General features: G+C 41.5%; 3 protein-coding genes across 8 annotated transcripts; 2 read left to right on the top strand and 1 right to left on the bottom strand.

The window, feature by feature from the left end:
- The first annotated feature begins 41,341 nt into the window (after positions 1-41,341).
- SNRK (SNF related kinase) lies at positions 41,342-77,533 on the top strand. 2 transcript variants are annotated; one of them, XM_072329119.1, is made up of 7 exons: positions 41,342-41,477; positions 51,272-51,370; positions 52,605-53,298; positions 65,600-65,741; positions 67,756-67,968; positions 69,065-69,199; positions 73,604-77,533. In XM_072329119.1, exons 3-7 carry the CDS (start codon positions 52,710-52,712, stop codon positions 74,820-74,822), a joined length of 2,298 nt encoding a protein of 765 aa, XP_072185220.1. In that variant the 5' UTR covers positions 41,342-41,477; positions 51,272-51,370; positions 52,605-52,709; the 3' UTR covers positions 74,823-77,533. The 2 variants fall into 2 exon arrangements, with proteins under 2 accessions (XP_072185220.1, XP_072185221.1); XM_072329120.1 differs by lacking the exon at positions 41,342-41,477 and adding an exon at positions 41,780-41,955.
- A 3,179-nt stretch (positions 77,534-80,712) lies between these two features.
- On the bottom strand, positions 80,713-205,472 carry ANO10 (anoctamin 10). Of its 5 annotated transcripts, none has more exons than XM_072328355.1 (13): positions 205,423-205,472; positions 185,903-186,052; positions 184,726-184,908; positions 183,937-184,071; positions 182,823-182,942; positions 179,495-180,064; positions 178,470-178,525; positions 177,446-177,520; positions 176,423-176,605; positions 172,070-172,261; positions 170,159-170,287; positions 115,995-116,111; positions 80,713-82,495 (listed from the first exon to the last, which is right to left on the bottom strand). In XM_072328355.1, the coding sequence occupies exons 2-13, from the start codon at positions 186,039-186,041 to the stop codon at positions 82,460-82,462; spliced, it is 1,935 nt and encodes a 644-aa protein (XP_072184456.1). In that variant the 5' UTR covers positions 186,042-186,052; positions 205,423-205,472; the 3' UTR covers positions 80,713-82,459. The 5 variants fall into 5 exon arrangements, with proteins under 5 accessions (XP_072184456.1, XP_072184453.1, XP_072184457.1 ...); XM_072328352.1 differs by having other exon boundaries at positions 185,903-186,055; positions 205,423-205,470; XM_072328356.1 differs by lacking the exon at positions 205,423-205,472 and adding an exon at positions 197,022-197,114.
- Positions 205,473-205,506: 34 nt separating this feature from the next.
- ABHD5 (abhydrolase domain containing 5, lysophosphatidic acid acyltransferase) lies at positions 205,507-234,369 on the top strand. The gene is made up of 7 exons (XM_072328350.1): positions 205,507-205,647; positions 222,777-222,862; positions 223,122-223,494; positions 226,248-226,402; positions 229,313-229,424; positions 230,013-230,199; positions 232,007-234,369. The coding sequence occupies exons 1-7, from the start codon at positions 205,541-205,543 to the stop codon at positions 232,094-232,096; spliced, it is 1,110 nt and encodes a 369-aa protein (XP_072184451.1). The 5' UTR covers positions 205,507-205,540; the 3' UTR covers positions 232,097-234,369.
- Positions 234,370-258,200: the final 23,831 nt, after the last annotated feature.

The raw sequence follows: 258,200 nt of genomic DNA, 5'->3' as shown, positions 1-258,200 counted from the left end.
AGGAGGAAACCCAGGAACAGCCCCGGGCCTCATGGCTCCAGCAGCTGTTTGCCTATAAACATGAGCACTGTGCATTTTGCCAGTGGCATTTCAGGAAATGAAAGCCTCTGGAGTCAATGCTCTGTTGTGCTCTGGTTTGGGGGAAGCCCATGGAGGAAAGCCACATGGAGTGAAAGCAGAAAGTTTGGGAGAGGCAATGTGATGGATTACAGGACAGACATGGCCTTTCTTTCTCTGTGCTCCAATAGACACAGGTCTCTCTTTTCCCCTCCCTGGGCTCTGGCTACACCTTCATTTCTAAGAGAGAGGAGCCGGTTACTATATACAATTGCTAGAGAATATATATAACATTAATTTGAATGGATGTTTAGGAAATTGCCTACATAGGAGGTATTTTTCAGTCAAAGTGGATGGTTCCCCAAAATGATGTGTGTATGTCTGTGATCTGTGTGCCATCTCCCTGTAGGCACTTCCATTAGAACTTCAGGAAGAAGTGCTCTATATTCCATTTGTGTCCTTCCTCATTGATATTCATTCCTTCTCTAGTGGGCTTAATACTGCTGTCTGCACAGGAAGAAAAAAAATCATAGTACCAGACAATGTAATAGTAGGAGGAGATGACTCTCTTTAAACTTGTACTGACACTGAAGGTAGAGGCTAAATTGTCCTTAACTTGTGTAGGGGGAGGCCCTGGTATAGCAGCTGCCGGAGTAGGTTTCAGAAAGAAGAAGCTGATGGGGAACATTCAAATGCCCTGCCATGCATCCACAGCTCACGGTACTGTTTTAACTATGGGGACTCACAGGGAGGAGGCAAGAGGTGTCAGAACATCAACTAGATCAAACAAACAGCCTTCAGAGGAGACATCACCCTGCACTGATCTCTTGCATTTCTGAGAGTCCCCGTAAGCAGTTTTATTTGTCTAAAACGTGGCTGACTCTACCCAAATATTGATGTGCCTCTGGAGTGGCTTTAAAAATATTTAAAGGCCTTTGGTCATGTGGAGTGGAGGATTTCAAAGGAGCATGAGTCTTGCAAGATGATACTAGCACCTATGTCACTCAGCTGCTTTTGGAAATGCTCCCCACAGCGCTGTATGTGGATGGTATCCAGCTGTCCTTGCAGACAGGCATTGTGCAGCCCCTTGGGGCAAAGGATATTTGGACAAGGAAAGGGAAATGAGGATATTCCTGCCTCACCCAGTCCCTCATTGCTCTAGGAAGGACACAAGCACATTTAAAGTTTCAGCTACAAGTTGAGAGAGGCAGCACAAATTAAGCATGTTTTAGGAGTGCAAAGTTGAGCCAGTGACTGCTTTGCTTCATTTGCTCCTTGCCTTTCCCCTGTCCACCTATCAGTGCACATCTGGCTCCAGGGGTTGAAGGTGGCTGTAGGCAATGTGAGCCACACCGGCCTCTTATGTGCCTGAGTTGCTCTAGCTCAATGAGCCAGTCACCCTGTGGTTGACTTCTGACAATTTAAATTTGAAGGTACTCACATTTCCCCAAGAAGAAGAGCAGATAGGCCACTGTTATCCTTCAGGCACTGTGCATGGATGGAAAGATCAGAGTCACAAATAGCTCAGCCTAGCAGAGTGCGATGTCAATGGCACTAATGTGCTGCTGAGTATCAGCTTCATGAGGACTGAGCGTTGCTGAGACCAGAGCCAGCAACTCTGTTTATCTTCTGTGCTAATCCAGAATATTGTGTGGTCATAAATCGTATGCTTAGAAAGGGAAGAATCCCTTTAAAGGTAGCAAAGTGCTTGCAGTTTTGTTGTCTACACCCTTTCGTGACCTGCCACATTCCTGTAAGTATTTTTAACATAGCAAATAGCAACAACCTCATTTCTCAGGGTAAAACACAAATTTGGAACAGAAGCAAACATGCTGCCTTTTGGGATGCTGTGGTACAGTAAGCATCTTGTAAGCACAAAAATGAAACAGAGGGTGCATTCTTATTGCGTATCTTATATCTCACCTCAACCATGGTGTTTACTGCGCACTGATAACATATCAGGTGGTTGCAGTAGCAATCAAAGCAAATCAGGCCACAGCATAGCTGTGATACCAGAGGAATGGAAGACAGGACTTCCTAGGGGAAGCATCTGTCCTCTCCAGTATTAGCACCAACCTTTTTAATTACTGAGATGCTGGAGCTGGCAGAGGTTGCAGAACGGATTGGCTTGATAGTCATTTAGAAGAGGCCCAGCTGCTAGTAAGGATTCCCATGTAATCATTTTTCAACCGGATAGAGGGAGAAATAAACTCTTCACATATTTATTATTATTACGACTTGTCAATTACAAAGATGTATTCATACTTGCTGAACTGATTTGAACCACAGCTTTATCACTTAACTATTGCTGCTATGACACTGTTATATATGTGAAAATATAAATGGAAGGCATGCTTTCTGAACCCATAAGCAATTTATCTTCCTAAGTTTTGACAGCTCTCCCCATGTACACGTAAGATGCTGACCACAGCATTACAAAGTCCTTTCCTCAGGTTTGACTCAGCAAAACATCTTAGCACGCGTATCATAGCACCTTTAAGAACGTTTAAAGTGCAGTGAGACCTATCCTTAGCATTTTCCAGAGCACTGTAGACTACTGTATTAAACAAACTTGTCCATCAGGTTCACGTGCTAATGAGCACATATTAACCTTTTGAAATTGGATTTTCAGTATGTAAATCCCATCTTGCTGTGCCACGTCCTGCTTTTATGGCAGGTTGACCAAGCCCTGTAGGAAACATGGGGAAGCTGCTCCCTTGCCATTCAGTAAAATTCTTAGAATCACATCTATGAGTGTGGTATAGTTTGGTACATGGATGTGACACCATTCTCCTCAGGATTTGTGGCTGTTCCAGCTGAATGTTCTGGGACCTGATGCTGGCAGAGGCAGAATTTCATCCTTTTCCTTTCCCTTTCCCTTCCCGTAAGCCACCACCTCACCAGGCAATAAGCTTTATTTCTACAAATGTTCCTCCCCCATTGTGGATTTTGCTTCCCCAGCATATACTTGAAAGGGACATACAAATTGATAAGAATTATGACTCTGCCATAATTCCAACTGAGCTTTTATCAGTTTTGTGCCTGCAGCTCTGCTGTATCTACTTGAGACACGTGGGATGTGGCCCTGAGGAGGCAGCCAGCCCCAGGCCAGGCTCACACCAGGCATTTAAAAGTGAAACACACCTCCCCAAATATTTGCCTCAGGACACCCTGCTGTGGAGTATCTGACTGTCCAACTGGGCCTGCACACCGTGTTTATTATGGGTGCACTGAGTGGAAAATATTAGCCCATAGATGACAGGGGAGGTGTGCAGGGCCCAGTGATGGGTGGGTTTGAGCACCAGTCTCCTGCTCTAAAAACTGCAGTGTTGTGTAACGTGCATCCCACTGCTTGTTGGCAGGCAAACTTATGAGGAGCATAGGGCTCATCTCGCCTGGTGGTATATGCATAGCTGGAGCCTGCACTGTACCCGATGTGACAACTCAAGGAAATGCACCTAAGGGAAAATCACAGCATGTGGCATTCACCTTGGTTCAGTTCTGCAGTGCTTTTGGTACGTCCTCCCGACAGTGGATGTTAAGATACAGCCAAACCTTGCTCGCTCTGCCCTCCCTGTGCCATCTGCTCACGAGCTGAGGAGCTGGCAGCCCCGCAGGCAACACTCCCACCACCTGCTCCCGCTGAGCCTTCCTCCCCCAGCAGCTCTCGCCCTCACTGTTCCACCAGTGCACACAGCATTCATTAGGAGCTGGCTGCAGAGCGCAGCCATTGTGGCCATCCCCCCTTCTGCCCACCTCCCCGCTGCAGGCCTCAGGCCTGAGCCAGAGCATGGCAAGCAGCTGCAGGCCACCCCACTCCAATAGCAGGGATCTCATCCTTTCCTCACCTCCTGTCAGCCAGGCCCTGTTCCCTGAGGATGGGACCAACTGCAAAGTTTTCAAAGACTTCAGGCAAGGGAGAAAACATTTTTTTTTTTTTAAAGTATCTTTAGAATCTCTTCAAAACATCATAAATAATCCCTGTTAAACATGCAGATGGGAAACTTGGCCTTCCTCCCCTCGCTGACAAACGCCAGGCCTGGCCAGGGCTCTGCAACCCATCACTAAGCCGAACACCTTCTGCAAGGAGGCTACATTTTGAGATACACAAAGCACCATCAAAGACCAAGGCTGAGCTAAAGCCGTGGCTGTGTTCAACCACCTCATGTCCTTCTCCCTGTTCCTGACAAGGGCACAGGTGGCTGGTGGCAGGGCTGCACCGGGATGGCTGCTTCTTTCTGCCAGCTGTGCCATGCAGCTGCCTTTGTCACTTTGTCACTTTGTCACTTTGTCACTTTGTCACTTTGTCACTTTGTCACTTTGTCCTTCTGATGGATCAGATTCTATTGCCAGGCCCAGCAAGAATATTTAAACTAAGCAGCAGATGTGTTATTTAGTTGAAATAAAGAAAAAAGCAACAACACCCTTTTGTTTCATAAGCCTGAAGATTTGGCTTGGGCTCTCAGACCGCGTTCCTTCAACACAAAGCAAATATAGCAGAAACATGACAACTAGATAATTTAGAAGCCCAAACACTGTTCAGTTTACAGCTATGTGTTACTGCAGGTCTGAAATATTATTTCTGCTGCATATACAAACCCTCAGTCTTTTAACAGATTAATTCCTTTCTCCCCTCACACCTCCCTTTCCTGCATGCTCGGTGCTTTGCCTGCTGCAGCCCCTGTTCTGATACATCATTGAGATGTGGCCACTAAAACAATTTATCAGGCACTGAATGGGAAGGTTCTCTCTTGGTATGTGACATGTCCCAGTTTGGAGCCCAGAAACATCGACAGTATGTTGGTGTGCTCACCTAATAGGGTGTTGGGTACAATGGGCCCTGTCCTACACCAAGTGAAAGCCCCCCATTGGGACTTCTGCCTGCAGAGAGGTCAGGCTCCCTGGCTCCCACAATGTGCCTAAATATCCATCCACACAGCTCTGGCAGTACCACCCTTATGGCCGCAAAGTGCCATGCAAGCAGATGGTGCTGTAATAAAATGGCAGTAATCAGAATGATTTACATACGGAGGCAAACCCTGATGTTGTTAGAAATAAATGAAGTGGAGAGGCTGAGGGTAGGCACAGCCCTGGGGTCAGCACTCAGGATGCATCATGGGCTGGGGAAGGACAGCATGCGGAGACTCACGCTGGCATCCACATATTGGGCTCAGGGTGGAGTCACCTAGAGCTTCACCTGGAGCCTTCCTCTAACAGAAACCAAGGCAAATAATACTTTACTTGAAAGACAAAGGCTTTAAGGAGAAGCTAAAGCTTCTTACACAGCCCATCTGCCAGCAGAGTGAAGGCAACAGTGAGGCACTGGGACCCCACTGATCAAGGTATCTCCAAAGCAATCCAGCCCACAGGGCCTGTCTGGTCTTTCCTTACACAATGGGGTGTTTAGGAGTTTCACTTGCATGCTTTATAGTTCACAGTTTGTTCCTGTCTTGTTTAATTTGCACCTCTGACATTAAAACCAGCTTCCTTGCTGCTACCAGGCAGCAGGTCTGAGCACACAGCTATGGGGTTGCTATTTTTATGGACGTGTGAGCTCAGCTGAGCTCAGGGTTCATTGCAGCGCTTGTATTTCTCAGCCCAGAGCTACAGGAACAGAGAGCTGCCAGAAGGTTTTAACGAAAAGTTTTTGTTAAGAGTCATCAAACTGCACAACAAAATGGCATCTAAAGACCCCAAAGGAGGAACACACGTAGCCCAGGCCAGTTGCAGATCCCAAGTAGGGTGTGAGAAAAGTGCAGGTGTGCAGTGAGTCTTTCTCAGGGCAGTTTCACCTGATGGCTTGGTGATGTCCATGTGAATAGCAGCACTTGACAGATTCTTCTTCTTTGAACTTGTCATGTTGCTTTCTGATTCTTACACAGCTTCTGGCATCCACAGCGTTCATGCCAACAATCTCAAAGGGCATGCTGAAATACCTTCTTTTCTCCCTTCTTCTTCCTCTTCTTCATCAATTTTCTCTGCCATGTGTTGTGTTCCATTACACCACGTCTCAGCTCTTGCTGTTTCATGCCCTTTCTGGCTGCTCGCTCAATGGGGAGCTGAACAAAACAAGTACAAAAGGAGGCTATGGCAAAATTTGCACATTGATATTTGCCAGCTCTGTCCTTATTTACTGCTAAGTGGAATGCGGAATGTGTCTGATATTTATCAGAGAAAGAATTGTCAACTCCTACCCCTCCCTACTGATTAAAAAATAAATAAAAAAAGGAGGGAGAGAAATAAAAGCAGTCTAGGAGCTGCAGTGCCCTCTATTCTTCTACCAAGGATGCTTATAGCTGCTTAGAGCAAGTATAAGCCCAGATGTGCAGCGTGCACCCCATGGAGGTGATGATGGTGTCTTTAGTAGCTCCTTCCTCCTACTAGGTTACTTCTAAATTCTCATCTTTGCAGCCTCACACCTGTTGTCCTGGGATTTCTCTGGCCATTGCACTCATGCCACTGTGGAACTTCCACATCCCAAGAGTCCCCACGTGAAAGCAATAGGGGAAAGGATTCAGTGTTCCCCCAATCCTGCCTCCTCCCCTGAGGACAAATGTCACACCAGGAGCTCCTGCTCAGATGGAAAAGCGTAACCTGGACATCAGTCTCCCTTTCCTTTCATGTGCCTTCTGCTCTTTCCAGCTCAATTTGTGTTCATCTCTGTGATACATGAGGGAAATGTCTGTTGCTGTAGACAGCACTAACTATAGACATAGTTTGGATGTACGGCTGTATTTCCTGCATGCAGGAGTGCTGTTGTGTCTAAGTATGCGTATGTGCAAACAGGTGAGTTGCTCAGAGTGTCACGCCTGTATATTTATTATGCATTATAATGTATGGCATTTAAAAAGATAGCACGTAGCTGTAATATGTAATGCAAATATCATACGCAAATATTTATTTACTGTCACAACAACAGTGATGGAAGACACTGAGTATGACTCTCAGCAAATCCATCAGGCTTATATTTTACATTGCACACTTACTCAATTTGCTGGTGATGGCACAAGCAAAACAGCTGTCATCTATACTTTGTATGGAAGCAGATGCAATGCACAGAACTGCGAGCAGGCTGATGCAGTGCATTTTATTACCCGCGTTAAGGATGGCAGACAATTTATTTGCTAAAGGCTAACAGCAAATAATCTCCTCTCTGTGAAATGAATGTAGGCAGATTGAGGAGGGGCCAGAAAGCAATTAAATGTATTATTAAAGCAAGGCAGGAGATTGTGATCGTACATATGTATATTATGCACATACATATATAGAAAGGCAAATATGTCTGCAGCAACCTTTGGAACCAATATTCTAGTCTGAAATGCAATAAGGCTAGAAATTAAATGCTTATCTTCCTTTGCTAATGCATAATCTTTGCCTTTAATCATCCCTACTAATTACTCCGCTGCACTGAGCTCTTACCTTTCTGCGAAGCAGCGAATTTCATTTTGCTGTGGGCTCTGTGAGGTGGTGGGGGTGGGCTGGCTGTGAGAGGAGAGGGTCCCCAGCAGCCACAGCAGGGGGGCACACTGCTGAATCTTGTCTGCTGTCACTGAGGCGCATAGCTAGAACATACACACAAGCAACTGTGTGATAAACATTCATCCAAATACATGCACCTTTTAGGAAAAGTCATTGGAAATCTTCTGCAGTACACGGAGGGCTTTTTTCCCTCCTTGCTTCAGGGTCTTTTTCATGCAGTAAGAACAGAAAACAGTAAGTTTTGCATTGAGCTGTAAAAGAGATGTGCCTACTCTACACAGAATGTTAGTAAATATACGAAGAGAGCATTTCTTTCTATCATAAGAACCACAAACACAGAAAGAGCCTAATTACATACCTTTCTTCCATGATGTTTGCACTGATGAGGCCACACCTTAAGTATTGAGTTCAGTTTTGTGTCCCTCACTGCAAGAAGGACATTGAAGCCCTGGAGTGTGTCCAGAAAAGGGCAATGTAGCTGTGAGGGGTCTGGAGCACAAGTCTTATGGGGAGCAGCTGAGGGAGATGGGATTGACCAGTCTGGAAAAGAAGAGGCTCAGGGGAGACCTGATCACTCTCTACAGCTGCCTGAAAGGAGGCTGTGGTGAGGTGGAGGTCGGCCTCTTCTCCCAGGTAACAGTGATGAGATGGGAGGGAATGGCCTCAAATTGCACCAGGGGAGGTTCAGGTTGGATATTAGGAGAAACAACTCTGAAAGAGCGGTGCTGCAGTGGCACAGGCTGCCCAGGGAGGTGGTGCAGTCACCATCTTTGGAGGTGTTCAAGAACCGTGTGGATGTGGCAGTGAGGGACGTGGTCAGTGGGTTGGGGGTTGGACGAGGTGATCTCTGTGGTCTCTTTCAATGTTTAAGATTCTGTGATTCTGTGACATCTGGTTCCAAAGCACTATGGGCGACCCCACTATGCACAGCAGCTGTGGACACAGGACACTACTGATCAATGGGGTTGTCAAACCAGGAGAGAGGGGTGCCACATTTGGGCCAGAGATGTGCCGCAAGAGCCTTCCTCTTCCCTTGGGAAGTGCTGCTCTGTGTCTTCTCACCTGTCCTTCACTGAGCTGAGCAGAAGTGTTGTAACCAAACATTTCAGTGTCAGAGACTGCCCTTTTATGCAAAGCTAAATGCCCTGTGTATTGATTTTGATAAAATTACGCTTTTCTTTGCTTAAGCAAACAGGAAAAAAAAGGTGTCCTGAACTTATTAAAGCATCACAGATGTGTTGTTTTATTGAAACCTTTCGAGTAAATCAAAATACACTTTTTGGATTAATTTTTAATTCCAGAGGATGCTTCAAAATTTGTTATTTACTTTTGGATTAGCACTGGAATAAAATGAGGAAATTCTGAGAATGAAAATCTTCCTGGTAATCTCCATATAAGCTGCTGTGCCAGCCGTGTGTCTGCATGTCTGCTCTGGGGCTCTGATGCAGGACAGGGCTGAGATTCAGACTAATAAAGTGCAACAAGATACAGGCCAAATAGTGCAGCAGCTGGCACGGTGCTCAGGGACCTGACAGAGGTCACTGAAAACGATGGCAACCCACACCGCTATAAATAAATGTACTTTCTCAAACTAAATGGATGCTTTTGATGACATGATGAATTTTGCTGGAAGAAACAGAAAGCGTTTCGCTTGGTGTCTCATGACAGTGTCTTAGAAAGCAGAATGGCATGAAATCAACGTGTCAATATTAAATAAAATTAAGCAACTACAAGCTGCTTAATGTCGACATCTTTGCATTTATCACGAGCAGAAACCATCTCCTCTTGTTCGTATTGCACACAGACTTCAGGGAACATTTACTTTGTCTCACCCCAGCTAACGTTGTTCTTGACTTCTCAGCAGAAAGCCTGGTCTCACCACTGGCAGTGCCTGTGGGTGGCACAGAGGTGTCTGGTGCATCGGTGACAAAAAGAGGACATTGTGGAGCAGTACTGCCTGGCAACCACATGTGAGCAAGGAGCACCCGAGCACTCACTCTCAATAAACTGAGCACAAAGCCATACACCTGAGGGCCGGGAGACGTTCACAAAGCAGGATCCTTATAGCAATTTAATACCTTAAGAGCTTCTGGCAGAGGCTTTGCCCCATCCAGCAACACACAGGAGCTGGCACACTCTTGCTCTGTGCCCAGCTCCTTTTCCTAGTGCTTGCTTTTCTGTTTGCTGATATTCTAAGGACTTATCAGAGCTTCAGAGCTCCATTTAATCACCATTTTGAGGTAGGGGGTAGGAGTGCAGGTGTTGCCTTCTCTTGGCTTCCCACACCTCAGTTGCCCCCAGGGACCAGAGAGGTGGGTGCTCACCCACTCCGGTCCCCAGCACCACGTGGCTCTTGATTCAGGGTCTGTGGGGACTCACTTATGGACACATCCTTCCATCATTCAAATATTACAAATATATCACTGGCTTAATAGTCTCCTGCTTATGCGCCACACTTTGTATCCTCTCAGGTCATTATATGCCACATAAACGTGGTATGCTTATTAAAGAGAGAAAGCAATTATCCTGTATTTATGCTGAGGAATGCAATTAAATTCTGTTCCTCAAATGTCAGGTGTCTCTTTCTAAACAACGCTTGCTTGGCTACTATCTTAGCAAAATCCACAGGTTCAAGAGATTTCAAAGGAGACTTTGCTGAACGCAAGCTCACCTGAATATCTGACCATGCTTCAGGTTCAAGAGATCTGGGGAATGTCAGCTCACACAAATACCTGACCATGCAGGGGGAGGGCATTGCCAAAGCTTGTCGGATATCTTTGAGCCATCTACTCTGCTGACAAATTTGGCAGAGACTGGACAACAATGCAAGTATAGCAGTGGGGAATGCAGAGAAAGTGCAAGGCAGTGCACTGCAGGGCTGTGTTTCCTCATGAAGTAAGACTAAAAATATCAGTGACCTTTTCGGGCACTGTTTTTTTTGTGGTTTGGAGCAGAGTTGTGAAATCTGGCAGGTGCGAGAGGCCTTTGGGTTGTGCCTTCTGCTGTTCCTGTGAAAATCTTCACAAATTTGGGCCAGGTACAAGCCTTTGGAAAGCAAGGCCATATGTTAAGATGTGTAGGAACTTTAGCAATGCGGTGGTGTTCCCCAAGCATTTTGTCATCGAGACCCTTGCCCTTCCCAGCTCCATGTCAGTGCTGGATGTGGTGTCCATTCTGATGTACCCAGCCCAGGGTCCCCATACAGATACCACTGCTGGCAGTGCACTGCTCTCACCCCACTGACCACTGTAGAGTGAGGGAATACTTGGGGTGAAATAATCCAAGTTATGTGGTTCTGCTGCACACGTAGTTGAGGAGAGGGAAGGTCTCCTCTTGAGATCTGCCAAGGTGAGGAAGTGGGTGTTTTGCTTCACAGCAGATTAGTCATTTGCTTACAGTTTAATTAAGACCATGGGAGATGCCTGCTTGACACTTTTCTGGCCAGACAGGACAGGCAACAGCCATGCCCAAGGGTTGTTAGCCATGCAGAACTGGTGTGGCAAGCAGCGGCAGGCCATGAGCTGGTGACACCAGGGCATCCTTCTGGGCCAAGCCCAATGCTGCTCTGCATCCAGCACAGAAGTGATTCCTGTTTGCTTCTGGCCCAGTCTGGCAGGGCCGAAGGGCAGCCAGTCTTGAGGTCAGGGATGAGCTTTGAGGTGCTCAGTCGCCCCAGGCATGACATCCAGGGTTAACCAGGGAGTGCTCAGCTTGGTGAAAGGACATGGTTGATGCCCAGATACATGGTAAGCAGGTGGTGATGGGGGAAACACTCATGGCAAATTGGATGACAATGAGCAGAAATAGAGTGAAATTGGACCAAAAGGTAAGGAAGAGGTGGGGCAAAGGAACAACAAAGTAATACATTCATTTCTGGCTACCAAAGGAAATTTCTATCTTATGCACTGACCATGGCAAGAGTCTTCTTTTTCAAGGGACTAATGTTGTGGACATGCTCTGCCAAAGTAGATCACTTAACTGATCCTAAGAGCCCCAGGTGCCGTTGTGGTCTCCCTATGCCTGGCCAGCATGTGGGCTGCCTGTGGCGGGGGCGGCAGATCCCATCTGTCCCAGTGGGGTATTAGCAGAATCAGGGCTGGCTGTCCTTAGTAAGCAGGGGAAGACTTTGCTTTCCAGATTAAGGTTGGCCCTGCATTGTGAGCAGCTGCTTCTGGGTCAGTGCAGGTGCCAGCAATAGACCTGGGGCAAGCCCTAGAAAGCCCACACAGGGGTCATCTGCATCCCAGAGCACATCCTGAGGCCATGGTCTTGCTGAGTCCAGAGACAGAGGAACAAACAGGTTGTTCTGTGAAGGTCTCTCCACCCTGTTTGTGATAATGCAAAGCCCTTCTCGTCATGTTCATGTCTGGGTAACAGCCCTTGTGCTGAATGCATCAGCTGCTTGTGCAGGACAGAAATCCTGGAAAGGTTGGATGCAAATTTAGCCAAGCCAAATGGCACACAATTTTTCCATAGACCGCTGGCAGACACCACTGGTTTTCAGAAATATCTGTTCTTTTAATAGGACACATTCATTAGCTGGCTATTTTTAAAGAGACAAAATAGTCTCGGAAATAACATTAGCAGCAAACGTGTCAGTCCTTACCAGATGAGATTCGGACACAGCCACAGGGAATATTCTGCAGTGGGAATGAGGCAAGGGCTGCAATGCAGAACTTCGGTGGCTGTCACCTTAACTTGAGTGACACTGCAGACCCCAGGGAGCCACCTTTCTCATTTCACGGGATGAGAAATGGAATAATCCCACAAGCCACCGAAGTACTGCAGTCACACATTCCTCAGGTCTTTCATAGCTAAACTACCTTCTTATCTACCCTGGTACATATGAAAGACATGAAATGGCCCTGACAAGCCATGTGCAGGCTGTTACTGCCTTGGGATGGCTGCTTCCCCATGGCTGACACATCCCCCAGGGCAGGACCACGCAGGTGCCACTCTCTCCACCCAGCGCCTGCAGCCTCAGAGCAGAGAGCCACAGGCAGGGTGAGCTGGGGGCAGGGGTGATCTAGTGAAATGCTGCATCAGTTTTGCTCATGTCCCCAGCAAGAATAGGGTTGGGACACCACTCGGCATCCCTCTGACCACGTGTCATGCCTGACAGTGCTTTTCTGCTGCCTAATGCTTTGCAAGGTAAGGAGCAGGCTAATGTTGTAACAGATGCAGCCTGCCTCCTTCCCCAATCCCCTTACTGGAAGAGTTCATTGGGAGGTTAATAGGATGCTGAGAAGAGAGACTGATTAAAATTAAATGAATCTAAATTAAATTAGGGGAAAGTCAAGCAACCCAGTCAGTTCATGAGATTTCATAGCTGAGGCTTTAAGAGGAATATTGTCAAGAAAGAAGAGATCCAGCCCTACAGGTGTTCCTGCCCATGCATCACCCAGGTCAGGGTATGCCCAGCTCCCATGACCAGTCAGGAGCAGCCAGGGCACTCCATACTAACCAACCACCCACAATCCTGGCTGCTGCATGGTGACACAGGGTACCAGGGCTGTGCCCAGCAGTGGGCATGGCAGGGTGGTTGTGTCCATGCTGAATTTGTGCTTTTTTGTTCTTGCTGCTCTACACTATGCTGAGCTCTGCTCTGTGTGACAGCGACAGGGCCCGAGGGAACAGCATGGAGCTGTGTCAGGGGAGGGGCAGCTGGGGGTCAAGGGCAGGGTCTGCACTAGAAGTCACGGGGCATGGAACGGGCTGCACAGGGCAGTGGGTATAGCCCCAAGTGCTGGAGTTCAGGGAGTGTTTGGACAGCATTCTCAGACACTGGGTTTGGGTTTTGGGTGGTTCTGTGTGGAGCCATGATTGGACTCAGTGATCCTTGTGGGTCCCTTCCAACTCTGAATATTCTATGATTCTGAGATTCTATGATGCTAAGAGAAGATCTTTAACTCCACAGTGCGCAATACCTTCTTCCATGGAGGTGTTCGTCTCAAGATGAAACAATATATATGCAAATGTACATTAATACACAAAACCTGAAATAAGACATTCATATCTACAATGTAATGCACCACTCTGGGCCTACTTACATTGACACAGATGGAGTGAATTATTGGAGGAGAAAAAGCACATCTGCTAAATGTTATTGTTTAATTAAGCCATTACCGACTGAAAGACAAGAACCTTTAAATTATAGCATTTTACATTTGTCTCAGCCTGTGGTACTTAGATGGTTCCCACAGCACTTGGAGTGCACTGCGTTCCTCACTGCTACTGCTGTCAGGACCCCCTGTGAGGCAGGAGAAAGAGCCTTTGCCCCTGCAGATGGGGAGCTGAGCTGCTCAGCCATCAGCCCCATTGGAAATCTGAAAAACAGTGCTGCTCTGAAGTCCACATCCTACTGGGAAGCCCTGCAGGGCCTCAGGTGAATTATGGCCTGCAGGTGAGCATCTGCACCCAGTGCCTGTATCTGGCAGTGGCCATGTGCCCCAGCCGCAGAGCAGTGAGCACATGGCTGCGACCTGCCTGCCGAGTTCTGTGCACACGGCCTAAGAAACTGGCAATAATCCTTTATTACAGCTGCAGGCTCTCTCTGGAAATCTTATTCTCCTGTTCAATTTTACAGTGAATAAATTTCCAAGCCGCAGGGAAACTTCTTCCTGTGACAGGGGACAAAATGTCTCCACGAGACACCTTACCAATGAATTTATTACAACATGGAGAGGGAGACGCACGACCTTGTCTTCCCAGGGGAAAGAGAGCTGCCACCCCAAGGGCTCAGGGAGAACCACGCGCTCACTCTGTGCTGCCCATCCTCACAACGTCCTCACCTTCAGAAGCAATGCTGCAATTTGGCAACCCTCGCTGCCAGCCCAAACCGCATCCTGCGCAGCCCTCCTCCTCATCCACTGAGGTGCCAAAATGGAGGTTGGGTATCTTCCCTTCTTCCTGTCTTGTTATTTCCGTAATAACATTTGGATCCTTTGTCCAAATTTTCCAGCGGTCTAGAGAGCTTGGAGATATTAACCATCCAGAAGCAGTACAAAGCCAGGCGTCCATAAAGAAGAACCCATTTAGCGGCTTTAGCATGGAAGAGGTGAATGAGATTAGCTCTTATCTATGCGCAGGAATCCAGGCTTCATTAGTTCTGCTGCCCAGGCAATGCCCGGCTGCTGTTGTGATGGCAGGTATTAGGGTCATGAGCAGTGCCGTAAATAGCCAATTTAGCTTTTATGTGCCATTTGTACCAGCTCTGCCAACAAAGTGTCACATGATAAATACAAGTAAGAAATGCTTTCAGCTTTAAAAATAGAAATGTTTTTCACTCTGTGTGCTGCAGGAGGAAGGCCTGACTCTGCTCTCGTGTGTGCAGGCAGAAAACAAAATTAGCTACAGAGGAATGAATGGAGATGCATAGGTCGCTCTGAAAGTAATGCCTCCTATTTATTTCCACAGAAACTACAACTGATACAAAGAGCACAGTAACACTATTTAACAGAGCAGACGCTTAGCTACAAAATACTATTTTTACAACACACTCACTGCCGTTAGCTGTGCATTTTCACCAGCAATGACTAAGAGCCTGCATGCTACATTTGTCAAAACCTGCACCAGTGGAGGCGACCCACTGTCACCACTGTGGAAATGCACCACCCACTGTCTCCCCGTGCTCACATCCACTGGTTGGTCTCCATAAACATTCAGCAAGCATTGATGAATGTCAATAGGTGCTATGTTTTCCATCTGGAAAAAAAACCAACAACCTATTTCACCCCTTTGCTTCAGACACACTCCCATGTCAGATGCCGTTCTGTCAGACTGCCCCTCTGTTGCCATGTGTTGTCACACGACAAAAACATGCAATGGAATGTTGGCAGGAAGGTTCAGCTCCACTGCCATACCACCAACAACTGCCTCTGACATCAGGAGCCAAAGTAATAAAACAGGAGGCATTACTCTTGGAGCAGCCCCCATACTTCTATAAAAAATGGCGCCAGTGGGAGCCGAAATGGCCTATTCTCTGTTATTCTTTGGATCAATACAGTGCAAACACCTTTTTTTTTTTTTTAATGCAATGCAATAATCTTTTAGGATTGTTGAAATTATACTCCTGCTCCTTGAATCAGAGCCGATGTCTTTCAGGAATGAGCACAGGTGCACCTCCGAGTGGAGAATCAGCCTGAATGAAAAATGAAGAACTAGAGAACCATAGGCAGAGCACATGGGGACGCCCCCAGGGTGCAGCAGGACGGGAGCCATAGGAGCCCTGAGGAAAGCAGCAGCTCCAAGGCACTAATCCTTTTCCCCTGGAACTGGATCCCAATGCTCTGCCGTCTGAGGTGGCTGTCAATTGGAAACTAACCCAAAGCGTTGCCGCTATCCCGGAGTGATGCATTAAATAATTGAAAAATGAATAATTCAATTAAAAGAGGATTATTTCCCACAAGCAAGCAAAAATAAATAAATAAATAAAAAATTGCTGCCTGCAGGACAATGGGCCACGGCAAGGCTTAATTTTCTACAGCTGTCAACAGCCAGCAGCAAGGGACTATGGATAACAGCCATGGTGGGCAGGAAAGACCCCCACACTGCACCGATGTTCTGGCTCCCATGTTTATCCCGTTTTTCTGATTTCTGAAGAAGGAGGAAGCAGATCAGGAAATACAGGACATGCCCTTATTCCTGAATGTAAACCTTGGGGTGCGGGGAATCTGTTTATACACCAACACAGGAGGAAGGATTTACACAGAGCAGTCCCCTTGGCTCACGGATAGCTGCTATACATATTTGTAGGATACATTTCTATGTTTAGTCCTTTGCATTTATTTTGCTGCTGGCTGTGAGGAGATGGGCACGCGAGCATTGTTCTGGCACTCTGTAAGAAGAGTATTTAATGTCGCTATTATTTTTCCCCTAAGATTTATATATCTGAGCAGATGACACATTGCAAGAGTCTGCATTTCTCATGAACTATAATTAAAAATGAACAACTCTCTGCATAGGATAACAATACCATAATATGCTTGCTCTGCTCGCAGAAATTTAAACAAGGTGACGTGCTGGGTGAAAAATGATTTTGCATTTAACCCTCACTTATTTCTCCAAGCAGCCAGAATCCCTCGGCACAGTACTCAAGCCTCAGCCACAACCCTGTGTTGTCCCACTCTTTGTGCCTCGCAGATCTGGAGGGCCTCTTTTTCTCTTGTATTTCTGACAGCCCTCCTTAACCCTCCTTAGAACTCTCATTTCTCCAGTGAAGCAATTTCTTCACCCCCACATCAGCATTGGTTATGAAAGGCCAGGGTGATTTTGTTGAGAACTGCAGCATTTTCCCTAAGCCCATCTTTTCACCTCTGAACAGAAACTTCACAGTCCCCAGCAGGGTCATTCATGGCTGTGACAGTCCTGTCACCAGTGAGATGCCTCTGATTGAGTCATAGGATCCAGAAGGACCCCATGCAGCATTGTGAGGGGTGAAGCTGAAGCTCTGTTACTCTCCCTTCCTCCCTCTGCTCCATTGTCAACATCATTTAAATCTGAAAACCATGAACCTGGAGTTTCGATAGCGGGTGTCTGTGCAGCATCACAGAGGACATCTTCTGTGGGATGCAGATTTGAGTAGGGGAGGAAGGAACTTGCTATGCCAGAGCCTAGGAGGTTCCATCTCCTCAAAAGGAGCTCCAGCAAGCCCTCGGCAGAAAGGATCAGGCAGTGGAACAGCAGCTTCTCTCTCCACACGGGGAATGAAGCGAGCGCTGTAAAACCATATCCAGCACCACAGTGGAGCCCAGTGCTTCAGCATTCACGTTTCGGCTGGGGCACCCATCCTCACTTTGGAAAACGAATCTCCAGCACTCTTAAGCTTTACTCAGCTGTGAGGCCTTCCAGGACCAGCCATCAGTGATCTAAGAATAGCACTGGCATACACAATAGTTCAAAGGCAGTATTCACACAGTACTTGGCACCAAAGATCCTTTCTCTGTCTGTGCCTCTGTTCCCTCCCATCAGCATACCTAAGAGCCTCAGGAGTACAGCAATATTCCCTCCTGCCATGAAGCCTGCCCAGAACAACCCAGCAAGGCATCCTTGTCCCACTTTGCTCTGTCTCCAGCTCCAGCCAAGGCAGGCCCAGCTGCTTAAGGGATGCTCTGATATGAGCCATATGGCAGCAGTCCCCAAGGGATGACCTTCCTGCTCCCAATGGCCCCAGTGCTGTTTGCAGCCTCTGGGAGGAAGGAGCTGATCTGGGGTTGGGGAGGAGGGAATTCAGCTTGGGTTCTTTGGAGAGGTATTTCCTTTACCTTGCTTGTCAGGAAGGTTTTGCAAAGGTGTATCAGTTCCTATGGTTTAATCAGCCAGCACTGGGTCTTTTTGTCTTCAAAGCCCTGTGGGTCTGGCCAGCTGGAGCCTCCTCCCATCAACCAGAGGGCAATAGAAGGAGTGGTGGCAGAGAACAAGGCCTCAGTGCTCACTGCTGTGAAACGACAACACAAGGCCTCAGTGTTCACTTCTGTGAAATACGGACACAAGGCCTCCATGCTTATTGCCATGAAACATGGACACAAAGCCTCCGTGCTCATTCCAGCCCAACACCAACACCAGAGCACCAATGCTGGGCCAAGCCAAGTTCCTGCTGCCTTTGTGACCTATCCTGGAAACGAGTGGGTGCTGATAGAAAGGGAACCAGCTAGTGGGACTGACACAGGGCATACCCCCTCCTAGTATTCATCAAAAATAAGAAATCCCTTTCTGTGCCCAATACTTCTCCTAATGATTTAAGCATGAAGTCATGTTTTTTGGCTTGCGACATTTGTATTGTGAAGGACTGAGTTGAAGAAAGGAAATGCTTTGAAGATCTTAATCAGGATTTCCCCCCAAACACGCGTTTCCGTCCCTGCTGTGTCAGGACCAAGAAGGACACTCTGCTTACATCCAAACTGTGCTTCCAGTGCCAAAGGTCACCAGGAATGGAGGACATTCGAGACAGATATTAGCCAGAGTAGACAAAAAAAGCCCTATATCCTGAGAGCAACAAGGTTTCTGGTGGGTTGCTCAGTGTCGGTGGAAGATCAATACATTCAGTCCTGATTTCAAAGCCATTGAATTGCACAGGGACTTCTTCCATTCCAGGGGGTTGGATCAGGTCCTCTGGGAGCACATACTGTCGGAAACAAGAGTGGCCATATGGACCTGAGCTCAAATTGTGTCAGCAGAGCATACGGCAATGTTTTGTGCAGGCACTGCACCATATGCTATTGATCCTCCCTTCTACCTTGTGGAAATGCTTTATATACTGTACAGCAGAGGTAAAATTTACCCAAGGAATTTAATAAACAGTATCACGGCAAAGGCAGCGTGAAGACTTTACACTACTTGCAGATTAAAAGGCATCAGCTTCCTAGGGATTTCTTCCTGCACGTACCGAAGAAGTCCAAGCGTGGATAAATTTAACACAGATGATTCTCAATTTTGCTTCTGGAAAACATTGCCCTGGCAGATCTCAGAGTCAAGCTATACATCTGTCACTCCCTCCAGTCAAGTCCTTGGGAATCTATATTTATAGTTCTAGGTTTTGTACAGTTAGAGCCTGTGCCAAAGCCTACTGCAGTCAATGGAAATCTTGGGAAAAAAAAAAAAAAGCCTTAGAAATGTTTTAGAAAAGCACCATTTTGACTAGAAAATGTTAAGACGTTAGAATATGTACTATATATATATATATATATATATAAAACATTTTTTAAACATTTCAAGTGAAAACCTATGCATCAGTAGGCTTCCTACAGCAGATTGAGTGATCAGCTGTGGATGTGTGCTCCAGAAACTGCTTGGGACAGAGAGATTACTTGAGCAAAATGCGTTACCTGCTGTGCACAACACCCGGTGCTCCTTGAGCTCTTCAGTCCCTGAATATCTGATTAAGGCGAACTCCAATCCCACTTTAGCCTACCTTCATGTTAAACAAACACCAGCCTGTAGCTTTGTTATCTGCCCTTACCAGTCACTAAGGAGTCAGGGTGGTATGCACACTAATAAGTGAGGTTTTTCTCCCTTTCTCAGTTTGCAGAGAACAATAGCATTTCCTGCAGAAATTCTTGGACGAGCACAATCTTCCTCGGGGACTCCACTGCAACATACCAGCATTTTTTGGTATGACAGCAAAAATGTCAGTGTATCTTTAGTCCTGGGCTTCGTCAGCTTTGTTAGAGATCTTCACTCCCTTGAAATTGGGCATGGAGGAGTCCAGAACATCTGATCTGTAGGCCAGAGATGCAGGTAGCACTAAGATGGTGCGGAAAAATAAACAAGAAAAACCCAACAGGATAATAAATAGAAGGAAAAATATACATCACAATTTTAAAATCTTGGAACAACTGGAGTAGGTGCTAAGAAGTCTTATAGACAACTTCACAACAACAGCATTTCCAGCTGAGATGCCCAAGAGAAAAAATGTGCTGGAAGCCCTGTAAAAGGCTAAACGGAGCATCTGTAGATAGTACAGATTCCTCAAGATGTCTTCAGTAAACCTGGCTTCTCAAGGTTGAAGATCTAAATCAATCCAATGAGCCTTGCACTACTGGCATAGATCTCTAAAGTAACAGGCTCTGGCACGCCTGGAGCTGGCTTTAGCAGCACTCAGGAACAGAGCAAAGTCAGCAGTCTTCCAGTGGTCTCTTGTGATCATGTATTTTAGTGCCATCTACAGCAAACCCATGGCTGGGAATATATACAAAAGGAGACATAGACATGTTGGCCCATGGGCTCACCACAGAGCATCTACACCACCAAATTTCCTATGCAGGTGCCCCAGCCTCAGTATTTAGGTACTTCCCTATATCCACTGCCCATGTCTTGATGCTGCTTATGTGGTTGGATGCAGCTTGTCTATTGTTAGAGATAAGTAAAATGAATTACTCTTACTCTGCTACTCCACCTCAGAAGTTGTACAGCAAGAAGCTCCTCCACAACAAGGGAATCCCAAGCATAATTTCCTCTTCTAAAGAAGTACAAATACGCATGCCCTAGATACGTGCTGCAGCTACCAAATAACAGGTTTTATCCCAGGGAAGTGCTTTCTACCCAAAATAAAACAGAGCCACTTGACAGGATTTGTTAGGGCAGTCAGAAGCTGTCAGGAAGTTCTGCTGCAACAGCTGTGAAAAGGAGACTGAAGGGGAGCATGGTCATGGCCAGCTTTGTCAGGCAGTTCAACATCCTAATTCCTCGCTCCTTATCTCACCCTCATGCTGCCTCTTTTCCTTACAAGTCATATGCATCTTCAGCTCTTCTTCATGATGCTGGTGCTGTACACTTGCTCGTTTCACAATGCCACCCCTGACGTTCTCCTGTACTTGTGTCAATATACACAAAAGCAACAATTCCCAAATGTCTGTGCGCTCTCTCTCTCTCTATAGCAAGCAAATAGCCTTCCCACTACAACCAGCACTCTGATAAGTGTGAAATCCCACTGTTTTTAGCACAGAAAATAGTGGGAATTAAAATGGGGAATCCTATCGTTCCTTAGCAAATAGCTGTCTCCATGTAATGTTTGCACGTTGTGCCATGTGCGGGCCCTTCACATGCAGCAAACGGCACCGACGTTTATGGAAAGCCCTTCATGAAGTTAGTGGGAGGAAAACCCAGTAATAATAACAAGAGCTTGGCACCACTTTAGTCCCATCTGAGCCCTGTTTTGATACAGTGGGCACTGCCAAGGCTCTGCCTGCCTGCTCTGCACAGACACGAATGGCAGCCTTTGATTCCCGGGTGGCACTGGCTCCAGCCCTTTGCTGTGGCTTTGAGACACAAGTGCATTGTAAGGGCCTGGCTGCAGTTCTTAGGAATACCAGAACTCGGAGATCTTGGAGCAGCTGCATCTTTATCCTCAGCATCTGAAAACCACTTGTATTATTAAAGTGGAAGATTTCAGAATCGGCATTTCCCCATAACCACAGGTATTTTAAATATGTAGCAAAATAAGATAGCATTCTGGAATGGTTCTTACAGGTCCTGGGCAGCTCTTAGGCAGGAGGCAAAAACCCAGAGTCAGCTCTGTGAGAGGTTAGAACTGGAAGCCGTTCCTCCCCTGTCTCAGACTGGACACAGATGCCATGCTCCCTAAACCACAAAGAGTCCTCAACAAGCGTCCTTCTTAAAACTTTTCATTTACCTCCACGCAAAATGCTGCCAGACTCATAACCCACTTGGGGTTCATAATGCAAAGTGGGAAATAATTGTCTGGGGAAGTGGCTGGCTGGTGAAGCTCCACTGGTGTGAATAACCAGCACGATTACAGGGGAAGGTGGCTGCCTGGCAGTGGTAATGGGATGCTGAGCCTTTAACTATTAGATCAAAGTGCGAATGTGTCCCACAGCGGTGCTGATTCATGTTCTTGGATGTCCTATGGAAAACGTACAGCTTGCTCCAGCTCCCTAACTCATCAGAGCCATTGAAACAAAGGCACTGGAGTCCCTCACAGACCGAGATGCCTCTTTTGGTCCTACTAGATTCCCATCCACACCTTTGGAAACCTGATCTTCGGTGGCTCCGCCAGAAGGGCCACTGTTACAGATGACATATGCTGTCTCAATTTTTGGCCAAGGACGGAGAAAGCAAGAAGATGAGAATCTGATTTTAGCACTCTTGTCAATTATTTATTCATGAATGCTGATTTATTCATCAAGATGTCTGCCTTCAGCTGTGATTTAACAGCTTTGCTAAACATGGTGTTTCATTTAAGTAACAAGGAACTTCACTCTGGTCCTTCATTTATCTAATAAAGACCAGCAGGGGTCCTTATTTAATAAGGACTGCAAATGGACTGATCTAGCTTTAATAGACAACACTAATAGGATAGATTAATTTCCTCCACTGCAGGAGCAAACACTAGGACAAGCATTATGAAAAAGTCAGGCTAACTGATTGTCATCTCCAAGCCTTCATATCTATTTAGGTGGTCATGTCACAGTAACAAACAATTTAATCTATACAAAAGACAGATAAGGGGCAGGGGAAATGAATGCCCTATAGACCTCCCTGGCCCATAAATGTCTGCCACTTGATTGCCCAAAACTGTGTGGAACCACAGTCAAAGGACCCAGCTGTCCCTCCCAGTTCTATATTCATACTGAACATAACGTAATTCATTTACTGGTCAGAGACGATATATCACAACTATCCCCTGCTTAGGTAAAAAATAAAAGCATTTCTACATTCACACAACGATGAATCACCAGGATTTTACACAGTGCAATAGCAACATGCTGCAATGAAGACTTGCTGTAGTGCTGGATATGGCACAGCAAGCCTGAATCGTGACAAGAAATTCTTAGTCCAAGCAAATTCACTCTTTAAATTGAAGAGATCCTGCTAGATGTTGCTCTTGCATGATAGAATGGGTAATGTTGTCCTGGCAGCTCCAAAAGGGCAGAATCAATAGGGATCAGCATGCCTAGAAAATACTTCAAGAGCTAATAGGAAATTAAAAACAATAAGGAAGACCATCTGATTTTGAGCACGTCAGCACAAAGTAGCCTAGGCTGTGGTAACTGGCTGTGGGTACGGTTTTAGCAGCCATGTCTCCTTGCTGATGTTCTGCTTCACAGCTGCCATGGTCCAGGTGCTCAGTAAGACTGCATCCACACAACCTCTTCCCACCATGGCTGAAGGGAAGGAAAGAATCAGCAGCCCCAGCTGTGCTGCAGCCTCTCTCCTTGTGTCCATGCTGCTTGGGCAAATGTTTGCCAAGCTCTTTCCTTAAAAAGAGACTAGCTACACTCAATGGCCCTAAGCAGGTAGGAAATGCTCAGACATCCTGCCCAGAAAGCAGATGAGGCTGGATAGTGATATGGGGAATAGCGGGGAGCTACAGGTGGTCACCTCTTAAGCTGGCCATATGAAGACATGCATCCATGACCGGGCTTGTCAAAAAGCAGCATCTCAGTCACGTGTGAAAATACCCAAAGCCACAGAGTAGCTTGCTTTCTCCACTGCTGAGGTGTTTTATTAATGAATGCTACATGTCTGGAGGAAGGACCATGGAATGGAACAAAGTATGTATTGACAGTGAGCGCGCACAACAACTTGCTACGTATTTTGCATGTCTTTTTAAGTGCCAGTGTTTTTCTTCTTAGCATTTCCCCCCCCCCCAAATCCTGGCATTTTACCACGACAGCTTTACAGTGAGACACCGGTCCAACATGCTGACATTGACTAACAAGGCATAGCAACAACCCAGCCCTTTCACATACTTTATGAGCACAATGTGTTACTGTTAAGCAATATTTGAAGAAATACAAGGCGAAACAGTTCCCAGGAAGATCTGGATTCTCTCTTCATGCAGCCACAGAAATATATGACTGAAGAATAAATCCCAATAACGCTGCCTATGGCTCACCTAGCTAGGGAAAGGCTGTGAGACCAAAGCTAAGAAATGCCACACAGAAGACTGTTGTCCTTGCTCTTTGCTGTTAGTTTGCTCCACTTTTGTGTCGGCGGGAGTGGTTTGGTAGTGCTGAGCAGCATGGTAGGGTGAGAAATTTGCTCGTTTGGCTCCCAGTGAAGAGAGAGCGGTTGCAATTCTCACTCAAGAAAATGCTGAGCCTATGACGTGCATTAAATGGGGCTGAGGCGGGCAGCACGTGCTTCTGGGACTACTCTAAAAGCTAAAGCAATGGCCCATTGGCACTATCAAAGGTCTCCACATTTCCCAAATAAAACAGTGCAAAATCTCTGGGAATGGAAAGATAAAGGACTCAGCTCAGTCTCTGCTGACATATAACCCTTCCTTGCTGCTTTGCGATGCTTGTGCCTTATGCAATTTGCTCAGCTTCCTCCATCCCCCCCTCGCCTTGCTCAGAGATGGAAATATTCTGCTGGCTTGTGTGCTGCAGCAGCTGCTCCTCTTGACATTTCTGCTGCGGGCTGGGATACAGACCCTAGCAATGAGCACTAATGAAATAGCTAATATAACCCTTCCTCTCCTTTCCCAATATTTCATGTGAAATAGATATTCTAATTTAAGCAATTGTTCCTTGGAGAAGTCTTCCAAGGTTAGCAGAGGTTCAAAAATAGTTCGAAACAGCAACAACCAAACCAAGAGTGCTTCAGGCTTTAATTTTCTTCCAACAATTTCTGCTGTTTATTATGAAGGAGTGTGAAGGCAAATGTTATTTCCAGCAGGTATCCTGCAGGGAATGTTGGACTACTATTAGTTATTTGCTCCCACCCTCTAGATTTCCAGGATGTAGCACAATAGGACAGTGTGATTTTTGGCCCATGGAGTGCATTTGCGGCTCAAAATGTTTCAGGGAGGAAATGTCCTCACAGAAATGAATTGTGATGCATTTATGTGACAGAAGACCCAATTGAGGCTTCATCTGTTGAAGAGATGTTTTCTGGATGGGAAAATGAATACAGTGATGGCAATCTGAAAAGAGGCTTACACTTGGCAGGCAGTTTCTCTAATGGGACTGCAAGAGCTGCTCATTAGGAGTGTGTTAATCACAACCAGTGACCACCGAAGTCTCTGCGAAGATAGCCTCCATTAGTTCCCATCACAACGAAAATGCACAGTCCCTGCAAACATCCAGGTTGCTTCAAGCTTCACTGAGGCCACTGGCTAACAAAACCATCAGTATCACATTAAGCAAACTTGACAAAATAAGAACAAAGCTGAGTGCCAGTCAGTGAGGTCTGCGAACAGATGTCTGTCTCCAATTACCCCTTTTGTTCATTACCTGAAGAAGCGTGGGACACTTTGGGTAGCAGAAATTGCAAATGCAGCCAGGTATGCTCTCAGCAGTGACACATCCAGTTTGAGTTCTGGTTGTATTGTGCAATAATTTCTTTAGGGAAAGGTATGTCACAGGTACAATTATCTGGAAAGAAAAAAAAAAGATAATTAATTGACATACACACTTCATCTCAAAAACTAGAAAGTTTTCATTCCTGGCACTGAGAAGAGATGGCAGCCAACTTGTCCCAGGTCATTTTACAGCCCTATTAATCACCTGCGTTTGCTCCAGTGGAAGACATGCTTACTGCAACTGCTTCACCTCATGCCTGCATACATCTTCTTGCCCTGATTCTAGCATAGCCTGCAGGGAGTTTAATGCAGGCAAGTTGCATCATGCAGGTTGCAGAGGCACACAACAACGTTGCTTGGCCAGCTCCACTAATATCATCGTGCTGCATACTGACGCTGCCTTTTATGCATGTATGTATTTCTGATCCCAGGAACAGCTTTCCTACCACTAACTCAATAAGCAGAATATTGATGGGATGTAAGATTTAACCCATGGTGAGCATTTCTCAATGCATGCAGCCCTGGTGGAGGCTTGCTGCTAGGTTGCCATGGACCAGTCTTCAAGGCTGGATTACCATAGACCTGTTTTCCACCACTGGCCTTTTTCTGTAGGCTGATGTTCTCTATCCATACAACTAAACCAGGGGCTGGCATCATGAGTAATAATGTGCCTATCTTGGACATGAAATGTCTTACTCTAAATCAGGGGTGGCAACAATGAGTATGCAGGTATCACAAACCCCTAAACAGAAGTGAGGTACAGCCCATGGATCCCACAGCCTCTCCCCAAATAGTCACTCTCTCAGCTTCCTCCCTGAAACCCATATTTCCCTCAAGAACCAGTATTGATTCCTCAGGCTCAGCCCATAGATTATAAATATCCCTCATCTCCCACATTCCAGTTATCATTCTGTGAGAAATCTGAGGAAACACAGAGACGCAGCTAGATTTTATGTAGTTCTAAAACAGCTCATTAAAAACTAACTGAACAGAAATGCTCCCCAGGCCCCATCCCTTGCTGAAACATGGCTTTCCTCAGTCTGTTGCTGCTCTGCTTAGGAGTCCCTGGGCATCTACCTGTGGCAAGGAAGGCAAACAGACAGTTCAAGGCACATGTGCTGTAGCTGCATCCCTTGATACAGAGCCAGTCCAGCCCCTTCCCCACATGCTCAAGCTTTCCCCTGCATCTCCTTCTGGCTTCCCCGGGGAGACCTTTTAAACCCTCTATTATCACCTCTTCATCTTTGCCCATTTGCTGGCAGCTTTACAGACCTCCTGGAAATAGGTACTGGTTTGCATTAGGAGGTCAGTGGAACAACACACAGCACACCATTCAACAGTAGCAACCCAGAAAGCCTTGCCACATTAGGAGATGCTGCAGTTGTAAATCTCTGCAGTGCATTTGTATGGCTGTGCATCTCATATTGGATTTTAGGGGCCAGCCTCACAGCAGGGAAGCAACTATTTTCTCTCTCTATTCCTGATAAGAAACCAGTGATAGAAATCTCTTTGGGACTTTTGCCAAGGGAAAAACAATAGCCTGTATAAGCGCATCAGCTTGAATGGGTGTAACCTATTGTGTGTCATCTGCTTCCCAAATCCTGATAGAGTAGTGGGGCTGGGCAAGAGCACCAAAACCCAGCATACATGGAGAGAAGAAGGAAGTGGATCTTCTTTTTCCTTGATAAAAATACATTGTTTTCCCATGGAGCTATGGAGATAGTGTTGTGATCAGCAGCTGAAGTTCAGAGCAGATCTCTCCTGGCAGCTGAAGAGAGCTCCATGAGCATATGAATGCTCTCATCATAAACCTACTAACTCACTGGAACAATTTTGTTGTTGTCTTTAAGCATCAGGTTTCGCTCTGTCACATACTGAGCAGTACATGATCCCAAAGATCAGGCTGTGGGCTGGGCAACACGTCGGACAACCAGCACATCTGGTCTCCCCAGCAGTGCTGGAGGTGGAAGAAACCTCAGAAATGGGAATGAGGGTAAACGAAGTCAGGCCCATTTCCCAAATACTGAGGTTGTTATTTGCGAGACTGTCCTCAAAAGCAAAGGCATGAAGAAAGAAGGGAAAAGTCACATCTATTCTTAAAGCTGAGAAAGCTTAAGTTTTATTGCGATGGGAGAAAAAAACATTCTGTGCTTTGAGCATCCTGCAAGATAACACTGTTCTATACGCCGTCTATAGACCATCAACATAATTTGTTATTGTAGCGTTTTGCTATAACAGTGCTTGTCCATCCTCTTCCAGCTCCAGCTATAAAGGAATTCTTTTTTTCATATGCAATCAAAGCACATTTCATTTTGCTTCTGTGGTAGCAGAACGCTCCTCAATTTTACAATGAACTTTTGCTGGTTTAAACAAAACTCCAAATTTGCAACTGCTCATTGTGAATGATTGAACCATATTTCTTCCTTTGTCAGTTGCTGCAAATCAGTCATTATGAAATCAGAAATTCAATGTGGAACATAGTATTGTACACTATGGGAAACGTTCCACAACCAGCAAAGCATACAGAATTGGTTTAATCTGATTTTATTTTCTAAGTGTCTTTTTCTTTCTTCTTTTAGTCTCGGGCATGAGTTGTATTCAAGTGTATATCTCATATCTTTACTGCTTGGAACTGTAAAGAAACAACAGCTCTAATGTGGAAACTGAAGCCAAAGGTCAGCCTGCCTAACTTTGGGATACGGGCCAGGTCTTGTCTATGTTTTTCTCTCTCTCCCGATATCACTCTCATTCTGGTGCCAGGAATTAGGATACTCATCTTCTCTAGGTAAACATCAATTTCTAAAAAGGGGAATATAATTGCACAGAAGAGGCCATGACATGCCTTGGGATTAGTGAATGCCTCCTAATTGAGCTCCAGTGAAAGCGACAGTTCTGGCATTATATTTATTCACCTTGTGGAAAATTATTGGAGCATATTTCATATAATTAGGATCAAGAATGGATTTGGCATCACTTCCAGCAAATGCCCCTGAACACTAATCTGGTTTATTTGGCACCGCTGCCAAAGCTTCTCTTGTGGGGAATACAATGACAACAATTAACCTGGCAGTGCAGAACAGGAATGGGAAGTAGGAAGCTGTGTTGTCTTTTATCCACACGTAGAGTGAATTGTGGCCTCGTGCAACAACAGAGCAGCAGCGTCTTTAATTTATTTTCTTCTTCTTTTCCTTCTTGAGATGTCCTAAGGAGTCTTCTTTTTTTTTTCTTCTTTTTCTTTTTCTTTTTAAAAATCTCTTCCCATCTAACTCAAAAACCCATGTTTTCCTGCTGTCCAAGAAGTCCTGAACAAATGGGTGCATGGGACCTATTTACAGAGGCAAAGTGTTGTAAGATTTCTGGGTCAGATGCAGTGACAATTTATCCACCCCTAGATTTGTTTCCTTTGAAGTAGTCATGAAGCTGGATGACAGTGCAGTGAGAGGGAGGAAAACTAGCCCTGCACGGTTGCTTTGCAAGGAGGATGTTTAGAAGAGGAGACTTTCACTAGAAGGAAGACAAAGAGATTAGGTATTAACCTGGGAATTTAGATACTGCAAAGCTCAAAGGACTTAGAGAGATTTACAGAGGCATAGGAGAACTTGATAGGAAGGAGGAGCAGGGTGAGGACCAGCTGGAGAAAGGACCAAGAAGAACCCTGCAGGGTGCAGTGTGAGATGAATCACAGAACTGTTTGAGGTGGAAGGGACCCTTAAAGGCCATCCAGTCCAACTTCCCTGCAATGAACAGGGACACCTACAGCTACATCACATGCTCAGAACCCCATCCAGCCTGACCTTGAATGTCTCTAGGGACGGGGCATCCACCACTTCTCTGGGCAATGTGTGCCAGTGCCTCATCACCCCACGTACTCAGGATGCCTTAGACTTAACCCTAACAAGCACTACCAAGTGGAGAGAAAATTCAAAAGGGGAAATATATGTAGCTGCCTCTTGATGGTGAGGTTTGGTTTGTTTGGTTTTGCTAGAAGGATATATTTCTTTTCCCATACCTAAGATCATAAGAAATGCCTACTATTATGCCCCTGACCCTGGTGGTAGGAAGTTTAGCTTCAGCAGAGTCAGGTGTGGTGGATCTGTTTAGGAATACTTCCCAAACCTGCTTTATTGTTTCTGCCACTGGCAAGGTGAGCAAGCAAGCCTGCAGCACCCAGCCTGCAGTTCAGGGAAGGATTTTGCCTAAGCTACTGAGCAGCCTGCAGGCATCAGCAGCATCCTTGGATCATAGGATTTCTATACAAAGTCTCACTTCCTCTGGTGCAGACAGAGAGAGCCTGCAGCCAAGGAGGAGCATGTGAGAGGGGCTGAGGAAAATGCAAGTAGTGTGACGTGCAGGGGCTTGGAGTACCTATGAAGGCTGTAGGCCTACTGCAGCGAGCCCAGGCCTGAGGTCCTGGTGGGAGGCACGCCACAAGCAGCTGTAGATCACAGGATCATATTTCAGTCCCATTATTAAAAGTCCTTCGAAACACAATGGGGATGCTGTTAGGTCTACGCCCATCCTTTCCAAAACCCTGGGAAAACAGAAGAGACTGGCAGCCTGTCCTGCACATCAACCTCCCCTCCCCACAGCCCCCAAACTGCCTCAAGAAATGCCAAGGCTAAGAGCCCCTCTTTGAAAGCATCGTTCCCTCCTCGCTTTGAGCTCCAATCTGTGCTCTGTCCTTTTCTTTGACAGCAGAAAAGGGATGTGGTAAGTAAATCCCGTGCAAGCTGTTCACATTGAAACCAACAGCTGATCCTGTAAGGGTGCTGCTCCCAGAAAAATTCTCTTTAGGTAGCAGCCTGCAGCAATCAGGCTGACTGGAGATGCAGCCCAAAGTCTATCTGGTTGTGACAGTTCAGCTGCAAGGTAAATTTTTTTCCTATCCTGCCCCAAAAACCTCACGTACAAAGCAGAGAGGAGCAAAGAGCAGGAAGGTCTTTTTAAGCTCAGAGGATCTTTAATTCATCCCTGGCACAAAAATCTTGGATGCCCACTTTCCAACACCTAAGTTTCCAAAGTCTGGCCTGAATCCTTGATGATCTCACTTGTCAGACATTGCACAGCCCTCTGAACAGTGGTGGCTAATACACTGTCTACACTATAATGTTTCATGAGCAGAAAATGGGGTGTCAGCCTTAACCACGACTTTTCTTCTTCTTCTTTTTTTTTCTTTTCTTCTACAAATCCACGTAATAACATTTAGCATGGCTTAAATCTGCACCTCACGTTTTCAGCCACAAATATTTTTCCCTCACGTTAAATTTCAAGTTGAAAAATAGGGATGTTCTCTGTCAGCGCAAATAGAAGTGAAAGACAATAAATCACTGACTTGTAAACTGCTCCTGAGAATCAATAAAATGTAAGCAGCTACAAAACAGAAGGTAGAAATACATTAAATATGAATGATAAGAAGAATAAGGCTGGAAAATGATAAGGCCATGTATTTCTCTACAGGAGACAGATGTGATAGAGAATAGTCCTGGGCTGGTAAAAGAGGTTCTTCGCCAAAGAAGTCATCTGGCTATGTGTCCCTGTCCGCTCTTTCTCTAATGGAGATAGAATATATCACAAGAGTGTTGACAACTTTTAGGAACTTTACACGTTGCTGATTGCAAATGAAAAGGTAATGCATTCTACACATGTTCTGGCTCTTATCTCTCCTCCAGGGAAAAGCATTAAAGCCTCAGCCCGCCATGGAAAATGTAGTATTCAGACATCTGTGACCAGTGTGTGTAGAGAAGACAAGATAAGGTGCATATCAAGCCTACATCTGTGACAGGGGTCCCAGAGTCTCTAGAGACAGATGAATGAATGCATATGAAGTCTGACTGAAAACATTCTAATTAAACCTTTGCTTTTCCCAGAAGTATTTGCTCTTCAGTACATGTTCTGTTTTGAAGGAAAAGCTTACCAAGAAGATTTAAACCAACATCCAATGCTTTTTATAATAAATCCTTCTTTTTCTTCAAAGAAATAAATAGCCTATTCTTGAGTAAAGGTACCGTGTATACAGCAGTGACTCCCTGGAGAAAGTTCAGCTTGCTGGTGGAAGGCAAGAGGCAAGCTGTTACGGTTGCAGGATGACATTAGGAGCATGGGCTGTGAGAGAGACCTGGATCTTTGGAGGATAACGAGTCCTGAGTGGTAGTGGATAGATAAATTGGAGCATAGGTAGTTCTTGGGTGAACAGCGGCCTGCCAGTCACCATAATAAGATGGAAATCAGCAGTACCGGGCACGAGCACACACTGGCAGAGTAGAGGAGATGAATAAAGGACAGTTTCAAGGCTTCAGAGCAAGGCTCTTGAGTTTTACTGCTATAAGTACAATCAGCTTTGTATGGCCAGCAATTCATTTTACTGCTTTAGAAACTTAAGAATAAAAAAATGCAAATGCACCTTTGATGTGCTGATTACTTCGGGACGTACTAAGCCATGAACAGTGGCACTAATGAAATGTCTCCTGGGTGTCTTGGAACGTTGTGAGAGGACCCAGGAGAGGTTCCCTGGGAAACCAGAGATGAGCTCCAAAGCATGTGCAGGCTTGGCCAGCTGACAGCCACTCTGCTGCGCTCTGAACATGGCTGCTAGACGGTATGCAATTCCAAGAGCAGCTGGTAGGACTAATTGTGAAAGGTCGGAAGGAGATTGGGATACATTTGTTCCCAGTTACATGAACGTTCAGAACTCCAGGAGAAAGAAAAGACCTATTGCTGGTTGATCCAAAATGGGAGAGAGGGGTGAATAACGCTTTCAATTAATCTAAGTATTGATCTTAGTCCCAGATTCTGCTGGCCTAAATTCCAGCTAAATCCCCATGCCTGCTGTTTCCCATTGGCTGGCACACCAAAGCTTCTGAGTAATTATTGCAGGGTCTGAGCAGGGCTCTGAGCACAGAGGCACCTGTGTCTGCCAGTGCTAGGCACCGAGCAGGCGGATTTACATGGAATTCAATACAGAGGAAACTGGGCATTAAGGCAAGGCTGTACATCTAAGGTACTTGCAATGGAAGATGCCTACAGACCCCATGTTTGTCCTGCCTTCTCTGAGGCAAGGTAACCTGTCTACCAGCTCTCTTAAAACTTGCTCTTTTTCTGTATTGCAGCACCTCCAAGACCCATCCCAAAGTGGGTTTGATCAGAACCAGTAGAATTACAGAATAGATCAACTTACAAGGTACCTTAAAAACCACCCAGTTCCAACCCCCTGCTCTGGGCAGGGACATCTCCCACTAAATCACTAAACCAACTCAGAACCTGAACACTTCCAGAGATGGGGCATCCACGGTTTCTCTTGGGCAACCTGTTACAGCGTCTCATAGTCTAGAATTTCTTCCTTATATCTAATCTAAATCTACTCTCTTTCAGTTTAAAGCCATTACCCCTTGCCCTATCACTACAATCCCTGATAGAGTCCCTCCCCAGCTTTCTTGTATGGCCTCTTTAGGTACTGGAACACAGCTATAAATTCTCCTTGGAGCCTTCTCTTCTCTGGGCTGAGCAACCCCAGCTCTCTCTGCCTGCCTTCATACAGAATATAAAGAAAAAACAGCCATAACATTTGCTCTCCTTGGCAGCATGATTCCCAAATCTTTGCTGATCCTTTCTCTCTTCCCACAAGAAATGAAGACCTTTGAGAAAGGGCAGAACAGTGGATTTTCCCATGAAATTACATGAGGTGTGACACGCTTGAACTTCTTACTAGTTGCACTTCCCTGAAATTCTACCCTTAGAAGAAGATCCTGGATCCCTCAAAGCCTGCAAAGCAGTCATAGCAGTATTCAGAACTCTCTCCGTGACTCAGCAGTGAGTCCTTCCCAGTGACTTGCAGATCAGATATCCTAAAGATCAAATATTTGTGGAGTGGGATGTTTGGAGTGGAAAGTGTCTGCCAGGTACGAACTGTCTTGTGAAGTTTTGCCCATATTGAAGAAGAACTGCTGTTCCTGGACTCCCATTTCTTGTTGTGAGATAGGGCAGACAGGTGTGGCTTTAACTCCAGTACAAGTCATAAATGCATTGAGCAGCTAGATTAGCATAATTGCTTGCCTAGTCATCTAGCATGCAAAGTGCAAAAACAAGTATCATAACAGTTTTATTACGTGTACATGCTTGTGTTTCTTTGGGATGCAATAAAACAAACAGGTTGGTAATTTTAAAACAAGCAGTAAAAAAACCCTAAGCTATTCAATGAGTCATTTAAAGCAAATGCTGAGAAAATGGGATCTTCAAGAAACTTCTTCCAAGCTGAGCTTCAATTACAGCTTATGGATATGTGAAAGAAAAGATAGGACAGAATGCATTACCAGTCAAAATTACTTACATTTAGGTTTGCTTTATTCTTGTTTCGTTATGAAATACACTTCACCACAATTATGCTCAGCAGTATAAAACCATCAGGTGTGATTCCAACTGGAAACGTTCTAAATGGGTGACTGGTTGAGAAATGTCCCCACCCTTGCTTAGCTCAAACAGCAGATAAGGAATGTATCTCTTAAGGAAGAGTATTTAGTTCTTGAAGATAAGATTGCAGAGTTCCTTTTGAAGAGCTTACATATTAGTGAATTGTAAGTGTTTTAAATACATCTCTAACAATTTACTACAATTCCAGAGATACTGCATAAGATAGTAAGTTCGTTAGCAAAAACAAAAAAGGTAAACCATCTTTGATGTTACAGCAGGATGCACCCAGCTGTTAAATGGAGCAAAATAATCTGTTGGGGTTTGCTCACTTTACAGACAGCATGCTGTGGATGTTCCAGCGAACAATGGGAGCTGTGAGCAAGATGTGACTGAAGTAGTCTGTCAAATCCTCTGATTTATAATAATAGGGTTCCACTGACATGAGGATAAAACACAGCAAAGCATATATTCACCATGAGTAATATAGGCTCACTTTACACGTTACAGTACTATTAAATAAATAGTCTCGATAATTTTCTGAAATACTTGTAGAATGAATGCGGTTGTAGCGCTGTGGCACCAATACCGCTTTGCAGGCAGCTATCAAACAGAGGGAAACAAACTTCAAACCGAAAATCAAAGGGCTCTTTTTTTTCCTCAAGTTTCCAATCTTCCAACTGACGGAGTGAAGGGAGTCGAAATCTCAGATGTTCTCCTGGTTTGAGCCTAAAGAAAGCCCAATAGCAGTTTTCCTCTGGAACAGAGAATAACCAGAACAGTGGCTTCTTGATACAACTTGCTCAGTTTCAGTCCCCAAATAATCTGGTTTCTTTTGCTTCTCTGCAGGATTGTTTGCAGGAAAAGGATCCATACAAGAAAATGTCAACATTGTTTCAGAGATGTCAGCAACAAATCCATTCCAGCTATAAAATTGTTTCTGCAAGACCAGGGAGAAATCCGTGCGTTTATCTTGAAGACAACTCTTTCAAATGTTCTAATTAGGAACCACAACATCCTATTTCTTTTTTAATACTCTAGTTGTAATTGGACAACAAATGTTGGTGAGCAAGAGAATGTCATCGTCTAAACATGGAAATGGAATTCAAAGGTCTGCATCCAATTACGTTTGGGGGTCTGCCTTTCATTTTGAGCTAAACCTGGAGAATCTGAAAAAAACATGGCTCCATTCTCGCTTCTCTTTTGTAAACGGTAAGGATGTTAAAGGGCATATCCAGGCTGCCAGTAACAGCACGGAGATGGTCTAAAACATAGCAGACCTCTTGGTTGTTCAAATAATCGTGCACTGTATGAACACGGACATTTTGCACACTGCCTGAGTTTCCAACTGCTATATTACGTGGCAGGTCTTTCAAACTCGAAGTTTCTGAAGTCACATTTCTATTCTTTTTTCCTTTCTCTAAGATACATTTGCTGTGAAAATGGTTCTTTCCTTTCTTAATCTCTCACAGAGACCTCAATTTCTTGCACATCTACTCAGCAAAAGCAAAAGTCATTATAAAAACACCGCTTTTTTTTTTTTTTTTTTCCTCTTTCCAGCCTGAGTTGAGAAATTCCATACACTCGCTACCAGTCCTGTGAATCAGAAATCTGGGAAATTAAAAGCATACCGCTCTTCTCAGTGTACCTAAACAAGACGGAGCACAGAGAGGAAGACTGAGCAAAAAGAAAACCACCCAACAAAGTAGAAGGACTGTCTCCTGAGATTTAACGCGCAGGCCAGACTGAAGTTGAGTCATAGGTGGATACAATTTCCACAGTGCTTGTAGGGAAGCATAGAGCAGGGCTGGAGCTGCTAATTCTTTGGAATGTGCAAAGAGTCTGTTAACACTGGAGAGCTGTGCTGCCTTTCCCTCTTCAGTCCACGGGATGAATTTCATCATGCTGCTTTAGCCATTTGCTTTTACTGCACTAGCAGAGATCATTTTGCACTACGAACAGATGTGAAGGTGAATACGGCATTCATCAGAACACTTAACCCTCCCCGCAAAAAAAGAAACAGCCGACGAGCCCAAAATGTTTGTTGACGTGAATTGGTTTGAAAGGTTTCGTTTAAAAACGAAGACGTTGCACTTGTGAAAATGGCACCACTGGCCTTTCAGGTGAACATCAGTTATTCCATGGAAACACACCTTGCTGCGTAAAACATGATTACTGCTGTTCCATGACTACAATTGCTCTCAAAGGTGCCATTCTCAAGCTTTCCTTCCAAGAAATGGCTTATTTTTGAGTCTGTGACATTACTCTGTTCAGAAGCATTTTTACAGGTCCCCACGTTAAATGGTGTTATTTTTCACAGGACACCGTACGTGACTGGTTATTGTTCTAAGTGCAAGGAAGGAACTATTGCTGTTTAACCAGGAACGTGTATCCCACTTCAGTAGCAAATGCTGGAGTTGAGTAATTTGTCACCTGATCAGAATTCTGATTTTAACACAAATCAGTTGTGCACCTTTTATTAATGGCAGCATTCATAAGACTGCTATTGTGCGCTTCCTTCCTTCCAAACCTGTACTTAATAAAGAAATTAAAAGAATCCTTTCTGCCTTTTGTTTTCAGAGCATCTTCCACCATAGATCTGTTCTTCAGAAGTCTAAGGTCAGTTTTTTCTAGGTCCTGCCTTCCTTAGGTCCTCCAAGGCCAATGCTGCATTCTTTATTCCTCTGAGCTGGCAAGGTGGATGGGAGATTTTCACTATTTGGTTCATATGAAGTCTTTGCCAGCCAGCGTGACACCTGCATGAAGAAACTTAGCATCCTGTTCCGCACAAAGGCCTCACAGCCTTTCCCTTTCTCTTGAGTCAAACTCATGACTACTATGAAGTTACACATCAGCACTAAGGACACTTTTCTTCTGGGACTGACTCACATTTTCTTACTCCAGCTCTCCTGGAAGAGTTACTGGGAATCCCTAAATAACTTGGGCCAAGCCCAAAACCATAAGTGAAAAGGAATGCAAATCATCAACCTTAGAACCACTCCTAACTTTACTATGTTTGATTAGTTTATCACCTAAAACACTAATGGCATGTCCACAGACCTTGTTTCTACCTTCCCTTACAGACTCATACCTTTTTACCCTATCCAACTGAGGCACTGTGAGGCCGCCTCACACCTGACTTCATTCATGATTCCTATGCTTGGTTTTCTTTGAACACCTTGTTCCTTTCTGAGTGAAGTGGGAGCTTGTGAGCTGTGTTGTCAACTCACAAGAGCTAGATGTGGGACAAAGGTATCAAAGGAACGGCAAAATTTCTACGCTACTTCTGTGCCAACCAGAACTCAGTTACGTATTTTTGTTTCCCTTGCTTGGGGTAAGTCAGATCGTGTTGCATCCCAAGTTTCTTCTCCGCACAAGTGCCTCCTGCCCAGTCTCCTGCCTTTTTGCCTCTAATGTATGTGTTACCAGCTGGTTTGGCTGCCTTGCTAAAAAGCAAGCAACACAGGAGGGGACACAATATGTCCTTCCTTCTACGTGGGCAGCAACTCTGATATCATATATCAGATAGTCCTTGGCTCTGGTGGGAATTGCTGTTTGGGTGTTTGAATTCCACTCCCCTTCCTGGATGGAGGAGAGACTTTTAGTAAAGATCTCTATTGCAGCAGTGGTCTAAGCACCGAGCAGAGGATGGTAATCACTTCCTTTGATCTTCTGGCCATTCTGCTGGCACAGTCCTGAGTGTTGCTGGCCACCATCACTGCCTGCCGTCTACTGGCTTGGGTTCACCCAATCACATTCGGGACCCCCATGCCCTTCTGCAGATCTGCTCCCCACCTCAGCAGCCTGCAGGGTGCCAGTCTGTCCTTCTGTCAGGTACCTTCTGTCCTGTCTTAATTTCAAAGTTCCTGTTGTCCCGTTTCTCCAATTTAAGACCTTCTGAATGGCAGCTCTACCCTTGACTGCATTGACTGATCCCAACAAGCTACTGTTATCTGCAAACTCTCTGAGAGGGCACTCTGTCATCTCTAGGACAAGAACGTTAAACAGGGCAGGTCTTAGGATAGAAGATTATGGTACTCCACTTGCTATTGGCCTCCAGATAGAAAATAGCCCCTTAACCACTGTCATCTGATGCCTATTATGTGACCAGTTTTTTTGACACTGTCATGGTTGTCCATCTGTCCAAAACACAGCATTCCAATCTGGAGACAAGACTGTGGGAGATGATGCCAAAAGTCTTCCTAAAATTAAGGTAAATGATATCTGCTGCTCTCCCCTCGTCCACACATCCACTCGTTTTATTATAAAAGGTGATCAGGTTGATGAGGCATGATTCAGCCTTGGCAAAGGAATGCTGGCTATTCTTGCTTGCCCACATATGTGTCCCAGGAGGACTACATGGGCTGTGGTTTCCCTTTGACTTTTTTTCAAGATGGGTACATCTGCCTTTCTACAGCCACTGGGGACCTCCCTTAGTGTCCATGACCATTCAAAGATAAGCACAGCCCAGTAGGGACATCAGGCAGCTCCCTCAGCACCCCCAGCCACAACTCAATCAATTCTATGGATGTTTATGCATTGAGTTCTCCAATGTAATCACTGGTTTGATCCTCATTGATTCCTGGCTGTTCTCCTTGAATCCAAAGCACATAGACATAGGAGACTCTGCCAGTAAGTCTGAGGCAAAGCTGGCTTTGAGTAGCACAGCATTACCTCTTTCCATTGTTATTAGCTCATTTGCCCCATTCAGGAACTGGCCCACATTTTCTTTTTTCAGTCTTTAACTACTGAAGCTGTGGCAGAAGCACGTCTTCTTGTCCTTGAGGTCCCTGCAGATCGCAACTCTAGCTGAGCTCTGATCTCAGAAAATAGACTGTATGTGATTCCTTTGGACCTCTATAGCAGTTTCTACTTCACCCCAGAAACCTGAGTTCACTACTCTGATGATAGAAATGTACTAAACTTTCAGATGTAAGCACCGAGACTATTAAGAAATGTAATAGCTGAATGTCCTCCATAACTTTCAGTATAAATTGTACTCTTCTACGTCTGTCCAAAGGCAGCTGCTTTGTTCTGCTTTGTCAGGGAAACTGTTAATAATTTAATAATGAAAAGGAATTAATGAGGCCTATGGATTTGAGCCTCACGCTCAGATTATCCAGTGTCTAATGAAGTGTGAATTTTGACTGAAGCTTTTTCCACCCTGAGGGGAAAAAGCCACTCTCATCCATGCGGGTTCTCCTATGACTAATAAAGGGTAAGCTCACAGTGCAGCTTTTGCTCTACAGGGAGTACAGGTAGGGTTACTCTCTAGTACCGAGCCCTTGCTTTATGGCATTTAAGAAAACAGGGAATACTGGAGAGATCTACCTCTTTAACTCAGATTTGACCAGTTTGTTAAGAGTAAGTAGGAAGAATGGACAGACTGACAAAGGCTGGTCCAAAGTCTCACTCGCACTGAGACATCCTCAAATTTTTCACTACTTTGCATTTCAAATATCTCACCGAAGAGGCGCAAAATAATTTACATGACGTATTAGCCTCATTTTTGAAGCAGGGGAACTGACATGATTCACCTTTTGAAAAACACATCCCTTCTCACAATTGCATGTGTATTTACATACTCCATGCTTTTCACAGGTGACTTACACCTTCAGCACCCTACATTAAATAAGGCTCCTTTTAATGAGAGCCAGTAAGACTCCTGTAAAAACAGAAACTGTCTACCACTTTCTGTCTACAGTAGGAGGCTGAATTTAGCAAAGAGGAATGTTGTCTGGTCTGATTTGGATGCATACGCACCATGAGCAACCTGCTGGAAACTCGAGGCCATTGCTGTCACCTTGCCTTGACAAGTACATGTGGGCTATGACTGATGGATGAGGTGTGTTTTTGCTGTGGCATAACTAACACATACTAGCTACCTCGTAAAACCAATGTGGAGACAAGGCACTGTACTTTTATTGTGAGGTAAACCAGTTGAGGCCAACCAAAATCAGAGCTATGGTGCTGACCTCCCCTAGCTGCAGCTTGTCTGATTTCACAGGCATGTAGCTATCACATTCAATTTTCACTGCAAAAAAAACCTCACAAAACCAAAACAAGGCTGTGCTGCTGAAGTCAAAGCCCAGTGCAAATGACCGTGTGTGTGATGGGAAATTTATGTTAGGCTGGTGGAAGAATGACATCGGTCTGATCCCAGCAGCACGCAGTGTAGTGTAGGCAGAAATAAAACTGGCTGGAAAAACAGCAAAGTAGCCCGTGCTGAATTCCAGCCTACTACAAGTGCTAGACTCCCTCCAGTCCCTGTCATCTCCTCTTAAGCGTTGCGTACAACCTTGACCTTCTCATTCTTCTCACATATGCATAACTACAAAGAGCCATCCCTTTGAGTAAAAGAACTATTGTATTATACAGAGGTGACTCAAAGCACAGTAACCCACATTAGCAATATCAAGAATATGCACTTTTTCTTTTCTGTGAGTGTATCCTTTTCCACTCACCTGCTCACCATTATATGCACATGCATGAATGCAATGAGTGGTTTAGAACCTAAGTGTGATACTTCACATGTCAGCTCAGTGGATAATGTGATCTCCAAGAAATAATAAAGAACAAAAACAGCCTTTTAGCCAAAATATTCAGCAAAAGGAGAGTTGGTAGCACTGAACTGGAGAATCATTATAACTTTAATATGTATACAGTCTTTCTAAGACTGTGCTTTCTCTAAGATACAAGTGAAGCATATAGGAAAACAAGTGAAATTACAGCTTTTTAGAACTAGAGAGAAATAAACTAGGCTGAACTTTTACAGAATGGGGGACACTAGACTCCATGTGTATGTATGAGGCTCCAAGTGATGCAATTTGCACACCTTTACAAACTAAGACCTGAGAAATCAGTGCAGGTCAGGTATCAGAGATGGTGGGCTGGTCGTTGTCATCTCTTACATCTGATCTGTGTTGTGAATCCAGCAATCCAGGTCAGTTCAGTAGCCCCAGCCGTGCAGTGTAACATGGGCCATTCACAAAAGGATGATTGCTGTGTTTTGTCAAAGCACGAGGGAAACAGAATGGAATTCACCAGAGTTTTTCTTAAAATTGGGCTTCGGTACAATGAAGTTCTGTATTCTCTCTCATGCAGTTTCTATCTGAACAAAGTTGACTTTGACATGCGCCACTTTAAGTCCTTTCCCTTCCCTGGCTATTTGAAGAGTTTCTTTCCATGATCTGTGGAAGAAAATCTTAACTTCAGATTAACTTCCCTTCTTTTGGCCGTTTCCACGACTCATGTTTAGAAAAAGGCGGCCGAGCTGCTGAGGAAGGGAACGATCCCGGCCCCATCAGCACTTCGCACAGCACTCGCCCCCTCCCGCCCGGCTCCCCTTTCCCCTCAGGCGGCCTCCCTCCGCCCGACGCGCCCGCCCTCCTCCCATTGGGCCGCCGTGACGCCAATCGCGCCGCCTCCCCTCCGCGCAGGCGCAGTGCGGCCGCCTCACGGGCTCGCGCGGGTGTCCATTGGCCCCGCCCCCTTCCCCCCCCCCCCGCACTCCGGCTTTCCGCGAGCCGCCGCCGTTGTTGTCAGTCGCGTTTCGGAGCCGCCGCAGCGGCGGGGCCCTGCTGAGCTGAGCGGAGCGTCCGTCAGCCCGCCCCAACCGCGGCCGTCCTCCCCGAGCTCTGCGGCCCGGCCGAGCTCCCCGCTGCCGTCTCCGAACCTTTATCTCCCGTCTCGCCGCGCTCCCCGTCCCCGCGGGCGGTCGCGGCGGGCGCTGCCCATGCAGAGGGCGGCGCGGGGCGCGGCGGCCCGAGGAGACGCCGTAAGTTGCCGGGCTGCGCTCGGGCAGGGCTGCGGGGATGGGGGCCGGCTCGGCGGGGTGCGGCGGGTCCTCTCCCTCCCCTCCCTCCGCCTTTTCGCTCCTCCTATGGCGGCCTGGGCCCTGGAGACTGTGCGCCGGGGGCCGCCGGCGGGGCCCCGAAGGTCGTCGGTGCGGCGGGGCTGCGGGAGAGGGCTGGAAGGGGAGGGCTGGAAGGGCAGGGCCTTCGCCGCGGGGCCGTGCGCTCGGCCCGCGTGCCCCCCGCGAGGCTGTGCCCTCCGTCCCCTCTGTGCGCTGCCCTCCCCGTGCCCGAGGGGTCACCGTGCAGAGAGCGGCGCGGTTTGTCCCTCCGCCGCCCTGCCGGCACCGCCTCGTATTTTCTGTGGCTCGCGGGGGGAAATAACGAGCGAGCCGTTGGAAAGCCCGTCCGGTCTCAAGGTGTTTGGGGGGAATGACGGTGCATCTTGCCCCTCGGAACCAGGTGCGAAGCCAACAGGTTTGTGCAGAAAGCGAGCTGGCGTCTCGTGCCGGGAGCTGGAGTACGCCTCGAACGAAGGCACGGGTATCCCGCGTTCCGTGCTTCTATTGCTTTTGTCGGCGCATCTATTGCGTTGAGCGTGCCGCCTTGGGGGTGCTGTGCAGATCGGTTGGTTAAGTAGGTGAGTCCCGGAGAGATGTCTGCGCTGTTTGCTGGGTGCCTTGTGGCATCCAGCTGCAACTCTGCTGCTTCGGTGTACTTGTACAGATGTTTGCGGTTGATGTAAAGGCTCGGGGGTAGCTGAAGGACAACTGCGTGTGGTGTGTTTGTCTTCAGAAGTCGGCTGAATAAAGTGTTGGAGGACATCCGCTAGGGAACAGCTAGCGTTGGCCCGAGGACAGTGGGAGACAAATGTGACCTATTTTTGCCTTGGATATTTTTATTGGGAAGTGATGCTGGAACACCTGTGAAGGAAAAGCTTTACGTGGAATATAGAAATCAAACAAACAAGCAAAAAACAAACCCAGCTCTGGGCTTTTGCTTATGCATGCACTGTTTTTGTGCCTTTTTTTTTTTTTTTTGGCTGATCATCTTGCTTTCAAGTGCTGGTTTTGAGCAGATATGCAAAGAAGTGGTTTCCTCAATGGTACCATTGCAGTTCCTGGAACAGCTGAATTGTGCTGTGTGACTTAGAGCCATCTAGTATGAATGAATCGCTAGCAAATCTGCTTACTCCTGCCCTCTGTAGTGCAGTCACTACTTAGTCATATAGGCTGCTCTTTGGTGTTGTTTATTGTGAATATATTTAGAACTTCAGGCTCTGGGGATGGAGCAGTTTAATGAATCTCAGCAAAATGAAATCTGTATGAAAGTGTTTACAAGCAAGTGATGGTTATGCTAGAGTTAGGCGGTTTTTGCAAGGCATGCATCATTAAGAACTGGGTTAATGAGTGTTTCTTTTTTTAAGTAACTGTAAGTACATCACAGAAAGTGGGAATTCAGGTGATGATTGTTTTGGTACAGTCGCTTTTGCTTGGAAAGAAGGAACGTGAAACAAGCTTAGAAGAATTAATGGTCATTGCTAACCGGTGCAATTGAATTTTGCCTTGTGACATGCTGGAAGGTCAATGTGAATAGACTAGTACTTGCCCTTTAACTTGGTGCCTGAAAAATCCAAATTTGGGAACTTAAAATAGTAAGGTAAGGGGAGGAAAGTCAGCTTGTCTTGCTTTTCTCTTGAATATTCAGAATGGCCACAAAAGGGGTAGAATGGTGGTGCAATGCTTCAGGTGACTGGGAAGGGAAGCTACCCTGAATGCTGGGCAAGTGCTTGGTAAGCAAGGCATCCTCTAGGGCAGTGCATTCATCTGACTGTATTGAGTGGATTTTGTGGTCCACATATTGGGGTTTCTAACAAAAACAGCAAGAAATTACTTACATTTAGGGGTAAGCTGTCTTAAATATGAAGCAAAGAGGAACAGGTTGAGTCTTGGCTTGTGTGTTTTTTAGGTGCCACCATTTCTGTACAGGTTACTGCTGTTCCTTGGATTGTCTTGCTGCAAGAAGTAATATTCCCATACAGTGTGGGCGGTGTGTCACAGTCACCATTCCCTGTTGTGCTGTAGATGCGTAGTCTGCCTTATGATCATTTTAAATAGCATGTTAAGACTATGCATGTTAACACGGTTTTGCAGATACCCATCTACTTGCAGTCATTATCTTCCTCATGTACTCTTCCGACCAACCTGGTCTCTTCTAAGGTTCTACTTCTGTACCTTCAATTTCACATTTGAGTCATTTTGCAGATCTGCACCTTCAGCGTATTGCTGCCCTTTATATCTTACAAGCTGTAACGCCAAACTTAGTGCCTTTGTCTTGCTTTGCTGCCTGTCCTGCTTTCAAGGGCACGGTATCCTGGTGTAGCTGGCACAAAATAATGCAAGCTTTTTTCTTGTGTGTGCATTGTTTTTTTTTTCTGCTTTCCAAAAATGTTCTGAAACACTTTAAACCTTCTTGATGAGCTTCTGTTTCATTTCTACTCGTTAGTCTTTTCTAATTATGTCTTAAAATAAAAGAAACCAGTGCCACATGGTTCGGATCAGGGACACTGTCTCTTACACACAGTGCTGAACTGCAGTTCGTGATGAATACACTAATATTAAATTGCATAAGCTGTTAACTTTAGTAACACGTGAAGTTCTGCGCGTCTTCCTTGCTGCAGTACTTTCAATGCTACAGCTTCAGAAATTAGGTAAAGGAGCTGCTGTTTTAATGCACGTAACGTTATGTAAGAACTTAAGAGGATTTGAAAAACTATATTCATGCACAATACTAGGATAACTTACCCGGCAGAGTTTTGGTCTGCGTAAGTTGATTCAGTTAGCAGCGTTAAGAACTTAGTGAAGTACACAGGCTGTGTTGCATGCCTGCAAAATATGAAACAAAGTGATTGCTTTCTGAAAAAATCGATGTCTGAGTTGTGCAGTGACCCTTTGTGCCAATCAATATTGGGGCATGCATGCTGCACTGAATATGAAGGACTTTTTGGTTGGTGTCAGTGTCCTGTCTGCTTATAACTTACACCAGCGTTACTTGAGAGATAACTGCTTAGATCTTTGTAACTTTAGTTCATGTTGGAGCATGGTGAATTTTGGGTGTTTGCAGGATCTTCACTAATAAGGGATGCTATGAATGAGGATGCGGCATTGAAACTGACTAACTGTAAGTTGTGATAGGTGCTGTTTCTTACAGTTTGGTGTTGTTTCTTACATTTCAGGTGGCTTGTGTCCTGCTTGGGAAATAGCATCAAGCCAATTGAACTACTCTAATCCTTATACTACCGTTTAAAATGCTAAAGAAATGAAACTATCTGGAATTTGAGCTGAGATAGTTCTTAATGGTTCTTAACGTTAATAGAGGTGATTGCTTATAATAGATGCTAACAATGTGTACGCATTTACTGGGGAGTACTTTGAGATAATGCTTAGCGATTTCATCTCCCTTGATACAGGATAAAAATCATGTTTGTGATTGTGAATTTAAACAACAAATATTAGTAGTAATTTATTAATGTTAAACTACGCTGTTTACCCATTGGTTAACAGTGGAATGTTGAGAGCTTCTGTCAGTGGCTTTCTGTGCTGCCTAGTGTATGAAAATCGAGGGGTGACGCAAAGTCCTGTCAAAAAGATAGTGATTCCATCATGAATCACAGACTTCTGTCTGATATACCAATAATTTCTTCATCAGTTTCATGTCCCTAGTTAATTTTGGGAGGAGGAACAAAGGGAAACGTCTAGAATAACAAAGCCAAGGTTAGAGAAGTGGCATAAAATGGACTTCTGAGTTAACTACCTACCATGAGTTATTTCTCTTGCTTGCAAGGTTGTTGAAATGCTTGCTGGTTTCTGTGATCATCAGGCTTGATTGATATCAGATCTCGGTTGGTGAGGTTTATGGAGGTCTGCAATTAAAACATCCGCATTAATTTCCTATGAGAAATTTTCCAGCAGATACTGCAAAGTGGTAGTTTTGATGATACAGCTTGACAGTCAGCATTCTGAAACGAGGATTTAAGGGTACAGAAAGTACTAGCAGGTATGGAATTTGGAGCTCTTAAAAAGAGATGTTTTTCACATACTTCTTCACAGAAGGCAGTTCAAGGGAGATGATCATTTGAGAAGGTCTGGTGTTCTCTGCAATAAGACTGAAGAGCAGCTTTAGCTCTTAAGTGGTCTGTACTGCTGAAGCGCCTGGTGTGTGAACAGGGTGGTGGTGTGTATTTCATGGAACATGCTTTTTTGTTTGTTTAGCTGCATACTAGACTTGGAGAAGAAGCAAGAGAGGGAAACAGACACAAATTAACTGCTTTTGTAGCTGTGGTTGGTGTGAAGAGCAGAAAGCTATTGCAGAGTTTATTAAATCCACGGAGTAGATTGCGTTTGTCTCGTCTGTTACCTCTTAGAAATGGAAAGTGCTTTGCAAACAGTAGTGATTATCAGTGTGGTTGTGAAAGTGTCTTGGCCTCTTAAAACATTTCACAACTAAAGGCATTTGGGATCGTTGCCAGTGACTACTTAGGGTGGTTTGTCTGTGGCTCATAATTTGATCACTCTTAGTGCATCTCTCCCCTTAATAGCCATGTCATCTATTCTGTGCTGAACCCCAACTCTCTCAGCTTGTCTCCATGGGAGAGGTGCTTCAGCTTCTCTGGTCAGCCTTATGGTGTCCTCAGGGCCTGCTCCAGCAGATCCATGCCCTTTTTGTGCTGGATGCTGCACAGGGGGGCTCATGGGAGTGGAATAGGGCAGGAGGATTGCAATGTCTTGCTCTTTGTTCTCAGGTTGTGCAGGCTCTCCTAATTCTTTTTGCAGGGTATTAAGCTAGCACACTTGATATCTTTCCCTAATCTATAGCACTAACCACTCGCACACCATTCCTCACCCACAAGACTTTTATTTGTACATCCAGGAGCACTGTTTCATAAAGTTTGTTGGCCTGTCAAATAATTCTTCATCTGACTATTCTCCAAGTAATGGGCCTTAGAGTTAGAGCTTTCTTATTTAGTGTTTTGTTACTTCTAGCTTAGATTCTAAGAAGAATTAAGCTGAGGTATTAATAACTCTGATACCCGCAACACATTCTAAAATAATGCAAACACTTCACTACATGCTTTGCAAATGCTAAATGGCAGGACTTAATTAGCAGCTGGCAACTCATACCTTCTCAGAGCAGAATTCTCAATACTGTTTAGAACTAGGGAATGGTATTAAATTATGCAAAGTAATTATTTTGTTTATATGGATTGTAGAGCTACCTGGTAACTCTTTGTTCATTGTCATAGGTGTAGCTATGCTGACTGGTAGAGGGATTTGCTGACCTATCTTGACATTCTACTGAGAGTGCTGGGAGGTGAATGGTGCTGCTGTGGGGGCTAGCAATGAGACCTAATATGAGAACAAAATAAGTGTAGTAGATTTCTCAAGGTGTATGTGCAGTTTTGTACTGAGGAACTTGTCAGGAGTGGGAGGGTTTATGGGCTTTGTCATCAGTGAAGGGAAAGGTACGACTACTCCACAACATACGAGCATATCAAGCGGAAAGAACGTGTAAGATAGCCTTGTTTATATAACGGCAGAGTTGTAAAACCTAGCCTCCCCCCTTTGCTTTATCTGCAAAACATTTGGCTGTAGGGCAGCTGTAGACTGGTGTTGCTTTGAGTACCTTTGGCAATTGTGCAGGCTTAGGTCACGGGAAAGCCAGTGAGAAAGGGCTTCTTTATTGGGTTGTGACACCTGTGTGTGGAAGTAGAGGGAGAACACAAGTGTTCCAGATCGTAAGTCCATATTGTGCCAGCCTGCTCTCAGGGGATATCAGGTACAGTGAGGTTTTACAAATTTCAGGTATCATGGATGAAATAGATCTTGCCCAGTTTTCAGAGCATGTAGTATACGTTAGCCATGCGTGCTCTTCAAGCTTTGTACATGCAGCACTTCATACCTGTTACAAGCATGTTGGCTTTCCATATAAGAGAATCAGTGAACAGAAGCCTTCTCAGGAAAACACACTGTAGTATCCTCAAAAATAAAGAATGGCTTATGCTTTTGTAAAAATGAACTGTCTTCAGAGACATATAGATTAGGTGCAGGTACCTTGCTGTAGGGTAGCAGATAAGCATTGGTAGGGAACAGTGAAATAATACGAAAAATCCCACTTGCCAAGGTTGTATATTGAGTAGATACTTCCTTTGATATACACTCAGATTACAACAACTTGTCTAAGTTGCTTTCTGAGTCACAATGCTGCTTCTGTATCTGTGATCAACTTGTGAGGAATTTTGATTTACAGTTAGAATAGCAACATAAGTCTTACCTTCAGCATGTATTTATTCAGTAAATAAATAATTGGTGTGGATGCTGTTATTCTTCTGAGACAAAAGAGTCTGAAAGGAGAAGCGGAGGGTGGCGTTTCTTTAATTAGTCTTATGGATGTGTATAATGTGTGCATCCACAGAACTCGTCACCTTAAACTCCTCTTACAGAAAATGTGCTCTTAAGAAGTGATTCATTTGCTCTACTATCTGCTTTAGGGTGCAGTTTTTTTGTGACTCGTGTGCGTTGACTGAATCTCTGTTCCGTGTGAAGAGAGACAGGAATGGTTAGCTCTCTGGAGGGATGTATGCCGGTCAAGATTACTTCAGGTTAAACATCTCTTAGACTGATAATGGAGGGAAGGTTTTGTTTTGATAATACTGTAATGTTGCATCGAAATGGAGCCTTGAATCTTTATTTTCTAGATACTTCTAAAGATGACTGAACTGCTGTACTGTAGTTTAGTCTCTTAGACAGATGCATCTAGTATTACAAAACTGCTTCTGCTGATCTCTGCTACAAAAACTGCAGCATCTGTGAGATGGGGAGCATACGATAGTTGCTCTGAAAGTAGTGCCTCCTCTCTTATGTTCACCCGTGATGTCAAGAGGTAGATGATGGTGGTACGGCAGCAGAGGTTGAACCTTCCCAACACTATCCTATTAATGTTGTTGCTGTGTGACAGATGGCAGCAGAAGGGTATTCTGACAGAATGGCGTCTGACATGGAAGTATGTATAAAGCAAAGATGTGGAATGGAATTCCTCCGTGATGGGAGAACTACACCTGTTGACATTCACTGATGCTTGCTGAATGTTTCCGGAGGCCGAACGTGGATGTGAGCACAGTGAGGTGATGGGTGATGTGTTCTAGCAGTGGTGACAATGACACAAAAAGCTAAAAGTTCTGGATGGCCATGCACAGCTGTCATACCACAGAATGAAGAGCATCTCGTTCAGCTCATCTGCACAGATCAGCTGCTGGTGGTGACTATGTTGAAAAATAGTGTTTTATAGCTGAGATTTGCTCTATCAAGTAGTGTTCTTGTGCTCTTTATGTCAGTTGTAGTTTCCACATAAATATATGGGAGATGTTACTTCTGGAGCAACCTACACAGAGTTGTAAAAGCATCTGGGTTTGAAAACACCCTTAAGTCCATAAAGTCTACTCATCACCTAACAGTATGAAGACCTCCACTAAACCATGCTTTAAGTGTTGTGTCCACATCTCTTAAATGCCCGCAGGGTTGGTGATCCCACCAGCTCCTTGAGCAGCATTGTCCAGCTCCTAACCACTCTTTCCATGAAGAAACTCTTGCTGATATCCATTCTAAACCTCCGCTGGCCCAACCTGAGGCTGTTGCTTTGTGCCCTCTTTTCTTGCTCTTTAAGTACTTTCAAAACTCTTTATTCCTTTAGTGAGAAACGGGAAGAAATTACTTGCCAGGGTAATGGTAGCACTGAAAGCAAAATTGGTGAAAGGCACAGATATAGCAACTGTGGTATCTTAATTAGAATATTTACATCGTAACCAAGCTTTGTACCTGTATGTACTATCAGGGTTTTGTCTCCATTTCCTACTAGCAAACCATTTTGACTTTAGTATGTGTAGCAAGCTTGTGTTTAGATGTGGGAGCTTCAGTTCTGAGCATTCGTTTTAAAAGCACAGAATGAAAAGTTAAGTCTTTTATTGAGCCTTTATGTTAAACTACTAATGAATTTATGTTAATTCCAGCTAATGAGACTGCAGCATTAATAAATACAGTTTAATTTCTGTTTCTGCAAGCTTTTATCCTATTGATTACTGTCTGATGTATTTTTTCTGTGGCTTAAGCATAACTGATTCTTGCTGGAATAATGTTGCAGGTTAATGTTTATGAGTAGTAAACATTTGGCTTGTACAATGTGCCAAGTGAACAAAGCAGGGGAACAAATATGAAAAAGAAGCGGTTCTTTTCAAGGTGTGTGTGTTGAGCAGCGTAACCAGCTTATTGTAGTGTATTTATGATACTAAAAACTGACATACTTTTATAGAGCACCTGCTTGATTTCATCTGGATGGAATCCACCAGATGTTATTAGCATAACATAGATAAGTAGGGTTTTGTTATTTATTGTTAGGTTTGCTTTTGTCCCACGCTCTTCCCTTTGCATCTTCTAGTGGTTACTTACCAGATAGGAAGCAGTTCAAGATGGTAGCATGTCATCATCTAGTTTTGTACTTTCTGAAGTAAGGATGGGGTGTATAATGTGATTCAATTGAAGGCAATGGAGGAAATTCTGTAAGACTAGTGCTGTGAGGTATGTTGAGAAGCAGATATTGCAACCCTACTGAAACTTCAATTCCTTAAAGCTTTTGTGTATAACAAGCCTTGGTGCACAGTTTTAATACTGTGAAAGGCAAGTACTAAATTACACAGATTTGTTGCTGGGAAAGGTATGGAGTCAATTTCCCAGATCCAGTAATCTCAACCTGAAACAAAACTGTCCAAACTAGGGAGGTAGTCTGTGCACTTGCTGCCTCAATGCAGTAGAAAACTGTCTACAGAGAGGTTCCCTTGGGTATGAACAGGAGGGGTTGTTTGAAGCATTAGTTTTAGATCAAGAAAAACCCCATCTCTTCAGTCTCCTCTCAGATGCCTCTCCAGTGTTTGTCTTCCTCTGTTTCCTTTGCTTTCATGCTCCTTTCCTGTTGATCCAACAGTCCCTCCCATGTAGTTGGTCATAAAATAGACTGAGAAGAAACCTGTGTTTCTTGACTGTAGGCATCCATACCAAATGAAATATGGATTTTAGTTGTTCATCTATGCAGTATGTCTTGCAGATTAGATGTGTCAATGTAGTGCTTAACCTTTCTGCATAAATAAGAATATACTTACTTTGATTTGAGGTATTTGATGCCTCTTAGAGGTAATGCTTGGAGGATTACTTGAAAGTAGATCTGTTGTTGTTTTCCAGGGGGAGGCTCTAGATTTAAATGACCGTGCTCTGAATGTGCTAGGAAACTATTTGGATTTTCACTATTGCTCTTAAGTTTTTCATGTTTTATTGTAGTTTATGGATGCGAAATATCCACCTGTACCTTGGGTAATCAAATCCAAAAAGAGAAAAATATCTTCAACAGAAAACTCAAATTTGTTACTTCTAGATAGGTTTCTATTACTAGATTTTGATGCTATAGTATCTGTAAGGGAAACAGAGTTGGGTTTTTTGTTGCTTTTTTTGGAGGAATGTCTGAAGTAGAGTGTTTAATAAAGAGGTTCAGTAGCACAAAATCAATTAAGTTTTGTTCTTTTTAAAGCTTGATTAATATTCCTCCCAAAACAAACACCAGAGAATAACAACAAACACTCTGTGTTCACTCTGTGTTTATGGTAATCATTGCACTTGTTCTGTTCCTTGGTTAAGTTCTGAGGTTTCAGAAATTGATTGATTTCATTCAAATTTTACAGGGGTGGAGGTGTTGAACTGCATTCCCACTGACTTTATGGAAGTAGACAGCTGGATAGAGAAGAGGTTATACCATGATTCCAGCTGGGAGAGGCAGTAAGGTGAGCTTGTTAAACAACAGACAATCCTCACAGGACCTCAAGCTTGTAATGAAATACATAGGAAATCAGGTTCATTAGTTTACTGCCTGTGAAATAACTTGTGTAGCAGGGAGTGTTTTTAATTTAATGCTTATGTTTCTGACTTGAGAATAGCTAATGTCAGGAGCTGTTTGCTTGCCAGCTTCCTTTTCAAAGCTTTTCTCTTTGAAGTTTTGTTTTGAAACCGAGAAAATGTATTCTAAAAAAGAAAATATATTATAAAGAACTGTGTTTTCTGTTTTATTGAGTTGGCAGTAAGCCATCTAGTTTTCATATTTCTAGGTGCTTTGTGCATGAAGTGGGATGAATGGCTATTGATAACTACAGATTGTTAAATTTCAGTCTAAGTTCCAGGCACAAGAAAAACTTTTGGGGGTGTTTTACATATGAAATAAAATGAAAATAAGACATGAGACATTCTAAAACAGATTTGAATATAAACGGTCTGTAAGATAGACCTTACCTGTTGAAATGTGTGCTGAATTTAGTGATAAGCAGGAATTCAGCACAAACTGAACTCCCTGAGTTGTCTCTGTTTCCTTTCTATTCTTATGATTTATTGCCAGGGCTGCTGAACACACAAACTTTTTATCACCAGTTTTTATAACTCTAGTCAAAATATTTAACCAAACTTTTATTTTTTGTCAGCCAAATGTTTTAATTTCAGCCTGTGAAGCTTTGTTAATTTGTGGTAATTACGGGATTAGTTGATAGTACTTAATCTAACATGTGAGATGACAAAATGAAATCTTGTATGTCAGTTTGTTTAACATGCTGAAACATGAAAGAGTAAGCTGAAATCGAAGATAAATCCAATGTTTTCATGTACAAATTCTTTGTTGTTCAGCTGATTTCTGGCCATTTAAATAGCCAGAAGTTTGTAGATTCTGGCTCTCTCCATAATAGTTCTTGTAGCACTGATGACTTCATGTGTTTCTTAAAAGAACATAAATGTCACCCAGCTTCGGTGAAACTTTTGTTAATGCACTGTTGAAATTCATTCCCTTACATACTGATAACGTGGCTTCAGGAATGTTTCAGTCAACACAATATAACTTATCAAATCCTTTGCAAAAACTCCTCAAGATCTTATAAGTAATCTATAATAACATGCCCGTGTGACTTGGAGGGAATTCCAGGATAATGGTTTTGCTTACTTTCATACAAATATATAATCTTGTCTCTATTTTTTCAGGCATGCTTGGCAGTGATGATGGACTATTTATTTGCAGCAGATACTCTTCTATGAAAAGATCGCAGTTCCAAAGAGCTTAAGCATTATTTCATCTTCTGAAACAGAATGGCGGGCTTCAAACGAGGATATGATGGGAAAATTGCAGGATTGTATGACTTGGATAAGACTTTGGGCAGAGGACATTTTGCTGTGGTCAAACTTGCTCGGCATGTCTTTACAGGTGAAAAAGTAGCAGTAAAAGTAATTGACAAGACCAAACTGGATACTTTAGCTACCGGACATCTTTTTCAAGAAGTCAGATGCATGAAACTAGTGCAGCATCCCAATATTGTACGGCTGTATGAAGTGATTGACACCCAGACAAAACTTTATCTCATCTTAGAACTAGGTGATGGAGGGGATATGTTTGATTACATCATGAAGCATGAAGAAGGTCTGAATGAGGATCTGGCAAAAAAGTACTTTGCTCAAATAGTTCATGCGATATCATACTGCCACAAACTGCATGTAGTTCACAGAGACTTAAAGCCGGAGAATGTGGTCTTCTTTGAAAAGCAAGGACTTGTGAAATTAACCGATTTTGGCTTCAGCAACAAATTTCAGCCTGGAAAAAAACTCACAACGAGCTGTGGATCTCTCGCGTATTCTGCTCCTGAGATTTTACTTGGGGATGAATATGATGCACCAGCAGTGGGTATGTCCTCTTTGTATTCAACAGCTGATCTAAAAGTGAAATACCATGATGTTGTACCCCTCTGTTTTCTCTTTCAAGATAATGCCGTATATGGAAGCCAGCTAATTGGCAGGAAATGCTGTTGTGATGCTACAATTACAGATGACTTAGTGTTGGAGCATCTCTATCTGAAAGTTACTGAAATTCTTTTTATATGGACTGATACGATTGTGTGTGTTATAAATAACTTTAAAATTTATAGCAAGGTGAATGCAGTATGTTGTTGCAAACATACATTTGAGCTTGCTTTGTTCAAGGACATTACCTCCTGTTCAGGAAAGTACCTGCTCTTAATTTCTTTTGTTGAAATCCCCCAAAACTGTTGGTTATTTCTTGTTTAGTGTAGCCATCTGAGAATGACCCTGTGAGCCCATGCTACTCATGTGTTCGGCTGTTAGGTGGTAGGAATCCATTTTTAGTACCTATGTACTTAGCTTTCAAATGAAACCAAACAATTAAGAGCAGCATTAACTCCCTATTACCTCTGTGCTCTGCTCTTGTCTGAGAACTGAAAGCAGGGAGTAAGTTCCTAGCTGATTTCCATTTTAAAAGAGAAGAGTAGTAGCCATATGTAAGTTGGTCTTCATGTTGTACCTGGATAGCACAGTGTGCTAGACTAATACAAGGAACTGCCTTAGTATTCTTTTAGGTCTCCTGCATGTGCTATTAGAAGTAACTTAGTTGGTTTTTTAATAGTGACAGTAGTAAATACTGTTGTGTAGTCACATCTGTTAGCTGAGGTAGCATTAACCACACATTCAGGTACATAATGTTTCCAGTAATCACAATATTTCTTGTGCTTGTGTGCCTGTTATGTGATGCTTTTGGTTTCACAGTCTGAGGATTGGGTACATCTCTGTAGCTGTATTTTGTTGTGTTTAACATGTGATGCCGAAAGTCTCAAAATTTAAACCATGTCTAAATCTTGCTAAGCTACCTGGAAAAGGGTAAGATATTTTTTATAGGCTGACAAGATATTCCTGCGCTGTTGAACTATTATTCTTGCCTTTTAAAAATATAAATACTTATATAATACTAGAGTTATTAGCTCTTGTTTTCTTAAGCAGAGAGGATAAAGTGCACTTGTGTAACCAGCAGGTGGGAACAGTGAAGACTGGGACTTGAGAGGAATGGGTGTTGATAGGCTTGTGGTTTTTCAAAGTGTGAACATCTGAGATGCTACCTTTGAACGGTCATCTCCAGGTTTTTATTTGTGCTCTTAAGACTTGGTGCTGTGTTTCATATTCTGTGATAATAAGTAGTCTTTTTTCCTACTGTGGGTTGATAAAACTTAGTAGTTAGTGGGTAAATAGTAGCTGCACTTGGCTCAGCGTTAGAAGGATACTTAAGCTTTGTTGGAGCGTAAGCTAAAGCAGTACCAGTATCACACGCAGCTCTTGTGAGGGTCGCTTCTGGAAGTGTTACAGAGCTGTAAATTCTGTTGAATGTTATGTTTTAGGGCATGACTTGAAATGGAGAAACATTGTCTGAGAGTTATCTTTTTGGAACTTGGCCTTGAGAGATGCCTTTCTCTGTTTTAGGGAGTTTAAATCTGCCTTGAGTCCAAAAGCTTTGACCAGATGGTCTGAATTAAATGCTATGTTAATAACGCACACTTTGACCTCGTATTAATTCAATGTGAGAATGGTGACGTCGTAGAAATCATTTCTTACAGTAATTTGTAAGCAGTTTGATCAAATGGTAGTAGTAGAAGAAAATAATTGATTAATAGAGGAGGAGGTGTTTAGCAGTCTGTCTTATTGCACATTGATGGTGGACAGTAGGAAAACTTAGCTGAAAATGAACTTGTAGTTTAAGTATGCTAGTTAATCTGTATTTCCCAGGGTGTTTAAATACATGTGGTCAGTTTTTGCACGCTCCCCAGTTTTCAGTGCTAGTAGCTGAATACTGGATCCTGTAGCCTTGTCAGCAGATTACAGGGCTTCTATTCTAACTTCTTCAGTGACAAAAAGCAAAGCGCTGAACTACTTGCATTTATCTGGAGTTGCCAAATTAAAAAAAAGAGAAGCAAAAAGCTCAGTGCGTGTTTTTTGTTGCGAGACTTGCGACAAAATGGCATTGCTGATGTCTTAGTCATATTAGAATGACTGTAAAGAAAAATATCGTTTAGGTTTTGTCGTTGCAAAGAGCTGAAATATTCAGGGCAAGCCTTTTATTAAGTTAAATGCTTAAAACTATGGAAAAGCTTGCTTTGTGAAATGTAACTGTTTCAGCTAGTTTAGAGATTAATCTGTCCTTTGTGATGCTACTTAAAAGCTTTCACACTTGAAAAGAGACTACCTAATTTAGGTCTGTCATTTCCTTTTGTGTTCAAGGCTGTAGTTAAAATGATGCAAGAGCATTAGGCAAGGATCATATGTTCTCAGGGCTTTTTAGAATCTCAGTGAATTAGATAATGAGAAGTTCTGTTGTTTGGAGTTTCCCATGTTGTTCTCACAACTTAAAATTTCTTCTAGTCAGAATGTGGGACTGGGGTTGTTTATTGAGCACTATTGAGCACAAGCCTCTAAAATGGTACTGCGATACACAAATAACATTGAGAAAGTAGTGATGGGGTCTCCAGTGTAGCAGCCTGTCCTCACAGCAATGCAGAGAGTAGTGGGAGATGGTCATAAAAACACGACTAAGGGTATTATGGTTACTCAGACTCAGTGCTGTTTGGCTGGCAGCCTGGAGTCCAAATCCATTTTGCTGCCTTCTGTCAAGTTGCAGGGGCCAGCTGTGTTGCTTTCAGACCCACTTTGTCACTGCTGGAGGGATCTCAGGCTCCTGTTTTCTTTTTTGCATCAAGGATTTGCAAGGGCTTATTTGCATGTGGTGCTGCTGGAGTGTGTGGCCATTCAAAGCTTCAGTCAGGTTTGCCTTGTGCTTGAGCGCTGCTGAGCACACAGCTGACCTTATCTGGCCTGCATGAAGCTCATTCTGCTGTTTTGCCTACATATAGCACTTTATTCACCAAGTCAATGACTGATGTAAGCATCATGGCCAGTGGCTATTTACAGTGACCTGTTACCTTATGAGAATGCTGAATATGAGATTTGACAGGCTTGGCTAAAGGGGGAAAAAAATAGTAAGATGTTTGTAATCCATATATGGTGTTGAATTACCGAGCATATCTGACAGTGTTTTTGAATTCTGGTAGGTTCAAAACTGGATTGCAGCCAAACGCGATAGAAGTAAAACAGAAGTGAGGCAAAAAATTCTTCATCAGCTTTTTAATGATTATTTTCTTTTCCAAAACTCCCGTTTTGATGTTATGTTGCAACATTTTTGGATGGTTGGGTGTTTTGCATAGTGAGTCTGAAGATCTGAGGGTACAGGAAGCTAAAATAGCACGGTACGTAACTGCTTCCAGCATGTGGTTTTCTCCTTCCGTTTTGCTTGCATCAGTGCAGAGCTGCCCCTTCTCGTGTGCTACACTGTGTTGTGTGGCTGCCTATTTGATGAGCTGATCTGATTAGTGAAGTTGCCAGAAGGCTATTAGTTTTTCTACAGGCTTAACTTCTGCCAGGTTAGCAAACAGAGCTGTTTGCTGGCTCAGTGTTGAGCTGGTGCAGAGGAAGTGATGGGAGCTTGTGGCTTGCTGCAGAGTTCTGGGGGAAGGTGATAAGACCTGCCCTTTTTAGCAAGAAGCAAGTTTAGGTTAGATGAGCTCAGCCTAGCTCATTTGTCTTCACCTTCCGTGCAAGAGAAGCTCATTTGGCTGCAAATGACAGTCATTCATCAAGTGGCATTAACAAAGAATATTTCATGTTTTGTGCCAGTATCCAAGTGAAACTACAGAGGGGAAGCCGTTGGGGTAGACTTTGGTTACTAGCGTATCTACTAAGCCCTAACTTGAGTACAGGGATGTCTTTAGACACCTTGCCACATTCACATGTGAACTGTTTTCACTGTATTTCAAACTGCTGTGGAGAGAGTATTTATCATAATGGAATCCATGTCCATGGGATAAGAAGCTTCATTTCATGTGCCTTACAAACTACTACTCTGATTAATTGTGCTTGGCCTGTGACCAACTAACTTGGTAACCCAGTTCTGGTGGGACCTAAATGGATAGTTTTACAAGTGTGGCTAAGCAAGAGAAACCAAAAGAGTTGAAAGAATTCATTTCTTAATGCAGAACACATAAATCAGAGTAAAGCAGACTATTCTGGATTGAGGGCAGTGATATATGTTCAGTGAAAGGTTGAGGGTGGGGGGTTTTCTGTTTGTTCATGAAGAGCATCAACAGTTTGTCTATAGTAGCTTCATGCAAACAGCAAAATCCAGGCAATTATCTTGAGAGGGAAAGTAAGCAATAGTTGCCAAACTGAATGAAAATAGAAGTGCTTTCCAATGATAAGAATAGTTACTGATGAGCATGTCTTAGTCAAATAAAGTAACATATAGAACAGACTGTTTCATCAGACAGATAAGCTAATTATGAAAATAATTTGCTAAATGCCATTTGCTATTTATGCTCTTTTTTTCTTTTTCTTTTACTTTTTTTTGGAGGGATAGGGGAAGGAAGAGATTTCTCTTAATTCTCTTGTCTGTGTGTTCTAATAGCCATTTTAATTGGATTTGCAGAGCTTTAAAGCAAGAACAGCCAGTTCTGCCTGTAAATGCTGACAGTGTTGTCACTGATTGCAAAAGATCTCTGCCTCGGTCTTGTGCGAGGGAGAAGGAAATCTCATTTTACACAAACTTTAGAAATCATGTTGTTACCAGACAGCGGCATCTCTGCAAAGTGGAGATGTCAGTGTGCAAGCTTATTCAAAGGCATGGGATGCTAAAGGATGGAAAAAGGGTTCAATCACTAAAAATAGAATATCTACCAAAAATATGATCTTCGTTCTTTAGCTACGCTCTTCAAATTTACAGCTTGTTCAGTGTCACCATCATCCAGACTTGATAACAGTGTGTATATAGTAGTGTAAAACCACTTGTGATGCATGCAAAAGTTGGTACTGCTAATGCAAGGTTATTCTGTACTGTCTTGTATCTGAATTTTTTAATGCAATGGATGGCATCTTCTAAGCTTTTTGCCTGGAGAGGGTCAATGTACTTATTATCCTTCTGAAGCACAAACATATCAGTGTAACAGGCACTGCTGAAACACTGATCAGTACCATACCAGCTTTTCTCCTTCTCTGCTGTGGTTACATAGTTTTCATGAAGTGCATAAAAATCTTCCTGCAGCGTTTGTCCTATGGATTTGTACCCTTAAGCTGTGTTCTGGCTTGCCAGACAATTGTGTGAAGTTTGCTACAAATTGGAGTTTTCATTGTTTTCTGCAGTCTGTGCTGTGAAGGAAACATATTTAAACTAGCAGCAATCATGCTTGGTAGCGTTGCCCTTGTGAATTATGAGTTTAGACTTACTCCTGAGCCCAGGGCAAGTTCTACTCCTATGTTCCTGTCCAGGTGAAGTAGCTCAGGATGGGTGATTATGCCTGCCTTGAAAACAGCCTTGAGATACTGCGCAGTTGTTGCCTTTGAGCATGCAAAGATGTGGATGATTATTTACATTACAATATCCACATTTAGCTCTGCGCAGAGGAACTTGATGTTAAAAGAAACTCAACATTCAGCATTCAGGGCTCATCTTCAGGAGGTCCCCGTGAATTCTGCTTTCTTCGCAGATGTCCTCTGAAGGGGCTGAGGCAGTGACGTTCTCTTTAATATCCTAACACAGGGATTGGAATAATTGCCCATGATGCCGCCACTTGGGGCCCATTTCCATCCTTCATTGATCCCATACCTGTATATATATATACACACACACACACACACACACACACACGTACACATTCTTATCTCAATAGAAGGTGATCTTTCCATTGTTTTTTTGCTCTTGAGTTTAGTGGCTCGTCGTGCAGGATAGTTGACATTCAGCTGTCTCTTACTCACTTCTCATTGGAATATTTACTCTAAAACATGACTAAATGCCTTTCTACAGAATATGTACATGTCTTACCAACAGACCAATATGTGCAGTGCAAGCTGCTCAGCAGTTCTGCTTCTGTTAGGAGGAGAAAAATTGCTTGTTCCCACAAAGGTCTCAAATAAGCAACTTTATTAAGGGCACTCAATTTATGTAGCTAAATGCAAGTGTGTCTATTGCCAAAGGAGTATAGATTTTTAGCTTATGATCACAAGTTCATGTAGCACATATAAAATGTGACAAGTGTCTTGACTTGCAACAGCTGGCGAATGTTTGGGCAAGCCTCTAATACTGAAGTTCTTATATCACAAAAATAAAGCTTTCTGAAATCCATGGCGCTTGTTTTAGGATTAAGTGGTGAACTTCAGAAAGCAATAAATGCCTAATGAGACGAAGCCCAGCTCAGTGGTTAAGCTGATGAATGTGGGTACGGTTTGTGCAGCGTACAAACTTGAGCAGAACAGATGCTTGAGTGCCCTGTGTTTAAGGCAGGCATAGCACAAGCAGCTAATGACGTCGTTTGGTTTCCATGGCAGTGACTTCATGTTATGTAAGGAAGTTGCGTATACACAGCCCTGGTTGTCATGGCTCTGGGAATCCTGCTCCAGCAGTCCTTTTCCTGAGCAACAGTATTTACTGGCTTTAGAAGCAATGAAATGTCCTCTGGTGCAGTTGGCTAGCTAATGTTTTTAGAGGCTAACCTTTCATTTAATTCAGGGCATAACAACAAGACAGTAGCGCCCAGTGTAAATGATAAATTGCCTCTGAAGGTCTTTGCTGTGCTTTTGAAAGAGACACAGATTTTGGCTGCTGCAGCACAGTGAGAGTACCGTGTGCTTTCTTTCAGTATACTAATAGGAAGTTATATGTGTACGTGTGTTAAAGGCATGCAGCACCCCAGGCCTAAATCCTTCTTTTGTACCAGTTTTCTGGAGAGGGTAAATGGGATAACATTTGGAGAAGAGAGAAGTAAGGCAGCTCGATGAAGCTTACTTTACTAAGAACAGTAGAAAACTATGTAAGAAATAAATAAATGTTTGTATCAGCTCATCTGCAGTTGGGTTCCTGTAACCCTTCTCTTCCCTGTGTTCTTTGGTTAGGATACTCAGATCTGAAGCTGGGAGTTCCAGGTTGTGAAAAGGAGATAGCAGACATACTTTGATTCCTTGGCCCAAGCCGAGGAACTGTGCTTCCAAAAAAAAAACCTGCTCGTTTATTTGGTTCAGTTATTGCAATAGTGAAAAATACTGTGTAAAGTCTGATTTTTCTGGAGTCTTATTCTGCTTTCAGCTCCATGCTGGTGCAGCCCCTTTGTGAACCAGCACCATTCTGTGGCTTCTAATTGCTTTTGCATGTATTTCTGCAACTTTCTAATAACGTGTGGGGAATAAGGTCTTTCAGGCTGGGTTTTGTTCTGTGTTGGCCCAAGTTAAGAGCATATACTTCTTATAATGAAGGCAACCTTTATGGTATGTTTTTTGAAAGCGTGTGATGTAAAGAAAAAATTCTGTACCTGAAAACTGAGGAGTTAATTTTCTTCCCCCTTTCCTCAGTTATTAGCTGGTTTAATAGAAGGTGTTCTTTCTGGAAACCTTGCTTTGCTGAGGTGTCAGGCTCTTATTTCACTTCAGCCACAACATCTTTCTAATGTGGCTGCCTTGGTAAAGTTGATGCCTCTGACAAATCAGACGGCTGGGTTAAGATCAGGGTGCGTTGCCTGCTCTGCAAGTGGAAGTGGTCTCCCTGGCAGAAGGAACAAATCTGCTTTTAGTATACCTGCAGTGTGAGCGGAAATCAGCAATAGCAGGGTACAGCATTAGAATGGGCAGCAGGTAATAATTATTAATTCTACATGGTGGTACTCAGTCAGTTGAGTTCAAATGATCTCTAACTTCCTTAAGATCCAGGGAACGGACAAGTTGAAATACGTAATAGAATAATTCTGATGACAGCAACAGAAAACAATATGGCAGAGAACGTTGCTGTTGTGTGGGGAGACGTTAAGATGCTGTAAACAGACTCTGTAATAAAATAACCTCTAATTCAGATCTTAGTAATGTCTGGAAGACAACAGCTCCTCAAAGATGTAGCTAAATGGTAGTGTTTTGGAAACAGCCTTTGCCGAAACGTGGCAAAGTGGGGGACCAGGAGCCCATATCTCTAATAGAAGGAAGCATTTCCATTCTTTCCTAAAATTTATGCTGTATAACGGTGTGATGTTGTAATAACAAGATACCTATTGCACCACTTACTTTGTTTGGGATCACATGCAGCAGTTATCTGAACATGTGGAATAGTTTGAGATAGCACTGAATAGTCCAGTTCTTCACAAAGCATTTTAGTGCTTCCCTTGCTCTTGCGAGGTTTCTGTGTTTCAAACGAACGTGCTTTGAAACCTAGTTCTGTGTTTCCTGTTTTCTGTCAGTTTTACACCACTTCCTTCACACTTGAAATCATCCTTTTCACACTGGTGTGAGGAGAAAAAAATAACGGTGACTTTATAGCAGAGAGAGAGAGAACCTTGTGCTGGTTCAAATGGAGCATTCAAGTTCAGCATGTTCATGCTATCAGTGCTGTTATGGTTCTTGCTGTACCGCTTTATGCTTTTCTTGAATAAGCACCTGCCTTGTGCTGTTCTAGATGGGCAACAGGAACGTGTTGATGCAATGAGGTATTTAACGATTTAACGTGCTGAGTTTGGTTTAGGCCTTAGAGAACCACCTCCCTCCACCTGCTGTTAGCGCTCCTTCTCATTGTTGTGACTAATGATTACTGTGATTGAGTTGGTCTTTTAATAAGGCCTAAAGAACACTCCCTGAAATACTGAGTGGCAAAAGACAGTGAGATTGGCCAGCACTCTATTTTTACAGTCAGAAAAGAATATGAATTAAACTTGAGCATCAATCTGTTACTCAAGCTCTGTAGTCCGAGCTCAAGTCACTTCTAAATAGGACAAGAGCTGCCAGAAGATTCACTAAATCACACTGTCAGTGTTTCTTAGTGAAAGAATGAAAACCCTTAATATTCTCCCAGCTATGCTTAGTGAGGCTACAACAACATGTATGCTTCCCATTGCCTCTCTGATATGGTAACAGCATGCAGTAGACCAGAAAGACAACCTTATTAAAGATATTGCCCCGTTCTTTAAAGTGTTTGGTTGTAGTTGCTTGTGGCGTTTCAAAGAAGTAACTGCATCTAGATAAACCAATGTAGAGAACAGGCTAGGACATCTTATTTGAGAGACTGCCGATGGAGGGACAAGGACAGAACTCTCGAATACATCTTAGTACCTCTGCAGCCATCCGGGCACTTTGCTCTGCTTCTTTAGCTGAGCAGATACTTTCTGTAATGTGATGCTGGAGGGTCTGTAAAGGTGACCCCAAGGTGGTGTTTGGCATGGCTTAAGGTCTGTGCAAAAATAAGGAAGGAACACATTAAGTCTTCCCACATGGAGATTAGAATTATTCAGGCACGTGCTATTTCATTGCATTCTCTTCTTCCTAGTTATTAGTATACTTTTGGATCTGCTTAAGCATGTCTAAACTTCCTGACACCAGAGTCATTGCAGTAGCCGTGAGTATAGATGCAGTGAAGTTCTATGGCCACAGCTGTAAGAGTAGGTTGTATGCAAAAGCTTTGCAGTTGCTTCTGCACGTGGCCACTTCTTGGCCGCATCAGATGAGTGTCTGATGAGGCTAACAAAGTATGTATGTGTTAGGAAAAAGTTTTGTCTGTAGTACGTGAGAATGAGAGATCATTGCTAACCCAGTGTCCTTCACTGAGAGCATCAAGTACCTTAGATAATATGACTAGTTCAAGCAGAAGGTTTTAAGCACCATTTTTAGTTCATAGCTTTTTTCTTCCATACAGGTAGTGCCTTTTCATTAACACAAAACACATCATACAGTGTAGCAAGGGCTGTGGGAAAGACCCATGAGTATGAGGTGCTAAATACAGAAGCTAGTGAAAGAAAGATAGAAAATTCTCAGTTATATGATTAATAATTACTCTTATTTGTTAATAAAAATCATGTATGGAGTATAAACTCTACAGACTCATGGAATCACCAAGGTTGGAAAAGACCTCTAAGATCACCCAGTCCAATCATCCACCTATCACCAATATTTCTCACTGAACCACAGGTGCCTTGGTACAGCCTCTAAACGCTTATTTCTTTGCATATAGAGAATGAGTTGAGTTCTGCTTCTAGTCTTTCTGATTCTTCACAAGTACCCGTATGTATGTGTTTTAGTTTTCCACAAGTTACTTAAACGGTATTTATCACATATCCTTCCAAACCAAAATTGTAGGAATATATATATCCAATAAAAGCCAACCACACAGCTGGTGTGTAGGGTGCTGTGTCACTGTTCTGTGCGCTAAGCAGAACATGGATTAGATGTTGCTGTCTAAGGGAGAATACCCAGGGATGTTCAGTATGTACTCACTGCAGCTGGGCCGCTTGGAAGTTGGCTGGAGTTTCCTCTGTGTGTGGCTTCATGGAACTTTAATTGTTGTCTCACTGCTATTTTTGTCCTCTTCTTGGGACTCTTCTGGTATTTTAAGCTCGATTTCTTGGAATCCTCCGTTCTAGCTTTTTGCGTGCTCATTTTTAATTTATGGTTTAATTATTTCACTCTCCTCTTCAGTATTTTTCTTCTTCTTTTTTTTATTATTATTTTTTGCTTAAATTTAGTCAACGTAATCTTATTACTGCAAACATAATTCATCTGAAATTATGGATGCTCTGTGGTGCCTCCTGAAATGCTTCCTGCTGGAAAGAGACAGCAGGCATTTTACTGGGGGGCACTGAACAGAGTATTGACAATACAACACGGATTGTATTGCAAAACAGAGTCCTTAGGGTAGGTTAGAAATTGAGGAAGGGCACTGACATACAGAAGATGGCTGTTAATAGAAATGCATGGAGGTGCGTATTCCATCTGCCTGCAGAAATGAGGTTTTGATACCTGTTGCATGGTGGGAGATGTCTGATGCACCAGATGCTTTTGGATCCTTTCAGACTCGCAGGAGGATGCAGGCATCCTTACAATAGCCAAGGTGTACCCTCAGGTAAAATTGCCTCGGTCTTGTGAGGCTTTTTTCAATCTCAGCATTCCAAACTTTGCGGCTTCCTGACATCAGGCTAGCAAAGTAGAAAAGCACTTACTGACATTGCAGTGTGATCAATGAAGTTGAATTTGCAGGTCTCCGTGGCTCAGTGTGCTGGCCTCGAAGTGCTGGGCACGTACAGGATCGAGGCCCTAAAGTAGCATAATAGAAATCAAATAATTGTAGGAGTTAATAGCATACACTTAGTACAAATTAGAGCTCTGAAGGAAATTACCCCGTAGCGTGCCTTTTTCTCTCTCAGCTAAACCATATGAAGAATGTGTTGTAACTATCCAAATGAATAATTGTGCTAGGGATGAATGTGTGTGATTTACATTCTTAAACAAAACCGTAGCCGTCCTTCAGCTTTAAATGCACGTCGAGTATTTGTGCAGGCTGCAGAAAGCCAGCTGCACTTGGGCAGCTAACTGTGTGGTTCCCTCCAGCTCCTCCTGGGCAGAGCTGTGTGCTCTGCTTCCCATGGCTGCTGCCAGCTGCTCTTCCCTCACTAGCTTTCTACTTCTTCGCTTACCTTGGTTCCTCTGCTTGCTCAATGTGGATCAATGAATTGCTGGGGTATGATGCCCAAAACTGCTGCTGAAATTCCCATAGCGTGGAGTTGTATCTGAAGTTGAAGAGCATTCTAAATATATGGTGCGTATTTGATTTGATTTTTTCCCGTTGCTTAAATTTCAGGCAGCGTGCCATCTTTCTCTAAGTCTGCATTTCCTGTATTGAATGCAGTCAGATTTCAGAAATGTTTTCTTCTAGGCAGGCTTCATGAAGAACTGAAGTAGATTTTAGCCTTTCCAGCAAGTAGGAACTAAATGAAGTGCTTCGTACCTACAAGTGCTTCTTTTTCACCCAACGTTTGTCATTTCATTGGGCAGACTAAGTGACTGGATTATCTTCAGCTTTAAACGATGCTTTGCTGTCAGAGATGTGGTGTGTCTCAGACTGTTACATATCTTTGAAGTATTGAATTCTGGTTTTTTTTTTTCCTCTCATAAGCTATAAAAACTGTCCATCTGTGGAACTGCTATATTTTGTACTTCAGTGCAATTGCAAGCTCTGTAAGTAATGCTGATAATCGAGAGTACAGGAGTAAACTCAAGATGCATCTCAATAGTACTTCAGTTTTGATGGTAATAACGTCTACTTTTTCAACAATTACTTTAAAACATGAATTATCTATTTACAGATATATGGAGTTTGGGGGTCATCCTCTTTATGTTGGTATGTGGACAACCACCATTTCAAGAAGCAAATGACAGCGAAACTCTGACTATGATAATGGACTGCAAGTACACGGTGCCACCCCATGTGTCCAAAGAATGTAAAGAGTAAGTAGAGTACCCCAAGAAAGCACTCATAGAAGTGGATTCTCACTACCTCTGAGAGTCCTCATGACAGTTTACTGGTGTGGAAATATCCTTTGCCAACTACTAAAATACATTGCCTATTGTTTGTTCTTCCTTAGTTCTGAGTATTTCCTCGTGTCGACTGAGTATCTCGGACAGCAGTGTAGCATCTTTTTGTTTCCTATACCTGTTCTTAGTAAAGGTTAATCCTGTGATGTTTTTTTTGCTATTAGGCTTTTCCCACATGTTTGTGAAATCGTATCGTACTTTATTCACCTGTCAACTATTTCATAAATGAATAGTGATGATGTTCAGGGCTTGGCTGGCTTTAGCCACCATTCTTGCTGGACAAATCACAAGGTGTTGCTCAGAGTACTTTGTGGCAGGAGCAAAAAGGGTAACGATCCCTCTAGATTTCAGTTCAAAATACAAGGTGTCAAAACCCAAGAACATCACAGCAAGCTTTGCTCATCTCCTACTGAAATGGAAACTCCAACATCTTAGGCAATCACGGGAGAAAAGTCATCTATGTGCAAATACCATATGCTGCTTGGAAATCATGACTCATTCTGATGTGATGCTTTTCTGCAGGACTCGCTGCTGCTTTTTTATTTTTTTATATGCTCCAATATTGGCCCATAAAGTAAAGATGAATTAATGAGATCATCAGTCCTTTAATATGTGTCAGAGCCGTAAGACTAGAGGAACATCCAAGATTCTTTTCCTTGACAGAGAAAAATTTGTTATAACTGTGATCAAATGACCATTACTCTCTTAACTTGTTATCTGTGCAGTCCACGGATGCATAACGCAATGCGATAACAGGTTTTCATGTCTTATCTAGTATTTCTGGTATCAGGGAAAAGCTCCTATTGGGGCTCTCAGCAACTTGAAGAGGTTCGCACGTGAGAGTAGGTTTAAAATACAATATGGGAAGAGGTTAAAAGCTCCTATTAGCAAATTCTGTCAGGATAAATCTCATGAGATGTTGCATGTGGTGCTTGGGCCATGAAATTCCAGTTTTTTGGATCATTTTGTTTAATATACTGGCTAATGTTAATATGTTTAAAGGCCCAAATAGTTCTGTTTTCTGCACGTGGCACATCTGTGATGTATTGCCAGTTACCTAAGTGCTCTGAAGGTTAGGTTTACTTGGGGAAATGGCTCTGAGACTGCCAAAACCATCTGCCTTAAGTGAAAACATTCTTGATGTTTTGGGATGCATAAGCAAGCCTGAAGCAGGAGGCACCTGTGTTGAGTTTGTGATACACTTTACTACCTTACTGCTGGTGTTTTACTACGGGCATTAAAAAGAGTCGGATGAATTGCATTGTTTGTTCTCTGTCTGTTCTAATAGTAATACAAGGGACATCTCACCTGGATAACTTCCCAGTAAAGACAGAGTCCACACAGATGACTGTCATCTTTTTCTGTTTACTTCAGGAATGTATGTGCTGCCCTGCCAGCACTTGCAAATGTTCAGCATCAACCTGTTACTAGGTTTGTTACTTCATCCCAGATGTTGTTTTTAAGGGTGGAAGAGATCACTGTCTTTTCACAGGTACAGAAGAATCCAACGTCTTATAGGCGGTCTCAGAAGAAAACATTTCTGCTTATCTTGCCATTCCCCAATTTTGTTGACAGCAGCAATAGTAGAAAATTATATTTCTGTTATTGTACAGACCAGCCTGTAGGCCATCTGTCACAGCTGCCATGTAAACCTATTAAAGAAAACCAAACACTAAATCAGATGTTAGGAATCTAAGCATAGCAAATGAAAACTGTTGTGTTTATGATATTTGTAGTTTTTAATAAACAAATAGTTTCAGCTCAGCAATGTTTGGAATGTCTTTGAGAGTAATTTCTCAGCACGCTGCTTACATAGAGACTTCTGAGGACTTGGGCTGACAGCAAAGTTCTTTCCAATGCTGCTGTTAGAGTGGTTGTCTTTTAAACATGTAAGTGCATTTTGTTTAGATCTGTTTTTTATTCACAGTCTGATTACACGGATGTTGCAGAGGGATCCGAAGCGAAGGGCGTCTTTGGAAGAGATTGAAAACCATGCATGGCTCCAAGGGGTTGACCCTTCTCCTGCAACAAAGTACAACATTCCTCTCGTGTCATACAAAAATCTGTCCGAGGAGGAACACAACAGTATAATACAGCGTATGGTTCTTGGCGACATTGCAGACCGAGATACTATAGTGGAGTAAGTTCTCAGTCTCCTATGGAAAGTTCATTTTGTGCCCTTGTATGAGATTAAAGGCTGCCACGGTAACCTGGGTGTTTGGGCATTTAAATATCAAGCCATTCAGTTATCAAACAAAGTGTTATAATCATGCTGTCTGAGAGGATTCTAGGATGAGAAGTACTGACACAGATCCAGCCCCAGGCAAAACTTCAAGGAAGTGTTTTGGAACGGTGTTTGTTTCCTGCAACAGTTTGCAGTCTTGAGCAAATTTGCTTTGAAATCCATGCTTTGACTTGTGCTGTGTATCTGCACTAGTTATGCCTGTCTGCATGCATATGTAGAGGTGATAAATTCTAACATTTTTCTTTTAGTACGATTCCATATAGATGGATCTTTGTAATTCAAAGTACTGTTTCTTGTATCTGTATAATGCAAAATTGTCATTGCCACTGAATGAGCGCACTAGAAAGCTGTGTAGTTTATTCTAACAGATTAAAACCCCCAAATCTTTACAATATTCAATACATTGAAAGAGGGTGTAGCATTTTTTCTCTATTTGTTCATGTTTGACCTGGAAAAAACTCTTAAAACCTTAACACTGAGGATGGGGGGGAAGGAGGGAAATAAAGGATATAATAAAACAGAGCAGGGTCACTACTTAAGTTTTTAGCTGCTGGTGTCCTTTATGTTGGGATTATAGTTTTATTGTGAAGTTAATGTGACAGCTGTAAGATAGTGGAAGCTTTTCATCTGGTTGCTACATAAATGGGTATTAGAACTTCATGTATATGCCAATGGGGAAGCCTACTGCTGGTGCATAACGTTAACGAAAGGAAGTTTTATTGCTTCAAGTACGGTCAACAAAGGAAGAATTAATTTCTTTTTGAACAATACTCTCAAAATATCCTCATGCACCTACAGTGAGTTGAGTAGACCTGTTGGCTCTTTATTTTTAGGAAGGCCAAGACACAGTTGTCAAGGTATCAAAAAGACACAGTTGTGCTTTCCAGGTGCTGTTCCTACTGTAAGAAATGCAGCAAGATTTGCAAACCACACGTCCAGTTTTTAGGAGCCATTGATGTATGGTTTATTTTGTGTTCTGTTCTTTCCGCAGGGCATTGGAAACTAACAAATACAATCACATCACTGCCACCTACTTCTTATTGGCTGAAAGGATCCTGCGAGAAAAGCAGGAGAAAGAAATTCAGACCAGGTCTGCAAGCCCCAGCAACATCAAAGCGCAGTTCAGGTAAGAATTGGAGAAGCTAAGTTTTTTCCTTTTTCCTTTTTCCTTTTTCCTTTTTCCTTTTTCCTTTTTCCTTTTTCCTTTTTCCTTTTTCCTTTTTCCTTTTTCCTTTTTCCTTTTTCCTTTTTCCTTTTTCCTTTTTCCTTTTTCCTTTTTCCTTTTTCCTTTTTCCTTTTTCCTTTTTCCTTTTTCCTTTTTCCTTTTTCCTTTTTCCTTTTTCCTTTTTCCTTTTTCCTTTTTCCTTTTTCCTTTTTCCTTTTTCCTTTTTCCTTTTTCCTTTTTCCTTTTTCCTTTTTCCTTTTTCCTTTTTCCTTTTCCAGATTTCTTGTCTTATTGAGTTGTTCAAGTAGTCTTTAAAAAGCTGCAATGTGCTTATTTACTGCCAGTGTCACGTGGGTTCAAATGAAGTGCTGCGGGCACTTGAGAAGCCATTCTTGAATCAGTTACCAACATTCTCAGTTTCTGCTGTTTTTTGAAGATGAGAGAAGAATTTGAAGTCTGTATCTGAGGCAGCAGGTTTTCATGCCTGCTGGGAGCAGACATGTTCATTGACCGGCAGGTCCTCATAGAAGGTTTGTGTAATAGCCATGGAAAAAATCAGTTGTGTTATCCTTACATGTGATGGGGAATGAATTACTTACAGATGAGAAATCACTCTGAACTTGATGTTAAGGTGTAGTTTTTAGCTTTTGGTTTTGATGGGCAGAACACTCTATAAGTCGGGATTAGAGCAGACTTGTTCAGGTTCTTTTTAATGTAGGTAGTTTGATATGGCTGTTACGTAAGGAAAATGGTTGAAAACTTCAGTCATCCATTTAAAATTACTGCCATAGAATTCATAGGTTGACAAAAGTTATTAAAGCACCTTGGAGTTTTCAAAGCTTCAGCTTGTTGACAGGCAATAAAGCAAGGGGAGGAGAGGAGAATTCTCCATGTAATTAGTATTGATGCATTCAACCAGTCCGCTTGCTGTGCAACCCACTATCAAAGCATCCATTTTCAGTTTCAGAAGCATGTGCTTAAGTAGTGAATGGTTTCCAGTTGCACACTGGTACTGGGGCATACAAATTTTGAACAGTTATGTTTCTCAAATGCTTTCCTCTTAGTTTTCTGAGTGTTAGCATACAGCAAGATATCTGCTGCTGTTAAGAAAAATCATTATTGGCCTGTCTTGGCAATCTTTCCAGTGAAGATGCAGGTGGTACTGAGGCTTTTCCATTAATTTCTGTCCTCTGACCTCCAGGCTTTTCAGAAAGTTGCCTTTAAGGCTTGGGTAAGATGTTATTGGTAACCACTGTTAGCTGTAATAGCAGTTGTTGGTAGCTCATCTATTAGTGAGAGAAGAACACTAAATGCTTCAGTTGCTGCTTACCTTCAGGTTTGTTAATGTAGCAAAGAAGACAAGGTCATTCATGCCAGAGGGCTTTTTGTGCAACTTGCATGCAGTGAAAGCCATGTAATAAGAGTGAAAGAAGAGCACGAATACCGTGATTCCCTTCTGCTGCATATCCATATTTTACTCAAATTCAATCTTTAAAAGCAAAAGAGTGCTTGTTACAAAGTAAAGGTAAGCACAGTGGAAAACAGGTTCTAGACGCATCATCTGCCTTGACTGTTACTTTGGACTTAGGCTGAGATTTTTGAGGACTGAAATAAATCACTTCTGAATATCCTTCCTTCTACCTGAATAATGAGTTGTTTCAGAATCTTACAGTGGTTATTATCAACATATTTGTCGTCTGGAGATGAGACTGTGTGTTATAGTGGACTGAAATCTAGTTGCTGCACATAAGGGTCATCTCTCTATGTCCACTCACGTAAGAAACATTATCTTACGTGGCATGGTGACAAGTGCTTTACAAGAATTATTGTTGCAAGCCAATACAGGTTTTAATCTGCAGAAACTTAAATGGTCTAAGGCTTTGTGTTACAGAGCTTACCTCTTTTCAAGGTCAGTACTATATGCCTTTTGCTCAGCACTTCTCTCTATCCTCTTACATCCATCGATCTCTTTTACAAGAAATCCAATTAGAACATCAAATGTGTCCAATAGTAAGTATTAGTTATAAAACAAATTAGAGGAAAACTTCAGAGTTCAAATGAGTTCTAAACCTACAAAGTCTGCTTTTAAATTGTTAGTTTTTTTTCTTTGTATCAGCATTGCTTTTTCTGTAAAGCAACTGCTCCAGTTAGATGAGGAACTGGGACACATAGATTTATTGAATCTGAGTCCTGGTACGATTTTATAACGTTGAACAGAGTAGTTAAAAGTCTGTGCTAACAGAGTGAATTTCCTTTGCATGACAAGTAGATCCACATAAATTGATCAACTCTTGCATTAGTTTCAGGTAGCATTCAAGTTACTCCTTTGCTCAGTGATAGTTCTAAATTGAAAGTATCTAGGGTGATCTTATGGTAAGAACAACAGTGATGCATTAATTTCATTTTGACAGTTTAGAAGATGTAAAAGTTAAACACGAATCACTCACAATTTGGAGTTTTCCTTCTGGCCCGCTCACCTTGAACCTACTGGGCACAATATGGAGGAAGACAGGGAGATAAATGTGGGCTACTATGTGAGATATGCATAGTACTGGAGGCTTACCGATGTGATACCCATCTACAAGAAGGGCTGCAAGGAGGATCTGGGGAACTACAGGCCTGTCAGCCTGATCTTGGTACTGAGGATAGTTATGGAGCAGATCATTGTGGGTGAGATCACACGGGGCATGTGCGTGATGTCCAGGACATCAGGCCCAGCCAGCAGCTGACTGATTTCTATGACTGGGTGACTGGACTGGTAGACAAGGGAAAGGCCATTGATGTAGTTTACCTAGACTTCAGCAAAGCCTTTGACACGGTCTCTCACAGTATTCTTCTGGGGAAACTGGCTGTCTGTGGCCTGGACAGGTATACCCTTCTTTGGGTAAGGAACTGGCTAGAGGGCCATGCCCAGAGGGTGGCGGTTAATGGAATTAAGTCTAACTGGCAACCCATTATGCTCCAGGACAGGGGTCTGTGTAGCTTCTCATAAGGGTTGGACTACATAGGTTTACACAGACCTGGGGGCTGCTGGGCGGTGGCTGCCAGGTGCTGTTGTTACAGGCATCCTGGGGGATTTTCTTATCACCAGTTTGTGAAGTGAAGCTGAAGGCTGCACCTCAAAGCAAAATCTGCAGTTAGGGTTGGTGGATTTTAATGTTGGCTTTAAGAAAGCAGTTTTCTCCAAAGTTGATACCTTTGGGAGGGCAGTTCTGAGTTCTGGCACCCAAGCAGTTGGGCATCTCACACTTGAGGATCCTTTTCTATCCAGCAGTTACAGTGGGAGCATTGAGCAAATGCAGTTCTAATACAGATGTGTCTGTTAACTCTAAACACTTGAACACTAGTGAGAATAGCCAGAGGTCACACCTGATATGAAACTTTTCTGCTTCCTTTAGGCTTTCCAGCCATACTTTGGTTCTTGTATGGGCTGGAGAGTTTTCTTCTGGTGGCACGCCCCAAAATAGGGTTGGCATTGTCGTGTTACATCACCCATACGTGAGCGGAAGTCTCTTTCCACTGCTTCTCGTCTGCTGTGGTAGGTTATTTTAGCTAATGCAAAATCACATGATGAGGAAAAGAAGTTTCTTTTAACTTCAGGATAACTTTTTGAGAAGATAGAAGAAAATCCTTATTCTGTACAAGAAATGTGCAGCTTACGCCCCATCAGCATTAAGGTGGTGCTTTTGGATCAGTCTTTCAAAATAACAGGTAGAGGGGAAGGACTGTCAGTCTTTGTTCTTAATTTATTGTATATATGATGGGAAAACTACACTGTGTCTCCTACATGTAAAGTGAAATATAAATCATTAGGCACCAGCTTAGACACTGAAGTAAAAAAGACATCAACTACTGATGGTAAACCTGATTTCCTCTCAACTGTCACTTCTTGGATTACATTTTGAGATTAACGCTTGGCAGACATTCATACAGTTTGAACTTTGATTGTTCTGGTTTCTTTAGCAATCTGAATCCTGAATTCATGCAGCTGCAGTATTCCTGTTGTTGAGGTCAGGTCTAATAAGTGAACCTTGAACCATACGATTAAAATAAAAGGTGATTTCATGGAACAGAGCTTAGTCTGAGTGAAACATACTGAAATAGGAGAATGTTCCTTCTGACTCAGCTTTTCAGCCTCACTTGTGTTGATTTTAACCTGTTGTTTGTAGTAAGAATACTTTGGGGAAAAAAATAACAAAAGCTTAAGTATATTCCAGACCACTTTTATTCACCTCGTACCCGAACCACCTTGCATCTCACCCTCCATGGCACTGGTGTTTCTATGCCTGCTTCAGATTATTGGAAATGCAATTATTTAAATTGTTGTATTGCTTTAGATGACTTTTATCTTTTATATTTACGTAGGCAATCGTGGCCGACAAAAATCGATGTCCCCCAGGATCTGGAGGATGACCTTACAGCTTCTCCTCTCTCCCATGCAACTGTTCCCCAGTCTCCAGCTCGCACGGCAGAAAACGTTCTCAATGGTCACAGAAGCAAGGCTGCAGGTGAGTCGGCAAAGAAAGAAGAGATCCCTGAGTTAGCTGGGCCGGCACTCTCTGTAGTTCCATCGGTGAGCTTGAAACCCACTACGAGTGGCCGGAAGTGCTTGTTCAGAGTAGAAGAAGATGAAGAGGAGGATGAAGAAGACAAGAAGCCTATTTCTCTTTCTACTCAAGTTGTTCTGCGCCGTAAGCCTTCAGTTACAAACCGTCTTACTTCGCGAAAGAGCGCACCAGTCCTCAATCAGATCTTTGAGGAAGGAGAGTCGGATGATGAGTTTGACATGGACGAGAACTTACCCCCAAAGCTGAGCAGGTTAAAAATGAATATCGCTTCACCTAGCACGGTGCACAAGCGCTACCACAGGAGGAAAAGCCAGGGCCGAGGCTCTAGTTGCAGTAGCTCAGAAACAAGCGATGATGACTCGGAAAGCAGGAGGCGCCTCGATAAAGATAGTGGGTTTACTTACTCTTGGCACAGGCGGGATAGCAGCGAGGGGCCACCAGGCAGCCAAGGAGATGGTGGTGGACAAAGCAAACCAAGTAATGGGAACGGAGGAGTCGACAAAACGAGCCCGGGTGATAATAACAAAGGTGGGGGAAGTCCCTCCAGCAACTCCAGCGGCAGCACCAACAACACTTCAGGTTCCACTCGTAGATGCGCCGGGTCTGGGAACTCAATGCAGTTATCGTCTAGAAGTGCCGGGGATCTGGTTGAAAGCCTGAAGTTAATGAGCCTTTGCCTGGGTTCGCAGATTCACGGCAGCACTAAATACATTATTGATCCTCAGAACAATCTGACGTTTTCTAGTGTGAAAGTACAGGAGAAATCATCGTGGAAAATGTGTATAAGTTCCAGTGGAAGTGCCAACCAGGCTTCTGCGTTGGGCAGCCTGAAGTTCTTTTCTGACCAGATGTCAGACACGGCAAATGAATTGGAACGAATAAAGAACAGGAACTTGAAAAATAACGTGCTACAACTACCTCTCTGTGAAAAGACCATTTCTGTGAATATTCAGCGGAACCCAAAGGAGGGCCTGCTGTGTACCTCCAGTCAAACCAGTTGTTGTCATGTCATTTGACAGCAGCCTGACTTTAACAGCTTGATCTATTCGACGGCATCTTTCTTCCTGTTCGGAGCTGTCAACACCTTGTCACTGAAACCCTTTTGTTGTCTTAAGATTTTTAAGTGGGCTTTGAGCAGTTATTTATTACGTTTTAACTTTGTGTTTGCTCGATGATATGACAATGCATGGTCTTTGCATGCTGCTAGCCATTATGTTTTTCTTTTTCAACAAAACAATATTTTATTGTGTAGTTTTTACGTTTATAATTTTACTCTGGAAGATCTGGATTAAATTAAAATGACGATCCGGATCCCAATGTAAATGGAGCACTTAGAAGTTTCACGTTCTGCACTTAAGCTAGAGAGAGAGAGAGAGAGAAGCTTTTGTTTGCTTGTGAAATGTTAATTCTTGTTCTGACCTTCTGTGCTATCTAAAATCTGTGATATGTGGCATACTTCTATGTGTCTGAAACAGAACCAAAGCAATAATGTTTTGATGCTGAAAACTCTTCAGGGAGCTTTCAGATGTTCCAAGGCTTGTACAAAGCAAAGATGCACTGAAAATTAGCGATCTTGAAATATGATTTTAAACCCACACCTATTTGTCTTAAGTTATGAAATGGGTAAAGTTGTAGCTCAAAGATCAAAGTGAAAAGATCTTGTTGGTTTGGGTGGGTTTTTTTTGTGTTTTAAAGAAGCAAGTAGATTTGTAAGGCAGCTTTTTTTTTTTTTCCCATAGAAATATGTTAATATTTCAAGCAGACAATCTTTTTTAATATAACAAAGGTAAATTATTAAGTCTACTTCTGAGTTTTTACGTGCTAACTGAAAATAAAGTATTTGTATGAATTACTTTCGTTATTAGTATATCACGCTTAATATGTTAGGTTTTTACCTTGTGAGCCTTCCTCCCTGTCCTCTCCCTGCCTCCTGGAGGTTTCAAAAGGCAATAAGGGATGGAAGAGCTTTAATTGGATTCAAGGTGACAAAGTTCCCATCATTTGCATTTTTCTCATGATCAAATCAGACTCTTGTAGGACTTAAAATACTGCTGTGCGCCCATACGTATGCCCATTATTTTCCCTCAGTAATCGTGCTTTTTGTTGATACCAGTAAAAATAGCCTATAGGAAAGTATTTATTTTACAACTGTTTGCCTTTCTGTTGGGTTTCTCATAGCCACGGCGAGGTCTTGTAGAGTATTTGCGTACCAGTGGGTACGTTTGACAAGATAAGTTAACTAACTTGTGGAATTTTATTCTCTAGATTAAAAATATATTGCAGATTCCTACTCTGGGGAAGGGTGAGAATGTTGTATTTTTTCATGCTGTGCACTGGGTCTTCTAAGCAATGCTGGTCAAACCGTTGGTGTTATGTAGCAGCGCCCTGGCCAGACGTTGGATGTCTGAGAGGAGTTTACACTGTTGAGCATCTTGTCACGTTGCAGAATGGTCGAATATGACGCATTTCATGGCTGCCATAGAGCGAGTGGAGCACCAAAGAACTGCATCACGCTTGGCTATAGTTTCTACAGCTGCTGACAGCTCTTCTCAATTAGTAAAAGACTTTACTAAGAGAACCTGAGTTGTATGGGGTATCCTGAGGGGCTGGCCTAGCCAGGGATTTCACATTCTGCTTCCTAAGCAGGGACGTGATGATAAGCGTTTTACTTTTAAGTGAGTTTTAAGAGAGAGTTGCAGTTTAGTCAGCATGGTATTTATAAGTGAAAAACTGCAAGAAGAGATGTGTGGGTGAAGCCATAGAACATATTTGCTTGACGTTTTTTGAGCAGGGATCTTCTAAAGGGCCAGAAATTAGATGTGTGGTTCACAGACAGTGAGCATAACATCCAAGTAGGAGAAAAGTTTATAAAGGGCATTGGCAATAAACTTATTTGTTGCAGCTTTTTTTTTTTTTCCAAGCATTGTAAATACTCTTTCCTGATATGATGTACAGCCTTGGAATGGCACCTTTTAACTGACCCCAGGTGTATTTTGTCTCCCGTGTTTTTATATACAAATGTATATATGGTGCTCACTTTAGAACAGCGGTGTTGACCATTTATGCTGCATAGTTGTATTATAGCCTTACTAGTTGTGTATGGTTGGTTGACCTCTGGGTGTACAGATGTTAGTCTGAGTGGCGTCCTTGATCCATCCGTTGATAGGTGAATGACTGTGCATGTGGTGTACGTCGTGTTATGTCGTCATGTAAAAGGGAGGGCGAGAATAACCACTACATTAAGATAATGTTGGACCAAACTATTACTTAGAGCGAGTAAACAGTTTCTTGTACCCCTTAACGTGTCTTTAAAAGTTGCATATAATTACAGTAGTGTATAAATTAAATATTGTGCAAAAACAATTAGTCTTGTATTTTTCTGTATGTGTGTATATATTATATATAAAATAATGTACCTCTAGCAACTTCATCTGTATGTAAGATGTGACAATCTTGACACGGGATTTTAAGAGTAGCAGTATAAATAAGCAGAATTAACGAACAGAAATGTAAGAGTTTCTCACCAAGAAAGAATCTGTGTGTGTGAGTGTGAGAGTGTGTGTGTGTGTGTGTGTGTGTGTGTGTGTGTGTGTGTTAAGAGGGTACAGAAATAGCAGCTGATCTTATTGCTTCCAGCAGTGTTTGGCTTTTTCATTGTATAAAAATTCATGATGTGTGACAGACATGGAAAATCCAGTTAATAAAAGTACTATCTCGACTGATGCATAACCTACGCTGTGCATGTCAGTGCGGTTTGTTACCCCCGTGCAGCACGCACCGTGCTCTTCTACCTGCAGATGCTGGACAGCCACTTCAACACCACCCCCTCCAGGTCTCATGTAGCTATATATGAAGGCAGAGGATGGCAGAAAGGGAAGCCCACACGCCTCTGTGTGCGATTGCACATTTATTTGCAGCCTGTGCTTAACCCAGCACTATTCTCTTGCAGAGTTATAAACTGCTTATTTATTTGGGCTTATAGGGTGTCATGTTAAGCAGGAAGCTACTTCAGCAGATGCCATAGGGAAAGGTAGCTGTTGTTTGTTTCCTAGGCGGAACTTCAACATGATTTAAGGAGTTGAGTGGTTAGTGAACTGAACTTCACACCATCTGGAGACCATTCATGATGATCCTGTCCAACTCACCTTCTTGGCTGGTGCTCTCCTGCAGCAGGAGGCTGTGCGGTACAGAACGCAGAGGGTTTCGAAGTCTCAGATAAAATGTTGGTTGTGTGTCTGTCAGAGACCAGCCTCAGCCATGCGCACATCCATGGCATCTTGTCCACCTTGCTGTGATGCCTTGGAAAGAAGGTGCTTCACTTGTCTCAGGTTTGTCTTCTGAGGTAAAATAATTGGCTGCATACCAGTTTGCCATGGCTGTAGGCGGCCTTTTAACTGATCTTCTTGTAAATACAAAATATGAGAGCGGAAGTTTCAGCAGGGCAGAGTACACGCCTTTAATCCAGCCTTAACCCAGAACTGTTCTTCTCTGCAGTATAAAATGGTATGAATGGGAAAAGAACCAAAAAAGGAAGTATCAGGGCTTGCTGGCTTTGTGCACAGAAAGGAGACAAAGCTGTTGTTTCCCACATCATCCATGGAAGAGACAAAACCACACCGTGAGGTGCTGCACTGTCTGAATGTATGCTATCACAGGTACTAAGCAGCCAGCAAACACTGCTTGTTTACTGCAGCTGCTTTGCGGTGTCCTCATGTTGCAGTATTTGGGCTGCCATGCACTGATAAACATCTCAACACCTGGTCTAAAGTGCATCAGTACAGAACTGAGAACAACTGCAGCACCTAAGCTGAAATACAGGCACAGGCTGTCAGTGTCATCACCTAAAACCTCTGAGCCTTGACATCGAGCGAGTAGATCAACACTTTCAAGTAGATCAACTTCTTTCAAGGTACTGTGAAAAGCATTTCGGGTTGAGCTGAGCTGGGAAGCAGCACAGCTGGTAACTGTGCTTCCAAACTGCTCTCCCAGTTTTGCCTGCAAGTGCCTGATTGCTGTCTGTATCTGTCCGTGCATGTAACTGCTCTGCCCTCAAACAGATTCCTCTCTGGTGACTCAAGAAAGAACTGCAAGTGATACCTCATGGAGAAGAGAGAGGCTGGGCATCCCAGGGCACCAGGATCAATCTCTACCAGCATCGTTTTCCTCTCTGTATCTGCTGCAGCGTAGTATTGCTTTACGATCAGCTCTTTGTGTGAGGGTGCACTCATAGGCGTTGGTAGCTGTGACCACTGCACAGCTGAAGCCTGGTCAGTGCAAAATGGGGCAGTAGCAGCAGCGACCTGTGCCTCAGCAGGGGAGCATGCAACCAATCTCTCTCTCCCCTCAAATTTTAAGAGAAGAGCAAACAATCATGACTTATTAACTTGTATGTACAGACTTTTTTCATCATGAGCAAATAAAGGAATGTGCCAGCCCAGTTATACCAAACTTGGATGTCCCTGAGTGACTGGAAAATGACAGAAGACAGCTGGGGCACAGTGACAGCCTTTCCAATGGCACAGTTGACATGGGTAAATCAGAGCAGAGCTGTCTAACACTAATGCTAGATTATTGCTCGCAGTACAAGGTGTTTGAGCAGTAACATCTTAACATAACCATACTTGGGACAGCATGAGCGTGACTCATTTGTTTAGCTGGACTAAAGCCAGCTTACTCATCGAAGTCATGGAAGAACGCTGTTCTGAGGGATGGCTGGGCTGAAACTGCAATTGCTTGTTAAAGGTTAACCTACCTTGGCCTGCTTGTGTGGTAATGCAAAAGATAGCAATTTCTAAGAGCTGAGAACCCTGAAATAGTGACAGATTGAATTCTACAACACTAGAAGGGAAAAGAAAAAGAATCCATTGACTTTCCCAGGTGGTAGAACTGTCCTGTGAAAAAATACATGGGGCTTTTTTAAGGGCTTCACTCGTCTCTTAGACATGTCATGTCAGATCTCCCAGCAGCCGATTTCAGTGAGCCCTTGTGTAACATCTTCCCCCTCCTACTCTCTGTTGAGAAATACTGGACTGGAGGAGGTAAGGAGGGACAGAGCTGTTTTTCTCCTTAGGCACCAGTGCTGTCACATGCCTGAGGCCTGGGAGCAGTTCAGCTCAGCTGCAGGCCTGCAAGCCCAAAGGGCTGATGAGTTCTCTTATACTGAGCCAGGGATCACCTGCATCACACCTGCAATGACAGACACCATCCTCACCATGTCCTAAAACAAGCCACAAGGTGCAGAGAGAGCCAACCTTCTATGGTAGGAGGCCATCAGTCTGACAGGCTCTTGGACAAGAACACACGGGAGAGCCATGCCAAGGAAAGAGTGCACAGGGCAGCAGTAGGAAGGGGGGCTGCTGGTTTCGTTTACTTGAAGAGGGAAGTAGTGCACTGAGGTTTTAGCTGCTCAGTGAGAGGTATGACTCAGTACCCCCAGCTCAGAGTAGGTTAAACCACTCAGAACTGCTTGCCTGTTGAAATAGGAACTTTTTCTCTTCTACTGTCCTTATGTTTGCAGGAGGGGCTGCAGGTCAGCAAGGCCAGTGAGAGGTCCTGAGTCAGCAGCCTGCCTGGGCCACATGCTGTGACCTGCAACTGAAACCATACCTGAGGAGGGAATTTTTTCCATCACCATTAATTTGTGATTGATTGCACTTCTCCTTAAAAACAGCTTTCTGCACTGTTACTGCTGCTGCTAAGGAGCCATGTAAAAGTCAAGCTCTCTGGGTAGGAACAGGCTACTTGCTCCCACATGCTCTTTATCCCATACTGGGTGTTCCTTCAAACCAATCCCAGCCTTGATTTCTCCCTAAGATTGAGACACGAGCGCCTCCACTCCCACAGGCCTTGGACATGCGGCTCCTCAGACTGGGAACAGATACATGTTACACAGCTTGCAAAAGGCAGTCACCAGTAAATACCTTATTTATTCTTTCTCATGTTTCAGGAGCAGTTCGGTGACAAAATACAACACAGCACCATCCAGGTAATAGTTCCCCATGAACAAAAAATGCTCTGTTATGATTTTAGCATTGCAACTGCTGCACAGTGAGTTCTCCAGGACAAACTACTCTCCATAACACAAAGGATTGCCATACTCCTCACTCACACGCTATGGAGGTTGTAGTGCCTCCACACCACCTGGCTGTAGGCAGAGAATCCACCCCAAGGAATGTTATCATCCCCGTTTCTAGATAAGAAGACTGAGCAGAAGTGAATGGATTTGCTCAAGGCAAGGACAGCTGCCAAGGTTGCTCACATCACCAGGTACCCAAACTTTACCACAGATTTCCCTGTTGGGCTGCAGAAAACTGGAAGAATGCAACGACTACAAAGACAAGTACAAAGTCAGCTTTTCATGAGCCATTACTTCCTTCTTTCATGTGACTACAGCTGAAACACAACCTGATTCCTTTTCCAGCCAATCCTGGGGCGTTTTCAGAGATGGTCCATGCAGCTGCCATCACAAACCTGCCCACTTCACACTCTGAAAGCAGTACTGAGCAGACGACAGCAGGCTCCAGTCACAGCAGCCTGTATAGGCTCACATATCAAAAGGAACCATCCACCGGATTCCTCACTATAACCATGCAGGAGCAAACACAGGGCAGAAATCTGCAAGGGTAACTTCACACCCAGCCCCAGGTCTGTCACACATGGGTAAGGTGCACCTACTGCAAATGAAGGTCACAGCTGGAGAAAGTAGATTACCCATGGCTAGGGGAGATTCTGGTCCTGTGACTGTGCCAGAAAGCGATGAAATGTTATGAAAGTGACTGGTTTGTGAAATGCAGGGGTGAAAAGAAATACATGAATGTTCACTGGGCAAATGGGTACTGGTGTGTCGTGTTTAATTGCACTGTTCCTGCGAGTTTGTTTAACCAGAACAGCCATTATTACAACACTGTGGTTCAAGGCTCGAGGAAGTGACACCAAAAGCAAATGTAAATGAAAAAATCAATACATAAATATCTGCTGCTTAATCTTCATAAGTTACTGCTCAGTACTGTTTCCTACTCAATGCTTTTACCTGGCTTTGGGAAGACTTTAACTCACTCTTATTCAGGTAAACAGCACAGAGGAGCATGTAATGCACACCTTATATTTATGTTCAGATATTTCTCAGGTTATGTCAGGAACAATCATATTTCATTACATAATGCAAATTAACTTGCTATGTGCAAAAAGTAGCTGATCAGCAGTTGAATGAAGAAGAGGATTGATTAACTATCATCATAAAGGGACAAAGCAGGCCACGGGCCCAAGAGGCACAGCACTGAATTAAGCGCTGCTCCACACCTTCTTCTTTCTGTTTTCTTTCACAAGATTACAGCTGAAGTCTCCAGCTGGCTTGAGGATGCTTATCCCTAGCTCTGTTTTCCATCAGGTGAAGTGCGGTGGGTCTGGCAGCCTTCAACCAGACCTTGTGCAGACTGGACAGCTTCATGTAGTGTCAGCTCCACAAACTGGTGTACGTAGGGGAAAAAAATAGAGGAGTAGGAAAAATGATCTTCTTCACAGACTTTAGCAGTGATTATTTACCAGGAATCATACAAGCAGGTGTGCACTGAGAGCTACGCAGCATCATAAACAAAGGCTCGAGGAGTACCCACGTCCACATGTGACTGCTGTAGTCATCGTCATTCCTCTGTGTTTACTCCTTCAGTGACTCAGCAGCCAGTTTCATTTGCTGTGAGAGAAGAGAAAGGAAAAAGCACGTAAACTCAGCGATAGTGCAATGAAATTCACATCAGAAACATGCTCACTGCAGTGAAGGACTGGGATAATCTCAGACACAAAGGAACTTGTTGTGAAGACATGAAAGCAGTTCACCTCACCAATGGGAGAAGCTACCTACTGGTCACAAGGTGTGCACAGTTTTACAACTAATTCTGTGGAGAATAAAATGTTAGTGCACTGTTAGATCAAGATCTTCCTTTTATTCTTGCATTTGGTTTCATGGAATTGGCCCCAAAAATAGAGGCTGATAGAATGGCAAACACCTGCTAATACCAAAACCATTGGAAAAGAGGGAACACTGCAAATGCAGTGGATGCTTTCATTCGATTTCTATCCCACAGCACAGAGCTGTCGGATTTCTTTAATGCATCACCTTCTGGCTCTCCTTTGCTGCTGTTAAGTCTGTGCCTAAAGCCATTCCAAAAGATGACTTCACACAGTAAAACCCACCTACAATTACTTTTGTTACCATTTTTAATCTGCATTTCCATGCCACCTATAAAAGAAGTAAATTAATCTGTGATACAAATATTTATATGCTTCCCCATGGCAACAGCATAGGAAAAAAAAGCACAACAGAACTGAGTGGAATGCAAGAATACGGATTCCTCTTTTTGCATGAGCACTGGAACAGGCTGCCCAGGGGGTTGTGGAGTCTCCTTCTCTGGAGATATTCAAGACCCACCTGGACGCCTACCTGTGTGACCTGGTGTAGGGAACCTGCTTTGGCAGGGGGGTTGGACTCAATGATCTCTGGAGGTCCCTTCCAACCTCTACCATTCTGTGATTCTCTGATCCCGATTCCCTTGTTTGAATCAATGTCTGTGTAAAACTACAGCATCTTAATAAAAAGTGACTTCAATCCCTAATGGAAAGACACTGGGGAGGCACAGAACATAACCTAACTCAGTTAGTGACTTATCAAATTCAAACCCAATTCATCAATTTTAGGAACATTTTCTCAAATCCTGAGCGTTGTTGGAATTATACTGGGACTGATCCTAAAGGTCTCTACCAACCACAACCATTCTATGATGTGTGGAAGGTAGAATATGGCAAGGGTGCTTCTCCCTCATTTCTCCATTGCTCAGCAAATTCTGGGGAAAAACAAAGCAAGAAACAAGGATATGACTGTTATTGAGGACCAGCTGACAAGTATGGCCAAAAATAGTCAGAAGTGCAACTATTGCCATTGACTTCTGAAGGCCCTCCCAACTTGCAACTAGCATGTTCAGCCAGTAACCCTCAGCTGGTGTATTTTAAAGCTGCCCGAGGAACAAACACATTTCTCGGATTGTTCAGTGAGAAGAAAAACCTTAAAATAGCTCCTGCTGCCATGAGACGCAGCCCGGACACGAACAGGCCGAACGCAATCACTCCCATACTTCAGGAAATGAATCAGAGCAAAGTGAGAACCCTAAAAGCTGCATATTTCACTTTGACTTTAATCATTCCCATGACACCAAAACCTCTTTTGCAATCCCCAGCAGCAGCGGGCTCCCCTCAGAGACACTTTGGCGAGCAATGCGGGACGGCACAGCTCAACAACACTCCTTGCCAAGTTCAGGATGAAGAATTTTCTAATTTTCTTTTACTCTGAAAGAGAACTTTTTTCTTTTTTTCTTTTAGCTGGGAAAACATTTTTCTAGGACACCATCCAGGAAAGGGAGCGTGTTTTTTTCTGATCCTGGGCAGAGAATTCACAAGGTCACCTTTCCCCTGTTGGTCCCAGCAGGCTTTTTGACCAATCTTCCATCAAAAAGACATTTAAACACCTCAGACAAGAGGAATTAAGAACTCCTAATGCCTACTTTTTCAACCTGCTTGGTACAACAGGACAAAGGCAAACAAGTGCCAGGTGAGCAGCGGTAGAAGCCCACGTGTGCTGCTTGGAGCTGTGCCACTCAGCAGAGAGCAGGCCTTGTGAACAGCTCTTGGTTTCATTGAATCATAAGGCTGGAAAGGACCTACAAGATCATCTAGTCCAACTGTCCTCCCATTACCCTTGCTACCATCGAGGATCACTCACAACAGCTCTGTGACCCTTGACCCTGCAGGCTCATACCCAGCCTTCAGCAGCACTCCTGTGCATGAGCATCTGTGGTCACTGAGTTTGCTGTAGAAGGCCTACAACCAATGTTAATCTCTTGTAGATCTTCTGCTAGAAGTCTCTGTAGACTTCCACTGGTAGGAATTGCTCTAGAGACTTCTCTGCTGTAATACAGTATTTTGCTACTTCTATTTTAATTTCACATTCAAAAGCATGCATAATATAATTAAGCAGTACTTTTAGTAGAAATACCAAGACTCCTCAATGTAGGTTCACAAACAGGCTTCACCAGTTAATTAGGCTCCATTACTTTTCAATGCTACATTTCCTGAAAATACTTCAATAAAACATCACAGATAACTTCTCACCACAAAACAGTTCTGAACCAAGCCCCAAAAGCCCCAAAAGCAGGCTATCTTTGTGTGTTTATAACCAGAGACACCAAAAAAAATTTCATACACTGAGTACAGATTGTGTTTGATCAACTCTGCAACTAGAGGGTCTGAGGCAGTCTAGTTGTGCAGGTCACAGAATCACAGAATGCCCTGGGTTGAAAAGGACCACAATGATCATCCAGTTTCAACCCCATGCCATGTGCAGCAGACCAGGCTGCCTAGAGCCACAGACCAGGCTGCCTAGAGCCACATCCAGCCTGGCCTTGAGTACCTCCAGGGATGGGGCATCCACAACCTCCTTGGGCAACCTGTTTCAGTGAGTCACCACCCTCTGAGTGAAAAACTTCCTCCTAATATCTAACCAAACCTCCTATCTCAGTTTGAGACCATTCCCCCTTGTGCTATCACCATCCCCCTCCTTGCAAACAGCTGTTCCCCCCCATTTATACGCTCCCCTTCAAGTACTAGAAGGCACAATGAGGTCTTCCCACAACCTTCTCTTCTCCAAGCTAAACAAGCCCAGTTTCCTCAATCTTTCTTCACAGGAGAGGTGCTCCAGCCCTCTGATCACATTAAGGTCAGATCTGTGAACACCACTGCTACACACAAGTTAAAGATAGAGCTGTCAGCACAAGCTACTAGAAGTACACACTGACACTACAGACTTCTACTGAAGCAAAACCAGCCCCACTGCAGAGAGCTCCAGCACAAGCAGTGCTGGTGTTTGGTTCCAGCCTCACTGGATGTCAGAACTGCTCCTGCATGGCAGTGAAAATGCCCTGGTTGTGAGCACCACGAGCACAGCCTGCAGGCAATGCCCCCCTCTCCACCTCGCAATTTTTACAATTTACAATAAATGAAAGCAGAATTAAATGACTCACCAGCTTGGTGCTTTTCCAAACGTGCACTCAACATACATGTTTGTATATATGAGCAGACACAAACAGGTATACAGCTAAATGTTAAGAAGACAAAGGCAGATGTTTCTAATCAGCAGCTCCAACTTCTGGCTTTCCTGTACTGGCCATGCTGAATGGCTCACCCCTACCTCACTGCTTAAAGAAAGCATAGCGCTATGTGCCACCTTTCTCATTTACTCCAATCAGTTGTAAGAGAGCAGGACGGATATATATGATAATTACTCTTCCCTAGTCAAAGACGGTTTCTTTGGCCTCGAGCTGTTTATGACAACTGTAAGAATGTTACCAACGTTAATAAGTACCAGCCAACTACAGACAAGGGAAATTAACAGCTACTTCAAAACTCAGACTCTTCCTCAACTAATATTTCACTCTGAGCAGAAGAGTGAGAATGTATTTAATGGAAATTCGTTACTTCTGAGCATCGTGGCAGAAGGTTGCGGTATCTGTTTGCCTAGGAGCACCAATCTTCCCTCCAGGTTGTGGCAAGCAGTATTTGACTCTGCAGGGAATGGACCCATTTTCCAGTGACCTAAGATACAACTGCCATAGCAGGAGATGACAACTGAGGCTTGTTTACTGTAGCAATAAAGACTTTTTAGTGCAGATTTTTGATAAGGAGGTAGAAGAACTCTGAATAGAAGATAACAAGTGAAGAAAAAAGCGCTGAGCTGCACAGCTCTCATGAAAAGGTTGCTGAAAGCAGTGAGAACAACCCACCTCTCCACGGACCAAAAGGCTATTGACCAATACAAGTATTATTCTCTTTCCTAAACTGGAATGTTGTGGTCTGAACTCAGTACTGACCCTGCTTGTACAATTCCTGAAGATCCTTTCGGGCTGAAAGGATTTTGTACTTATTCCTGCAGCACAGGCGACACAGGAGTACATCTGCACCCTAGAAATCTTGAGTAGGAATCTATGACAAACAGCAATAGAGAAGCACAAAAAATAGTTCTCTTCCCTTTTACATAGGCCTATTTCATAGCAGAATACTAAGTACAAAAAGGCAGTGTTAATGAAACAAGAAGTTTGCAAAATTAGTAAGTGCAGAGTCAGGGAAAACTTGTAGAATCACATAATGCACGCCTTGGAGTACTGCGTGTGATTAATAGTGCGGTAAGCCATAGCAGACAAAGCAATGCCATTTGTAGTAGATATTTTCAAGCCTTTTTTTTTTCCTGATCTACTTCATACTGACTCCAATTTAAATCGCAGAGCATTAATTAATACTCATTATAGTATTCTCACTGTATTAGTCACCCTTTGCTAAATCTTATGCAAAAATGTAGAGGTATTAATAGAAGAAAATACCACTACTACACTATCTAAAACAGCTTTCAAAAGTATGGCTTACATATTCTTCTGACCCTCAGCACGCTTAAATTACATTAGTTCATTAACTTCACTGTTTCTGAACATGAGTGCAAAATGAGAGATAAATAGATAATGCTAAATGAGATGTCTAAGTGCCTATGGAGAACATGTGCTCTGAACGTTTTCCCAGTGTGACAGAACACCACAGGAAGAGCTCTCCTCTTTAGGAGACCCCTCTTCCAATAAGCGGTCAGTCAATAGATTTTTGGAGTCAGAAGCGATTGACCAGCTCAGAAAGCAGTTATGCAGAAACATTCGAAGTGACACAGACTTGATCATGTGTTGATTCAGAGGGACAGACTGTGCGGGGACTGGAGAGCAGTGCCTGTATTTCTCATATCCCTGAACCTCTATGTGGGAAATGAAGAAGCAAACCCCCACACTGTAAGGGCAGAACAAATCTGAGACAGCCTCATTTAAAGACCGAATGTGTACAAGTCTATAGGGCCAGATGACATACATCCCAGGGTGCTAAGGGAGCTGGCTGATGTGGTTGCCAAACCACTCTTCATCATATGTGAAAAGTCAGGCAAGTTCCCGGTGACTGGAAAAAGGAAAACATCACTCCACTTGGTAAGAAATGGAGGAAGTAGGACCCAGGGAAGCAAAGGAAGAAGGCCAGGTTAGGTGGGGCCCTGGGCACCTGATGGAGTACCTGATATAGTGATCAGCAACCCTGCCTGTAGCAGGGGTGTGTGGAAACTGATGATCCTTGAGGCGTCATAAAACCCAGGCCATTCTATGATTCTGTGGCCAGGCCTCCAGACAGGAAGCCTGGGAGGACCTGGACTGCAGACACAGGCCTCCCCTGATTCACTGAGGGTTTGACCCAGAGAAGCTCACACGGTATCTATCCCAACACTACATACACCAAAACCCACACAATTTTTTCCCCCATTAGCCTGTAACAAATTCTGTTGTACCAGAAGCAGGATACAAAGTTAAACTACGTAATATCACAAACAGAGTACAGGAAACACCAACAGCACCAACACAACTGCTTGTAATCCATGCTCCATCAGGAAACAGGCTGCATGAAACCCTCAAAGTTCATTCAAACTGTTACCTCCCCCAGTAAGAAAAAAAGGCAAAAAACCAGTTGGTAACACCACAGCTTTCTGACACAACATCTGGCACTTCAGCTGGACACACAAAGCCCCACCACACAACCCAGGCCTCAGTGCTTGGTGCCCTCCTCAGCAGCAGCTTACACAGCATGCCTGTCCTATCATGAGCACTGTGTGTTCCAAGGATGACTTGAGCCCACATTTATTTCCAAATCTATACGAGCCTGTAGCACGGCTGAGTCCTAACAGTATCCAAAAATGAACAACAACAGCAAATTTTACTCCTCTACACAGGACTAATTATGTAATCTAGTTGTACTCCAATCCAACTTCAGGACTTTTGGGGGGAAATTCCTATATATGCCATAAATTTGAAATAAAAAGTAAATAAGATGGAGGGCACATGGCTGTGCTGTATTGTGCAACCAAACACAAAATGCCAGAAGTACAGAGCTCCCATCCGCCTTGCAGCAGGCAGCAAACTTCAGCCTAAGATCCACATCAGATGACATCAGAGAAATAAACAACTCAGCGGTATAAATAGAAAATATTAAAATACTCCTAATGCACAAACCATGTGGTTAGAAACAATGTTCACACCGAGTGCTGGGCAGATACGTAGCAAAAGCAAGTACCAAGATCAGGAGGAGGAAGGCCCTACCAGCTCACACCATTTGTTTTTCTCTCTTGCAGAGGCTCTCCCATCCTACCAACTTGCCCTGCCCATATCACTTCCAGCACCATTTTCATGCTTGTATTTCTCTCAAAGGTAAGTTTTCCTCCTCCTTCTTGCATTTTATCTTCCTTATATTCTTGCATATCATCCATTTACAGTCTACTAAAAGCATCAGACCTGGTAACCAGCTGCAAGGTACAATAGGTTTATTATTACTCTGAAGAAATAACTTCTACCAATTTTAAAATGTAACAAAGGTTCCTTTGCTAGTAGTGTCAGAATAGCTAGCACAGCTGGCAGAGATCATTTTTGCATCAAAGATACCTGTAATGAGGTAAATGCACCATCTGCCAAACACCCATTCCTAGGAAAGGCTCCACATGAGGAAAAAAAACACAGCTTGTTTTCCACTAATTAAAGACTGTGCTAAGCACGAGGATTGATCAGCTATAGCAATCGACTCTTGTTTAAAAATACATTTAAGCCAATACCTATCGGACCAGCCAAAGCCACATACCTAGTTGGATAAAGTCAATTACTCAAATTGGTCAGAGTGGATTTATGGTTGACTTGGCTCAGGAAGTTCTCAAGCTGAGCACAGGCAGAGGATGGAAAAGAAAACAATAGAGCATTACATAATAATAATAAACATGCTCTGCTCTTCACTCTGTCCTAGGGACCTGCATAGGGCCTGGCCTAGAGAAACAGCCTTGCATGCAGATACATCCACATACATGATGGGCACACGAGGATTACTGACATTCCCATTCCTATTTATGGCACAAAATTTCTTATAAGTCATTAGTCTCAGAAAACTACATAAGACTGTCTGGCAAGTACATATGAGAGACAGAATATGCTTTGAAACAGCTTGCAGACAGTTAGAAAATAAAGTAAAACACTGATTTGGTAGTTCATAACTCTGCATTTCCCCAAGATGAAAGTTACAACAGCTGGCACAGTCTTAAATTATAGGTATAATGACAGTTTCAAAAATTACTTTGCTAAGCCTGTAGTAATTTTAAGCAACCCACCAAAAGCTCTCATTTACTTCATTGAAGCCAGAACTTCACTTTTTGTGCTTCCTGAGTTATGAGTGGACAAAACTCTTCCTTTTTTTCCAGTGAGTCAGTGGGAAGAAATCCTCTTCACTATGGGTTAGTTACTACTTTTGCTCAGGAGCGATGCAGTGCTCTGTTGAATCAGCTTGTTTTATTTCACTAGAACAACCAAGTCATCCTTAGTTACGTTGGCAAACCAATGTGTAGGGCTGCACTGCCCTAGATAATTTATCAGCCCCTTATTTAGATCTATTTGTACTGCTGTTAGAGACTGTAACAACACTTTATGCTTCTCTATTGGCACTGGCTTTAGAAAGATTTAGGAAGTTATTTGGCAATAAAGAGATACAGAAAGTTCAAGATAATATACAACAGCTACTACTTCCATGTGGAAGAGTTTGGAAATTTAAACAGCTTTGTAAAATGAAGACAAACAATGACCTGTAGATATGTTGAATTACAGGGATTTAAGGGATACAGCATCCTATCCCTTGTGGGCTCCCTGTCCTGTTTTCTGCTGTCCTAACAGCACCCCCTACTCTCAGACTTTTACCTGCCACTTCTTTAATTGGAGAAATAGCTCCTTGTTCACCCACACCCAAATGCAGTGAGGGTAAGGCCTGTTGGCAGCGTGCTGCAGCCTGGCACTGCTCCACAGGGACGAGCACAAGCCTCCTTCTGCCCTGTCCTGCTCTGCTTCTCAAGGGCAGGAGACAAGGAACAGCACTCCAACAGCACAGCCCCCTCAGCTGCTCTGTAGGGCTGCATGAAGCCTGGCAGCAAAGCAAAACCAAGAAACACACGTGTTGGACAGATAGCAGCTATTTGAGTCTAGCCTTCTCTTTGCCTCAGTGTAAACCACAGCAGGTGGTGTCAGCTTCAGCGTGCACTGAGTTCAGCCATTGTGATTAGTGTGGCTACAGGACACAAATTTAACTCTACCTGACCTCAAGGCTTTGCTTTTAAATGTTTCTTACCCTGCATTACCAGGACCATTCACATGCCTGTTTCTCAATTCCAACCTGTTGCAAGGATAAATAAATTCCCCAGCATGCTGCCACAAATACCTAAAATAATGTCTCTTCAACACATTAGTTGTAATGCATTAAAGCGCTGTGTCCTATTGCTATAGAAACACTGTACAACATCGCCACTTGTCAGAAGACATACTCTGCCCGATAAATTTTATAGCAAGACCCATATAAAACAGGTTGCTACAGCTATCAAACAAATCAGATTTTAAAAACACTCCAGCAAGCGCTGTCAAAGGACTCCAAATAAACGTTCAAGGCATCATATGATTGTGCATCAGTGAAGTGAGTTAATATTACCCACTGAGTCACTTATTTAATTCACTGTGAATTTATGTGATGGTGTAAGCTGGGAGGTGAACACACATTTCCACAGATCCTTCGGGGCAAATCAAAGCAAGCAAGCTGGGGCAGGGCAAATAATTACAAAATATTAACAAGCTGGAGAAATCCATTTTCTGCACTTGGGGCTTGATGGTATGTCAATGCTCGCACGCCCATGTTTCCTATTTGGCTGATTAGAAACTATGCTAAGACAGAGCAAGGATTCCAGACACTGATACAGGATTGACAGAACTGCAAAAACCATGGCAGCCAGTTACATTCCTTCCTAAAAAGGTAATAATACACAACTGTAGCTAAGGATTTCTTCAATGATCTAAAGCAAACACCTCTCACATACTAAAAAGAGAGCACACACGTCTCTTTACTAATAGGAAAGAATGGTATTATTAACAGTGTAAAGGAATATATCAAGGAGTAGAAGGAAATGGATTTACAGGCTGGGGTTTACAAAATGCCATCGCGAGAACGCATATACAAAAGGAACTGAATCGCATCCATACACAGATCTCCTTCTCTCTGTTTAGCTGTGTACTGCCTGTATGTATTAAAAGAAGGAAAAGCATACACACACACAGAGGAAAAAATAAAGATGACTTCAACGATGCTAGCTCCAAAGGCATGAACAGTCTCACTAAAATGTCTGCATGTGAAGAGGCATCCTCACCGATACTAATGGGAGGCTGCAGGCTTTTCTTTGCTGTAGGCTCTTCTGTTCTGCTTGTTTGTTTTTAGCTTAAAAATTCCCCTGATGACTCCTTCACTGGGAACCTGTGAAATCTGTAAACAGGCCGATGCTGCCTCAAAAACGTTATGAAAAACTCTCAGTTCAGACCAGCAGAAAGTTACTTAGCAGACAAAAATACTTAAAAAAAATAGCATGAAGCACTAACGTGAAACACAAATACTATTAAAAACGTTACTCTGTGTTGCTAAGCATTAATCTTCAAATAATTATGTTTTAATTTTGCTCTAGACACAAAACTATTACAAAAGGACTTCCAGGAATTTGAAAAATTAGGTACAATTAGGCTGATGAAAGAGAAACTGACGGGAAAAGGGAAATTATCATCAGCTATTAAATGGATCACTCTGCTCCCCTCCCTGTCCAGTAGGAAAATAAAAACAAACACCAATTTAACATGAGATGGAGAATAGGAAGTTATAAAAATTAAGCTTATCCCAGATAAATAAATGGCCTCTTATTTCCTAGTGCTCTTCAGACTGAACAAAAATTATAGAAAATAGAAAATTACTTTCTAGATATTAGAAAGCAATTCTTTACTGTGAGGGTGGTGAGACACTGGAATGGGTTGTCCAGAGAGGTTGTGGATGCCCCCTTCCTGGATGCATTCAAGGCCAGGCTGGATGGGGTTCTGAACAACCTGGTCTTGAGGGAGGAGTCACTGCCTATAGCAGGGAGTTAGAACTAGATGATCTTAAAGGTCCCTTCCAACCCAAATCATTCTATGATTATTATGCAAATCCTCCTCAAATAGTCTCACTGCTCTCACTCATAACGTCTCACAAAACTATACAACCTGAAATTTCTTTTGCTGCCATTGCATACCATTTGAACCCAGGCTGCAGTTTTACTGATGCCTGAATTGCCTTACTGCCACCAAAGATGTCCATAAGGAGGACTCTGAATTCTTGTACAATGTTCCGCAGCATCCCCTTCCACAATGAAACTGAGTGCAGGCAGTTGAGCTGAAGGGTTGGAGTTATCACTCATTACTGATAAAATTAAAAGAGAAGCATCCAGTAAAACAAACAAACAAAAAAAAGCACCACTAAAGACTTGACATGAAAAGGAATTGGGTAGGGGCCTGATAAGTAATAAAATAAAATGACCCAGAGTGTCTCTCAGCAGATGTAGCATTAGTCAGGACAGCCAACCTGTGAGGTGATGTCAATAGCTCTTAAGGACTCACAAATGACAATTTACTCCTGATCTCATCTCAGGGCTTCCTGTCCTGTCTGAAACGCACATCTGCACAGGCATATTTTAATTACCTACAGGTGAACTGTCCTTCAGTAATACATATTTCAAGTATTCCACACAAGTTTCCTACCAGCGAGCTGTAAGAGAGTGTGGTACAGACACAGCACTCCATTTGCTCCCTGCTACTGTAAAAATGGAGAATGCATGAACAACAGGAAGAAGCTTCAGATGAAGCAAGATTGGCTCAAAAACTAAACTTAACTAAGGGCAAAACAATGGGATTGGAAATCAAAGGAAAATCAGCAGCATCAAATTAGCCTGGGCAAATTGGGAAGAAAGTGCCATACCCACCACCTGTGTTGTTCTGGAGCCCTGACCTGGACTCTGGCAAATCAGTCAGGAACTGCAGGCTGGTCTTCCCTGTGTCGTGACAAAAAAACAGCTACTGAAAGCTGAAACAGGCCAACCTCTGAAATGGCTCAGTGGCAATAAAGAACTGCCAGATTTATGCATGATGACAGTTTCTTGTCTTTCTCCAGCAGCATGACAGTAGGTAGAAGGCATACAAGAAACAAATCTTTTTTCCTGTTTTTTTCTGCTCCTTCTCTTCTTTGGGTTCCGAAGAAAGCAGGAGTCACCTTGGGCACAGCGAGCAGTGAGAGCAGCAGCAGCCCAGGCCTCCTCCTGCCCCAGGTATGGGCTAGTCCTGCTGCTCATCACAGCAACAAAACCCCCTTCTCTGCAAGTCTCTGAGTCAACAGTAAAGGCAAGTGGGGATGCTGCTAACATACAGCTTTCCCTCTGTATTTGCCATGCTAACTGCTCACCCTCCTCCCAGTTCATCCTTAGTTTAAAGGATATATTTTAGCAGTGGTTCTGACTGTTTGTGTAACTGAAGAGGCCAAAGCTTCTTTCAGAGGCACCCCAGGCACTGATGCAATTTTATCAACTTTCGATCGAAGAAACGTATTATTGAAGCTGCCATCTGCTGAACCTGCTTCCTGACTGTACGTCTGATCTTTTTTTGTGGCAGAAAGCACAAATAACATCGAATCCTCATAGGGAATTGGCAGGGCTTCCACTAAAAAGACAAAATCAAAATCAATTGTCATGCTGCCCTTTTGTTTCCAAATGGAAGAAAATCTTCTCTTGATTTCTGCTTATTGGTGGAAAAAAACTGGGGAAGAAAATCCAGCACAGAATTCAAGATTGGTATGAATGCTTTTGTATGAGACCTCAGAGTGACAAACTGGAACCTTCACAGCACCATTAAAATAGCCTTGTTTTGGAACCAGATATGCAAATCCACCTGATTAACGAGATGAACCCAATACTACTTAATACAGAAACTAAGAAACAGTTTCAGTTAACAATTATGCTTAACTATTGTCTGTGTTATCTACAGTTTCTTAAGCTTCTGTTGGAAACAACGGGAATGATCACTCCCAGAAAGTAACTGGATGAACTAATTAATGGTTTGGCCTGATGATTTCAACATCATCAAGTTATAAACAAGCAAGGGAAACTCTGGGCTTGTTCCCTTGCAGAAAGGTTTCCTCTTACTGCATGAGAGCCTCATTTACTCACTTTCAGTTTCTCAACTTGGCAGATCAGCTCGGTTCTAGGCTTGCTCAACAGCACTTCCATCAAGCCAAAGCCATCTGTCTTGCATTCCATTAGGATCTCACCTCACTGTTAGTTATCAAATGCGAGCTAGGAAGACCGAGCCTTTTAAGAAACAGTCTGACAAACTTGACAGCATCCCTCAGAGGGAAGCAGGAAGGACCAGAATCACAAAAGGCTTATCTATTTAGCAAGTTTACCTCTCCTTTAGATTACATATACCTGGGAGTACTCTAGCTTTTGATAAAATCCATCACCTTAAACAATGCCGGGGAATAAAAACAACATCCCTGGGCTTCTACAGTCTTTCATATAAAACATTCAAAACAAAACATCACAGATATGGTTCTAGCAAAGGTTCAAGAACTAAAGCAGTCACAAAAAAATCTCATAGAAATCTCAAGGGAAAAAGAGGAAAAAAAACAACCCAACAAACAGCAACTAAGCTTCATATTCTCTAAATGCTTGTTAGGAAAGCAAGTCTTTTTTCCCTCCAATCCATTTTGCAGGAGATACAGCCTTGAGCAGTTCACAATACACCTATTACTGGCTGAGCAACGTAGCAAACTACAGAAGTGCACAATGCTTTGAAATGATTTCTAAAGTTTTGCATGCTGTCAATAGGAAACTAAATGGAAAAAGGAAAAAAAGAATACTACCTAGTATCTGAACTGATAACATATTCATTTCCAGGCCTGCTTTTCCATTTATTTTACTAAACCTTTAAAATACAATGAAGTTTATAAAAGTATCTGACCAGAGACCTAAATACAGTTATCTTCCTCTCTGGTTTATAGGGGCTAACGTCTAGAAAGGCATGGTTTGGTATGCGAAGATCAACATGCCCCTGAAACTTCCTGACAGGCTGCTTCTCAGAAACAAGCAGACGTTATCTCCCCCAAAGCCTGCTCTGAAAGTGTTCTCCTTTGCATATCAGCCAGCTATCACCGCATGCCATGTTACCTGTAATTCATGTAATCACACATCAGAGAGAGCCAGTGCTGTGAGTTACAGACAGAAAATGTTGCATACATATGCCAGGCTGTAGGAAACTGCAGTACACCTTGTGATTTCAGAACATTCCTGGCAGAACCTTACACTGATTTGACAAGAATAAAGTGTCAAACACTTCAGTTTGAGGCTTCTTTCAGGAAAAGGTTAGGGGAACTCCAGCCATGTCTGCTTCCTACATCACCTCAGACTACATTTCAGTGCGTTATAGTCAGTTCAAAATGGAACATCCTTTCTTCTGCACAAAAGGACCATTTGCAGATTGGAAAGATAAATTTCTTGCTATTTCTACGAAACAGTAGATAATGAATTAACTACACACTGGGTAACACGAACCTAAGACATTCCCCACACTGCCTGAGAAGGAAGCTGCATGCTAGTTAAGCCCTGACATGGCCCTCCGACCCCAACTATCTTGCTTTGAACACAAATCCTCTCGCATCACTCCAATGTCGAGCCTTGCTGCTTTTCCATGGAAGTATGTTGGACTTCAAATGCAGCAGAAACACTGTGGTTGTGATGCACCACAGGGGAATGAGCCAGGACAGGCAACATTTGTATGCTGCTACAGACATCCACATTAAAAATAAAAAAAAATCCTTCACGAACACCCAGCAAGCCTCATTTGCTCCAGCTAATGCACTCCCTCTTTTGCTTACACACAGAAAAACCCTCATGCTAACGCCTCTAACGTTCTTTTACTCATTTTTCTTTGTTTCATCACTTCGCACTTTGACTGTTTCATAATTCAGCTGCTGTTCACTGAGATGGGCTATAGCAGATTTGCTGGCAGGCTGAACTACGCGCCGTTCTGTTCAGAGTGGAATTTTCCCCAATCCTCTTCCAGAAGCAAATCAGATTTAAAGAGGAAATGCAGTGAATGTATCTTACAGGTCCATTCCAAGCGCTTTATGACACATCATCCTGCTCCGAGTTTCTCAATTCCCTAAATACTTGCTTTCCCCTCAGGTTTGTTCTTATGTTTTCGTAACATTTTGCAAACACAACAAATCTTGCCTTCTAGGAGGGCTCTTACCAGATATCCTCAGAGCAGTTTCATGCTGAGGGTGTGTGCGGATAACAAGATGCAGAGCCTAAATATCTCCTTGCTCATCCAGCACCCTCAGAGTTTACATATGCCCTGTTGCCTCATGTAAGATAGGAATGGACTTTCAAGAAGGTAGATGGTGAATATGCACACGCTGACAAAACACTTCTGACAACTGCAATTATTAATGGGTAGCTTAGTTTTCTCCCTTCAGTGCCTGTCCACATGATCATTCACACTGTCACAGACTCAAAGAAGCACCCTCCCACACATTCACACTTGATTAAGAGTTACATTTGAGTCTGTCAGCTGAACAGCTTTTGCAGGACTGCCACAGACAGCTTTGATTTTGGATGTCTCTTAAACAGGAGAGTTGGTAACAGTGGCAAACAACAGGGTGACTTTTCCCACATCAGGGCTGCAGTAGGATTTCCTAAGGGCAACACTTTTGAACATTGACTGGACTATGTGACAAAGTGTAGGTGAGCAGCTCTTTGCAAATTGTGGTGACTTGCTATCCAGTTAGTCTCCGTAGTGACAGGATTATACTGAGTATAATTACCAGTCCAATAATCAAAACATTAAAGAAATAGAAAAGTCAAGCTCAAGCGTTCCAAGCACCTGGGCACCCATATTGCAATGAGCAGCTGGACAAGCAAACATCACACATCACCGCACTGCTTGAGTTGACAAGATGCATTCCACAAAACAAACACTAAGTAATTATTCTTTAAAGCTCAAAATAGTGCCTGAATTTCAGTCCTCGCTAGTAACTGCCTCCTAAAACAGCTTCCACAGTGACAGCGTGTCTCTTCAAAGCCACCTGAACCAGATGTTCAAAGTGCAGGGGCCACAGACAGACCATGCTTTATGCTTCCAGCTACTGGCCCGCTTCAACAGGAGTTATCCATTTGCACAAGTCTGAAGGATACTAACCGCCATGTCACTGCTGAAAATCAGTAAGTTGAAAATCAGAGAAATAATCAGCGCCCTGTCACTCAAATTGTAACACAGTTCTTTCTACTGTGCAGTAAGAGGCTGCCAGATGTTTAATCAAGGCGTATGCACAGCTGTATGTAGACAGAACATAAATCCCCAGGTAATCAGGCTTCATTAGTTCTGCTACTCTTAAGCAGATTGTGGTAACATGAGTACATGAAACCAAAAAGGTTAGCATACATGAAATCAGGCCCATCTCCATCACAGTATCTGCCCTGTACACACTAAGAAAAATATTTTCATTCCCTTCCCTGGTAATAACCTGTGTTTATCAGTTCTGTTATTTACACTTGTCTCTTAGCATACAGGTATTTAATTTTCAGATTTCTTTTTAGATGTATCTGAAAAAGGCTGCATGCAAAAATAATTTTTCTCCCTTTCTGTCTCTGATTGAAAGTTAGTGTTCTATTAATCATATCATAGAATATCTTGTGTTGAAAAGGACCGCAATGATCAAGTTCCAACCCCCCTGCTGTGTGCAGGGTCACTAACCACCAGACCAGGCTGCCCAGAGCCACATCCAGCCTGGCCTTGAACGCCTCCAGGGATGGGACATCCACAACCTCCTTGGACAACCTGTTCCAGTGCGTCACCACCCTCTGTGTGGAAAAAGTTCCTCCTAATATCTAACCTAAACCTCCCCTGTCTCAGTTTGAGACCATTCCCTCATCCTGCCACTATCCCCCCTCGCAAACAGCCATTCCCCCTCCTGTTTATATGCTCCCTTCAAGTAAGAGCGAGTAAAAGAAAGTTTAGAACATTTAAACAAATGAAAGCGAACATACAACAGAAGGAAACTGTCAGCAGCATCAACAAAAATCAGAGTAACTACAGCTTACTGCTTTGATAAACTTGAAAACACTCACGCTCTATAGAAATTTCGCTCTCCAAGGAGCCAGGAGAATAATATCTGCCATGGCAACCAAACAGAGCAGTCTTCTGGCACCTTCTGAATGAGCGTTTAGGAGATTAATTCAATACTCCGAATGATGAAAGGGCTCTTGAGATCCATAACTGTCTCCCACAAATTACCCTTATTGTACAACTGGATGTTTAGAACAGATTGCACATTATCTATATTGAACTAGAGCTTTCACAGCAAATTTATACGAAATAGATTAAGCCCACATGATGTGTCACACTATTTTCACCCACTCTTTTCAGTGCATTTACAAAAATGGGTGTTTTATTAAATGGATCACTTCTGTTTTGCGGGATTTATTTTTAAGTTTATTTATATTTAGCAGCCATCGCAAACCTTTCGCTACGCAAATTTGACATTTCTGAAACATGGAAGTATAAAAAGCTACAAAAATAAGTCACAACGCATATACATACACAGAAGAACAACTATCGCATAAATGAGTTTTATAATATTTTAAGCATTTCACGTTCCATGTATATAGTAAATCGAAGCGATCATGAACTTATGCATAATAATTATGTATCTTCCTACTCAAGCCACTTTTTTTTTCCAGCAGATGCAGCACCTGATGGGCATGAGATGGCTCACTGAGGACAAGCAGCTCTTAGAGAGCATATTAGAAGAGTATATTAAACATCTAGCTGCGTCATCGCTGTCTAAATTACTATGGAATCTTGCCTCCCAGGATTAAAGCAGTTTAGTGTTTTGTTTACTGATTCCCTTATACTGCAAACAATCATTCTGCATAACATATAAATGGAAGAAACCCGCAGTAAAAGAAGATTTACAGTGCAAAAGCATTTACAAACAATTTCAGCATAAAAGATCTAATTTTAGGAATGCAAAAGCACACGTTGTCTCATCTAACAAGATCTTCTCTGCAGCACAGCAGCATCAAAGACACGATACTTCATTGCTGTACTATTTAGTATCTTTCCAATTGTTTGCAGTTATGAGTTTCTAGACTGCTATGGAGGAGAAAAACCTAAATATCGGTCTTGTCAAGTTCAATATAAGTAACTCAAGGTTAACACTAATATATGGAATTGATTCAGGTTTATATTTGGCAACTACATCACTTAATGTAATAGTTAAAGTCTCTTCACCAAATACTACAGGTGGCCTTGGTTCTCCTGATCTCTACTAACTGCTTATGCTTCCTTGCCTAATAATTCTTGTTAACTACTACTTCAAAGGTTTTAAGATTTTATTAATGAATAAAATATTGGATTTGTAAAGCGAAGAGTCTAATAACCAGGATAAACTAAAATAAAGTTAGTAAATGCAATTCTTAAAGCAGCACTTACATGAAAATTTCAGAAGGCCTCCCACTGTGCATCTCTTCATCCGCTACATTATTTCTAAAAACCTCAGGTTTGGCTTTTGATTTCATTATTTTACCTTATTTTGTCACAATCTATACCTCCAGAACTCAGCACACATTGGAGAAACAACACAAAAATAGCGAGTACTGCTACAGATCTGAAAATTCAAGATTTACGTAGTCCTGCCATATACTCATTAAAAGATACAACTCTTAATTTACTCTGCTAAGTACTGATGGCGTTTCCTAAGTAATTATGTATCTGAAATAGCAAACGGTATGTAATTCAAGAAGTAACAGTTAGGTTCTAAGCAGGAAGTATTTGCTAAGTACAGAACATTGAAAATGAAAAGAAATTTAAGCAAAGCAGCCTCACTCACTGAGTACCATCTGACTTACACAGAAAGAGGCAGGAATACTGAAGAGGAATGAAAGAAAAGAAAGGAAAAATCAAAGTGCAACCCTAAAGACTGATCCAGAGCACAAAGAACAGAACCATGGTTTGACAAGTTCCCTTCAGTTCAATATTTCTTTGTTTTGTCCCACTTTAAATACCAAAAAGTGCCATAAATAAGCCTTCAGTCCCCAATTTAGTTTTGGTGAATAGGGCCGATAAGTTTTAGATCTATATGAAACACCAAATGTTTTGAATGAAAACCTCAGAGGAATAAAATCTGTGGGCTCCATCTCCCAGAACCACAAGGCTCTTCAGTTTAATGGAACTGGGCTGATTACTGTAGATGGGAGACTTTTGTGCTTCTCAACTTGTACAAATCCATTGCACTTCATTACTTTTCACATTTCTTTAGACTCAATGGGAAAGCTACACAGGTTTTACTACCTATATTTTAGAAAACAATTGAGGCTTTCAAAGTCATTACAACAATTGCTCTCAGAAATGCAGAGCTGCTGATTAATAAAGCTCCAAAACAAACCACTATTTTCCTGTTTAAAAAGAATTAAATAGGATACAATTTCAAGTTAATACTTCTGCGGAATTAGAAACTGTAACTTGAGAATTCTGTCTCATAGGATTTGCAGAAGTACTTCTATTATTTACTAAATCACTTCTTCCTAATAGTAGCGCCTTGGTATCATTACTATCCAAACCTACTGTTTGCTTCACAAACAAGATACAGAAACCACAAAATTGTGTTAAAAATTTTAACGCGTGCATTCATAAAATAAAATGTCTAATCAAACAGCAAACAATCATCTGCAAACATGTAACCTGTACCAACAACAAATTCCTTTCTTCCCATGGTGGCGGTTGAATCTTTTCTGCCCGAGTCTTCCTACCTGCATTCATCCCTTTCTCTCTACACTAAAAACAGCAAGAAAACAAACTGTAGGACCCCACAAATGTGTCATTGTTAACCTTTCCAATTTGTCTCTTTATTGCAATTCTCTTTGCCTGCCTGTTCCTTTGCATGAAACTAAGCATCTTCTGACCAACAGAATTGCTTTGATCTAGTTCTCACCCACCCTCTTCATTATGGCATGGGGAAACAACTCTTCTCATCCCTCTGCCAGAGGAATGCCATCTTTGCTAGCATCTTTTTGCCTCAAAAACTGTTGTTCTTTCATGCTGCCACATAGACATGAATAGCTCTTCATAAGCATTTGTAAGCTATACTGAAAAAACAAATCACTTTGGATGTATAAAGGGCATTGCATAGAACCATTATCAGGTAGGAATGAGTCATCCTGAGCCATCATGATCATGTCTTCCTGAGGGGCTGAAAGCTGCTCATTAGAACTAAAGGTAATTAGATCTGCCAAAATACCTGATTTTTCAATACATCATCTGGGGTTCTAATTTTTGCTCTCTCTTATATTGTACTTACATGTATTAGAAAACATTAGATAAATTTAGCTATCGATATCATCTCTTGTCTAGTAGTAGAGTGACAAGTTAAACACGCAGCACAAACTGCAGACTTTGATATTGGGTGGGGAATATACTTTTTAGTCACGAGTTTCTCATAACTGAGTGAAGATGCACTGCAAGCTGTACAGCACATTAGGAAAGTTATCCAGATATTCTGAATGAATATAAAATGTATCTTTAGCGAGATGCTCTCTGAAGCTCTGTCACTTAAGCACCATCCATGTCCTCAGGTTGATGAGTGTTGCCTTGGAAACAAAGACTACTGTCTGTCCTTTTCATTTAAAGGAATTCAGTCAATTTAAAGTCAGATTTCCAACTGCTAATGTTATGCCTGTCACAGGTACAAAAGTTTTAAGAGGAGAACCAAAGGAGTCTGTTCATAATAATTGCTCTGTTTTCTCAGTTCCATTCTTCCAAGAGTCTACCCTTTTTTTTTCCCCCTTTTGCTGCTCTTAATAAACTCCATTCGTATGTACTCTGCAGGAAACTCAATCACATACATTTTTTCCTGTGTAAAAGGGTGATTAGGATAATGGAGGAAGCAAACAGTGAAAACTGAAAGACTTTTAGCTACAAACAATCAAATACGTAGATAAAAATAATTTTGGTCCCATTGTTCTTTAAATTCAACCAAGACATTTATTAATTAAAAACAAACAAAAAACCACAACCAAACACAAACAGGATAAGCAAAAACCTCTACTCTCTTTTAAGCACACGTGTGTTTGTTTATATAAAAGGACATGCAAGATGAGGTGTACCACTTAAAGACATTCCATTCAACTATTCCACTTAAGTCATATTGTTTAAATACAGCTTAATAAAAGACAGAAAGAGACACTACCAAGCAGGATCTTTGGTAGGGATGATACATTTTCTGAAGCTCAAATTCAGCCTAGTGTTAATAAGCCCTATTATTCACCCTTCAATAAACTGACAGATCTCATCATGTCCCTTATTCAATCAAAATACAAGGCTTTTAATTTTCAAGCGGGATTTATCTTATGGACCAAGCTCTCAGCTAGTACCTATCAGTAAAGACGTTCACACTTTGCCCCATGGGCACTCATCTCCAGATTCTCTGTGTGCACAGTTAATAGAAAGGAGGGCTATGTTTTGACGTAGATCACTTGCAACTCAAAGTTTGGTTCCTTTGCTGAATTATCTTTCAAAGGAATCTTTTTCTGCTCACCTTCCTCAGTCAGCAGGGGTAACTAGCATACCTAAAGTAAAATCTCCCAGTATGCCTCTATAATTTTTACTGCACATACAGAGCTGAGGATTTTTCTTTCCTTTATTTGCTTTCACTAGAGATTATACTGACATTTTACTTCCAATTTTGCTACGTTAGTAAAATGCTAGTGCTGTGTAAGTATATATTCCCAATTTCTTGAGATAGTTTTGTACTGTTAAATCAGTTTTTTCTTCTGCTTAAACAAAAGTGCCCTGAATTTGTGCATTGCACTTCAGCAATTCAGGGTGTATGGCAAGGATCTGTACACATGGATACAGCAGGCATCAGGACTGTCTTCAAACAGTACAGAGACGCTGTCCATCACACAACAGACAAAGCAGCTTGAGAGCACAAAAAAGCAAAAATTGTACCCAGTAGCACACACTTTCTCAAAGCAATAAGAATATCAAGCTTATTGCAGATGTACAATGATGCTTCTGTTGTTATTGAGCCATGTTTGGAAAGTGACACTACCCTCCCTCACAGTGTTTACAGATTCACGCTACTATTGTAGGTTGTTTTGTTTTTGAGTTGAGTAGTGACAAAGCACAACCACATGGCATTCAATCATCATCCAGCCTTCAGAAATCATGTTTTCCACTCAGCTGGTAAATAAAATCCAGTGGTTGCGCCTCCTCACATCTGCATTCCCTATTCCCAGTCAGTGAAAATTAAACCAGTCTGCACTTTAATATTCCAGGGCTTAACAGATTCAATATACAAAAAAAACTCTCATGACCAGCCTCGCCTTCCTAATCAAACCACACAACCGTTTACCACACAGGTAAAACTTCATTTCCACATAAGCATTTGCAGCATCATCAAGGACTTAAACTGCATACATACCCAGAGGGGGAATAATGAATAATAAAAGAAAAAAAAAAAAAAAGCCTGATATAATAAATAAAAGTCCAATAAAAGAGCCTCAGAATGATTCAGTGCCATGATTACTACCAATACTGCCACTGGTAGCCTGATTCAATATCACCAAAACACAATAGTAAAGGGCATAAGGTTATGTACACATCCATATGCACATGCAGGTGGCTACGGCCAAGTATATGTGCACAGGAGTCAGCAAACTGAAACAGACACAGAATTCAGAGTTAACACAATTCATCAGATGAAGGCAGGAATCATTCAATTTTTCTACTGTGAAGACACTGTAATTGCTCAGTTTTGGTATCAGTGTAAAATTAAAAAACAAATGAAGCACATCTCACAGGCGTGCCATATGCAGCCACCTTTCCTGTCACTCCTCCACCTCCCTCAACTTTCAATCTCAGGTTTAAACATTCACTTTTGTTTTCACTGCGCTTTCTTTTCAACCCAGAACATTCTGTTCTCATTGAAATGAAGGCCTCCAGAGCTGAGTATTTTGAGTGCTATAACCAAAATGTGCGGATAATGAGAGTAAAGTAAATGCAATTTAATCCATTTGAGAGGCTGGGAGATGTTATTGAAATACTGAATATTATGATGAGTGAATGGCACAGCTCAGAATGGATTCTTTTCTTCCTTAGCTCTTTGTTTGCACCCTAATAAAATCAATATAAACAAATTGCCTAGCAGAGCAAGGCTAGCATGGGTACTTAAACGACTTTTTTTCAGACCATTCCTTTTCCTGGATTAATTCCACTGTCACTGTGTGTAGAGCTATTGAACACTCATAGTGCAAATAAATGGAATTTTTCAAAGTACTCACTCTGCAGGGACTAGAAATGCCTAGCAGCTGATTAGAGTTCAGGGTGAACTACAGCAAGGCAAAGAGTGCATTTATTATATCAGGTTTGTGAAACTCACTGCCTTACAGCCTGACGGTGCCTTTCCCATGCAGGCTATAAACATTAAGTACAACAAAGAAATGCAAAACTAAGAACACTAGAAGAGTCTACATGCCAAAATGAGTCAACACAAGCACCCTTTCAGAATAAAGTACAATGGTCAGAATAAGACAACAAAAAGGATACATAATATGACAGTTTGCCAGCAGATCAGTGACAGAACCAGAACATGGAGCGAATGCGACTGCCCCTTGTTGATCTACAAACTAAATACCAAGAAACATTTATTGTTTCTAATTTTTTAAAGTAATACTGAACAGATTTTGCTGTTGATACACTTGATGTTGGTATGGCTGCTCTTAAGTCCCAGCTCTGGAAGGAACAACCAGTTGCCAACTGCTTCAGCAATTATGGATCAGAAAGCTGCACGACTGAAGAGGCAAGGAATTAGGGTGAATCATAGGATATGTGCAGACAACACGTCCTGAAGAACAACCCACTACTAGTACAGCAGGTACATTATTTCTCACCCCCCTCCAAAACAATTGGGAACAGGTCTCTCACTCCCAGTGATCAGCCATCAGCTATCATGTGGACTGGAGGTGTGTGAGAAATATTCTATTTAAGCAGCACAGAGGCTGCAGGCTGGTTTCACAGGGCAATCATCCCAGACACAAGAAGTCAGAACAGATTTAAGTTTTATCCTTGAGGAAAAAACTCAGTTTGTATTCCACTAACAAAGCAAAAAGGATTGCTTACAAACTAAGCAATGTACAAGTTCCACGGCACTAAGGGAGGAAAGCGTGCTGCAGAATGTTCCTCCATGGAGTTAACTGGGAGCTGTGATTGCTCTAGCAGCAGCCAACAGACTTCCCAAACAGAAAATGTTTTCCAAAGGAGGTTGGTTTTAACATTAGCCTGCCAACAGACAGAGCTGCCTTCATTTTACTTAGCAAAGGTGGTCTGCATAAATTTTCTTCTTTTTTTTTTTTGTTGACAAGAAGTTCTAAACTATAGCTGAAGTTACTCCGGCTCTGACAGTGGGCTGCATCAACTCAACTGTCGCATGCTGGATACAACAATACTGGCGTGAATGCAGGTTCACTTAGGTTAGGTGAATGCAAAGTAGTGCCCAGCAAAGCAATGTGGCTGCAGGCTGGACCTATAGCAGAGCACTAGCACAGCCTGCACCACAAACATTGAGCCCCATCCTGTTTTCTCAGGAATTTCAAGACTTGCATGGCTGCAGGATACAACATCCAAAAGATCTCTGTAATAAAAAAGCATTTCCTCTAGTTTGATGCTTGGCAGGTACAAAGGCTTCAGCTCAGCATGATATTGAATACTCTCGAGTTCAAGCAAAGCACTTCTGGACAGAGAGGAAGGGATTCTGCTCCTGACCTGTTTGGCAAGTGACCGCCACAGTGCTTCAGTAGTGCTTGGCCTCTGAAACCTGAGGATACAAGAGGATGCCACTTCTGTATGCACTGGTATTTCACAAGACTCAGGTAGAAATGCTCATTGTAAAGATCCCATGCCATGAGTGTCCCACCTCCCTGACTTTTCAAATAGATTTTAAGACAAGGCCAGAGATGAAGAAGAGAACGTTTCTGTATATTCAGTTCATATCATTCCAGCAGTCTCAGGGCAGGAGAACATCTTGTAGAGCTATCATCTGTTACCACTACTGAATACAGTGATCTTAGCCATTTAACTTGTAACAGAAATTACATCTGGCACACTGTCAAGAAGGGGCTGCTTCTATCCGAAGAAAGACTGAGACTCATGTTCATTATCATCAAACACCCTTTGCTCTTGCTCTTAAATAATAATGGATTCATCATTATTTATATAAAATATATAGTATATAATCAAAAAAAGGCCTCAGCAGATTTTCCTCACCTTTACTTTTCTCTCCCTAGAGAAATATCCATTCGCCTCCCTGCAAGTGAACTCTAGTTAAATCTTCCCATTTTGCTAGCAGTATAAAAAAAGCTAACAAAAGCTGAAGTTCAATTCTTTTTGGCAAATTAAAAGCAAAGATATGTTTAATACATCTCTACAAGAACAACAGTCCCTTTTGGCTGGGCTTAAAAACTCCCCCACCATTTCAAACAGTAATGAGAAGATCCCCCTGCAAGATGAGGTTCTATAGATGAGCTTCTCTTTTAAACTGATATTCAAGAAATTAACTGAATGTTATCTTGACTGATTTTGTTGTTTTTACAGGCCACTCATTTCTTTGGAACATATATGTACCTCACATGTAAAGCTGCTGGTCCTGCTGTGGAAATGATTCAGATGCACATGTGCTCAGCGTGCTGGCTTCAGGCAAGCGGCAGCTCATCCCAGAGGAGCAGCAGTGACCCGAGCACCAGGCAGTCCTTATGTAACGGGCTTATGCACCTTATGTAACCTCTCCACGCTGACAGCCCAGCATCTCCGGATGTCTGACCACCGGGCAGCTCCTGCTTTCCAGCCCTGGCACTACCTGCCTTTTAAGAAGGGATCTTCAAAAACAACCTACTGCCAACCCCTGGCCTCCCCTGACTGCCTATGTTAATGGCACCACACCAGCTAGCAGCAGGAAGAAAGGAGCTCTCCATATTTTAGACATTTTTTTATGCACCCCTGCAAATGCATCCAAACTCACAAGTTATTCTTCCTGACTGATATCCGTGCACAAAAACAAGATACTATGCTCTTAGGAATGTGTTCTACTTGGCTTTTCTAGACCATTTTTACAGCACACAAAGGTGAACTTTTTCAGCTGTGTTTGCTTTGAATCCTTCACAGCTTTCAGAAAACAGAACATGTAGAAGTAGTTTTTCAGAAAACTGAAATCATTTGAAATCACATTCTGATGAACAGAAGCGTTGAACTCCTAGCACATTCTTACAACAGAACACCCTCCTTTTGCACCACCATTGCTATACTTACACTATTTCACTGGAGCATGCCTATAAGCACTGGACAGAGGATGCAAGATAATTCAATCTAAAAAAGTTAAGAGGCTTTAGGCATTAAAACAGATTCTGAAATGTCACATTTTAGTGCAATAGTTCTGCCCTGAAAGCTACCCACCACGATTACCATTGCTGGTAAACACAAAACAGGAGCAAACAGAGGGTAACTTCAAAATGCATCTATTCCAGAAAAAAGTGGCTCCCTGCAATCAGTTGCATTCAAAGATTGCCTACTGTGACTATAAATAGGCTGCTAAGGAGGAGGAATTCAGTAGTTAAACTGGAAAGATATAACAAACATTATGCAGAAAGCATTAATACAATCCTATCTTCAACTATAAAGTTACTAGAGTTTGGAAGGTGGATTTTTAAGTGTTCCAGTCCCATGTGATAATTACGACTGTAGGTTTAATGTCTTCTTTTGGTGGTTGTTGTTTGTTGTTGTTCAACAAAGAAGCTGGAGGTCATTTGCTATGCTGTGCCATGATTTTTCTGTAAGTATGGTAAAGGGAGGATGGTTGGACTAGATGATCTTGTAGAATCACAAGGTTGGAAAGGACCTATGATCAACCACCACCAACTTCTGTGTATCTCATCTCACAAACTCAAAATTCAGATTTCTCAGGATTTCTGATAGATCTTCTCAAACGCGGACATCTGCCTGGCTCCTGCTGCGCCAGCTGAATGGTAATACGGTCTCCAAGCAAGAGGATTCTTTGAATCACTTCACATTCTTTGGCCATTTACACAGGCAGGGAAAGGGGAGCTGAGTTAGCTAAACCCTCGAAGCACATGTTTTGATTAATTGTCTTAAAGCAAATCTGCAAGCATCATTAAAAAGTTAAAACTAAATCAAGCAGTAATACTTTTCACAAAACCCATTTTAAAAAAAATCATGGAAACTCAAATCCACAGATTCCAGAAACCAAAAAAAAGACCTCAATGATAATTCAGCCAAACATCTCCTCTCATATGTAAAAGCTAATGAATTTTTCCACCACATCTGATTAGAATATGTTAAGTCAACTGCAAATAATCAACCCATGTCCTTCACACCAAGATTAATGAGTTGTAGCACTTCTTGCCAAAGGACATCGTGGATCCTAAAGCTGAAAATGGTTCAAAAGGAGAAAGAACAACATCATGGAATAGAAAACCATTGCAGATTCCTATATACACAAAGGAACTGATTAGGTATAGAAAACTAGAAATAAGATCTCTGAAAGGTTAGGGATGTATAGGAAGGTACACAACACCTGCTTGCCATGTTTTCCTGTTCGTTCCTAGGCATCAGTAGCTACAGGTAGATACAGCATGCCATCTCTGATAAACATTTGCTTTGTCCTTAATTCAGCAATTGCTCACACACTCCATTTCTAACCTGGCCTAGCATTCATCTGTTTTCACAGGTACAAAGATGTACCTGCTTTATGATTAAATGCATGCCATCTCTAATAACAGTCACTGCGTCACACTATGCTCTTCTCAAGGAAGTTGAGCCCCAACCCAAGCAAAAACCCTCATACATTATGTTACTTAGCTGTGAGACCTGAGTAGCTCCTACAGGACAGTAATTTGACTAAGGGTCAATCCTTCGCATGGCCTAGGAGGCAGGGGTCCCACTACGACTCCTCAAGAGCCAGAGACTCTCAAAGCCTGAGAGCTCTTGCAATATGACTTTTTTTGCTCATCTAGCATTGGAAAAGAACAAGCAACAATTCCACCTACCCTCAACTAGATGAGAGACAAGGTTTAACATACTTTATATTGTTCATGCCTGGTATATTTGCACATGTATGGGATGATCTGAAGAAGAACATTACGGCCTACCTGTTCAAACATAGCACCCCTTTAACATACACGCTTATGCCAACAAAACAAACTGCAAAATGGGGAAATACAAAATTAATATAACTGCTCGCCTTTATCTTCTCACCTGAAAAATCACCTCTCTCAATGTATTTTCAACTATATAAACTCACAGGTGCTGGGGGAAGGTCCAGAGTTAGATTCCAAAAGGTGAGAGAAACAACGGTCCATTTAAACACCTTCACAAAGCATCCCACATTGAAAGTCTGAAAAATATCTGCATAAGGACTGCTCAAACACACAAAAAACGTGCTACTTAAGTCATATAAATATATGAGTTATAATTCATGGCTATTATGCAATCAAAACAGAATTTACACATTAAATAATGCTATTCTTCTTATGCTATTCAGAGGAGAAATTACATTTCACTTTGGAAAAAAAAGTCGATGCTTACATAGCAAAGTCTCACCTATTTGACTTGCCTATTATCCACCACATTGATGTAGTAGATACAGATCAGAGTGCTATTTTTCAGGCAAAAAAAACTATAAATATTCAAGGCCCCACCAGCAAGCACAGAGGTACCCCAGGGTCAAAATGAATAAAAACCCAATGGCTGCTTAGGCAATATCCATCATATATGAAACTATCCTAAAGCTGCCATGATCAGTCTGTACAGCACGGGCAAACACTGTCATAGAGCAAGTGCCACCACTAGCAACACATCAACATTTACCCCTTTCCCTGCCCCATCTTTAAGGAATTATGTATATTGCTTTCCAGCTAGTCTCAAAAAGAAAACCTGAAGTTTTGTCTCCTGCTGTATTCCTTTACCTTCTTAATATATGGTGCAACCATTGTGGAAAAGCCTCTAAGTGCAGACAGGTGAGAGCCCTTTAGAAAGCTGGTTAACAGAGTTCTAGAAATCAAATCTCACTGTGCACTCTCATCTATATGGAAAATGGAAAAAACTTCTTCCCTTGTATTCAAACCAGTTCATACATAATCAGGAACCCCTCTGGGTTCTGAAACCATAAGAATACTGCACTTACATCAGACTTTCAGCAGGAACAATTTTAACCTGGATTTATCCTATCCCCTCACTCCAGGTTTTCTTGCTGAGATCACACCTTGTCAGTGATCTGGGCTGCCAGGCAAAAAGAGATAACTAATGTGACTGATATTCATTCCAGCACCAGGCTCCAGCTCAGACCTGAAAAAGCTAAAGTGAGCCATCTTTCCAGAGTGACTTAATTGTTACAGAACCGAATGGACAGTTTCACCCATGACAACAGTCACAGAGAATGAAGGGATTGCTGGAAGAGAAATATTACACCTTCTATGAAGCTGGGGAAGCTCAGAACTAGGGAGATTTTGTGCAATCTCACTCCCAGCTGAAAAGTCATAACTGGGACACAAAAACTTCCTGTCATCATCATCATATCATAGTATCATAGTATCGTGCGAGTTGAAAGGGACCTTAGAGATCCCAAATTAATTATTGGCTTTTGATTTTATATTATTCTCTTTTAAGGACAACCATTTATTTTGCTTTTCTTGGAAAAATGCTTTTGATATCAAAGTGTCAAAGAAAGGACCAACATTAAGGTATTGATATTCAAAATATATATCCATTGGCAAAATTGTGTGAACACAGCTTGCACTCCTATAGGGCATAAGACTTTCAATGTTTAAAAAGCTGCGTATGAAAATATAATTAGTCCTGCATTACATTTGCATTATATCCCTGCAGCTACCAAACACATGCAAATGGTACATTAAGAAATGTTTGGAGGCATTCTGACTACTCACCAGGGAAAAATTGCATTTGCAAAGTTAAATTAACAAGTTTGGGCTCTAAAAACAAAACAAAACCCCAAACCAGCAAACAGCAGTTATTAGCAGTAACCCTATTTTCACATCCACTGTAAGTTACATCTGGTTGCAAAAAACAGCAAAGCCTTTAAAAGAATGCAGGCACTTTTTTTTTGTTTTTTGCTAGAAAAAAAGTGAGACTCAATTTCTTCAAAAAACACAATTGTTAAGGGTCGCTCTGTTGTTTTATTTTTTGGTCAAAAACATAAAGCAGTTGTTTTACTTCATCCCGTTCTGTTTTCACTTAAATTCATCAAATTCACCATTTTAGCTGAAGCTTCACCAGGTTTCCCGACAGGCTTTCTGACAGGCTGCCTTACAAACTCTTGACTAGCTGAATGAAACCTTTAGTCCCCTCTCCTCCTGACTGACTGCTTGTGTTTGCACCGCATCGCCAAAAAGCGAAAAACAAGCTTCTGCTTTTTGGATCAGCAGCATTTTGAGGGCAGTCCTGAAGCTACAAATCATCCTTTTCCGAGCCCTCTAATTCCAGTTACTATCATACTGAATGAGGCAGTAATCCTCTGAGTTTCTTGCTGGCTTACAAAAAGCTACCTTCAGTTTCCATTTTGTAGGACAAAATAGCAGGATGGTTAGCACTCACAACTCATGCTCTCCCAGTGTTAAGCATTAAAAATGGTTCCCATTCTCCTTCTCACAGAAAAAAAGGACATATCTGTGGCTCACTGCCAGTTCAAGCAGCTCCGTTGGCCAGTCACAGTCACAGCCTCATTCTGAGATGCATGACATGCTTACATGACACTGAAGTGCAAAACCTTTGCCAAAACAGCTTTTTGTAGAGGTAAAACAGGCAAGCATAAGGGTCTTCTGCTCTGGGGAACATCTAAGCTAACAGTATTTCTGTGGTTTTGTTTTGAGCTACTGCAAGTTTTCTCACCAAAGCTTAAGCACAGGCCAGTGGCCAGAGGGGCCACCACTTTCAAACTCTGTGTATTCCTTTGAGAAAATATGTGATTAGCGCTAATGTGAACCTTTCCCAGGGGAAACAGCAAGGTCTAGCCACCGCTGTCAACAAGAAGAACACTCTGCAGTTATTAGAACTGCCACGGTGCAGTGAATTGCAAAGGTAAAGCACTAAAATTGTGATTTTTATTGGAAAGCAGTAACTCTTACATGCCAGAATACCTGTAAAAGCAGGGTGAAAAAGATGAAGGACTCCATATGACTGCACCTAGGTGAACAGACAGCAGGTTCCCTCCTGGACATTCTCTCCTAATTCCTTTCAAAAAGAAATGCTAGTTCATGCACTGTCATATTTTAAAGAGGTCTCTTATCAGAGATGATGCTGTGAACAGTCACAGCTTTTTCCTGGAAAGGAGACGGAGACCACCAGGCTCACTTTCAGTAAAGAGATGACACTGCTGGAGAAATATTAGCAAATGTCACACCTACCCTTGGCTTTAGAAGTGTTGTTATTATGCTGGAAATCATTAAGAAGTATTATAAACGCATTCTAAAGCACTGTAGTAACTGCTTGTGGAAATTCAGATCACTCTACGACATTAAGCAGTTGGTATGACCACCAAGGAAGACACCGCATGAAAAAGCTTTCAGAACTAACATGGAGTAGTCGCTGCACTTTGTGAAAAGATACACCATTCTTTGCTACCTAAAACGTTACTTTTTCCCTGAACAAAAATTGGAGATATAAAAAAAAAAGATATTTTGGAGTGTTTTCTGTATTTCATGCTCAGAAAGTAACCGAGCATGAAAGCAACACAAACAATTATTCTGCCTCAATTTATTTCTCATTTGATTTGCCTGGCTGCACTGAGCTCTTTTGTCTATTCATTAAACTTCGACCTGTCCAGAAGCCAAAATGCTTATCCATGTAGCTTTCAATGTTACTAGAACATTGCTTTAAAAATGCTAGCTGTAGTGTTCTCATGCTAGTTTTACAGCACTGAGACTCTCCCTAAAAACACTGTCATTTCTGAACCACCCAAGAATGAATCCAGCATTCTTTTGCTTCTTGCAGTGCACCAGTATTTCATCTGTTCCTGAAGAGAGAAATTAGACCAAATAACATAGCATGCTATTGCTCTTGCAAGAAATAGATGCAACAGAACTGAGTGCTGCATTAAAGTACAGGAAGAAGGTTTTGTGTGCCTAAACTCGCTTTAAGAGTTAGCTACTTTCTTATGAGGGATCATGATGTTCACCTCAGTAGCTGACAGTGACCATTCCTCATTGCTCAGCATCCAGGCTTCCTTCCAGGTGACAGAAAAAGCAGACAATTTTAGGGATTGAGATCAGGATTGCTCCTGCTCCTCTTCCACACCATATTCTCCTGAGTCTGCTGTTGAAGTGCTGAAGTTACTCTCTGCCTTACCTTACCCTTCCCTCTTTCCCCTTAAAATAAATAAATAAAGAGTATAACCAGCCTGAGGGACAAGTGGGAAATCTGAAACAAAGTTCACAAATGGAGCACATTCCCCAGTTTCAATTTAAATGCTGCAAGGCTTTTGTCTGACACTGAGCACTTGCACTGAGGGTATCAAAAAGTATTTTCAAAACAAATCAAGACTATTCAACAGTCTCAACATAAGCTGGATGAAGAAATGTTTAAAAGAAACATTTCAGAACCACCTAAAACCTTTCTTATCTAAAGATTGGAAAGAACTTCAAAATAGCAGTGCTCTTATTCCTTATGTGTTTTTGTCATTAATGTTGTTTTTGAATTACAGCATTTTTCATCATAGAGGAGTTAACAACCTTTAAGGATTATCATTAGTCTCTACCAATGAGCTGGAACACTGTACTCCCTGAAATTCCTTTCAAAGAGACACTTAGTCTTCCTAAGGATTTGAACACAGAACAGTTACAGTTCAACTGCACCGGGTAGAAAGCAATTACCTTAGCATTAATGAAAATCTGAAAGTGCTCAGCCTGCCTTAAGTTAAGGATCCCAAACATAATCAGTACAACAGCAGTACAACTGTATTAGGTTCTCTCCCCAAACACTATATGTGGAGCTTAATAATCAATTTTGGCATCTTAGAGATTTACAGTCCGATAGTGTTAGCATCCTTCTAATAGCTATATCCCAAGACAGTGGTAGTCTAAAAGCTTTGAAAGAAAAAAAATACAGATCACTTTTAATGTAAAGCCCACATGGTAAAACACAACGATACGTGTGCCTGGATAGTATTAAGAGTGTTGCACACTTCCATAACAGTATATAAACCAGTTTCTCTGCAACACGATACCACAGCACGTTTGCCCCAGACTTTTATATGTTGTTTCAAACAGTTATTTCTGTTTGTTGATTTTTTTCCTCTGTTTTAAGTACCTACCAAGGCACCTAAAAACCAGCCAAATATTCTTGCTGAATTCTGCAAGTCTAGAAGTAATAGATGAGAACTGCCAGGCTTCTGGTTCTTACTGAAATTCACATTAAGTCCCGACTGCTGACATATATACTCATGTTGAAAGAGACTCAGTACATATTCCAGTTGGAACGCCATAATCAAAGGTGACTGTCTTCACTTGAGCTTAAGGTTCCTGTGGATGACCTAGTTTTGCCTGCTTAAGAAATGAAATCGGAGAAGTAATAACTGAAACTGAATTGTAGTCCTGCTCCTTTTAATATTATCTAAAAAGCACAAAACATCCACGACCAGCTCCCAGAAACTTCACACTGAAGTACTAGAAAAAGGCAAAAGAAAACTATCAAGCATTACATTCAACTGTAATCTGGATTTTATTTGTTATGTCTGATTATGGAAGACATCGCTGACCTCGATAGCGATGTTCTACCACATGAGAATTGGGTTTTTCTAACTAGAAAAGGCAGTGCATTGTTTTCAGACTTGGTTTGTCCAGAACTAAGAGATCATTTTGTCACAAGCTGCTACATTAGACATTCCATTTCTACATAAATACCACAGAACAGAGGTTACACAACAGCACCTGGAGCACACAAAGTATATGCTTAATACAGCATTAAAGGAGTCTCAGCATCCCAGGATTTATGTATTTACACACCTAAAACTAAAGCAGAATCTTCCTCATTTATCTTTCCTTCAGGCCACCAAAGCTTTTCACTGCTATATAGGTCAGTTGCTCTTACCTGTTGTTTGAGAGCCTCTAGAGATTCAAATTCCAATTTGGCCAGCTTTATCTGTATCTCCCTTGGCTTATCAGGAATTACAAACGCCATGACAAACTTTATTGCTAGCAGCAAGTGCTGAAAAGAAAAAAAAGAAAACATTCTATAGAGTTTGAAGCTTGAAGAGCACATTTTTTTAAGTGTTAGTAATAGATGTAAAAGCATTTATTGTGACAAGTGCATAAATAACATACTATAACCATTTCTAGTCTCAGCTACTCCACATTTTTTTCTATTTACATTCATTCACAATTTGAATATGAACATATTTTGTTTAGTTTCTAAAGAAATGCTATTTTCTTTGTGTTCTCTAAGTTTCTAATTTTCTATTTGTTATTCCAGTAAAGCTGGTAGCTCTTTAAATATATTATTTTTTGGTGCACAGAAACTGAATTACAGCACACAGTATGTAGTGATTTATGTATATGTGTATATAATACATTTACACACACAGGACAGTAATACATCATCAGCTGAACACAGATTAAGAGGTTAATGAAGCATTTAAAGAGTCTGCTGTGTAACACCATATTATTCCATGTCAACAGTAAAATACTCTTCAACTTGCATGGAAGTCTTTCCCCACTCAGCTCAATGGTCTCCCAATAAGAATGTTGCAGCTAACCCTCAAAAATCTCTTTTTTTTAAATAAGAGAGCAAATGTGCTTTCACTTCTTTCAGCATGTGAAGAGCATTACTGTATTATCAACTGAACAAGGCTCAGCAAAGCAGTACCCCAATGCTTTTCCGGCGTGCTTGTTTGCTTTGTTTTTGCAATACACCTGTTATCCACAGACAGTGAAGATTGCCTTTGATACACTCTGCCAGAAAAGTCAATTTTCATTCTAGCACAACTGTTAGCCTTTAAACAGATGGACGCAGCCCTAAATATAAAAGCAAGACTTTCTGAATTGAAAGCTTTCAAGCCACACAATAGAAATACAAATGGGGAAAAGTCCTTATTTTTGCTTGCCCTATGTCCTGCAGATGACTGGATTAGATGGACAAAGCTCTATTAGTAATAAATTGCCCAGAAACAAGTGGGATGCTTCAGTGTGTAAGGTTGTGACCTCAGCAAACGTGCAGGACTTTGTAGACAGTAATAGCTGTTGTTTGGTAACATCTTCAAGAAACATATAGATTCCCAACATGTCTCCTGCTGTTTTTACTTACAAAGTAAGAGTAATATTAATAAAAATGGGAAGGCGACTGGCAGAAATGATGAATGTTGGTCATCGGACTCATACAATCCCTTGTAAAGAAAACATATCTAATTTTATTAGCAGTTTATATTGCATTTCAGAATTGCCATCTGACTGCGGAAATTAAAGTAGTTATTCAAGAAAAACTGAAGAAAAAGTAGGGAAATGAGTAGTTGTATTCATCTTATCATTCCTTTTTTGTACTGATTTCTTAATGCTGTTGTACTGTAATTCCCATAAATCAGGAAAAGGAGCCATCTGCTTTTAAAGAAAAATGCCTTATGTGAACAGAATAAATCACCAGAACAGACAGCAAAATATCCCCTCATACACACTAGTATGGATGTATTTATTATAGGAAGAAAACACTATTCTATCCAAAGTTGTTACACAATTAGTGTAAATGTATCCATCCAATACTAAAATCTCTTCACAGAGCTAATTTTGGCATCTTTTTAAACCAGGTCACAAAGCCAACTACTATTTCTCACTGCAGCCATCAGAAACCAGTGCTGCTTCCAAGAACATGCCCTTCATAACAATTTCAAGAGGACTATTTCACTATGAGCAAAACCCAGGATAACATTAACACAAGCTGCAAGTTCCCTGATGCCAGCAGCAAATTCCACCCCACCCCCTCCATTTTGCAACCTGCCAAATGGGCACAGAGAGAAACAGCAACGAGTCTCTCCCTCTTGGAAAACTCGGTGCCATTAAACCCTGTGGTCTTTGTGCCAGGTGCTTCCAAAGCTGGAGGAACTATTCTGTTCCGCACAGCTACTGACAAGAGGAGAAGCAGCAGCTGTGTTTTGCGGCAATGTGTCCCCAACCTTCTCTCTTGTAAAACAGAAAATGCAAATTAGGGTTAAATTCATTGGATTTTGAAGAGCTGATTTGATTTCTATAGCAGTCTGACTGCAGCGATTCCTGTCAAAATCTACTCAACTGGAGGAAAAAGGGGGGGAAAGAAGGGGAGAAAAGAAGAACAAAAACAGTAGCTGCTTGACTGGTTAGTCAATGCAGCGCAACATCAGCTGGGAAACAATTAATAAAATTTTGTAATAAAATCCTTTTTTTTTTTTTTTTTTTTTTTTAAGAATCTAATATTTACTCTCAACAACAACAAATCATAAATCTGGACACAGTCCGATCTGCTAAGAAACAAGATGGCCACTGACTTCTCACTGTACATAGATAAGGCATTCCATGTGAGAACCAACACTTCACTTCCAGCCTCAGCGCCCCACTGCTAAAAGCAAAAGAAAGTATCACTGCAGGATCATGTTATTGTCAGAGCTGAACGCAGGGAAATCACGAGAGCCTTTGCTAGCACTCTAGAACACACGTAAATAGAATCTGACTTACAAAAAACAAAACAAAAGCCCCTTTGCTATCACCTTCCAGATTTTGTTTTATCCATAGAAGTGTCCAAAACCCTGGGAGGTGACGATGAGAAAAGAGGAAGCTGTTATTTCATGCTGGTCCTGTATCAAGGCTTCTCCACACCCCCCATTCAGTTTGAGGCTGTCTTCCCTTCCACAGACATACACACACACACAACCCAAACAACCATCCTGATTTGCATGCATCTTCCTTTTATCTCTAAACAAGTATAACCCATCCCTCCTACACTGTCATCAGAATAATCTTTCTCCTTCTCGCTGCCAAAGCTCAGGGGAGACCCTGAGAACAAACTGTAGTCGTTCTGCCTCAGACTTCATGCCTCTTGCCACTCTAGGTCTGACACTGTGACATCCATCTCAGTTCTCATCTGGAACATGCTTAGGACAGGCAATGCTCATGCACTTGCGCCTGACGAGTTCCTTTAAGTTCTGCAGGGAGAGTTTCAGCCTGCATTGAAGAAGGATGCAGCTGGACTGTGCTCATCACACAGGGCAGCAGGAGGCTTCAGCAAGGATAGTCTCTTTATAGTTTCTAACAGTGCCACTTTGTGTGACTTGGTGAACATATACACACAAATAGAACCACTGAGGCTGCCTGAGGAAAACTGATAGATGCTTTATAGCACACATTAGACAAGTAGGACCAGACCAAACATCTACTATCATCTATAACAGTATATTTGCAAAAGCAAACCTCGATTAACAGAGTATTTAAGCTATATAAATATATTTATGTATGGAAAAACATTTAATCACAAGCTTAGAACTACAGGATTAAAAACCAGAGCAATTTGTTGAATCTAGGTCTTAATATTCAACAGCTGAATCACAATGCACACTCTATTTGTCTAGGGCTGCTATGGTGTGATGTGTACCAAACTCTATTGCCCTAAGAGATGAATGCTGCCTTGTGCAGTGTCCATACGTTTACATTTTTTCCACCTGTTTTAATTAGTGCAGAAAACCTTGCAAGTACAACTCTACACTGAAAAAGATACCAGGCATGACATACTGCTTTGAGGCAAGCTACAATCATTTAAGAATTATGAAGTTGCACCCTGAGAATCAGTGTTTGTTTCCCTCCTGTTGCACCAGCAGGACTTACACACAGCCCTGCCCTGCCCAGCCTTGGCCTTACGCCTTCATGTTTTCAGCAAGTTACAGCCAAAGCAAAGGGTGAAGCAAAGCAGGAGAAAGAATTAGAAAGGTGACATTTCAGTCATCATCTACATCATCTCTTTGTGAAAGAGCTGACGAGCAGAGAATGGTCTCTTCTGCCCTCATGGATTTTTGTACTGTTTTCTACAATACTCTAAGAGCCCAGTTGGAAAATAAATAGAGCAACCCAGTACACTTTATGAAACATGGTGCTGTTCTTTGAAAGCCTTAGGAAGAATTTAAGTCAGACAACTTTCAACATAAATCATCAGTGGCAATCTGTTAAGTAACTACATTCTGCCAATGCACACGCTAGCGAAGTTGAAAGCACGAGTAATCCAATCAGTTGTGCAGGCATTAATTTTTTTCCACTTACAACACCATTATATTTTCTATTAATTCTATTAACTCCAAAAGCACAACTTTTCTATGTATAGATTATTTCTCACTTTCAACCACAGCTGCTATCCATCATATTCAATCACTGCTGAACTGAAAAGGTAACCTGGTTTCATTAGTCTGTCTGAGAAGATTTAGATGCACAAAGTCCTCCGCAGTTTTCTCCAAGGTAATAATTAAGAGGTAGGTTTCCAAAAAACTCTATAAAAATGCGAAGTACACAAATGAGCCTTTTAGAAATGTTCTAAATCATAACTTTTCTCACATTTGTTTCCCCCTGCTGTCAATTCTAAAGATGTGAAAAAAATGCTTCAGGTGTAAATTTGTCTTGGAGCTTTCGAGAATTTGCTAATGGTTAATTCTGCAGTAACCCAACAGTCTTTAAAGCAGCACGACAATGCGCCGATCTCTATGTAACCACTTGATAATCCTCAAGTGTTTTGGCACAACCCTTATCTCAATTTATGGAAAGTGTTTAATAGGAACTGGGATAAGAGTTGCCAAAAGCCAAATTAGCTAATGCTGAACATAATGAATAGTAGAGCCTTGACTGTGCTCTGAAATAAATTCCAAGTGAAAAGTGGAAAGAAGGATGCCCACAGAATTCAAATTGACAGTGTGATTAATACCAAGCCTTATGAAGTGCCTCTTAGCTGATTGCTAGCATTACACATAGGCTACTGTTCTGACAGGTATAGTTTATTGTCAAAATGCCCACATGGTCCACATCAAGGAATGAAAAAGAATAGTTTGGTATTTGCCATTAATCTACAAACTTATAATTCTTTCTACCTCTAAGCCATACATTTTTCTCCACGATAAAAATGCAAGTAAATTACAGTCATTATAATTATGCACTCTAAGGATTTCTGTTTGACAGGACTCTGAAATTCATCATTCATTGCGCAACTGGATGACCAGGGATTAATACAGCGACAAGAAGCATTACTTCTGTCATCTAGCTTGAAATCACTGTATGTCAGTTCAGAGCTCAGGAGAAATTCTCACCTACAGTAGGCACCACAGTTCTTGAAAAGAGCTTGCACCTGCCTCAAACCTCATATGCCTTAGTTAAAGCCAAAGTGGACAGGTACCTGCCACATGAGTTCTGGACAGCTCTGTCAGTTCATATATGTACATCTTGACATATCTGAATTTGATAAAATCAATAGACTTCTCAATTTGACATTTTTATTCAGTTTATGCTGGGAAAAGACAACGTTGCATTGACATCTGAAATAAATTCTTTTAAACTGCGATGGTTTTGTTTACTGCAGCACAGAGAAATGTCAATACAGCATGTACACTCTATGGAGACTTTATCATCGAGCCAACTACTCCTTGCCAGTTTGAACAGAGGTAAAATCTAATTGGAGAGAGGAGAACAGTTGAGTGGGTTACCTGCTCAAGGCTACTCTAGCTCAGCCTCTGGGGCAGTCACCATGGGGATTCATGGGACATACCCCAAGACAAACAGTCCCCCATAGAAAACAAGCATAGCTATCCTTCTTAACTCTGATAAAAGGTAAATGACTATTGCCTAAGGAGAGTCTGAACACCTTCACAGCTCTGTTCCAAAGGATAAGATGCTGATATATAGCATTTCAAAGTTTCCTTTAATAGCTGCAAGTTTTTCATGAGCTCTCATCTATCCCTGGCAGAACACAAAACACACACATGTATATACTACATATACGGAGAGATACGCATTAAAGAAGGAAGTGACTGGAGAGCATTGAGAGCTCCAAAGGTTAGCACTGCACCCGAATTCTGAGTTTAGAATTCTGTTCCTTTTTTCCTACTGGTTTTTCCAACACATTCTTAACCAAAGTCTGTGGCAGAAACCATCCAAGCCAACTCCACCAGTCTCAGAAGGGAGGTGCTGTTTATTCAGTGGCATTCACAGCAAATGTGACAGCACATAATGAACTCGGTATTTCACTGAAGGAAACAGAAACTGAAGGTCCTTTTGTTGGGCATATGCTCAGAGTGATCTCAGGTCAGGATTAAGATGCCTCAACAGGCTTGCAGATCATTGGGCATTTCTAATGGAATGGATGAGATGAAGGCAATTCTTATCATTTTCTGAGACCTTGGATTAAGTCTGTAGATGAGACTCTACTTTGTTGTTGCTGTTTTAAAAAATGACAGAATAGAAGATGGATATTGGAGTGGGCAAAACTTCTCACTATTTGCATTTGTTGCAGTCATTCCTACATGTGCAATGCAGAAACCAAATGCTTCTGTCATTACCTGAACATGTACAAACAACGCAAACACTACAGAAGTGGAATGTGTGCCCACCCCATAAAAACCAAACAGCTTTAGAACCTTCCCTCTCTACATACATGCAGGACAACAGCCATAGTAGACCACAGTGGCAGAAGTATTTCTCTTCCATGGCCGACTTGTGGCCTATCCGCCACTTGTGAGTTCTGAAACACAGCAACATTTATTCTCTTCCAATCAAGGAAAATATGACACAGAAGCACAGAACAATCAAAACACAGCTGTAATAAAAGGATGAACTGGAAACTGACTTTACACTGCATTTAAGGTTTGGATGACCTCAGAATAACTAAATTAAATGGGAAGGGATTTTACCAAGGAAATCATAAGCCTCCTGTCAGGCAGAGGTGGGCCATGAGATACCACACTGAGCAACGAGTGAATTACAAAAAACAAAAGAGCAACAAATCCAAACCAGAGACAGAGCTCATCATTGACTCGGCAAGGAGGAACAACCTATTGTGACAGTTTCTTTTTACACTGTAAACCCCGACCCAAAACTCCTCCTCTTACCGTTACTCAGGCTGGACAAGACAGGAGCAGTTAGGGCAGTTAGAGAAGGGTGGGACAATGCATGGGGTTACCACTGGCAACAACACTGTGAAGTCACACTGGGGTCCTGGCTACATCAACCAGCCCACCAAAACGAAACAACTCTTCACAGCACTCTTGCTGTTGCTGCAGTCTGCAAGACAAGAGTTGACCAAAAGCTGTCTTTGCTGCTGCCCACTGGCCCTGCTTTTGGCTATGTTCAACATCAGGGCAGCAAAATCACCTACCCAACAGAGCGCAGAGAGAACGATGCCCCAGCCTGTGCCAGCCTTCCCAATGAAGGGCACCGCTCAGGGTGCAGGCAGCACAGCTCCATCTGTCAGCATGCTGCACAATGACATCGAGGAGCTGTGCATGAGGATGAGGAGGCTCAGCATTAACATCAAGCAGGTGTGTACCAAAGATGCACCCGGCAGCACAGGCTGGGCCAATGACAAACAGCTGACTCCCAAGCCATGTGAACTGGTGAGACAAAGTGTGGACCCTGCAGGTTATGTGTGTGACCCACCCAAATGTGACCACTGAGCTGCACACAGATTGCACTCAGCTCAGCCATGGGCTGGTAGATAGGGATGGGGAATGGAATAGGCCCCGCTTAACCCATGGTGACGTGGTTTTGGACCTGCTCTGAAAGACAGACAAGTCCACGGAGCCAGGTGGACTGCACCCTAGAGTGCTGAGGGAGTGGGCGGATGTGACTGCCAAGCCACCCTCCCTCATCCTTGGACAGTCCTAGCTAACACAGAATGATTACAGACTCCAGAGGGAAAAGGGTGCTCAAAAGATAAATGCAATTTAAAGAGACATTCTGTGTACAAAAATGGAGAAGATCGGCAACCAGAATCTATCAGCCAACATCCACATCCACCTCTGCATAGGAAGCGCAAGCACTACAGTGAGAGACTGCAAAACAAAGCCAGCCAATGTGAGACCTTTACAAACAGACTGCAGGATGAATTCACATCAGTGGCCAAGAGGCCCGCTCCATCCTGCCTGACAAGAATGCAGGACTTCACATCTTTTATAGCAACTTCCCCTCTGTGGAAGCCATCACCATCACAGAGGCAAAGTTTAACCAACAGGCTTCCTGCAGCCAATTGCTCTCTTCTACTACAGACCTTCAATTGTTTAACCCAGAAAGTAAACAGTTCTCAGACTCGGGAGAGCATTCAAGAGAACTCCAGCCTTGGCAGGGCTCCTTGCTTCACTGCAAGCATCCATGCGAGGACCTTCCCTTCAGCACCCTTCCAGGAACTGTTACATGCTGTTTAAGGCTTTTAGACATTAATGGTGTCATGTTGTTTCTTTGTTGCAATGATTGCACTACACAGAGTTATTTCTTTAGGTATATGCATTCCAATGCAATAGTTTCTGTAAGTAATATTTTCATAGATAAGTGTCTATTTCCTTTAGATAAGAAAGCTGAATTCTGGTTGGATGGATTCTTTTTCCTGTCAGTTTTTACAGAATTATTCAATATTTCTTTAACTACACACAGGCTCAAGTATAAGTTTATAACTTGCAATTTCTTTCCTGTTTTAGGGATCACTTCTGCATATGGACTTTGTTTTGTGCAAAGTGCAGGTTACACTGAATGTACTTCTTGCAGGTACAGGTGGAAAAAAAGACATGTGATTTGTATGGGAGATAGGATTCTGTGAGGCACTTTGTTGTATTACTGCTGTTGTCCTCAACAAAATAATTAAAAATAAGACAGTTGGATCAGATGATCTCAGTGGTCTTTTCATACCTTAATAATTTTATGAGTCTTAGCGATTATATGACCAGCAAGAAGTGGCCAGAGAAACCTCTCTGATGTGGGAGACGATGCTTCTAAAAATGTGAAGGAGAGATTCCTGGGATAAGATTAGGAGCAAAAATGACAGATGATGAACATCTAGGACTCCAGGGTAAGTGAAGAGGGGAAAAAAAGTCCAGGAAGCTGCAAAGCTGTGACAGGACATGCGCTGACATCACAGGCCTGCACTCACACTGCATGGCCACAGTGGAACAGATCAGCCATGTCTGGGGAAGCACTAATAACTGCCATCTTTGCCAGGAGAAGGGAAAAAGGAACCCATTACAAAGTTCCCATCTTAGCAATACTAGATTCTAAATAACCTCTCAACTAGCATACTGCACCTCTACCAGTCCTTGCTCATTCTGCCCAACTGCTGCTGAAGGACTCTAGAAGTAGTTGGACTGCACAAGTACATAGCAGCCACTGGTCATTCAGTAATGCTAGAGATGATTTTTATGGCTTCATACTTATTGACATTCATTGATGCTTGCAGAACATTTATGGAGACCAACCAGTGGACGTGAGCGCAGTGAAGCATGGTGGGTGGTATATTTTCCAGAGGATGACTTTGGGTCAACTCTGCTGGTGCAGATTCTGATGAGCACAGCATGCAGGCTCTTGTTCACTGCTGGAATAAATGCACAGCTGATGGTGGTGACTGTGTTAAAAAACATATTTTTTTTTTATAGCTGAGGATTTGCTCTACCAAATAGTGTTAGCGTGCAGTGTTCTGGCTTCCACAGAAACAAATAAGAGGCATTACTTACAAAGTGACCTGTGTATTTAAAACCTGCGAGTAAATTTAGCAGGACACAGCACATTTTTAAATCTGGACCAAAAGGTGAGTCATGCTATGCTAAATAATGAACAAAATGTCACAGCCATGAGTCACTAGAGAAAAATAATGGTATTGCAGCTTACAAAGTAAGCTGCAGACTAATTAGTCTCTATTCCCATGCAACTCTAATGAAATCAAATTATTGAAATGCACACAATAAAACTAGCTGATTTCAAACAACGCTATTCCATATGAAGAAATTAATAGTTTTTATATTGGAAACTCATTGCCTTCATTTTTCCTGTAAAGATGAGGAGGTGATGTTCTAGAAAAAAATACAACATGAACTCTAACAATCTTTTTGCGTTTTAACAAAGGTCAGAAGAAAAGCTTTGCATTCAGCTCAACTACTTTAATTAAACATTGCAGCAGGTGTTTGGCTATGTTTCCAACTCCTAAAAAGCCTGTATAAAAATTGTATGTTTAAAAATATAAAGACCCATGTGTCCTCAAGCTCTCTTTTTCTGTATACTCCATGAATGAGTATTCACAGAATCATGTAAGATTTTCTTTCTTTTGGAATGTTACCTGCCCTAGCTACGAAAGAGTTCTTCATCAAAGCTGTTAGAAGCTAGCCACACAGTTCTGATGTCAACTTCTATTGCCATAGCAGACCTGTGCAGCGCAGCCCAACCTTGAGTTTAACCTCAGCTGATGACCAGGCTAAAACATAACTGGTTTACTCAAGCTCACAAAAAGAGAATCCTCCCCATGAGCCAAATCCACTTTGAGGAAGTTACTGTGACTAAAACAGACCCCCTTGTAGGTCATATCCACAAAGTCAAGCTTTTCAGCATCCACATATCTCATGCACTCCCATTAAAGCAGACTATGAAATGCTGCCAGAACTGCTTAAGATCAAGGAACACAAAGCCCATCTTAAGGTCTACACTCCAGAAGACAAACAGGAGAAAACTGAGAGGAAGAAAGGAAAAAACACCAGCAGTACATATTGCTGATAGGTACCAAGCCATTTTATCACCTGCATTCTCAGCTGATGATGTGAATCCCAGCGTAAAGACTAGAAAGCAGTAACTCCTGTACAGTGGGATACATTCAACTGCACCAGTGCAGCGCTGCCATTGAATAGTAGACAACTTTCATTGCACAATCCAATAATTACTCCTTGACAAATTCAGTGGACACATGGAACATTCCTGAAACCAACATAACTGAAATTCCAGTGGAACACCACTCCTGACCAGTCACCAGATGGATTTAACTCCATTCCCCACCAAACTGTGGCGTAGTGAATACCCAAAAGATGAGCACAATTTTCCACTGTTTACAACATTACTTGCTGCAAATTTGTCTTTCTTTTCAGAGATGCTATTTTAGAGAACAAATCCCTAATCCCTCTTTTCTTTTATTAAGATCACAGACCTCTTGGTCAAGAATAATTCACATATACACAGTATTCCATACAAAAGAAATACTCCCCACATACTCAATGTAAGAACTAGACCCGGCTGTACTTGCGGGTGTAGATTTTTGTGTGAGGTAACAATTAAAGCATTATATTCCAACACTATGAATTGTCACAACAAATCCCTAAAGCTTAAACATTTGTCAGGTAACATATTCTTAAATCACTTTTTTCCCTACCATCTCCTTTAACAGGGAGAATATCAGCCTGTTTCAAACACTGGCAGGAAAAAGATACTGTCAAAGAGTATTCAGAAATAAGACCTTCTATTGCATGACACAAAAGTATTACAAGGAGAAAAAGTTTATTTTCCTTTCAATTCAGCAGAATGTTGCCATTCTCTGACAGTTCTGAATAGTTCTGGGTTAGACAAGATGGCTTCACCATAAATAGCAATTCAGAATCCACTATTGTGATGAATCACTTTAGCAGAGATATCTAGCTCGCTCAAGCCAGAAAAGATGTTTTTACTAGTCAGCAGACAAACAGGGTGAAGTCGTATTGTTCCCACTGAAAGTGAGCAGAACAAGCACATTACCCTGTCACCTCAAGCCTGAAAAAGCATCTGGATTCTTTTCAGAATTTATAGGGATGCCAAATGTGAACTAAAGAAGTGCCAAACATGTACTGCTTTTATTCTAACCATTCATGCAAACAACTTTAATTATTATTAATCTTTTTTTAAAAATCAGCTACAGTATTTCAGGTACCGCATCACTGAACACAATTATATGTGTATATCACCATAACTGATCCTGGCTCAGGTTTCTAGAAGCTTGTTATTGCTTTAGAGGGATGGGATCTTTTTGTTTAAGAAACAAAACCTGCCTTGTTATATTTCCTTATTTGTACCCAACTTCTCAGTCACACAAGATGGCCCTAGGTAAGATGGTTCAAAAACAAAAACCATCTCGGGACAAGGAAGACTCCAGATTCTTCTCAAGATGTAATCCAGACTTTAGCACCATTATTATTTCAAGATGACCACTAAGACTTAGAACATAGAAAAACTGTGAGGGACTTTTTGTAAATTTGGGTTACCTAAAGCAGATACAAAACATGTTTGAGAAACCTAAGATAGGCTTTCTAAAGGAAAAAACATAGCAAGGTCTCCTTAACTTTATCACTGTGACATACAACCAAAGTTAGTTTTACAATACAAACCTGGTACAGTAGCTTTAATCAGAGGGGCGCAGTTCTTATGCTTTCTTATGCAGTTCAGAGGGCTGACTGCTTGATCTCATTAAGGACATGCTTGGTTCTTAGCAGTGGTAATCTTTCTGAGAATGTTTTTCTTTCAGAGGAACACAAATTTCATTTATCTATGGTTGGGTTAAAGTTCAGATCTCTTTCTTTCAGTTCCTTTTATTCCCCAGCATGCCAGCAATCTTATTCTCATGTGGTCTATTCAATGTCTTTCTCTTTATGTTTTATTATTTTTAAAGCTTAAATATATAAATCTGACCTTTATTTTTCATATAAATTCTTCTTCACGCTTTTAGAATACTGTCAAACTTGTCATCTCTAGGAGGGCTTGATGCTGCACTGCTTTTAGCAAGAGGATATGCTTAATAGGATGAATTACTGGGCTTCTCTGATCCATCTGCAACTTTCACAGCAGCTCTCAACATGTTGCCTTTGGAAATGCATGGCAATGATTTTTGTTGTGGATCAACATTCCTAAAGCGTTATGCATCCAGAGCCCTCAGCTCTATTCTACGTACCTGATGGTAGAGTGGGAATACAGCAACAGACAAAGGTAATCTCCAGATTTCAGGTAATGAATGTGCCAGTCCGCATAATCCAAAAGTGCACAAGGAGCACTCATGTGTATCCCACACAGCAATGTTCTTGCCCACCCAAACAGTAGATATTAACAGTTTAGCATCTAGGATTATTACAAGAAATATAAAATTTCAACCATCATACTTCCCATAAGAATTTTTATAAATTGGAAGCACTTCATATTCACTAGTACAGTGGCTTTCATTTTGCTTCCATCAGTTGTATCTTCCCTTTCTAGATATTTGCATAGTAACAGCATTTAATAACGTAGGCTTTTCTGAAGATGTGCTACTACACATGCATCCATTTTTCAGAATGCATATTTTTCTCTCAAAAGAAGAGAGCAGAATAAAGGAAAGAGAAATACTTCACAACTAATACATATCTTCTTTCACCCACAACATTGATATATGCTTTCTGAAAGTAAGTCTGGCTGGATTGTCACTGGGAGTCAAGTGGTATTTAATTACTCACCTGCAAAGGCAAGTCATCCCCTGTATCTGAAAGTGCTTACAACCGAGCAATACTCTACCATAAGAACTAGGCTTTAAAACAGACTAACAACATTTTCAAGAAGATTAGCCTTGTTTTTAGCTTGAACAATTACTAATGGTTTCCAGTCACGATGGTGCAGACTAGGTTCCCTTGCTCACTAACTCTGCTTAAGCAGAAACAGTGCAGATGGCCTTGACTGACTGCAGGGCATTCACACTGTGAAGGAAAAAAAAATCTTCAGAGAGCAGCAGGCTACTCACTAAGAGTACCTTAGTGTGCAGAGTTGGGTCTTGTGCTGCATGAATGCAAGAAGGCTTGTGAACTGCCATTGTCCATGTAAGGAACGCTGACGCTACAATACTGGGCAACATGTTAGGAAAGGTCTCCATAAGCGTTCTGAAGTGCTCAGTTTCAATCATTTAAAAATTGTATGATGATTAAGGGTTATAAATTAATAAGATCACAATCTTTCATACTTTCTGTCTTTTGCCAAGGAAATAAAAATCATGCAAAGCTCCCTCTTCAGCAGCTCAGGTTGCCTTCTTAACGCCACTAAATATGCTCAAGAACAGAAAGCCTTCAAGTCCATTTCATGATAAGCCTTATGAATAATCTGGATGTACAATTAGGCCAGTGCGTTAGTTACATTAATTCTATGACCCTTTTACTTCTTGAGAATGAGATGTTTTTCCATTTTGGATTTTTTAATAAACTTGTATAAATAAATTAAATTTTGTATAAATAAATAGATTTTTTAATACACTTGTATATTATGAGCTATTACATTAATACTAAAGTGCCAAATAGTTCAGCTAGAGAATCCAAACTCTGCATGAGATGCTTAAGACACTTATTTCAAGTGCTTCAGGTCAATAAGCCAATACCACTGCACTTCTGTAAATGAGGCCAGGAGTTCTCATGAGATTTTACCAATACCTTCAGAAATATTAAATTATTCCTTTCGTGCTCTTTGTCTTTCCTAACACTGCAGATCTCACTAAAAAAATGGCTATGTTTCAAGAGACTGTAAGCAAATACGAATCTGAACATACATCCAGCTGGAAAATGAAATTCATCCTACATTGTCATCTCATTTGTTTGCAGAATGCAACAGTTTCAGTTAATTTAGAAACAGATTAATTTCCATGTCAAAATTAAAGATCGGCATTAATTACACAGCAAAATAGTTTTTAATAGTTACCGTTCATTTACATATTTATGTTTTACTACAAATAGTCAGAGATTCACGCTTCCTCAAATGAACGTGAACATTCTCCCCTCGCAGCTACATTTCTGATACACCAAGGTCACGAACACTGGACTACAAAGTGACAGAAGGACCCCCCTTAGGAGAATGTGTTTGTGCTCAAAAGTATCTAAAAATATGGGAAAAAAAAATAAATACAGAAAAACAGCATTAATGACAGCTAAAGTATTGTCTACAATCAAGATCAATACAGAGCGGAAATTGACTTCTGAGTAGTTCCAGTCAGGTGCTTAGATGGACAAGCATTACGATGAAGAAAGCTTAAGAAAAGGATCTTACAGCCAAAGCAAAATCTTACTCTGGGCACAGACCTGGCTCAACTGTTCTCAAGAATTTATTTGCTTCTATAAAGGGAGCTCCTAGGTAGTTTATATGACGCTGTAAAGCTTTTTTTATCCTACACAACGTAAAATTCATGGATGGAGAGAATTTCTAAATAAAATGGAAGGATTTCATGGCTCAGAGGAAAAAAAATAAGTATTATGACTTCTAACAAATGCTTGAAGGCTTGAACTGTAGTTAAGTTACTTCAAGACTTCAGTATGCACTTTTTAGAATGACAAAAACACTGAAAACAATTACAAATACTTAAGGTTTCAACTACAGGCACAGGAAAAAAAGCAAACAAGATGAAGCCTGTAAGCACACATCTTGTTTTCTCACCCATGCATTTTCTCAGACACACACAGTCCCCAACGTACTTTTTTCCTTAAAAAGAAAAACAAACCTATCTGCACGACTATTAGAAAACCAAATAAAGCAGAGCCTTGCACATGCCACAGATTTATTCAAGCAACTCCATTTGACTTCAAGGAAAGCATAAAGCATATCATACCCAGCAGGAATTTCCCCTTTAAAAAGTGCAAATCCCCTTTAAAATCTTGCACTTCACTGCATATTCAGTTTGTCTGCACACCAGTAGGTCTCAGAGGAGTCTGAGACTATCATCGGGCAATGATAAAATCTGGAATTATAATGCTATTTACCACGACTATACATGATACAAACCACAGCTTTATCCAAGCATGATAGGATCCCTATGAGACAGAAAGAGCTCAGTGAACCATCACACCCTTTTAATGAGCAAATTTCTTTCTGTCTGTCCTAATCTCTACAATAAACACCAATCCATACTCTAGGCTCTCTCACAGTATGACAAGTAATTGCAAAAAGATAACAGTGATTCCTTGGAAAGAATAAAAGCTGATGCAAAACAAATGGCTAATAACAACCTTCCTGTGGGATCCAGTTGTATTGTAAGTGAAAGCTTTTTCCCAGTCCAAAGTCACAACGGGGGTACATACGAAGCCTCTAACTTAATCAATTCTATTGTCAGAAATACTTATATCCAGTTTAATTACCTCATGTTGAGCAAACACCACTCAAGGCAACAAAAAGAAATGAGCTATTCAGGTGTATGTAAACAGGGCATGCAGTTATCCAGATTCCACACACACAGACCCTATATAGCTCTCGCCTTCTACTTTCTCACTAAACGTAAGTTAACCTCTCACTTGCAAAACTTCTCAAACCTGAACTTGTAGATTAAACACACCTATCAAAGGTACTTTCAGGGTAGCAGTTCATACTCAGTAAGTGTTTAAAGGTAAGCAAGCAGCTCAAAGATTGTTATGCAGTACATTTCCTTCAGTGATAAAGCTAAACACATACATTCAGTAGTGATAAATGTTAACAACAGAAAGCACATTACGGTGGCAAAGCAACTTCTGACATCAGCTATAGATAAATGTCTGTAAGCTGGCCACCACAGCACTAACACATATAGGGTCTGACCACTCCACCCCACCTCCACAACCTCTTTCAAATGAACGGGTGGAGGAGAATATGCCACTCATTAACCATATTATTACAGAACCAATTGCTTTCTCTTCCGCTCATTTTAATGTTGACTCATTCTTCCAGATTAAGAGCGTACAGCGAGTCCTTTTTGGTTAAAGGACTTATTTCTATTTAAATTCTGCCAATCTGCAGGGAATGCAGCAAAGACTTTTTCATCTTCTCCCAGCAGCTGAGAATGGAGGATTATTAATTTTTTTAAACCTACTTACTTTAAACATTTGCAGATATTTATAACCTGATTTACAACACACAAGGAAACACTTCTAAAGAACATTACAGAAGTCAAAACTAGATAAAGTAACTTCAGCACTGACTTTGCTATCACTGAATGGGAAAAAAAAGCAGCTGTGTGCTCCAGCAGGTCTACCTAATGTGACATCCCACTGAAAACAACATCATTTAGGATAAAGTTAATGAGTTCATCTGAATTATGCAGAGACCAGAACTGCAACTCAAAACCAAATCAAGAACAGGTGAGAAATCATGACAATGTAAGTTCACAACATACATACTGCACCTCATGCTCACTGTTGCTTCACTTATTTTACAGCCACTGTCTGTACAATCCAGTTCTAGAAAGTGGGGCAGTGAGCTAGTTTGAGTGACTGACACTTTCCAAGAAGACAGGAAACATTAAGAAATACATCCCTGAAAGAGCAGTCAGGCACTGGAACGGGCAGCCCAGAGAGGTGGTGGAGTCACCAACCTGGAGGTGTTCAAGAAACAAGATGGAAGACATGTTTTAGTGGGAAAAAATAGCAACAGGCAAACAGTTGGGCTGGATGATCTTAGAGATCTTTCCCCACCTTGGTGATTCTATATCAAACAAGATGATAGCCCTGGACTCCTAAGGTTGCCTGCTCTAACAAATTAACATTGCCTCATGTGGAGACAAGAATCTAGTTGTTTTGCAATTTGTTTCCAGTCTCAATGCGCATACTCCTGCAAATGGATTAAGCGTAGATGCCAGCACTTGGTCACTGCTTCTACTGAAGCACAACAGTACCACTTTTTCCTTGTGTTAGATAACATGCCATACCAACGTTGCCTCCTGTCCTGCTTGTCAAAGTCTTCTCTGCTTCTCTCAGACCAGTTAAACTTTCAACACTCCATCTCAGATAATAGACAAACCCCACAACTTATTTCATAACCATAGAAACACCTTGCATTGATATACTCACACTCACCTTCACGCTGTCCCACACTTGATTATCTACTGCATTTCCAAACTACTACTGAAAGTTTAATCCTATATCTGAACCTTGAAATCAAAACATCTACATGCAGCAGTCCACTGATAATACTTGGCAGCATAATCAAAACCTTCACATTTAATGAAATGAGGATGGAATGGACAACTTTTCATGAAAGGAAAGACATACAGTAGAATTATTGGAGCCACACAAGCATGACCTTCTCTTCACAAAAGATTATTTCCTTTTCCTGCCCACTTACTTGTTGTTTGTTTTTTTTAAGCCAACTTAAAAACTAATAACACAATATACTAATATACTGGAATAGTCACCATTGAAAAGAAGAGGCTGAGCTCTGTTCAGGGAAGATTCAAAGAAAGCGGTTTTTATTCTAGAGGAGGACTGCATTACAGTCCCTATCATGTTCACCAGGAAACCAAAATACTCAGACAAATTAGCATCTAGCATCTCCTTTTACTCCATTCTTTAGTAATGGAGGGATAAACACAAAACACTAGGGCTTTCTTTTCAGATATCCCAAAACAATATTAACATAGAATAGTCTTTATGTATTATTCAAGTGTTACAGATACTTCATGACACATTTTGTAATATTAAAGAGGGTAGAACAAAAAGCCAGATAAGTCAACACATGGGATATAACCTACTTAGTTCTTTGTGCATACAGGTGTCAGTCACTTGAAACAATTTCATTAGTTCACATCTTAAAATAGCTTTTTCTTTCACTCCCCCCTATCATGAAAAGTATTAGCTCAATTGGGACTGTTTCCTTGCTTTTGGAAGAGTCTCAGGCTGGCGTCAGAAGGTGCTTCACATTTATATCTTAAGAGTGCCTCCTGTGCAGCAACATCTGAAATGTCCAAGAGGAAATGCTGCCAGCCAAGCCTGACTAGCAGCCAGATAGGTCAGGGAAGGAGTTGCATAACCAAACAGTGCAGACAGAATTACTGTATCTAGAAAATAATACAGCACAGCAGATTTAAAACTAATAAAGCAAGTGAAGCGTGTCTAAAGTTGTAAGTGGAAACATACCAATTTGAAGAACAGAAACAGTGACCTACTTTAATCTTAGGAAAAATATTTAGGAAGCTAAAGGTCCCTTTCTTCATTCAGAAATGCAAAAGCACCTCAATACAATAGGGAACGACTGCTTGTTTTGTTGCTCCAGTAGTTATAAATGCCATGTCTAAAGCACTGCTGCTGCTTTGTCACCAGGAAGTGACAGCTGAGAAAAATGATGCTGCTAAAACGTTGTGTTATGAATATACAAATAGGTGAGAGTCAATTGATTGCTGCAGACAAGAGTCTAGACATTTAATTTAGCAAGTGCTTCCTCCCCTCCCTTTTTCTTAAGTTCAGCAACCCTCCAAACCTACAAAGTTTTACTAAACAATACCTCATATGCTGTGCTTCTGGAATTCTTTCAGTAAGTAATGCTGTAGACATTATTATGTCTCAAATGCACTCAGCAGCTGTAACGGCAGCATTGATCTCACTGCCATTACAAAGATTAGTCCAAGGCTTCTGAGCCTGCTGGGATGCTGAGCAGTCATGTCCAGACAGCCCTGCTTTGTGTGCACAGAACTGAACAGTTGACAGCACCATATTCACTATCAATCTAACAAAAAAACAGTAGATGAGAAAGCAAATATAGCAATCATACCAAACGTAAAGTGTAACTTTCTGGAGAAGTTGTCTATTGAAGTATTTTTTTTTCAACTCTTCAGGGTTTTTAATACCAGAGCCTCTGAACGATACTGAAATGCCTACTGCATTTCTAATATCTGAAGGACATGGTTTCACATAGTTAAACAGTGTGTTCTTGAGAAGGCACTGGCATTAAATCTGACTGATTTCTTTCCCCACGTGTAAGAGAAATGGTTTATTTTATGAGTATTCTGGTAGCTGAAGACCGATAAAAGTAGGGTGGGTCTTTTAAATTTCCTTTCTAGGGCTTGGGAGTAAGTTTTTCCTGTCCCGCAATCCATTATAATTGTTTCAGCTGTTTGAGAGAAAACAAGAGGCTCTAGATGATGGATATATTCATGCTGACAATTAACAGCCATTTCTGTTTTTGTTGCGTTTCTATCAGCTTTCTAATAATCCTCTCCAGTACAAATGTAGTCTTGGTTTTAGTGTTTTCCAAGTTAACATAAAGCAGAGAATTACAGAAAGACAAATGCCATAGATTATGCAGAGGCTAAGCAATCTCAACTGGAATCAAGAGCTACTTGCCAATAGCACTCTACATTTAATAACTATATCAGTCAATTTTAACTGAATAATGCCGTCACACAGAAGAGCACAGTTAAAGGTGAGCCTGGTGAGGCCATCATAATAATAAAGTACTTACTAACCACAGAGAATTACACTCTACATGTCACACACAGTATCACAACCCCCTTGCATGCAAATTTCCAAGTCCCAAAAGGAAGGACAATAAGTCTGTCTCTATGGTGATGGTTTCTATTACTAGGCCAGGTATTGTTTCTGCTACACAGCCATTTTTCTCCCCCAGGTATTTAAAATCACAACTCAATTTCCTGAATCATTTCATGCCTGAGTAACACATTTGTTTTTATGCCCTATCATTCAACCTATGAAAGACCAGAAAAAATGGGTATACACACAGAACTACCCCAAGAAGAATGTGGTACAGACACAGAATACAGCACAGAAAGTTTGTCATCACCACCAATTTTATGCCCAAGCCAGAAGTTCTCAACAACACCAACAATTAAGAATCAGGAGCAATCAACTCTCATTAACATAACATGCATCACATTAACTGGATATTGGTTTTCAAGGACATCATAAAGCTTGGCTGATAAAAAGTGACTATTTTGATGAAGTACATTTACTACCTCTGAAAACACAACTTGGTTTTCCATAACATTTTGATTACATGGACTAAATAAACCAGCACAACAACAATTAAATAAGCCTAAAACTCAGATACACAACAGAGCTCAAAGATACCATGTGAGAACAGTTAACCCCTTTCTGTAGCAGGGGATAAACTATTTCACGATCGCACAGCACCAAGCGGAATATTCAGATGATGATGGTTTGGAAAGTAAGCAAAATAATTTAAAAAAAGAAGTAGTAAAGCAGAATCATAGAATATCCCATGTTAGAAGGAACCCACAAGGATCAGCTCCTGGCTGCACACAGCACCACAAGGCTTTATTTAAAAGGCTGATCTTGTTAGTTGGCTTTCTAAATTCTAAAATATTCAGTAGAAAAAGATTAATACCAAGGAGGAGTCATACATCTCCAGTTTATGCCATCAGCAAAATGCATACACAAGGTGTCTTTTCCTAGTAAGAACTACAGAGCAACCTTTGGGAGACAGCTGACATTGCAGAGCATCACAAGTACGAAGCTACTACTCCCTTGCAGAAGCTGTGTGACTGAAATCACAGAACATTCACAAGAAATGGTGACAAATAGGGAAGATGTTGCTATTCTTTTGTTAGCACCACTTGTGACTGACTTTCTCTCCCTCCCACATCTGGAAAACCAGAGGGACACCAACAAGGAGGCCAGAAGGGAGCTATTCAGGGACCACATAGGGAATGCGAAGCAAGGTCTAGGTGAGAAGTGATCCCCCTTTAGATACAAGCTTACTTGCTTCTAGACTCAAGCTCAGACACCCACGGTTCTGTGCAGGACCAGCAACAAGTGCTGGTCAGTAACATCTTCTCTGGCTGCTCCTTTTAGCCAGGCCCTGAGTGACATACAGCAATGTCACTGTGATGACATGTGGGCATCACCGTAACACCTAAGCATCTCCCAGCAGAATCCTCTGAACATTCAGTTGGATTTCACCTGCTGACTTGCAGGGTGAAGTCAGGTGCATTGCAGAAATACCTGTATGTGAAAATGCCCCTCAAACAGAGATGAGAAAAATAAAAACTGCTTCTGATTCAAGTGGCACATCCTCTTTTCCTGAGTCAGAGAAGCTGGTTGAGTCCTCAGGCTCCTCTTCTGATCCCACAGGATAGGATCAAGGAACAGCTTGGGATGCTGCTCTAGCACGGATAAAGGACAAAAAGGATTCACTACTTTTTTCTGATGAAGAGAAAAGCAAATGTTTACCCCACATTTCTTCTGAAGAAGAGCAAAGCCAGCATCTCCTCAGCCCTTTTACACAGAAGTTCTGGTGACTGGATGAAAGGGACCAATTTAAGATGATTTGGTGGGATCACAGTGGAAACTGTGTTGTAATCAATGAAGAAATGCTTAAGGTTTAATACAGGGAAGGAAGGGACCTTTGAGAGCTTTTCAGACTGAAAAGCTTCATTTTCATTTGTCAACTTCAGCTGTATGGATTCACTAAAATACACCAAGACCACAAAAGACCTCCCTCAGTTGCCGCTCACGGAAAGGTACATCACTTGCTCCACACATCAACCAACTCTCACAAAATTCTGGTGCAAGGGATGGAGGTTCCAATAAAATAAGCCTTAGTGACAAAGGAGATGCAGGTGACAGTACGTGTTCTAATCTCCATTTCTTTCTCTGGCTTTTTCCATGTATTTTAGAGGTAGCAATGCTGAGTAGAAGTATGGATAAAATAAACTTGGGTTATATCCAAGTTTATATATATTGATGGTTCTGGAAATAAAACGTTTGAACAATAACCCTTTTCAGCTGCTGTGTACTTTCATTCATCGGTGAAATGTCAGAATCTGCATTTTGTCTCACAAAAGCAATGGTTCCAGCATCAATTTAATGGCTTTGAACAGGAACCAAGCTCTAGATTCTTAGGAGTAACACAAACTCCAAAGCATCATTTCATTCTGCTACAAAATGCTTCTCTCTAGACAGTTCTTTGTAGAAAATCTGGAACTAGTTTCAATACAATATGCATCACAAATTAGAAGGCTAGTAAGCTGTAAAAAGTGTTCTGTTACATAAACTTCTTTTTCCCCCTCTCCATGTTCTTTAAGCGCACACAGTAACAGGATCTTACTGCTAGGCAAGACTATTTGGATCCCCACCCCCACCACCCCCACAAAAGAAACAAAACCCAAAAAACAACAACAAAGGAAAAAACCCAAAGCTGTAACTACCCTTCAATAACAACCAGCCTCCATGCAATTGAAGAAATGTCTGCACAGGTAGTTTAATAGGTCTGGAAGGATATCTCCCCAGCAAGAGAAAAGCATAAAGGTAGTTGAGAACTGAAGACCAGAAGGTTTTTTGTTGTTGCTGTTTTTAAACCATTCAGACATTTGGGGAAGAACATAAGGCACATCTCGCTTACTGTAAAGTCAGGCAGAAATCCTCCATGGACAAATACCTGAGAAGCACATACAACCACTCAGTAGATCCACATGTGCACAACCATCTGAAGAACAACTACATCACCATTAAATACTTGCCTTATTCACCTTCAAGCTTAAGTTTCCAAACTTCTGACTAGAGACACAGCAGCAGAATAAAAAGAAGGAAAACAGCTGCATGTATGTGAGCACTTCCTTGTGTTTAAAAGTTATAAAGTAGGGAATGACTCAAAGTTCTATTTTAACATGCCTAAATATTGTTCTTAGTCCATATATTAAAAAAGAAAAATTCTATTGGACAAAACTTTGGCAACATACAAAAAGAAGGAAAAAGTTTATATCAATATATTTTTACTTATTCTCTAACTTCCAGATAAACTGATCAAGCAGTTATGCATTTATTCTGTTCTGATCTCCCTTTCCCTGTTGTCCAGCTTCCAGGCTTTGACTGCAGAGCTTGTGAAAGTCCACACGTAACAGCAATTCCACATTACCAAACATTTATATTTGATATTATTAAAAACAGTACATCAACTACACTTACATTATACTGAAAGAAATGAGAGTCCCAAGCATCCAGTTCTGGTACTACATCTCTTTAGTATTGCTTGCAAAAAAAAAAAATCATGCAACCCCACACTTCAGAATCACAGAATATCCCAAGTTGGAAGGGAACCACAAAGGTCATCAAGTCCAACTCCCAGGGCAGTGATACAGAAATGCTTTTCACTTACTGCACACGATAAAAGAACCCAAAACTTTCCAGAGATATCAAGAGAAACGCTGTGCCTGGAAATGGTCTAAAAGATCAGGAACAGAATGGGGGTAAAACAAAATCATCAACATCTTGAGAAGCAGTAACTTGAGACAGTGATCTGTGTACTGATTAATGATTATTTTCATGTCATTCCCTGCACTGTATGGTAATGAAGCCCAGCACTGTACCTCCCCGGTAAACAGAGGAATGGGGAAAACACACAATACTTCACCTACAGTACTGGTTGAGATCAGTATCAGAAAACCCAAATCTTTTTCAGGCTGTTGTCAGAAAGTATTGTGAATTTATTTCTAAGAGCTGCTCCGCTTAAATAAGAATATACTACAGTAGGTTATAAACCAATGAAGCAAGTGAACTGCGCCTAACATTTTTAAGTGAAAATGTACCAAGCGAAGGAAAGAACTGGAACAACTACATATTGTCATCTTTTAGAAAGAATATTAAAATAGATCAGCGTTCCCCACTTAAGGAAAAACATCAGGAAGCAGGAAAAGCTCACAGAAGGACCATCCAAATAATCAAAGGAACACAGGAACAAAGTAAAGAAGCCTTTATTTACTAAGGAAGAAATTAAAGGGTAATTAGATTAAAGTATGCAAATGAGACATCAAAGGCAAGAAAAAAAAAGCCTAAACTTAAAGGCTAAGAGCTAATGACAAGAGATTGTAGGAAGCCAACTTCAAAACAGGCGAGTTTTTAAGAACTGGAAGGACGATTTATACTGGAAATTACATACCAAGGATCACAGTTTTCACTATTTCTGTGAAAGTATGCATCATTTTCAGCAGGTTTTTTTTTTTTTTTTCCTTAAGAATATGCCATAAACTTAACTACTAAATCTTTAAAAAGCAAGAACTAAAAATACACAACAGAAGTCATGTCAGTAGTAAGACAGGCAGAGCAGCTCGCTCTGACTTGAAACCTGGGATACTCAGTAGACACCCAGTGGGTGGCAACCCTGCCCACAATAGGGAGGCTGGAATTAGATGATCTTTAAGGTCCCTTCCAACACAAACCACTCCATGATTCTATGAGATAAGTTACATCTATCTGAACAGGAATACCTTACACACATGTGTTTTAAGCAGAAGACTCATTTTCAGAATAGGCTTTTGTCCTCATGCCAATACTTTAAAAAAAATGAAAGTGTGTGTTCAGCAGTCTTGTATCCTATGAAGGAAATTTGGTATCACATCAGATGTTTTAATCAGTCACCTCATGCTCTGTTCAAAACATTATAGATAAGTAGCTCAAACTATTTAGTTTTAGACTGTTTTATAAACAAATACTTGTAAAAATGTTCTGCAGAGGCTGACCAACATAAGGCAGAGAACTGATCTGGAACCAAGAAAAATAACTTAGAAAAGTATTATCTTTGGCAAAGTTGGATTAATATATTGAAGAGCACCCAGTACAACATTCAGCTACATATCAAACACTCATTGAATTTCTAGTTAGCTGAAAGTCAGATCTGAGGTTAAGTTACATGACAAATTGAATCCCAGAGGGCCAAAACAAGAGAAACACCGATCATTCAATTTCAGCTCCAGTCACTTCATTCTACTGATCATTTATTTGAAAATCTACTGTAACTCCATTAAACCAACAAACCAAACATTGCTCACACACTCCAGCTTAAGCAGGAACATTTGAAAAGAATTTCAAATGAACACAGAGCCCACAGAGAGAACTCATATGGGAGACCTTTCATAGGGTGAGCTGTGAACTCAATCAGGCAGCCAGCCCTTACTGAAGGTAAGACAAAGGAAGGCAAATTTATCAAACTACTGGAAAAGATACCTATCTGAGAGCCCTCCTAAGACGGCATTACCTTGAATTGACTTTGCAAATGGCCTAAGCACAAACTCCACCAATTCACATAACACACCAAATAATAAGCACTTATACAGAGTCTGAGGGGAAACGAGAAAATATCCAACATGTCACACAGCTTCAGCAGTTAATAGGCAACTATATACAAAAAACATTTCATTACCTTAAATTCATTTCAACAAGCAAAGGGTTCTGGCGCTTCCTAGTGTACTCTGGAAGTTCTGTTACAAAATACGTAACGGAGGATATTTTCAAGATGGAGGAAAACGTGAGCATACAAGAACATATAGTATTACTTCCTGGAATGATTTAAAAGACCTGCAATAGATAAGACATCCATTCTTTATTCAGGTCCCAAATTAAGGGATTCATTGGCAAGAAGCCCCGAATGCTAAAATAACAGAAACATTTTCAGTTAGAAGGAAAGGATGCTACCATCTCCATAATTGAGAATGAAGGAAAACCACATGCAAGACAAATAGGAGTGTGTCTCAAAATGCAGACAGAGAGTAAAGGAGAAAAACTGAACAGATTGGAGCTCCCTAACAGAATTCAGGTGGTACTGTATGAAGCTATGATTGGCAAAGCTATTTTACTTTTAACCTGGGAAAATGTGACAACAATCAAGAATATAAAGCATCAGTGAATGAAAATTATAATTTCTAAATGATGCTTCCACGAGCAGCTTATTCTACAGATAGAAACTTTTCATGAAATGCAAGACTTGGGATATGCATAAAGCCATCAATGACCTTCCTTAAATGCAATGGGAAACTGAGACACCTTCTTTTCAGAAGGAGACTGAGTCATCTATTATATCTATATTACAAGTGGCATTACAGAACTGTAAGAGCCTTGTCATGCTTGATTAGAGAACAGGAAAGTAGGTAGTGATAACCTTCATGGGAATAATTAAGAACAGTTCTCTTCCATTCTTCTTGGGTTAATGGAAGGGGGATCACTTAAATATCAAAAAGAATTCGACCTATGTTGTGCCACAGTATCCCTTTAAGGGATAACTGCCCAGTAAGAAAATTAAACCATAGGATTAAGTCTTTCGCCCTGGGCACTCTGGGATGCTTTGCTTTCAGGTTTAGGCCAGTCTGAACCATTCCTTGTCTTCACTTCTCAGAATTCAATAATAAGTTATGGAATAAATCAGTCATAAAAGTGACAGTATAAAAGTAGAAGCATCCTTAATGATTTAACATCTGGAACAGTTCAATCCTTTGGAGATATTTTTATTGCGGATTTTCAGAGGTTAGTCCACATAGTCATTATACACTGTTTAAATAGGCTTCAATTATTACTTTTCCATCTGGATTAAAACTCAGGCTCATTTTCTTATACCACTATAAAATATTGTAAGATAATATCTGTTCACTTTTTTCTTGCAAGCATTTTCCATATGCTCATTAATTCTATCCTTCGTTGCTTTTACCATTTCCTAATAAATAACTGCTGCTAATAACACAGCAGGAAATCAATCCAACACATAAATTACCTGTTATATAACTTCAACAGTTAACGCTGGGCTATCTGGATTAGCACTGCCCTGTAAACATCCGTTTAAGTCACAAAACATAAGATGCTTCAGTATTTTCTCTATCCTCTCTTTCCAAGAAACTGCCAATGGGCAGATGCAAATACGGACTTGCATTTAATTTGATAAACAAGTTATTTGATGAATTGCTTACTTCTGACTAAGTTAACTGCTGGCTATGTGCTAGCCTATATTTGGTTTCTGAAAGCAGTATAATGTCCTGATCCAGTCCTAGATTTTCCAGTAACCATTTCTTCTCAATGTGCCATGAACTTACAAATGGAATTCTTAAACACCAGCATATGCATTGTCAGTATTATTAAAAAAAAAAAAAAGCCCATATATTAACATTCAGCCACAAATATGTGAGTTGTTATCACTACCAATGTCATTTCAAATGAAATTTGGGACCTCCTGCTACAAAGCCTTTTTCTCAGTAACTCTACAACCAACATCCTCTACTATGTTGTTATTAGCCACTAAAACCTAGGAAAATAAAAGCAAAGGCAATTAACTGAACTAGTCAATCACGCATCAGATGTCTCACAGCACCTCAGAGTTCTTCAAAAATAGAAATGCATATCTCAAAAGTCCCATCTCTATATATTGATTATAATGGAAAAGAAAGAAGACAAGCACTTCTGTTTGCAGTAGTTACTGCTGCATTATCTAAAAATAGATGCTTAACGTAATATGTCCTCTTTGCAATCAATGGACCAAGGCCCATGTAGGACATGGGCATTTCTTCCTTTGACTGCTAGGCAGAACCTCAAGTCAGACAGGGTACAGACCATGAGAATGCTCTCCACAGCAAAGAATAACACGCAATGCTACTAAAACCCTCAACAACTGTAAATCCAAGTAGCAACAAACAATGGTAAGAATGCAGTGTTTTCTCCCCCTACATGCACACACATTATACATATCACAATTATATGCAACACTAGTTGCAAGGCAATTCCCACAACAGTTTGCAAATCCTCATCTCTAAGACTATAACTTAATCATACCAGAAATATCTGATCTGAATTTCAATGCTTAGCTTATACAGTTCTACACAGATTAGTTATTTTCTGTTGAAGGACCCTATATTCATACAGGGAAACTTTTGAGTTTGTTCACACTCTCCACTCCTTCTCTAAAACTTCCCACAATACCCCAGATGAAGTTTCCCATGGAAAACTTTCCTTAAATCTGTAGGTAATGAGAAATTATCAGTAACAAAAATAGATGTGCAACACCTATGATTTCAATAAATACATCGGTTTCCAAACCTCCCAAATTCCTTACCTGTTGTTTATCTTTAGGCATCCTGCTTAATTATGATTCAAATGTTTTTGAGTCTGAAGAATGTACACAAAAAGCAATGCTGTGTAAAAAGACGGGAATTCTTACTGTGCTGTTGGGTGGCAGTGGTTACCAGCTGCCAGGCACATGCCACAGAAACAGCCTCCAAGCATCACCGAGGAAGGACTCCATCCAAGCATATTCATCAGGTGCACACATATTGACCCACAGGGTCTAATAAACTTAGAATTGAAAAACCCTACTTTATAGTTCTGTTACCAACTGTTAAAGCCAAACATTCAGATTTTAATTGCAGTAGCAATTTTGCGTGCACATCACAGAGACACTCGGATCATTAGAAGGAGTAATAGATCCAGTGGCCCGTTTCTGAAAACAGTATAACCAGTTAAAGAAAAATCCACCATTTTCTTGTCATCTCCATTAGTTGCTTTTGTTGTTGCAATCAGATCCACCAGTAAAATACCGCTATGGTAATGGAGTTGCATTAAAGTGCGTAAATGCACTTGATTCTATTGACTTTTAATTAAAATCAACTAAATTTCTATTAAGCTTCCAAACAGACCTCACACTATCTCATGAGAAGTTTAAATTGTTGTCCTATCTTTAGCCAAGAGAGATGATACAGTTTTAAAAACAGAAGGGCGGTAATCTTCTTAAGCAGGAGAAAGCAATCATACTTAGCTGCAAAATAACCACATGGCGCCTTAATACAGCATAAGTTAGCTCTTATGCCAAATTACTTCATGCCTTAATAAGCTCTCATATCATATTAGATAAGAATTTTAAATTAACTGGCCCCATGCTAGGGATACATTTTCTAGAATGAGTTGTTTTCTTATTTCTCCTGAATAGATGCATCGTAAGGCAATAATTAGTCCTGTCATCTGCAAAGGCAAAACTCGCGTGAAGCTCCAAACAAGCATCATTCCAACACACCAAAGCTGAAATTGCATTTGTAATTACTCAAATCCAACTTTCACTGCTGTTTTGCAAAGTTAAACTGAATAAAAAAGAAACCGACATCTGTCAACTCAGCAGTTTCCTATTAGTCACAGTAAGCCAAACGCATCTCAAAGGCAGAGAAGATCCAGGCTGTGTTATGTATGAAGCACACACGCACTTCCACAAATCAAAACAAACAAATATCTTAAGTCTCATTCAAATTTCTGCCTGGCAATCTCCTTCTCAAAAGGAAACCTCAACTCTGAGAACAGGAGGAGGTTAAAATGCCTGTTTTTTTTTTTTTTATATTCTAAAGTAAAAGGAGACAATGAAATGAATCAGTTTCTCCTTTCTGACAACTACACTGAATTATTTGACTTGTATCTTGAAAGATGAGCAATTTTTAGTACTTGACCTGTACACCGTTCACAAATGCAGACCACAAAAAAGGGGAGGGGTTGAAATCAATTTATATGGATAGAAAGTGACAGACCAAGGGCAAATGTTTCTAAACTAAAAAAGGAGAGATTTGGATGAGATGTCAGCAGGAAATTCTTACTGAGTGGTGAGGTTCTGATACAATCTGCCCAGAGAGGTTTTGGATGCCCCAGAGGTGTTCAAGGCCAGGTTGGATTGAGCCCTAGGCAGCCTGGTCTAGTGGCTGCCAACCTTGCATGTGCAGGAAGGTTGGAACTTCGTAATCCCTGAGGCCCCTTCCAAACCAAGCCATTCTACAATATATACAAAAAAGAGCTTTAAAAAAGTGACAGAATTCTGAGTACTTATATAATTGTAAATATATGAAGTGCAAAGTCTATGCAATAGTAGTATATTTGCCAAAAATGAGTAAGTAAGCGACACTACTCTTTATAAGGCTGAGCTCCTTTCAACTATTCAGGATGGACAGCACAAACTATCACTCTGAAAGCTCCTTCGCCATCATTATTTACTGGACATTTCATTCTGTCGCAATATTACAGGAATTTTAGGCAAGATACAGCATCACTCTTGTACAGGCTTTAAGGAACCAGTATATGAAATGCTCCTCAGTGGATTTAGGAAAAGTAAGTTCATGTGCCAGGTTACATAAGGTATGAAGCTACAATACGTAAGCACTATATATAGAAATAGCCACAAAAGAAAACAAGGCAGCTTAAGGAATAGAGGAAGGAAGGAAAGCAGTAAAGAAGCAGTAAGAAGCAGTAAGAGTTTAAAGCCCAACTCCATCACAAAAGAAGCAAACAAGTTCAACAAAAATTGGGAAGCAAACTTAGAGAGAGTTACTGTTGCAAGCAAAGTTCTGATAAGGATAGATACACGTGAAATTAATTCTAGGGCTATTCACAAGGAAAGCAGCTTGAAATTTTCAGTTCACATACAAAAACACTGTAAGACTCATACCAGCACCTGTACTAAATAAAATGCATTTTAGGTAGCTGAATAACATACTAAAGGTTCCTCTTTTGAATTTCAAGGTATTTACCTCAGTTTTAGCAGTAACAGCCTCAATTTCCAGGCCTTGCAGAGGATCACCATGTTCCTGGATTCAGAATATTTTCATACCACTCTCCTCAGAAACCCATCAACACCACTCAACCTAAATTCACTTCTCTCTTCTCATTGTGTTTCTGAGAAAGCTGCTTATATTTTGTCTTACATTTCCCCCCCACACACTACAGATGTTACCCAAGCAATGCTCAAACATTCTAAAACACAGTTTGTTGTTGCTACTGCTACTCCATGAGACTTTTACTTTCAAAAAATCAAATAAGATTACCAGCATACATAAAAAGCCCTTGCAAGGATAAGTGGCAGCAGATATACATCAGTTTCAGAGCACCCAATCTAGTAATAAAGAATGAATTACTTACCCCCTTTCTGAGGACTAGGGCTTACCAAAGACTCCAAAGGAGGCAGTCTCCAAGAAGACATGCTTTTCTTGCAGGTGCCAGCCCTTAAATGAAGTTCCAGTCACATAGGTGAACTGCTTCCACCTGGTCTCCCAGGACTGGCTACACCAGGTGCTCAATCACTGGTTGAAATCATAACCTAACAGTTTCCATATGGTCTAATGTGTTTCTGCTATTCATAACAAGACAGCACTAGGAACACCATTTAACCACATGACTAAGTGACAGAAATTCCACTACAGTTATTTCTCATCCTTTTTTATGTCCCTTTTGACATAAAATAGCAAAGAGAACCTCAGTAAGCATTTCCCCCTCTGTTTAATACAGATTTTTTTTAATAACCACGTCGTGCTTTGAAAGTTTCCCCTTCTCTGTCAAAATGCAAGAAAATTACAAGTAAAGTAGAAATCTATGTGGTACAATTCAGCGCTTCAAAATACATTGAGTAATTTTTTGTGTGTCTTTTTTAAGCTCAAGATATGGGAGAGAATTGTGTTATCACATGCAATCAGTAACTGATTTTTCTATTATTGAATATTCCTGCAGAGGGACAAAGTGCAAGAGATGACCAGAGACCTGCCCACCACTAATATGTAACTGCTCCAATCACTATTTGCATGTATCATACATTTTTTAGCATCCATTCCCTTATGCACATAAATACACCAAAAAAGCAGTCAGCGCACACTGATACAATCAAGAAGGCGCTTCTTGAGCAGTGCTTCTTGAGCAGCTCCCCCAAGCACTCTGTGTAGCTTTCATTACAAGCCATTCTCAAATTATTCCCCTTTAACAGAGTGGAGAGATGGACAACCACAAATAGTTTGTCACTATTTGACAAGGAACTGCTGCAGGGCCCTACTAACAAAGCTAGAAAAATCAAAAAGATGCCAGAGACCAAGAAAATGGCTTGAGAGCCTGTCTTCTGAGATCTCAGGAGGAGCTACATGCATTTCAAAGAACCCAGTATTAACTCAGTATTAAATGTATAAAAACACAAATGAACTCTACACCTTTTTCCCCACACTCATCCCCCAACCATCCCAGCCCTTCCACAGAGAACTCTGAATCATCTTTCTCCTTTGCTCGGATGCTGTGACTGTGTTGTTCTCCCCTCCACCTCCTCACATACTTTGCACTGGCACCTAGACTATCCCCAAACCCATGCTCTGTACTCATAACTTTGACTCCACTCTCTTCAGGAGGTGAACTTCTCTGTTTTGCCTTCAGCAAAAACAAAACAAATACCTGCCCTGCTTAACCCAAAGCGCTCTGGAGAGAGCTGTGCTGGCAGCAGTGTCAGGCTGCACATTACCCAGAAATCTCCATCTCTTCCCTTGCTTTCGGAGTCTCCTCCACACAGCCCTTCCTCCTTGCCCTGCCCACTTCACAGGGGTTTTGAAATCGAAGAATGTTAAGAGCTGCTTTTAGAAGAGTACGGAAATAAATGCTATTGTATTACTTCAGAACAACACCTATAAACATCCAATGTCGTGCCTTTAGAATACAGAAGCAAAGACAAGTGGATGATGATAGCTTCCCTCAGCGTAACTCCAAGCGAACTGCTGCTTCACAGCTTCTCATGCCACATGCCTGTACCTCTGGCTTTGTCTTCTTGTCCATAAAACAATTTGCAAAATGTAACCGAAAACGTACATAAATTATTCCTTGAGACCTGATCACTGTGCAGCACTGCTCGAGGGACACGGACAAAAAACAACAACAACACCCTGTTCATCAAAAGACTTTCTTTTTTTTTTTTGAAACCATGAAATTTGCTCTCTATGTAGATGAACATCCCTCACCCACGGGGACTCACCCTAACAACATACTCAAAAATGACATATTACCTCTAAGCAACTATTGCAAAAGAGCTTTGGCAGTACCGATCAAAGCTAGCATTGCCGTTTCATCATTAGCTTCCTTTAGAAAAAAGACAAACTTGCGCAACAATTCAGTTCTCAAAATATCTTCTAGATGTTAAGATAAAAAGACTAATCTCTGCTTTAATATATAAATATACCAAACCTGAACTGCAGAGGAAGAGAGCAGCTAAATTAAACCCATTGGGGTTCCTGGCTCTGTTGTTTTGCCTGTTCTGTTTGTTTTTGTTTGCTTGCGTGTGATATAAATATTGAAATATTTGGCTCTAAACTCTTCTGAGTATACACAGGAGACTTACAGAGTCAGTTTGGTGTCAAGCAGAGGAAAAGGAGAGCAAATGACATCCCGTCTGCCTATGTAATATTTTCCAAAGTTTGCTTCCCACAGTTGGGAATCCAAAATAGCATCTCAGCTGCATTATAAAAGCATTCAAAAGATCCTTATCATTTATCATATCAGATAATGAGAAGGAATAAATTAATTCCCCTGTACCGAGTTCTAAACCCATCATCGTACATTTTTCCACTTACTTTTAATCAACGGGAGAAAACATGACTGCAAAGGGAAAACAAAACAGAACGCTGGCCTCTGTCAGACCATTTATTTGTACTCAGGAATTTTCCCAGCTGCTGAGATGGTGTGGCGACATGCACAGGATGACTATTTACCTTCATATATGATTTAAGCATGTTTCCGCACTTCAAATGCATTACCTACTCAAAGGATCAGCAGCCGAGTTTTTTTTCTGCACTGCAAACCAGTAGGTGTCTACACAACAGTATGTGACAGGTGTTGGTCTGTTCAAAAAGTTTTTCAATATCAGTTGAAAAACTCTCCTGAAGGTCTTTGGTAACTGTGATTTCAAGCCATCACAGACCCGTTCTTCTTCAATGAGCAAAGTCATTATTTTCCTTATTCCAGAGTCACACCTACGTCACTGCTGACAATAAATATCTACCTGCTAAAACTATTTTACGTCAAATTTCATTGAGTTTATTTTTTGCATTCCAAACATCCTGTCACTAGGGAAACATCTGTGGGCAGGAATGCAAATGATCAGTTGCGTCTGGGGATGTACAAAAAGAAAAAACACGTATGAGTTTGCCTTTGTTTTTCCAAAGCTCTACAGCTGAAGCCAGTTTTCAGACATACCCAGAAGTTCCCTGTTTCAATGTGTTTGTTTGTTGTTGTTGTTTTCCCTTCATTTAGCATGTGACATTAAACACTTAAAGAAATTATCCCTTATCAAATATGTTTTCCACAGACATGGACTAAAATCCACCCCCACCCCTCCCACCAACAATACTAAGGAACTTCTAAACCAAAAACCCAGCAGCTGAATATGGCTAAAATGCTAATGCAGACAGAATTTAACAATTAACAATAAACAGGAAGAAACTGTTTTGAGCTCTGAATACCCTGGTAATTCAGCAGGGAGAAAGGGCAACTTCCCAAGTAACTAAAGGCATATTATAAATGTTAAGTGCTCGTCTAATCATGAAGTGACGCTAATATGGGATAAAGTACGAATTCATACAGCCAGGGTTATTCTAACACAATTTCTTGCAGATGCTTTTATGTTGCTTTGGAGGCCTGTTAGATTCTTGATCCGTGCAGTATGCTGGCACAATTAATGGACTGCATCTTCACACTGGTATCATTCTAGCTTCCTCAGATTAGAAGGCAGAAACAAACCAGATCAAAAGAGGAAAGAGCTGTTTAAATTTTCACATGATGGCATTTGTCCAGGCAAACTTTATTTCTCCCTCATTTCAAGATTCTTTTTGCAGCTAAAGATGTAAGTAACTTTGGAATTTATTCAATACTAGAACAATGATAATGAAAACGAAGAATTTTAACCAAGTAAAATGGTTTTTAATTTCACAGTAATAATTTCAAGGTTCTTTAAATTGTTCAAATTCTTAATGTAAAATTAAAAGCCACTTAACTACGTATTTTTATACTTCCTGGATTCCAAGGTTATTTTGGAAACAGAGCTACGAGATAACTCCAGATGAAAGACAAAAACAGCCATCTTTTACACAAAGATGAACAACAGTCCTGTGCAGTACAACACTGCCAGTGATGATAACGATGTATTCCTGGATGTACCCTAATGAACCCTGTGAGACAAAGACAAGATAGCTAATAAGGAACTTAGTTCAAAGTGCAGGAGGTTATTCAGTAAGAAACAAAAGTGTTCCAGGAAGAATTGAGTGCCTCAACAAGAGAGACGTGGTTAAAGAACAAATTGCTACAATGAAATAACACACGCAAAAATGTATTTCATAGAAGATGTGAAACGTCCAATTCAAACAAAACCTGACTTGTTTTTTCATGTGGGAAGATAAACAGGAGGAGTCATCAGTGCAAAGTGACAAACCGGAGCTTGAAAATGTTGTTTAAGAAAAGCTCCTCATGAGTTACTCCACAGTACGCAAGAAAGAAAACGCTGCTAATGAGAATGCGTTACCTCTTTTCTCCTACAGGCAATCATCACTCAGCAAAGCAGTGCTAAATGCAGTAATGGATTTGCATTAGTGCATTAGAAAATAACCAAGTACAAGAAAATAGGGAGTAAACACGTTCAGAAAATCAAAGATGAAGTCTGCAGATAAAAAATTGCTGCCAATTTATATCTTAAGGAGATAACCCAAATACGGACCATAAAATTATCTTTCTCATCATAAACTCCATTTTCATAATTAGTTCTTCCCCATAAAGTGGCTCCTCAGTCCCACTCGCTGTATTATCTCCTCGCTAACAAGATGTAAACATAGCGCCTCCCCTTTTTATTAGCCTTGGCTAATTAACCATCAGCTTGACAATCTATGCATCTGTCCTACAGATGTTTCTTGCAGTTTAAACAAACTAACAATAGTAGAGCACTCTGAAATAGTATTGATTACTGTGACAGAACCGAATTAGCTCAAGCTTTAACATAATTCTCACAATTCAAAACAAAGAGAGAGAAAAGCTCTTCCGTCAGTGTAAAATAGGCTGAAAATTCATTAACATGCAGCACTGATAATTGGGTGTTTTTATAGTTCACCACAAAAATAACCCTTTCTGATCTGTGTATAACTTTTCACAAGCAAATTTTTATCAGCAGGATAATCACTGCTTTAAATACTTTAAAGTACAGAACACTTCCGTGATCAAACGTGAATTTGACCCAATGTGCGAAGTAACCAGTTCTGTAATGAAGATGCGGAGGTTTAAATTCAAATACACAATCAAATTGAATCTCTAATAAATACATTACCAAACACGAGCATCTGGTGCAAATAAACGTTCAAAATGATGTTATGAATTGAAGGGCACTGTAATAAATTATTTCCACGCCACGGCAAACTTCTACTCTCAAGATTTAAATTAGAGGATACGTCAGCTAGCTAAATTCACTACATCGCTTCTGTGCCGCAACTCTTACAGGCATTAATATAAAACAAATCACCTGGGTCACACACCGCATAGTGCTTCAGGAGATGATCACTATAAGTTTTCCAAGTATTCCAGCACTCTGCCCTTTTCTGAGTTTTTCCTTACAGTAATTTCCCAGGAGTGCCAGGATATCTTTATGTCTGTTACCCCACAACAACCTATACAGAATTTGAAGGTCATGTGCCCTTGATTTCAAGTTAGATAAGCATATACACGTAACTTACAGTAACTCATTTTGACTGACACGGATATAGAAATACTCTCATAACCAGTAAGCAGTGATGCTGCCTCTGACTACGGAATGGAATACAGCCTGATACAGAAAAACTAGTTCGGACTACAGACTTATTGCTGGTGGAAGCAAGCATGACTTACACATTAGTGATACTGATTGCCTTTGGCATAAGTTCCGATCTATGGCAAGAAGGCAGCATTAACTATAGTAAACTGACCAAATTTCAAACAAGGTATTTATACTGCTCCTACTACGTCAGTGAGGTAAACAAGGAATTTCAATTCCCCATTTTTATTCCACAGATATATAGACTAATGCTTCTCTCTGCTAAAAGCAACCTCATTCCTCAGGTCCAGCTCCCCAACTCACAAATACAGAATTAGTGATTATGGATTAAACCAATTTCAGTACATATATTTAATATATATGTAATATATATATTACATATATTTAAATATTTTTTGTATAAAAATACACATCCTTCTATTCAGTATGAGGGTTGCTCTGAAAATATTGCCTCCTATTTGATTATGTTGGCCCATGACATCAGAGTGGATGTTGATGGAGTGGCAGTAGAAGTTGAACCTTCCCACCACTATCCCACTACATGTTGTTGTGTGACAGATGGCAACAGAGGGGCAGTCTGACAGAATGGTGTCTGATATGGAAGAGCAGATGAAGCAAAAGTGTGGAACTGAATTCCTCCATGTGGAAAAAATTGCACCCACTGATATTCATTGATTCTCACTGAATTTTTATGGAGGTGCAATTGTGGATGTGAGCACAGTGAGGTGGTGTGTGGTGCATTTCAGCAGAGGAAACAGAAAGACAAGCCATACAAGCCATGTTGTAGGCAGCCATGCACAACTGTCACACAAAGAAATGAACGGCAGCTCAATGAGCTATTCCATGTGTATCAGTTAATGGTGGTGACTACATTGAGAAATACTGATTTACAGCTAAGAATCTGCTCTATCAATTAACATCATTTTACTCTTCCTGCCTGTTGTGATTTCCATTAAAATAAATAGAAGGCCTTACATTTGGAGCAACCAACATTTGTCTGCATGAACAGAAGAACACATACAATAATTAATTATCACACTCTGTGATCACCAAATTCTGAAAGCGTTTTTACCTTAGAATTATTCCTTCAATTGCACTTTAGTCAATCCAAAGTATCCACAGCTAATATTCTAAAATAAACCAGTTTTACCAAACAATACAGCAATTCATCAGCAAACAAAACCATCATGGATGGAGAAGGCAAATCAGTACCTTCACTTACAATGCATGATCCCCTCAAGCAGGGAAAGTATCAGGTAAAAATAGATCACAGTTAGGATTTCACTGAGAACAGACCATAAAAGAAAAGAACAACAACAAAAACAAATAACAGAAGAGTGGTGAGGAGACTATATAATATTAGGAAATCAGAGATTTAGAATTGCTTGCTAATGAACTCTGGTAGGCAGCAGGAGGCAATAATGCTGGAATGAAAAAGCAAGAGGAAAGGAAAATCCATTAAGCAATGTAACATTCTACTCATATCTCAGTTATAAGAGAAATGTTAAAAGAATTCCCAGCATTTATGGTACTCAGCATTAAGAAGGCCTCTCCTGTTCAAAATAAAGGCAATCTTCTGCTGTATCTTAATATACAGGATACAATATAAACTGAAACCCACATTCAAGTATGCAGCAACAGAGACTGAAAAGCAGAGATTTAAAGATTTTCAGATGCCAGTGGATCAATGTTTAGGTTATGAAGGCAATGTCTGGAATTGTGGATCCAGGGGTGAGTCTGGATGAAATTTTAACTTGGGAACACACATTCAGAACTGGCTAATAGAAACATCTGTGTACGTCAGAACTTAACTCTCAAAGTCTTGCTTAACTGTAGGTTCATTAGGAGATGTGAATCAGCAGCAGTCAGTTCCAAATAAACTTTGCATTTACAGCAAAAACGTCAGCATTTTTTCCAAGTTTTCCAAAAGAGCAACCCTCCTCACCTATCAAATCAGACTCACAAATAATGGAGGCCAAAACTGTGGGATGCAAGGCAGCACCAGGACAGAAATATTTGACATTTTACCTCTTCACGGATGCAATCAGTCTCCAACGACCATCTCAGAATGCTGTGAGTCCCTAAAATACATGAGCACATGAACTACCCAACTTCTCAGTACCCAGACTGTCATATATACTGATGATTCTTTATATAAGGAACATATTTTCAGTTCCCTCCAGAAAGATGGGAGACTGACCCTTCTGAATCACTTGTTGTTTATTTCAAACCTATTTTGGAGTGCTTTGAGGAAGAATGTATATGTTCTACTATGTTGTGAGCAGTGAAGGTCAAAACATTTTCCCCTCTCGTCTTTTTAATTGAAATGCTCAGAAACAGTTTACATTCCTCTACTCGGTATTTACGACTGTTTCTTCCGCTCTGAAGCAGAACCACAGCCATTGTGATAAACATACTGAGAGGTTATCTAGTTACAGCAGCTTTTCTTAAAACCCTGCACATCCTCTGCCAAAGTGCAACCATGTAATCTTCACTGAAGGCTTATTTTGGTCCTGCTTTATAGTTCCTCTAAAGTCATGCAAAGCATTTGATCTCTAATGTCATTAGTCATTTCTATTTCCTCACTGTTCAGTTTTTCTTTAAAGATGCTACATTTCAATAGACAATTTTGTTGGATGTTTGAATTTCGCTTTTTGCTGAGACAAAAGAAAGCATATTGTTTTTTGTTTTCTTTTTTCAAGTTTCAGTCACCTAACACAAAGTTTAACCACACTGCCTGGCCCTGCAGCCTGTGTTCATTTGCCTTCTGTCCTCCCTCTTAGAATTCTACCACACCTCCTTCAAATCAGATTAGGCTGTATCTCAGTACTGTTATGCATGAATAGGTAGCACGCTCAATCCATGTTAGACTTAAAATTACTAAGTATATCCCTTTTAAGTCATTTCAGCTACATTCCCAATCTACAAAGTTGACTGAAGTATTTCACACAATGAACATACTGTCATTCTTCTTATCCAGAATGCGAGTGCCAAGCAAAAATGTCAGGGATGAAAAAGCTGCTATTCTTTGTGCCCTATTGCATTAAGAGTATTTTTACTTCCAAGCAATGCAGAACCAAACACTTTCTATTTAAAGCAGGAAAATTAAAAATCAGTATTTGTATCACAGCAATTTGACTATTTTGAGAGTTCTTATTCTCAAAGTATACTTGAAACATACAGATAGTTCTCACCGAGCTAAGAGAAGCAGCACCACCAACAATAAAGCAGAATCGGAATGAGCCAGCTCTGCAGATCCAGTGACAATTCTGCAGCTGCCACAGCAACCAGCAGAGGAGCCGGCCAAGAGACCAGACAAGAAGCCAAAGAAGAGGTCAAGGCTTGGGAACCAGAACTTGGCATTGGGGTCTTACAGCTGTCAGAGATGCTCAATGAGAGAAGTCACTGTTCTCTACACTTCTTGCAAGGAAATGGAAAACAACAACAACAAAAAACCAAATCTAGAGCCATTAAAAGCCAAGACAGTGCTGAAAGGAGATACATGCCACCATTTGTTTTGTCACAGCATTGCAATAGCAAGACACCGTGCCAAATGACAAGAGTATTACGTGCACAGAAATACAGTGCTGTAGCGGTACAGACTGTTAGATCTCCAAACAGATGGCTTCCGCTGCAAAAGAAATATCAATGAACAAAACTGGAATCAAAATTAGACGACCATTTTTTTTTCCCCCCTTGATTTTCAGTGGGAGGAATGAGGAAAGTTGTTTTGCTTTTTAAAAAGTGATATTTTTTCTTCTTACACAAAACTTTCCTTTAAATTCCCAATTGGGTAACTAATGCCGGCACCTGCAAGAACTCAGGTATATAATCAAGTTACACAACATTTCTTTTTCAAACTGTATCTACAATGTACTGAGAAAACGCAAAGCTGTATTTTCTACATTACTCCACACCTGCTAATCACAGGCTCAAAATGTGGAATGACATCTGCACATTTTAAGACTCACTAACCAAAATTTGCAGGACCTCCACACAAAAGAACAGAACCAGGCCAACTTCAGTTTTGCAAAAGTTAATTTTAAGAGCATATGCATGCAAAACCCCTAAGCTAGTAGCAGCTTTCTCGAAAGCTGTCTCTACAGATTCTGTGCTGACAAGCCAAGTAACTGCCAAATAATGTTTAAAAACAAAAGAAAGGCTCCTAGAAAGTGCCAAAAGAAATGCTATATGCTGCCTTTATGATTCAGGCTCTATGAACAGAAATAAAACGAGGATATTTGCACTGAGATTCTCACAGGCCCTGTGAATGAGGCACATTCCATATTAAGCAGATGCCTAAGGAAGTATCTTGCATGTTTGCACAGACTGCAAAGATGAATATAAGTTCATCTGTGACCAAAAGCAAAAGAAAAGAAGAAATGAACATAACACAACTGATGTCAAAAATGCATGGCTATGCAAAAGAGGTTCTTTAAGCACAGTTCAAATAAATGACAAAACTCTTTAAAAACATATTTGACTAAATACTTTTTTCCTCCAGTCTTGTCTTACTTCATAATCATCACCTATGTCTAGCTGTAGATTGAGATTCAATCTTTCATTTCATTTTCTGAATCTAGAAGAACCAGAAATATCAAATTCCTAGTTCATAACATTCTTAACTTCATACTCTGTTATCTATCTCTTCAGTGTCACAGTTCTGTATGTCTTCTCTGCTTTTCTGGGATCACATGAACCACTAGAAAGCTATATCAAGGCAAGCTTCTCAAGAACACTTTTCACTCTTATACAAATAAGACCTCTAGTGGTTGAATAAACATGACAACTACTACCTTATTTACAATTTCTAGTCACCTCTTCCCTAAGATAAAATCATAGTACCTCCCAACTAGAGTTCAGCCACTAATGGTATATCTGCAGAGCCCTTTTGAAAACTATCTATTCAAGGTGATAAACTTACTTTATCTTAAGCCTGAGTGCATGGCTTAGTTGTTAAATCCAGGGCTAGAAACATAATCAACAAAGAAGAGGACTGTCAACAAAGGTACAAAAATAATTTCACATCTTCCACATCACAGAATTCTACAGATTTTATGAATATTTAAGACACATATGCAGATAATGAACTCTACCACACCAGCATTTAATCGTAACCCTCTGACTACCAGAATCATAAGCGAATGCTCATTTTCTTTTTATTCTAAGCCACTGGATTTTCTTGCTTTTCTTTATGTATTCTTCCTCTAGTTTTAAACTCTAGTCAGTGACTTGAAAACAGAAACAACATCAACTCTGGCCCGTGTTTGTAGCAATGATTTGCATTTGGATTGGTAAAGTGCTGCCAAGGCCCCAGAAATTTACTCTCAAATACCAAATCCACTTCAAACATTATCAGACCTGAAACTGTCAAATACTCTTGAATACTATGTTGCCACAGAACACCAGCATGCGACAAAATATCTGAATTTTAGATTAGCAAGTATGGCTAAAATCCTCCAGTCCACACACTTGTCTTCTTCCTTTAATGCAGCAGTCCAGCAAATTGTTACTCTGCTAACAATGGTCCAAAGGAATTGTACACTCAAAAAAAAAAAAAGAAAAAGCTTTTAAAACTGATAGCTCCGCACGATTTCTTTTCATAGTTCAGTCATCCTGAAATGACACACTTTTGTACACAACACAGCGATTCTAATGAAACGGTGTTATCTTGAGTTTGGCCACATTTAGAGATTATGCTTTATTTTTAACAACTTCCTATTTGTAATGGCTCACTGACAGCACCTCGGTGCATTTGCAATCTCACAGACTGTTAGAATGAAAGAGATAATGCTGGAAAACAGAACACTCCTTAACTAAGAAAACACCTCAGATCTTCCTGTTTTGAGCAGAGGTCACCACAGCAAACTGTGGCTCACCATAGTCTATCAGGTAGAATATAACTTGAAGACTTCTTTAGAAAGTGCCAACAAAATTCTGGCAACACAAGAACCAAGTAATTTGCTTTCTGGCCTACATAAACATTTTGTGTAATTTTTACCTTTCATGCACACGTTTTAACACAGGCTTGCCTTGATATGACACTAATTGTTTATCATAGAGAAAACACTATTTTCTGATGAAAAACAGAGTGTGTGGGAGCAGAATAAGAATGTTGTACGCTTGAGTCCCATCATGGCAGAGACAACCTACGCATGAGGCAGAAAGCCAAACACTGGGCAGCCCTCTCAGACAGTTTCAAGACTGATTTTCCAGATGGAGGTACAATTCTGCAACGTTCAGCACATTACAAAGGTACATACGAGAAAGGATACTTTCAGCTATAGATGGTAGTAGGCACAAAGAATTTTAAAGATAAATTCATATTAAATCTTGACCTTATGAAAAATAATAATAATAACAATCAAAGCTATCACTGCATGTTACATATTGTATATGCATAAGAACATGGCTGCACCAGCAGAACTGCATTAATACTATCGTACCACAGCAAAATCTCCAGACAACGTGCTAATGAAAAGTGACAGGTTAGGTGGCTTCTTTTGTTTGACAGAGAGATAGGGAAGTTGTAAGCCTTCTACCAAACTTAAAAAATAACAACAACCCCACAATGCAACTTTTTACTTATTAGACACAATTTCTTTGTGGGATCAAAAGAAGTTTATCTGTCTCACTTTTCAGCTTCTAAGATGATGCACCTATCGCTCACTGCATCTCTGCAGCTCAGATGTCTTCAGAGGCAAGCTGAGCAATGATACTGCTGCAGTTCTTAATACAATGTGACACTGCAAAGGAAGATGCAATCTCTTTTCCTTTTTCTTCAGCATGTGTATTAGAAAGGCAATTGTAGTAAATAGCTTTCCTGGCTAAAATTTGAGAAATGTATCATAGAATTGTATATACTTTGACACTTCAGAACACATTTTACAACATACAGCTTTTGACTCACTGCTGCTGAGTAACTCAGAGATTAATCTATGCCCGGGGAGGGGACAAGAGAAAAGCAGCCTGCCATTACTGTTATTCACTCCACCTTCAGAAACAGGGACAGAAGGAGGGAGGGGAAGATATTCACAGAAAGAATGGTAGAAAGCTCAACTGACAGCATACTCAGAACTCCTAATTTCAACTGCACCAATAAAAAGACACAGCGGTCACAGAAATGTGGTCACTACTATCTAGGAAATCAGCAGTGACATTTTGTGCTACGTGGGGCTTTCAAGCTATGCACTTAACCCAAACTCAACGTCATAAAAAGGCAGACCTATTTGTACTTTATGACATACCCAAACTTAGGAAGACCAATTAATGAACTGGGAAGAATAGAAGCACATACCATTTTTACTACCTGATGTACTTTGGACTCTGTAAGTACAGATTGCAGACAGAACTTGAAAGTAGATTCTTGCAATTAAAAAGAGAGAAATCAAAGCACTTGCAGAAACACTTTATAAGCTGTATAGTGGATTCTTTACTCACGTGTAAGGAGTAAACCCTCAGATTTTCCTTATAAACATATCATAGTATGTTTCTTAAGAATATAATAGATATTCACCCAAATCAGTTACTTAAATTGACATGAAAACCACCAGAAAGACATCATTATTTCTCTACTTCTCTTGCTTGCCCCTCTAGATTCTACAATTACATAGGAAATAAAGCAGAACAGCCAAATGCAACCAGAGTTAGATTAAACTAATACTTCAACTTTTCCAACTTACTGATCTTCAGGATACATTAATGCTTTATCTGTTACCAACTACCTCTGGTACAGACTTCTTTTGTTAAAAAATGAAGCTTTTAAGAAGATAGAAAAAGAAAAACACCAAGAAAGTATTTGAGATCAGTAACTTATTTGATAATATATAATTGTAAAAAATTCAACATTTATTTTATTGACCTTTATTCCCTTTTCACCTAATCTTAAAGCAAGTTCCACACAAAGTGATTTGCAACGGTTATGAACTTCTGAACAAAAAACTAAGATTCAGATAAGCTCGAGCACTGCAAACAGTGTAAGATAGCATTTCAAGTTGAATAATAGACACCCTCATATTTGATATTGGTTTATCTGTAATCCCCATAACACACCCACAGTCATACACACTCACTCTACATCTTACGACAAATCCTCTGACTAAAACTAACCTTGATCAAACATATTATGGTTATGAATTCCCAGCAGCTCCTAACTGAATCTCCTTTGTAGGAATTCAGTGTAGAGATTCAGCTGATTATAGGCACACATTAGCAATCACTCATGACATCAAAAGCATCGTTCAAGGCTCTGGAATAGAAAGCAGCAGCATAAGAGGCTCCTTGCACACTGCCACAGTTAATGAAAAATCCCTCTGAAATTTTACACATCACACCAGTAATTTCTGATCACAAGAGCGACGTTGTGGATTGACACTTCCTTCCAGTAAAAGATAAAGACTCGGTGCAAAAATAATTAAACCCCACTTCTTCTGACATTTACTTTGTATCATGACTCATCATCAACTTCAGTCTGCATTCAGTAAAACATACGCAAAGAGAATATTAAAAAAACCCCTCTGTATGCATCAGCTTTTCAGTCCAGTGCTGCACTGTCTTGTCTCTTCACCCAGTGAACAACAACAGACCAACCACAACACAAACAAACAAATGACAGAGGTTTAATTTCATTTCTTTTTAATAAATCTACAGTTTAAAAAAGCAAATGATGCTTTTGAACTACTTCTGAGGTAGGAGGGAAGATAGAGCAACTGATTTAGTACCTTTCTTATAACAGATTGGAAGAGATTGGGAAATCCTGCTGTATTTTTCTAATAAATTACTAATTACATGTATTGTATTGAGCAGCTGTGTAACAAAGCCAGTAAAACTAGTACTAAATTAGATCTTAACACACTAGACCACAAAGCGTTAGTAGTTACTGTAGAAAATAATGCAAAAAAGCAAATTATTCCACAAGTTTCTAGATGGAAAATATGCAAGCCAAAATATCACATCATTAAGGCTCTCCGAAGAGAGACGTCCATATCTAACAGACAATACGGAGGCTCCAACCCAAGGATGACTGGATTTCTCCTGCCTTTTGGAGACATTTCTATTCAACTTCTGTTCTCTATTTCTCCTCCAATTACAGTTGCAAAACATGCATTTTCTTCCTTGGGATTCCCTTACCTGCTCAGAGTCACTCATTTTCACTCTCAGTAATCTTGGAGATACAAATGACAAATTGGAATTACCCTCAAATGGTACACAGAGTTTCTTTTATTTCTTTATTTTAAACTAAGAGATTCCTTAGACAAAAGAATTATGTATAACTTTGGAAATGGGAAGAGCATCACAATCCCTGGACAGGGAAGGCTTGTAACAAAAATAATGCTATTGCAAAATGTGCCACAGATGTATGGGAATAAGGTTTCTAGATCCTATAGCTGTAAGTATTCTCTAGCAGATGCTACTATCCAGGCTTTTTCTGACAGTTATGAATATCTCATTTGCAAAAAAATATTTAAATAGTTTAACTGAATAAATTAATACATTATTTACAAAACAATTCAGTTTCATGAAATACTAAGCCAACCTTTGAGATAGCTGTAAAGCCAGGTGGCTCAGAACGTTCATACCCCATCTTGTCATTAAGTAATTAATAAACAAGTGGAAGGTAAACAATGAATATTAATAGGTATTAACTTGTCTTTTGTTTGACAGCCCCAACTGCAAGACAGGAAGCCATACATCCTGATCAGGCTTGAGCTGAAAAAAACATTTGCACATGAAAGGAAACCTCTTTGTGGGCAGTATTAATTTAAGTGGGTTTTAAAGAGACCTGAATGTCTGATTCTTATGAGCTCTTTGAAATGTCTTGTAATCGTCTCCAAAGATCTGTTCTCTAATCATACCACCTTTTGAAGTTGCCTTATTTTGGCAACTGTACACAATCCCAGAAGGAATGGAAAAAAAAAATATTTCCATTCAATCTTCTCCTGTTATTTTTCCAGGTTGACACTTCTGAAGCATTGTTAGCATAGTGAAGGGATATGCTCTCTTCCTGGAAGACTTCCCAAAGTATAATCTCCAGCCATCCTTTCTATTATAGGTATGGCTGAAAAATACAGTCTGTAAGTATCAACCGACATTAAATTCATGATGAAGCACAATTCTAGAAGACACACTAATGTCTGCTGAAATTAGTTAAGGAATCCCCGCAAGTATTAAAATGTTGCTGTTATCCTTCTGGAAATTTCACGTCTTTGTAGCAGAGTAGCACCTCATACCTTTTGCAGCCCCTGTTTGTGCTCCCACCCGGCTGACAGCAAGGGAAGAGAATTCCTGTTTTGCTACTGTTGCTTCTCCTAAGAAGTGTTCTTAGGGTACTTCCTATGGCACTGATTTCTCAGCCTCTACTATCATGTCACACCCACACTGGTAGTGTCTAATTTAGAACTACAAGACCTTACATGGAAAAACATAACTGGAACAAAAACAAAAGGAGCAGCGAAAAGCTAGAAAAATCCAGGGTAGAACCTACACACATGGAAATGTCTTATAAAGGTAGGATATATTAACAGCACTTGTCTAAATTAACCAGCTCTTTACTTCAAAATAATTGAAGTTCTTTTCAGAAAAAAAAAGGATACGCCATTGTATAAATGCACTGAATGCCTCCATACATGGGTCTGGCAATGCCATTTTCAGTCATGAGTAAGCCTTAAAAAGATTCACACCACAAATCAACAAAGCGTGGGAACTAATTCCGAGGAAACAAGACTACACAGTTAGCTATATTAATACAGCCTTCCCTTGTCCTCTGTTGCCATTTGGCCTAGATAAGTCAATGACCCAACCTAGCTTTGCTATTTTTTGCACATAGTACTTGATAGTACTTGAGTATTGGAAAAAAATCTGCTTTTTTCTTAAAAAAAGCCACATTTCAAAAAGCATCTGCGCTATTTAACAACAAATAGATGTTAATATGGATTTTCATTTCTATAATACCAGAATGCTAGGAAATACAACCAGCATCTACAAACTCACATAGGCCTAAGAACTTTTTTCACATTTACTTTCATTTATTTTGCCATTAATTGGAAAAACAAACAAACAAACAAACAACAGACTCCAATCCCACAATAACAACAAAAGTCACGCAAGATGGAAATAAAAAGAACTGTGATATAGTTTGATTTTGGAACTTAAAAACATTTTGTGTTAATGTGCAGCCTGCAAAATTGTGTTTTGTTTTGTTTTTTTTTACTTCGTTGACATGGTTGCAGGAATTTGGCTCAGCAGTAAGCATTTTATAGAGTTTTAAAGGGACAAATCTATAAATCCTTCTTCCTTGTGAAGCTGAACCTTTCACTGAGGTGAGAAAAAAATCCAAGGAGCAATCTGTTCCCCCGTTAAAAGAATATTAACATATCTAAAAGATCTGACATCTTCAGTCTCAAACTAAACCTACAATGCCAACAACCTCTTGAAAAGTACAGTTTATAGAAAGCACACAGAAATTTGAGTTCATTTGTAGCCATCAAATGTTGTCAATTAAACTGAAGGATCAGTATACTATGTTTTTATACCGCAGTAACCTTCAGAAACTTCCCACTGTTGTTTTTAACCAATGCTACTCTGCATCTTCCAATACCTTTTCACATGGTTTCAGCTTGGAATTTAAACATCAAAAAGCTACTTTTATGGTTCAGAATTGCAAATCTATGAATAAACCGACTTGCAGTGACTTATCTACAAGTCCAATATAAAATACAAAACTCAAGTGAACATTTTGTAAACTATTAAAAATGAAAGCATGTTTTCTTTTTTTAAGGAAGACTTTTAGATTTGATTTCCTATGCATATTAAGCTGTTCGCTGCTGAGGAATTCTCAGATGGAAACAATATGTTAATTGAAATCACCAGTGGCTCAGATTAACCTTTTTTAACATGCAGAATTGGTAACAACGCAGGATTATTTTACGTATGTATACGTCAATGAACCAAATAATTTAACAATTTATATAAAGTACATTTTTCCATTAGTCTTTCTACACGTTCCTATTTTCATCACAATAGCAGGCACAGATGGGTGCTAGCTATAATATCTGTGTTACTAGAATAAAATGCTGGATGAGTAAGCTTACTAAGTACTTTCCTAAAAAAGATCTGTAAAGCTATCAGTAAGTTTTATATCTTATCATTAAACATTTCAGGAAAAGAACCATATATATAGCTTTCCAATTAATATTTATTCATCAGAGATAAGCACTTTTTCTACAGTTAACTTCTCTACATCAAATCAAACCGTCAGAAATTAATTTAACCCACACATCAAATACTTAGTAGTAAATAGCATTTATATTCGTACCTGAAAACTGACAAACTACTCAAGCTGCAAATGAAGCAGCAGTATTCCAACTTGACACTATAAATAAAACACCCTGAAGCAGTATACACGCATACAAGTATGCATTACCAGTATGAAAAGGCTACGCTGCCACAGGAAAGCAGAAGCAGACGGATAAGCAAATATCTGAACACCATTGCTGAAAAGTTTCAGTAATAAGAAAGTTAAGTGTTGTCCATGTGTCTTCAAAATTGATCATTAATTTTCCCTGATTAAACAGCAAATGCACTGAGGACAAAGAAAGAACACCCACTGCAACTGACAAAAAGTGACAAGGAGATAAGCACAAAGCCACTGAAGACCCAGATGAGGCCAAGTGAAGGGCCATCAAGCTTACAGGGCTGAAGAACCTAACACATGAAGGAAGGATGAAGGAACTGGCTTTGCTTATCTCAGAAAAGAGAAGACTTTGTGTGAGAGGGAGGATCTAGTCACAGTCTTCCTTTACCTAACATGTAGTTTTAGAGAAGGTAGAGCTGCTCTCTTCATAAAGGTGTGCAGTAAAAGGACAAGAAGCCATGGGCCATAAGCTGCCTCAGAGGGCTTTTGTTTTGCTATAAGAAAAAAGAATAAGCGTTTCCGTAAGAACAATCAAATTCTGGGAGAGGCTTCCCAGACAAGTGTGGACTTTCCCTCACAGGAAATATTCAAGTTTTAGCTTAGTTACCTTATCTAGGTTCCTGCTTTCAACAGAACACCATGCCAAATAATCCCCAGAGGTCCCTTCCAATATAGATTTCTACATGATTCCCTCTGTGACACTACAGCTACTGTGTTTTAAACTAGAATCTGTCACAAACAGAAATGATTTAGGAAAATACATCTGCATAGACACCAATGCAGCACATTTCTCTCCACTTTTTTCCAGTTTCTTTACGAAGTTGGCCAATATGTAAGTGCATTTTACACAGCTGCAGAATCCCAACCTCCCGAATCCCACACAGAAAGAAGCTATTTGCTTCTCACATGTGGAAGGCTCCAATACAGAATCATGCCTCAGTCACAACCTGCCATAATGCTATTCATGTATTTTATTTCCAAAAAAAATACTTCATCCAGTACAGTTTCTTAATAAAATAAAATAAATAAATAACTTTAAATATCAACTTCAAAAGAATCACAGGGGTTAGAAGGGACCCAAAGAGGTCATCGAGTCCAACCTCCCTACAAAGGCAAGTACCCTGCAGTAAGTCACACAGGCAGGCATCCAGAAAAGGTCTTCAGTATTCCCACAGAAGGAGACTCTGTGAAACCAAACTGCTATGGCCCAAATGTTTTTTAAACCATGCTTGCTACAAATATCCTAGCCCTACCCTTACACTATGGTCCTCATTTTTATCTACACCAGAAGTAATTACATTCTTCCTAAAACCATATTCATAAACTATATGATCAGATTGTATATTACAGCTATCAAAATAGCCCTCTGCTACTCTTCAGCATTTCCAAACTCATCCACAAATGCCTCTGTGTGATGTAGAACATCCTGACCGCATTCACTTCTGCATAAAAGTTCACCATTTGAGTGCTGGATGCAAAACGAGTAACTTTTGGAGTTTAGGATACATTGGTATAAATATTTTACAGAAACTGCTATCAGTGGATGACTTCAAAACAAAAACACAACCACTCTACTACTAAGTGTTGGACATGTAACTGATTTCTGGAACTCAGCTTTCAGAGTAGAAACTGAAAGCAGATTCATTAGTATTCTTCTTTCTAATTTAGACTCTCATACACTTCAAGTAGTTACCAAGAATAAAGCTCTGTGACATTAATTTTCAAAGAAAGAAAGAAACAAAAGTGCTGCTAGATTAAGGTTATACCTTGTTTTAACCTTGCTTCTTACTTTGTGCAGGAGCTTCACAAGGAAAATACGTTTCTATGGTAGAGCCTGAAGAACTAAACTAACTATGGGACTTAACTCTTTTAGAAGAATGACAATAAGGGCCTACTGTTTCCCACTTTCAGAACATATACCTACTTCTTAGTTTGAGGACTACACTCGCTTCACTCACTTAGCATCCATTCATAAGCAAAAGAGGGGAGTTTCACGATTCTGCTCCAGGTTCAAACTATGTTGCCATGGAAGCAGATGTTGGATTGATGAAAATAGGTCAACTGTTCAAAAAGCAAAATCACTGTTCTAATACTTCAATATTATTAAATGTTATTCTTTTAATGCTTAGTATTGTTCATTACCAACTGTATACTGATTTATTGTATTTAATCAGCACTTGCTTTGGTGATATATGGTGATATATGCCCATAAAATGTAGGCAGCAATAGATTCAGCGTTGTTAATGGAAAATTATTTTGCACAAACTTGTGAGTGCTTGGCATAGAATGCTTATAAGAGTATCAAACATTCTTCTTCACATCTGTACTAAGCGATGTCAAATCTTGTCACGTAAACACGTTTTCATTTGAAAGAGATTAGTCCCATCGTTAGCAAACACCAGCATTTTTAGGAACAACATAAAATTCAGGTCACTGTTACCATCTATGCTTGGTAAGAATGATACTTCCTCTGTTTAGCTTTGCATCAAACCAGGTATAAATATTCAACTGGAGTCTCAATGACTCAAACCTGATAAAAACATTTAATGACAGCTAAGATTTAAGTAGGTTACCCCATCCACTGAACACCTGAAAGCACACATAGCCTACAAAAGTAAGTTTCTTGTATTCCTTAACATCTTCACACTGCCTGCCAAACCGTTGTCAACACAGCCCAAATACACCGTAAAATTCTCACCTCCATCTGCAGCAAGCACCAGAAAATAAAATAACTCTATCATTCTTCAGCACAAAATCTCTAGTAGGTGATCTAAAAAGCTCTTCTGTTGACAGCCTGGCACATGCAACAGAATTTTTTCCTACCCTGACAGCGTTGCGCTTAAAAAGCACCAGGTTTATATTAGAGACTTTGTGTAATGTATTCTGTATCTGCATTGTTTTTACATGTAATATGCACAACTATCATTAATAAATACAGCATATGTGTGTGTGAATAGTGTCAATAATGTGAGATTTGTGTTCCTCTCGTAGGTTAGCTATCTTCCTCTAGATGAAACAAGATTTACAGGAGAGACTCTGCGGTGCTGCAGTTCCACAGATTTAATCCAGCAGAAACCTACAGCACTGCTATAAAGGGCAACACTGTCTGCCGTACAGCACTGTTTCTGCCCTTCTCCCTTTCACCAGTGAACTGGATCAGACAGCTTCTGTCAAATCAGCTCCCTGATCTGATTCATCATGCACCAGATAAAAGAAAATGCCAGTGCAACAGATAAAACAGATTCCCAGGAAGAGAAGGCAAAAATATACCCATCTCCCTAAGCTACCAAAAATCATGCTGTTGCTGAAACTGATTGCAGTCCCACAGCATCTAGTCATTCTCCCTTCCTTCCTCTACCTTTTGAAATCAGTCTTTTAACTTGAAAAACCTTCAACGAACTACTGTTAAAAATTATTACTGTAACTGAGAACACGTCTGTCTATACAGTGGAAGCTGCCTTCAACAGAAGGAAGAACTATTCTTGTTGGAGTCACTTTTGTAATTTAACATACAGATACAGATATTCAGAATGTCTTTCACTTTGGAGAACTGTTCCAAATGACACCCTGTACCTTGTGTTACAAAACTTCTTGCAGAACTGTATGACCTGCACTGCTCTGACTGCTCAGAAAACAAACCAGCGCAGGTGTGAAATGTGATTTAAAAACACTGCAACTCTGTCCCTCTGGAGACTGCAAAAGTTTTAAATTTCAAATGCAGCAGTTTCAGAATTGTTTATAACTGGCAACGTTTAAAAAGTCATCTGGCTTGTAAGGCTCCATGTTGTTTTGTCTTGTGTTTCTCAGACAACGAATAGTTTATAGCAACACAAAAACAGCAGAAAAAAAATTAAACCAGCACACTTCAAAGTATTAAGCACACTGGGTACTTACGATTAAAACCATTCTTTGAATGTATCTTTTCTGACAAGGGCACTATGAAGTTTATTCTTTACTAATAAGGAAATGAACACTTGACTTCTCTGTAACAAAATAGCTGCCTTTCCTCTCTGGTTCATCTAGCATTACCCTCCATTTGTCCCTTCATACAAGGTAGTTTGCTCTAGCTGAGTAGCCTTGTCCACGTTGTTTCTTCATATAAAAGAACGTTTTTGTCATTTCTCCTTTCAGGATTATCTTTTTAGACTTTCTTTCTTTCATTTATTCCTTTATTTGTTTTATTCTCTTTTCCATATGATTTATAGATAATATGTTTGAGATGCACTGTCTAAATGAAATTCCAAGAGCTACCTAAGTAAAGCACAGGAATTGCACAATGGTACACGATCATACATAAAAATGCTGATATTCTTCTATAGCCTATCAAGAAACAGAGTCCTGCTCAGAGACATTTTACATTCCTTGCAAGAAATTTCCAACAGGAAGATACATAAGGACAATGATCTACAGTCTCTTAAGATATTAAATGGCCATTCATTTGCCTGAAAAGAAACTCAAGAGTTTACTACATAGAATTAGGAAAACATAAAATTCAAATGGTCTTACAATCACTAGCACTTAGTCCTTATACATACTTGTTTCAGACAAGTCATTATGGGAAACATTCATAAAGATGAAGAATGTACTGCAAAAGTATAGCAACAACATTCACAGTACATGAAAGCACAGAAAATAAAGCAAGGTTTTAACACTTACTTGGCAGAACAAGCTTTTAAATCCTTTTAAAATAAGCAGATTTTTATCTACTTACTGGTATGGTTCCCACTGTTCTTCACATCTAATTTTCCTACTAAAACACATATCTGAACACTGCTTGAAGTCAGACTTACCTCTACCAAAGCCACAGTCAGAACAAGGTCCATTTTTGAGTCTGGGAAAAGAGCATTCACTTGTGGAGACATTCCAATCAGTATGCAGTTAGTAACTACTGAGATTACACTCATAGTTTCAAAAGCCAACTGAAAGAAGACACAAACACATTCACAGTTACGACCATTATCTCTGATTTACCAGTCCCCAAATTGCTCTATAAAATTTCTCCCTCCCTCTCTAAGAAATCCTCAGAAGAGACATTCCTTTTTTTTTAGCTCTCCATCTTTTGGCTACGTTTGGCAAGTCATCTACACTATGTCAGCCATAAAAGCAGACAACAACACGACCATGACAAGGTTTGTAATACCACAAAGCAACCTGGCAACCCTGATTTTTTCCGTAATTTAACGTATCTGTGTATGCATGCATATTTAAAGAGCAGAAACATCCTAGATGGAGCTAATATCATATCACCTCCTGAAAGAATTCAGAATAATCCATCAGGAAAATAGATAAATACATAAATAAACATGGTCAGGAAAGCAATCTTAACCTTGGTTTCTTCATGACTCAATCTGAACACACAAAAGACTGCATATCGTTCTCCAGTTGCACTATTGAACACATATTTCTTTCAAAACAAAAGAAAAAAAGGCAAAAGCAGAGGAACTAACTGTCCCAGCACTCTGGTTTGTTTTGTTCTTATGTTAAGCAATCAGAAAATGCGGGGATAGTTCAGAACCCTTCTAAAATAGCAATCAGTTTTTCAAGCTGAAAGTAGTTGTTGAATTTGTTGAAAGAAAGGTTTACATTTAAACACATGCAAGTCTGAGAAGCTCCTGTGTATAAAGTTCCCACAAAATGCCTGAAAATACAGTACAATTGCTTTTGCAATACAGTGATTGCTCATTCCAAGGTCCTCTCTTGAATAAGAAAAGCTGATATGGAAATGTAGCAATTATCACAATGAATTAGCAGAAGTAGCTTTCTCCTTGACGGTAAGCTGTTGATTCAGCTCCTGTGATAAAATAATTCCAGCGTTTCTTTAACAGAAATATTTCAGCCAGTGCTCTAATTTCCCATGTAAAATAGATTACTAAAATGAAATTAAGCAAACTACTAGTTTATTCTGTCCTCTGTCTTCACCATGTATCAACAGAAAACTTAAACTAGGACACAGATCATCTCCTTTCCTCCATTGCTGCTACAGAAAACTTACATCTTTGGATATGACTGACTATCCTCCTTTCTTACCAGAAACACCTCTGAGTTTGGAGGAGTTCTGCAGAGTTCTGATTGGTCAGAGTCGGTCTACTAACACAGTCTACTCAGGAGGTCCCAAACAAGCTGGTTCTAGCACAGTCACACCAGTAAACAACTGAGGTGAGAAAATCCCTAATCAACTTCTTCTAGCGTGAAACTCTTTAAGTAGATCACACTTCTATAGGAAAGTACAGCCTCTACATACAGATCTAAGCTATTTTGTCAGCTTGAGTACCAGTAACCATGAGAGCACACAGCCAAGCATGACTCAAAGTTCTTACCTATCATTCTTCAGTTTTCTGGAACTACATGAGATGAGCCCCATGCTTCTGAGATGGCCTCAGATGTTACCAATTTCAGAATGCTTTTGCTTTACATTACTAGACAGTACCTGGCAGCTTTGCTTTGTCAGTATTGCAACAGAATCACAACATATGTGTATAAAAGGACTAATGAAAGGATTTATTTCTATTCAAAGGCAACTGAAAATTACACACGGTTGAAAACCTCACCAAATGTACTACAGTGGGATGGGATAGTATCGTATGACACTGAAGATGACAAAATACCTACCAAAAGTTAAAAGCAGCTGATGATGAAACATACAGCTTAAATCTGGTGAAAAGTAATTTATAATACATGATTAAAAAAGAAACAAAGATTACCTGCCAAACGCCAATATTTGCTGTGGGTTCTGCAAATGGACGCTTGTAAACTCTACACATTTTTAAGGCATCAGAATATATCTCTGTGACGTTGTTTAACACTGCAAAGACAGCAGCCAGTGGATAAACACATGAGAAAAGACTGATGTAGCCAAACTGTAAAAACAACTCCAAGTAATCATCAAAAGTACCCTGGAAAACAGAGGAAGGAAAAAAAAAAGGGGCAACTTTTACCCACAACAAATACATGAAGATGTGCAATTAACAATACAGCTATAAAGATGGTTCCTCATGTCAAATCATATGTGTGGGAATGACCAGCAGTAGAAAAAAAGACATCCTCTCTAGTAATTTTTACAATACTAAATTATTCAAAACTTCTTAATATGGGGAGGCCAAGGCTTTTCCTTTTGCCTAATGCACTTTCTGTAATGTTCACTTATTGCATGAAGTATACACAGTAATTGTATAAAAACTCACTCTAAGTTCCTGACTATCCTATTGAAACATCTACTGAATGAACAGTGTGGGACAAGAAAGCAGCATCATTCACGTAAACTGGCAGAACATCCTCCTCACAATGCTCTTATAAATAGGCCTAGTACTTCAGACTGTCCAAGAAAGATCTAACCAGAAAAATAGGTTTTAAACAGGCAAGCCTTTTCTAATACTTTTGCATATCTATTTCAAATGAGTTAAGGCACAATTCATTGCCTTCTTGAAGGCTAAAATGACTAAATGTAGTACTGGCTTCTGAAATGAACAGTTAATGCAAACAAAAAGCCTCATTCTGGCAAATCCGCGATGCATCTATCTCCTTATTTTTGAATGAAGAATTTAGGTACTTAAATGCTGATTAAGTATTCACATGTAAGTCTTTACACATATTTACATATTAATTTTGCTGTATTAATAATAGTTTTCTATGACTGCAGCAATTATTCATGAAAATGAAGAATAAACCAATAATTTCTAAAGAAAAGGATTGATTTTGTTCAATGCATTCTCCAAACAAAGGGTGATTAAATATCTTAAACAACTTAAACTAGGATACAGCTGTTTTGTATTCAACCAGACCCACACATTTTCTTCTTCTCTCTCAAAATGAAATAAACGAAGCAACAAAATTATCAATAAAGACTCGACAGTAACTGAGATTAGTACAGGAAATATAACATTAGTTTAAGTTCCATGCACCATAGACATGATTTTCTAACCTTTTTGCTGATGACAGTTAAGCGAACTGCCACCTATAGCACCTACTGCTCTTGCTCTGGCAAACAGGCAGTAGAAGCCAGCCAGCTCAGAAATCAACACAGGCCATTCATTAGCTACATTCCTCATTCAAGCTCATTTTCACATCTCACATATGACCTGGTCTGCTCTGCAGCTGAGGCCCTGAGGAGCTGTGTAACGTTTAAAATCACTGAGATATTTTTCCACAGAGATTTCCTGTATGAACTCTGAATTTTAGCAAGGTCTTCATTCGGGACGTTCATGCAGCATCACTCACTGGAGTGGCAGTCACACATTTGTCCCTGCTATCAGTTACATGTTTCAAGCAACAAGCAGTGTGTCCCTTTATAATTTCCCCCCCCCCTCCCCTATCCCCCGTTAACTGCACAGCATTTCCACTGCTTTCTTCTCATTTTCTTGCTCAGTACCTACTGACTTATCAGCACAGCAGAGTCTGAAAATAAAACAAGCATTTACTTTTCTCCTACTTAATTTATGACACTTTAAGAAGGAAAAATCTGACAGGATGTTAGTTGTGCTATTATCATTATTATCAACCTCCTGTTGCCGTAGCCACAGGAGCAGTACAATCTATGGCATCAAGGAAACAGAATCAACAAAGCAACTCAGAATTCAAAATGAACTAGGAGAGACACAAGGGTGAAATGAAGACTACAAGTTGAAGCTTTTATGCCTTAAATCAGGTGAAGGGCTGGAGGGACACAAAAAGGGGGTAAGGGGACAGGACAAGGAGGGTAAAGATAGAAATTAGAATATTAAAGAGTAAGGGAAGAAAGGAAAAGGAAAGAAAAGATCTTGAAACATAGAATTCTGTCAACACTCCTGCTGAACTCCTCAGTTACTAAACATAGTCAAATGCTTCCCCCTTGTGACAGATGTAATTTTAGTAATACTCTTTTCTGCTGACAGCTCAACACTTAGAAACAAGTGGTCTGGTACTGCATATTCACAAATACAGCACAATCAAAATATTTAGACTGAAATTAAAATCTAAGGCATTGAATACACTGCGTATTGAACCGAAACTGAGGCAAGAAGTGGGCAACTCAAAGGCAAAGTCATAACCCCACAGCTGACCTATTGTTTCCCCTTGGAAAATTATTCAAGGTATGACCACACAACAGGTGCAGATACATCTGATCTGCAAGAAGCACTGGCCAGCAGGATTCAGACACCACACTGGCTTAGCATATGCCAGCTCAGAATCAGAAGTCAGCTCAGGTCCAGGAGGCAGAGCTTATTTGGTCAGGCAAGTCAATGCCTGCTGCCAATTCATAGCCCTTGGACCTGTGCTGGCACATTTTTGGGCTCCTCGCTAGACTATGCTGATCTACCAGTTCAGACACTAAATTCAGGATTTCTGCTGTGCTCTCCACTGTAAGACAGTCATGCTCTCTGTCAATCTACCTCCCCAAGTATAAAGTGAGAAATACCATCACTTCCAGTGGAATGTTTGTACAGTTATTCAGCTGCAAAGGTAGTATTTCCATTTCATTACCACTTCATGGTACTCCTACATTTCAAAATAAATTTCTAACTCTGAAGTTTTCTACCTTTTACATAAAAAGTACACAATACACATGTAATTCTTAGTCTTTGATGGTATAAAGCATTAAAAGCATGTCATGTGCTTACTGACTATGAAACCATCAAAAACTGAGCTAGGAAGCGAGAGCTTCCAGCAGTAGTACTCCCTGAAGAGTTGGTCACTTCTGCCTGCTTCCATTTCTTGACTCAGGCAAAAATACTCTCTCTTAAGGCTATAGTTTAATTGACAGTTTAAACTGTTACCAGTGCAACAACAGGAACAGAAGCACCTCTTCTTCTCATATATTCCCCATGCCACACTACTTGTTCTTGTACTTTGGAAACTGGGGGCATGTTACACTCATACCCTCTTCTGTGATAATACCAATTTGGGCAGCTCCTGAATGCAGTCATTTCTTTCCCACCCCTTTGTACTGACATAACTGGGATTATGCACTGTATCAGATACAGTGCACCATAAAGCAGCAGAGACTGAAAATAAGCTGCTGGGCCAAGCAGTGAGAAACACTTAGGTTGAACAGGCTAATGTGCTCATCAACTTAACTCTTAACAGTAGTTTTATGTTGTCTTTGTAAACGATGACTGCCAAGTCCAGCACAGGAGATGGCCAGCAACAAAGATGGGGTTAGGAAAAGAGAAAATTGGAAGCTAGCAAGTATAGCAGCTGAGGCTACTCCATGGCTGCAGTATCTGTTGTGCCAGTGGAAACACTTTTGGGACCAAGCAAAACCAGGTGTAAACAAGCTCCAAAGAACAAGAAATCCCTCCTTAGTGTTAAACAAAGATAGAGAAACAGAGAAGCAGAAATGGCTGACAGAAAGAATGACAAAATTTGACATAGATAAGCAAACAGAAGGTACCTAAGTCTTTCAGTAGAAGAAACACGCAGTTACATTACTGCTGCTTGATTGGTTTTTGTGTTTTTTTGTTGTCTGTTTTTTGTTGTTTGTTTTTTTTTTATTATTTTATTTTATTTTTTGTAGCCCTTGTAGCCCTTACTACTAGGGCTAAAAATAATTCAGAAGACAACAAATAGTGGAAAAAGATGACTGCTCCAATCACAGTGAAGGGCCTTTGCTATGGACATAGTAACCCATGTGTTGGCGTTTGGGTACATAATAAAGAGATCAATCCAGTAAGTAGTAAGAATTATAAGTTCCACCACATAAGAATAAAATCTAGGCACCAGGGTTTCCCTTGCAAGATATAATTTGGGTGCTAGGAGTCTACAGGTGTAGCTTATCCCCCAGTGAACTGACAAAAATCATCTACCGTTTCAAAAGCAACAATTGCTATCATATTCTATAATGAGAAACAAGCAATTTCTTCTTCTGTTCTGCTCTTTGTTTCTAAAACGAGCATTATGACTATTGCCAAGAGGTCAAACTATACTTACCACGCATTCAGAGTTCCTTCTGAAATAAAATAGCTATTTCTACTCTAATGTACTACATTGCAGTTGACAACAGTTCACCTGAAACCACGTTTTAGCAGCATACAATCTAACAAACTATATATCCAAACTATATATGAGTATATTCAACATACAAAATAGGTGCACATTTCTTTTTCCAAGTTGATTTGTTCAACCAATGACAGGTCCATATCGGTTTTCAGAGAATGCATGTGTTTCTTCATCTTCTTCACATGCCTCTTCTGGAGCCAGTAAGGAAGCAGGGATTCCGCAAACTGATTGAGGATCTGTGAAGTTATCAGCAAAGTGGCCAAGCTCTAAAGAAAAATAATAGTTATTACTAGACCTATCTGATTGTTTCCAATTTTGTGCGTTCCATTAACACTGCTAGTTTTTACACTACAACAAATGCAGCTGGCATCATAAAACTAGCAATAGCAAGTGAGAAGTATAGCTGCTCTAGTTCCCATTCACTGTAATGCACTGAAAATAACTAAATAAGTCTTTAGATAATTAATTATTCAGTGGATCTTCATGTGTCATGGAACCAGTACAGAAAGTCCAATGAAAGCTAAACACTTAATAATACACCATTGATCACTAGCAGAGCTAAACAATGGACTTTAAAAGAATACAAACTAAGTTTCTTCAGTCAAAGGGATAATTACTCTTACTTGGTTTTCATGCATTTGAGTTCAAGCAGTATTAAGAAAAGAAAGCTGATTTAAAATACCAATGACAAATTATTGTCGCTTCTATTTATTTTCAGTTTCTCACTACAGTAATAAACTTAATAATACTCCTATCCTCAGGAGCCTCTCAATAAGAACATTATAAAGAAAAACACTTTCTAACACAAGGGAAAAGAAGAGGAAATGAAAATTCTCCAGCCTAATCAGTGTGAGGGAGTAATCAATTTCTTTTTCTCATCAGCAAGGAGAAAAATGATCGCTCTATATTACCATGTTATCATTCTGCAACTGTGCAAGATGAACTGAAATATGGAGCTGTATTCATGAGGAAATATAAACTTGACAACGACAAGACACAAATGTACACATTTAGAAAAACAACTGAAAAAAAATAAATCAGTGCTATTTCAAGCAATCCTTTATTTTCCTATCTGCAACATTGTTTTTAATGTTTGAGTAACTCACCTGTCTCAGAAGTTTCATATCAAACAACACAAAGGCAATGTAGAAGAGAGATGCGAAACAATTCAAGAAGTTGAACTGCAAATAAAAATATCTGTTGTTATCATGCAAGCAGAAATTCATGGCCTGAGTACCATCAAACAGTTACTCTGGTTCCACACATAGAAACCATCCATTAAAGTAAATTTATCACTTTTAAAACTACATCAGAAAAAATAATCCTGATCCTATTGATCCTACTCAGATTTTCATTAAACTACCTTAATGCCTTCCCGAAGCACGATATACAATGTGGGAACACATCTCTTTAGATACGTACAACTGTTCTTCAGTTTATGTCAGCTTTACGTTTCATCAGTTCAAGAGGTTTTATGACCAAGAAAAATATTCCTCACTACTAAAATGAGGAATAAGCCACAGCATTGTACCTGAAAAATCATAATCAGGTGCTGCAGTAGAAGAAAACTTTTCTCAAGATTTACAGTACAGTCTCTTAGAATCAATACAGGCACCAAATCCTCTCCTATGCAGTTTATGGTATACACGTGTGCACACAAAAGCAACTTATTCAGAGGCCCAAGGTAAATATATCAATGCATACAAAAAGTTGTATGCAAGCAGAGCAATGGACACGTATACCCAGTCTCCCTCTGATTAGTTGGCTAAACGTTAGTACAAATGCAAGCTAACATGTGAACTTCTTAAAAGACAGTATACCATGAAATGTTACAAAAACCAAAAGGAATAATTCCCAGTTGAAGCCAGGACCACATCAATTAAAATAAAACAAAAACCTTACATATCCAGAATCCTAATGAAAGAACAATCAATTCAAAACCAACAACAAACCTGTGCAATATAAGACAAAGTATCTATACAGCTTAGCAGTTACTGCAACCACAACAGAAATCCTGTTTAATCACATTATTTGGCACTGAACAAAATTGAAAGTCAAGACAGAAATGCTGCGAAAATACTAATAAAACACATAACAAGTTTCCTTTTACTCCTCATACTACCTACTTACCACTAAAACCTTCAGAACTAAATGATTCTGATATGAAGACTCCAGCCTGTGATTTTCTAAAATATAAACAAAATTACTCATTAGTAAACAGCAGAAGCACATACAACGTACTAAACACTGTTATACAAAACATAAACATTTTTTCCACCTAGAAATCATTTCAGTAGTAGTGTATGAGGAATAGTCCCTCCAATAATTTATAGCAAAAACAATTTATACTCTACCATCATTTCTTCAGTAGCAGCAATGGCAATGCACCGACCCTGCAATTTCCCTGTCTGCCAGCCCCCATGCCCAGATTTTTTCCTATGCTCTGCCAGTTCAGTTGCTTAAGTCAGATCTTAGCTGAAAATATGCCAGGTGGAAAACAACCAGATGAGCTCCGCATCCTTTTCAGTCTCTTCTGAGAGTGTCCAGAAGAAAATGTTTTGATAAGGATGTGAAATCTCAATCTTCATTATACATAAAATATACACAAACACTACTGTAAGACAATTTTGTTAATGTTTTTAGATTTTGTTCTATTATCTTAGTGCCTCTATCCTCTGCAATGATGTATCAGTACACAATGATGTATTCATCAAACTCGGGTTATGGAGCAAAGATATCTATTGCTAATCTCCAACTCTGATGAACTTACCCCCTCCCCTAGGAAAGCACTATGGTTAATGTAGCCTCAGTAAGAGCTAATTCAGAGAAGGGACTCTGGCATTTGAAAGAGGCTGAAGAGGAAGACATGACCATCCCTGATCTAGTAAAGGTGTATGTTTGGTGGCCCTGCTAGGCAGGGGGGTTGGAACTACATGATCCTTGAGGTCCCTTCCAACCCGGGTCATTCTATGATTCTATGATCCCTTCTTCTAGACTCAGTTCAAAATAAACCAAACATGAAACTGCAGTCTTGTAACACTCCAAATAAAAGAAATGAAGATGGCCAACTCTTTTACCCCACAGTAAACTAAGTCCCAAACATTTGTGATTCTGAATTATAATGTAAAAATAAGAATAATAAATAATTTTCTTACCCCATGATGTTAAGAATTCGGCAGCATACCTATAGATACGGTTCATAATTTCAATCACGACAGCATATATGATACTGGGCACATACAGCATCAAGCTGCTGAAGGTGGACTTATCTTCCTCATGATAATCCAGAGCCCACTGTTCCAAGTCAAAGTAAATCATCATCACATACAGTGAGAAGTAGAGGCAAAGGCACACAAACGGTACGGACACCAGATAAATGCGTAACTGTCTCTTAATGCTTGAGTACACTGGTTCCTCCCTCCCAGTAACAGGATTGATACCCAAAGCACCATGGAAACCTGGCCTTGGTTCTTCAAACTGCCGCTTCATCAGCAGTGTCCCCCAGTGATATGTCATCACAGCGCAAATCCGCTTCCAAACTTCCAGGATCACAGTGGACCAGAGCAGGTTGAATGTGGCAAACATTACGTATTTGTCATAATCTTCCCATGCAAACACATAGTAAGGAATTCCAATGATAGCCATCGGAATCAACGCAAACGTGAAATATTCTAAGAAGCCGAAGTAGAGAGCAATGGTTTCACCAAAGTAGGAGCGTATCTCATCTGCAGAGAAAAATGAATCCATTAAGATGCTCAATGTACATATCGGTATAATAAACATCAAACTTGAATGCAAAATAATCCCTTGGCCCAAATATTTATTTTCTGATCTGTTTTTTTGTTTTGTTTTGTTTCTCCCTCTTGTACATTCCAAAACCAGAGAAGGTTATTTGTGTTATGTTATATAAATGCACACATATATTCAGATAGTAGGGAAGCCAAATACCTCAATAACTACAGTATCCAGAGGGAAAGGAAGACTAGCATTCTTAAAAACAGAATCTATAAATGAATGGCTAGAATTACATGTAAGTTTTTTATAGCAAATAAGTGACAGCTGACTTCTGAAGTTTCTCAGTGGCATACATAGACCTAGGAACCAAATTTGTTTCAGTTTGCACAGCACTAAAAGAACTAGCGCTTTGCCACCCCTCAGTGAACTAAAAGGATAGAAAGATATACTGAATTCTTAAACACACCTAAAAACGCACCGAGGCTGAGACATTCCCTTCAGTAGAAAATCAATACATGAAATTCGCAATCATTCTCACTGAGGTTGTCTGCACAAGTGTTCTAAGGGTTTGGATAGAGCAGTACTAATGGATATGACAGATATGCCATCTCCATGGAAAGCAATCACAGAATCATAAAATGGCCTGGGTTGAAAATGACCACAATGATCACTGAGTTTCAGCCCCTCTGCTTTGTGCAGGGTCACCAACCACCAGACCAGGCTGCCCAGAGCCACATCCAGCCTGGCCTTGAATGCCTCCAGGGATGGGGCATCCACAACCTCATTGGGCAACCTGTTCCAGTGCGTCACCACCCTCTGTGTGAAAAACTTCCTCCTAATATCTAACCTAAACCTCCTCTGTCTCAGTTCAAGACCATTCCGCCTTGTCCTACTCTGAACAACAACAACAACAACAACAAAGTGAAGTACGATCTATCATAATCTAAAAATGCCATCACTTAATAAGATTGAGAAATAACTACCATACCAAGCTTAGAGTGCTAAAACCTGTTTTAATCTTTGCCTCCCTGGAAGACCAAGTCTTTTATAGTTGTATATGATGGACTGGATGATCCTGTGGGTCTTTTCCAACTTTGGTGATTCTGTGATTCTATGATTCTATGATATTACTGCTACGTATTCACTCATATAATAAAATATCATGCCCTGTGAGCTGACACTGTACATATATTCTGCATAAAAGACTAGTACATCAAAAGCTCATGTGCAATGCCAGAATATTGTTATGGCATGCAATTAACAGAAAACTGCAGCAGAAATTCATAGCTGCCAATCAGGTAAGTCTTTGAAAGCCAGAGGGAAAGGCAAACAAACAGAAAAATCAGAATGCCAAAAACTTTCTCAATTAATCAACGAATTATTATGAGTTTGATTATTGGCCACTAGCATCTTTTCACACTCCACATGCACAACATAAAAGAGATCCCTAAACTAGTACATATACAACAGGGTTAATGTAATTTTAAACTTTTTGTGTATTTGATGACGTTGAAAAAGAACTTCTCCTGTATAAACAAGAATAAAAAGCAGAATCCTCTAACACAGTAGTCTGGAGGCAGGAATTATTGAGCCAGATCCTTAACTTCTATAGCTCAGGGAAGAATCTCAAGTAACTGCTGGAACAAGAGATTATTGATGAGGCAAACAATTTTTTTCTTCTTCATATAAAGTTCACAGCATTAGAATTCAGAAGTTAACTCTCTCCACACTGTCAGATTAAAACTTGTTTTCATTCTGAACTTGCTCAGTGTTTATAATCCACTCAACTGAATCTAGCAACCGACAACTCACACTTTTGAAATGCCTACAAATCAATGCAGTTTTGTGAATCCCAGACATTGAGGAGCCTTACTATGAAAAATTAATTTGAAAATAAACAGTTTTGGCTTGGTCCACTACTGATTTGTTGATGGGCAGGGACACTTCTGTTAAAAGGAGACTGCTCCTAAGGTGGACCTGTACTGACACTGGATCAGCAGACTAACCTGCCAATTTCATGTCCTGATCTCCTTCAGGGGGCTAACTCAAAAGAGCAGGTGAAGTTTTAAAACTAAATATTATAAGAGGGTCTTTGAACTGCATGCTCATCCTTCTCTGCTTGTACCAAAGGCCTAAATAGCACAAAACTCAGGCAGCCACAAGAAAGAAAATCATTAAGAATTGAGAGATAGCAGCCTACTCATTCTCTCAGGCTCCAACTTCACTCCAGAAAAGTTGCGCTGCCAGTCATCATAGCAGAAGATTAACCTACAGGCACTTAAGAATGAAGAATTTAATGAAGTGACCTTGACTATGCATGTCAGCAAGTCCACAAAGGCTGTAGTCGAGGAACCATGTACGAAATACCTTCTTGGTTCCAAGAGAAGTAAAAGCAAGTCTAAGTGAACTTCAGTCCATGATGACAAACAAAGCAACTTGGGCAGAAAGGTAATATTAAAGAAGGTGAACCGTAACATGAATCTGGGAAGGTGACAATGTAAACTCAGTGAAATGGGAAGGCAACAAGGTAAACTATTAGTGAAAAAGGGAGGTGACAAGGTGAATTCCTAGTGAAACAACTGACTTCTTGTTACAATACTTACTTTCCACACAGGAGAATCACTTTTATAGAGGCTAAATGGAGTAGTAGTTGGGAAGGACCTTTGGTCTTCTCACACCAATTGTAGAGAAAATTCCTCCAGAAGAAACCCCTGCACTTTATTTGTAGCAGAGTAAGTGTTCACATACCTAAAGGTTGATAGCCAATTTTGACTCGGCCATACCAGGTGTGTCGGAGCTTTTTCAGTTCTTCTCTGTCATGGAGTGGGAAAATCTGAACTAGAATACCATTGGTCAATAATCTTCTCACTGGAAGGAAAAAGAAATACTAGGACTCTTGCCAAATACAAGAAAGTTGATATCAGCAAATGGGTTACATTACATACTTACCAAAACTAAGGTTTTCTTGAATTTTCTCAGATGACAAACAGTAATGGATAAAAATGTGGCTATTAAAATGATATATGGATTCTAGAAGAGAGAATTGTCCCCTAGGAAACTGTAGCATCTCTACCAATATACTAGTTGGAGCTACCATAAAAATACTACTAAAGGCATGCTGTTTCCAACATTTGCAGACCACAAATGAAACAATAAACATATGCCATACTACTAGCATTGTTCACCCCAAAAAGAAGCAAGTAAACTTACTATCAATAAAATATTTATTCATGAGCAGGAACACATTTATTTCAATGACTTCCTGTGGCCTTCCCCTGTAGATTTTGTAAAAAACAATTTGTTGGTGGGTTTTGGTGTGTTTGGATTTGTTTGCTGTTCTTTGGTTTTTTTTTAATAACACAAATACTTTGGGTACCAACTAAAAATAACAGATAACATCAACTTACTTGAAAATGTATTCAACTCAAAAGAATGTAAAGCAAGAATATCAGTCTCATAGGAAGACTAAGGATGGAATGGCCCTATGGAAGTCATCTGGTCCAACCTCCTGCTCAGAGCAGGTCCAGCTTAATTGAAGCTGTGGAGGATACAGTCCAATTAAGATCTAAAATCCTCCAGGACAGAATTTCCACAATCTCTCTAAGATCCTGTTCTAATACTTGATTTTCCTCACTGTAAAGAACATTTTCTTAATATCTACTTGGAATTTCCTTTGTCACACTGTACATCCATTGCTCCTTGTTTCACCATTATGAAAATCTGAGAAAACAAGATAAATTAATAGTGTGATTTACATCTTGAGAATTTATTTTAATTGAAGGAGAATTAAGGCTTTTTTTCCCCCGTGAAGACTGTCCTAAGTCAAGATGCTGAGATATAGACAACAAACTACCTTGCTTACCAATTGATTTTCCTGGATATAGCTTTGCCTGTGGATATCCAGGGATCATTTTTTCATCTCTAGCTCTCAAGTTTTCAAGCTCATGTTTGATGATATACTGACATTCTGACATTGTAAGGAAATTGTGATTGTCATCTAAGTAAAAAAAGAAGGTAGTAAGAAATTGTGCAGCATAATAAGATAACTGAGACAACAAAAAAATTACCAAAAAAGACCAGTCCAACAAATACTTTTTAGCAAAACCTCCGCTTTTAAAAATAAACATTGCAGGAAGAAGTTTTCAATAACTAGTACACATTTGCCACTGCATTTTTGACTACCCAAGTGGATTAAGAGAATGAATTTGAACACAAAAGAATTATGAACTGCTAGAGACTGGGATAGTGTACCAGTAAGTACTAGATACTCTTGATCTGTTGAAAGACTCTCAGTTAGGTTTCCACTATTTGTCAATCTCAGAATCTCTATATCCATTTCTGCTATACAATTTCCAAAGTATTTTTCTGAAAACTGAAAAAGGAATAAAATCACAGAATCATAGAATGGTTTGGGCTGGAAGGGACCATTAAGATCATCTCGTTCCAGCCCCACTGCTATATGCAGGGTCACCCCCCTCTAGACCAGGTTGCTCAAAGCCCCATCCAGCCTGGCCCTGAGTTTTTCAAGAGCCACAGTAACAATCATAACACCATTCCAAAGGGTAAATAAACTATGAAAGACTTAATAGTGAAACGGATAATAAATGTACCCATAGCTGTGTAATGATACAAAATGTCTAATAAAGCTTACCTGCAAAATCTTTGAAAGTTTTTCTACTGCTGTATGTGAAACTTCTCATTGAGTTATCATTACACTCCTTCACCAAACCCACAGTTTCGGCTCCCAGCAACAGCCTTAAGTGGGAAGCTCCAACTAGATAAATATTTGCATCTCCGTTTTCCGTAACCAACGGTTTAATCAGTAGTTGTGCACCTTTGAAGTAAAAGAAGACAGAATATGGAACAGAATACATAAAAATTATACCTAATGAAAATTGTATCATAACCTATCATACTGGACCCGGTCATCAGAAGCACTGAAGCTGTATTCTTACAAGGATGAAGAATCAAGGTTTCAACAGCATACGATATTCATAATTTTGCAGGGTAACCCTCTGCCATGGTATTGTTTCTGTGGAGGTGTTTACTGAATATTAATTGGAACAATGAGGACAGTCTGGATTTACTCCTGTAATGCTCACATCACATCAGTAATCATTGCTTCTGCAGTCCCACTAGTTTTAAGAAGACCAGACCTCTGAAACAAGCCTCCAAGCAAGTTTGTAGTCAGAGATCCAACATCTGCACAAAGTTTACTGACCACCAGATGTCAGATACAACAGTCATAAACAGTGCCTTTCCAAGAGAAAAGAAAAAATTCTAAGGAATCACCAAAAAAAAGTTAACTGACTTTAATTCTTGGAAGTATATTGGAACACCGAGAAATGAAATATTCTCTGTGTGAAAACATACAAGCTAGAAAAACCATAATTAAAAACCAACATGAATTTATCAAGATTAATTTGCTTCCTGCTAACCCAACTGTACTCTAAAACATGAAGCCAAGGCTTGAAGGCAGAATAATAGATGTAACGCATCTTCATTTTGGTAATGATTTGGCAAGACTTACAATCTTCTCTTAGTCAACATGAGAAGACTGTCACAGAAAGTCACTAAAAATCTAAGTTACATGAGTTTACTCCAGTTTCACCACTAAGATGGAAGGATTCTAAACTTCAGGAGGCACATGACCTTAAGCCACTGCTCTTAAATGATAACAAGCAACTTCAAAACTGAAGAATGGAATGGGACAGGCTAAACAGTAATTACTTTTATCATGAATCACATGAAAACTAATTTTCTGTCTTTCTCCATATTATGACAGCCAATCTATTACAGAGTGTCACAGAAGACCCTGTTATACTCACCTCCATCAGCCTTTTTGTCCACTATTCTTTTAGTGAACCATTCTACAGTTTCCTTTTTGGTGCCTTTTGCAAGCTCAATTACTACCAGAGGCCTGAAGTTAGGCTCAAAAGTATCCAGGAAAGACCAAGTCTCCTTCATCTTTTAAGAACCTGCTAAGTACAAAACCAAAACAAAAATGGCAATACATATATATATGATATCAATGTAAAGAATGCAAAACTTCACTATAGTGTGCTACACTTGTCTGTGCTTAACAAAGTGGCAGGTAACCATTTATGTGGACCAACTGAGTAGAGTACTATAAAGCATTTGAATAACCCCTCTGACCATCACTTAGCAAGATACTACCAATCTTTTGGGACATGTATATCTCACTCTCCAAGTATTGAAACTGTTTTTGCTATGTATAGGAAAGAATTGGTTTTGGAGAACGAAAATAAGTAAATAAAAACAAAGTAATAAGGGAGAACTATCTTCAAAAGCTCCACCTTGCAACGTCCTACAGCATAATAATCATCAGCAAATGAAAACATTGTCAGAAGACAACATTAGTCAAACAGCTATCTGAAATAAATAAGCTTTTCCTGGTAAGAATGCAAATACATTATACTTTTATGGAGGTACTTTCTCAGTTAATCTTGTGAAGCTTTAACCAAGTATTCCAAGGAAACTTAAAACACCTTCTCACACACACCCAGTGGCGCAGAGGTATAAAGTGCTGCTTGCAGCACCGGAGGGCCTGGGTTCGAATCCCCAATGTGGCGCAGGGGGTAGAAGTGCCGCTTTGCTACACAGAGGGCTCGAAACCCGGGAGTTGGACTCGATGATCTCTAAGGTCCCTTCCAACTCGCACGATACTATGATACTATGATGATGATACAGACAGGCAAATTACGCTCACAGCAATTAAAAGATTCGTTGAAAGTTATAAGCCAAGTGTTCTGTGACAAAGTTCAGTCATAAAGTGCTAAGCATCAGCACAGACTACTCACGTATAATATTAATCACCCAACTGAACTATGCAGTCAATACTGTGCCTTCAGTTCCTTATAGGCACAGTTCTACAGTGATAAGTATGTAATTTAGATTTACAGCTCTGAACCCGAGCATGCAAACATTTAAAGAAAATGCATTAGATTAATAAAATACTTTTAAAAGATTTCTGATGCAAACCTGTACAAGCAGAATGAGTCGAAGGGAAATGCAATCAGTGTGATAAGGCATTGTAACTGCAGTGCCAGTGATTCACTACATCATCGTGACGAGTCAATTCACCTTACTGCTTCACTTTCCATAGTTGTTTTATGTATGTTTATACATAAAGATAATAACTGCCACACTGCATATCTTGACACAGAGGCATTGGTAAACGGTGAATATTGTGGACATCTTTTCAGAGGAGCACTTCTGGGTGTCCCAGCTGCCACAGGGCCCACGCCAGCCAACTTCCAGCATGACAACAGTCTCTGCATGCACACCGTGCTGTCTGGAAGCATCACTTATGCACAATCCCTGTGGTCAGTGCGGTGAGTGAGCAGGACCTGCTGTTAGCTATTGCAGCCTTACTGCTTTTGAAACAGAGGAGCGCTAAAGCCCTCTTCAAACCTGCGCTCGCAAGGTTGGTACCACAAAGCTGGTTTGATTCAGCACGTGCAAGACCCAGCACTGAGTCAGCGGGACATAATGAAATAGTTAGCTTGAATTAGTGCACACAAGGCCTCGCACACTCTGCAGAACACCTACTCTCCTATTTTCGCACAGCGAAGCTCACATAGATGGGTAAGCCTGGCTAGCGCGACACGAGGTCATGAGCCCACGGGGCCACCGCCTGGACAGCAGCGCTGCCACCACCGTGCCAGGGCGGCCCAGCAGACCTCTCCTTCCCAGGAGCCGCACGGCCGCAGCGCACAGCCACACTCAGCCCCTCCCGCACAGCAGTCAATTAGAGGCCGCCCCCAGCCCCGCCCGGACCCCCGGCCCGTCGCTCTCCCCGCCCCAGGAGCTTCCCGGGTTGGGCGGCCGGGGGAAGACAGGCTCCTCCCCCACGGCGGCGGCGGTAGCGGCGGCTCCGACAGCACAGCCCCACCACCCGCACCCCACTCACCGCCAGCTCGCGGCGCCACATCCGCAGGGCGGAGCCGGGCTCCGGGAGGCGGGCTGCAGGCCTGGGCCGGCCCTACTCCTCCCATTGGCGGAGGCGGTGCTGCCCGCCCTGTCCGCGTGTCGCCGGGAGCGAGGCCGGAGGCGGCCCTTAGCGGCCCTTAGCGGCGGTGATGGGAGCGTTGGTCGGACGATGGTGCTTTGTTAGTACTTAAAATGATTAATCACTTTTGCGTCGACCGCGTGCTATCACTTCAGCCTTCTGTTTTGTGCGCCCTTCCGTTCCCATGTTGTCTCCTCTCAGGCCAAGGCTTTCCCTGGAGAGCTTAAAAATCCTGCGCTTCAGCCTGATCATAAAATCACGGAATCATTAAGGCTGGAAAAGACCTCCAGCATCACCTCGCCCAACTGTCTTACTTTATACTTGAGTTTTCTTTGTTTGACATCGGACTCCAGGGCATCACATCAGAATCCTCCAATGTCTCTGCGGGATTTAGTCTCTGTCTTTTAGGCATTATTGGCCTGACATCTGCTCTGACACATTGGAGCTTCCAGAGTAACATTCCATTACCCGATTATTTTGGCCCTGTGCATAGAGTCGTTCAAAATCATTGCCTTTTCTTGTGGTAAAGTCGTCGTTCCGCTTGATGGGGTCATTTAATGTCAACATTCCCTGATGGTCCAGCTACGTTTCTCAAATGCCGTCTATCCACTAGGTGTCAGATTCTTGCTGCACAACGAATTCTTAGCAGTACACTACAAGCTTTCTAAAAGGTTTACATTCTGCTAACTCATAAAGGGTAGCACGTTACCTCACTCTTGCAAAACGACAATAGGATTTGTAATTATAGGGTGGGTGTGCCTAAAGAGTAATGTGCACAAGTACACACTGCTGGCACGGTGGAAACCTTCTGATCAGGGTGGCAAAAGGTAAATTACTTTGTAACAAGTATGTTCAGTTCCAGTGACTAGAATGTTTTCATTAGGATTAGCTAATTAAAGATGGATCAGGTTTGCCCACCCTAAATTGCCAACTGCACTATAATTATAGCTAAGTATAATCCCAAGCTTGCATCCATCTGTTGCTGTAGTCCAATCTTGTGATTGTTAGCTGCTTATAGCATCTTCATGGTCTGCCTCTGTCAGTCACAAAGGAGGCTATAGCCACAGTATAACGGACAGAGAGAAAACAGAACCCATCAAAATTTCAAGACAGGAGCATATTTTTATTCTGTGGTTGACCCTCTTCCCTCTGGACTACTAGCTACCATGGTACTGAACTAAATTAACTCAATGATATTCTCTTTTGCACCTCACTGAAATCCTGCTCACATTCTGAGTATAGCTCAATGGCTAGCTGTGTCCATCCAGCATCTCACAGCTAAACATAGGGTGAGACCTTACCCATATTCCAGCATCACAGTTTTCTTCTTTCTGTGCCCTCAGTGTGAGCTGTAAGGCTCTGCCCCATATTTGCACCTACTCTGACACTCATCAGATCCTTCTCTGGGTCCATTCAATTTACCAGCTCCTGTAGGTAGTTTTCTGTGCTTTGTTTTGTTCCATTTTCATCATTTAAATTGACTCAAAGAAAGGCTAGATAAGGCCGAGAACTGCCATAAGGTAAGCACTTTTCCATACAGCAAACATAACCATTCAAATACATAGATATATGTATATATATATACCATACATATATGTATGGTATGACAACTACATTTGATATGGTCACATAAATGAGACAAATATTTGCTCTTACTTGAAGTCACACATAGGAATAACTATTCTCTTAAGATTCAGCTTAGGGACAGAGGCATTATAGAACAAATAAGAAGCAGTTAACAGCAATACATTCTCCCCATTCACAAGCTTAAAGACATATTGATTTCAATGTAAAATGGATGGTGAGACTTCTAAAGTTTAGAGTTAGCTGGTAATTACATCACATTTTTTGTAATTAAATTTATGCATTTGTTACAATAAGATTTGGTAACATTTTACCCACCTTCAATTGGTTGGGTTTTGTTTTTTTTTCATTTTGGGTGTCTTTTTTCTGGTCAGATTACACAGGATCATACAGGGTTTTTTCAACAGTGTAATAAATATTATTAAAATGTTTTTATTTTCCTGCAAATAGAGAAGAAAATATTTTTCAAGTTACATCTGGCAAAATCTTTATATCCTGCCAGGAACTGCCACATAAATGTGCTCAGGCAGACCTAGCATTGTTGGCATCAAAGCATGGAAGATTTGTTTCATAAACACTGACCAATATGAGGCTGATCAATTATAAACTGCAAGATACAAGGAAAATAGAGCTCTTTCATTTTCTGCTGAGTTGAGCTGATTAGAGATATCTAGTTTTATGCCAAATACCTAATCCCAAACTAGGTCATGAAAGAGAAAAAAACAAACCCTGTCCTGTCAAACCAAATGGAAATAGCATAAAAAGAGGATAATCCACCTAAGCCTAGAAGAAGCAAGAGAAACTGCTCTCAAATTATTACCCAGAGGAAGCTGGTAAAAAATCTTTATATATTAATCATTGTTTATAAATGAATTGATGGGAAATGAGTTTAAACACATCAAGATTCAAAGTTTATTCTGCCTGGGCAGAACGTATTTGATGTATTTGTTAGGCCAGATGTGCCTCAGAGAGGTCCTTGACTGATGAGCAGCATTAGTAAGGAAAATTGTGCTAACTCTTAACTAGGTTGTTAAATTGTGATCATAGTGGAAAGAGCTTAACCAAGGTTTGGGAGAGGCAAGTTCAGGAAGTCACTGTTTAGTAAAAGCCTTTCCAGAGGCCACTTTCCAAGAAGCACTTGCCAGAAGTAATGAGGTGATAAACTGCCTTACAGTCCTACTCGGAGGGCTCTGAATTATGAATGGCTCTGGGAGGACTGCAGAAGTTAATCATTCACCCCATATGCCTGAATTCAGCTGCTTTTCAGCTGCTGAACAACTGCAGATTTAGGCTTTCAGGCAAACCAAAACCAGACAGCAGTAATATTATCAGCTGTTCCCAACTACACCGGCAGCACACATGGTGATTGTTATTGAGCTTCATAAAATATTTCATGTGTTCTTACAGACAGCCTCCTGAAAGAAGCTAAATAAAATGCGTATGCTACATCTTCACCGTACCAGGTCTGTATTACTCTAACTTTTAAGTACTCTGAAGCATAAGTTTGGAACTGGCCTTTCATGGAGCTCTTGATTGTGAAATGATGAGTTGTGTAAGCTTTTACAGCCAACCCTTCGAACCGTCGTAAACTGATTTCTCTGGGGAAATGCATTGGCTTATCCAGTTAGGCAAGGGCTGCAGCACTGGCATACTGCTGTCAAAACAAACACAGATTTGACAGCTGTTCAACAGGTTTAAATCTAAAGACTCTGAGCTCCGTTTTCCTTTCATACAGCATACACTGTTGCGTTGTATGATATATTTACAAACCTGTATGTAATTTCTCTGCTTACACGCTGTACTCCAGTATGACTTGTACATCTGTTCACCTGACTGTTCTCACCACTGCTTGGAAAATGGCAAAACTACTTAAATCCATTTAAGTACAGATATCCTATTTCCACTAATTCCTATCTCTGAAGGTCCAAGCTTGTCATTACTGCTGATGTCAGTCTAGTTTACATACTATTTTTACACACTCAGAAACATAGTGTCCTCTTTATTTTCAGACAATCCCCATTGATGCCTACTGGCATTTACACATCCAAGGTTCAAAAATCAAAACAAAACCCACCAGCCTTGAATAAATCACTCTCCACTTTAAAAAGTTGAACATTTTAGTCACGGAACTTTGCAAAATTAACTCACAAACCATTGGAACTTGGCCCCTTAGGAATTATCAGCAACATGAACAGAATACTGAACTCGTGAGAAGAGTAGTACTATTTGAAATAATCAGTGACAGACCGCAGAACAATCACTGAAGTAATTCTAGCTGTTAAAGTGGATGAGTCAAAAGAGAAGTTGTTTTGCTTGTGATCTCTTCTAGCAAGCAAAGTAGTATCAGGGCAAGGAGATGTGCACATGGTATTGTTAAAAGACTACATGTGCTGATCTGCTTTTTGTATCTAGCTAGTTTCTTCCTAAATACAAAATCTGGTACAGTTTTTCACCATCTGAGTCCCATGTGTACCAGTGCCGTCATCAAACCTTCAGAACAAGGGTTAATAAAGACACATGGTGAATTCTGTCAGTTCAGGGGAACACTGAGCGCTGGGTGAAACTGAGAAAATGTTTAACCTGACCTGTCTGTTTTAGTCGTACATTTAGAGAGATATTTCTTCCATAAATTCTACATTCTTAGAGATTGGAAATCTATCATTATTAGTATCAAGTGCTCTCCTTAAAATTTAGCTAAGTCTGCTCGGAAAAACTTTGACTCTATCATCAAGGTTACTGAATTTGTCTTTTATTTCTGCAGCACATAATACTGTGATTTGATTTGAAGCACGCTCGTACCAAACTTAATTTTAAAAAGCCTTCATTTTAGTGAAATTCGTCTCCAATCGGTAATTAGAAATGCAGTGTGATAGAAAACATGAATCCTATTTCTGGTCTCATTTAAATCCTTCTGAAGCAGATGTCTAGTGTTTGTCAAGATAGAACTAGAGACTAACATAGTTCTTGCCCCATTTTGAGCTGCAGGAGGGCCTGCTCCTTCATACTTGTTGTACAGTGAGATTAGTTAAGGCAAAACAACAAACCAAAAAGGATCCTCCATTCTCAAAATCAAATGTCAAGTCAAGTGAAAGTCAAGAAAGGATTAACAATTAATACAGTCCTTAAATTGTCTTTTCCTGAGGGACTGAGAGGCGGGTACTGAGAACAAAGCATAGAATGAAAGTTCTGTGTTCCATTCGTTTTTAGGGAAAGTAAAATTGTTTCTTTGGTGTTACATTACATAACCAAGAATCTGCGTCCAAATCAGATTTAGCGAGAGCGACAGGTGTCTGGATACAGTGCATCTTTCTTAGTCCGGCTTGGGTGCAAGTGGGTGTATTGAAAGCTGTATGTGAGTCACAGCAATCCCACTGATGTTGCGTGTAAGGTCCTAGATCCCATAGGAACCTAATCCATTATAAGGTTACTGCAGTGCTGGGGTGGATGGAACCTTCTCTCTTCTGCATAGAGCCATGCATTGGATGTACACACCCTGACTGTTATGTGCTATGTGACAAGACCCCACTCCCTCAAAGGTCATGTAACCTAGGCAGGCTCCTTGGGCTAGCATATAGAGTGGGATGGGCCAGAAGTGCTGCCTTGGCTGTTAGAGAAAGCCAATTCCTCACAGTCAAACAAGACTGAAGTCTCTGAGAATAGAAGCAGTGCTATGCTACTAGCACCAGCTCCCAGTATTACAGCAGGGAACTATGTGATAAAGGCTAATGCTGAGATGTGAAAGGATCCTTTCTTAAATCCATACCTGCAACAGTACCTATGATATCCCACTTAACTGTGACAGAACTTGCCTGCTCTTCTTGGCATTCTGGAAATGCTGTGAGATACTGTCTGACTGTCAGCACTCACTTATGCTGCCACTAACCCAAGTGAGAGTAGCAAGCAGAGCTGGTCCTGTGTCCCAGCTAAGCCGGCTTGTCTGAATGTAAATCCTTCCTCCAGACTAAAAAGAGATTATTTCATGTGTCCACAAGTAGTCACTATACCAGCACAAGAACACAACTAGCACAAACAAGACACTCCCTCCAGCATTTACAAATGACTGAGCTGAAAGGCTGCTTTTACTGGTGTGTAACAATTGTTTTTAGAGAGATGGCTATCCGCATGCAGATATGCATGACCTGCTGTGTATGTCTGGAAATGTGGATCTGTGCAACAACTGGTAGAACAGGCTGTTCTGGGCCCATTCTTTCTTAATATGGTTGTGTACTCTGAAAACATTGAGAACTGAACTGGTTTCAGAGCTTTATGGAAGCAGTTTGAAACCCACGCTAACCTAGGTTTGAAACATAGTAATATAAAATATCCGGGGCTCTGAAACATTTCTGAAAAGCAGGAAAATTGCTAAGGGCAGAATTAGGGCAAGTAACGGCAATATTAAGATGATGTAATTAATGTACCTAAGCTAACAATCCACTTGGCAATGCGAATACAGTGTGATACAAGACTCCAGGTATCAGCATCATCTCAGTAGAAGAAAAACATCTTGTGAGTATATTTAGCTTTTCCACATCTCTTGCATCTCTCACTATATTAATAATGTGCAACGAGTTATCCAATACCTTTTCTTCCTTAATATTTAGCAAAGCAATCAAACATGCATCCCTTTTCATCTGACATTTTTAAAGCGTGCTTTAGGATGCAAAGGTGTGAGGTGTTTTGCCTTGGGCAGACAACAGCTGTGCCTCAGTTAGTTAAATGGTCTTTCAGGAGGTCTCAACATACTCCTGGGGTTTTGCTGTACGATCTAAGTAACGCAGTGATATCTATTATGAAAAACAACGTGATGAGTTTGTAAAAAAAATTAACATTGATTAAACAAAATGCAGAGCTGTTATGATAAGACATAGTGTCATCTGCATAGTATTCTTTTAATGATTTTTTTTGATTGATGGAGATTTTGCAGATAATTATTATTATCTTCCTGGACGTTTGTCATCTAGGCCTGTAATTGCTGTTTTGTTAGTTGTTTTCCCATTTATTTATCCTGGGGTAGTTAGATTTCAGTTTTGTTTTGTTCAGTATGTGTGATTATTCAACTCTGAGGAGCACTGGATAATAAAGCAAATTCACATTTATTTTATTTTATTTTATTTTATTTTAATTTCAGAAGTCACATACATGTATTTGCTATTTTAAATGTGCACGTTTGATACAAGACAATTTCAATAGCATCTTATATTTGTATAACAAGAAAAATGATAAAGAAATTATAGTTTCATAAAAAAATGAGAAGAAAGAATACATCAGCATTTAGCTGACCTTTCTCCAAGTATCTTCCATACTAGATATCAAAATCAAGCAAACCTTTAATCAGATTAATGTACCTAGACAACATTCTGAAGATATACAATGTAGAATCTATTCTTGCTTGCGCTGAATAACTCATACATACCTGATTTTTAATGTGATTTATCCATACTGCCTCCACGGAGTTCCGCTTATATAACTAGAGTATAAGCACTTGTATTTATGAGGTTGTGTGTAAGAGCTCTGACACATCTAGATGAGGGATAGGTTCTTCCTCCCTTCTGCACCTGAAGCGCTGTCAGCAAGAACTTCCCCCACCTGAGTGACCTTTCAGCTGACACAGAGATCCTCTGCATCACCGAGTGCCATGAACACAACCTTGGGCATCAAAAGCTTCTGCATAGGGCTTCCAACGACACAAGCCTGGTAATAGAACTGCAGCTTTCTGAAACAGCAGCCCAGGCTACACGGCATGTTATATAAAAAAGAATGCAACTCATACAAAACTCTAGCAAAACACTCTCAAGCATCCTGCTGTACATTTTTTTCAACTTCCAGCAAACAGTGCCTGAAGAATTACTTGTCAAGGCTCATACCCGGTCATCCATCTTTGGAGACCACCACTAGACAACTTCCACTGCCCTGCCTGCTCCTGCTTTTATATTACAGACTCGTCAGTCCCCAAGAGTATCACACTCCACTCCATCAGTCCCATGAAAAGTGCTTCCTTCTGATTGTTTTCCATCTGTTACACAATTCATGGGATCCCTCTGATTCTTGTATTGTGAGAATATGTGAATACTTGTTTCTTGCTGCCATCCATTATTTTAAGGATTTCTTTTATGTTGCTTTCAACCGTTTCTCTTCCAGGGCAAGAGTGCTAAACTCTTCATACATCAAAGCTATTATCTGCCTCTGAAGGTCTCGTCACCCTCCTTTCAATGTTTTCCAGCTCCACTCTACATTTTTCAATATGGTATAACTGCATATAGGAGTAAGAACACCTTTACCCAAATTAAAATTCCATTATTATTATTATTATTATTGAAATGCTTAATTTATTCTTGTTATTGATTTTTACTAGTCTAGGATTAAAACAAAAAGATGAATGGTACAGGATGCTCCAGGAATTAACTTGCAGCTACAGGACAGATATAGAAAGGAAACTGAATTGAATATTTATCTGTTTATCTGTACATACTAGTGTTCCTACAAGCTATGTAGTGATCTGCCATTACTCGGTGTAATGGTGTCATTTTTGCATCTGATTGCTAAAAACAAGCAAGACTAGGAAGCCATTCAATATCGCACGAGATATACTATATAAAAACACGGCTCAGAAATACAATCGAAGACAAAAGTTCTGCTGAAACAAAGGTGTCAGACAAAGCAAATACATTTAATATCCCCCCACCAAAAAATATTAAAGTACAATTCATTTGTGTCACCCAAAGCATGGAAAAAAGCAAGACAAAATCTAGTGTCTCACTTAGAAGAGGAAAGTGTATCCAAGCAACAGCATCAAGACACAAAAGAAATAGGTCACGTAAATGGAAGCACATAAATTTAGTAATCAAATGTATATTCAACAGCAAAGATAAATAAAGGATAGTGAAATAACTTCAGCACCAAGAGAAATGGAAGAAACTTAAGTGTTCCTCATCAGAACACTTTCTGAAGCTGGAAGATATCTGAAGCAAATGCACTGCTCTTGGTGGCAACAGTGAAACTGAAAAAGAGTTTCTGGGCAATTTGTTGAGTTGAATTTCTATGGAGCATAAAATAAAACAGATTTTGGTCCAGTAATTTACTTTTGATCAGCTTCATTTCTGAAACTTGATAAGAGCTCAAATCAGTCGGGTCTCTGTACACATGCAAGTGGAAGCCATGATGGGTAAAGATGCTGGTACAAAAGTACAATGTCAAAACATTTACTAGCATCACAGGGTCTTGCAGACCACCACTGGGTTCTGCTTTTGACCCAAATTAGGTGAATAATAAACTCCCATAGATTATGCAGAATCAAACTCTAAATTTAATAAAAAGACAGCACAGATCCTCACCATCTTGTTGGTGTGGGAAACAGCAGCTCCAAAGCCAGTCCTCTACTGAAGTCCTGAGAGAAACACCATTGGGAGAAACAGAGCACTTTTCCCTCAGAAGTGTTTTTAGCCAAAGGAGAAAGACACAAATGCAACATACATGGTGTCATATACTGTTGCATTTTGAACATTAAGATTACATTACTGTGTATTTACTTTTTAGTATCACTTCATTCTGTAGATTTGCCATCTCTGGGAAATAGCCATTGGCTTTGATCTGTGGGCACTGCTGAAGATAATGAACAAAGAAGGACTTCCTTATCACGCAAAATTTGTGTTTACCAGTAACTTCCACATTAAAAAAATACTGTCTGAGATCTGGATGTGTTTGACAAGGCTGGGGTAGTAACTAGAATCATAGAATCATAGAATTACTCAGGTTGGAAAAGACCCTGAAGATCATCAAGTCCAACCGCAGCCTAACCAGTACCCCATCTCTAAAAAAACCTCTGCTAAATCATATCCCTGAGTACCACATCCAAACGGCTCTTAAACACATCCAGGGATGGCGATTCAACCACCTCCTTGGGGAGCCCATTCCAGTACCTAACCACCCTTTCTGTAAAGAAGTTCTTTCTAATATCCAACCTAAACTTGCCCTGGCGCAACTTGAGGCCATTTCCCCTCGTCCTGTCACATGTTTTCAACAGGGCCAAGTGTCGGGTCCTGCATTTTGGTCATAACAACCCCAGGCAATCCTACAGGCTTGGGGAGGTGTGGCTGGAAAGCTCCCAGACGGAAAGGGACCTTGGTGTGCTGATGGACAGTCGGCTGAATATGAGCCAGCAGTGTGCCCAGGTGGCCAAGAAGGCCAATGGCATCCTGGCTTGTATCAGGAATGGTGTGGTGAGCAGGACTAAGGAAGTCATCCTGCCCCTGTACTCAGCTTTGGTGAGGCCTCACCTCGAGTACTGTGTCCAGTTTTGGGCACCTCAGCACAAGAAGGACATGGAGGTACTGGAGCAGGTCCAGAGAAGGGCAACGAGGCTCGTTAAGGGCTTGGAGAATCAGCCCTATGAGGAGAGACTAAGGAAGCTGGGGCTGTTTAGTCTGAGGAAGAGGAGGCTGAGGGGAGACCTTATTGCTGTCTTCCAGTACCTGAAAGGTTCTTACAGTGAGAGTGGGGCAGGTCTCTTCTCACTACTGACTTGTGACAGGACGAGGGGAAATGGCCTCAAGCTGCACCAGGGCAAGTTTAGGTTGGATATTAGGAAGAACTTCTTTACAGAAAGGGTGGTTAGGTACTGGAATGGGCTCCCCAAGGAGGTGGTTGAATCGCCATCCCTGGATGTGTTTAAGAGCCGTTTGGATGTGGTACTCAGGGATATGATTTAGCAGAGGTTTGTTGTTGTGGTACTGTTTTGTGGTTTTTTTTTTTTTTTTGTTTTTTTTTTTTTTTTTTTTTAAGAGATAGGCTACTGGTTAGGCTGCGGTTGGACTTGATGATCTTCAAGGTCTTTTCCAACCTGAGTAATTCTATGATTCTATGATTCTATGTCACTAACTAAGATATCTGTTATAAAGGGTACCTCTGCGGTTTGAGTGTGAATGCAAAAGTTGAGTGTCGTTTGGAAGGACAGTAAGTACTTGTGTAACATAGCAAGCAAACAGAAAAAGCCACAGAGAAACATTTGTACAACACCCAGAGAAAGTCAAAATAACAAACTGTAAGGAAACAATCTTTCTCACATTGTTTGGTATCTCATCTTCTCAGAAAAGTAGGACTTCGTGTACACTTGTTGTAAATAGAAAACAGTGTACCACAGATATAACTGGGTTGGCTGTTACTGGATTTCCTAATTTCAAAGACATTTGCAAGTGTGAATCTGGCCAGCAACAGGGAATAGAAGCATTTTTAAGCCATCCCAAAGCATTTACTAATCTTGATAGGCTTACAAAAGTTACATTTCTAGTAGAAAAGTCAAACTTCAAGGAGGTAAGTATTGTCCATTCTACCATTTACTACCATTTGGAATTAGTACAAATAAGAAATATTTCTTTTTACTTCATTGAATCCTAATCTTTTGTTCTTAAATAAGAGAGAGAGAGAGAGGGCAGAGGAATAAAGAAGAATTTCCCTCAAAATAACTATGAAAAAATTGTAACCAAATATTTACTGGCTTTAAATACGGCTTTCAGTGCTTTCTTGACACACATAAAGCAAAAGATTTTACAAGTTAACGTAATTATTGTAATTACATGTAATAACTGGGAGTTGGCTGGAGTTTTTATGAATCTGGTTGAAAACATTAGGAATTCATTATTTTCTTTCAAGAGCTGAAAAGTATTAAAAATAATGATTTCAACAGCAAAAAAAAAAAAAAAAGAAAAAGAAAAAAAGTTGTATGAAGTTATTTCTCAAGAGTAATGACTGGAAATTCTCAGGTTCGGAGATTACCACATATGGAGTAAAATACCCACAGGATACTTCCTCTCTTTACCAAAGGTAGACGTTTGGAGATTGTTGACCAATCATGTATTACAACATAAGGCTTACGGTTACAATAAAAAATGTACCTTTACGTAAAGAGAAAACTCCAAAACATTGCACAAGTTTTTATTTACAACCAAGAGGGTTTAGGATGAGATCACGATTACACCAGAGACGTTGCACTGTTTTCATAGGTAACAATTTAACCAGGAAGGGAATAATGATAGGGATTTTAGAGGGCTGAAGCCTTCCACATATTATCAACTGGAGTGGGACGGACTCCAGGACACATGATGGGATAATGAGCAGTACCAGTGGACAGGACTCCTATCCACTCTAGTCCACTCTTCCACCTCAGTTGGCCTCGATGGCATTAAAAACAATGGAAACGTAGGGCTAATTGCTCTGCAGAAAACCATGTTCTTAGTCTCTTTGCCTTCAGGCAGTTCCACTACACCTATGAAATTTCTGTTTATAGAGGATGTGATACATAAGTAGCCTGTTCTTAAAACCCCAGTGTCAGACTGTGACTGTATTTCTACAAGTCTTTATTTCCACTACCTCTTCCCTCGGAGAGCATTTTATTCTAATGTTTAACCTAAAATAACTTGGTTGTGATTTCAATTGAACAGGTTATTCCCATTTTGTCATAAATTCTTATTTATTTGTGGACCGGACTGTCATCATTTTTCCTACACATTCAGTTTTTCCTGTAGGCCCATTTACATTCTGGCTGCTCTCATCTAGACATTCTTCAGGTGGTCCACATCCTTCTTGCAACATCCAAAACCAGCTTTACAACTGCTTAACAAAGCAGAATCACTGGCCAATTCTTGCAAACTCTAATCCTTATAATACATCCCAGCAGGACGATTAACTTTTTTTGCAACAAGCCATTGTTGACTCATACGCAGCTTGTGACCACTCAAAGCCAGAATTACTATTGTACTGAACTGCTACCTAACCATTTTCCCCTACCAGCTGATTATTCCTATCTAGGTCTATAGCTGTTTCACTTGAACAGCTTCCCATTTTTTACTTTTTTTTTTTTTTTTTTTCATATTTCTAATTGAAACTCATTTTGTATTCTGTCTCTGTCCTCCAACATACTTAATCCTTTCCTAACTAATACATTTGTGACTCCAATAAGCATTTTCACTTTTATAAACATCCATCGGGTCATTAATGACTAGCACCAGGTGCTGAATCTGTGCAATCCTATTTGATGTACACATTGCCCATGTGGTTGAGCACCATCCTGCTACTCTGGTTTTCCAGCAGGCTCTGCGTGTACCTAATTGTAGATCAATGTAGAACATACTCTATTAATCTGCTTAAGTGAATCAAATTAAAATGAACATGAAAATCAAGATATATCACATTTGTAGCTCTTCTCTATCCACTGAATTGGTCATTCTGTTATAAAGGCAATTAGATGTTTGAGATATATCTTCTTGCTGACAGTTATTCTCTGTTATTTTTCAGCAGTGCACAAGCATTTATATCTCACTGTTTTTCTAAGAATTCAAATTTATTTTATTGACCAAATTCAAATTCAAATTCAAATTCAAATTTATTTTATTTATTTTATTTTATTTTATTTTATTATCAATTTTATTTTATTTCACATTTCTTCTTTTCTCTCCACCCTTCCCTTCACCGTACTTGTCACTCTATAGCTTCCCTCTTTCCTACCCAAAAACCATACATTCTCAAAGATACTGACTATTGACACTGAGATTCTGTCAGCAAAATCTTTAAATACTCCAGCATGAAACTAAAGAGGGATGTGAGGTCAATCTGAAAATACCTGAGTTGAATAAGTGCTCTGTCCTTGTCTTAGCTGAAGCTAAAATCCTAAATTCTCTTGTTATTGCACCAGTTTCCTGATTTCACAGAGGTCTAGAGGTCAGCGTCTTTCTGACACCTTTAGTCTTCCCACTTTACAGTTAGAGAACCACATCTACCACACAGTTAGTATAGTTCTAGACTGATTCTTTTTTATTAGCCTGTTAGTTGCATTTCATTTGGGTTTTTGATTCTTTGATTCTACACCAGCTTCAATATCACAACTTATTTTTTCTTCCCCTACACATTTCTTTCTCAGGTCTGAGCAATTTAGCCAAACTGGTTTCTTAACTACACATTCTGCCTTCCCCTCATGATGAAAACCAGTGTTTGCCTTTAGTATCATTCCTTTAAAAGAACTAGCAGCTCCTGTGAATTCACTCTTCCTTTTACCTGTTATACAAGCTTTTTAGGGGACTCCTAACATCCAGTTCTACGAGTTCATTTTCACCCTTCATTTTGGTCCTACAGATCACTAAATCTGCTGTTTCATAGGCAGTTTCATTTAACCTCCACCCTGACCCTTTTCAGTTAGTTGGCAGTTGCTGGTTTTAATCAGCCTCCTTGCTAGGTACGGACATTCCTGTAAGTCCTGAAGGGCTCCAGCTTGTGTGGTCATGTAAGTATTCATATTCACAGACAAGGAAGACAAAACAAGGTCGAGGCATAGGGAGACTGCCTAGATTATATGTCCTATCTCATAGAATTAGAATCATAGAATTACCCAGGTTGGAAAAGACCTCAAAGATCATCAAGTCCAACCACAGCCTAACCATAGTACCCTAACTCTAACAACCCTCTGCTAAATCATATATCTGAGCACCACATCCAAATGGCTCTTAAACACATCCAGGGATGGTGACTCGACTACCTCCCTGGGGAGCCTATTCCAGTGTTTAACTACCCGTTCTGTAAAGAAGTGTTTCCTAACGTCCAACCTAAACTTACCTTGGTGCAACTTGAGGCCATTTCCCCTGGTCCTGTCACCTGCCAGCAGTGCGAAGAGACCAGCCCCGTTCTCACTGCAGTCACCTTCCAGGTATTTGAAGAGAGTAATAAGGTCTCCCCTCAGCCTCCTCTTCCCCAGGCTAAACATCCCCAGTTCCTCTAGTCGCTCCTCATAGGGCATATTCTCCAAGCCCTTCACAAGCCTTGTTGCCCTTCTTTGGATCTTCTCCAGCACCTGAAGTGTCCTTTCTGTATGGAGGTACCCAAAACTAAACTCAGTACTAGAGGTGGGGCCTCAGTGGTGCCAAGCACAGGGGCAGGATTCCTTCCCTAGTCCTGCTCACCACACTGTTCCTGACACAAGCCAGGATGTCATTGGCCTTCTTGGCCACCTGGGCACAGTGCTGGCCCACATTCAGCTGACTGTCCATCAGCACACCAAGGTCCCTTTCCGTCAGGCAGCTTTCCAGCCACACCTCCCCAAGCCTGTAAGGTTGCCAGGGGTTGTTTTGACCAAAATGCAGGACCCGACACTTGGTCCTATTGAAACTCATGCCATTAACCCTGGCCCATCAATCCAGTCTATATGCAGCTGAAAGTCTCAAAGTGTGCTCTGAGAGCTAGCATATATGACCCAGGAAGACAAAATCATAGCACCCTTAGTGGAAGCACCTTTCCACCCACCTGAAAACAGGAGACTCTGTCTCTTCCCAGCCACTCCTCTATCCAGGAGGGAATTTCAGGGTAATCACATGTGAGTCATACACACTGGAACAGGCAAGTACAAGATGAAAGTTCTGGCTAGCAACACTTGCTTGTCATGGTCTCAGCTCTTGCTGGTAGCGATATATAACAATAAAAACATATCAACCCTCTCTGAAATACATTTGCTTCTTGAAGCACTCTTTTTGGCCTTCCCACAGGTGACTCTTGCTCACAGTTACACAACTTCCTACCACAACTGCTGTGGGCACATTTCTAAATTGTGCAGGAGAGGCTCTGAAAGCAAAATGTATCTCCTTTCCTACCTGGGCTACCTGGAATGCAAGGTTCAAACTTTCAGCTGGAAGTCATGCCTGACCATAAACATGGAGAACATGTGGAATAGACAGCTGAAGAGGAAGAACCTGTAAGTGCAAGAAACAAAAGGGCTTGCAGAGGCTTTATTTAAGTAAATTACATGTTTCTTGAAGGACCACGAGGATGCAACTGGCGTGAACGCTGCCATCTTAGTTGTTGCTTGCAAACCAGAACAGGAACAGTATATGATGCTCCTTTTATCAAGCTGCTGTTTTTATCTCTTTCATATAAAGAACACTCATCAGCAAACTTTTTCCCTTCAGTGTGTACACATTTGACATGGTCAGCCTTCCTTATGGCTTTCGATCAGACAGATTTTAGCAAGCTATCTGTGTTGTTTGGAAAAGAAAGATACTAAGTGGGTCATCATGAAAAAATGTGGATGATAAACACTTGTGCTCTGTTTTCATTGTCAGTCAGCTCTAGCTGAGAAGCAGCTACTTGTGATGGATCAAAAGTAGGACTGCAAGCGTAGGACTTAGAAATGAGAGTTCCAGGTATTTGAAATATATTGACATAGAAAACAGTACAACTCCAAATTTTAAATAACAAAGAATAATGATATGAGATATAATAATGAGATGGCCTGACATCTAACATAGATGGCCTCAAAAAAACTTGAAGTCAAAACAAAGCTAGGTGACTTTGACACTAAGACTTCTGTAATGTCATATAGAGTCTTTCTTTAGCATAGACATTGATTTTTCAACTCAGTACAGGGCAAGAAGGATCTGGGAGGTCAGATGGATTGCTTTTCTTGTCCCAGCTAAGAGAACTTGTGTATTCCTGATGTTAGCAGGAAAAATACATTTGCAATGGAAAGGAAAAAAAGAAAAAAAGGAAGCTGTAGGGATAGCAAGGGGAGCAGACATTTGTGATGCTTGTATACATATATCACGTTATTTTATCACAATGAAAGGCAGAATTTTTTCAATTTAACCTCACTTATATTAGATGATGGGATTTGATGTTGGGGGAAATTCTTTACTCAGAGGGCAGAGAGGCCGTGGCACAGCTGCCCAGAGAAGCTGTGGATGTCCCATCTCTGGAAGTGCTCAAGGCCAGGTTGGATGGGGCCCTGCACAACCTGAGCTGGTGGGTGGCAGCCCTGCCCATGGCCAGGGCTGAAACTGTGTGGGCTTTAAGGTCCGTTCCAACCCAAACCATTCTGCGATTCTATGACTCTAGGAAATGGTTGGATGTAACACATGCACGTTCCATGCTTAAACTGGACTTATGAGATCTCGATGCACGATTCCCTTGAAGATGAAGAAATTGTATCCCTTGGGGCTGTCGTTTCAGGCTGTTTACAAATTCCAGGGAGCATAACGGCAAAGGTTTGCCAGTGATCACAGACCTCTGCTTCCAGAGATATCCCTATTTTCAGTAAACAGCACATTTCAGAGGAACAACAGCGATAGACAAACGACAGCTCTCCGGAGAAACGTTCGATTACCAAACCACTGTGACACTGCGAAACAAACTGTAGCCGAGATTGCGAAATCTTAACAATCCCTCTTGTTACAACTGCAGAATGGTTATAAGCTGCGTTCAATTAACCGAATTACCACCGCAACTTTGATTAAAGGCTTTTCGGACGCCCAACAGCGCAGCAACCAGCCTCCCATCCGCCCTCAGGTGCCTGAGGTAGCGAGCACAGCCCGCTCTGCCCGCACTCTCCTCCCCGTAGGCGTGGCCACGTTAAGCCTTTCAAAGCAGTCGAAACCGAGAATGGCAAGGTGCGTGCCGTGTGCTTTTCGGCTGTTGGGAGGGACGTGCCTTGCTCCTAATGTGCTTCTTATACATGCAAACAAGCACAAGTGACCGACTCGAAAATCCAGTGCTGACCCCTGTGGTCGGAGGTTTCTGTTTGTGGTCGGCCCCTCTCGCGCACAGAACACTGCGATCTGTCGCGCTACCGTGCTCGGACTAACAGCTCCGAAACGCTTCTAAGGACGGACAGAACCGCCCCCCCTGCCCAGCCCAGAGCTCTCTGCCCCCCGGTACGCGAGCAGCGCGGTGCCGTGCGGGGATGTGAGCCCGCCATGCGCCTACCCGCAGCCCTGGAGGCCCGACCCCGAGCGCCGCTCTAGCCGCCGTCCCCGCCCCGCTCTATGGTGTGGGCGGTAGCGGCGGGGATGACGCAAGGCGACGGCGGCGGGCGGGGCCCGTGATGGCCGGTGCCGCCGCCGTCTCGCTGTCCCTCGCCGCGCTGCCGGCCGCCGCTCCGCTGTCAGCTCCTGCCGCCGCCATGGCCGAGGAGGAGGCGTCCAGCGAAAGGTGAGCGGGGTGTGTGGTGGGTCTATAGGCGCTCATACCTCTCTGTGTATCGCTGCCGTCCGCCCCCCCCCGCTCCCGGCGGACATGTCTGCCAGCTTCCCGCCGCCGCAGCCCGGCCGGCCGGCTGCTGTCCGCCTGGGCGCGGTGCGGGCAGCCTGCCGCCGTGAGCCGCTCTGCGAGGGGACCGAGGGCACAGCTGGGAACTGCAAAGCCGTGTGCGGGTCGGCTGCCTTTCCCCTGTTCCGGAGCTGCACGGCTAGCTCAGCTCTACGCACTTAACTCCTTTCGTTTCTCTGTTCCGGCATCCGCTCAAAGCACGGCAGCTCTGCCTGCCCCGCGTCTGACAGACCTCTAATGCTGTGTGTAACTTCTGACTCACAGCTCATCTGCGTTACAGCTGCTCATCACTCCGCGGCCTGATGTGAAATAGTCCCACACAGCATCTTATGTTACGCAGTCCCACACGGTGTCTTTTGCCTGTGTGTACAAATGGGTTCATAATAATCATCTCAGCGCCCAGCTGTGCTTCTGTCTGTGTATTGTTTACTGCTGCATGCCTTCTCATTCTGTGTGTTTGAATTATATCTCTCTGTAGCCTTCAGCTTCCAAGACAGAGCTGGTTTTGTACCCATCTATTGCCCCAAATATATTTTCTTCCCTCTTATTTCCTACTATAGAATATCCTGTCTGTGTATCTGCTTTATTCATGTAGAATAATAGAATGGCTTAGGTTGGAAAGGACCTTGAAGATCGTCTAGCCCCTTCTGTGGGCTCGTTGCCCCCCATCAGGTCAGGCAGCCCCATCCTGCCTGACTTTGAATGCTTCCAGGGATGGGGCATCAGGTTCTTTGGGCAACCTGGCCAGTGCCTCTGAGTAAGAATTTTTTTTCCTGACATCTAACCTAAGTTTCTGCTCTTTTGGTTTAAAGCCATTCCTCCTTGCCATAACACTAACAGTCCATGTAAAAAGTCAGTTGTGCTCCTGCTTATAAGCTCCCTTCAAGTACTGGAAAGCTAAATAGAGGTCTCCCCATAGCCTTCTCTTCTCCAGTTTGTGTAAGCCCAACTCTTGGTCTTTTGTCTGCTGATCTCTTACACTTTTATGGTTTTAGCCCCAAAGTTACCGGAGCAGAATATATCTAACTGTGCTGTAGTCACACATGCACTGTATCCCCTCTATCAGAGGTGTAGGCGTGCTCTGTATCTACTTTTTATACACATTTTTCATAATTCTTCATCTTTTAAATATGAGATCTTGTATCTCATTGACAACTGTGTGAAATGCCTGACCCCCCATCAAGAAAAACAAACTCATTTACTGCTTTTTCTTTTCCCTCCTCCCCTTACCCCCCTATTTCTTTTTTAAAGGAATTCTGCTTAAAATTCCTTAACAACTTGCATGACAATTATGCTTTGCATTCATGACTTCATATCCAGGATGCTGTGGTTGCATGTTGTCACATTACACGTCTGTTCCATCACCTTTCCAGACTATCTGCATTCTCTGCCTTGGTCCTCTATTTAGTCTTTTTTCCAGCCTCTGGATTTGATATTTCATCCTAGATGATTTGCCACCATGGTCTGAGCAGAATTGGGCTATGTGTATTTTCCAGACTTCCTGTTGTGCCTTTGCAACCATATGCACACTGCTCTCGTTTCAAGTATAAACTTCAAAGCTTTCTCTTTTCAGCACTATGCACTTTGACCTAATGTGTAACTCTGCTATTTCTTCCTTTCCTCAAACTTAAAATAGCTTTTTCTTTACTAACACAGATTTTATATATATATATATACACACCTTCTGCATCGTCACACATCTGAGACCTCAGTTCCCTTCTTGGTTCTGCATTCTTTCTTAGCCATTCACATTCATAAAATACACCTCACTTGTAAAGCCTCTTGTTGATGATTTACAGGTTTTCTGAGTAAGAGCCTTAAAACAGCTCTGCCTGAACTTGTTGTGTTTATAGGTTCTTTCAGCATGTTAGCCTGAACTGTATTAGCTGCCCAGTACGATCACACAAAGTACTGAGTGCTGCTAAGGGAGTGCCAAGTGCTCCAAACTGCAGTAACCTGCCAGGGTTACGGGAGTGTAACATGGCATCATCTGGAGGTAGGGTACACCATAGGCTTCAGAGAGGATTTTGACAGGTTTCCTGTCGTGCTTTACTCAGCTGGATAGCTTTTAAAAGGACTTGGTTTTCAGGAAGCTGGCAGTGTCCCCTGCTGAACAATCAGGGCCGTTTATTTGCGGAGTCTTTCAGAGTAAGCTCCCAGTTCAGCGAAGACTTCTGAGCCTTCTAAGAACAAAATGTAATGTTTATTTTCCATGAATTCAGAAAATGCGTTAGCTGGGATGGAATGTTGGCACTCTGGGTTGTTAGGACTCTTATTGGCCTGTTCCTAGTTATAACCAAAAGCAGCATTTCTCCTACTTTTCAAGTTGTACAAAACTCAGTATCTGGAGGAAATTTGCAAATGATTGAAATATGTTAAATACTCCTGAATTTAAAGCTTTGTAGCAGTGAGAGGAAGGCTTACCATATGTCATTAAAACCTTAAATAATGCATATAAAGTTCACTTTATCTGCTTGGAGAAAACATTGTGACTCACCTTGTTGTGCAGTGTGCTGTGTTGATTGAAATCTAGTAACTGCGTAAGTGTGGTGAAGACAGAATAGCAGTGGCTCAGTTGCTTTATAGATCTTGACTTTGTCCTGAGGTAGAATGAGAAGTTTAACAAAATAAATGTTTTGCCTTCTGCTGTAGAAGTGATGGCCTGTTCAACACGTCACCTTCTCATGATGCTTGAACTTGTTCACATCCTTGAGCCTTCTCTGTGTAAGTTGCAGAAGCAGATTCCTACCTGTGAGGCACAGCTACAGTAATCCTTCTGCTACTGTTGAACTCACTTGCACTGAATTTGGCAGAACTGTTTATAACTTATCACAGTATCACAGTATCGTGCGAGTTGGAAGGGACCTTAGAGATCATCGAGTCCAACTCCTGGGATTCGAGCCTTCTGTGTAGCAGAGCAGCACTTCTACTATATAATACCATATAATCTAGCTGGTATTGACAGCCATGAAATACATGTACATATCTGGAAATAAAACCCTGCACAGAATATCTCTTTCTCCTTCTGAGATGAGTGTAATAACCTTATTTAAAACAAATAAATTAGTGAAACGTCAGTTTGCTTGCGTGTGGCATGTAGTCTCACAAAGTAATGGCTGGGGGAAATATGTGAGGACTGTACACTGTAAGTATTGGTATGACACCAGTAATCACACTTAGTTTTTCATTAGTACTTTTGAAGCGAGCTGCTTGATGAAATAAAAGAGAATGATTTATTGTGTTTCATAGAACCTATGCTTGACTGTGAGTATGATAACTCACAGTGGTATTGTACTGATGTATTAAAGCATATGCTGGTTATATCATCTAGCTTTGAAATGCAGGTGGACTGCTGAAAGCCCATTTCTTCTTTCTTTCCTTGGTGGAAGGTGGCACTTTCTAAAGGCCTGTCCTACAGCACATGCTACCAGCAACAGGTCTGGGATCTACAGCCCCCATCTTTACACAGGCAGTGAAAGCGTAAGTGTGCTGTGAGGAGCATGTGCAGGGAGAGGTTAAAGAACGTGTGCTTCCTCCTTTATGCTTTTGTCTTTTCAGTGATAGGGTCATGTCTATCATAGCTTCAGTGCTTAGTGCCTTTTGCATTATATTTGCATGCTCATCTGAAAGCGCGTGTGTGAGGTTTTCAGGTGTCTGTAGGATTGCTTGGGTTTTTGGTTTTGTTTTTTTATCCTTGTATGAATTTGGGAAGGGAATGTCTGCTGTTGTCAGGAAGATCTCTCTTACCAAATGATCATGGCAGTGTGCACCCTGTCCCTGCATGAGGAAAAAGCTCTCAGCGTCTTCTCCAGAGACTTCATTAGCAAACTATGGAATGGAACAAGAGTGTTCTGCTTTTCCAGTCTAGCATATAGAAGTAGATGATTTGCTCCACTCTTTTTACACAGTACTGACTACTTTTTTGGCTTTTCTTGTTTATTGAAGATTCCTTGACTCATTTTTAAGACAGACAACTGAAGAATAATTTCTTATTGCTTAATTTTTTTTTCCTAGTTGGTCCTCCACAGTTCTCTGGGATGTACTTAGCATTGTGGAGTGGATTTTCAGGTAGAGGTGCTTGTCCACTTACCTACCCCCTTTCAAGTGCCCTTGGCATAGCAGGCCATGAAGTGATAGGTCTGCTGGCACACAGTTGCTGGAGAATCACAATGTTGGCCAAGATCTTTGCATGAAGTCGGGCCCTAGCTTTCTTGCACAGTTTAACAAGGTTTAGATAGCATGGGTTGGACTCTACACGGTAAGGTGTTTTTGCTCCACTCTTCCTGAGGCTTGTTCTTACGAGAAAAGATGACGCCAGTGCAGTCCAGAAAGCTGCAGGAGGTCTTTCCCTCTTGTTTTAAGCATCACTGAATTCTTTCAGGGGTTCCTTTCTAGTTGGGAAACAGTGGCTCCCACCAACAACAAAGTACAGCGCTCATTGTGGTTCCCACTGTCACTGCTAGGCCTGACCACCACCCCAGAGCTGAGGTGCATTACATGTGCTTGGTGCAGCCAACACGTGTACTGTTGATGTACTGTCACCAAAGAATGTATGCTCCTAGTGACTTGTCTGGAGCTTCCTGTCATAGAAGATCTCATTCTTCTCCAGTGATTATCTGAGTCATCTGTTATGACAGAAATCCCTTATATAAAACCTTACTAGGTCTGTCAGTCAGATGGCTGCATTCCTTACAGCTGAGAAAGAAAATGGGAAGTGCTGGGAGAAAAACAGTAATTATACGGTAGCTTTTAATTTGTGTTTAGGATATTACTGGCTGGGGGTCAAGCAGGTTGAAGGCTCAGCATTAGAAAGCCTACTGCTAAGTGTGTGGAAAAAGCACGGAGTTGCCAAGTGTCAAATGACAGCTGTTTTCAAGGAGTTACCAAAGTGGGTTTACAGTACCTGTCAGTGAGTGGAGCTGTAGTCTGGTAGAAGTTAAAGTGGGGCCACAAATCCAGATGTGAGAACAGCTGTGGAGTCCCCCTTTGAAAAGAACCACGAATGCATCAGGAGAATCCCTGTGATCTGCAAATTTTCTGAATGTTAATGAGAGAACTGGAACTTTCTTGGTTAATGAATTATTGAAGCAGATTTTTTCCCCCCTCTCATATTTGTCATTTAATAAAATTGTTGAGGAAATATGAATTCTCTTATTTTATAACTTTTGACTATTTTCTTGCAACTCTGGTCTTTCAGAGTAGGTTTTGCTCCATGATTTGTATAGGCCACCAGAGAGAAGAGGGTATGGGAGGAAAGGTGAGTATATGAGTTTATGCTGGCACTGAAGGATCCAGATGAGAAGTTGAACAGCAGGGGAGAGGTCACTGGAGAAGAGAGATTTGTGAGTCAGTGAAGCTGTGTAATGAAATGAGGTCACTCTGGAATAAGGTTAAGAGGGTAAAAGAGGAGTGTTTTAAGGGTAAAACCTTGAGTGACACTAAGAAAATATGGTGAGGAATGGTGGAGTAGGAAAGTGCTCTGAATGCGTTGTAGTTGAAAACTCAGGGTCATATGAGACTACAGAAAAGAAAGGAAAATAAAGCCCCAGAAATGTTTTCTGTAATAAAAAATGCAGAAGGATCCGTGGCCATTGAGAAAGTCCAGTCATATGTTGAAGTGAGAAGGTGAAAGGTATTGCAGTGATGAAGCACAAAAGAAATGAAGTCGGTCAGTGCTAGCAGACCATAGCAGGAGTTTCTTTCTTGATTAAATTTAGTATAAGTTATACTGAACATAAAGGCTCATTAATTATATCATAGCTGTCCGTAAAAGGACATTTGATGCAGTGGCTTTTTACATTTATCTTCCTAGCTCTTTCTGAAGTTGCTTACATATTTATTTCATTGACATCTGAAGTGCTTGCAGTGTGGCACGTATACAAAAGATTCTTTCAGTTTCAGGAGGAAGGGAGGGATTGTGCACTTCTAACAGGTAGCCTGAGATGTTGAATACCAGTTCATGAAATTGGACATAGGTAACTTATGCCCTGGAACTGGCTATGGTAAAGGAGCACAATGTAAGAGCTGTTTTAATGGTGTGCAGTGAAACAATGCAACTTCAGTGTGCACTTACACTCAAGTGGAGGTCGACAGTGCAGTATGAGTGTGGTTTGTGTATGGTGTGTTTGGAGGGAAGTAATCATGTGCTTCATATATGTTTCATGTGCTTGCATATATGTTTCTTATGTGGTTCTTTATGGAAGAATAATCATACCCATGTCCTGTTTAAGCTGTTATATAAATTGTGCATATAAACAAAAGATAAGCTGGGTAGAGTGTGGTTGGGCAGTGGTACAGATTTATGAGGTGCTTGTTATGTACAGATCTTGTTACTCCTCTGTTCCAACTCAGGGACAGTCTGAAATGCAGGCATCTGACATGAGAGGTATTAGAAGGCTGACCAGTAAGGTTTAAATAGTATTTAAATGTTGAGGTTATGCAATATCTGAAGGGCAGCGAGAGTATATCAGTTAGGTAGACGAATAAAATGGAAGCAGCAGAAAGTTATGTAATATCTGAAGGACACCAAGAGGAAAAAAAAAAAAATCATTTTCTTTATTTCAATTATACATTTATTCCCAAATTCTTCATGCAATGTGCCTTAGAGTGCTTGTGAAAGCAGCTGACAGCTGTGTCATTGCCATGTCCTATCAGATGTGAATTTGCTGTGGAGGAGGCTGAGGGGTGTAGGTCCTTGCTGGCAGCAGAGCTGTGTTGCACACACAATCTCGGTCACCAGGTGTAACAGCTTTCCTGCAACCAGCAAGGTTACGTGTGTCTGAGGTACAGCCTGAATGCTCGGGTTGCACAAGTGCTAAGTTTAAACAGCATGGCCAACTTCAGCATCACTGAAATAGCCAGAAAATGCTTTATTGTTTTACCTTATCTACATTCTCAGGTTAATTCTGGTAACTGGTAGTCCTGCGTAGCGCTGCTGGTATAAATAGAGACAGTAATAACATTTGCTTCTGTTTTTTTACACTAATTTTGATATTGGCTGTTCTGGACACGGAGTTCAAGTTGCAGTCAGTACAAGAGGAATGCATTGTTTTTCCCTCTGACCTAATGTGGCAATATTCTGCAATAGCCTACCATGGGCTGTTTGTTGAAACAGAGCTGGGCTATGTTACATTTCCTAGAAATATTCTGCAGAGCTTCTCAAAACATTCTATTTTAATAATACTGAAGTATCCAAGAATTTCACAACATGTAATTGCATGGAATGTCTTTGGCTCGATGTTCATCTAAACAGAATTCGTGTGCAGGCTCGTGTCATCTGAGGGGGAAAAATGCTTTCCTTTTAACTCACTTGCAGCACTTCAATACTATTCCTGTCACATCATGAAAATGGTAAGCAGGCATTTGTTAAAGGACTTGATGCTTTGTTCCCATGTCGCATCTTAATTCTTGCTTCTCAGTCTTGCCTTCACAGTATGTACCTCAAGGTCTTTCTCTGAGGACTGCAATATTCTTTGATCACGCTGTGCTTATGAAAAGGAATGCTGAGAAAAGAACAAACACCAAACAAAAACCTGATGTTTGCCTCCAATTACCAGAACATAACTTTTGTCCTTGGAATACCTCATTCAAATTGCTGCAGGTCCTTTGCACCTGACTTACGCTGTACATATAGAAGGTCTGCCCCTCACAATGACAGTGATTGCACGTATATTGCGTATGCTTGATAGTTCTGCATGCATTCCTCTTGCTTAGAAAATGGAAGCACGGAAGGATGTGCTGCACTATGGGGGCAGGATGGAAGGGCTAAGTGAAAGGTTCCTGAAGTTGGTTACACAATTAAAGCCCTCCTGAAGCCATGTCTCCAGTGTTGTTCCCAAGACGTCCCAGCCCAGTTAAGTCCAGACTGACTGAGGTTGTATTGTGTGTCCGTGGCCCCTCTGACCTTAGTTTGCCATCCTCCACCTTGTCTGACCAAGGCGTTTTTTTCCCCATCCTATTAGTGCATAGGTCTGGTTAATTGCTTCACTTCTTCGACAGCTGGGTCTCTGTAATTATTTGGCTTAAAATGGTTTCTTCTGAAACGTAGTTTCTTTTCAAGCATCAACATTGTTGGATGGAATGAGGGAAATGCTGATAAGTGACTTGCAGGCAGCAGCAGTGGGCTAAGATTCTGGCCTCAGGTCTCCCAGTTCACTTCATTCCAACCCCAGCAGGAATAAAAATGAAGTAGGTGCTTCACAGAGATGGGATGACAGACACCTGGGCTTCTCGGTGTGTTTTTAGCTTTCCCATTTTAGAAACTGGCTCTTGTCCTAACAGACTTGCACTGGGGATAAACTCTTCCTAGATAAAGTTAACTGCAGTTAAAGTCTAATGCATGTTTGTTTACTATATCTTGTTCTCAGTTTCATGCAGTGTGTTGCTTTCACACGATAACCATAATTTCCCTGGTCCTAATTTTTTCCAGTTTTAATTGGAAAATTGGAGTCCTTTTTTATGATAATACTTAACACTTTCTCTTATCCTCAGTTAAATGTACTTTTCTTTGTAGTTTTTACTTTATACGAAGTAAAATGTCACTGTTACATTCTTATACATCCTTCGAACAGAAGTAACGTTTATTTTGGTCTTCAATAATATATGTCTGTTTTGCTTCTTCTCTACCGTTAGCTTTTCTCCATCCCAGCTGTCCTCCTTGTAGCAAGATTTAAGCTCTGCCTTGACTATTACTGGGGTTGCTTGTGTAATATTCCTGGATTTTAAATGATCACAGTTGTTGAAATGCTAAAGGAGGCTGCTGGCTCATCTGAAACTATGTCAGAGAATTAACCGGAACCTGCTCACAGATGTAAATCCACAATGATTAAGATACATCCTAATTTTAGTGGTAGTGCCTGATGTATTTTACACTTCATATTCAGTATTAGTCATTTAGTATTATGTTACCAAAAAGAAAGATGTTACCACATTTGATTCATTGCCAGTAAGTGATAATAAAGAAGCATTAATTTTTGCCACAATCAGTCATGCGAAAAGCACTCAGTATTCTGGTGTTGCAAGGTATTAAGTTAACGAAATGAGAAAGTGAAGTGTATTTTAATTTAACACTTAGACATAAATTAGCCAGATGTCAACCTGCTACTTCTCTCTGATAGTTTGACAGAAGTTGCTATTTGATTGTATCATCTTTGACTGTTTCCTTTGCTTCAAATTGTTTCAGGTTTTACCTGTTAGCTTTAATTCAGTATCCAAAACCAGAATGTGCCCTGAAAACTTCGTGCTGATGATGGAAGAAGCTACATCCTACTCACCTCTTAGATTTTGTAATGACAACTGCTGATGCTGAGGAAAATGCAGAAAAACTTTCAGCAAGCAGACTTATTCCCGCTGCTCCTTAAAAAAAAGTAATAATAGTAATAATAAAACAAGTCTCTCTGGGTATTTTGCACTATAGTGTATTCTTAGAGCCTTGTAGTGAGAGACTGTTTTAAATTGACACTCTATCCTAAATTTGATACATCGATCTCTTTCCACATTGTTATTATTGGTAGCTTCTTTTCACTCTTGTTTTGCCCATTGAATGCTTTGGGTTGGACGAGAGCTTTTAAGACCATCTCGTTCCAACCCCCCTGCTATAGGCAGGGACACCTCCTAGTGTCGCCCAAAGTCCCATCCAGCCTGGCCTTGAATGCTTCCAGGGAGGGGCCATCCACAGCCTATTCCTCACAGTAAAGAATTTCTTCCTAGTATCTAAATCTGTCCTCTTTCAGTTTAAAGCCATTTTCCTTCCTCCTGTTGCTACATGCCATTACATAAAAGTCCCTCCCCAGTTTCCCTGTAGGTGCCCTTCAGGTGCTGAAAGGCCACTATAATGTTTCCCCAGAGCCTTCCCTTCTCCAGGCTGAGGAGCCCCAGCTCTCTCAGCCTGTCTTCATAGGGGCAGTGCTCCAGCCCTCTGATCATCTTCATGGCACTCCTCTGGACCAGCTCCAACAGCTCCATGTCCTTCTTGTGTTGGGGGCCCCAGAACTGGATGCAGTACTCCAGGTGGGGTCACATGAGAACAGAACACGGGGGCAGAATCACTTCCCTTGACCTGCTCGTCACACTTCTCTTGATGCAACCCATGATACAGTTGGCCTTCTGGGCTGCAAGCACACGTTGCCAGCTCATGTTGAGTCTTTTCATTAACTGACTCTCCCAAAACCTTCTCCTGAGGGCTGCTCTCAAGCCATTCTTCACCCAACCTGTACTTGTGCTTGGGATTACCCTGACCCAGGTGTAGGACCTCGCACTTGGCCTTACTGAACTTCATGAGATTGGTTTGGGCCCACATCTCAATTCTGTCCAGGTCCCTCTAGTGTGTAGCATTTCACAGACATTTCACACACATATTGTGTGCCCCTGGTGGTGCACGGTGGAAGAACTGCCGCTTGCAACACTGGAGGCCCGGGTTCGAATCCAAATCCCCCCTGTGGTGCAAGTGGTAGAAGTGCCTCGCTGCTACACAGAGGGCTCGAATCCCGGGGGTTGGACTCGATGATCTCTAAGGTCCCTTCCAACTCGTACGATACTATGATACTATGATACAGGGCTGGGTGAGTTGCTTTTCTATGCAGTTTAAAATGATATCGAAACCAAAACAATAGTGTTGCTCCTTTCTTTTAATTATCAGCGGACTTTGACTGTTGCTTGTGGATTAATGATAAGTATGTAGGATTCACTCTAGTGAAACATGATCGCTATAACCTCAGTTCAGGACAGCACTTAAATATATGGCTAGTTCTGTTGAAGTACAATATTTAAGTATTTCAATGTGAGGAAGTTACTTGAGAATGTAGAGGAGTGGCAGTCCTTAGAATATCTAGATGTGAAAAAAAAAAAATTGCAGTTCTAAATTCCTTTGCTAGCACAGTACTTTGTGCAGAAACAAAGAGGCAATCTGAGTGATTTTACCACTAGTTTACTCCTGTTTTTCTGCTAGTTCTTTTAATTTGCAACTAGCTCAAGTCAGCTGGTGTTCGTAACGATCGTGCTGGCAGGATGGCATGAAAATCAGGATGCCATTCCTCCTGATGCTAGGGAGAAACAGTATGGCAAGTTGTCTGCATGCATTTGAAGTTGTTTTCTTCCTTATAAATAGCTGGAATTACTTCTGAGAGTCAGGAGAGGAGAGGGTTAGGGGTTTTGAAAGATCAGCTTGATTCTAATAAGCTTTAAGGGTAAAGCTTGAAATGATTTACCAGGGAGTTCACTCAGTGTTTCAGCCTTTTTAAGTTTTTGAGCTTGTTCCATGGCTAAAACCTTGGTAGTTCACAATACTGTCTGCAGAAAATCAATTAAAAATACGAAATATGTTCATTTGTTGTGAGTAAGACAAAAACAGATGTGCAGCTCTGTTGCTCTGGCTCTGCCATTTTTCCTGGTGGCATTTTCAAGTCCAAATGATATTAAATGATGCAAAACTGTTCTCTACGCTTCTGTCGCTGATATATATTTCAGTGCCTGTTTTCTGATTAGTACTGGGAGTTCTCGTTACCTTACTAATTTCAAAATGGGTAGCAAAAAAGCAGATTTTATATTCAACGCCGTTGAGAGATCTCTCAGTGGGTCAGTAATGTTTTGACAAATCCTATAGCAAATGGCATTGCTTAACTCTGATTTCATGGCTTTCTCTCACTTACAGAATTTTGTTTTCCTGTTTTCAAACGTAGACTTCCAACAGCATTGTGTATGGGAAGAATGCCTCTCTTGGCTTAATACACCTAAATAACAGGAGTGGCAACATCACAAGGTTGAACAGTGAGCGAGCTGCGTCTGTGTATATTTATATCTCCTATGGACAAGTCCTGTTGGAGCAGTCATTGAGTACCCTCCACATGGTAGAGCTTCGTTTTTGCAATCTGCCATAGAAGTCAGGAGTCAGGTAGACTCTCAGCTGTTTTGAGTGCACACCTCAGCACAACAACACGTGTTTACAGTCCTGCAGCATTAGTTAAGCTTGCATGAGCTTTGTGAGGAATACACTGAATTTCTAACTGGACACAAAACCATCAGCAGTCTTGCATATGATTGGTTCTCACCAAGCTCAGTAGGCTTAATCTAGCTGACAAAGTGATGGTGTTTGAGTTACCTATTTGCCACATTCTTCATCTGATTCGACCTGATTCATGGAGGTGGATGGGTGGATCGTGCTTACTGTGCCTCTGCCTCCACTTGATGTTCAGTTCTTATGAAAGTTTCCCCCAGGCAGTTTAAGCTGTGCTCTGACAGCAAATACTTGATTCGAATTAACAGTCAAGCAGCAGTGAGAAAGAAGTATAATCCTTTACACAATAGTAAATTAGTCTTTACCCCTTAGATTTCTGCAGGCAGTAATCATTACTTACTTTTAATATCTGTATCATTTCTTATTATTGTATGCATGGAGTACATTTTATAAATGAAAAATCGCCTCCTTTGCTATGACATGTTCTACCATACTCTGAATTCTAGTCGTAGCAGCTTGACCACGCTTAGATATGAGATTCACTCAGTCAAGGAGACTGTAGGTCACAGGTGACTCAAAAGCTTGTCTACACTATATTTCTTCATTGACAGAGATAAGATCTTCACAATTTTCTCAAGTTAGAATTACCTTGTTTGGATAAATAGATTTTTCCATCTGTCTTCAAAAGGCTGCAAGGTAAATACTGTCATACCACAGAATCACGGGGGTTGGAAGGGACTTGTTTAGATCATGCAGTCCAACCCACTGCCAAAGCAGGTTCCCTATAGTAGGTTGCACAGGAAAGTGTCTAGGTGGGTTTTTAATATCTCTAGGGAATGACACTTGACAAATATAGGATATTGAGTTTGAACCAGGAAAAAGTAGTAACATTCCCAATCATTGCTTGTAAGGATTTTTAGGAGGCTGTGCCCATTTGTACCAGCAAAGTTTGCCATGTATGCTGTTTGTAGATAAGGAACTTTGGTCTACCTTCTCGCATGAGCCTAGTGTATTTGTGAGCCTGCTAGGCCTTGACTGTTTGGGAAAGGATTCCCTTGAACTGTCTGCCCTGCTGTGTCCTGCTCAGTCTCATATGTCTAGGAAAATGTCTCGTAACATTTGTGTGCACCTCAGTTAGGCCTTCACTGATTGTCTGATGGCCAGAGCAGAGTGAATGGGGCTGCCTAAAAAACTATATGGCAAAATACATTTAAATCAGTCAATTTATAACAGAGATAATGAGCATCACGCCCTGTGAGGCAAAGCAGGATTGCTATATGTGAGTTACCTAACACTGAAAATTCAAGTTAGAAGCATCTCTTTCTTCTTATGTAACTTCCATGGCTGTCTCTGGTTCCAAGCGGTTCACAACCATCTGGGCCTTGCAGCAAAGTAGGAACATTTTACTTCGTTAAGCAGGGTTTCTCTCTAATTAAAACACATGGTGTGTTTACCCATTGTTAGTTTTCCATTGCATAGCAAATAATGGTGTGGTGGGCATTGTCTATTCATACAAATAAGCCAACAGCTGATCGTCACGGGGCGGTTGGGTAATTTGATGTGTAACTCCTGCTGCATACGTACAAATGCTATAAAATGATAGAAATGTGGGTTGGCAGTTGCCAGATTTATTTCACACTTCTTGATAGAGCAAGCAACTGAGCCCGGTGGATTTCCTAACTCCTCAAAATACAAGATTCTTCTGTTGCGTTTTCCTTCTTTATGAAGAAAGACAAACAGGAGAGTGTCTGAAAAGTGGTAGGTGAGGAGGTCAAAGTGGAGTATGCTTTTTCTGGCAGTAGCTAGCTTGCTTGCTTTAAATGTGATACTACAGCTGGAATCCTTTATTTTCTTTTGTATCTTATCTCTGTTGCTGGTGAGCAATCTGTCTTGAAAGAACCACTGCTTCTTCTTTTATACTACATAGCTATTTTAATTTAATATCATAGTAATAAAAATGATAGGCCATGTAAGAATGACCTAAGTTGGCATTCTCGTGTGCTTTTAGGAGATAGACTTAGCACAGATGTGCAAAATAAAAGGTACTTCTGGAAGACCAGAGTGTGCCTATAGCAGAGAAATGATTAAATAGATAAAGTAGTTAATTTATTTCTGCATGTGGAAAACGTCCAGCAATGGGGTCAGTTGTTTCTTGGAGGGGAAGAAGTGGAACAAAGGATTAAGTCTTAAATACAGATAACTGAGTGTTTTCTTTCTTAAATTCTCCCGGTCACATTTTGACTGAAATTTGTCTTGTTTTTTTAGTTTAGCCAGTACAGAACATCTGAATTACATAAATAATTTTTATTCTGAGTGTTTCGTACGATCATAGAATCATCACGGTTGGAAAAGACCACTAAGATCATCTAGTCCAACTATCCATCTACCACAAGTTTCCCACTCAGCTATGTTCCTTAGTACCACGTCTACATGTTTCTTGAGCACCTCAAGGGATGGTTACTTCACCACCTCCCTGAGCTGTGCATTCCAGCACAGCACTGCTCTTTCAAGGAAGAAATGTTTTCTAATACCCAACCTGACCCTCCCCTGGTGCAACTTAAAGCCAATCCTTCTCATCCCGTCACTGTTACCTGGGAGAAGAGGCCGACCCCCACCTCACCGCAGCCTCCTTTCAGGCAGCTGTAGAGTGCGATCAGGTCTCCCCTGAGCCTCTTCTTCTCCAGACTGAACAATCCCAGCTCCCTCAGCTGCTCCCCATCAGACTTGTGCTCCAGACCCCTCACAACTTTGTTGACCTTCTCTGGACACGCTCTAGGACCTCAATGTCTTTCTCACAGTTAGGGACCCAAAACTGAACACAGCACTCAAGGGTGCGGCCACACCAGTGCTGAGCACAGAAGGATGATCACCTCTCTGCTCCTGCTGGCTGTGTTATTTCTGATACAAGCCAGGATGCTGTTGGCCTTCTTGGCCATCTGGGCACACTGCTGGCTCACGTGCAGCTGTCTGTCAAGCAGCACCTACAGATCCATTTCCTTTACTCAGTCTTCCAGCCACTCTGCCCCAAGCCTGTAGCGATGGCTGGGGTTGTTGTGACCAAAGTGCAGAACCCAGCACTTGATTTCGTTGAACTTCATCCCATTGGCCTCAGTGCATTGTTCCAGCCTGTCCACATCCCTCTGCAGGGCCTTCCAACCCCCCGGCATGTTGACACTTCCTGCCAACCTGATGTCATCTGCAAAAATTTCAGCTTGCCAACTTTATTTGCCAAGATTTCCATGTATGTGATGTCTCTTCTGGGTAAAAATGTCAGTGTTTATAACCAGAACTGCGAATTAACAAAATGAAAGAGTGGACAACTATGCCAAAACTTTTTTTTCGTTCTGATACAATTTTCTAAATCTTTTTGGATATTCAGATGCCTTCGTGCTGGAGTTCTGGGATTGTGGACTGTAGTTTTCGTTCTTATTTCATTGTGATCATATCTCTGTACTGTCTTCATGCTGACATCCAAAAATTAAGCATTTCCTTAAAAAAAAAATAAAAAAATCATTAAAGAGGGTTCTTTGCTAAATCAGTGGTTTCTTTGAGAAGAAATATTTGGTGTAGTTATGGCTTGACAAAAATAGCAGCTGGATTTTATGCTTCTGACTTGAGAATTCTGAATGTGGATATGCAGTTCAGCACATAACTAGCTGAAAGTATCCAAATCTTGGCTCCCCATTCCTTCATGGAATGCAGGAGGCATTTGGGCAAACACACGGCCTTCACCTTGCCAGTGCTCCATCCGTGTGCCATCAACGTGATTCCTACACTCTCATGGTTTAGGAAGGCTATTTACAGACCAGACAGATATCAGCGTGTTTCTCAGAAAAGTCAAGAGTATTGAGTCAAGAGTATTGAGTGATAGTGGCATTTAGGTGATGAATCCTTTTTTGATCAAGTATGGATATTTTTCTTTCTGACTTCCCTTAAGTACAGTGCTGTTTGCAGTTGCGTTCTGCATTCTGCCATGCCAGAAAACCATGTTGTAGCATTACCTTAATCCCCTCTGACATGTGGGAGAATGTTCTTTGCATGAGGAACTTGCAAGACCAAATCACTAACTTGGTGTCAGTGCACTGTGAAATGGCTGAAGAATTGGACGCCAGTAATCTTAGAATCATTATCATTGATTATAGTGCAACTAGTACTTGTAGCACACAATCCTGAAAGTACTGTAACTAACTGGAAAGCAATTCAGTGTAGGAAAAAAAGCACTAAAGAAAGAAAATTGAGTGAGTTTGGTGTCCTTATCCTCTCCTCCACGAGGAGCAGTTCAAGGTGCCTACATAGCAACCTTTGCACCGAAGGGCAGTCTGAGCCACTATGAAGTCAGGCGAGGGGAAGGAGGATTCCATGTTATAAAAAGGGAAAAATTAGCCCCTGTGTGCTGAGTCATTCCCCTGCTCTCATCGTCAAGAGAGTACCACAGAGATAGAAAGTGACAGCTGGAAAAGAAACTTCTGTGAAGGGTGCTGGAATTTGCTGTTTAATTTTCTGGCATGACTTTGTTTCTAAGTTTGTAATGAAGGCCCTAGTGCTTTGCTTTGCTAAAATAAGCCTGTTTATTTTAAACTTCTAAAATTTATTTAGCATCTGCGCCGTAGTTCGGGTTAAGCTGGCAGGTTGCTTTTCTGTAAATAGTGGGTTCATGCCATGAAGCGTGTGCACAGGCAGAGTTCCAGGGGAACTTGAGAGGAGTATGGAAACCCCAGTGATTGTGCTTTATTTCCTGCCAAACTTCTGGGGTCAGCATGAGGACTCCTGTCTCCAGGTTCTCAGAAGCAGTCTGCTCTGACGGAGATAGACAGGTACACTGATAAATTACGGACAGGAGAGGGACAGCATGCTATTTGAAGAACACCCCCGATCATTGCACCACTTGATAAAAGTCAGGAGCAAGTATGTTTGCTCCTATGACTCCCTGCTATCCCATAGGACATGCAGAAGATATGCGTTCTTTTAAGAAGAGCAGTGAAAGAAACTTCTTCAGACCATTACGTAGTGCAGAACGTGGTCATCATGTTCAAGGACTTTACATTCTCTATTGCTATTACAGGTTAGGATGGTTGTTCAGCTGGCTTCCTGCTTGGTGCCCCACATCACTACTGCACCTTAAAGAAGCTGAGGACAAGATGCTAAAATGTAAGTCAGGTTTATTGCTATAACAAGATTTTCTATACATTCCTGTTAATCAGAAAAGTTTTTCAGTACAACTTCTGCTTTCTGCTGAAATTAGCAGATTTAGAAATGGATGTTCTTTGTTCCTTTATTTATGATACTTGTCTGTATCCTCCACTTTGAAAGGGAGGTTCTGTTTCTAACGGTGGCTTCCATAGAACGTTCTTTGAAGTTTACCAGTCATGCCTAACAGTACCATTTGTTTTCCCCACTCTTTTCCCAGGTATTACAAGCACATACAGTAAGCGGTATGTGTATCTAGCTAATGGAAACAAAATATGGACACTGACATTCTCTCCAGACCTTTCACGTAAAACTCCACTTGTTCTGCTTCATGGATTTGGAGGAGGTGTTGGAATGTGGGCTCTCAATTTTGAAGAGCTCTGTGTAAACAGGACCGTCCATGCTTTCGACCTGTTGGGATTTGGACGAAGCAGTAGACCACATTTTGATACTGATGCTCGGGAAGCAGAAAATCAGTTTGTGGAATCCATAGAAGAGTGGAGAAAGGAGATGGGGTTAGAAAAAATGATTCTGCTTGGACATAACCTAGGTGGATTCCTGGCTGCTGCTTACTCATTAAAATACCCATCAAGGTATGTAAAAGTAAAGCTTCATAATGAATTTTAAGCAAAGAGTATCAAGCATGTGCTTTGTTTTCAGATGAATAAATTAGATTAGTAAGCTTGTTTCTTTTGTTTACTTCCTTCATCTTTTGCTTTTGTTCAGTAAGTCCTTGACATGTAGTACGGCTAAATTGCAGAGATCCTATTTGCTTGTGAATGCTTTGAGACATCTCTGAACAAACCTTTGTTTATGAAAACAAAAAAATATACCTATTCTTGCCAAATGTCCCATTATTATGGATAACAGTGGAACTTCTGAATGTAATTCTGCTGGGTAGTTTATGTGTAAAGACTTGCAGTCAGCCTGGTGCCAACAGGATAATATGAAAATAATTTTTATGGCTGTTTGTTTTAACTGTCTGTATGCCACTCCATATTTCTTCTTTGAAGAACAGACCAGTTGCAGCAGTGCTTTAAATACATCACATCAGCTTTTTCTACACCACATCATGGTAGATAGCTATTCCATTTCTTTACTCAGAGCTCGTAATTTGCCTCTTTTTCAACATAGACTGCTTATATTGGCAGTGGAGAGCGAGGATCCCACAAAGTGAGGTCATTCTGTGTCAAGAAAGGACATTGTTTTTATCTAGATAGGCATAGTAGACTTCTGTTAAAAGATGTGAATGTAAGTCCAGCTTTTCACATCATATGTCAGATTCTATACTATACAGAATGACTTTTTACATTAGTATCAGTTTATACCATATGTATACCTTTCTCTCTCATTTGAAGATTTTGAAGTAAATCCATGCCTGCTTTTTTTTTTCCTAAAACACTTAGGATAAGAGTGTAAACCTCTTATCCACTTGGGTGTAAAGCAACTTTTAGCTGACTGAAGGTAATTGCTTATAGGGATTGCTTCCAAGTTTCTTACCCCTTCTTCTTGGAGCGTCTATAAATGGCCCTGTCCCATCCCTGTGGGGTGGGATATTGTTTCAGCCTTCTGATGACTTACACTGAAAGTGACACTTCTGTGTTTTCATGCTTCACTCTGCTTAAGTTGGGGTTAATTTATTTGGGGGTGTTTTCTTTTGTGGTCTCACACTGCTGGTATTTTGCTGAAATTAAGCTAACACCATCAAATTTATCACTGGTGGGATCTTAAGGCAGTATTGAATCAAGTGATAAATATAGCACAGCTTTCAATCAGATTATCTAACAATTCATTAGAGGCTTAAGGGATTCTGGTTACATATTGTTAGGAAAGTAGATCAGTTTCTCCAAGCTTAGACAATCCATTAATTTACTGTGTTGTACCATATTGTGCATGGGACATCTGGGGTTATTAATCCAAAAAGATCCCCATTTGGAATATTCTTGAGTGGTGTTGGAGTCATGACTTTCACATACTCTGACTTCTGGACTACTACCTTTGGAATGATTTTTTATGGTCAGCTTCTCCTTATCCCAGTTTATGTTTTAGGGTTGGTTGCCAACAGAAGGAAGGAAATTAATACAAACAAAGCATGACAGAAAGCTTACTGTGTTTTTATGTATGCATATGCTGTGCTACGTTTAATAGCACAGTTTGTGCACAGAATGTGTAGTTGTCCCGAACAGCCCCTCATGGCTTATGCTCCTTAGCCTCTAATCTCTCTCTCCTGCTTGGTTTATATAGTTAAATTCTACCCTGGCCTCCGTTAGCATTCTTGTTTGCAAATACGCTCATGGCTGAGCTGACAGCCCAGAAACATCTTTGTGAGCTTAATCCTTTTCAACCCCTCGTTTCAGGCACACATTTTTGGTTTCCCAACTGATTATAGTCCAGAAATAGCTTTCAGAATCACTTCTGAAATCGTTTTAGCCACTAAGAACTCTGCTGTATTAAATACCTAATCTCATGGCTTTGAAAAAGAAGGAAGACACGAAGAAGAAAGTAAAGATGATGGAGCTCGCATGCAAAATCACCTTAAATATGCAAAACTATCGTTAAGAGTCATTTCTTCAGGTATAAGCAGTATCTAGGACAGTCTTGTTAGAGAAGGTGTTATTATGAGATTAAACAGAAGTGGAAGATTCCAGTCCATCAAGGCAAAGTAATTTTTTTTGCTTGAGGAGGACTCACAGCATGAAGAGATTGATTTATTGTGTATGCAGGAGGCTCCTACTGTACCCTCTGCGCTGAGGCTCCTTTGAGTGATAGTTTTATAAACTGTCTCTCTGGTGTATATTTTATGAATTAAAATCAGTACATTCAGAAAACATCCACTGTTTTGGATCTGTCTGCCCCAGTTCAGATTTTGCTTTCATAAGCTTCTTCTTAAATAAATTGCTTCTCTTCATAGAGCAGAGATCTTAAAGGGCGTGGAAAGGAATGATAGATGTCTAAATGTTTACTTAAGCGAAACAGGTGCTATTCCCTTTTTCTTGCTCAAATTAAACTGCTCTTTCAGATAATACAGGCCAAGTGTATAGATCTGACCATTTCTAAAAACAGAAAAAAAACCTCATTTTCTCAAATGTCTGTGATAGTAGATATCTGTTGAATAATGAGTTACTGTTTGCATGTGAGCTTCCAAGTTTCTGGTGTTTCTATACAAAATTGGTTTCAGTCCCTCTCTCTTTAATTAGCATTCAGATGCAAAATCATTGAAAAATTGGAAAGGTGATAGGATGCTGTGAGAGGTGACTAAACCAGATTGCATAATCCACAGATAGCAAGTTTCCGGCTTTCTCATTCAAAGGAAAATTAATGTACTCTGAACCTTTTCTGCCAACAGGGTCAAACATCTTATCTTAGTGGAGCCATGGGGTTTTCCAGAGAGGCCTGACAATGCTGAACACGAAAGACCAATTCCAATCTGGATCAAAGCACTAGGAGCTATACTGAGTCCATTTAATCCGTTAGCTGGGCTGAGGATAGCAGGACCCTTTGGTGAGTTTTAAAACTGTTGCTGTTTGCCTTAAGCATAAGCAAGGAGCATTAAGGTGTGCTTAATGTAAGTGTAAGCTCACATCACCTGCAGAAAATATAGTTGGAGGAGAGGGTGGGAGGGCTTGAGGAAACAAAAAAGCTCTTTTGGACAAGAGGACAAGATCTTCCTGTTTAGTAACATCATGTGATGATTTATAGCACTTAATGGGGACTGCAGCAATAATGAGGCAGATTATGTGGACATCTTCAGGGGAAGCTTTACAAAGAGGCAATAGGATGGAAAGGTTGTCTGCTTGCCTCCAGTCACAGTCCCTTTAGATTCCCTCCTGGATGCAGTTTGACTGACAAATAGTATTTCCAAATTTGCATAACATTAGACTGCAATTTCTCATGAATTCATTTGTTCTTAAGCCTGAGTTTAAAGAAGTTGAAACAGTGTTGTTTCCATCAGCCATTTTCCTATTATTCTAGCAAATTTTGTAGGTCTCAGCAGTGTCCTGTATTACAGTAACAATCTGGCCTTCCTATTTATACATCACTTAAACAGTTCTGATCAGACAGATAAGCTCTATATACCCTCACACTAGGACTAGGTAGAGATGATGAGAATACTACAGATTTGGTTTATAGAGGGTAGGGAAAAAGGCATGATCAAATTTTAAATTCATCATATGTTTTCCCTCTAGAGGTTAGATGGTAATCTGTTCATTTCTCTTCGCATTACCAAAGTATCACCCAGGGAGGCTTGGAAAAAAATATTCTTCAGACCCCTTACAACTGATTTATATAATCTTCAGATCATCTCGACATCATTGTTACTATTCAGTGTGAAAAGAAACAAGTGGTATTTCTAGGCTTTGTTTAAACTACAACTGTTTCTTAAATCTCTTTCTATAGAATATAAAGTTAAATAAGCTGATATATTCAGCTGTTTTCAGAAGGATGACAAAATTAGGTTTTCTGACAAGGAGCGTTCTGTATTTTAGAAATTTTATTTTTGAAGTAAAAAGTGCTTTCTAATCCGGCTAACAGAAAAACTTGAAAAACATTGAGTGATAAGCACAGATTTATTGCAGTTTATCCAGTAACAAATGTGTGAATAAATCAATCCAGTTGAAAGAATTCAAAGCCGAAGTTGTCTCCCGCAGCAAGTAAACCCAGTTAAAATGGTGCTGTGGAAACAGACCTTCTGTGTCTGGGTATCCCCAACATAGCCTTGCTTACATCTGAGAGCCCTGCTTTTCAAAATTTCCTATCTATTTCTCTCTCCAACTGATCAAAAAGTTTGTTAAGGTTAACTTAATATGTAATTAAGTGATTTGTATTTCTTAGGGAAGGGTAGCTTAAACATTGCTGTGAGATGGGCATCAAGCCCAACCCAATAAAGGTATTGAACCAAATACAAGTTTCCTTCTGCATTCACGTGTGCTTGAACTGCTGGGCAGGCACAGCTGTCTGATCCTCAACAGAAGGCTAGTTGTTCTTGCTCAAAGTTATGAGTTAGACACTTGCACGTGGCTGGGGTTATCTGGCCTATAATATGGTATCACATGCATATTTAATCAGACTTGAGGGCAAATTCCTAAGCCTGAGAAACAGAATTGAGAGAGATCTTTTTCTTTGAGAGGTTTCCAGTCGGTTTATTTTCAGAGAAAGACAGAAGTCTGACAGTTGAACTTGTTGTAGAGAAGGCACAGGTAATGGAGCAAGCGGCACAATGTTTGCAAAATCTTCATCACTTCAAAAAGTAAATCTCTGTTTCATAAGCAAATTGTTTTCTCTTGCAGTGTATTTATTTTCTAAATTGATTTAAAGCATACATAAGGCAGTGTTGCAATAATTCTAATCCCAAGATTACAAAAGCAGAGATTACTGTGACACGGTCTATGTAAATAGTGTCAGGCCTATGGCCAGCAACAGGTGGGAAGAAGTGACACCATCATAATTGCACGGATTAATAACAGTATTTTCAGTTGGTAAATTCAACTGGTAAACTGTGAGCCAACATCTGCAGAGGCGAATAATATTCTCAGCCTCAGATTGGCTCTTTGTGAGGCTCTTGTCCCAAAGATCTGTCTGGTCAGTTAGAGAAGGCGTATTTCTTAAGGAAGTGATTCAGAATAGTAATTTAACTGGCCTTTGGAAGGACCTGCCTCTCTTCTTTATCTGTTAAGAGAGGTTGGAGATAATAGCTTTCTTAGGTTGAATCTCTTATTTTATAGAATCATAGACTTGTAGAATCATTTAGGTTGGAAAAGACCCTTAAGATCTTCAAGACCAACTATCAATGCTTCCAAGTCCACCACTGGTGTCCTGTACTCATGTCAAAATTTCTACACCTGTTTTTCAGCATGGGCTTCTGTTCTTTTACCTATAAGTTAGTCAGATGAACTAGCTTCAGAAAAAAAACAGACTGTTATGTAAAAGAGGAGTACAGACTTGTACCTGGAGAAAAAGAGCCTAGCTTTTTCAAACAGTGCCTTTTGGTTCTGAAAGGCAGAATGCTTTTGGTATAGCCAGAACTGCCAGAGCAAGGGAAAGGAAAGCGTTAGTATCCGTCGAGAGTGCATTTTTGTTACAAATTTTATCTGCTTAGTCCTTTTGCTGAACCCTTTTGCACGTTTCTCCTGTTGCCATAGTGGCCATTCAGCAATATTCTCCATATGTATTCAGTAGGGATTGAGTTGTCCCTTGTCAGGGGCAACATAAAGTCCTTCAGAATAATTATGTTTAATTCCTGTTTGCCACCATGTTTTCCTAAGACTTGCAAGTGGTGAAATTAAGTGCAGTCATCAGAGTTAGTCTCAAGTTTCAAAGAGGCACGTTTGAAGGGTTGTAAGGAAATGCATTTAGCATTCTGATAGTTTTCTCTGCCAACTCCTCCTATAATAGCATTTTCTGTTTTGACAGGCCTAAGCCTTGTTCAGCGTTTAAGACCAGATTTCAAACGAAAATACGCATCGATGTTTGATGATAACACCGTGACTGAATACATCTATCACTGCAATGTGCAGTCGCCCAGGTGAGTGCGAGTTTCCTGGTGTGTGTTTTGAAGCCTTACTGACGGCCTGCTGCTCCCTCCAATGGTCATGGCAACAGAGTGCATGCTTTTCTTTTTCTTTTTTTTTCTTTCTTAATTGTAACATTTCCTGTATTTATAAAAGACAGAAAAAAAAAGCCACCTTTGCCCTTCTTGTGCATTTCAGAAACTGGTAAATGTAGAAGCTGCCCCCGTTCACTATTTCTCTTAAACTACCCATGTAGAGAATCGGAGCGTTATTTTTTAACCAAAAGTTGTTATAATTTGTTCATAAATCTTTTTCTTTAAGAACTTGAAAAAATTGGCACCTCTTTGTTTTTAAGTGTTGTTACCCTGTACTGAAAAAACAACAACAACAAAAAATAAACACTGAAAACCAGATATTGAAAATTGCTTGCAAACTTTGCAAACCTGCGTTCCTTAACAGTCAGAATTTCCATCCTCATACACTGTTATGGCTATGTAATCAGAAGGCACAAATACTTGAATTCTTAGGCAGGTATTGGGAAGGGAGGAAAGGCAAATACAATGGAAATTTAATTACTTTTACCCTTTTTGAATGCCTTGAAGTGGTGAAACAGCTTTCAAGAACATGACTATTCCTTATGGATGGGCAAAAAGGCCAATGCTGCAACGGATTCCACAAATGGATCAAGACATTCCTATCACCGTGGTTTATGGAGCACGTTCATGCATAGATGGTAATTCTGGCAGCACTATCCAGTCCCTGAGACCAAAGTCATATGTGAAGACAATAGTAAGTTCACTTTTTAAGCAGTTGCTTAGTTCGTTGTGTGAATTTGTTCAAAGGGTATCTGTGCGATCTTTATACCAAGTGTGGAAATGATAACTCTGATTCATGGACTTGGGTAATAACTTCTGATTTCTTTAACAGAGAAAGAGAAAGCAAGTTTTTTAGATCAATCTTAAAACAAACAGAGGTCTGTTTTATTCAGAGTAAGAGAAAACAAGAAAGCTCTAGAAGCTGAATCAGGTCTTTGAGCAAGATCGCTTTTCTACTTTACAATTTTTTTTTGCTCTAGCATGCTAATACAAGTAGTTTTTGTGGTCGCTGGTAAGTACTTACGTTTGTCTGTCTCTTTTAAACCTCAGCAGTCTGAGTTTCTACGGATACATATGACATAATCAGGATGCACTCATAAAGTATTTGAACCAGTTTGTGTAATACTTCGTTTTCTCTGCTAAGAAAGTGGTTGTTACCTGTTGCTTAGGTTCTTGGAAGCATCTTTCTTTAAGTCATTACAAAAAAAACCTTGGTGTTGTCTTTGGAGCTAATGCATTCTTATTTAGAAGTATGACACTGTCATTTCAAATGCACATGCCTGCAACTTGGTACTTGAAACCTCAATATTAACAATCATATTAACATATTAACAATCATACCATATACAAAAACTTCATTGTATACCAAGGTAAAACGCAGATTGTAAAAGGTCAGTTGGGGCGGTGGAAATTACAGAGGCACTGAAAGACATGCACAGCGCTGTAGGGGCAAAGGGGTTCTCTTGAGGCTGAGACTTGATAGAGTGCATAGGGCTTTATTGCATGTTATTTAGATTATTTTTTAAAGCAATGTACTTCCATTTAGAGACTGAAGAGGAAGTGTTTTAATGGGGGGGATGACAGAGAAAAGTAGATTTAAATACAAATTAATCTCAAACTGACTATAAACTTAAAATAGTCAAGTACCTTTGATCTACAGTATGGCAATGACTGGCTTCGTGCTAGTTTTAGCAAAAATGCAGTCACCACAATGTGTGTGGTTACCCAAGCCCTTAATTTTTTTTACATACTTGCAGTGAAATAATCTAGACCAGAAATACGGGGTATTTTTCCCCATATATTGCATCATTTGGATTTGACTTTTCCCTGCTTTATGCAATACTGTTTCACTGGGAGGATGGAAGTCAGTTCCACAAGGCTAGGGAATCCTCAGCAATGTAAGCCTCTGAACTGGTAATCCTTTATCCTAGTATTTTCTTTAGTGCTTCCCATATAATTTTGATAATAGTAAGGGAATACAGATGTTTAGATGCCATCTCTTCTCCAAACACTTACAGAACTAACAAGCTGCTCTGCAGAACTGTTTGAGCAGAGAATGGAAGACATGAGAGTTGTTCAGAAACTTGATATGTACACTATGTTCTCCTCACTTTGTTTTGCAGTGACTTGTGTTTACCTGAATCTTCTTTTCAACAAGTTGCGCAATGGAAAAGGCAGTGGTTTCACCCTTTATTCCTGCTTAGCAGAGTTCCTTCGATGGGCGAAACAAACATTTGTTTTTCCTTCTGTTTGGAGTCTTTTGTTGGTTGTATGGTACCACCTCCTGGCAGCAGTTGTTCTAACTCTGTTAACACACACTGGCTGCAATAGATCAGATTCAGTTTTAGAATTGCTCTTTCTAAGTAATAGTGAAGCAGTGTGTAGAAGCCAGGTTTAGGATATTCATTTTGAGGGGGTATATTCCTCACCTATCTCAGCATTTACTTATGCGTTTATGGCATTCTTGCCTTTCTGACTGTTTCTTCACCTTCGTCCTCCAGGCTATCCTTGGTGCAGGTCATTACGTGTACGCTGATCAGCCTGAAGACTTCAACCAGAAAGTGAAAGACATCTGTGATTCTGTGGACTGACCATCTTCTGTCCTTTAGAGTCTTACACCGTAGACACCATTTAATAGCAATACACTGCAGGAAATGACTAAAGAACGCGGAGCTAATGAAACAGGCTCTGTTTGCACACTGTTTTTTCTAAGAAGCAATTTGCACACTTAAACCACTAAGTGCCTTTTGGGCCTAGGTAGATTTGAAGCAAATGTACAGTTTTATTTGAGATTTGTCTTTAGACTGTTGGCCTGCCGTATAGGAATTTACTTAGGACTTCTTAAACTGGAATTTTCTTTAAAACGCAATTGAATATTGTTCACCTGTTGAACTCTATCTAAAGATGTTGAATTCACCACTAACACGGAGATCAGTATCAGTGTGGATATCATGTATAAATTGTGGGCTTGTTTATTCATAAACATTCATATTTTCTAGTTGATGTTTCATAGCAAGAATATGAAATTGTTACCTATTTTGTTTATGGAATCCAGAACTCCATATACAATATTTTAAGACTTTGAGTTTGTTTGTTTGTTTTAAATTGGAATGATAACAGCTTATGAAGCTGATTTTGGGAAAGAGACTGGGCCAAAATAATGGGCAGTGCTTGTCACTGAAAAAATGTACGGTAATTTGTAACAAATCAGGACTCAATACTAGGAAATCTCTCTTCTCTTGTATTTTATTTCTCTTTATCTCAAGGCATCCTTTTCCACGTGTGCAGCTTTTACAGAAGCCTCAGTTTGTAAGAGTCAGCGATGTAACCAGTGCTCACGCTTCCATCAAGATTTTCTATATAAATCTCAGTGATTTAAAGTACGGAAGATGGCTCGTTAGTTGCTCTATTTTTAACACTTTGTGATTACTGCAGGATTCATTGCTTGCCTAAACCTAACAACTTTGGAGAAGCTGGCAGGAAGATTTTTACTAGGGCTGGGGAATGGTCATCTGGTTAGTGAGCATCATTCCGCTTTTCTTTAGACAAAACTTCTACCGGTAAATTCAGGATGGGGAGTGGAGCAGGCACAGAGGGAAGCTCTAATTGGCACCTACAGCAGATTAGTGCATTGAGACTAATGTGCAGCCTCCTTATAGGAAGGATTATTACTGGAACAAACAATACCGCTATAACAAATTATAATGATATGTTCTGGAGGTTCTTTATGTAATTATATATTTTAATGGACTATTTTGAAATCAGAGATCATAACATCTCTGCATCTTTTTGAAACTGTAGTTTGATGTTAATTCTTCGTAAGCTTTGTACATTGTATTAAGCAAAAAAAAAGAAAGACTTTGTCACTTTAAAGCCAAACTCTATACTGGTTTGTTTTTTGACAACAGATTTACTTGAAACTGTTGGTTTGCTGTTGAATGTTAAATTGACTACTGAAGAATTCTCGATACTTTTCTACCTAGTGGATTGAAATTAATGATTGCACCATCTTAGGGCTTCAGCAGGATTTTGTACATTTCTGCTCACGTTAAGGAACTGTTGCGCACATTTATGATAAAACAGGCAAAGATGCCTAAAATCTTCAGGGAATACTCAGATTGTGTTCCGAGTGGAACATAATATTTCTTTCTGAAGGAGCTGGGTATCTGTATGGTGCTGTGTAACATCAAATGCTCTTCGTGACTGCCTTTGTGACTGCTAGCCCTTAGCTAGCTAGGGACTTTAATTCAAATAAATTATTACATTCGATTACTTTTTCACCTAGATGATATCAGATTTTTTAAACAAATTTCTTGTTATTTGCTAAAATTTGGGCTTCAAAATGGAAAATCAGGATATCCAATTTTTGATGATAAGCTATGAATGGTCGGCCATGACACCCTTTTGGTGGATGCCCTCAGTGTGTATTTTTTTCACACTTTTGCATGTCTGATTTTCGCATTTATACGCTTCGACAGTTGCTTCAGTTGTTATAAAAGTAAAAATATATTTTGCCTTCCAAATAATAAAAGGCGAAACAAACCGTTGGCGTTTTTTTGGATAGCACTTACTGATGGGAATTCTGGATTCCACATCAAAAGATGGAAGTAGGGGTAAAAATTGCACGTGAATATGAATGTTCTTGGAAATATCCCTTGCTTTTTCAGCTCGTTGTACTAATAAGAATTACTGCTTATGTTTTGCACAATAAAAATAAAACCTAAAATGTTGTGTTTGATTCATGTTGACATGATATTGCTTTTGTAAAAATGTGTATGTAATTAAGCTGTAGAAATTAAGAGTAATGAATGAGTTGAGCTAAACCACCCGAAACACATTAAAAATACTGTAAAGCTTTGCTTTCGAATGTCTCTGTGTTTTTAGGATTTCCTGTTCGATACAGTACTGGAGAGGGAAGCATTTGTCAACAAGTAGCTGCAAGTTCAGAGTGCTGTTTGTACATGTAAAGGAAGTGTTTGTTGGTCATCTTCCAGGCAGTACAGGAGTGACATGGACCTGTTGGAGTGTGTTCAGAGGAGGAGGGCTGCAAAAATGATCCCAGGGATGGAACACCTCTCTTAGAAGAACAGTCTGAGAGAGCTGGGGCTGTTCATCCTGGAGAAGGCTCTGGGGAGGGCTGAGAGCGGCCTTTCAGTATCTGAAGGGGGACTGTAAGAAAAGGGACAGACTCTTTAGCAGGGTATGTTGTGACAGGACAGGGGGAAATGGTTTCAGACTAAAAGCGGAGATTTAGTTTGGTTATAGGGAAGATTTTTACAGCAAGGGTGGTAAGGCACTGGCACATGTTTCCCAGAGAGGTGGTGGGTTCCCCTTTCAAGGTCAGGCTCTGAGAGCCTGATGTGGCTGTAGGTGTCCCTGTTATTGCAGGGGAGTTCCCTTTCCGGGTTCCTTCCAGCTCAAACAGTTCTATGACTCTAAGATTCTGTTAGACCCTCCAGTGGTTGTCAAGGTGGGATTTTTGAATATCTTACTGTACACAACATATACTAATAAAACATTTTAATAAACATAAAAATAACCTGAACAGAAAACGAACGCCATACACTGGAAAGACATGGAAGCTTGACCTTTGGGTGGGAAGAAGCTTCTCCAGAAGCTGGGAATAGGTTTCTCTTGAAGCTCTGACTCAGCACAGTGAGCAGTTTCCTAAAGGTACCGTGCAGAACACTGTCAACTGCTGGTGCTTTTTCATTAGAGTGCTGTAAAATCCTGTTCTGGCATCAATATGAAGACAGCTTTGTATTGGAGGCCATGAGCATAACAAAAAGTATCCAACATATTAATAAAAACCCAAGATTAACGGTCTGAGTCTCCAGGACGCGCTCTTCCTAAGGTTGCAGCGATAAAAATTTATTAAAGTAACTTAGTAATATTTTGTTTGCATGGCTGAGTTTGTCTTGTTACTTATTGAACCCTGGCAGATTAGATTTTAGTTCTGAAAAACTGATTTTCAGAGCTGTAATTCATTGATAAGGCTTTATAATAAAACATTCGCAACTGTCATAAGAAAGCCCCTGTTCGTATCTGATCGTAAAATGCAGTTGAGTGTATGAACCTGTTAGGCACATAGCTGTGGCTCCAGACAGGAGAAACACCATTGCTGTCCTCTTGTTCCACCTGCTCCAAAGCAGTGCTGGCATTTCTTCCTAACCCTTTGTATGCCTTGTGTTTAAGGTTTGCACTGTGTGGATGTGCCCTTCTGGTGGAAGTGCTCTCCATGGTCTCCCCTCATGGCTCCTCAGTTTTCCGGCCCCTCTGCATCACTATCGCTCAGGTTGTTGACTGGAAGTAAGAAAAGATTTAGTATAATAACCCCCCCAGAATCAATACATGGGCAGACGTACCCAGAAATGTCCATTTTGCTAACATTCATTACAAGGGGAGCCTCCAGAGGCATGAAGGCAATAGGTTAACTCCTCAACATGTCTCCCCCCTCACGCCTGGAGAATGGAACAGGTAATGGGTCACCTGCTTGTTGCAGTACTTTGCTGCTCTTCCCTATTAGTGGAACTGCACCAAACAAGCAGCGCATTCACATCTCTACATTACTCTGAATGCACTTGAGCCAAGTGTTACCCGAAGTGCACATTGAGATCTCGATGTGCTTTGGCAATAAGCTGTTGCAGAGGCAGGATCTCCATAATTAACAGATCTATTTCTGCACATCTTTGTTCCCCTAATTCATGTGCCAGTCACTGTGTATGTGGAGCAAGGTGAGACCTTTGCTTTGTAGCTTCCTGTATTTAACGCATGCCTGATACCCAGTAGCATTCCTGCTCTGAGCTCGTTTAAGGACATTTGCATTCACTTACAGCTCAGTTCTAAAGCTGGAGCCAAACAGCCCAGTGAGTGAAGCCTCATACCTGGAGGGGTCTTTCCTCTTTCCTTTCTGGGAGCTCACACGGCAGTGGGGCTGCTAGCTCTGGGTGGACACCGAGCTGCTGCCTGTGGCCACGCAAGTTTTGCCTCACGAGTGCCCTCCGCAGATGAGCGGATGAATGCAGGGTTAAGCAAAAATAACCCTTCTGCGAATGCTCTGTGGCTGTAGGGGCTGGAAAGTCGTACTGATGGGCTGCGTAGGGTGGGGACCTGCGTCCAGTGATGCTGACCGCAGGGAGGTGAGTCAAATGCAGCTCTCAGTTACCGAGTTACCTAAAGGGTTAGCTGTATTTGGTTTGCTTTTTTTCCACTGGCAATATCCGGGAGCAGATGTAAATCCAAGCCCTCATTGAGTCACATCTCTAAGAAACAGGCAAACTGCTGCAGAAGCTTTCCAGTGGCTTCTGCAGCACAAGCCAACTCCTGGCTGGGGGGCACATCCCCCCTCACCCAGTGCCCACCCCATCATTCCAGCTCTGGTGCCATTTCATAAGGCAAAAATGGATCCCACACAGAAAGACTGGATGTTGGGAGGAGGAGGGGGAGCACAAATGAACCTCCAACACTATTACAGCCCTAGAATGAGAATACGTGATGTTAAGGGGAAAAATAACTATGACAGAATTATTAAACAGAGAGCAATGCAGAGGCAGGGCGCGATTCACAGTGCAAGGGGAAAGCTGAAGATATGCTGCAGCCTGAGCACTAATTGTCAGAGGATGCTGCTGTAATGAATGGGGGACAAGCACTGCATGCCTCCTCGCTCCCATGCACCGCTGGACACCTGCCTCCCTCCAGCAGCAGAGACTTCTGCCAGGAGGGAGCACTGCAGTGCCCATGGAGTGTTGCAGGATGCTGGAATGCTTGTGGTGGCATTTCAACTAATTTGCAATGCCATCCAGGTGGGAGATGCTCAGGGCACCCTACCTATCCTGCACACTGTGGGGTTCCCTCGACGCGTTGCATCTTGGCTTGGGTGAAAGAGGATGCTACATGGCACAGGGAAAGCCAGAGGGGTGCCGTGAGGAGGGAGGGGTGTTTGTGGGGCCAGGAGCCCTACAGCCAGCTCCCCGGCAGGGCTGCATCAATGGGAGCTCTGCTGATGGGTAGGTGGGGCCGGCACGCACCTGTGTCTCAACAGGATATTAAAAAGCAGAGATTATGAAAGCAGGGCATGAGGCAAGCTGAGTGTCTTTATCTCCTTCCTGCAGCTCCTGCTCAGTGCAGGGAGCGTCTGCAGCATCCTCCTCCCATGTCACGGATCCATCTCTGGCTGGTGAGAACCAGAGCATCGTGAGGGGCAGAGGGATGGGGTTAGTTCTGCCCCGGAGTTGCTGAGTTGCTCTCTGGCTACCTGACCCAGTCATTGCTTATTGCTGTTTTCCCTGCCCCGCAGTCACTTTTCCCCCTTCCTCCTCCCTCCTGGTTTTCCAGTCTCTTGATAGAGAGGTATTTTTAGGTCTCTAAATTACTTTTCAGATCTACTCTAAATTTATCTCCCAGTAATCTGAAGGGAGTGGGATTCAGTTCTACAGGAGTGGCTAAGAGCAGGCGCAGAGCTTCAGACCCCCTTCCCCATGGCAGCCCCCTTCCTCCTCATTCTCCTTCTCACCCCCGTCTCCTTGACCGTCCCCTCCTGTCCGTACCAAGCAGCTGTGCTCATCTCCAGCCGCAGCGCTGGGAGTGCAAAGCCAGTGGGTGGGTTCTCAGCTGTGATGCATTTCACCCCAGAGGCTGTTGTACCTGCAGAGATTCCTGTGGGAAAAAAAGAAAAACAAAAAACACAAAATCAGAGTATTTCTGAAAGGTAACTGAGAAAATGTGTGTTCTTGAAGACCATACAGCAAGTCACAGGCAAAGGCAGGAAGCAATCCAGGAGCCCAGCTCCCTGCCACACAGCTCCTGTAGGGTGCAGAGCTAGGAAACAGCAAAACTTCCTGATGCTCCTGCAGAGCTCAGAGCCCTGTGGTCTGCTTCCATCTCCTCCCCACAGCATGAAGGACAAACCTTTCCTCTTTCCGAAGCCAGCCAGCCCCCAGCCCCTCCAGAACTGCCCCTCTCAGAAACCAGTGCCGATGATTTATCTCCTGACCTCAGCCCTGGAAGCCCGGAGCTGCAGGCACTGTCTTGTCCCATCCCTGGGTTTGTCAGGGTGGGATGCTGACAGTTCCATCCCTCGCCGTCCTTCCCACCAGTGGGGGATGAGGAAGAGAAGAGGTGGGAAGGAGTTAATGCTCTGCCCGTCTTCAAGCAGGAGGCTGCTTGCCAGTTTTAGGAAAAGCTGCAAGTCATGCTGCCAGGGCCGGGAGGAGGAGGAGGCCCGAAGTCGTATGGATGCTCTAAGCAAAGTGCCGCAGTGCAAACCCAGCTCTCTGGCACAATGTGGGAGAGGCCGAGCTGGGGCTCTGCAAAGCACCACTGCCTCCGGGTCACCCTTCTCACCCTCGTGAGGTCCCATCCTCTCCTGGCAGAGCCCCAGCACCCGCAGACAAGAAACACGGGGCTCTGGGAGAGGTGGTGACAAAACTCCATCCTTAATTCCCAGTTCTGGGGGTCCCAGCCCAGGGAGGAAATTCCCCCACCCCTGTCACTGGGGTTGTCTTGGATTTTGTTGCTTGGCAGCATGAAAACCGTGCAATTAAAGGCAAGTGAGAGTGCCGATGTAATTTCCTGCCTTGCATTTTTACATTTAGAGCGCATTACAGCCAGCAAGACCCAGGCTTTTGAGAGAAGCTTTGGTCAATTAAGATTAGCTGTCATTTCACATTTATTACCATCATTTATGAACCCTCCATGCTGCCAACAAGCAGGAGGAGAATACGGCACACAGAATAAGTAGATAACTGGTGGGGAGCTTGTCAGGGCCCTGACTTCAGCCCCCGTCATGTCTGGCGTAGTGCTGCCCTGTGAGTCAGCACGGGGCCTGGGAAGCCATCATGGCTGCCGCCCTGCTGTTAGGCCCCATGCACAAGGCTGAGGCTGAGGACGCAGGCTGGGGGCTGGCACAGCACCCCCCATGTGCAGCCCAGCTGGGACATGGGAATGGCAAGGGGCACCTAGGGCACCCTCTGTCCTTCTGCCCCTTCTGCCCCTTCTGCCCCTGCCTTGGTGGTGCAGTTGCATAATAACAACATGACCTTGGGAGAGAAAGCCAAACTGGTCTGGGATGCTGGGCCGGATGATGGGAGGTTGTGTAACACTGTTTCTGGCAGGCTATCACTCCAAAATCCTATGTCCCTAATCAGAGTTTAGATTTAAAAACAACCACTTGTCCCCTCTGCTGGTGCAGCACTGTTTGAAAGGCACATGTTGTTAGGAGAAAAGGGGTTACATCTCTACATCTCTTACATCAGTATGTACCCATTGGGTCTGGAGAGAAGATGGAGCAGCTCGCTGTTCAGAAGCAACAAACAAAAAGCACCATGAGAAAAGAGAGGATTACCGAGTCCCTACTACCCAGTGCCTTCCTTTATTGGGTTAGAGGACGTGCCAGGACAACGTGCAATGCAAGGCTTGCAGAGACATATGCTCAGGGCCCTGTCTGCCCACCTTACCTCTTCACTGTTAGTGCCTTGTGTAATTTCCTTTCCATGCCCTTCAATTTGGACTCCATTCCAGCACTGAGCTCTTTCAAGCCGCTGATGACAGGACAAAATCAACTTGGAATGATACTGATTCATCTCTGTGTCCTGTTCTGCAGTATCACTTCACTGGGGACATCGGGGACCTTTGGGCTGTCAGGCAGTCACACCATCTGATGCCCTTGCTTTGAGTTGTGCTCATCATTCATGAGGAGCTCCCACACCCTTTCCTTGGAAAAGGAGTTCCCACAAAGTCAGGTCATGAAATAAAAACTTGTCCCTCGTTGTAGCTGATGACTATATATGATTATAATGCATATATACAGGGGAATGCATGAGCAGGAGTATCCTCAGACCCCCAAGTCTGCCCAGAGTTGATAGCATCAGAAGTTAAAAGGGAGTGAGTAGATTACATTTTGGAAATCAGACTCACCTGTGGTTGCACCAAAGGTTTAGTTAAAATGTCGTAATTGCCTGATGGCTTCAGTATCACTAAGGGACATAGTTACGGGTTGTCTGAGAAACAGAATACATTACACTCTACAGTGAATAACTGTGTTTTCTTCTTAAGCTCAAGAGTTACTTATCCGGTTCCAGGATTTTCACCACTTTGTTCTGAGGTAGTCAAAACATGTCAATGCCATTCTTTTCCTTTTTAGTTTTCCCTGTAATCTGGGCATAGGAACAAGGAAACCTAAAAGTGTGCTTAAGGTATTTGTTAATTAAATAAAGCGTTACAGAGCTGTTAGGGATCCCCTAGTGTAGACCACCTACTGTGTGGGGGCAGTGGCTGGTTGCAAGATTGCCCCAGGACTCTCCTTCCTCCTAGCTGTGATGCTCTTCCTCCAGGGGAGCTGGAGAAAGGATGGGTGAAGGATGCAGTGGAAAGGTGCTGGTTGTTGGTTGACATGTGCCTTCTCACCCCTCATATGCCTGCAAATGCCCATGTAGTTGTCTGTGTGACATTTTCAACCTCCCCGCTGGGACTGCAGCTTGAGACACTGTATGGGAAGAAATTGGGATAAGCCACCTGGAGGCTGTCTGGATTTGAAAGGGAACACCATATGGGAAACCACTCCACCTTAGGACCTCACGGGATGTGAAATGGTGGTTTCAATCCAGTAGCATCCTCCTGTCCTCACATGCATGGTCCTGCCTCCACTTGTAAGCAATGAGCACAGTCCCTGTATGGTAAAGCCCCACCACTCAGAGCTTCTCAACCATTGCTGCCTGTACAGAGCCAACTAGACTGTCCCACCGGATTAATTTTAAGGAAAGGAGCTTCTGTTTGGTGAAGTTTCTCCTTCTGATTTGAAGTGGTGGGCCCTGGGCTTGCACCCCAGCTCTACAGGTCTGAGGAGCAGCCCTGCATACCTGCTCTGTGAGCATCAGAGCTGACCTGCCAAGAAGGCAAAGTGCTGACCACGGTTCTTCTCTTCCTCCTCCTCTGCTTGCGCTCCAGCAATAATGCACATGTGCTTTGTCCATAAATATATTATTTTGTGTTCCTGCCAGCCCAGACTAATAGGGCTAATGTTTCCTGAGGAGCAGCCCAAAGCTACATTAGCTGCAGATGTTTGATTGATTTAAAACAAAGAGCCCAACCGCCAAACTGCTCCATATGGTTTCTCTTCCTGTCACTTTGCCTGCAGGGTTATCTCTGAAATGCAATTAAGGTGCTTAAAAGTACATTTTCAGGAAGATGCAGAATTGATGAGGGTGGGTTTGCCGGTGGGTGCCTCCAAATTGTTAGAGCAGGAGCGAGGAAAGTCGTGCCCTGCCCTTAGCAGCTGCACACATGGTTTTTCCACTTTCATGAAGATCTTAAATAGGAGGGCAGGCCAAAAAATGCCCCTGTTGTCAAGACTTTGCCATCAAAGTACTTTGCCAGTACTTGTGTCTCCTGATATTCTGCTCATTTATTATTGAAGTCAAATGTTTCTCTAATCAGATATTTGCTTGGGAACTTAAGTGCTGCAGAGATTATGCGCAGCCCCACCTCTCCCCTGCTCCCAGGGCACTGGAAACAGAACCCATCTCATGTACCTCCACTGAAGGCTTGGCTCTGCCCATGAGGAGGGTACCAGTCCTGTCCCAGCATCAGGACACCTCCAAATATGTGCTGCAGACCCAGCACACCAAGCCCCATAGGGCAGGGGACATCTCTCCACCCCACTCCCACCAGGAGCACATCTTTAGGACACCATTAAGAAAAAAATGTTGCCCAGTCTCCATCTTGTCATAGAATCATTAAGGTTGGAAAGACCACTGAGGCCAACTGCCAAATCATCCTCACCATGCCCAGTGATCATGTCCCTCAATGCCACATCCACATGGTTCTTGAACACCTGCAGGGTGACCTAATTGCAGCCTTTCAGTACCTAAAAGAAGCCTATAAAAAGGAGGGAAGTCAACTCTTTGAAAGGGTAGATAATGGCAGGACAGGGGGAAATGATTTTAGGTTGAAGGAGGGAAGATTTAGGTTGGATGTAAGGGGGAAGTTCTTTACTATGAAAGTGTTGAGGTGCTGGAACAGCTGCTCAGAGAGGTTGTGGATGCCCCGTCCTTGGAGGAGTTCAAGGCCAAGTTGGAGGGGGCTCTGGACAGCCTGGCCTAGTATTAAATGTGGAGGCTGGTGGCCCTGCATGTGGTGGGGGTTTAGAGGTTCATGATCCTTGAGGTCACTTCCAACCTGGGCCATTGATTCTGTGACTCTGTGATTCTGTGGTTCTGTGCTGGTGACTCAACCACCTCCCTGGGCAGCCTGTTCCAATATCTCACCACTCTTTCTGAACAGAATTTTTTCCTAATATCCAACCTGAGCCTCCCTTAGCACAACTCCAGGCCATCTTCTCTATAGTTCAGCCATTAGAGGCAATGTCCCCATATGCTACGTGTTTAAGGATCTCAAATACTTTGCTTTCTGAAAACAGATAATCTACTTCCATGGCAATTCTTCAAATAGGTGCCTGACATTTGGCATCTTGATCCACATCTTAGTGCATCACAAAAAAAACCCACATGGATTTTAGCAGGGAATACCAACCTATCATATGGAATTATTTCCATTTAATGGAAAACTGGAATAATTACATTGCAACAAGTCTGAAGATCCTTAGCAGCAGTAAATACACAGCAGCTCCTGTATAAGCACAAGATAATTATCTGGTGCTCAATTGATTCCCAACTAGACCTCTGTTAACCTTGTCCTTACCTCTTTCAGAATTGAAATCCTAAGGTAATTCATCATGGAAATTCTTGGTAATGTCAAGTATAATTGTTAAGTAATTTTCAAGCATGTGTAATTACCGTGCTCGATTAATCTCATCATGGGTCTTAAAGCCAGGTTGTCTAATGGGCCTCAGATCTAAATAAACTCCCATCTATATATGTATATATATGCATACATGCAAACCTGTTTGTGCAGGAGAGGAGTGAGACACCCAGAAACACCTTTCTCTGCAGCTTCCTTTATTCCCCACTGAGGCTTCAGTAGAAATATTACCCTGTTGTGGTGTCATCCCTAAATTCATACGCACAACCAACACCATCCAGGTCTCCGCAAGCATTTAAAGTGAAGCATTTCACAAAAAACTGATTGTACAAGCAATGCCATATCGCACCATGTTTATTTTCTTCCAAGGGCTTCCAGAGCAAATGTTCTTCAGCTACAAACAAGAGCAGAAGCTGGCTTGTGGTTTTTGCCCATGCTGCAGAATCAACCTGAGATCTGAAACCTCAGCTCTTTTTCTCCTCTTGGCTTTCAGCCCCAACTGGGGATGGGAAGCGTGGATCAGAGGAGCCTACCCTGCTGCTCTGGAAGGTTGGGTCTCTTTTAGGGTGGATGCAGAGCACACTGAGGTTAAGCACTCCGCCAAGAACCCCCACAGCACTGCGTGAGAAGATCAATAGCAACAGGCTCTGCTTGAGATCAAGAACTCAAGGTGCCCAGGGAAGTGTTAGAATGACATGATGACTAGACAGGGTCATCTCGTGCCACACAGATTTCTGCCGAGCGATCTGCAGTACTCTGCAGACTTTGTCTCCAAACTGAAGATATCTGCAGGGACCCAAACACGCAACTTGGAAACCTCTAAGCAAGACAGATGTTACTGCCCCCTTGTCTTTAGGGCTGAGCAGGTCCTTCAGGCTTTGAAGGCACTTTATAGAAATCCCTCAGAAAAGCTTGTTGAAACTGAGAAAAATATACCGTGAAATTTGAGAAAAATGTCTCGATACTTCTGTGAAGAGAAAGATGATATTTTCTCCTGTATTCTGCAGTTTCACACTTCCAGAGATGGTTGAATCTGCAATTTCATGGCATTCCTCCTTTCTTCTGAGAAATGATCTTTAAAGAGAAGCACCAGGAAGGCTGCCAGCCAGGCTAATGCAATAGGAGCATCACGTGCAGCACACCTCCCTGCAGCCGCCTTGTCCCAACCCTCCCCACCCTCACAGACACTGAATGGCATCTACCCTTGAACTGAGTTTTGCTGTCCCTGGGACAGCCCTGCTGCTGCCCTGCAGAGGGTGGGTGCTCTCCCTGCTTCTCTATCTCTGAGAAAACACTGTGGAGAGCCCCGCACAGCAATCTCCTTTTTGCCAGAGGGCAGTGGATGTGACCCTAGGACAAGGTGGCTTTGAGAAGCAGGAAATGTTGACGTGGAGGAAAGGTTTGTTGATGGGAAATGGTGTGTCACTGAGACAATGCCAGCTTTGCACCCTTCTTTTATTCTTCTCCAAGCTACAGCAGATTCAGTTGGTTCTCAGAGCGGCGCTTTATCTCCCCTTTGGGAGGTTTCTGGGTCAGCTGCATTAAAATGCATTTATTCTTAAGGGGGTCAGTAATCTGCCACAGTAGTGATGTACGAGTGAATGGGGAGAATACATAAATTTCTGGCCATGCAGAGAGAAGAATCACGGAGTTTTGCTATCTGTAGAAATGGAGGATGGGCTCTGTCACTTTGTGTCACGACAGCAAAATTAAACAAATGGAATCTGACAGTTAGAAAAGAAACAAAGGACTTCTATCCAATTACTTCCAGAAGAATATTAAATTACGAAGGCATTCACTTTTGTGTTAGCAAGTAAGTATTTAAATAGACCGAAAGTCCTTCATATTCTCAAAGTTGGGTTTGTCTGTACCTGAGATGCTGGGGACACTCACTCCTGAATGGGAAACGGAAGATAGACAGCAGCCTCGATAGGCAGTCTCAGCTGATACATGTGACTGGCATGGCCAGGAACCGCATCACTGCGGGTGTTGAGGGAAGGGAGGAGACAGGAGGTACAGCCAAGGCATCTTGTTTTGGATGCCTCCGTCACCACTCAAGGGCATCACAAGAGAAAAGAGCCACCAATCCATCTGGAGGCTCTGGGTGTTCCCAGCCAAGTAGCGAGCAGGATCGGGTGCGGGGGGGGTCAGAGGTGGCAAATCAGCCACAGACAGACTGCAAGGACTGAGCATCCAGTGCTGTCTACATCATCAGAAAGTGAGTGGTGTACACAGAGCAGGACTTTGGTGAAGACAGATTGCTCAGAGGGCTTGCAGCACCAACACTGCACTTGTGGAGACAGGACAGCTTCAGATATGTCCCAGAGAAGATTATTTCCTGGAACAAATGCCCAGCAAAGGTGTGAGATGTTTGTGAAGTGTACAGCAAGGGACAGGAGAAGGCCAAGATTAAGTCCAATTCCAGCCCAGGAAAAGTCATGTGGACCTGCAGCTTTTTGACAAGGAGAACAGCAAGGCCTAAAATAGTTTGTTTGAGAGGTTGATTATGCAAAGGCTTCTCTCAGAAGGAATACAGTTAGGAAAGACAAATCCCACATCTGTTGTATTTGACATGCAGTGCTGAGGCAAGTGGTCAGAGCAGACTGCACAGAACCAAACTACGTCATCAGGGAACAGGAGTGTGAGTCAAAGGCACATTCCCTTGGGTACACACACGGAAGAGGAAGGTGAAATTGTCAAGAAACATCAAGATGCTCATGACAGAGAGAAAACAGACAGCGGTGAGCAGTGATGGAGGACAACCACACGTTTCCCAGGGATGCAGGTAGCCTCCCATTGTCAGCACTGTGGGGATTGGCCTGCGTAACCCATGGCCACATTCAACAGGAGGTCACCCCAGAGAAAGTCAGCTGGACCTGGTCACCCTGGCCCAGTCCAACAGGAAGCCAGCCCTAATGTGAGGCTGGTTTATATGTGTTCTGCCATGTTACCACTGTCTGTATGAAGCAAGCAGTGTCTCCATTCAAGGAGAAGCTGCATAGAGCTGCTTTGGATCGTGGGCTAGTGCAATCAGGCTCTTCTATCATCAAAGGCTGAGGCAGGGAGGGGAAAAGTCGGAAGGCCAAATTGCTTTGTCGCATACACTGCTGTAAGTCCAAAGTAATCACATTAAACATAATGAGCCTCCACACTTCCTTCCCTGCTCCCACTTGGGAACAGTCATTTGCTGCTGGCCAATTCCTGCCATAAGTGATACTCCTACCTATCAAATTGGCAAAAGTCTTGGCCAAGGGACTGTGGGGAGAAGAAAGTTGCTACCCTTTTTGCCTCCTTCTCTTCCTCCTCCTTCTCCTCCAGAGAATCAACCCTACACTCCCAGGGGCGCTTCTTCACAATCAATTTGCTTGTTGATGTAGATTTTTATCAGAGAAGACCACAAGCATCACCCAGGTACCTATAACCCTTCAGCTTAGTGATCCACAAACCTGGTCCTCATGGGACAGGCCACCTCTAGCCACCATCCCTTAGGGTCCTTGGAGCTGCCCCTGCCAGAAAGCCTGCTGAGGGAGCTGTGGAGCTACATCCCATGATTTTCACATTGCCATCTACTAATTAGATGGCCATAGGGCAAAGGAGAGCAGTGTTGGCTCATAGGGAAAGCTGAGGCAGTCCTTTGGGGACAGCATCCTGCAAGTCTACAGCACTTTTCCTTCTGACAGCACAGGCTGATCTATGTTGGCTGTAATTGTAATCAAAGTTAATTGAATCCGGGTGTGTAGGTTGCTGAGCAACTGGAGACATTTATACCAAGGAGATGGGGACAACAATCATGTAACCTCCAGGAAAGTTGGGAGGGCAGTTACCTAACTCTGGTGCTGCCCAATGATCGCAGGGAAATACTAATATTTGTGGTGCAAAAGCTAAGGGGAAAGCATTAGGGCTGTGCCTTTCTACCACAATCTGTAGAGATTGGCTGATACTGGGAACAGAGCCCTGTATGGATGCAAAACATCAATGGCCAGCTTTTCAGAGGACAAGAAAATGGCCAGTTGAGTTCAGTCACGGGCCAGGATGGGTTATAGGTGGTCAGTGCTGAACTCCTGCTGTTTGTCTCCCACTCTCAGATGGCAAGTAGACACAACCATATGTTTGCCACCACTGGCTGGGAGTCGAGGCCCCTGGTCCAGTTGCTCCCTGCAGAGCTACCAGCACTCACCAGGAGCTGGCCCTGCCCAGCCCTGCTGTGTCATCATCAGGGCCATTTGTGTGATGAAGAGATGCTGGGAGGCGGCCTGGCTGGCACTTGCCGCCTTGGGGGAAGGGATGCTGGGGGCTGATTAAGTGCTGCTGCAGAGGAGGGGTCCTGCCGTCAGCACATTAGCAATCAAGGAGAAATTTTCCTTCACTTCTTTTGTTGTTGTCTTTTTTTTTTTTTTTTTTTTCTTTCTTCTAATTAGTACTGTTTTCTCCAAAGAGTTTTCATGGAATTGAAAGGCCTCAGGGTGCACTGAGGGAAGGAGAAGAGTGGAGAGATGGACCAAGGAATGGTGGGACCCCAAGCACGTGGTGGGGGCTCCTATCTCCAGCTGCCCACTCTTGCCAAACTCTTCCAGCACTGTGTTTTCCCAAAAAACTGACACAGAGCATCATGATCTGGTATTCCTAAAGCCTCCCTCCCTGAAGGAGGCATCTCGCTGCAGGGCAGTGGCACTTGTTTGACCTCCTCATCAGTATGGGGGGAAGTGAGTGGGAGTCCAGCTCCTGCCTTGGTAGTGCTGGCTCTGAAACAGGAGCTACAGGGAAAAAAATGGATTTATTTATTTATTTATTTATTTATTTATTTTTTCCTTGACAAACAGGCAGATCTGTAATGGGGAGGAGGAGCAGCTTGCTGTCTTTGCAGGGGATCACAGCTTCTCAAAGCAGAGCTGTGCTTTGATATGGCTGAGCCACTAGAAATCTTCACAGGTGACGGGACAGAAAAGGAAAGGTCCTTTTAAAGCCAGGCCAGCTTTCTGCAACATCTTTTAGCACCTCACTGCCTGGCAAGCTGTGCTCAGACCTATGGGGGCAAGAGTTGATCCATTGCAGGGGTTTTGGAAAGCAGTGCGGTTCCTCTTGTTCTTTGCGGGTGAGGTTCTTGTGAGGAGCTGAGAACACAAGATCTACAGTTCCACCTTGGCTGCAGGTGGGGTGTCACCATGCAGTTGTGGGGCTTGTGCTTGCCTATTTGGTGGCATGCTGTTTTACAGGGACAGGCATGGACCTGCCAAGGCAGCAGATTCAAAGCCTGGTTCTACCTCAAGTTTACATTTATTCCAATGTTACTTTTTTTTTTACTGTAAAGGAAATATTAATTTCACGCTTGGCTTGGCTCTCAAGCAGAGTTCTCCACCCTGCATCCCAATGTGGCTGCTCCTCCAAGCCAGGAGCTGCAGGGCTCCATCTCAGCAACACGGAGATTCCTCACCTCCTTGCCTGGTCCCATGGTGGTATCAGCCTTGACTGTGAAGCATCGCCTCCATGGGCTTTACTGTGTGCCTTTTTCAAGTGTTCTGCTCTTGGGGAGGCTCAGAGATAAAAATGCCGCTGCAAGCAGGTATTTGGGGGCAGTTTGGAGGCTGTTCCTTATAGGTACCCAGCTCCACGGGGCCTCTGAGCTCTCTATATGGCAGCATCAGGACTTGGATTTCACCGCTGACTTTTGTTTTATCTTGTTCTCTGAACTTATAAGTACACGTACAGAGCCTCAACCGGCCCATTTGTAGATTTAGTATTAGGGGCATGAAGGTTTATAGTTTAAATCTATGCAACCAGTTTGCTCAGGCAAATATTTCTGCTTGTGTTATTTTTTCTGCTTGCCATTTATTCCCAGCACCTTCCCATCCCTCCGGACTTCCAGAATGTCTTTCTTGAAGTCAGTAGCCACACAGAAAGTAAATGCAGAAGCAGCAGTTTTGGTAACTGGGTGGGTGACTGCAGATTTATGCTGACATTCTGAGGTGCCTATGGCTGAATTAGGAGTGCCGCTGAAGAAATGGAAACATAGCAACACCTGCACAGAAGGAGTACAGATGCCATGTGTACGTATTTAATCTATAACTTTCATTTATTCTCTAAAATGGGATATTGTTGAGGTTACTGTTCCAGAAATGTCACCCAACTCGTGTCTCTCTCCTACATAGGTGAGTGTTTGCATATTTGTAGTTTAACTGCTGACTTCAGACCAATTTTATGCCCAGACATTTTCACCGTCTTCCACAGAGTTTATTTTCTCTCCTATCGGTGTAACTGAGAGCAGAAGCTGCCTCATGATTGAGAACCTTTTCCTTCATCCCTGCAAACACTTTTGTCTGCTTGTTGCTTTAAGAAAAACTAAGCCAGAAATATATCTTTTTATTTTTCCCATTAATAAATAAATAAATAAAATCACTAATAACATCCATAATTCAGTATCTTCCAGGGCCAGAGCTCAACTTCTTTGGATTCTGCACACAGCTCCCCACAATGCAGCGACGTGAACAGCTCTGAGATTGCAGCACTCTGCCCATCCCTCGGGCTGCATTTTGCTGCTGCTCAGAATCCCCAGGTAAGAAAATATGCTCCGCTACATACATCTGTGAGCCACAGCAAAAGGCCTTACAGGAAAACGTAGGAAGGGAAGAAGAGATGTAGGTTGTTAAGTGAAGGTGGGGAGCAAAGCAGATGAAATTGATAAAGTGGAAGGCTATATTATTCACTCCAAGGCTCCATTTAGTCCCTCTGCCCTGGTAGTTTCAGCAGAGTGAAACTCTTGCTGGAATCAATACTGCTATCATTTCGTGAAATTACAGTGGTTTGAACAGAAAACTAGTCATAAATCAGCTTCATGCACGGACAGCCGGAGAAAATACTTCTTGCTTTGAAGATTTGGGTGCTTCAGAAGTAGCGGAGGGGAATGTGACTGCCTGAGAATCCGCATTTGTTGCATTGCTTGGGAATATGAGCTGGTACAGCATAATCAAACAGCATATGAGTCAAAATGGTAATTTGGAAGAGGGCAATACTTCCATTTTAATAAGATTAAAAACGTCCAGGTTGTGATTTTGCCGTGCCTGAGTGAGCACAATTCCAGCGAAACTCGGCTATTTTGGAGATCAGTCCCTCACTCCGAAGGTCCCCAAGCATCCATTCAGAACAGGTACAGCCCTTTCATGCTTCCTTTGCACAGACCTGCCTTGGATCCCTTGGATATTGAGGGATTTTTGCAGCCCCTCTCTTTCAATCCAGTAACCTAATCTACACGTGGATAGAGTCTCTTTAGTCACTGTGACTGGCAGATGGTCAACCCTCACTGCCAGCAGGAGGGACTGAGCCTGGACACTCAGCTTATCCTCACTGCTCAGGAACCCACAGCAAAGTTCCAAAATGCGACTGCTTTTTTACCTATTTTTTTTACAAAATATGTTTGGTTTTTCCTTCTGCTGCACAACCAGAAGCTTCAAAAGAACTGGGATTTTCTTTTAATTTTGATAGATATTTGGGGAAATTACTCGGTTAAATTTGAAATCATTAAAGAGAGCAATCATGATTATTTGATAAATGGCATCATTAAACCCACGACACAATAAAACACTGCAAACACAAGCACAAGTAAATATTTGTGAGGGTATTCACAGCGGATTTCCTTTCCTGGCATTTTGAAAAGCTCTTTTATTATCTCACAACAGAATTGCCAAGTCGCTACAAATGCTCACGCATCATCTGCAAACAGAGAGGAAGAAGGTTGCTGCTTAATGAAATTTAGCTCACCCAATGAGGAAACAGGGGTAACAACATATGATGCAAACAGCCAATTAGGTGGCTTGTGTGCTGACGACTAACGGCAGCCAATTTGTTAACGAGAAGCAAATAATAAGCTGTAATCAGAACTAATTCAGACAACTGAGGCTAATAGACACGTTTACTTAAACCGTGACCTGTCCAACTTGAAAAAGCAGTCTGAGCACGTTGAGTGAGTTCTGCACTGCAGGCAGTTCAGTTGGTTCTATTTAGAGGTGTTTGGGAACTGGGATATAGGCAGAGCAGCTCCAGGTGATTGGGGAAGGAACCCCCTGACCTCCTGATGGGTCCTCCAGAGCACTCCTCCACCTCTGGCACCCTATTGCCTGCTCTGACAAGGGGGGAGGAGAAAAGTGCCCGCATCTCCACAGAAGGTCTGAGATTGGTGGTGGCCCCACATCTTGCTCCCCACAGGTGCCGCCCTGCCCTGTGGTATGTGTTGGTGCTAGCAAGGTGCCCACGGAAGGAGGAATCAACTGCTGGCAAAGGAGTGAGAACACAGTGACAGGTTTTATAGCTTATTTCAGCCAGTCACACTGCAGGGCAGAGGCATTAGTAACAGCGAGTGGCCAGGAGACTTCCCTAAACCCCAGCAAGTCAAGCTCCAGCGCACTGGAGCCATGTCAGAGAAGCAGGAGCCGCTTAATTAGACCAAAGCAGCTGACAGCAACTGCACTGTAAATCTTCCCTCGTCGCCTCTGAGGCCCCTGGTCCTCTGTGTCTTAGTACTAAATGATATCTCAATGATAGGAGAGCGAGCAGCAAATGTGCCTCTGCATTTTGGTGGTGGGAGTGGGAGAGAAGGTTTTATAGGGGTTGAGCTCTCAGGGTAATGATGCAGGGTTCCTGTTCTCTCAATGTGTGAGTTTCCTGAGGGGACACAAAGAGGTGATTAACCAAAAAGAGTCAATTCCAGACTGAGCCATGCCAGTGCTTTCCAGGGCTTTTCCCCTTCACTGCTGGTGAGCTACTGCTACTGGGACTGGTCTTCAGCAGAAAAATGCTGGATAATAACACAGAGCAGCCAGGAACAGTGTTTGTATCCTGCATGACAGTAATATAGGGCTTGCCTTCCCAGTCTAAGCAAGTTCCTGTGTGCCTGTCAAAGAAATTAGGACAGGAATAGAAGTACCCTGATGAAATCTGATGAATACTGAGATAAGGACTATTCTCCCCTACCACTGTTTGGCTGAGGTATATTAAAACAAATGTGTGCACATAGTCACATAAAGCAGTGAGCAATGGGCATTAATTACTGACAATTTGCAATAAAATTACATCTACTGTACATCGGGAGTGGATCATGGCTAATAATCTCACAACAGACAGAAACATTTTGCTGTTTAAAGTGAGCAGAACCCTAAATATTTCTTCCTTAGTAAGCAGGAAAGGCATTTTGGATTGCATTTGGGGTTTTCTTGCTAGAAGGCAGATTATTTGCTAAATATTTAAAAAATTACTTTGCAAATCATCCTCAAAAAGTGCCATTGTGGTTACTTCTTAGCACTGCTGAGTGCTCAGGTCCCAGTAGCACTTGGGATGAGCTGCATTTGCCACGCTGCTGAGCGCATCAGATCCCATCTAGTGGGGTCTTTCCTACCCAGTCTTACTGCTGTGCCACAGAAGGTCAAAGCCATGAGAGTGCTAGAGGGATGGCTGTGCAGTTTCCTCCCTGAGCCCCTCTCTTCCACAAAGGAATCTTCTTTTGTTGCTCTGTATGTAATGCTTGTCGTGGGTTTGGTTCACCTACTTACCCAGATCAAAGTCACCTCCTCCTCACTGCCTGTTCCAGCTTTGCCCCCATAGACCCTCACTCATCCCCATGTTTCTGAGTGACTCTAGCTGTGCACACCCAGCCAACACATAGGGAGTTTTCTCAACAAGTCCCCAACTCACCATTTAAATGTGATATTAAACTTTCCTTTCAGCTTCTAGCTTGTGTGCTCCTCATCCCTTAAAGCATTCAGCAGATACAAGGCACTTGGGCTGATACATATGTATATGAATGAGGCTTACAACACTGCAGTATATAAGCCATTACTTCCTACTACCTCATACAGCACTTTTTCCAGCTTGTTCACCATCAGTCTTACATGAAATGACCTGCAATCAGCATGTGGGTTAAACAATAACTTTTCAGGACAGCCTTGCTTAGAAGGACACGGAAAGATTAAGTCCTCTGCCTTAGTGCAGTCTCTTATTGAAAACCCAGCTTGATACCTTCGGGAGGCACTCAGCCTCTGCGGCTGGGGTATTAGGAAAACTTGGAGGAAAAAAAAGGAAGAACAAAATCAGAGAGTGTGGAGGAAGTAGGAGGGATACCTGGCTCAGCACACAGCCCCACATTACAGCACTGGAGAGGCGGTGGTGAGAGCTGGCAGATGGAGAAAAGGGTGAGGGATTTGGGGACTCCTCATGCTGATGCTACAGGATAGCATTCCCTATTGCTCCTGGCAACTTCAAGGTGGATGAGCTCTCAGGGTAATGATGCAGGGTTTCCTGTCCCCTGCCTGGCACAAGGACTCCAAGGCACCTGAACAGCCCAGGACTAAGGCCAGCTGCCTTCTGCAAACAGACTTTCTGCACTGACAGCCCTTCGCCCTGGCTCTAAGCTGAAATATCACTTGTAAAGTGGCAGTGAGGAAGCACTGCTGGCTGAGCAGCCAGAGACACTGCATCAAAATCTTCCAGGAGAAAGTTGTTTTTCAGCCATTTTCCATGGCTCACCCTGTCCAGACAGCTATACAGTGACAAATTGTTTTCCCTGCAAATGTCATTAAGCAGCCAGCCTTTCAAGGCAGATAGACATCTTGCAGCTTCTTCATCTAGACATAGGCAGAGCAGGCTCGGCCAGCTCAGGCTCGGCCAGCTCAGGCTCTGCATGCTGCAGCAGGGAGACAAGGCCGCAGCATTTTGAGTGGCTTCCTCCTCTTCTCAGTACCAAAGTTTAATGGGGGGATGATTGCAGAGTGCTGGTCAGGCTGCAGCTCTTGCAAGTGGTGCGGCAGAAGGCACCATTATGAGATGAGCCTGGGCAACAGAGGCCATCCCTCCCAGAGCTGGTGTAGCTGAGAGAGGAGGCATTGCCCAGGCTCTCTCCTTGCCATCCTCTCCCCAGTTCACTCTCTGTACTAACAGCCCAAGCAGATTGCTGAGCAGACACTTGGTTGAGCGTTGATCTTCAGTGGATGTCCAAGGTGCCATCAGTAGATTCGAAGGGAGTACTGATGGGCTTCCTTCTTAGAAGGAGAGAATCACAGACTCATTAAGGCTGGAAAAGACCTCTCAGACCATCTAGTCCAACTGCCGGACTGTCCCCACCATGCTGCGAACCATATCCCCCAGTGCCACAGTTTCTAGAAACAGGTTTCTTTGTGTCAAAATGCTAGTGGAGCTTTGATAGTTCCATAGGAGGAGACTGAGAGGTACCCAGTTGCTAGGCAAAGCAAATTAGGCACACTGCAATAAGGTGTTTCCTTGTCTTTAAGGGATACTGCTTCAAAAAGGGCTGGAGTGCTTTCTGCTGACTCTCCAGTGCCTGATTCATGTCGGAATCCATACCTGGATGGCTACAGTGAGCTCCTTTGCACTCAAGGGCTCATTATGTTCCCTGCCTTGACTAAAGGCAGTTCCCACAAAGCACTCTGCAGTCACATCGCAGCTTCAGCAGGCATGGACTTTATTTTTGGTGCTTTCTCTCCCTGGGGGACATGCAAGCCTTCCTGGTGCCGGAGGCAGTAAACAGAGGGGAAGCCTCAGTGAGTGAGTGCTCTTCCCTCATCCGATGATTTGAAATAGTATAGGCAGCACTGGGGTGTATCTGAAGCAATAATCATATTTCCATAGCTTTATCTGCAGAGGACGCAGGAATCACAATGCAATCAGCGCTATACAGTTTAAAGTGGAGCAGAGATGTATTATAAAGTCAGCTGCAGCAAAGAACATATGGTACAGCTTGCCGCTCTGCTATAGTATTTCTTCAAAAGACTTTTTCTTGCAAAAACTGAAGACATTATTAGTCAAATTGTAAGCAACCCATTTCCATTTATAGAGTACAGTCTACCCTCTGAGTCACATACAAGATCAGCAGTGACAGCTGTGAGACTTCTAAAAGCGTTTTCTTCCTTCTTTTTATACTCTTACAAATGTTTCTGCCAGGGTGGTGAGTCCCCCCTCCTCTCCACTTTGCAAGCTAAGCTGTGCCCCTCTTTTCCTCCCAGTCCCACTGCTCGTGGTGCACAGTGTGCCCCAGTCATGCCAGGATAGCACACAGCGTGCAGGATGGATGCTCCACTACGTAATACAAGTTAACAGGGCACTTTTCTGTCTATCTGCATGGTGAAGCTAGCAGGCAAAAGCACTCAGAGATTTGGGTGAAATCCCCTGAAAACATAAGTTACTAAATCCTTTCCACCTGCCACCTTACCTGGGGGAACTGAGCCTCCCTTCCCTCTCAGGAGCAGGAGGGCTATTTGCCATCCTTAGTGAGACTCTGGCTCCTCTTGCAGTGGGATTACTTTGGTTCCTAGCGCCTGTGGTGTCTGTTCTTGTTACAGCGTGTTTTCTTTCAGAAGCCACTCGCCAGGATCTCTCTGCAAAGAAAAAAGGTCAAGGTTATTTCCTTGGGGAAGGAGGGCAAGAGGAAGGTCAGAAAACTATTTAAGCAAATAAATAAAGCAGTGAATTGTCAGAAAAGTATTGAAGCAGAGCAGATGGGCTGTATTTGCAAGCTCATTTGCATCGCGAATACTTTGGCATCACCCAGGTTTTACATAAGCCCTTTCTTTAATATTTTGTTATTGTTCAATTGACTTTGTGCTCCTTTAAACACACACACGTGCGTGGAATCTTTTCAAACTGATCAAAATCAGAACCAGGGACAGATTATGCAGCTACAGCAGAATGGATTTGTGTGTATGTTTAAGATGCTGCTGACGGCGCCTGTGATTGTCCCCGATATCCTTACAGACGTATCCTGCAGGGTGTATTTAGTAACGGAGCATGTCAGAACTTCTATCCAGAGTTTATTTATATCCTGAGAAAAATCAGGGGCTGAAGCTTCAGCCCTACCTCGTTTGGAAGGATAGCTATCGATTGTGTCTATGGAAAAGAAACATCATTTCCTTTTTAAAGTACTGAAGTAAGTCTTGGCATAAGGAAAACTGTTGTGGAGCCGACAGTATTTCATTGTGGAGACAGGTAGAAACGACATCATCAGAAAACAGCCATGAAACCTGTATTGCAACATTTTGCTGATGACATCCTTGTGCTCCTCTCAGGCTGAGTCGGCAGAACGATGTTCCTGGTTCTTTTCATAAGGGCCAAAACAAGAGATCCAACTCTTGAGCACAAGAGGTATGCTCTGACCTCCTCAGCACCCTAACACTCCACTCATGTGGTCCGTGCCCTGCTGAGATGAACATAGAGGTCAAGTGCTGGGGGCCAGGCTGCGGGAGAGCTGCTGAGTACAGCGCTAACTCAAATTACAAATGTCCCTGGGCAAGATGCACGTTGTGAGGGGTGTGAGCAAGGGTGGAAGAGTTCAGTGCTGTATGAAGAACGGATGTTCTTTCAGTATTGGGAAATGGAGCAAGGGTGAGAATCCTGCACTGACTAAAAACTGCCATTTTACTGCAGGTGGAAACCAAGCTTTGGATTTTAGTTCTCTCCTTCTTGTTACTGGTTCTTAGATCACACCGGCCACCAACAGAGATGAGCTCTACCAACAGCTGCATGCATTCACCAGCTTACCCATCAACCTCTTAAACAGCCTGCTTAAAATCCTCCAGAAAGAGATGGTAAATTGACCCACAGCCTCTCAGAGAGATTGCGGTGCCTGTCAGCTTCTGGATAAGGATAAAGACAAAGCAAATTTCATGACTTCATGCTGCAGGCTGTGCTCCTCCCCACACATTCCCTCAGCCACCATCCACATCTCCTCCTTGCTCTGTTGTGAAGCTGTTGGGCAGGAATCCGCACCGCTCGCTCTGCTAAAGAGTAATGATTGCAACGCACCTTTCTGCAGCAATCCATTTCTTTGTGCTAAGAAGGCACTCGATGGCCAGCTTGGCTGATTTGCAGTAGAAGAGAAAGGTTTCAAGAGGTGACTCTCTGATTCAGTGGGTTCACCAAATAAACTGAATCTTATTGAGGAGAAGTGTGTCCAGTCTTTGTCTCAGTAGGCTTTAAAGTACTCCAGAGGTAGCTGTAAATGAAGCTGGGAAATGCCTTTTTTTTACGGTTGCTCATGAATGGAGCTGCATATAGAAAAAAAAGAACTCCATTCCTTGGATTTAAGACCTCAAGTGTGAAATGAAATTATGGCAGTTTTGTACAAATGAACCAGGACCTGAATTTGACTTCAGAAGAGGAAGCAAACAACAGAAGGAACTATAATGTGAGTTACACACATTAACTGGGGGAGCAAATAGAGCTGAAAACAAAAGCTCCACCATTCCTCCCATGTTGTGGAAGCCATTAGCACCAGGTGATGTGTAGATTCTCCACACTGTGGTGCCAAAGCAAGAGCTAAAACTCATACAGACAGACCCACCTATCTAGGAGAGCTTTATGGCAGCCTTGTGAGTCTGCTCCTCTGCAGCCTACCTCACTGGAAGCCCTCGAAGATGGAGAATTTGCCTGGAGTTGATCCAGCAATGCTCCAGGACACTGGGCTGAAGGCTTTCACTCCTGGCACACTTTGTTTTCCATTTGTTTCTTTCCACCCTGGCTCTTTGCTCTAATAGCTCATGCAATCTCTTCTCCCCTAGCTGGAAAAGTAACCATCATAACCACAGTCTTCTGGATGTAAGTCCTTCACATGATAGTGCTCAGTTACTTCTCTTGCAAAGGAAGGGCAAGAGTGTATGGAAAAAGCAGCTTTGTGGAGCACATTTTTTAACAGAAACATTTGCTGCTGTTGTTACTTCGGTTCGAGATAGCAGATCTTAAATAGCAAAGAAGAAATTTGTGTCTGCAGAAGGAAGTTGAGAGAGAGATAACAGGAAAAACTGTAAAGAGAGAGAAAAAATATACAGTGCAGGGCTCACACATTGTGAATGGGGTGAAAGTTCTGCATTGCTATTGACACCTTTAAGTCACTGTAAAACAAGAGCAGCTTCCACTGCAAATACACCCGCCTTGCAAGTACAGACTTGT

This window comes from Excalfactoria chinensis, chromosome 2 (assembly GCF_039878825.1).
Source record: "Excalfactoria chinensis isolate bCotChi1 chromosome 2, bCotChi1.hap2, whole genome shotgun sequence".
In the NCBI taxonomy this organism is placed as follows: Eukaryota; Metazoa; Chordata; class Aves; order Galliformes; family Phasianidae; genus Excalfactoria; species Excalfactoria chinensis.
The sequence above is the reverse complement of the archived record's forward strand: the minus strand, read 5'-3'. Positions and strand labels throughout refer to the sequence as shown.

Excerpts from the sequence above, each read along its gene's own strand:
- ABHD5 (XM_072328350.1), top strand. The coding sequence starts at position 205,541 with ATGGCCGGTGCCGCCGCCGTCTCGCTGTCCCTCGCCGCGCTGCCGGCC. Across the intron at positions 222,863-223,121 it reads TGAGGACAAGATGCTAAAAT|GTATTACAAGCACATACAGT; the intron begins GTAAGTCAGGTT and ends CTCTTTTCCCAG. Across the intron at positions 226,403-229,312 it reads GAGGATAGCAGGACCCTTTG|GCCTAAGCCTTGTTCAGCGT; the intron begins GTGAGTTTTAAA and ends CTGTTTTGACAG.
- ANO10 (XM_072328355.1), bottom strand. The coding sequence starts at position 186,041 with ATGAAGGAGACTTGGTCTTTCCTGGATACTTTTGAGCCTAACTTCAGG. Across the intron at positions 182,943-183,936 it reads ATATCCAGGAAAATCAATTG|TGAGAAGATTATTGACCAAT; the intron begins GTAAGCAAGGTA and ends TTTTCCTTCCAG. Across the intron at positions 177,521-178,469 it reads TAGTTCTGAAGGTTTTAGTG|TTCAACTTCTTGAATTGTTT; the intron begins GTAAGTAGGTAG and ends TTTTATTTGCAG.
- SNRK (XM_072329119.1), top strand. The coding sequence starts at position 52,710 with ATGGCGGGCTTCAAACGAGGATATGATGGGAAAATTGCAGGATTGTAT. Across the intron at positions 65,742-67,755 it reads GTGTCCAAAGAATGTAAAGA|TCTGATTACACGGATGTTGC; the intron begins GTAAGTAGAGTA and ends TTTTATTCACAG. Across the intron at positions 67,969-69,064 it reads GACCGAGATACTATAGTGGA|GGCATTGGAAACTAACAAAT; the intron begins GTAAGTTCTCAG and ends TTCTTTCCGCAG.